Source organism: Nycticebus coucang, chromosome 12 (genome assembly GCF_027406575.1).
Source record: "Nycticebus coucang isolate mNycCou1 chromosome 12, mNycCou1.pri, whole genome shotgun sequence".
NCBI lineage: Eukaryota > Metazoa > Chordata > Mammalia > Primates > Lorisidae > Nycticebus > Nycticebus coucang.
This window is the reverse complement of record NC_069791.1, coordinates 6266049-6554406: the sequence shown is the minus strand read 5'-3', so window position 1 is coordinate 6554406 and position 288358 is coordinate 6266049. Positions and strand designations below refer to the sequence as shown.

Sequence of the window (288358 nt, the reverse complement as noted above, 5' to 3'; positions counted from 1 at the left end):
CTGCACATTCCCCGCCCCCACCTACCCACTATTCAATCAGGCCCGCATTTAAAGATGCAGGAGAAGTTGGTCACACATACATGACTCGGAAATAAATGCTAACATTTCTACACCTGTTTTTTTTAATGTGAATAATAACTTTATTTGTGATAAGCATGTATTCACTTATCTAAAATTCACAACCATCCTATGAGGTAAGTACACTTGTTGCCTCAATTTTCCAGGATATTGTTAGGAAGTGGGAAAGAAAAATGTTGAGTTAGCCACTTAGACTTGTGCACCACAGGGGCTAATAATACCATCTGTTGCAATGAGGGCTGTGAAGTCCAAACTGAATAACATATATGAAGCACATGGTATGCTGTTCAGCACGTTGTGTATAGTTAATAATGTGACTGGTGGTGATGATATGATAAGATTTTATAAGTGTGTAGTAGGGCAGTGATAGTCCAAGTTAATAGAGACAAGAGTCTAGACCTGAGACAATTTAGGACACATGGGATTTTTTGCCTTTTTTTGCCATGTCTTTGAGAAGTAAAAGTAAGAGAATTTTTTTCTAAGGAAATAGTAACAGATATTAATAAAACACTGCTGAATTCTGGAGGCAGAGAGGGATGCATATTTCATTCTTTTAGCAAACAGGCAAATCTATTGAATTAGGGTCAAACTGTCTGCACTAGGGCCTCTAGCCAAGACACGTAGAGTTCCTCATGCCTCTACAGTTGTTTGAGTAGAAGTGGTTAATGTAGAAAATGAGAAGAGCTGTTTTTTTTTATTAAATTTTAATTAAAATCATAACTGTGTATATTTATGGGGTATCATGTAATGATTTGATATACAATGTGGAACGCTTAAATCAAACTGATTAACATAACCATCACCTCACTTACTTATTTTTTGTGATAAGACATTTAAAATATACTCTTAGTTATTTTGAAATAAACCCTTACATTGTACATATTAGGAGAGATCCCACCAAATGCCCTTCCTCCTCCCACAATCGCCCTCCCCCTCCACTCCCTTCTCCCTCCTCATCCTTCCCCCTTGCTAGACTATATTTGTGTTACATTTCTACACTTTGATGCCAAAACACCACATTTTTACACTAATAATTAGTGGCAGATTGGATAAGAAAGATGTTTGCTGATTCTCAAATGACTTCCTCATGTTCTGGAAACTGATGCAAAATGTAGCCTTAGACTGAAAATATGTTCTTTGCCCTTCCTCCAGGTCCTGGCTCACTGGTAACCCCACAAGCACACTCTGTCTTCACATGGTGGACACTGAGCTCTCTTCTCCAAGTTGACTCATTTAGAACACTTTCATTTTACATCATTGCTTTATGGAAAATGTTTCCAGCATCTCAAGGACATCAAACTCCGATTTTTACTACACTGGTGCACTTGATAGAAACGTCCAATAACATACCATGATCTATGCTCTACTTGAAAGGTATTAATACCTGAATGATTTAAAAATGTCTACAGATTCTGCCCATGCCCTTGCCAAAAGCAGTAAGTCACTTCTGAATACACACAGGTCATGGAGTAGGGCTGTTCCTGCACCTCCCACCTGCCCCCCACTGGCATTCTCCATGGCTCCTGGCAGCCTGCTGCCCACATCGCTGTCCCCCTGTAAGGGTCCGCAAAGGAGCAACTGTACTTTGGATAGGAATCCCTTCTGTGTGAGAAGATATCACATCTCTCACCCTAAAGTCATGTCCCTATTTCCACTAATTATGTAGTTAGTGCTCAGAAGTGCACAGTCTTCTGACTCTGTCTGGACAGATACTCCTTAGGCACAGTTTTAATAACGATAAATGACCGATGTTCAACTTCAGCCATGTTCCTGGTGTTGGTACGTGTGAACCTTGAAAAGACACTCTCATTCTTAGCTTCTGACTCAAAACCACCGACTGATTTGACTTGTGGCTGTCATTGTTACCTGCAGCAGACTGGGCTCAGCACACTTTGGGTGACAATGACATGGCTTGACAGTTTGGGTGTGAACACCCATTATTCCAAGAGCCATGATCACCAATGCCTTTACTCAATCATTTGTCCTTAAAATAAAATCTAAGCATTTCCCAGGAACAGGTAAGAAACTTTGGATTACACCTTGTAATTAATGGATAAATATTTTCTTACTTTAATGTAATACTGTCATTTATTGTTCGAGTCAGAACTCAGATGAACAGAAAGAATGAGTAGAGGGAAAGGAATGTGCCCGTGTCAATCGAATACCCCTGAGGTCACTGACTATTTTGGCATATGTATTTCTAATTTTCATAAAAATAATTAACTTCAGAAAGTCTTTTATATAACCTTACCAAAAATTGCTGTATAAACGTAATTGCTTACTGAATTCATGATCACAGAAAGTGTAGTCTGACTTGTCAAAATTACATAGTAAAACAAGGAATAAATCCCAGACCTTCCCAGCCAGCGCTCTTTAACGTATCTCTATATTCATTACAATACATTAAGAGAAGAAATAGCTATCCTAATTAGGAAAATTTCCAGGGCCCACTTATACATGTGTACTGTGTTAGAGCATGTGTGTGTTCTGCGTGTCTTACATGTACAAGAATACGTACATTCGGGTGGCGCCTGTGGCTCAGTGAGTAGGGCGCCGGCCCCATATACCGAGGGTGGCGGGTTCAAACCCAGCCCCGGCTGAACTGCAACCAAAAAATAGCTGGGCATTGTGGCGGGTGCCTGTGGTCCCAGCTGCTCTGGAGGCTGAGGCAGGAGAATCGCAAAAGCCCAAGAGCTGGAGGTTGCTGTGAGTCCTGTGACGTCGCAGCACTCTACCAAGGGTGGTACAGTGAGACTCTGTCTCTACAAAAAAAAAAAAAAAAAAAGAATACGTACATTCTTGGTCTCTGTACTCTGAGTACAGATGAGGAAGGGAAAGAAATATGCGAATATAAGCAGGAATAAGACCCCAATTACCCTGACTGCATTTATACGCATTACATGCCTGTATCAAATTATCAGTTACTCTAAATATATGCAACTATTATGTACTCATAATAATTAAACATAATTTTTTTAAAGATACAATTCCACCCTCAAAACTTTTGTTTGCCTTAGAAGCAGTTAAATAAAGAAAATTCATGTTCACCTTTGTATAAGTGGTTTTGACTAATGTATCTTAAAGGTTGTGGTAGAGAAACTCTCATATTATGAAAAATTCCATTGTCCCCAGCGTAGCTCAGCTGTTCTCTGGCCCATCCCTAATCGCCTTCCAACTAACTAGCTCAAAGCAATTTTAAATCCCCTTTCGTCTTCTGCAATGGTCTGCCTTAACCCCTTTTCTCCTTTTTTACAAACAGATCACCTCTGCATTGATTTTATTGCGGTTAAGGTCATCAGATAAGAGTTCCTGCAGCTATCTCTTTCCCTTCCACCAAAATTACCTCTGAATTGTCACCCATGAATTTCTACAGTTTTTCTCGCCTGAGGAGACGTGTTTGCTGATCTAAACTGCATTTCCCTCCTGCACCAAACTTCCTATTTCTCAGCCCCGTGCTGGTTATTCTGCACCTTATTAACGTAGGAAGACATAACTACCCTGCTTAAATTGACGAAGACAAGCTTCCTGGTATCCCGCTCAGATCAGGATACGGAGCACGTGGGGGTCCCCAGAAGCATCCTGTGTGGCCTTCTTGGTTGCAGCCTCTCCTCACTTCCTGTCTTCATAACCACCTTGAATGTTACAGTGTCTGCTCCCTTTAGGGTCCTGCTGCCAAAACACTCATCAGTCAAGACAGGTTAATTTTGCTGTTGAAATGGAATGGTGTCATGTTTATCCTGCTGTGCTGGCTTCCATCTCCTGCTTTTAAGAGTCATGAATATTTCTGTGAGAATCTGTAGTTGATTTTCAAGGCTGTTTAGTATCTCAAAGGCTGAACATACTATAATTTATCTATTTTATAGTTATTGAACATTTGGGATGTTTGCAGTTTTGACTTATGTACTATGTGCTTTCAGGCACATGTACTGTGGACATAAGTGAGCATTTCTATCGAGTTAACACCAAGGCACAAAGCAGGCTTTGGCGTATTATGTCTGTCTTTCAGTTCAACTAGATATGGCCAATTATCTACCAAGTGATCCTAACAGTTTACATTCCTACCGGAAGTTTTGCGATTTTTGTCTTTAAAGTTGTATCGTGTGATTTTTATAATGTATTTATCTCTCCAATTACTAGTAATACTGAGCATTTTAAGACATTTTTTGAGATATTTGTCCATTTTCTATTGCTTGCCTTTTTTACTACTATGTAAGAATTTTTAATATGTTCTGAGTACGAGATTTTATTGGTTATATGTGTTGTAATATCGTTTTCCTGTTTGTGGATTGCCTTTGTTCGCATTGTAAGTGCTGTTTTGATGAACATGGTTTTCACTTTAATGCAGCCCATTTATCGGTCTTTCTATCTTGGTCTATTTTTTCTTTTGTGTCTTAAGAAATCACTTCCTATCCCTAACCTCCTAACGACTATGTAAGCAATCTATTGCAGTATATTCTGAAACTTTTATTTTGTACTATTTGCATTTAGGTCTCCTCATCTGGAATTGATGGTTGTGTGTGTGTCTTGAGATAGATAAAATTAAAATTCATTTAATTTTGTGTCTTCCTTACAGATAACTAGATTTTTGCTACATTTATTGAAAAGACCATTGCTAAATGTCAAGTGCTCGTGTTTTTCTGGCTTTGTTTCTGAGATTCTGTTCTCGTCCGCAAGTATCTTTGTCCTTTCATAGATAGGACTGTGATCTGCTTGTGATTACTGCATCTTAATAATTTTTCATGATACTTGTAGAGCAAGTCATATAATCTTGATCTTTTTTAGCATACTGTCGTGTCTATTTTTAGCTCTCCATACTTCTGCAAAAATTTAGAGTTTGCTTTTAAGTTCCTCAAAAAAATAAAGAAACTATTTGGCATTTTGATTATAATTGCCATATCTATAGATCAATTTGGAGAGAGTTGATACAATTCTAAAAGTGAATTATCCAACACATGAAGATAAAGATAGGAAGTACTTTATTACCTTATAAATTAACCCTGCACAGGACCACGCTAATCTCTGTATTGTTCCAAAACATACATGTTGAAATTGGTGAATCAGAGCTGGCAAATTAGAAGAATTTGAAGTGGTAGCTAAAATATAGCACACTTGGCTGGGCAAAGTGGCTCAGGCCTGTAATCCTAGCACTCTGGGAGGCCGAGGCAGGTGGATTGCTTGAGCTCATGAGTTCCAGATCTGCCTGAGCAAAAAGCAAGACCCTGTCTCTACTAAAAACAGAAAAACTGAGGCAAGCGGATTGCTTGAGGCCAAGTTGGAGGTTGCTGTGAGCTATGAAGCCATAGTACTCTACACAGGGTGACAGCTTGAGACTGTCTCAAAAAAAAAAGAAAGAAAGAAAAAGAAAAACAGCATACTTGAAGTAGAGTTTTTGGAGGTAATGCAGCTGTTAGTGATAATAAAGTCAGGGGTACAACCACAGGCATATGAACTAAAGGATGGTAGAAGAAATAATTATTAGAAATGAGAAGTCAGAGCAACTGGGCAAGTCCAAGATCTGGAGTCCAGGCACTAGTTTTAAGTGGTAAAATGAGGATACAAGAAGTGCCTACCAGTAAGTACCCTGTCAGGTTTAAATGACATAATCCATACCAAGCATTAAAAGCAGAGAGCGGCCCATTTCTCAGTGCTCTCTCGCCAGCCACTGCATTTTTATAGTTTTGTGAAACTCCTTTCCTGTGGTTAAGGTAGGCTGGATTCTCAAAGAGCTTCCTACGCGCATGTCTATTGCCCACTTTCAGGGCTCCTCCCTCACCTTTGCACTGGACAGCTTTTGAAGGGGGGGAGTTTACAGGAAGTGTATATTTTAAAATGTTTACGTAGACAATAAACTCAGGGACAGAACTAGATGCAGTTTCTGAAATTGTATGTAAGACAGATGTGCTTGATATGTGCGATCTACTTCAGTCAACATACACACCATTAGATCCTCAAAGTTAAATTTAAAACAATACAAAAGTACATAATGGGTCACTTCATTTTCTACATATTGCAAAATACCTCTTTAGATGTAGTTTTTAAAAATAATCATAATCTACGAAAACCAGATAGTAGTGCTGTTTATTCTTCAGGTGATTTTGTTCTCTCTAAAATACATAAAACAAAAGATAAGTATAAAACTCTTCAATGTAAAGATTCATAGTAAGTAGATGAGGAGTGGGGGAGGGGTAAAAACCTACCAACTGGGTGCAGTGCACACTGTGTGGGTGACAGGTACACCTACAGTCACAACTCACAAAACCAATGCATGTCATTCAAAACATTTGCGTGCCCTTAATGTTTTGAAATTAAAAATAAAAAACAATAAATGATGCAATTTCATTTTAGAGCAACTAAACATTCTAACCTCAGGTTGGAACAACAAATAATTTATGAAGCACCGTTCTACAAATGATGGCCAAAAAAGATGAAGATATATCCTCCTTAGAAAGAATGCATATGTAGTTTAAATTTAGGGAAGCTTCAGAAAAGAACAAAAACCCTCAGACTTATACAGAAAGATGGGAATTCAAATTGTACTGGAACAAATAATAATTTAAAACAAGACCAAATAGGCAAAGATGTGAATACATAACCATAATCTACCCAAAAGAAATACAAGGAGGACGTGAGGGGGTGGCCCCAATTTTAAATCCTTTCCACTATGCAAAGACCAATATCTTAGGGCGAAAATGTATAACTTAAATCCTCCCAGTCATTCCCAAGATCACAGGGTTAGGGTGGAATAACCACCATGCAAATTGTTAAATCAAGAACCAATTTGTGGAAATAAACGAAAATATTTTGGGATTAGATGCTCCAGGAGGATTCAGGCATGAGAAATGGGATGGTAACAATTCCGTGGCGGGCACGCTTGTTAGTCTGAGCACATTCAGACCACTGCTCCGGGAGCAAACAGCAGTCTTGGTGCAGCAGAGCCCCGGTAGGACATTTTCCTGGAATAGGAACAGAAACATCTATGAATGTCCTGCTCCCACCCACCAGTGCACTCAGGCCTCAATGCCAGCTGTGTAGTCCTCAGTCCCCTGGCAGGACGTGCTGAGCCGTATTTAAAGGTGTACTTCATTTCTTTGTTGCTTATTTCTTAGTGCTCTCAGCATCATGCCAGATCAGTCAATAGCATGAGACGGAGCCCTTGACCCTTACCTGAGTTATGCAAACTTTCTCAGTCCTTTCTGACATTGATTTTTTTATTCATTTGCTTATTCACCAAGTCCTTATTAGGAGGTGCCCAGGTGCCCTGCACAGTGTTGGTGAATGAAGTAGATGCTGTCGTGGCTTTCTAGAACTATCCGCAGCAGTTCTGGGTTCATACTTCAGTGCCTGGAGCTGTCTCCTCTCTTGTCCTCCTTAGCAGTATACCCCACAGCACTTACCGCTACCTTGAAAACAACAGATTTTCCAATAAACAAATATTAAATTAAGAAAATAATAGGCGGTTGAAAGGGCATTAAGAATTCAGAAATTAAAGTCACTGGAACAAAATTCTAAGTTACTTTCCTAGAGCTAGTGCTCACCCCTTCTTTTTTTCTTGCTTTCTTTTTTTTTTTTAATCATTCTATGAGGTTTGGAAATTGCTATGGCACCAAGACAACTTCTGAGGGGTGGTCATCTGCTCCTTATGAGGGTGCCAATGTGGCTCTGCGTTGGGGTAGCGATCCAGGTGCTGCCTCTGTACTCAGAGAGGGAAAACTCAGTGAGGTGAGCACGAGAAGGAGTTATTAATCTATTATGTAGAATCAGGACAAAATAGTTCCATTATTTATTCATTATCAATGTCTGCGTATAGAAGACGTTTGACAGTCGGAGTCCAAGTACCTATCATTTATTCTTCCAATGACCCTTAATCTGACTTGAGTTTGTTAGTCTTTTAACACTTATTGATTGCATTTTAAAACAAATTAATTTGGAGGTTAAGTTAGAAACTTTCATGAATAGAAAAAAATTGCAAGATAGCGATTTTATCTATGAAATATGTGAATTACTCTGTCTATGGATCGAGTTTATTGACATAATCTCCTAACTGCATGGTTAGACAGCCCAGTCAGGTCTTCAGACATTTTAAAAAGTGCGGTTACAACTTAAATTGCTTAATTGCTGTCCTGTGTAATTTTCTATCTGAATATATGTAAAATGAGCTTGTATCCATTTATATCCACTAAGTTATCCGCTTTTGGAAAAAAAAAATGCAGCTTGTCTTAGATTGAACCAGATGATACAATGTCCAAAGGAAAATGATGATTCTTTTTTTTTTCAAAAGAAAAGTAATAAAATCCTAAGAAAAATGTGGCCCATACCTACTGACCCGACACTGTGATTTGTGACCTATCCCTGTGTGAACATCCTACACTCTGGGTGGCTACAGGGTAAAATTAGCTCCAAAGCAGAGTCAAGTTCAGTTAAATTTGGGGGAAAAAAAAAAGAGAGCATTCTCTACAGAGTTTAAGAATGTAGGCTAGTTTGTGTACTATGGAAAAGAGGTTCAGGAAAGAGGAGGAAAAAAAGAAAGCAGAGAAATGAAACAAACAATTTGCAGTTGAGAATTTGTGGAAGATTGAGGAATAAAGCAGCTTAAATTTTTGCAGAACCAAAGGTGACGGGGGGTGGGGCACAGCAGAAGGCTTCGACACGCCAGATGGTTTAGTATAAGCCCTCTGTACATATTCTTTTAATTCATGAATAATATTTAAACTGTAAGATTAACTCAAACAATGACAGACCACGACTTTTGACCAATGGTCCAAATACACTGTAAGATGACACAAAATGCTAAGAATATTTTATTGCACATAGAAAGTTCTGCCCAAGGTATTCTATTATAGCTATCTTTTAATTATTACAATTACTAGCATTTCTACTGTTTTTACCTTGGTTTGGAGAAATAAAATTAACATTCTCTGGTGGAAAATAGCGTCTTTCTGAAAGGAACTAGGCTTGATCTTGATGGGTGGCAATTGGAAAGGAAACTTGACTAGTTGGGGAGTGTTAGTTAATTTCTTGGACCCTTACGTAAGGGTCTATGTGGTAAAAAGCTCTCTAATTTCCACAGTTACAAAGACAATACCAGATTTTTTTCTTAAAGAATAACTTTATCAGATATTCCTCGTTCACATCGTAGCAGTCACTGTGTCTACTCTTATACTTCTTCAAATTTGCTTCTTTTTCCTGTGTCCTCCTATCAAATTTTTTTTTAGTCATACTCATGGCTATTATGTATTATAGTGAATAGATGTAAAGACAAGTCATTCAAGGGAAATGATTCATGGGTGAAGACCAGAGGTAATCAGGCACCAGCTTCCGAGGGGCCTCTCTCAGTGGAGTACCCCAGGGCATGCTTAATTTTCCAGCAATAAGTTGGAAGAGCATGTAGGAATTATTGTCTAGCATGGAAGCGTCTTAGGGCCTCCAGTGCCTGGCTTATTTTGCTAGGGGTAGTGGTGGTGGCGGGGGCTGGTTCTCTGACTGCCACAAACTGAAATTCCAGACCCCAAGAAAGAAAGCACCATGTTATTTAATTATTTATTTGAGACGGAATCTCATGCTTGTCCTGGGTTGAGTGCCACAGCATCAGCCTAGCTCCCAGCAACCTCAGATTTCTGAGTCCAAGTGATCCTCCTGCCTCAGCCTTCCAAGTAGCTATATATATATATATATATACACACACACACACACACACACACACACATATATCCTCAGTGTCCAAAATAGCGTATGGACTCTGGTAGACATTCCATGAATAGTTGCTAAATGAATAAATGAGAGTTAGCAAATTGCGTCTGGGCCCAGATGTACACAATTCCAGTGCCTAAGTTCTTAATTATTGTATACATCCTTTGAGGTAGAGCCAGAAGAAGTTTTCTGAATTTCCCTATCCCAAGGGACCAAAGGTGATCAGGTAACAGTGTCTTCCCTCAGGTTCATTGCTAAACCTACGAGGGAAGGTGGATGGATCCTGGCCTGGAGCCAAAATCCCAGGTTTGACAATATAGAAATAACATCCAGTTACTGGTATCACTATTAAAGCAGACTGCAAGGCTGGAAACACAGAGGAAAAATCTGAAATGGAAAAAAAAAAAATGAATCCCTTCATTTATTTACAAACTATTTTTATTTAAACTGAAGAACAAAGAGACTTTCACTGTTACTCTAAACTTGTTGGTTTCTGTATACCATTATTACTCTTGAGATCTTCCTATTATTTAGAAATAGAGAGTGATATAAAGTTAAAATTAGTAAGGGGATTTGAGTCTCAGTATTTCCCAGCCTGATTTCTTTTAACCTAAATAATTTGCATGTACACACTCAGGGTTTTGATTCAGTAATTTTAACGCTGTTTATGAAATGATCAGGTGACAGCACCAAGTTAATAAGTAGAGACCACAGCAGTGTTACAACAACAGGGCTTCAGTGGCATCCCAAAGAAATCAAAAGCAAAGGTAATAATGTTTTGTTAGATACAAACTGTGTGGCTGTGTGTAGAGGAGTTTGTTCTATACTTTTTGTCTGAATCCAGCCCAGGTATCTGCCTGCTCATGGTTTTCTGGATGGCCTTTCCCTGCATAATTAGCTATGTTCTCCCCTGTGTAATTACAGTTATAGACCCTCTGCCCAGTGGGACTTTACAGACAAATGTGTTCAGAGCCTGATTCCACAGCAAAGAGATTCAAGAAATCATCCATATTACAGGACATGAAATCTATAATGGAGAAAAGGCATTAATAAAAGTGGAAAATGTAACTAGCATTATTTATGTGTTTCCCCCAATTTTTAGCCATTTATCCATGACAATATTCTGACAAACTTTGTCTGCATCCTCTTATAACACACACACACACACACACACACACACACGGTATGTCTAATGCTCTCTTGACAGAGCAAGCCAAAGAAAAAGTCTTCTTTGTTTCCCATCATGGTAAATGCTAATTACTGAGGACTTATTTGCAAAAAATGTAGTAAAATTATTTCTAATACTCATTATGGACATGCAAGTAGTAATAATTTTGCCCATTAAGAAGCTAAAGGGATTGCCTAGAGTCACATCATGGCATTGGGAAGCCTAGTTTATCTAACCACAAGGTGTATGATCCAACATGCATGTAGAATGCAGAGCAAACAGCTAGCGATTAGTGAAGTACCTGGTGTTTTATTTAGTAAGGTCTGCTTTTGCATCACCTGAGAATGTCTGATAATAAATGACTTTTAATGATGATGATGAACTCATGTCTATCAGGTCTGACAATTATGTTTGCAAACTTGCCACTGTGTGCTTCTACCGCAGCACTGTACAAACAACTCGGTAAGGTTTCACAACCTTGGTACATCAGGGTCTCAGCTCTGCTTTGTGTCCTGTGTGGTGGTGTCTTGCTGGGGGGTGCTCATTATTGTTGTCACATGTTTTTGTGTCAACAGAAGAATGTTGAAATTTGAATTAGAGCAACAGAAAAACATTCATAAGTTTCTTATTAAAGTTGTCAAGACTGAAATTGAAATCAAGGACATGTTAGTCCAAATTTATGGGGATAATGCCATGAAGAAAATGGCAGTGTACAAACAGATTAAACACTTTTCTGAGGGGAGGTAAAGTGTCACAGTGTCACTGATGAAGAGAGGTGTGAGTGGCCAGTAATGGGCAGAACTGATGAAAACATTGCAAAAATTGGTTGATTTGTGTGTCAGAGTCATCTGCTGACTATGAAAAGCAGAACAGGATGACCTAACATAATAGAGAAACAGGAAAACCTTACCTGAAAATCTTGTCCAGCAACTCTTGGCTCTTGCATCACGACCATGCCCCAGCTCACATGGCACTGTCTGTGAGGGAGTTTCTAGCCAGTCACTGAATTGTAACACCCTCCCTATTCACCTGATCTGGCCCCCAGTTACATTTTTCTTGAGCTGAAGATAAAGTAAATATTGAAAGGAAGACACTTTGATGATATTCAGGACATCAAGAGTAATACAACAACAGTTTTGATGGCCATTCTAGAAAGGAGTTCCAAAATTGCTTTGAATGGTGGCTAAGCTTCCCCAGGAGAGCACTTCAAAGGTGACTGTGGTGATACTCAGCACTGAGGCATGGTGTACTTTTTCTAGACGAGTTCATGAACTTAACTGTGAGACCTCATAGCATTTGGGATTTTTTTCTGAAAATGAACATCTATTCTCTTTTTATGCTCTTAAGCTATACTTTAGGATGTATCTTTCTTTAATAGTCACTTTTGGAAAGAATGAAGAAATAAAGGACTTTCTTTCAGGAAGAAGTAAAATACAACTGTACCCAAAAGTTTGAAGAAGGGAGTGTGGATTTGCCTGTTCCTACTGCAGCCAGTTCTTCTATTCCTTCAGGAAATTCAGTACTGCCCGTGAACCGGGTTTGGCACCAGGAAAGAATATGGATGGTCTAGCATAAGTCATGGCACTCAGAAACTTACTTCTTTAGCCTTATAATAGTAGCACTTCATGCTTTCAAAAAAATTCTGCTCAACTTTTAGGTAAATACCTGTTATTTTTCAAGCTATTATATCTTCATGAGTAGAATTTATGGCCTCCAGAGCCAAACAGACCCAAGATCCTATCACCTCACCGTTGCTCCTTCTTTTACAAGATCAGCTGAGAAAAAATGTTTAGCTTCCCTAGGTCTCCATAACCTCATGTATAATATGGAGATTATAAAGCTTGCCCTGTTGTGATCTTTAAGCGATATAGTATGTATAAAGAGCATCGCACATAATTGATGATATTATTATTATAATGGAAACTGCTTTAGACAAATCTGAGTTAACCTTCCTAACTTTTTTGGCAGACGACACTAAGAACAAAGTTTTGGGGTTGCTGTCCCTAAATTACAAAGTGAGTGAGGCAGAGATAGTGCCCTCAAGTCTTGATTTTGTTTATTTTTTAACTTAAATAACTTTATCGTAGGGAACAGAAACCAATGTGCATTTCTTCACATCCTGACAGCTCTGAAAGCAGCATGCTTCTTGTAATCAATGATATATGGCAGCATAATTATTAGTAAGAGAATTTTTATTCTTTGTTAGTGGAATATATAATAATGATTTTTATAGTCAGTGGCATCTTAGATTCTACTTTTCTGTTGATACGCAATATTTCCCTTATTTATGGGGTCATGTGAGTTTCTGTTCTGCGCTTACTCGCATAGAGTGTGTAATGATGAAGTTAATGTGTATCTGGGTGATCCGTCCCCCTGAGCATTTATCATTTTTATGCGTTGGAAACATGGCAAGCTTTCTCTTCTATCTACTTTGAAATATCCAATACAATGTTGCTAATTATTGTCATGCTATTCTTCTACGGGATTTATATCTTCTCTCTCACTGTATGTTTGCACCCATTAACCAACCTCTCTTCATCCCTGTCTCCTAAGCACGTACTCTTCCTGGTCTCGGGGACCTAACACTCAGCTCTCCGCCTCCATGAGAACATTTTTAGCTCCCGCATCTAAGTGAGAACGTGCCATGTTTATCTTGCTTTATTTCTCTTAACATAATGACCTCCAGTTTCATATAAGTTGCTGCAAATGACATGACTGTAGTCATTTTTATGGCCAAATAGTATTCCCTTGTGTGTGTACACCACACTTGCTTTATTCACATGCCCATTGAGGGATGCTTTGTTTGAGGCCATTTTTCGCTATTGTGAACAGGTTATGATACACACGTGCGTGCCAGTAGCCCTTTGATATCCTGATTTATTGTCCTTTGGATAGCTGCCAGAAGTGGGATTTCTGGGTTCACACGGAAGTCCTAATTTTAGGTTTTTTTGAGAAATCTTATAACATGTTTTTTTGTAGCAGCTATACTAATTTACATTGCCATCAACAGTATGTAAGAGTTCTCATTATTTTGTTTTTCGAAGAAACACCTAAAGGACATAATATAATCTTAACCAGGGTCATTTTCTGGTTTTTTTCTATCTCTCTCTCTCTGTCTGTCTGTCTCATAGCATTATTCATAAAATTGAAAGTTGTATCAGAAAATATCTAAGAAATGTGAATGCTAGACTTACTTTTAATTGACAAAGTCACATAGGACTCACAGTAAGAGAAGCATTTGGATTAGCTAAGGTGTAAAGTTGGGAACTCCCCTCCTTTTCATGGGCCTTCCAAGTCTCATATTAACAAGCACAGGCTAGGTCAAAACACTGTAACTACAGGGCTAATCACAGCCACATGTCATCACTTAAATCTTTATTCTACTTCACAGCCCAGACATAGTGGCAGCTGACGTTAAATAAAGGACATCTGGATCATTTGGAAATGTCTGAACAACCTTGATCTCTCCTGTCTCAGGGAGCTATTATCATCCTATTGTCCCTGAAGTCACAGTTTGACTCCAGGAGATGTTGGGGAGGTCATGGAGTTGGGGGACCCCTTCTTTCTGAACCCAAACGTACCGTCCTCCGACCTTGTGCTTTCATCCGTAAGAAGCAAAGACCCTGACACATCTACAAGAGGCTCTGTCCTTCAGGCACTACATTTTCTGTAGACACTTTTAAATATATATTTTACTTTTTGGATTTTCTTTTGATAATCCTGATGCCTATCTTTTTTTCTTGTAATTATTTATATCAAAGATCCAAGCCAGGCTCATTGTTCAGTGATGCGTTTTGTGACAACTTGACATAATGAAAGTGATGTTCCAAAATTCTGAATCAATATTCTGCGTCCAGACATGTCTGTTAAAGTCAGACTGATTACGGAGGCTAATTTTTAATTTAAAATGCTAATACAAATGGAAGCTGCAATGAATAATAATGTTTCCAGGTCAGAAAATTGTTTCTGGATATAATATTTCCTTCTGGTATTTATTGATTTATTATGGACAAATATCAAAATGTAACTAATACATATATTTCAGACATGTCCTGGCCTTTTAATAATCTATTCATTTTTTTAACAAATATGATATGGAGACATTAACATAAGCTGCTTTATAATGTTTATAGTTAACGGGGGAAATGAGGTTAATTTTAATACATTCTTTAGAAAGTTTGACAAAATACAGTCCAATGTTTAAAAGAAAAAAAATTGAAGACAGGAAAGTAGTTTTTAAGAAGCTTACATTATATTGAGGTGAATTATACACCATGGTTATAAAACAGAAAAATCTCATTTTCAGACCTATCCTGATTCTCATATATTAAGTGATCTGGAGTCCCACATAAAAACTGTAGGCCACCGCTCTGCAAAATGTGTTCCTCTGTTATATCTGAAAACTCTTTTTCATTACATAGTATTTGACACCAAACCATAGAACTATTTCTTAGTTCTTAGTGAACCAGTTTTGGTTCACTAACACACATAGCATAAGAAAAAGTCATGAGTGTAATCATATTATATTAAATTATAAATCAAAAGATTTTAATAATGTTTTCTCTATTGATATAACAGAACACTATAATGGAAGCAGCAGAGTGAATGGAAAAGAATCTGGACTTTAAAACTCTATTCTGCCACTAAGAATTGGGTGACTTGGGGTAAATCACCTAATTCTTCTTAATATCAGATTTCTCATCTCTAAAATTAAGAATAAATCAATAATCACTTTTAAATGTATCACACGACATGTTTTCAAGTGTCATTAAAGGGAAAGAAGACCGAGTTTCTATTTCAGGACTTGGAGGAGGCAAACTGAGAAATTCAGCAGCCACCCTTGACCTCAGCATGCAGGTCCCGTGCCCCCTCCTCTAAATGCCACCTGGCCACCCAGACAGGTCGTAGGGTCAGGCCAGCGGGGCGGGATCCTTAGCCTTACCATGTAAACTGGTTTCATTGCCACCTTTCCTGTTTTTCATTTTCCCTTTCTTATTAGTATTCATTCAAAGATTTCTTTCATGAAAGGAAGAAATGTAAAGTGGTTTATCTCTGTGATTATTATTATCCTTCATTGAAGTTTGATATTTCTGTATATTTTTCCTTTATAAAATTTCAAGTGCAAAAAACATAGGCAGAGCCATTTCCCCAATGGTGGAGTAGGGCCTCTGAAAGAACACTAGCAAAAACTGTCAAATTCAACTTCATGAGAAATCTGGAAATTAACCAAAGGATTTCCATCAGGAAGCGTTCAGTCCAGAAAATGGCTAGGTCTTCATTACAACAGTGGGCTCTGAGGGCTTCAGCCTGTCTGGTTCCTCACTCCTCTCCCCAGCTCTGTGGAAGACACGACGACCACCAACCACCTCACACCCAGAAGGTGGTTCACTGCTCAGCAGGGACTGTGGTGCGGAGGACACAGAGTGAAGTAAGAGAAGCACATGAGGACAAACGCTCACTCACCTGTGGGATCTGAGAAGGGGGCTCATGGAAGGAGAGGGAAGACGCTGGTTACCAGCAGCTGCTGAGGGTGGAGGGGCACGGGGAACGGGGAGAGGTTAGTTAATGGGTAAAAAATTACAATTAGTCAGGAACACTGTAACAAAATTACAATTAGTCAGGATTAGTGTTCTAATCCCCAAACTGCAGATGCAGAGCGAGGGGACCCCTTCTGCACTGCTGATGGGAATGCAAGTTAATATGGCCTTTTTGGAAAGAAGTTTGGAGAACACTCAAGGAACTAAAAGTTGACCTACCATTCGATCCTGCAATTCCTCTACTAGGTACATACCCAGATGATTAGAAATCATTTTACAACAGACACATTTGCACCAGAATGTTTATTGCAGCCCAAGTGATAATTGCCAAGTCATGGAAGCAGCCCAAGTGCTCATCGACCCATGAATAGATTAACAAATTGTGATATATGTACACCATGGAATACTGTGCAGCCATAAAAAAGATGGAGACTTCATATCTTTTATATTTACCTGGATGGAGCTGGAACATATTCGTATCTTGAGATACTTAGTAAAGTTCTCAAGAATGGAAGATAAAGTATCCAAGGTACTCAATACTGCTACGAAACCAATATATAATCACCTACACAGTCATACGAATGGTAAAACATAAATATAGTCCAGAAAGAAGGAGGGGAGAGGGGAGAGAGGGGAGGGGAGGGAGATGCCGGGAGGAGGGAGGGCATTTGGGGGGACCTCACATAATGTGCATGATGCAATGGTACATTTCAAAACTATTAAGAATAGAGTATAAATGCCTTACCACAACAAATAAGTAAGCATTACACCTGCGGTGCATCTTACAAGGGTATATGTGAAACTTAGTAAATGTGGAATATAAATGTCCTAACACAACAACTAAGAAAATGCCAGGAAGGCTATATTAACCAGTGTGATGAAAATGTGTCTAATGGTCTATGAAACCAGGGTATGGTGCCCCATGATCACATTAATGTACACAGCTATGATTTAATAAAAAACCAACAACAAAACAAAAAACAAAAAACAAATAAGCCAGGTGATGGCTGTGTTAATCAGCTCTATATAAGCCTTCCACACTGTTTATCAAATCAGCACATCGTACCTCTCCGTCTCTGCCCCTGTGTGTGTGTGTCTCTGAGTTTGTCTTATTAGCTGCCTCTTTCTTTGGATGACCCTGACTGGTCACAGAAGCACATCCCGGATGCTCCGGCTGCAGGGCCCGCTCGCCCTGCCTTAGGCTTCTCCTCCATCCCAGCTCGTCCTGGAAAGCCATCCCTCTGGTATGACCATGGCTCACTCTTCATTACTTGGCCCTTTGCTCACGTGTCAGCTCTTCAGACTGCATGTTTCTAACCATCTAATCAAAAATCGCAGACCCAGTCCTCCCCTACCCCAAACCTTGCTGTTCTCCCTGAGGGCTTTATGTTTCAGTGTCTATAGACTACAAGTGCGATTCTGAGTCTGGGATATGGCCTTGTGAATATTGGACAGATAGCTCCAAAGTGCCCTCCTTATTAAACTGTTTTTCCTAATTTCCCACTTGCATCAACAGTGTGTGAGAATGGCTGTTCCTTCCGTATTCGTGCCAAAATAAAGTTGAAAAGATTTTAATCTTTGACAGTCTGATGTGTTGAAAATTCAGTTTCAAGTCCAATGGTGAATGTTTAAAATTCTGTTTAAATATCTTTTTTTTAATTAAATGCTCATCTAGGCTCTTTCCCTATTTCTTATTGAAATCATAATATTTACAATCTATTGTGTGACCATAATGCCATTCATTGAAGTGTTACGTTGATACTAAAGAGTGCTGAGGATGCCTCTTGGTTCTTCCCTGGCTTGTTAACTGTCAGGCCTCCCCATACTTTGTTGCAATTCTCCTGTAGTTTTCAACACAAGGTCCACACGACCGCCTGCCCTAAATCTCGCATGCATGTAATTTGATGCCCATTCTCTGCTTTTTGCTACCACCATTAGTACTTACATTCTGAATTAAATATTTTGGTTCATCTCTAACTTGATAGATTTAATGATCACATTTTTTTTTTCTAGAAATACTGTTAAACTACGATCCTCACAATTTTACATGGCGGAGTAGTTTCTCTTTGTAAGGCAGCTAAGTACACAGTCGTGGTTTATGTATTATTTTGCTATTCTTGTTATGATGAATGCTGTTGTGGAGATGTATAAGTTGAACCTTGTCGCTGAGTTTTCTTAAATAAAATGTCTTTACTGGACTTCCAGCTCAGTGTGGATTCTTTCCAAGTCAGCCTATAATTCACTCGCATTTATATGCAATTCATTCCTCATACATTTGACTAAATGTCTATTAAGTGATTTCTTTCTTATCAGGTACTATTCCAGGTGTTCAGAATATATAGCTAGGACTACGAGTCTACCCTCATGGGAAATACAATCTGCCTATGGAGACATACAATCAACCTACAAAAGCCACAGTTTTTTCTTTGCAAACAGAGGAATCGTTGTTTGAAAGTTTTCTTTTAGGTTTACATATTTTCTCTTTTAATACATTTTGTTCTGATTCAGAAACAATGCCATGTAATTTTAGGTTTCCCTTTGAGTTCATATTCATAATTTCTTGCCAGTAATGTTTATGTCTGAGTTACATCTCTATTTTTTCCTTTTTCTTTCTTTCTTTTTTTTTTTTTTTAACTTGCTTCACAAATTTGCGTGTCATCTTTGCACAGGGGCCATGCTAATCTTCTCTGTATTGTTCCAATTTTAGTATTTGTGCGGCTGAAGTGAGCACACTCTGTTTTGTTGTTTTTTTTTCTTGATTTTTCTCAAATGTGGTCTTCATGTTCATGAATTTCTTAAGTTTTTCTTTTCATTTATAATTATAATGTGTAATTGTTTTATGTTGATTTTCTTTTTCCTGAGAGCTGCCACTTTCATTGTGATCACATCCTTCTCTAATTATGTCACTGTTTGTGTGATTCATGCATCTTTTTGAAGAGGCTGTTCAATGAGACCATGCTTTCTTCAGTTCCTTAGAGCTTTATAACCAATGTAGGGTCCAAAATTCCTGCTGCTTTGGTTGCATAATTTTTTCACCGTGTCTTTTTTCCCTTTCTTCTTTTTGTTCTTTTGTTTTTGGTATCTATAACCATCACTTCCTGACTATTCTAATTTGTTAAATGAAGAAGTTATGCCTGGTTCAAACATTTGATGAAGAAATTGTATGTTGGAGCAGCAAGGGCCAGGGTAGTGAATTTGGGTGTGCACGATCTCAGCTCAGCTCTATGATTACAGGTTATCTACACTTCCTTGTGAAATTTGCTATATCTGCTGTGTTTGAGTTATGCTGCTGCTTATCTCTTTCTGTTTGGAGATTTAAACCGTATCTCCCTACAAGTGATTTACTTAGCATACACTATTGACGATTAGGCAAATTTATTGATCACCAGGTATCTTTATTGAAAGATAATGTGCCCAATACAGCTTCTCCTTTAGTCTAATTATTCTGATACTCTGTGTGTCTAGAGGTATTCTTGTTCCCGACCACACCATAGATCTTTTTTTTTTTTTTGTAGAGACAGAGGCTCACTTTATGGCCCCTGGTAGAGTGCCGTGGCCTCACACAGCTCACAGCAACCTCCAACTCCTGGACTTCAGCAATTCTCTTGCCTCAGCCTCCCAAGTAGCTGGGACTACAGGCGCCCGCCACAACACCCAGCTATTTTGTTTTGTAGAGACAGAGTCTCACTTTATGGCCCTCGGTAGAGTGCCATGGCCTCACACAGCTCACAGCAACCTCCAACTCCTGGGCTTCAGCGATTCTCCTGCCTCAGCCTCCCGAGTAGCTGGGACTACAGGCACCCGCCACAACGCCCGGCTACATAGATCTTATTTTTTTATAAAAAGCAATTGATTAGGATTTTCTCAGCCTTTGTTATATTTTGAGACTCCTTTGAACCCTGCATTAAATCTGTAGATGTTTTGCTTACTCCTATTTTTAACCTCAAATACAAAAATGTATTTGATACATTTTTTTCACTGCTTTTTTTGGGCTAGGCTTTGAGTTTATGATACAGGGTCAGCACTGAATTGTGGTCAGCACTGAATTGTGGTCAGCACTGAATTGTGCTAAACATGGAATTTCTTTCTTGATGCTAAGTTTCTGTGAATTTAATTTCTGTTAGGGAAAAAATAAACATAGTTTCACAGAGTCCTCTTTTTCCTTTATTGAAAAATATAATATTAGTTTAAAATTCAGTTAGTACATATTTTGGTGTACTTACTTTTCAAAGATGTTCAAAAAGAAAGATTCTCCAATTTCTAGTGTGGGAGATAATATGTTTATAAATAGAAATAACAGCATTATAATTTCATATAAAATGGATTCCTTAAGAAATACAGATAAAAATACCATAATGTGAAAGAGATATTTTCTTCAGCTAAAATGATCACAGAATTTTCAGGGAGGAGAGAGCATTTGATAAGGATTTTGCAAAATGAGAAAATTTATAATATACAAAGAAGATGATTTGGGGTAACGGGATGTTGGTCCTCTTTCTGCCTTTGCACTGAGATACGGAGCATCTGAGGTGACACGTTCCATGTTTCACCCCCAAAGGCAAGTCTCAGCCGGACACAAGGCTTTCCTTCTTTCTTTGTTTCTCACTTTCTTTCTTTGTTATGCTGAAAATAACAGATGTGTTTTATGAGATAGAAATCTGATAGAAGAGAAAATGAAGCATGAATAGCAAAATGATGATGTCTGACATTTCGAGGAGTAAAATTAGCATATTTAATGATTTTTTTCTTCTTAACAAAGTTTCACTTGCAAAGAGCCCATCGAGATTCTTAGTTTGAGGTTTCTTTAATACATAACCACTTTCTTTTTGTCTTTTTGGTCTTTTCAACAATACAATTAAAAATGGATCACACAGTCTTTCTTACTACAGGAGGCAGAATAATGCCCTGTTAAAGGTGCATTAGCTCCTTTAGCCCCCTGAGCTCCTGGCATCTGTGAATACATCGCCTCACATGGCAAAAGGGACCTTGTGACACAGAGATTAGCCTGGATCATCCATGTGGAGCCGATCTCATCATGAGTCCTTGGAAGTCGAGAGGACCTTTGCCTCTTACATGAGAAGGAGATGTGAGGACTGAGATGAAAGTGTGAAAAGGATGGGCCTTCCAGCGCTGGCTTCGAAATTGGAGGAAGGGGGCCTTGAGCCAAAGAACGCAGGTAAACTGGAAAAGGCAAGGTAATGAGATGTCCCCTAAAGACAGTCCTGCTGATACCTTGATTTTCGTCAGTTAGACCAATGTGAATTATAGAATGGTAAAATAATCAACTTGTATTGTTGAAGCTACCAAACTGTGGCAATGGTATACCAGTAACAAGAAGCTAATAAACTACCTCCCTACAACCTACACATTTTCCAGACAAAGAACATAATCACAGTTATTTGATTTAGATTTCTGCTGTCCATCATCCAGATAAATATTTCTTTGAGAATGTTTCAGATGAGCAATAATATGGAGCTTTGAGGAGGAAAGCAGTGAGCTTTCCAGGATGGTTTCCTGTCTGTTTTCCACATATGAAATATTTACAAAACACCGTAGTGGGAAAATTGGCTTATTGGTGTTTGAGTTAACTTCCTTGAAACTCATTTACCATGCTACTCAGCTCATAATAAAAATATGTATGGAACTATTATTACATTAAGACAGTTCTTTAGGTGTACGCTAACAAAAATAGAAACCAGAATTTAAAAACGATATTTTTCAAAATATCTGTTAATATACTACCTGTATTCACATATATTATTTATGGAGGATGAACAAAGTGACAGATAAGCTCTAATCTCTTCCTGCTCCATTTGTTTTAACTTTCCTGCCTTCCAGATCAGAGATATACAAGTTACACAATAGCAAGATGACGATTTCCAGTTAAATATCTCCCAGAAACAAAGGGTAGCATACGAAGGTGTAAAACTATATAGAACTTCACAATCTCTAAGCACCTTGAAGATACCCCCTGACACATTGACATCAGTTCTTCTCATGCTCAGTATCTCTGAAACAGCTGAGATAAGAGACAAGCTCTATTGTTGTACCACAAGTCAATCTTCAAAATGAACAGTTATTTTTTTCAAGACATGAAAAAGGATTTTTTATTAATCAGTGAGTGTGCTTTCGGCTACAAGCAAGAGAAAACTTTAATTCAAGCTGTCTTTAAAGTGCCCACGTTTAGTACTCACTTATTCATTTGACAAACATTATTAATCGAGCGCCTACTGTGCACCAGCTACTAATCTAGGCTTTGGAGACAACAGCTGTAAACAAGGCAGTGCCTTGGCTTTACATAGATTACTTTCTAGTGAGAAGAGAGAAAACAAGTAAATAAAAAAATGAATATAATACAAGGTGTCTTCAAAAGTCACCACAGATAGGAAAGATGGGAAATTGTAGCTAAATGTATCTTTATTTACAAAATATTACAAAATTTTACCAAGAGGTGGCCAATAGGCAGAGAATATTTTGTAAAAATCTTGTAAGGACTATTTTGTAAATAAAGGTTCTCTGCCTATTGGCCACCTCTCGGTAAAATTTTGTAATGATTATTTTGCAAATAAAGGTACATTTAGCTACAATTTCCCATTTTTCCTATTTATGGTGACTTTTGGGAACACCCTGTTCTATGTTATGTAAAAGAGAGTCCATTGCAGAGCAGGTGTTCCAGAGCTGGTTAACAGAGCTGTCCACAGCGTCTTCACTTTGCAGGAGCTGCTCTGTGATCCTTGGTACTCAATATTCAGGTGCATTCAGGTGCAACACGGTGACAGAGGTTCCTCAAATCTGTTCTTGCAGAGAATGAATACAAACCATCTCTTCTTGCTGCTTCCTTTTGAGAGAAAACTTTTCTTAGATCCATACATTGACCTTTCATTACTTTTAATTTAACAAGATTTGAGTCACCTTCTGATTTTTGAACTAGTTATTGGCCATGATAATCCAGGATGGCATGTATGTTGTGAGTTAATTATAACCGCAATGTCCGCTACAGGGGCCTTACAGTGATACGTCAGTCAAGAGCAGAGTCTAAATGTAAAGTTTGTTTGTTTTTCAGCAAATGGCTTTGATCTTACATTTTCTTTATTTCAGAAGTCTCTGCAGAGGAATGAAAAGGATTCAGAGAATTTCATCACACTCCGTTTTTCATGATAGGCAAACATCAAATAGTTCTGTTTGAGAAGCTTGTTTGTGTCTCATTTTGTTATTATCTCCCTGAATACATTTTTTTCTTCTAATTCCAATTAATTTGAAAGCAATCTAGCCACACTTACTTATTTTTTTATTTTATTTTATTTTTTACAAAGGAAAAGAAATCAGTGTAGCAAAAAGATATCTGCACGGCCATGTTTATACATAATAGCCAAGAGGTGGAATCAAGCTAAGTGTCCAACAACAGATGAATGGATAAAGAAATGGTGGTACACAGACACAATGGAACTTTATACAGGCAGAAAAAAGAATGAAGTCTTGCCATTTGCAACAACATGGATGGAACTGGAGAACATTATTTTAAGTAAAACAAGCCAAGCATGGAAAGACAAATCTCACATGTTCTCAGTCATATGCAGGAGCTAAATATTAACTTTTATTTCTTAATCCATAATTCAGTTTACAGTATTTTTTATATTTGGTGCAACAGTTAAGATTTCTTTCTTTTTGCTTACAGAGATACAACTGACCAGATGTACAAAGGTACAGTACGGTAACTAAGACCTGGTGTTGTGCAAAGAAAGACCAATAGCCTAGTGGAACAAAATAGATAATCCAGAAATGGACCCTAACAAAAGATGGAGAAAAGATTATCGTTTCAATAAACGGTATCTAGCCACACTTATTTCAAGGAAAAGTCACAGATTCAACTAATTCTGTAATATATTTCGAATATTAGAACCATGTGGAAGATACATTCATAAAAGGGAAGTCGTTTAACTTCTAACATGCAGATCAAAAGTCAAGCTAATTAAATCCGGTCTGATCAGCTTGAAGTGCAGCTGTTTTATAGTTGGAATGAGTAAGTTTTCAGTATTTGTTGCTGTGTGTACATAATTTCTTTTATGTTTGTTGGAGTTTATACCAATTGAAATAGCTGAATACCTCATTTATTTTGCTTTAGTCCAGTTTTCATAAATATTAAAGCTAGTTTCTAGCAAAAATATTTATTATTAACGGTAGTGAGTATTTTTAAATGGTGTTACATCGGTCTCATCTAAGTAATGCTACGCTGCTGTTTGTTTAGGAGAAAAACAAGGCAAACGTTAGTAATATTTTTGAATACCAAACTACTTAATCCTCACTCTTTAAAAACATGCCAGTAATATTCAGCTGTCTCTGTCCTAGCATTTGTGCATCACATATAAGCCGAAATGACAAGTAATGGTGTTACTCGTCAGAAATTTTGTGTCAAGTAATCGTCTTGCAAGGCAATGCTGCTCCAACACTGAGACTGTCCTTTCCCACATTACTATTTGGAATACCTCTTTTAATAGATCCTTCGGGTATGTATGGGAAACAGTCTCATCACTTTCATACTATATCTTTAATTTTTTCCCTACAAGTGTTATTATCCAGTTTGATTGCCACATAATTAATGGAACTGGAGTCCAGTGATGTTTGGTCCTTAAAGGTAAGTAGATGAAGTCCATACTTAGCAGAGGAAAGTCTTCTCACCTTCGTAATTATTTTGAAAAGAAATGACTCATTTGAGTCTAACAATGTTGAAAGCTGTGAGGGAAAGACTCATTCCAAAATAGTCAAACCCTGGAACAGATTAAAAAAAAATCAATGCCTTAAGTAAATAATGAAACCATCTGGGATATTACTCTGTAAATCGTACGAGCGTAAGTTATGCTAATAAAGAGGATCAGATGTCGGTTTAGTATTTGAAATGAGTCTGCACTTCCCCCACTTGATGCCTGTGGACAGTCTCCCAGCCCTGCAAGAAAAGGACATAAAAGACATGAATAGTTTAGGAAAAAAGAAAGCCACAGAAAGTCAGGCCTCCCAGGACCTCTCTGACCTGTCTCCAGGCACCTTCTCCCTAACTCACCCTACCCCAGACACTGCTGCGACTTGTGAGTCAGACCAACATAGTTCCACCTCAGGGCCTTTGCACTGAAAGCCTCTTTCTCTCCAAATTTCTGCACAGCTAATGCTCTCACCTGCTTCCTAAGGGAGGTGCTGTGACCTTGAATCTACCTGCTCTTTTTGCCCTGTATTGACCATCCTACTTACAACTGTCTTGGGCTCCATCCTTAGCAACTGTGATCTGTCTTGTTTTGTGTTATATTTTTCCTTCCTCCCTCCCTCCCTCCCTCCCTCCCTCCCTCCCTCCCTCCCTTCCTTCCTTCCTCCCTCCCTCCCTCCCTCCTTCCTTCCTTCCTTCCTTCCTTCATCACTTCCCCCAAATTCCTTATTTATTACGTTTACAACCCATTGTATCTCCTCTTCACTAGAATGTTAAGGTCCACGGGGCCATGGTCTGTCCTCGCTCTACCTCAAGCATTCTAAAAAGAGTGCCCCACACATGCAGGCCTGTGTTCTAGATTGATTGACTAAATAAATATTATCTATATTTACTCCCTAGGGAGCAATCACGTCATTCTCTGACTTCCAGGGACCTTGCTTCTTGTTTTGAATTCGTCTTACTTTCTGATCTTCCAGCAATCACCTTGGAAGGGCCCATTCTTGTGTCTTAGCCCGTCAGATGTGTCTGGATTTCAGCTTAGAGTCCTCTGAAATTTTCTACCCCAACACGACTAAGCCCTAGCCCCCAGACTGACAGTGAAAGACAAGTGACATTTAAAAAGATCTTAAATTTTAAACATATATTGTCAACACATTTTAGGGTTTATTAATTATAGCCCCTGCTTTTGACAAGACTCATGTAAATTTTGACAAAAAATACCATCTTTCATCATAACGAATTTTGATGTGTTAGTAAGTTCTAATATTTACTAGGCATGCTCTTTTCCACATTTTACATATTGATTTTTGATTCTACTTTGTAATTCCAATGGAGGCATAAACTAATGTTTGTATATAATATATGGTGGCTGATTTTGCATAAAACTCAGAAGTGGATGTGTATCTGAGATTGGAATAGAATAAATCTAACATTGTCTATGGCTGTGAAATTCATAATCCTTTATCCTACAGTGAAAAATCTGTAGATAAAATTATCTATTCGGGACCATTCCCATGTGTATCCATTTAGTGAAACTTTACTTGCAAGAATCTGTAAAAATGCTAATAAACCCCATTCCTCACCAGTGTAGGCTTAGCTCTCTGTTTGTTTCCAGCTTTGAGATAACTTTGAATAGACAATATGGTGTCACCATGGGTAATGAATGATGCATGTTTGAAACAGTGACCTCAGAATAGCACATTTCTCTTAGAGGAATCAGTTTACACAACATTGCTGCTTAAATTTTATGAGCAATTATGGATCATGCCTTTCCTATATAAATGATTGAAAATCTATTTTAATTAACTTTAAATTCCATGAACGTGTGACTTTGCTAGTGTCCATGAAAAAGAATGAACTAGATATGGGATAATTTTAAGAAAACTCTGATTAAAGGGAAATACAGCAAAAATTTAGGGGAAAATGCAATTCATTTCAAAAGTTAAATGTTTGGGGGGAAAATGCGGAAAATCTTAGCAGTGTGCCTGGGGCATAGTATGACCAGCCATCCTAACAGATTCCACAAAGTAAGTAGGCGTGGAAGACACCAGATAGTCTAGTATGTTTCCAATCGGGACACACTGTTATAGCACAGATGATTAGCTATAGAGCATAATACTTTAGTTTCTACTTTTTAATTTTTTTCTTCCAGTTTTAATCTTGTAGAATTATAATTTGATGAAGCTTTCTAAGTTTTTCCTTTCCCAGAGTAAACCAGTAATCCTCAGTGACAAGGCAGCAAAGGTGGCTTAGATGTAGACATTTAAGTTTACACCCTGGATTTACTATTCTTTGCAAATAACGTCAACATCTTTGCCCAAACACAGTAACACCCCAAATCCTCTAGCTCTGAGCCCAGCTATTCCCTTTCTTTTACATGAATTTGAACAGATTATTATAAATGGGATTTATTCACAAAACCAGGCAAACTGGGATCACTAGTAATTTTCCCACAAAACTCAAAGAAATACTTACTACCCTGGGAAAACCCCACTGTGCTTCTGTAAGTTTACTTTCCCATCATTCCTGACCAAATTTAGCACAATCTTTTTTTTTATTATTATTATTATTAAATCATAGCTGTGTACATTAATGCAGTCATGGGATACAATGTACGGTTTTATATGCAATTTGAAATATTTTCATCACACTGGTTAACACAGCCTTCATGGCATTTTCTTATTGTGTTAAGACATTTATATTCTACATTTAGTAAATTTCACATGTACCCTTGTAAGATGCACCGTAGGTATGGTCCCACCAATTACCCTCCCTCCACCCATCCTTCCCCCTCTCCTCCCCTCCCTTTCCCCTTTCCCCATATTTTTGGGCTTTCATATGAAAGCTATAAATTAGTTTCATAGTAGGGCTGAGTACATTGGATACTTTTTCTTCCACTTTGAGATACTTTGCTAAGAAGAATATGTTCCAGCTCCATCCATGAAATATGAAAGAGGTAAACTCTCCATCTTTCTTTAAGGCTGCATAATATTCCATGGTGTACATATATCACAATTTGTTGATTCATTCGTGGGTTGATGGGCACTTGGGCTTCTTCCATGACTTAGCAATTATGAATTGGGCTGCAATAAACATTCTAAGGAACACTTATACACCACTGGTGGGAATGCAAACTAATATGTTCCTTTTGGAAAGATGTTTAGAGAACACTTAGAGATCTAAAAGTAGACCTGCCATTCGACCCTACAATTCCTCTACTAGGTATATATCCAGAAGACCAAAAATCCCACTTTAACAAAGATATTTGTACCAGACTGTTTATTGCAGCCCAATTCATATCTGCTAAGTCATGGTAGAAGCCCAAGGGCCCATCGACCCACGAATGGATCAACAAATTTAGTACAATCTTAACTCTTGGCTTGTCTTCTTCACTTCCACTATCCCTGCCTCCTTCAACTGATGGCCTTACCTCGTGCCTGCTGTGGAAAGGAGATGGAATTGAAGAGAAAGAGACTCACTCCACCAGCAAGTGAGCAGCTCCAGCTCGGGCTCGGGGCAAACCTCATTCCATCACACACTCGATGGGGGACCTGTACAAGCTGCTTATATTCTCTCGTGCCTCTGCATCAGGCATACTTTTTACACTAGGTCTCACTCTTTATAGCCATTTAATAAATAAGTAAATGGATAATAAATACATGTGTTCATATCTGCAAGTATATAACCTCTCTGAGTCTCTGGGTTGATGGGCACTTGGGCTGTGAGGTTGATATAAGAATTATTTTTAATCAAGTTGTTTGGTAAGCCAATAGAGTGGTATGAATTTCCCTCCAAATACTGTTTCCTGTTCACCCCATCCAAGCCAGCAGCCTGGTATCATAGAAAGAGCTCTAGAGCTTGCTATAAAAAATTTGGTTTTTCTTTTTTTTTTTTTTTTTTTGTAGAGACAGAGTCTCACTTTATGGCCCTCGGTAGAGTGCCGTGCCCTCACACAGCTCACAGCAACCTCCAACTCCTGGACTTAAGGGATTCTCTTGCCTCAGCCTCCCGAGTAGCTGGGACTACAGGTGCCCGCCACAACGCCCGGCTATTTTTTGGTTGCAGTTCAGCCGGGGCTGGGTTTGAACCCGTCACCCTCCATATATGGGGCTGGTGCCTTACTGACTGAGCCACAGGCACCGCCCAAAAATTTAGTTTTTCATTTCCTGATTTATTACCTATCAAAATATGGCCAAGTTTCTTAACCGGTTAACTCTGTTCTCATGAGATTGTGGTTAGGGTTGGATTAAGGAACATGTAGAGAGCGACCATCACATAAGCCTTCCATAACATAAGTCCCCAGTCTCTAAATACCCAAGACACCATATATGACATAATTTTCTAACATTTCCATCCAAAATCATGTTTTTCACACTTTTAAGCTGAAATGTTATTTTAGAGGGTACATAAACCTGAGAGTTGTGTCAAATTAGTATATTCCAAAGGCTTACGGAGTTCCAAGGGAGCTTAACCAAATTATAAGTTCTAGAGCCCCACTCACTGGCATCTGATTCACTAAATCTGGAGAAGGCCCAGGAATCTGTGTTGATAAAGCCCACAGATTGACTCAGATCCATTAACTTCACTCTGAAGGCCCGTGGGTTGATGTATACAAGTTTGGGTCATAGCAGTATTTTCAGCTCCAAACTCCAAAGGTTTGAGGAAGCCACAGTGACACGTGAGCCCATGTTTACTCAAATGGCATATTCATTTCCTGAAGAGTTATGGCTTTATTTATGCTGTTATGAAATTCACTCCATGTGGAATTTAGGGGACAAGAAGAGCAATTTTTTTCCCAAAAGTATTGTTCATCAGACTAGAAGTTACATTTTATTATGACTCTACATCTTACATCTGTGCATATTCTCATGTTTGGGAAGGAACTCTATCTAGCAATGAAAGTGGCATGATAGATACACACATTCTTCAGAAATAACACATTTTCTAGGAAAAATAAAGCCTTGCTAATATTCATTAGGCTGAAATGCAAGCTTGCATTTTATAAATAATACACTTTTTGAAGAACCATTACCATATCGTAGCAGACATGGGATATTACAAAAATTAGAATGAAAATAGTCAAGAGTAATATAAACAAAGAGCTTTTTGAAACTTTTCAGAAAATGTAAGAAAACCACAAACAATTCTTTATAAATCAGTGCCAAATATGCTACCTTATTTTTCTTTTAGAATGATTGATGGTAAACATTTTAAATCTCAATGGTGTCATACAGGAAAGCCATTTAGTTGTCTCTTTTTAAAACCAAAAGTGACAAACCAAATTGAACACCAAGATTCTAAGACTCTGGAGACATAAACACCGATGAGGGCTATCTGACATATCCCTCAGACGTCATAGCTTGCAACAAGCATCTCAGAAATGCTTTGGCTTTTTTATAAACATATGACTCATGTTTGCTTACTCCATAAATATTTTTTAAAATATGATTAAGATGTATAAATGTGCAATACTTACATCGTAAATATAAATTTAGTTCTTACGACATGAAAAATGAAATTTATAACATAATTTATGTTAATTAGCTTGATTATGGTGACACCACCTTGTGCACTTTGAATATATAGAATTTGGAGGTATGCTTTCCTACAAATTTGTGAAAATACTGTTTGGCATTTTGCATTTATTACTAAGATGACTCAAAGACATGTTCACTTTGGCTCTTGAAATGTCATAGTAAATACTTGGACTTGGAGAGGCTATCTTAGATTCTGGCATCGTAAAGTTGAATCTAAGGTGCATTTTCTCTTGTATAAATTAAGCAAAGTACAGATTAGAGCTGAAAAGAATCTTAGTCACTGAAGTGCCCATCCCTTCTACAACTTGAAGGTTTGTGGCAGCCCTGCATTGAGCAAATCTACAGGAACATTTTTCCAAAGCATGTGTTTTCTTTGAGTCTATTAGCCTTTTAGCAATAAAGTATTCTTTAATTAAGGTATGTACATTGTTTTCTTAAAACACAAAGCTATGTCACACTTTATGACTTGTTTATTTAGGGAATAACCAAAAACTCTGTGTGACTTACTTTATTGTGATAGTCACTTTATTGCAGTGGTCTGGAGTCAAATGTGTGATATCTCTGAGGTATTCCTGTATGTCAGGAAACAAGAAGTTGAAAGGTAAAGCAGGGCAATGATATGATATAATTTAATACGAAAAGAACCATTCAAATGGTCTGTGGAGAATAGATTGTTGGGAAGGTAAATGAATGTCAGTGAAGAAAAGGGAAAACCAACAAATAATTATTAAATTTTTACTCTTGAGGCCAAGTGTAGTGGCCTGTAATCCCAGCACTCTGGGAGGTCGAGGAGGGTGGATTGCCTGGGCTCAGGAGTTCCAGAACAGCCTGAGAAAGACCAAGACCCCATCTCTAAAAGTAGCCAGGCATTGTGGTGGGCGCCTATATTCTGAGCTGCTCAGCAGGCTGAGGCAAGAGGATTCCTTGAGCTCAAGAGTTTGAGGTTGCTGTGAGCTGTGATGCCATAGCACTCTACTGAAGATGAAAAAGTGAGACTCTGTCTCTGCTCTTCATGAATGTCATGCCTTAGGTCCATGACTTACCCGCAGAATGGACAATCAATCAGTTATTCAACACAACGATATCAAATGAAAAGGTGCCCCAAATCATCAGTCACCAAGGAAATACAAATCAAAACCACATGTGGTATCCCCTCACCATTACCAAAAGTCAAAAGATAACAAGTGAGAGAAAGGGATACTGTAGATTTTATTAAAAGAATGAAAATCGGTGCAACCGTCATGCAAAATAGTGTGAAGAGACCTCAAAAAATTAAAAATAGAACTATCATATTATTTAGTAATTAACTGTCTCAAAGAGGCGTCTCCATTCTCACATTCACTGCAGCAGGAGTCACAACGTCTGAAGTTGGAAACTGCCGCCGTGTCCGTCAGTGTAGGAAAAAGCAAAGAACACACAAGTGAGCGCTTATACTCACAATGGGATTCATGTGCTATGCAGTCTTTAAAAAGAAGAAACGTTTCAACAACATGGATGAACCTGGAAGATGTCACACTAAGTGAAATAAGTCATACAGAAAAAGACAAATACCGCATGATCTTATATGCAGAACATTAAAAAAAAGAAAAAAAAACTCATAGAAACAGAGAGAAGGATGTTTACCAGGCATCCTGAGATGGGGAAAAGGGAGACACGTTGGTCAAAGGGGACAAACTTAGACTTACAAATGAATAAGTTCTGGAGACCTAACGTACAACGCGGTGACTATGATTAATAATAATGTATTATATACTTGAAATTTGCTCAACAATAGACCTTGAATATTCTCACATCACCACAACCAACATAAGTAACTCTGTGAGATGGTGGGTATGTTAATTAGCTTGATTATGGTGACACCACCTTGTGCGCTTTGAATATATAGAATTTTTATTTGTCTATTATAATTCAGTAAAGACAAAAATGCATTTTACCAGTATTCCTTGATTCTTTTAATAAAAAAAACTTGTTTATAGAATGCTTTTTCTTATTCGTTTTGGCAGATGGTAGCTAGTTCATCATCATTAGGAGTTTATGAATTCTCACTGCATGCCTTGTTTTGCCCTGGAGTTTTACAGGGAAAAAATGTGCATTTTACATTGAATATGTTTTTAAAGTATACAATCCAAGGGTAAATTACATATTTTTTATTTCTAAGTAATGTGGACTTATAAGTTTTGAACTTTTTCTATTTGGGGAATCATTTACTTTATAAACTACTAAGGTCTTTCCTAAGGAACATAAAAGAATTTTTGAGTAAATTCCTTTTTTTTTTTTTTTATAACTGAAACTTCAAATTGCTCCCTGGAGGACTCTGAATAAGTTAGAACTTTTAGATAAGCTGTTTTCATATTTCCAATCTGAATATTTTTTTCTAAGTTAGAAAAATGTACAGATTTCACATGATCATTTTCTCCCACTTTGATCTTCACTTATTGGTACAATCATCCAGTCTCACCTAACCCCCTCCTCAGGACAAGAAAGTTATTCATGGTGTTAAGTGTAGAGGTCCTGATTCAATGTTAAAACAGAAAATATTCTGAAGGATATATGTTCTGGTTAGTTTGGGGGTTTCCACACACATTAATGTTTAAACATTTATTATGCATGTACGCATTTTTGTTATGTAGAACAGAAAAATCTACTGGCCCCTCCTATTATAAATTTAAGTTTACTCCAATGGCAAATATTGTCATCATTAAACTGTTTTCTTGTTGTTGGTTCCGCAGATTTGCAGATTTTGGCCAGGGCCGGGTTTGAACCTACCACCTCTGGCACATGGGGCCAGCGCCTTACCCCTTTGAGCCACCGGTGCCGCCCGGTTCCCCAGATTTGACATTTTATGTGCTCTAGATAACATTCAACTGTCATTGTACACATTGCACCACCCAGGGGCTGTCACAGAACCGATGGAAAATAATGTTGACCACAGAAACAGAGCTCTAAAGGGCCAGGGGTTCATGTACTTGGAGCAGCTCTGGAGCGACGATAATCTAAAATTGGTTACCTGTCACTTCTCAGGTGGGATGACTCCAAGGAATACGTCACTCAGGTTTTTCCAGATTGTCCTACAATTGCCCATAACGATAGACGAGCTTGACTCTGGTACATACGCTGACTTCCTCCCGACCACTTGCCTATTTTATCATAATGCCTACATGTCTGGATTATGACCTGGGAATAATTCAGACAGTTGGGAGCACGCTGTCATGATTTAAACCTCTAGTGCCAGTAAGTGCAGAGCAGAGCAATTCATGTAATAGTTCCTTAGATGATGACCTAAAAGAATGAATACATCCTGCCACGTTTCTCAGAATGTTTCTGACCACGTCCCATGCCAGGAGAAGAAAACTGATGGGAAAAAAAGAAAACCTCTGTATGTAAATTTTACTAAATTATAAAGGCACATGAATCTATATAACTGCAGATTTATAGGAATTACATATAGGTTGATAGATGCTTATGTTTCTTTTCATGAATTCCTGCATCAATTTATTTATTTTGGGGTTGAATACATATTTTTTATTTCTTATAAGTAATTGAACATGGCTTTTCTTAGATGACTCATACACTTTGGATCTTTTAAGAAGCTTGCTAAGCTTTCCCTCTTTCCCTTTCATGGTGCCAAATGCTATATTCTCTACCAGAACGAGAATGAGAGGAAATAAGCATAACTCTTCACAATAAATAAAATGATTCATCTTCCCCTTTCATAGTTTGATTATTGCTATCAACAAAGAAACTTACCTAAAATATCTAGAACTACTTGCTCTATAAGTAGTCATCTTATTTGATTTTGACCATAACATAGAATTTTTAAAGTTTTTCTTTGACAATATATATAAGAAATTCCATTACCTAGGAAGAAAGAAAGGGTGGGAGAGAGGGGAAGATGGAAAGGAGACCTTCTGAAGTCACTCACGTCTCTTTGATTAAAAAAAAAGACACACTCTTTCACAGAAAATTGTAATGGTAAAACTTTGCTAACATGTCTTTATCTAGCATCCACATTTTCAAAAAACACTCCCTTGTACTTTACCTTACGTGCAAGGGATTTGATAATCAGATCATTCTGTATTGCACTCCTAGGCCTCCTCTGCCACTGGCCACACTGGCATTTGATAATTGGGAATTGAGTACATATCAAATCCCTTGCACGTAAGGTAAAGTACAAGGGAGTGTTTTTTAATCAAAGAGACGTAGCTAGGGAGGAAGGTGGGTAGATTTATTTTAGAATTGAGATGATGGGTAGATAGATGATGGGCTGATAGATAACAGTAACAGGATATACGATTGGTTTGCCTTTATCACAAATGAACATTCCACTTATAGAGTGCCCTAGGTCAGAAACAGTTGATTTTCTAAGCTATGTTTTAATATTTTACACTCATATGAAAGAATTATTTCCTTCCAAAAATGTGGATTGTGTCGCTATGAACCAGGTTATCACTAACCGAAGCCATCTGACACAAACACAGAGCATAATCCAGTCTTCATAATTTAACATTAAATCCATAAACACTAGTACACATCTGTGACTGATGGTAAAATACATTAAAGCCCTTTCAATTCTTGGTAAATATCATATGTATGTAATTTAGAATGAAATAATTCCATGAGAGATTGACTTTGAGAGGTGAACAGTAAAATGCTCTTTCCCTTGAAAACAAAGCATTTACTTTTGAATTTTTAAAAGTGTTCTTTAATAATTTCTGTATATCATAGATTTAATATTTTATCGTAACTTTCTAGAGGTTTTGGTCATTTAGTTTGGTCTATTACAAATCTTATTTGAGAACATATATTAATTTGATTATTCAAAGGTTTCAATATATCATGTTTCTAAGAAGACCCACTGACCTTTGGAAAAGTTATGTCCTATTTCACCTGATCTCAGAATAACATGAAGAAAAGACAAAAAGCCTTTGTACTTTGAATCTCCCAGTGACATTTAAGACTGACATCCTGCTAGCAAAAGTAGATCTCAAAATTTATTCTAGTCCCTAAAGGATAAGCAAATCATTACTATAGGAGGATATCAGGCCGTTAAGTGCTTTAAACGTCAACAATAAAACTTTAAAATCAATGCAAACCCTGACAGGAAGCCAATATGAAAATGGGAGGACAAAAGTGATGTACTTTGAACAGGTAAGTAGCCTTACACTGTGAGTGAGCTGAACCTCAGAGATTGATTCATCAGAAAATCGAAACATCAGGATGCTGAACCAGCCCAATCTCCGTGATGACCACTGGGCAGTGGTTTCAGAACTACTCACACATCCTTCCTCGGCTCAGAAGATGAGAAGCGCAATATAACTGGCTCTGAAGAAGAGCTCCATTTCATGCGGAAACCAATAACCAGGCTCCAATTAAGAGTAACACTGATTTTTGTTCAGTGCTTTAGAGTTTACAATCTGCTTTATCAGATAACGTTCCACAGGATCTAGAAACAGGGAGAGGTGCAATTGAAAGAATATATTTATGTGCTCACTTTTGTGCTACTATTATTTCAGCAATATACTCAACAATTTATAACACAAATATTTAAACATGGCAGTTATTTGGTTCTAAACTTTACCCCTAACCAATAAACGCTGCAATTTATGAGGATGAGTTCTAATTCTTTTCAATATACTTTTGTCCATTTAATGAATTACATAAAAATAATGGAAGTACACAGCTAATACTATCTGAGCACTTATTCTGTGTATAAATGACACATGGCCTGATTTAGTCCACGACTGTTATACACATTTTACAAATGAGGAAACTGAGGCACAGATAGACAACACAGGGTGACCAAGGTTCCATAACTTGGAGATGTCAGAACATCCTGATCCCAGAAACTGCAGACTGTGTCATACATGGCACACGCACATTATGTCAACACATATGCAAGGTCATGCCCCTCTCTATAGGTGTGTGTAGAATTTGCAAATCAGGATGCTGTTGTCTCATTGATTACAGCACAAAAGCAAAGTGAGAGATAGATGGAGCCTCCAAGTAATTATCACCGTTTCCTTAGTGAACAGAACCTTTCCATGCCACGATTTATGCACAAGTGACTACTGCAAGCATCAGTGATTGAAAAACTTATCATTTGGCCTTTATTTTCTTCTTCTTTCTTAGAAGAACTTTACAAAGTGTGTCCTGCACTGAGTACACAGTACTGGACAATTCCAATGGCAGACAAGACTCTCCCTGGCGTACTCGCCTAAGTCTTTATGAAAAATAAAGGGTCTGACAAACAGGCAAATAGTGAGGGTTCCAGCTTCTGGATCTTGTCTTATTTACACGGAAAGGACTTTATTTTCAGATTATGAACCACAAAGATATTCACAAGTATCTCAATTTGAAAAAAGTGTAGACAAAAGTTTACAGCAGGATTTTTACATGGGTATCCCATTATTCATGAAAGTAAAGCCAGGCTGTGTGCCAGTTACAGCAGGAGCAAAACACCGATCTAAATAAATATTTTTAAACAATGTGGAAAAGCCTGTGCCAGGTCTACACTCTCCATTAGCAGAGAGATGGTGTGGAGGCTGCTTCTCCCATCTCCTGACAAGAAAGTCTTCACATTGGAATTTCTTTTCTTCCTTGATAATCCTCATTGGTCCTCAATGGACCTCAGCCATGGTTTCAATCATAGATAATAACCTTATTTAACACAAGTCTCTTTATAGAGTAAGACAATTTGTTGGGTAAGCACTTGCAGATTCTGGATACTCACTTAATTTGATTTATCTCTTTCTCTTCATCCCATATCCTACTAGAAAAAATCCCAGCCTCCTCTGGGAGGAGTAGCAGCAACATTGAGAAGGTGGTATTAACTATAGATTTAAAAAACCAAGAAAACAACCACCCACATACAATTAAAAAATTAATGACAAATTAGAGCCATTGATAAGAATGAGAGCATCCTTCCCTAGCACTGGGAGATGCAACTTCAGTTCCCCTCCTTCTCAATTTTTTTTTTTTTTTTTTTTTGCAGTTTTTGGCCAGGGCTGGGTTTTGAACCTGCCACCTCTGGCCTATGGGGCTGGTGCCCTACTCCTTTGAGCCACAGGCGCTGCCTCCCCCTTCTCACTTCTTTAGCAAATAAAAGTAAAAGACTAGAAGACGGAGTTATTAGTAGGAAGCAAGAAAGACTGAGACAACGCATTTTAGCAAGTGAGAACAGAATTGCTCAAAAACACCCATGTATAATTCATGTGCTTGCAAGGTGATTCATGCCAATCTGAGTCTCCAGCAGCAGTTCAGAAGGTAGCCGTTCCTGTGTGCACATGAAGGGTTGCAAATCAAAATATTGCTGTGGTCACTGTTGCTCCTGCCCTGTGAGTAACGACACATGTTGCCACCTGCACAGTTCCCACATCACGGTTCTAACTACGTGTGTAAACGGACTTCCACCTTCTGTACTTACTGTTGCTATCGTGATGCTATTGTACATCTGATAAATACTATAACCTAACATTCTCTTTAAAAAAACTTTTAGATCAATGTTTATAAAGCCAAATCCAAAGACAAAGAGTTTTTTCTCTTATCATTACGGTTGGGTTGCTAGATAAGTGTTCAAAGCTATTGGTCCAGGAGGTGGGTGTTGACAGAGGTGATAGAAATAGGTGTGTGGGATGTATAGTGAAAGTAAGGTAAAGTCACATGATTCCTTAAAGAGTCGACTGTGGCTTCAAACTGTCATCTTTGCTGTTTCTACTGATGCAAGATTTGTACTTTTCATGTCATATCTTCTAGTGGATGTGCTGTATCTTACCGTAAGCTGAAAGAGTTAAGACTCATGCTGACCAAGACACATATGATAGAGTCGGCAAATGGTCTCTACTGCTATAAGATGTTCATAGACCTGAACATAGATGTTCAGTAAATGGTCTCTACTGCTATAAGATGTTTTGTTCTCTTCGTAACAAAAGAGAGTGTGAAACAGCAGGACAACAAATTAGTTTTGCTTTCCTGTAGCCAGGCATGTGAAGTTTCTTAAAAAGCATGAATGCTGATGGTGCCGCAGGAACTGTACAGAAATGAGACTTCTAAAACAGCGCTTATAATCAGTGAGCTAGATCTTTAACTATCATCTGTTCATGCTGATATCTTCTTGGTAAGCAATTTTCTATTTTTTTTTTCCCTAAAGGAAACTGACTTTTATCCATCATTCCAGCTGTCAGAGTGCACATATTTCAATTCAGATGCGAATTGTACCAAACTCTTATAAATGTTTTCTAATCTAAATTTGACATTGTTTATTAAGAGAGAAATAGAACACCAAATACTTAGCTTTTAGTAGGGGTCATCAAGTTCACCAAGCTGTATAACAAATGCATTTAATATTTTATTGATTCGCTCCTAAATCTTACACTTTTGGTAGGATAACAACAGCCTTGCAGAAAGACATTGCTGTTTCTCAGCAGAAGGCACTAATCATTTGCAGGCACCTAAAACTATGAACATAGTGGGTATTCCTAGTCATCAAAGAAAACAGGGCTCTGTGTGACCTCCAACTAACTGCAGCACAACTGAAGAACACCCACCCCCATTTGAGGAAATGTGCTTTGTCCACTTCAAACTTAGTAGCATGACATAAATGATAAAGGGCAAAAGGAAATCTGCAAATAAATATATCCCAACAAGGATGGGATCTCTGCCCTAGCAGGAGTCCAGGTGATTCAGGGAATGAATAATTTATACTTTCTCCCTGCACGGGGTGTAAGGACTCATAACTTACTTGTCCACATTCAATTAGAACCAGTTTAAGCACCACACTCCTTCCATCCAGGGGTAATAAAAAAAGCCAGCATCAAATGCAGGGGCTGCCATCCTCCCCTTGATCATGATGCAAAGTGGACACTTGGCACCCAGAGGTCCCCAGGCAGGGACGAGTGCTCCGGTCAGCAGGCCAGCCTCCCCTGGCTCCTTGACCCTTCCTTCTGGTCTCCTCCCACCTCTCCGTGATGCTATTTGCCCTGTAGTCAAGTCTCACCTTTTCTCAGCTTGCTTCTAAGAGGTTCTGTCTTAGAAGAAATATACTTCAGAACGGAAAACCCTCTCCTTCTCTGCTTTCCCCACAGGCTGACCTCGACCCCAGCCCGGCCGCTCCTTCCTCCACACGGCTCCCTTCTGACAGTCACTTTTCTCTGGAATCTCCCTGTCCGGGAGAGCATAGGCCTGCAACAATTTGGGCTCCAACCACTATTTTTCTTACCCAGAGATATCACCAAATGATCTTTTTCTTTTCAACCGCTGACACACAGAATGTTTCCTGCCCTCACCCCCCAATTTCTTCAATAATAAATCCGTGGGAGAGCAGAGCTAACCTTGCTTCACAGGAGGGATGTGCAGACCTGAGCTCAGGGAAAGTCCTGTCTAGCTGGGAAATGAGCCCGCAGTCAAGGAAATGAGTCCTTTTCTTTCTTCCCAGGCCCCGCTCTGTCCTCAAATACTTAGACAAGGAAGGACACAGAATACTTAATAATAGATGACAGTGGTAACACAGGTAAGGGCCCCAGACTGGGTGTTTCCTGAGGTCAGCAAATTTTGTAACAATCAGGGTCCAGTATGGAGTAAAGTGAGCAACAGGGAAGTTAGGAGACAATTCTGGAGAAAAACTCAGGAGCCTCAGATGCCTCCTCTGGGATACTTGGTGTCTCTTTACAGAGTCCTGAATCCCTCTGTGAGCTGGCTGGGGTCTGTCTGAGGACAATGGCAGGTTACAAAAGAGAAAGCAGAAGCTGTCAGGCATCTTGAGGGGCAGCTTTAGAGCTGGAGCACTATCCCTTCCCCTCAATGTAATTGGCCTCCAGATTCAAGCTGTGGGAAACAGCCCTCATCAGAAGCCACTAAAAAGCCATCTTGCAAAGAACATGGGTACAGGGACCACAATAACTGGGGCTATTTTTTTCCATTTAATTCACAACAAGGAGAAACCCAAGAGCTCGGGCTTTCCTCTGTAACTGCTTCACGTCTGATTCCAGACAAACACTTAAAGGAAAGAGCCTGCAGACAGGAACTGAAAGATGTCTGTCCTCGTTAACTTACCTTTTCCCCACAAATGGATTGTTTGTAGCTCCTAGTTGAGGGACGTGATGTTAAATTGGGGGGACATCGTCATAACTGACTTTATCAGGAGATGGACAGAACAGACTCTGTGTAGCTGGAATCCTCTACCTGGAAACGCGCAGTCAGTGGAGACACTGATGATAGAATGTATGAGAATGGGTGGACCAGCGTCCAGCTGATGGGCAAGGGAGAAAACTCTGAGGAAATAGTTGGTGACCACCCACAAAGACAGGAACACTGGGCAGAATCCACGGTCCCGTCAAGGACTGGACACTTTGGGAGAATATTCTCCCTCCCAAGGTAAGCAGAAGCAAACTCTTCAGTTTGGCCTCGATCCTCAGGAAGAGGAGCAGGATGAGGGAGTGGATGTGTTGGGGTCTTTGTAGCACAGGTTCTTTACAGGCTGGGAGGGAAATTGAAGGAAGACGCCCTTCAGCGTGAGAGCAACCAGGCAGGTGCACCCACAGAGCTCGGCCTGCTGGTCACGGAGCACAGCCTGGACTCCAAGAGATGCTTCCCCAGAAGCAGACAAGACGAAGCTTTCAACATGCACAGCGTGGGGTTAGCTGGGGGAAAGCAAGCTGGAACCTGGAGAAGGGGATCTTTATCGGGTGTTGGACAGTACAGCAGCTGTGAACAGAGCTGAGAGGGGTTGCGAGGCAAGACTGATGTCCTTAGAAAAATGGAAAATCAGCGTGGAGTCAATTACTGTGGGAGAGGGTACAGATACCTACTTACTAACACTCCAGAGTAAGTTGAGAAACTTTTACATTATACATTTATTAGGGGTGTACTAGTCAGGATCACAAAATCAACCATTATTTTGGCTTAAGTAAAAGACCTATTTCGCTTTGCCCCTGTAAGTTTTTGTAGTACTTTTAAGCAGAGTAATGCTAGTCACTTATACCCCACCCAATGACTCAGTGATAAATCATCTTTGTTTTTAAGTAAATACTTCAAAACAAGAGGGAGTTTTTAGAAATGGAGAAATTTTAGCGGACTGGTTTCCATTATCCAGTCATTCTGTTATGTAAGTTGGGAAGAGATTTCTAAAGATAAATAGCTCTTATGTATAGGCTTTTAAAATTTCCAAATAGCACAATCACAGTTAAGAAATGTGTTTATCACAAGAGTGAACTTAAAAGCAAGTCTGTAAGTACCTACAATGCTACAGAAAAAATAAGGGACACGCTCCAATTGGAAGCTCCGGGATGAGTTTGTGGATCTCCCTGGAGTGACGCTGAATTGTTAAGGACAAGCCACACATTTGCAATATGTTATTTCCAAATTTTGGCTCAAATTTGAAGTAACTTTTCCTTCTTTTAAATATGTGCCAAGCCTGCAATTGCAACATCACACTCAGAAGAGTGACCTTTGCTATCATGCACTTTACTATGGACAAAGAGAAGAAAGGTGTACAGATCATCTGATGTGATGCCAGGGGAAAGTGCAAATTAAACGAAAGCATCTGAAGTTCATCTGTACTTTACGAAATGCAGTGTCCTGTTTTAAGGAAAGGCGTATACATGACCTTGAAGGGGTCCTCAAACTACGGCCCATGGGCCACATGCAGTGGTGTGATTGTATTTGTTCCCGTTTTGTTTTTTTTTACTTCAAAATAAGGTATATGTAGTGTGCATAGGAATTTGTTCATAGTTTTTTTTTTTTTGTTTGTTTTTTAACTATAGTCCTGCCCTCCAATGGTCTGAGGGACAGTGAACTGGCCCTCTGTTTAAAACGTTTGAGGACCCCTGTTTGAAATGTGGCTACTGCATCTGAGGAATGACATTTTAATTTTATTTAATTTTATTTTAAATTGCTACTTATTAGACATCTCTAGACTAAAGAAAGCTTCTATCTGTAGTGAATGCTATAATGTCATGTTGTCTTGGGATCTGTTTGAAATATAAGTTGGGCTTTCCCGTGCCAGAAGCAGGGCTCAGTCACCCCTGGAGCAGTTTCCCATTCTTCCCAACTCCTCCCCGTGGCCGATCCAGACACCTGCCTCCTACAGCTGCCTCTTGGTGGCCACTGCCCCGTGCCCAGTAGAACAGCTGGATACAACTGAATCCACTGGTCCCCCTGACCTCATACCCCACACAGATTGTGGAGTCTCTCACTGTTCTGGAACTATCTGTTTTAAATGCACCAATTGTATCCCCTTTGGGAAACATGTTTTAATATTGCCCTGGACCCAAGAAAGACACTGGCCCACGGGTCCCTTTTCTTTCTCCCTCCCTGCCAATGTTCTCTGACGTCCCAGTGTATGGCCTCCAGGCCTGCTGTATACCTTTTAGGATGTGTAAATATTTAATACTAAAAATCTCTCAAACGTTTGCATTACGGTTGTGTCATTGAAGCTGTGCCAGCCATCCAACCCCTGATGGCAAGGCTGACCCCAGGGCTCCAGCAGGTGGATGTCCTGCTTCTGCTCTGTCATCTGGCCTCTGGTGGCAGCTAGACACAGCAGTTATCAGCTAAGATGATGGAGGACCTCAGAGTTCCATTCAAAACAATATCTTAATGAAGAAAGGAAGTATGTTCTCTTTATGCAATATTTTAAGAATTGAGGGAATTTAATTAATTATTTATTTATTTGTAGAGACAGAGTCTTACTATGTCGCCCTCGGTAGAGTGCTGCGGCATCACACAGCTCACAGCAACCTCTAACTCCTGGGCTTAGGCGATTCTCTTGCCTCAGCCTCCCGAGCAGCTGGGATGACAGGCACCCATCACAATGCCCGGCTATTTTTTAATTGCAGTTTGGCCGGGACCAGTTCGAAACTGCCACCCTCGGTGTATGAGGCCGATGCCCTGCCCACTGTGGCACCCTACCCACTGAGCCACAGCTGCTGCCCGAGGGAGGAAATTTTTTTAACAAAAACCTGCAACACGATCAAAGCTTTGAAAATAAAATTAGGGGAAGAGTAGTTTAAGTCAAACACACTGGCCTTCTTTTACACACTCACGTATGTTGTAGTATACGTGCATTTTACAGGAGAACTATCGGTCTCAAAGCTGAAAGAGGATATAAAACTTCAGAAAATATGAACTATTAACACACATACTAACACAATTATGTGGTAAAGTAAATAGATTTTGTAAGCCACAACCTGGTGATCCTTGATTTGGTTTAAAACTATTACGGAAACATGGTTGTATGATTGTCTATACGTTCTCAAATTTAAAAATAGCACATCTATAACCTTGAGAAGGTCTCCTTTACGCATCACTAATATATCCAAAGGCCAAGAGGAGTTTTGACTTTAATTTAATTTTTTTTTCTTTTTTGAGACAGAGTCTCACTCTACCCAGAGTTGCCCTGGGTAGAGTGCAGTGGCGTCATAGCTCACAGCAACCTCAAACTCCTGGGCTCAAGTGAATCTCTTGTCTCAGCCTCCCGAGTAGCTGGAATTACAGGCACCTGCCACAACGCCAGACTATTTTTTAGAGATGGGGTCTTGCTTTTGCACAGGCTGGACTCGAACTCCTGAGCTCAGGGATCCACCCACCTCAGCCTCCCAGAGTGCTCAGATTACAGGCATGAGCCACTGTGCCCGGCCTTGACTTTAATTTTAAAGGACATTGATAGCCCAATTCAGGTACTAGCTCTTGATGTTTCCCTACATGCAGACATCTAGGAGGTATTTGGAAGCCGGCTTAGTCTGTTTGGACTGCTTTAACAGAATACAATTTAAAAAAACAGAAGTATAATTTGTAAGTAACAGAAATGTTGCTCACACACTTTTGGAGACTAGAAAGTTCAAGATCAAGAGACCAGAACATTTAATATCTTCTGAGGGCTCATTCCTTGCAGATGGAGCCTTCTACGTGTCCTCACGTGGCAGAGGGCACATGGCTCCCTCAAACCTGCTTTATGAGGGCACTAATTCCACTCATGAGGACCGAGCCTTGACAGCATGATCACCTCTCAAAGACCCCACCTCTCCACACCATCACTTTCAGGGTTAGTCTCCAACATATGGACCTGAGGGGCACAACATTCAGACTCAACATTCCCAGAGCTAAATGGGAAGACAAACACCCACGTGTCAAATGTTTGATGAACTCCTAGCAAACAGCATAACAATTTAGAAGGTGGTAGGCAGAGTATCTGGGAGGGTTCACAAGCGGCAACAGCAAAGACGTGGCCAAATGCTTGAAAAATAAGAAATGGGGGTGATGGAGGACATGGGTCTTTTAAAAGCTTTGAGCACACATCTACTTCTATGTGAATAAAAACGTATATCCATAATTTACCTTTTGTCTAAGCCTGAAGTGGTGGCATCCTGATTAGAATTGATAAGAATTTGTCGCTTCTCAGCCTTTTGGCTCAGATCAAGTGTAGAATTGGTAAGAATTCAATTGAGAAATATGCTGGGTTGTTACCGCCTCTTTATGTCTTTGTCCTGTTTCATGAGCACAAGCAACCAAGACCTGTGACTCTGCTGCCTCTCGGTGAGCTCTCTGTCTGACAGTCTCTGTCCCTGGAGCCGTCCCGGGTCTGAGTGTAAAAAATTTTGAACTATTCAAAATTGCCAATACTCAGTCATTGTTATTGCCTATAAAAATTGACGATTTCAAATGTTTCAACATATGGTAGCTGTAGGTGCAATTCAAAGAATCTTTATCTTTTATTTCTCTATTTCAAATTAATGTGAGGGTACAAATTTTTAGGTTATGTTGTTTTTGATTATAAGGTTCAAATTGTAGTTGAGCCCTTCACTCGGGGGTGTGTTGAACACCCTCACATTGTGCACATTAGGGGAGATCCCGCCAAATGTCCTCCCAGCTCCTGCTAATCACCCCCTCCCCCTTCCCTCTCCCGTTCTCCTCTCCCCTCTCCCTTGCCCGGCTATAATTGTATTTCTTCATTCATGTGGCCGTGTAGTTTTCTATATATAGGTTTCAAATTAGTATTGAGTACATTAGATAATTTTCTTTCCATTCTTGAGATACTTTACTAAGAAGAACATGTTTCAATTTCATGCAGATAAACATAAAAGATATAAGTCTCTGTCTTTTCTTATGGCTGAAGATGCCACAGTTTCTTAATCCATTCATGGGTTGATGGGCACTTGGGTTGTTTCTACTACTTTCGATTATGAATTGAGCTGCAATGAACATTCTGGCGCAAATGTCTTTGTGGTAAAATGATTTTTGTTATTCCGGGTAGATACCTAGTAGGAATTGTGGGATCAAATGGAAGGTCGACTTTTAGTTCTTTAAGAATTCTCCATGCTTCTTTCCATAAAGGCTGTATTTGTCTTCAATCCCATCAACAGTGTAAAAGTCTCCATCCACACCACCATCTGTGGATTTAAGCCTCTATTCTCACTGGGGTTGGGTGATATATCAGGGTGGTTTTTATTTGCATTTCTCTGATGATTAGAGACAATAACCTATTCCAAAACATAGAGAAGGAAGGAATCCTCCTCAGCATGTTCTATCAAGCAAGTATCAACCTGATTCTAAAACCAGGAAAGGACTCAACAAAAAAAGAAAACTATAGGCCAATATCATTAATGAATATTGATTCAAAAATATTCAATAAGATCTTAGCAAACAGAATACAGCAACACATCAAAAAAGTCATACATCATCATCAAGTAGGATTTATCCCAGGGATGCAAAGTTGGTTCAACACACGTAAATCTATAAATGTAATCCATCACAGAAATAAAATAAAAAACAGAGAGCATGTGATTCTCTCAATCAATGCAGAAAAGGCTTTTGACAATACCCTGCATCCACTTTTGATATGAACAGTTAAGAAAATAGACTTTGGTGGGACATTTCTTAAACTGATTGAGGCCACCTACAACGAACCCACAGCCAATATCACATTGAGCGGAGTACAATCGAAAGCATTTCCTCTCAAAACTGGAGCTAGACAAGGATGCCCACTGTCGCCACTGCTATTCAACATAGTGCTGGAAATCCTAGTCACGGGAATCAGGCAAGAGAAGGAAATCACGGGTATTCAATTGGTGTCAGAGGAGGTCAAACTCTCACTCTTCGTCGATGGCATGATCTTATACCTGGAAAACCCCACAGACTCAACTACAAAGCTCTTAGAAATGATCAAGGAATATGGCAGTGTCTCAGGATACACAATCAATACCCACAAATCAGCAGCATAGGTATAAGGCAACAACAGTGAAGGCAAGATTAAAATCAAAGACTCTATTGCTTTTACAGTAGTGCCAAAGAAGATGAAATACCTGGCCATATATCTAACAAAGGATGTGAAAGATCCCTGTGAAGTAAACTATGAAACCCTGGGGAAAAAAACAGCGGAAGATGTTCACAAATGGATGAACATATCATGCTCATGGCTGGAAAGAATAAACATCCTTAGAAGCTTTATTTTAATAATAATTATAAAAATAAAATTGATTTATAGATCATTGTTTCAAAGAGTGGTATAATGCTACAGTGTAAAAGTTTGAATATATGTGCTCCCCTCAATTTGTTTCTTAAAAGCTAATACCCAATGTGATGGTATTGAGAGATGGGGCCAGGCGCAGTGTCTCATGCCTGTAATCCCAGCACTCTGGGAGGCCAAGGCAGGTGGATTGCCTGAGCTCAGGAGTTCGAGACCAACCTGAGCAAGGGCAAGACCCTGTCTCTACTAAAAATAGACAAAACTAGCCAGGCATTAGTGGCAGGTGCCTATAGTTCCAGCTGAGGTTGCTGTGAGCTATGATGATGCCATGACACTGTAGCTTCGGCAATAGAGAGAGACTCTATCTTTAAAAAAAAAAGAAAAAAATGGGCCTTTGGGAAGTAACGAGGTCGTAAGAGCAGAAGCTTCATGAATGGGATCAGTGCCCTTATGAATCTGCCTATGTGCACTCATTGGCTCCTTCTGGGAGGGCAGGGTGAAGAGCCACTGTCCACAAGCCAGGGGCCCTCGGCAGACCCCAACCAGGCCCAAACCCTGTCTGGACTTTCCAGCTGCCACAACTATGAGAAATAAATGGCTGTTGTTTATGTGCTTCCCATATTAGGGTATAGTTGTGCCAGCCCAAACAAACTAAACAGTTCGTAGATTTATTTTCATGTATCGTAGATCATTTAAGTTGTTTCATTTTCAAATTTTTATTATTCAAATACAAAATATTCAGATAACCTCTCAGGGTCTTACCTAAGTCCTGCTTTCATTTGCTTATCCTGGTGCTTAATATCCCCTCCTTAACAGAATACAGATACCAATTGCCTGTGGCTCAGTGAGTAAGGTGCCAGCCCCATATGCCGAGGGTGGCAGGTTCAAACCCAGGCCCGGCTGAACTGTAACCAAAAAATAGCCGGGCGTTGTGATGGGCGCCTGTTAATCCCAGCTGCTTGGGAGGCTGAGGCAGGAGAATCACGGAAGCCCAAGAGCTAGAGGTTGCTGTGAGTCCTGTGTACATCATGGCACTTACTGAAGGCGGTAAGGTGAGACTCTGTCTCTACAAAAAAAAAAAAAATTTTTAAATAAAAAGAAAAAAAAGAAAATTAACCGCCTTCATGGGAGCTTCAACTTTCTTACTGGGGTGATCTACTCCTTAATGATTGATCTCTAAAGAGAGAACATAATGTGGACTGGTATCAAACATCAATACACTGATGTCATGTAATAACATAGAGAAAAACTTCTAGAATAAAAGGTAAAATTAAGAATATTTCACACATCAGTCATGAAAGAATGTCAAGGATATATGTTTAAGTTATGAAAGCAAGGTGGAGAAGAGCATATGGCTTTTACCTTTCGTCAAAGAAAGAAGGAAAAATAAAAATATCTCTGGGTGGGCGGTGCCTCTAGCTCAAGGAGTAGGGTGCCGGTCCCATATGCCGGAGGTGGAGGGTTCAAACCCAGCCCCGGCCAAAAAAAAAAAATATATATATATCTCTGGGAAACAGTAGCCGGACACACCATAAACTAATAAAAGTGATAAAAAATATGAAAGTAACAATGGAAGCAAGAATAACTGCATACTTCTTTTTTTTTTTGGCCGGGGCTGGGTTTGAACCCACCACTTCCGGCATATGGGACCGGCGCCCTACTCCTTGAGCCACAAGGCGCCGCCCATAACTGCATACTTCTATATAATGTTTTTCTTTTTAAATTATAAGAATGTTCAACTTATTCAAAAATTAAATTAACTGTTAAAAAGACAAAAATAGCTATGAATTTGCCATTTTATTGTTTGAGTACAGCTGTTACAAAGACGCATGATTTTAAACATAGCAGCAATTTAGGAAAGAAATTTACTCAAATAGGTATTTTAGTGCAGTGTTTAGTGCAGTGATTCTCAAATTTTATTGTGCACAATATCACCCTAGCACCATTCTAAAAATCTGTATCACTTAGGCCTAATTCAGATTATAAATTAGCAGGTGTAAAGTGGGGTTTGAAAATATGCATTTTCACAAGCACCCTTCATAATTTTCATGCAGATATTTATTGCCTCTGATAAAGGTGCTATTACATTCCACACTCTGAAATATAGAAAATAATTGTTTTAATGTCTGAAAACAACAATTTTAACAGAACTCACCTTCCTTTTTACAGATTTCCTATGATTTTATTGTGTTCACTAATTTAAATAATGTTTTCAAATCCCAATATTTCTTTATATTTAACATTAACAGGTAATGCAATACAATGAATCATAAGAAGAGAGGATTGAACACTGTAGGTTTACCACTTCAGTAAGAAGGAGAGGCTCTGGATTACAGGGTTCTCCAGAGCAACACAACCAATCAGGTAAAAAGGACGATTTATTATGAATTGGCCAACTTGGTTACGGAAACCCAGAAGTCTCCCAGTTGCCATCTACAAGCCAGAGAACCAGGAAGCCACTCCTGAAATACAGTCTGAGTCCTGCAGGCTGAGAAGCAGGGCAGTTTTGAGGGTAGGGAGGTCACTGCTGAGGCAGGAGAAACAGGAGCCCCTGTGTTTGAGGGTGGACATCCCAGCAAAAGGAGAGCGAAAGAGAAGGGACCCCGTTCAGACCCTCAGCAGATTAGAGGACGCCACCAACATCAGTAAGGATGGATCTGCTTTACTCAGTCTACTGATTCAAACGCTAATACTGCATATTTTCTAGAAACGCCATCACATACACACCCAGAAATAATGTTCTACCAATGAGATAACACGTAGGGAAACTCCATTGCCACTGGGGCATCCCTTAGCCCAGAGTTAACCGTCACAGGGTCCACACCAGATACAGAATACATCTCAAACTTTCTAAAGATGGAGTGGGAGATACTATTCATCTTTATACCTGCCAATATCCTCAACCTCATTTCTATTCTTATGGAAATGCTTTACTTTACAAGTTTTGTCGAGAGGCGTGAACTATCTTCTCGTACAAAAGGTGAGGACAATCACTTTTCAAACTGTCATCTGCAGCTGCCAACAAGACTTCATGTCAATCCAGGGACACAAAGATGAGAAGCTGCCTTCTGCCAGTACAGCCTCGCAGCTTCCTTCACTGGCCCTGCAGGAGACACTGTGGGCTACTCAATATCTCTTTAATATTTTCCTTTCCCTGCTTAATAAAACGCAAGTGGGTTGGTTCTGTGTCTTACCTCTAAGAACACTGACTAATGCGCGCAGGCTTAGGTTTGAAAAATCAACTGAAGTGTCACATAGGGGTAAACGAGTCTTAATAGTAGTAAGGAAAGGAAAACCGCTATGTGCAGTTGATTCCAACTTAATATAATTCAACCACACTGTGTGTTTGCCCCATATCACCTGTATATACCAGAGGACAGAGCCCAGGACAAGAAGAGGAATTGGTGCCATTAATCACACACTCTGCCTTGGTCTGTGCCACCTGCTATACAGCCTTCAGCTCCAGGCCCCACGTTTCATAGAAACTTTTATAACTTAGAATTTCCAGAGGAAACTTTACAACCATATCAGAAGAAATGTCAGAGTGATTAGATATTTGCCAGTTTAAAGACGAGATTTGATAAAGAATATATGAATACCATATGTGAATAGCCCAAAGGTTTTCTTGTGAAAAAGACATTAGAAACTTGAGCTACTACCAAAAGGCAGGATTTTCACAGGATATATACTTCAATGTGAAGGCTATTTGACAATCGATGCTCTATAAAGAAAGAAGTAATAACATTCAATAGGGGAATGATAACCTCTCATGATGTTCAAAGGACATTTCTGGAATATCAGATGGGAGATCTTTAAAAATTCGTGAATCAAAGTCTTTTTTCTTTAAATAAAAATAATGTTTTACCTGCAATTTTGTAATTCATTAGATCTAATTGAATCTAGTAAATCATTAAAATATGTAGAGTATATGAACACATAACAGGCAAGTTTCCAAAAAAAGTAAAGCAGCTTAACCTATGTAGATAGTTTATTGTGAGTTGAATTAGAAAGTGAAATAACTTCCTGAAAATATTTCAAAATAATGCACAACACGATACTTTGCTATTATGGTTGACTTAACAAGTGGATATGAGGCGTGAAGTTTATTGAAAAGTTTGAGACACATTTACCTGCAAAGTCAGAATCATTTTAATCGTCCCTAAGATTAATCGTTCAGGTCTCACAGTAAAAAGAAAAATGCTGGGATGATCTAAAATCAGTGTTAGTACATAATACATTGCTTTCTACTCAGCTTTCTTGAGAGCCTCAATGATCAAGCAAAAGAAATTTCATCCAGGTATTAAGATTTTCTACCCTCAACTTTCAGCACCAAGTCAAATTCTACCAGATAAAGCTGGATCTGGTAAAATAAGCTTGGAAATATTTCACAGTGGGGTTGGAATTTTTTAAAGAGCCGGACAATGAAACCACAGATGTGTGATTTATTGAAGATAAACGTACAGTCAGGCAACCCTTTCTTAGCTGAGCACCTTTCCCAGGTTGGCTCTGTACCCCACTTAGTGACGAGAAGGGAGAGGCAAAGAATGGGGTGAATGCGCCTTATCCCATTTATAAACCGAGAATAGGGAAAGTAAATACAACCTTATTTCCAAAGGCAGATTCAGAAGCGAATCCAATTTTATTCTCTGAATTCATACATTCTCTTGATAATCATCCAGTTCCATGATTTAGATACTGTAACTGTGGTCATGACGCCTACGAATGTCTCCTGGAGCGTCACACACTGGATTAGCCACAGACTGCTTTAGATCTTTAATGTACATCTAATACTTAACATGCCCCCAAACCCCAATTCCCAGCCCTCTTGTGCCTCTGTCCTCCAGCTGTTTCATCCCAACACAGGACATCACCACCCACTCTTTATCCGAACCTGGAAATCCACCTTGATTCTTCTCTTTGCCTAATGGCTCATATCTATTGTTAGAGTTATCCACTGTTATTAGCATGTCTACTTATAAAATACGTCACAAATCTGTTCCCTTTTCTTGTATCTGCATTACTGGTCTTACTGCAGTAGGGATCATTGTAATCATTATCCACAATAGTCCCCAGAGTGGTATAGGAAGGCAAATAAGAGCAGGGTTTATCCTAGATAGATTTCTCTACGCCTTGCTATCAGGGGTCACTATTTAACTTCTAGGCAGGCATCCCTTGGAGCATTAATCTCACTGGGTAGGACATTTAAGAAAGAGGCTCCAGATACACTGTCATAAGAAGCACATACTTTCACTCAAATTGTATATTTATTTGAATGAGGAGACAGATTTGGGTGTGATGTTGAGCAGTTCCCCACCTGCAGCCACCACTTGACAAACTTAGGGCTTCCACTGAACTTGAAATAGATGAAGTCTGGCATCCTTTTGTTTCTATGACCTACAGAAGCGGGCCCCTGATTTCCTTCCCAATGTTCCCTCAAACCACTTTCCAGTCCCCACCTGCCTTACCAGCCACATTATATACTTTGGTCACACCAGATATAGGGTTCTTTGTTTTTTTTTTAACCTTTAAGTACATTTCTGACCCACACATTTCCACAGGCTGTTCTCACTACCAGAATTACTTTTCCTGTCACTCTTAGAATAACTGTCTGCTTTGTCATTGAAGTCTACATCATATGTCACCTGTTTCTCAAGAAAAAAAATCCTCTCCTTATCTGATTTAGACTCCCTCCCCTCCCACGTCGGATGCTCACCTCCTCAATTCCTATCCTGCTGTCTTTTGCCCATTTAAAAAGTTGTTTGTGTTAACTAGTGAACTTTTACATTCTTCCTCTAAACATGAGACCCAAGGGAAGAGGATCCTACAAATCTTATTCTATACTAGACGCCCAGAATCTAGACAGCCAACAGTAGGCGTTTCACAAATATGTATAGACAGGCTCGAAAAGGTAAAGAGAGGTAAAAATACCAAAGACTGTCTAAATCAAATCCTTTAACTTTAATGAAGTCTTATTATTAATATGATGCTAATATTACTTGTTTTAAAAGAAGGGTTAACGTGTAATATTAAGTGAAAGAAACCAATTTGAAAACGCTACATACTGTCTGACCCCAAACGGTATGACATTCTGGAAGAGGTTAAACTGAGTGGGGAGTGGGGGTTGGGAGGTGGGATGAATACGTGGCCATAATGCTGGATACATGTCACTAATACCTTTGTCCAAACCCATAAAGTGTGGGACACCAAGGGACCCTGAGTGATGACGACATGTCAGTGCAGGCTGGCAACTGTGACAAGTATACCCCTCTGATGAGGCTGTTAATAATGGCAGAGCCTGTCTAGGAGAGCAGGGGGATATCAGAAATCTCTATACCTCTCTCTTATTATTAGTATTATTATTTTCTTTAGAGACAGAGTCTCACTTTGTCACCCTCAGTAGAGTGCTGTGGAGTCACAGCTCACAGCAACCTCCAACTCCTGGCCTTAGGAGATTCTCTTGCTCAGCCTCCCGAGTAGCTGGGACTACAGGCGCCCACCACAACACCCGGCTATATTTTTGTTGCAGTTTGTCCGGGACTGAGTTCGAACCCGCCACCCTGGGTGTATGGGGCCAGCGCCCTACTCACTGAGCCACAGGCGCCGCCCTCTTATTTTTCTTTGAATATAAAACTGCTCTAAAAACTTTAACTTTTTTAAAAAAGGGTATGTGTGTAGAGTAATTGTAACACTGTAGCACTGGAAACACGTTGATCTGTGTTGAAGGTGGTGTGCGACTCCTAACAGTAATTTAATTGATTATATGAGATCCTTTACCTCAACATCTTTTCAATGTATCATATGGGATAAGAGTAAACTATTTACTGTGAATGATTTCATTCAAATATTTGTAAATTGACTATTTTTTCATTGGCATTTGCTATAAATTAAGACTCCATTGTATAGTTAATCTTCTGTTAACAGTAACTTTTAGTAACTCCCAGATAAGGGTTTTGTCCTCACTGTGTCAAGAAGTTAATGACATGAAAATATTTAAATGTGACTTTTATTTTAACATATTTAATATTTTGTGAAATCAAATAAGCAGTAATTTCTCTGCACAGAAACTAAGGTAGTATGTTTCACAAATATTTTCATATTTGTTTTTTGTAGGTTAGATTTTCTCAAAAGAAGAGCAATACTATATACTACATTTTGAAAATAAATAAAATAAATATACCCATGTGATCCCCCCATGCCTGCAGTAATGCAAGGAGAAATCTTGAAAATTCCCTCAGCTCCTAGTTCCCTTTAGCAACATGTTCAATCTCTCTCCTTGTAATTACATACCCACACCAGCATCCTTCTTATTACCATTGTTGTAATCATCATGAGTCTTCAAGTGATGCTGCCAAAGGCCCAAGCTTTTAAAAAACAAGCTCCAACATATAATATAGTTGCCTACTTAACATTTTCTACTACTCCATAATCCTTCCACTTGTCACTTAGGAAATTTTTAATACTTACAGCATACCACAACCTAGTTTTAATATCTAGATTTATATTTTGTTTACATATCTATCTCCATCAGAATACAAATTCCTCAGGAACTAATCATAGACTTCGACCCTTAGAACAATGTCAACTGCAATGACTATTTATGAAATGAATATATTCTTTGCATGGCTGCTTGCTGTAGATGGATCATGCTCAAAAGCAGGAATTTTTAACTGAGGCTCCATGGGAAGAATTTATCAGTTAGTAAACTTTGCATTTAAAAGAATGTATTTAATTTATTTGTATCACCATAGATAAATTTTGTTTCAATCAATAGAAAGGTCTCAAATATTATTCTTCATCATTAATTAAAAATAAATGAAGAAAATTCATCTCAATTTTCACTAACCTCTGCATAAAGTTAGCATGGTTTTCAAGCCAATACACCAAAGTAAAATAAAAAATTTGTTTATATATGTGTGAGTTACTATAGATACACTGAAATATTTTTAATCCCACTAATACTTTGGAATATGGTTATTATTAGATCCACTGCTAGGCGAGTCTATATAAAATATGACTAGACACACACATATTAACCCATGATCATTTTAAATATTTTAGTAAATATATATTAATACAATTTTTCTTGATAATCCTATGCATTTATTTTACTCACTTAAATCCAAGAAGGAAGTTTCAAGAGATGGTAAGTGATCCGTGATAAGAAAATGTGAGGCATCTTTGTTTGAAAAGAACACAACCCACCAGTAACCTAATTTATGGTGATTATTCTATTAGATAACTAATAACTAATGAATTATACTAATTAATAACTAATTTCTGCTATGTAAGGAATTAGTGAAGATGGATTAGCTCATCAGTGGAGGACAAAACAAACAAAAACAACAGACTCTATGAGGAGAGAAAAGCCAGAAGAACAGCCAAAAAGATTTAATGCTGCTTATCAGTAATTGAACAAAGAGATAAGCATAATAGAAGAAAAGTTAAAATGGAGAATTAAAGTTAATATGTAAGAATTTATTTTATGATGGAGATGAGAAAACATCGAGTTATTTGAAAAAGGGCTCTGTGTCTTCTTAAAATTACATAATAGAAAAGAGAAGTATTGCCAAAGACAGCGATCTGCTCAGGCAGAAAGATAAACAAGATTTGAAGCATTCAAGGTGAGTACAAGCAAGAGAAATTAGGTGCCAAAACCAAGTCACGATTATGTAGGGTTTCTTAAAATAAGCCCTATTTATTCATTCGTTCATCCATCCATTCATTCATTCATTCATCCATCCATTCATTCATTCATTCAATCATTTGTTTTTTTAGAGACAGGGTCTCATTTTGTACCCAGGCTTGAGGGACACAATTTGCAGCCTTGAACTCCTGGGCTCACAGGATCCTCCTGCCTCAGCTCCCAAGAAGCTGTGACTACAGGTGGGGGCTGTTGTGCCCAACTATTTGCATTCTTTTTTTTGTTTTTTGTAGAAACAGAGTCTCACTGTACCGCCCTCGGGTAGAGTGCCTAGAGTGCCGTGGCATCACAGGCTCACCGCAACCTCCAACTCTTGGGCTTATGCGATTCTCCTGCCTCAGCCTCCTGAGCAGCTGGGACTACAGGCGCCCGCCACAACGCCCGGCTATTTTTTTGTTGTTGTTGCAGTTTGGCCGGGGCTGGGTTTGAACCCGCCACCCTCGGCATATGGGGCCAGTGCCCTACTCACTGAGCCACAGGTGCCACCCACTATTTGCATTCTTTTAGAGATGGGGTCTAGCAGCTGGTCTCAAATTCCTGGCCTCAAGTGATCTACCGACCTCAGCCTCCTGAGTCACTAGAATTACAGGTGTGAGTCACTGAGCCACTGAGTTTGAGCCCAGCTAAAACTGTTTCACAAAAACACAAAATTTTAACAAATGTTGTTTAAAAATCTTAGTTGGCTTTCTTTAGCTATTCATAAATCAGGCTGTGTTCCAGCTATAAATAGAAAAAGTTCCATTGGGCATGTAGAACAGTTGGTTTTTGTAAGATAGCTTGACCAGGAGCCAGGAAACAGAATATGCAAACAAGTAGAGGGATTAACATCAGGTTACTTCAAGTTACATTTCTTGCAGAGGGGACTGTCTTATCACAAGGACTCAGGTTGATTGGGCCTTTTCTAATTTGTTGCTGCAAACTCCTGTTTTTAGGGAAAAAAATTAGTCTATTTGTAGATCACCCTGCTTCTTCAAAGTTTCAGTTTGACTGTATCCTAGTCTATTTGTGTTGCTATAAAGGAAAACCCAAGGCTGGATAATTTATAAAGAAAATACATTTATTTGACTACAGGTCTGCAGGCTGGAAGATAGAGAATCTGGTAAAAGCCTCAGGTTGTTTCTACTCAGGGCAGAAGGCAAAGGAACAACGGTGTGCAGAGATCACAGGCAAAAAAAGAAGAGGTGGGAGAGAGGGGAGGTGACAGGCTCTTACAGCCAGCTCTCTCCCAGGAATTAACAGAGAGAGAACCTCCCATTACCAAGCCATTCATGAGTGATCCTCCTCCATGAACCAAACCCTCCCCATCAGACACCAACTGCAAACGGAGATCACATTTCAGAATAAGTTTGGAGGACTCAGACATCCACACCTCAGCCGCGCTCAGTGAAGGGACCCCATTTTGTTTGGTCTGTTGGGGCCTCAAAAGCTAAGTTTAAAACAGTGTCATTCTATAATCACAGACAACTCCAGCACCTATACATTTTATTGAAAATAAAGTTTATTGAAAAGCAAGAAATTTAAAAACAACTATAGCACATATGTTTAATATCTAGATTTAAAAATAATTACAGCACCTAGTTACAAATGTGCTGTAGTTATTTTTAAATTTCTTGCTTTTAACTTTATCATTTATATTCAAAATGTAGCTGAATTCCACTAAGCAGCTGGTATCTACCCTCCCTGTTTATCAACAGCTAGTGACGAGGCATTCTTAACTCTTTTCACCTGCACCTTTTAATACAAAGTAGGACAGAGAATGAGAAAAAGGGGGAAATATAGATTTATACACTGAGACACAGGCTATTTTCAAAAACAGTGAAAAATAGAGAAGCCATGCAAAGTTACCAAGCAAATAGATGTCAGATCGAATTCTTTACATATCATTTATTCACTCATGAGAGATGTAACTTTATATCTTGTACATAGTACTTATATTATTAGTGTGTGAGCAATGATAGAAATTGACAGCGTCCTTGCCTCCATGAAACTACCTTCCATGTAGAAGGCCAAGTCTAATGAAATCAACACATACGTTTTAATTAAATAGGATAAGCATGAAAAAGGAAAGACACTTGGTATCTTGCTTGACCAAACGATGGGTGTGCAGCTTCCAAAATTAATACTTTCTCTCCTCGCTGTTCTATGTTTCTTAGCTCCCTCCATCAAATTTCTGAAGGCAAGAAGTAGGCATGAAATGTCTATAATAACATACTCTCCCCAATGCTTGAGGACTCACATCAAACCCTCCTAAGGGTACTCTAAAAAACTTACATAATACCTGGTTGATAAGTCAGAGAGGGGAAAAGCGTCCTTTACTTTTGAGAACCTTCCTACTTACCTTTGTGATTTTCTTCCATCTGGGGCACTGTTGGGGCTACAGTCGCTGTGCTGTTTTTGCTGTTTTGCAGGTCATTTTTCATGGGTATATTCAGTCTTGTTCCAGAAGAATCCAGAGACTACTAGAAAATCCCACTGCATCCTGTTACAAAAAGAGTCCAAAGAAAAGGTTTACCAGACAGCAGAGAGAAGACACAGCACCCGCATCCAGACTGCCGAGAATGTGCCAGATGTAACGACTTGCTCAGAAAGCCGACGTCACCCCAGCGAGGAATTATTAACAGGTAGATTTTGTTTGCTTGTTCGTTTTCATGTGGATGATATTCCGGCATTGTGAGACTTTCAGGTGTATATCCTGTCAAGTGACAGACTTAGATTTGTTCTTTCAAATGGAAAGGAGGGGGATACAGAGAGAGAGAGACAGAGACAGAGATATTTTAGAAGGTTTGGGGAATAATTTAAAGGGAGTAGAAAGGGGCAACTTGGAATGAGGACAAAGTGGCTGGACACAGGAGGAGAAGATGGAATCTGGAGAGAAAATGGCAGCATGTAATGACTAGTCAGATTTGACAGAAGAAATAGGGTAATTCCAAAACAATGCCAGGTGTGGGAAACTTCAGGGTTAATTCTGTGAATCCTGAGTGTTATAAATCACAGCCGGGGTTTGTCGCACATGCGCTATAAATTTGTATGCAATTATTACACCTCTGAGTCATAGAATCTTTACTTTAAAACTTAAATTATAAAAACTCTTCTGGAATGACTTGGAGGATCTACTATAGCCACAAAAAAATACTAATCCCTCCCTCTTTTCATCTTATTAAGCAAAAGGCAATTTTTGCTCCTGTCAGTTAAAGTCAGGGAAAAAATTAACAAATAAATAGTACATAGTACAGCCAGAAGGGATTTTATTGTTTTACAAATGTTGGCTCTTTTAATTTCTACAATGACCCTATTTAATAGTGATAATAACAATCGTGATTATCCACATTTTGCAACTGAAGAAACTGAGGTCCCAAGAGAGGCCAAAGATTGTGTAGATTAATTAGCAGAAGAACACTGAACCCCCAAAGTCAGTGTTTTTAATCACTGCACTCTGCTACTTTTTTCTCCCTTGAGAGGCCAACTATGAAACCTTCAATTGTAAGAAATGACTCCATCCAGCCTGGTCTGAATCACTATACTGCTTGGGCTGGACTCTTATGCTGGCCATTTCTTTCCATTTTGAGTTATAATCAGTAATATAAATATTCTAACTAGATCATCTAGGAGTTGGTGAGTTCTCTGAGACAACTTCCTGTTTACTTCCTGTTTACTTTTGTGCCTCCCACTGAAGCAAGCACAGCCCTGGAGCATGTTTGGTAGCAGCACGCACCCTGGAATCACATGCACCTGACTACACTGAATGTTGCGGGCTTGCTGTGGACATGAGCACAGAGCTCGAAGATCTAGGTGCCTCTGTCTTCTTACCTGCACAACAGAGTAAAAATCTTTGTGTTCGTCGTGGAGTTTAAAAAAGATTATGGACATCAAAATATTAACATAGCTCCTAGTTCTTACTCATGCAAAAATATTGATTCAAATTTTGATGCATATAACAAAAAACTCTCAATACATATGTGTTAAACAATTGATTCAATTTTTGAGATTACATGCGCATCTGCCTGGTGAAAACCAATAAAGATAGCAGCAACGTCTCACGATGCGATTGCAATCAAGTGTTTCTACTTTCATGCTTATTGACGATTTAATCATCCATTTCAAGTTTTAATTAGAAAGAAACAGCTGTGAATTATTATGTTGTATTTTGTTGTGAATATACAAATAATGGGATAATCCTGAAAAAATATCAGATAGGAAAGACATAGGGGCAGCTTAATTTGAAAATTTACCCAGACTATTGCAGCATTTCTGTTTGTAAAATGCATAATAAACCAGAAACCCTGATTAAGGCCAATTATATTTGTAATTTAGGCAATTTAAATAAGAAATATTAAGAATAATCATTTTAATTAAATCAATGGAGACTGAGAACTAATGGGTTTGTGAGCTGTTTATTGCTCTAAATAGCAATATACAAAGATTTTTTTCCTAAGAAATAGGTAGCAGATACTTTCATCTAAACCTAAATTATAGATTTTATAGATTGCCCTCCTTAGATTCTCATGAGGAAATTTTAAATGAAGGATGTCATGACTAAATTAGGCAAATCGTGTTGTGTACTTGAGCTTCTCGGACTATAAGAAGATGTAAGAACATATGACGCCCTAATCTCCAAACTGCCCTCTTCAAATATAACATTTACTTTGGGCAGGATTGAAAAATGTTACATAAACTACAAAGTGTTGCTATCATGCAAAAGCAAATATTTTATGTCTCTATTTCCTTTTTTTCTATTTTTTTGTATTATTATTGCTGGGGATTCATTGAGGGTACAAAGGACCAGGTTACACAGATTGCGTTTGTTGGGTAAAGTCCGGCTTATAATTGTGTCCTGCCCCCAAAGGTGTGTCACACACCGAGATCCCACCCCCTCCCTCTATTTCCTTTTAGAAAGGGTTTCCCAGAAGAATAACCCCTGTACTGCTTTGGATGGGGACAGAAGCGTTACCTTAAATACGTCTGCATATCACCTGAAATTCCCACCAGCTTCTAAAGTGGGTTCTCTTTAGCGTTTGCTTTCCGATCCTTCACCTGCATTTGAGGAGTTTAACAGGAAGGAAGATAATACCCGGTGCCCTAAGAAGGATAAAAGGCTGAAGGTGGAATAAGCTTAGAGGAAGGGAAATTATTTACAAGAGTGTTGTCATCACCGGAGTGAAGTGTGGTGTGGACTTGGATTAGGATCAGTTTCCATTACCTAAAAACAAACATTGTTTAGTCTTCATAATATTTTAAAGTAAGTTCTAGTACTAAAGGTTTTTCTCATTAAGTGGGTTTACAATGTAATGAAGCAGTAAGCCGTTTAAATCTACCACATAGAGATAGTAAATGATAGAGTTACTGAAGTTGAGATAAATTCATTTGATTTCCTGAGTCCTGGAGCCTCTCTGTGATGACTGAGTTCAGGGAGAGAATCCTTGGGAGCCTTAAAGCAATGAACTCTGAAAAAGAAGGAGCTAGCTTGACTGATTGGAAAAGGTGGAAGGTAAAGCCCCGGAGCTGGGCAATGTGGAAACTGGATTAGCATGACCCCCAGCACCGGAATTTCCTGAGGGCTACCCTAACATCACTATGTCTGAGCGGCCTAAAATACCAGTAGTGAGTATGAAAAGCTACAACATATCAAGAGAAAGAAACAAAGTCGAGAGAAGAAAGAAAAAAGTACAAAACAAAAATCAAGACCTAAATAACTAGTTGCCAAGGGCTGGTGGTTGAATTAGTGAATTGACCACTTGTGTGTAGTGGTAATTACAGGGACGTATGTACTTGTCAAAGTTCATAAAGCTACATACCTACAAAGGATGAAGTTGCCTGGAAATAAATTAGACCCAAAAGCCTGAGCAAAGACTACTAAAAACAATCATGATTCCCTTGGAAAGGAGAGCATGCTAATAAAAGAAAACCATGTGAATGATTTAATCCATATACTCAGAATTAAGTTACTGCATGTGAGTTAAGACATGACAGGAGTCCAGAAAGAGGAAAGGGCCTGGAAATTGTGTTTTTGATTTTTTTAAACCAGTGACTTACTGATAGTGTGTGTTCTTCAGATGCAGGAATTTCACATCCTTCTGTGTCTCCCATGAGGATCTCAGAGAGATTAACCGCCTGGTTTCCATTTCTTCCCTCATTTCTAAACTAGTGTGTCAAATGTTGGTTCCTCGAGAAGCAACAATGACACTGAATTTAGTGGGCAAGATGTTTATTAGGGGAGGGAAGAAGTGAGAAAGACAGGGCAGAGGAAGCCGCCAAACTGTGCTGGAGACCCCAGGACGCCGTCCAACTCGGTGGGGCTCTGCAGGGAAGAACTCAGGCTGTCCCAATGGGCATCTGCTCAAACTGTGCTGGAGACCCCAGGATGCCTTCCAACTCGGTGGGGCTCTGCAGAGGAAGAACTCAGGCTGTCCCCATGGGCATCTGCTCAAACTGTGCTGGAGACCCCAGGACGCCATCCAGCTTGTGTGGGGCTCTGCAGAAGAAGAACTCAGGCTGTCCCCATGGGCATCTGCTCAAACTGTGCTAGAGACCCCAGGATGCCGTCCAGCTTGTGTGGGGCTCTGCGGAAGAACTCAGGCTGTCCCCATGGGCATCTGCTCAAACTGTGCTGGAGACCCCAGGACGCCGTCCAACTCAGTGGGGCTCTGCAGGGAAGAACTCAGGCTGTCCCCGTGGGCATCTGCTCAAACTGTGCTGGAGACCCCAGGATGCCGTCCAGCCTGCGTGGAGCTCTGCAGGGAAGAACTCAGGCTGTCCCCGTGGGCATCTGCTCAAACTATGCTGGAGACCCCAGGACGCTGTCCAGCCTGCGTGGGGCTCTGCAGAGGAAGAGCTCAGGCTGTCCGCATGGGCTCTGTTAATGCTCCCTTAACCAGTCCTCGCAGTGAACAGGTACGGAACGCCATCCCCAGGCTTCTGGCATGGCCAGTACTGAGCAAAACGGCCAGGCCCTCACAACCTTCCTTGCTTCGTCCCTAGGTGCAGGTGAAGCCATTCGCCGCAGCTGAAGGAGCTGCCCTCCTGCTCCCCCAGCCCCCGCCAGGGGGTGGGGAATGGCTGAGTGGCACTCCCCACAGCAGGCTGTGCTCCCAGGGGCAGGCAGGTGTTGCATCTTCACACCATCACGGTTCGTCTTTTAAGGGTATCATTGGCATCTAGTCTCCATATATGTTCAAGAAGCCAGTCCTGGTGGAGCAGGACTCTGGGGAGCAGAGTCTCAGGAGTGGAAAGTGAGGGAGACAAATGGCAGCTCCTGCCTACTGCCCTTCTGCGTGGGGCGGCGGTGGGTGCTCAGCCTGGAACTCCTGCCTCTGGCACTGCACATTCTAAGTTTCTCTCCTCAGGCAGCACCTCTCTGCCCCGGGGCTTACCTGGCAGTGTGAACCAGATGCCTAAGCCCCTCGCCACCAAGCCCTCTTATCCTGGTATTCATGAGCGTATCTGTCGTCATGACAGGGTAAGGGGGCACCAGCAGATCCCAGTGTAGACCCCCTGAGTGCCACCTTTTTCCTTCCTGCCCTCAGTGTATCACAGCAGCCTGTTTCCCCGTGATGATCAGAGTTAATTGTCCCTCCCGAGAAAGTGATTCCTTTTCTTTCCTGCTGGTAAGGTGCCCAGGCCGCAGCTGCAGCTTCCTTTAATGAAATACTTTCTGCAGCCCACAGTAAAGTGTGTCCTGTGTGGAGGCCGGGAGCTCCGACGCTGCAGAATCCTGCAACTCTGCAGAGTTGTTGCAACAGAAACGCAAAGTCTCTCAGGGGCTTCTTGGGAGGGACAGCAAGTGGGGCCACACTTCTTGCATCTGGGATTACAGAGCCACTGTTACAGCCACTGATTCAATGCAACCAATCTTACTGTAGCTGTTCCCTAAGAAGTCTATTTATTGTAAAGCTCTATCAGCCCAGAAACCTCCACATCCTTTAAGTATAAGGACCAGTAATTACATGATGGAGGGTCATGTAATTGACCATCTTCTTTTGCTGAAAAGTCCGTGCCCTCATCTGATACAGTGCTGTGTGTGGTCACGTGCTGGTGAATCACACACTTCATCTTCTTGTCTTATTGGCATAGAGACTAATGTCCTCACCCCCAAGGATTCCACACTGTGCACTTGAAGCTGTCCTGGCCTGCTCTGGTAAACACGCCTTTCTGACTTGGCAGAAGCCCTCAGAGCTACTGCTTGGTAAACTTGAGATAGTTTACTATCAGTTTTCAGAAATCACTCATTTTCCATAGGAATCCTTTCAGTGCATTAAAATAAAATATCACGGAGCTGCCACTCTTGCCTCCTTCAGGCTTTTGAGGGTGGCACTAATCTCCTTAGCTTCCCACCTTTCTTACTGTGTGATACTGATTCAGATTTACTACACTGGCTGGAGGGGCTCAGCCAATGTCACAGGCCTCCACGTGGCCTTCCTGCTGGGATATCTTTGACCCCAAAGACCAAGTGTCCAGTATGGAAGTTTCTCCAACTGTCCAATTGTTGCCAACTGTATGTTTGTGTTTTCTTAAAATTCATATGCTGAAAACCTAAATTACGATATAATGGTATTTGGAAGGAATTTATATAAAGTAAAATGCTAGTGATGTGATTAATATTTTTATACAAAACTATTCATGGGTTTCACTATTGTTCAATTTGTCTATTACAAAACAATGAGATGTTTTTATTATTTTATTACCAAAGGGCTATTTATTTCCTAAATATATATACTTTATTATAATATCTTTTTTTTTAGGGACAGAGTCTGTCTTTGTTGCCTGGTAGAGTGCTGTGGCATCACAGCTCACAGCAACCTCTGGCTCTTGGGCTTAGGTGATTCTCTTGCCTCAGCCTCCCGAGTGGCTGGGACAACAGTGCCTGCCAGAATGCCTGGCTATTTTTTTGTTGCAGTTTGGCCAGGGCTGGGTTTGAACCTGCCCACCCTCAGTATATGGGGCCGGCGCCAAACCCACTGAGCCACAGGCGCCACCCAATATATATAATATCATATTTTTTTATTACATAAACTCAGCTGATAAGGCAATAGGAGGGTTTGAGAAAACAAACTTCAATTTTGAAAGAAATTCTATTGTGAGCAAAATGTTATCAAACAAGATTGTGTGCTATAGAGAATTCTTTTTTGTAAGGAATTGTCACTGGCTGTGGTAAACTTTACTGTTGTTTTATTTTAAGAAACTGCCACAACTACTCCAACCTTCAGCAGCTACCACCCTTCAGCAGCTACTACCCTGACCAATAAGTAGTCATCAATATCAAGGTGTGACTTTCCACCAGCCAAAAGATGCTCACTAGTGATTTTTAGCAATACAGCATTTTTAATTAAGGTCTGTGCTTTGCTTTTTTATGCATCTTACTATTGCACACTTAAAAGATCACAGTATTGTATAAAGAGAACTTTTATAATGTGTGCACTGGAAAACCAAAAAATTCACGTGACTGACTTTATTGCAATATTTGCTTTATTGTGGTGGTTCAGAACTGAACTTGAGATATCTCCGACATGTGCCTGTATAGCAAAATAGCGCAGAAATTCCTGGTAGAGAGAGCTCCTAAATGGCAAAGGGAATTGGTGAGGTGGCCTTAACCTCAAGCAAAGAAGCAACATGACAGAAGCTGAAAATTCAGCTTCCCGAGAAGTATAGGTCCAGTTGAGGGCAATTTGCATCAGACTCCCTTGTGATCTGTGAGGTTATGTCAATACAAACCATGTCTAACCCTTCAAGGACATTTCAGAAACATGACAAGTAATGCAAGTATTACAAATGAACCAGGTAAATATGTGGTCACATTTTGTAAAGTATCTTGGTTAACATTACTCTCTGAAATATGAGAAGTAAATATTTACTTTTAGTTTAATACAAGTCTAGATAAATGTTGTTTTCTCATTTGTAAAGATTATGCATAAATTCTGTGGATCTTTGTACATTGAAATGTTGGCAAATGCCATAGAATTTTAGAAAGTGAAGCTAATTATTAAGGTCTCCAAGTAAAGACCTTTGATTCAGAGAGGTAAGGGGCCCATCTAAGACCCAATGTACAGGAAGAAACACTAGGGCTGGGATCCTTGGTAACTCATCCAGTTCTCATTAATTCATGCAATAAAATTAGGTAAGTATTAAATAATCATAAGCCACTATTTACAAAATCTGTAAAAACATGTAAAAACGTTACAGTCTACAATGAGAATTTTTAATCCAAGTTTCTAATCTTATACATGTTCAGAATAATCAGAATATTCCAATGAAAGTATCTATAGGGCACTCAGATAAACACTCGGAATCTTTTACATTATGCTTATGCATAATAATTGATAAAATGTAATATCAGAAAAAAACAAGCAAGCTTTTTTATGCATAATTCACTGAGAAATTTTTGGAGCCAACAAAGTCTTTTTTTTTTTCTTTTTTTAAAAAAAGATCCTTCTATGCTATTGCATAGTTATTGAATAGTTGGACATACCAGAAGGCAATGTCCAACACAATTAATTCCCCTTCCTCATACTTTGTAAAATTGGACTAGATTTTCATTTCCCCAAAATTCTATGACAGGTTTCTATAGAAGACATTTCTGAAGTAGCCAACATAGATGTACTCAGACATACATCTAGTTGCAGGGGGGAGACATCTTTCATGCTTTCCGTGTTTTATAAAGCCAGGTCACAGTAATCATGTTCACGGCTGCTCGCCAGCTACAATCTCAGTCACAGGATGTTGCCATGGGAGAGCAGGTGCATTCCGTTTTTACTCAGGTTGAGGGAAACACTGTGACATTTGGTCTTTTGACAAAAGACCAAGTTCTTGTGTGTAGTTTAAACACAGACACCACACACACACACACACCCCCCCACACCTACCTCTTTTTCTGGTCTTACAGCATCTTGCTATGAAAAGGCTGCTATATAAACTGTAGGGTCATGAGAATATATTTTCAGACTTAACATCATATTAGAGCACTTTCATAAGTTTCATATTTCACTTAGTTTTATACTATTACTACTTATAACCTTATTAATATCTTGTATTGGTCAGAATAGGCTATGTTCTTATATTAAAGACAGCCTGCAATTCAGAGGTTTAGCACATGGTTCTTGCTTACACAAAGTCCAGAGCAAGCCAAGCAGCCTTTTTTATCGTTTAGTGACTCCAGAAACATGGGCCTGTGGCAGGGACAGGGATGAAGAAGGCACACCGGGTCTTGTTCTCTTCCACATGCCACTTCCACTCATGTTCTGTTAAAGCTACATCGTTTCATGGCCCCAAGAGAAAGGCAGAAAACGTGGGTGACATGGATCATGGATGTTGTGAGCACAGGTAGCCTCTGACATACACCTGTCGCCTAAACTCACACTGTTTTCTCCTCCGTTTGACAAACGTTAATGTTTAACTTTCTACATGCAAAACATTCTGCTGTATGTTAACAATTCCAGAGATGAACAGAATGTCATTACTACCTTCAAACATCCTCACAGATCACAGAGACATATAAAACTATAATAGAGTCATACTGTGAAGCAGACAGAAAATACCCCAAACAGAGCATAAACCATGTCTTATGGGAAAGAGCACAGACGGAATTAGTCCTTCTTGATTAATAAGGAATCTGTGAAATGCCATAGAAGTGAGGGGGGGCATCTTTTCTGAGCATAAAAGAAAATAAAAGGCTCATACAAGTTTGATATGAAAAAAAGGGTAGAAAATAAGGAAAGACAGAAAGATGTGGGAAGGAATGGCATGACAGGAAGAGGAGAACAAGCTGTAATAGGAGGATGTGGGTATACAGTGCACATTTGGGTTCCATTAGTTTAAATGCTGTGTAGGTATCCAGAAAGTTCAAGTGCAAGTTAAAGTATTAAACTATTTTAAAATAGTTTTTGCAGTCTGCTTATTTTTGGAACGAGTTGCTAGAATATTAAACATTCTGTTCTGCTTTGTTCCTCCCATTACAATTTCACCTTACAAATGTAAATCAAGGCAAACATTTTCCTAGAACATTCCAAGTTCTGATCATAAAACTTAATTTTCTCCTAAATTGTATTTTCCCCTCTATTTCTGAACAAAATTAAACCGACTGGGTTTAGGGGGGATAGGATAAATCGACTGGGTTTATTCCTCCCTAATTGTCTTTTCAGATTCCTTTCTAATCCAATCAAATATTTACATGGCATGCCTAGGTATAGCAGCAAGTTAATTTAGAGATTAGTTCCCAAATACTCTGCAGTGCCCGTATGTAAACTGGATTGAGAGCTCTAATTGTTGCAAAAACTGGACTTAAAAATAAAATGTGTGAGGTTATATGATGCTTGGAGAACAGCATTTGGGTTAAATAGGTCAAGGACACTGGGCAGAGTAAAGAACAGGACAAAAAAGAAAGAAAAATCAAAGAGAAGGAAAAGGTGGGGGGGTCAAAGTTCAAGAACATATGGTCTTTCTTCTTCCTCTTTGCAAAAAAAAAAATGAAAGTGATGAATGAGCAAGAAAAATGTCAATAGTAATTGCTCAAGTTTTTTCCCCAAGTTTTTCTTTTTTGTCATTGAAACACAGTGTTCATAGTCACTCCTAGACATTAAATCATTATCAAATGCCTACTCTATGTGATACAAATGTCTGTTTATGCTTTAGCTTTAAAAACATAAAATCCTTTCCAGAATTTTCCTGCCTTGTTTTAGTTTCCAAACGAATGTTTTTTTCTATAAAATTGTCTTCCAAACATTTTTTTTTTGCTTTTTTTTTTATTAAATCATAGCTGTGTACATTAATGCGATCATGGGGCACCACACACTGGTTTTATAGACTGTTTGACACATTTTCATCACACTGGTTAACATAGCCTTCCTGGCATTTTCTTAGTTATTGTGTTAAGACATTTACATTCTACATTTACTAAGTTTCACATATACCCTTGTAAGATGCACCGCAGGTGTAATCCCACCAATCACCCTCTCTCTGCCCACCTCCCCCCTCCCTCCCCTCCCTTTCCCACTTCCCCCTATTCTTAGGTTATAACTGGGTTATAGCTTTCACGTGAAAGCCATAAATTAGTTTCATAGTAGGGCTGAGTACATTGGATACTTTTTCTTCCATTCTTGAGATACTTTACTAAGAAGAATATGTTCCAGCTCCATCCATGTAAACATGAAAGAGGTAAAGTCTCCATCTTTCTTTAAGGCTGCATAATATTCCATGGTGTATATATACCACAGTTTATTAATCCATTCGTGGATCGATGGGCACTTGGGCTTTTTCCATGACTTAGCAATTATGAATTGGGCTGCAGGGCGGTGCCTGTGGCTCAAAGAGTAGGGTGCCGGCCCCATACACCGGAGGTGGCGGGTTCAAGCCCAGCCCTGGCCAAAAACTGCAAAAAAAAAAAAAAGAGAAGAAAAAAAATGAATTGGCCTGCAATAAACATTCTGGTACAAATATCTTCATTATGATGTGATTTTTGTTCTGGGTATATGCCTAGTAGAGGAATTATCAGATTGAATGGCAGATCTATTTTTAGATCTCTACGTGTTCTCCAAACATCTTTCCAAAAGGAATGTATTAATTTGCATTCCCACCAGCAGTGTAGAAGTGTTCCCTTTTCTCCACATCCACGCCAACATCTTTGGTCTTGGGATTTTGTGATATGGGCTAATATTACTGGAGTTAGATGATATCTCAAAGTAGTTTTGATTTGCATTTCTCTAATGATTAAAGATGATGAGCATTTTTTCATATGTCTGTAGGCCGTGCACCTGTCTTCTTCAGAGAAGTTTCTCTTCAAGTCCCTTGCCCAGCCTGTGATGCGATTGTTCTTTTCTTGGACCCACACCTTTCACCATTAACTAAGATAGACTCTCACTGGATTAAAGATTTAAACTTAAGACATGAAACTATAAAAATACTAGAAAAGAGTGCAGGGAAAACCCTTGAAGAAATTGGTCTGGGTGAGTATTTTATGAGGAGGACCCCTTGGGCAATTGAAGCATCTTCAAAAATACACTACTGGGACCCGATTAAACTAAAAAGCTTCTGCACAGCCAAGAACACAGTAAGTAAAGCAAGCAAACAGCCCTCAGAATGGGAGAAGATATTTACAGGTTATGTCTCCGACAAAAGTTTAATAACCAGAATTCACAGAGAACTCAAACGTATAAGCAAGAATAGAACAAGTGATCTCTTCCAAACATTTTGATGTTACCGGTAACCACCAGTTACTTATCTCTTATTATCTGTGAGGCACATCACATTTTATCTCATTTAAATCTTACGAAAACCATAAAATGTTGATATTACTTCCAGTTTGTAGCTGCAGAAACTGAAATTCAAGTTTTGTCCATGACTGTAGACCAGCTATGGCAAAGGTAAGTAAATACATTCAATTGAATTAACCTTTCTACATCTGCTCCAAATCTGTGACGTCCCAGAAAACATCTCGTCAGATTGTGGGTAAATCAAGGGAGGAAAAGCCATTTGTTAAACTGGCAGAAAATGAGTTTACAAATACAAACCTACACTTACTCTTCTGAACAGTGTTTTTTTGGTAATAACTTAAAGATATTACAGAGACTCAATCTTTGGAGTGGCTTCTGTGTTCACTCCCAGCCCTTCTTCTTTCCAACTTCCCCAAGAAACATAATTTAGACAGGGAAGATAACAAACTGAAGGAATTACCATTGTCCCAAGTCCTACTCATGTTCAAATAAGTAAATCCTGTTTTGGAAAATTAAATAACCACCCAAGAGACTTAAGAATGAAATGAAAGGGATTATCTACAATGACTTTTTTTCCCCAGTTCTGTCCTATTTTCACTGCCTTCTCCCGCTGTTTTGTGTACCTGTCCTCCCGTGGTGTACTTTTCATTTTCCCCTCCTAGGGACTTGGCCGGTGCGCCTGACCTCCAAGGCCGCCCTGTCCCCTCCCCCGCCAAGAGGCCTCAGTTGCAAAATGGCTCAACGCTTTCCCTCCAAGCTGGCGCGGAGGATGGCCTGGTCCGCTTGCGTCTGCCAGCTCTCCCTGGCTTTTGCTCGCTTTCCTCTCCCATAGGTGGCACAACTCCCTGGGGGCCCTAACCGAGCCTCCACACCCGACTCCTGGGTTAGGCTCCAAACTCCTTCCGAAGTAAACCTGGCAGGACCGGTTGAAAGAACACATCTACCTGCCTCTTGGTTAAAACTAAATTCTGAGGTAGAGTGCCCCAGCTGTAAAGAGTGTATCTGTAGCGTTGCCAGTGGCTTGGAGCATGCTCAGTCGGTCTCCAGTCACCCTGACACCGCTGCCCCCTCCCCCGAGTCCTCCGCCGCGACCTCCCCGGCGCCCACCTCCGCCGGGCGCTGGGCCCTGGGCACCCACGAGGGCGTCCTGCAGCCGCCGCCCCGCGCGCCGCGCCTCCTCCTCCTCCGGCTGCGGCGGGCGAGGACACGTCAGGGGACATAAATAAATAAATAATTCCATTCACTCGGTGACGGCCAGACGGAGCGGCTGTCGCTCCCGAGGACCGGAGAGCTGCAGCGCCCACCCTGTGCCAGAGACCAGATAAAGTAAGTACACGCGGGAGGAAGGGAGGAGAAGCGGGAGGAGGAGGCGCCGCCGAGAGGAAGGCGAGCGCGCCGCGCAGAGCCCTTATATAGGCAAAAATATCCCGATCCGCCGCCACCCCAGGGAGCTGGCGTGGGGCGCGGCAGGTGTCCTGCCCCCGCGCCATCTCCCGGGTGCCCGCCGTCCCCGGGGTCCCCCGCGCTCCCCGGTGCGCCCCCGCCAGCATCCCGCCGCCCGGGGCCCCCTGCGGTGGCGTCGCGCGGTCGCGGCAGACAGTGGCGACTGGGTGGTGAGAGTTCCTGCAGGGAACGTCTTCTCTAGCATTTAATCCGGGCTCCGCTGGGCTTGGAGGAAGGGACAGAACACCAGGGGGGTCGTCTTCCTTCCTTTTCCGAATCCAGGAGGGTGACGCGGGTGGAGGCGGACGGAAAGGTAGACGCGGGCCCGGCCTGAGCCCGGCAGGGGGAGCGCCGGCGCGGCGGGCTGCGGCGGGGCTGGCGGGGCTGGCGGGGCTGCGCCTCCCGGGGTTGCGCCTCCCGGGGTCGCGCCGGCTTCCAGCTCTGCGCCCGCCCGCGGGGGACGCGGAGCCCGCTGCTCCGACGCGCGCGAACCGCCCTCGCCGCTCTCTCTCCTCCTGTATTTCCGCATTAAAGATCAGAGACTGCCTTGCCAACACGGCCACTTTCCTGATAGGGCTGAGGAGGGAATTCTGTGGTTCAAACTGCAGGGAAACGAACCACCTCGCTCCGACCCCCTCCCCGGGAGAGGAAAGGAGGAGCGGTTTCTCTGCAAGAGTTTCTTTGCCTCTATTTCCTGGACAGCTAAGTAGGGCTGGGCAGCGTTGAGTAAGGGCCGGCTTGCGGCTTTAGGAAAGCTAACATTTGATGTACTTCTGTCTGCTGGGGTCTAAAAGGAGACTCCCCAGAAAAAGAAGGCGGCCTACAATGAGGCGGAATGAGAGTCAGCTGTGGGCGCCAGGTGGCCTTCCCGGCACCACGTGCTTCGGGACTAAACTCAGGCAAAACTAGAACTCACAGAAACTTTTAACCGGTTGATAGCTCGAACGTGCGGGCTCATTGGAGCCACAAGTATTAAAGGTGCATTTGGGGGAGTGTGTCTGAAAAATCTGAGTAGAGTGGGGTCTGCAGAGGGCAGCTGAGGGTTGAACAGGGTGACTCACAGGGAAGCAATCTGAGCTTCACTTTCTCCCGTCTAACTGAGCACATGAGTTTAAAGCCATGTAGGTGAGCGGGCAACCCAAGGAACTTAGTGGAAAGGAAACATCATAAGCAACTCAGCGGATGGTGTAATGGCCCAAAAGTCAGTAGCTCCTTTTTGTGGATATTCACATCAGCAGTTTACAGTTACATTTTTTTCTCACCAAAGAGTGTCTTAATAATGATAAATGGTTTGAAATTTTAACACTTGTTTCTCAATGTTCAAATGAGAACATCCTTGTATAAATGCTCAAGATTATTTCTAGACATGCATTTGCTTATTTATAATATCTGGCTTATAATTTTGGACTTGAGCCTTTTTAAATGGAAAGTTGGCCAAGTGACCCAAATGAATCTTCCTGCCCAGAGTCCTGTTCCTGGATCACGGATATGATATGGAAAAGGGCATCTCCTGAATTTGCTTTTAATTCAATTTGAATCTACCAAACATACTTTAAGGCTTTCATGGGGGAAAAGAGTTAACTTTAGAATCAGTCCCACCTAGACTTCAAGTTTGGTTTGGTATGTGTATAAGGTTAGGTAATAATTTAACAATCTCTGCTTCATTTTTTTTTTATTTTCCATAAAAGGAGTTCGGTTATGTTTACTATGAAGGGCTATTGTGAAGTGGATGGAAAACAGCTAAATATAGACTATTTTTGAGTCCCTAAAATAATTCCAGATACGCTACTAGGGTTACTAAGATGAATGAAGTTGGAATTCTCTTCCCAGGAAACTCATAACCACTTATCCAGGTTAATCTTCCTCCAATCCCATTTGCTTTTCAGTCAATATCTTTCTCTTCTTAATGAAAAATCTCATATCCCAAATGGCATCTAAGAAATTTGACAGTCGTAAGAAATGTTTGTGACATCTGCTAAGAGGCAAATTTGAGAAGGGTCCCTTGCTTCAGAAACCTATAATTCAGCCTCATTTTACCTATTTCTTTATAAACAGAAAATGGAGACTTTCTCTCCTTACTATGAAGGGAGGACAGAAGAGACTGATCTGTAATTTCTTCTACACCCTGGATAGCCCAATACACTGGCTCCTAGAAGCCCGAGCGCATAGCAGCTGTGACAACTCCGCAGTGCCCCCCATGGCCCAGGCACTGTGCTACTTCTGATAGCACACAGCCACCACCGTATGAGGCATGTACTGAAGAGGAATTCAGGAGGCAGGAAGAATTACACAGCTTGCTCAGCTGCCGCGGCTAGTAAATGGCTGGCCAAGTGGGGGCATGCGTCTGGCCAGTCCTGTTGGCTTTCCCCACTCTTTGATGTAGCTTCTGCCCTGTATGAAGCTAAACAAGAGAAAAGACCTTGTCTGTTGAGTTCTCCATAACCCAGAGCGGTGCCTGGTAGAGTGTGGTAGTCCTGACGAGTCACTGTAGGAAGAAGAAAGGAAGGGGGGAAGGAGGGAGGTGGAGATCAGGGGCAGCCCAGCCTCTCCTGCCCTCAACTCTGATTCCTGCCAGAGATTTTACCATGAAGAGTGGAAGCTCTCTGAGATCGCCTTGCGTCCAGCCATCCAGTCTGTTACCTAGTCCAGGAAGCTCACCTGTGCCACTAGAAAAATATTCTCTCTTTGAATTGACCGATGAGCAAAAGGTACCTATATACTGTAAACATCAGAAAGGACTTCTACAGGGTGGACCAAAAAAAGAAGAAAGACAAGAAAAAAGGGGGGGGGGAGGGCAGGGCAGACCATCCTTCAAGGCTGTGGATTTAAGTTTAAATTTTAGCTAAGCTGCTGATTAACTTTGTCTTATGTACCTTACGTGGCTGTACTGGGCACCAAAGAAGGTAACAAATGGAAGGTGTCTTATACGATGCCTGACAAGTAGAATGACATGCAACAAATAGTAATTATAATATAGTCCTTTACTGTCCTTTGTCCCCTTCTTCACTTCAAACTATCCCAAAGAAGTCCCCTCCTGGTTCCCACATCTCACTGTAATCTTTGTGCCTCTGAGCTGCCTCATGACTTGACCTGGGCTCTGCTTAGGCCAGTTATTCTATTTCACCCTGCGCTGTGATGTTAGGATAGGCATCCTCTCTCTCGTCTTAGGCTATGTGGTCCTTGACAAGAGAAGCCTTACCTGATTCATCTGGAACGCTCTGTGGACCTGGTCCCTCGGGCAGAGCAAGGCAGAGGTGAAAATGGTCTCTCAAGTCCAGCCTCTGTCTACAGGGTTTACATCTTGGCTTTGCCACTTACCAATGAGGACAAGTTGCTAAAATTCTTTAAATCTTGGTTTCTTCATGTGTAAGCAAAGGATAATAATCAATTTTATAGTATGTTGGATGTAGAGGTTAAATAAGATACCTGTGAAATAGCACTGTGCCAAGTCAACATGTGTCGGCCCGTGTGAGGTATAAAATATCTGGCCCGTGGCTTTCGGGATGTTGGCAGGATCACTAGCTCCTCCTGAAGAGGTTTGGGAACTGTGAAATGCCAGTCTGGCCATTAGATGGCCTAACGTTGCTGAGTTGCATAACAAGCCATTAAGTGGACTTTGAGAAGTCATCCTGCCCGGTCACAGACTTTCTCAAAACTGTTTGGATCAAAGCTATTAGGAAATAGGTTGGGAAACAAGTGCATGCCAATTCTCAGTGAAATAGAACTTGTTTTTTAACTTTTAAAAAGCTTCATTTTCTTGATTGCTCCTTTCAGAGGTGAACTAAGGGGCCTACTCTTCCCTTGTAGGAGATCCAGCCATTTACAGTCATAAGCGATTAGCCTGATGTGGGCCACTGTCAGGAGGGGTAAATAACATTTACGGCACATATTTGTCAACTGGTAAGTGAGGGGTGTATGTGCCTTTATGTATCAACTATGATACCAACTATAATAATCAAGAATAAGGGAAAAATTAACCACAAGTTAAATAAATTGAACCTGACTTCCATAAAATTAGTCCAGCTCTTAATTGATACTTGGGTGCACCAGAGACATTTTCAACGTATTCTCAAATATCAGTGTTGATAACAATACAGATATTTTTGGAAATAATTTTCCTGACCTAATACCAGAACTCTTGCAAATGTTTTCATCAATATTCATTGAAATTTCAAAGGAATTCATGAAAATAGGACAGGACAATTGAGTGGCAGCTAAAAGATGCTGGCCTAAAGGTATTTTCACTCCAGGGTTTGCACATTTGGGATAGTTCCACAAAAATGTCTGTGTGGTTCATTAACAACCTCTATTGATTACAGAAATCTGTAATTAATCTTTAGTAATACTTGGCATTAAAACAACTTCCAGTTGATAATATTTAGTATGAGTAGTGAACACAAATATTTATTTATATAATAAATCCTTATTTATAAATATTTTATACAGATATTTATTTGTATAAGACATTGGCATTTTATATAAAACATTTTATCTTAAATATTAGCTATTCTCCATCTAATAACACAATGGTGTATATTATTATTGATTAGTTTTCCCAATCAGATTTTGATTAAAGATAATACATGGATAATGGTGCTTTATAAAGAGAAGCTGCCCTGCTAAATAGTGAACTTCAAGACCTACTTCTTTTAGAACTAGATTAGATATGAATAATCAATAATGGAAAAAACATGCATTTGATAAGTTTCTAAGAGATGAACCACGTTAATAATTTTTACCTTATTTTAAAACTGATTGTCAAAAATTCCAAACTCTGAAGTTTTATCAATTCTTCTCAAATATGCAGAAGATGAATTTGTGATAAGCAGTGTTAGGTGACATTGTTTCTCAGCAGGTGGGATTACTGGCATTTGGGGGTGGGACACTTCATTGTTTAGAAACACCTCTTTCACTGCAGGGCATCATTTAGGGCCTAGGTCCCACCTGTCTTGGTTAAGGCTGGCATAACAAATTATCACAGATTAGATGGTTTATGAACAACAGAAATTTATTTCTCACAGTTCTGGAGGCTAGAAATCTGTGCTCAGCGTGCTGGCATGGGTTTTGATGAGGTCCTGTTCTAGATCACAGTCTGCTGAGATTTGTAGCTGCCCCTGGGGATAGACGGCTGGGAGGGCTCTCTGGGCTCCCTTCGTAAGGGCAGTAATCAGTCTCATTTGGGAGGACCCCACCCTCATGACCGTACTTCTCAAGGCCCCATTTTTTAACATTATTACCTTTGGGGTTAGGATTTTAACATGAGTTTTGGGGGGACACATTCAGTTCATAACAATGACCTCTGTTTTCTGCGTGCCAATGGCTTTCCCTCAGTTATTATAAGAATAAAAAAATAATCCCTCTACATGGCTGGGCACGGTGGCTTACCCCTGTAATCCTAGCACTCTAGGTGCGCGAGGTGGGTAGATTGCTTGAGCTACTAAGCTTGACATCAGTCTGAGCAAGAGTGAGACCCCATCTCTAAAAATAGCCGGGTGTTGTGGCCAGTGCCTGTAGTACCAGCCGCTAGGGGAGCTGAGGCAAGAGAATCACTTGAGCCCAAGAGTTTGAGTTTGCTGTGAGGTATGACGATACAGCCCTCTACCAAGAGTGACAAAGTGAGACCTTGCCTCAAAAATAAATAAATAAATAAATAAAATCCCTCTACGTTTTAATATACCTCTAAGTGGGATAGTACTAGATAGGGCTGAAAACTATGGTCCGTGGGATCAAATTGAGAATTTTTCAGGAATCTTGACATCAGGGTATCTTCAAATAAAATAAAAATCCTTTTCTCTGTTAAAGGAGTAAAAGAATAATCTCGCGTGAAAATGTTTGATTTGAAAGTGTGAGTTCTTTGCTGGTAAGTAAGTAAGTACTAACTTCAATGACCGGCATAGCACTGACTTCCAAACCAGCGACAGCCGTGGGCCGTGCTGGGGCCCGATGCTTCCTGCTGCTCCGTGGCTTCCCCGTGCTCTTTGCTCTCTTATCTTCTGCCTCCCATTTGTACCCGTCGACCTCTCCTTTCCCCTCCCGCTCACTGAAGCACCTGTTCCTCAACTCTGTTTGGAGGTTGTCTTTTGTCTGTGTGCTGTTGACGGGCAAAGGGGTCTGCTCTTGACCTCGACCTCCATCTGAGTAGGTCTAACTCCCGCGTTATCGTCTGCAGCCCTGAGTTCCCTCCAGTTGGAGGTGTTTGCAGACATTTCCAAATATCTGTGGGGCGGCTTCTCCTCACGGTGCTGCAGACAGCTGCAGTGCTCTGGTGTCTTTTCTGAAACTTCCTTCCTTTTTGTTGCCCATTCCCCAATTTCTTTGCTGGTATCAACATTTTCTAGTCTAGACACTTTTGAAATCACCCTCTCTCTGGCCTTGCATACATCCAAAGTACTTTTTTTTTTAAAGCTGGCTCCCTCTGTTCTGATGTCACCCCAGACTCCAGGTGCTTTTGACATGCTACCTACAGTCAGGTTGGCATCTCTTGTTGAGTCTTCCCGCCTGCGCCATCTCATGCTTCCAGCTAAGTCTGTATTTACCATCACATACTGACTGTCACTGAAACACCCTCCCTGACCTACATAGAAATAATTTTTTTTTGAGACAGAGTCTCGCTATGTCACTCTCACCCTCAGTAGAGTGCTGTGACATCACAGCTCACAGCGACCTCAAACTCTTGGGCCTAAGAGATTCTCTTGCCTTAGCCTCCCGAGTAGCTGGGACTCCAGGTGCCTGCCACAACACCCGGCTGTTTTGTGTTGCAATTGTCATTATTGTTTAGCAGGCCTGGGCTAGGTTTGAACCCACCAACCCTGGAGTATGTGGCCGGCACCCTAACCAGGCACCTGCGCCTCCTACGTGGAAATATTAATAACACTTTGTCCACTGACAGTTCACTCTGTACATGACAAAATTCCAAACAGCCTTTCCAGGCTCCTCTCCCAGGTCTGCCGTACGGAAGTCAGATAGAACTCTTCCCTCTGCCTGATTCAGCCTCAGTCTACCTCGCCAATGAGGGTGAATGAGGTATATCATTGGTCATTCTGTTTTTGATTTTGGAATGCTCTAACTTCACGTGGAATGTGTTAACTTTCTGCCTTTTCACCTCATCTTGAAAGCGGAGTTTCAGCACCTCATTCACATTTTCCTCTGAAGCTTCGGGATAGCCGGTGAAAGTTTTCTGAAATGTCAGCTGTGTTGCCTTTATGATATGTCTTATTGGTCTTAAACATTTTATTAGAGTTACCTTTGCGTAAGTCCTCAGTTTCTCAATTTGCGATCCATTTCTGGAGGCCAGGAACCATCATATGTGCATATTTATGTCTTTGTTGACACTTTGGTAGATTATGGAGTCACAAGGACCTTAAAGGTCATCTGTTTCCTCTTTTACGTAATGTTTCTGTTGTTTTCAGCACCTTTAATAAACCACCCTCTAGAGTTTATTTTAAGTATATGCAAAGGGACAAGCCGTCCTTTTAAAGGCAATTCCAGTTGTGCTAAATTTCTCTTGCTTCTTCCTGGAGTCTTTATGCAGCCTCTTGGGGTCGCGTGAAGTAAGTCCCTTTCCCAGTTGAATACAAACTGTGTGTATCTGCTGGCAGCTCACGTGTCTTTAGGTTTTCTCTATCAATTTAACACGCTCCATTTTTCTATCTGTTCTTTATCTTATTTGCTTAAGCAATGTTAGGGCTACATAAGATCTTGGAGTCATTCAAGGTTAGGGAGGTCTTTAAACGTGCAGAATATTTAAGGATGACCGTGAATGTAAATATTTGAACTGTTGTTTGTGATACAACTGGTCATCCGTCTCATCTCTCCAGGTGAAGTCAGAGAGTGGGAATCCAGGTGCGCGTAAGGATCTGCCTCTGGGAGATGCTCGGTATTCTGGAGGGGCTGGACATTTTCTCTTTCTGCCTTCAGAGTAGTGTATAAGTAAATGAATAACTGCTGGAGGATAGAAAGACAGCTCATGTTAAATTTTGATTGCAATTAGAAATTAGCCATTCAGGGAAATTATTCTCTCTGTAGATTAATTCCGTAAGTGGAAAAACAAACATGTTATGTGTCCATGTGTGTTTAGCAAACGACTTTGCAACAAAGAAGAGGCTGTGAAGTGAAGTTACAGAGGTAACCTTTATGTAAAAATAGCTGTCCCTTGTTGAACACTTCTATATGCCAGGAACCAATTTTTTTTTTTTTTATTGCTGGGGATTCACTGAGGGTACAAAAAACCAGGCTACATTGATTCCAGGCACCAATTTAATACCTTACATGCTTTAACTAATTTAATCCTCAAAACCTCTGAGAAAGTGTTATTTCCTTCATATTAAAGATGAGTAGATTGAACCACAAGGAGAATGACCCTGCCCAGTGTTACATGTCTCAGCGGAGGGGTCCGGGTTTTAATCTGTTTGCACAGTTCACCCTGGCAGTATTAGCATTCTCAAATATTCAGTGCTACAGTGGATTTTATGGAAGTTCAAAACTGAGACTAGTCAAGTATAATGGATTTTGTTTTGTTAAAAAAAAAAAAAGTCAGCAGGAATGATAAGACTTTCTTGGAACAGATCTGGAAAGCTTCGAGGAAATAGTGGCAGCTAATAAACTCAGGAAGGTTGGAGAGCCGGTAAGGGCAAGTTCAGGATGACAGCTTTCGCTCATGGTGCAAGATGGTGGGGGTGGAATGGGTAGGAAGTCTCAGGACACTGAGGAAGCCGTGTACCAGTGGGGGTCTGAGCAGGGCAGCGGGTACCAGTGGGGGTCTGAGCAGAGCAGCTTTTAGGGAATGAAGCTGTGGGCAGCGGGTACCAGTGGGAGTCTGAGCAGAGTAGCATTTGGGGAGTTGTAATGGATGTGTATGTATCAGGTCTACAGTGAAGTGGGGTTTCAAGTGCAGCCTCTGACACATTTCAAGCTACAAAATGCCTTAAAGTAATTTGACAGCGGTTTACTCGCCTACTGTGTTCAAGAAACTGTTTTAGATGTAGGGGAAATGGCTGTGAATATAACATGTAAGTCCATCTTGGTCTTAAGTTAGACGAATAAGCATATTCTCAAGGTAAGCTTAGCAATTGATGTCCTTGAGCCAAGATTTTGTGAGACTGCACTGTCAGCCTCTCTCTGCTGTCCCTGTCACTCTGGAGGTCTCTTCTCTCTGCTGTCCCTGTCACTCTGGAGGTCTCTTCCTCTGCTGTCCCTGTCACTCTGCAGGTCTCTTCTCTCTGCTGTCCCTCTCACTCTGCAGGTCTCTTCTCTCTGCTGTCCCTCTCACTCTGGAGGTCTCTTCTCTCTGCTGTCCCTCTCACTGTGGAGGTCTCTTCTCTCTGCTGTCCCTGTCACTCTGGAGGTCTCTTCTCTCTGCTGTCCCTGTCACTGTGGAGGTCTCTTCTCTCTGCTGTCCCTGTCACTCTGGAGGTCTCTTCTCTCTGCTGTCCCTGTCACTCTGGAGGTCTCTTCCTCTGCTGTCCCTGTCACTCTGCAGGTCTCTTCTCTCTGCTGTCCCTCTCACTCTGCAGGTCTCTTCTCTCTGCTGTCCCTCTCACTCTGGAGGTCTCTTCTCTCTGCTGTCCCTCTCACTGTGGAGGTCTCTTCTCTCTGCTGTCCCTGTCACTCTGGAGGTCTCTTCTCTCTGCTGTCCCTCTCACTGTGGAGGTCTCTTCTCTCTGCTGTCCCTGTCACTCTGGAGGTCTCTTCTCTCTGCTGTCCCTGTCACTCTGGAGGTCTCTTCCTCTGCTGTCCCTGTCACTCTGGAGGTCTCTTCTCTCTGCTGTCCCTCTCACTCTGGAGGTCTCTTCTCTCTGCTGTCCCTCTCACTGTGGAGGTCTCTTCTCTCTGCTGTCCCTGTCACTCTGGAGGTCTCTTCCTCTGCTGTCCCTCTCACTCTGGAGGTCTCTTCTCTCTGCTGTCCCTGTCACTCTGGAGGTCTCTTCCTCTGCTGTCCCTGTCACTCTGGAGGTCTCTTCTCTCTGCTGTCCCTGTCACTCTGGAGGTCTCTTCTTCTGCTGTCCCTGTCACTCTGGAGGTCTCTTCTCTCTGCTGTCCCTCTCACTCTGGAGGTCTCTTCCTCTGCTGTCCCTGTCACTCTGGAGGTCTCTTCTCTCTGCTGTCCCTGTCACTCTGGAGGTCTCTTCTCTCTGCTGTCCCTCTCACTCTGGAGGTCTCTTCCTCTGCTGTCCCTGTCACTCTGGAGGTCTCTTCTCTCTGCTGTCCCTGTCACTCTGGAGGTCTCTTCTCTCTGCTGTCCCTGTCACTCTGGAGGTCTCTTCTCTCTGCTGTCCCTGTCACTCTGGAGGTCTCTTCCTCTGCTGTCCCTCTCACTCTGGAGGTCTCTTTTCTCTGCTGTCCCTCTCACTCTGGAGGTCTCTTCTCTCTGCTGTCCCTGTCACTCTGGAGGTCTCTTCCTCTGCTGTCCCTCTCACTCTGGAGGTCTCTTCTCTCTGCTGTCCCTGTCACTCTGGAGGTCTCTTCCTCTGCTGTCCCTGTCACTCTGGAGGTCTCTTCTCTCTGCTGTCCCTCTCACTCTGGAGGTCTCTTCTCTCTGCTGTCCCTGTCACTCTGGAGGTCTCTTCCTCTGCTGTCCCTGTCACTCTGGAGGTCTCTTCTCTCTGCTGTCCCTCTCACTCTGGAGGTCTCTTCTCTCTGCTGTCCCTCTCACTGTGGAGGTCTCTTCTCTCTGCTGTCCCTGTCACTCTGGAGGTCTCTTCCTCTGCTGTCCCTCTCACTCTGGAGGTCTCTTCTCTCTGCTGTCCCTGTCACTCTGGAGGTCTCTTCCTCTGCTGTCCCTGTCACTCTGGAGGTCTCTTCTCTCTGCTGTCCCTGTCACTCTGGAGGTCTCTTCTTCTGCTGTCCCTGTCACTCTGGAGGTCTCTTCTCTCTGCTGTCCCTCTCACTCTGGAGGTCTCTTCCTCTGCTGTCCCTGTCACTCTGGAGGTCTCTTCTCTCTGCTGTCCCTGTCAATCTGGAGGTCTCTTCTCTCTGCTGTCCCTCTCACTCTGGAGGTCTCTTCCTCTGCTGTCCCTGTCACTCTGGAGGTCTCTTCTCTCTGCTGTCCCTGTCACTCTGGAGGTCTCTTCTCTCTGCTGTCCCTGTCACTCTGGAGGTCTCTTCTCTCTGCTGTCCCTGTCACTCTGGAGGTCTCTTCCTCTGCTGTCCCTCTCACTCTGGAGGTCTCTTTTCTCTGCTGTCCCTCTCACTCTGGAGGTCTCTTCTCTCTGCTGTCCCTCTCACTCTGGAGGTCTCTTCTCTCTGCTGTCCCTCTCACTCTGGAGGTCTCTTCTCTCTGCTGTCCCTCTCACTCTGGAGGTCTCTTCCTCTGCTGTCCCTGTCACTCTGGAGGTCTCTTCTCTCTGCTGTCCCTGTCACTCTGGAGGTCTCTTCTCTCTGCTGTCCCTCTCACTGTGGAGGTCTCTTCTCTCTGCTGTCCCTGTCACTCTGGAGGTCTCTTCCTCTGCTGTCCCTGTCACTCTGGAGGTCTCTTCTCTCTGCTGTCCCTGTCACTCTGGAGGTCTCTTCTCTCTGCTGTCCCTGTCACTCTGGAGGTCTCTTCCTCTGCTGTCCCTGTCACTCTGGAGGTCTCTTCTCTCTGCTGTCCCTCTCACTCTGGAGGTCTCTTCTCTCTGCTGTCCCTCTCACTGTGGAGGTCTCTTCTCTCTGCTGTCCCTGTCACTCTGGAGGTCTCTTCCTCTGCTGTCCCTCTCACTCTGGAGGTCTCTTCTCTCTGCTGTCCCTGTCACTCTGGAGGTCTCTTCCTCTGCTGTCCCTGTCACTCTGGAGGTCTCTTCTCTCTGCTGTCCCTGTCACTCTGGAGGTCTCTTCTCTCTGCTGTCCCTCTCACTCTGGAGGTCTCTTCCTCTGCTGTCCCTGTCACTCTGGAGGTCTCTTCTCTCTGCTGTCCCTCTCACTCTGGAGGTCTCTTCTCTCTGCTGTCCCTGTCACTCTGGAGGTCTCTTCTCTCTGCTGTCCCTGTCACTCTGGAGGTCTCTTCTCTCTGCTGTCCCTGTCACTCTGGAGGTCTCTTCTCTCTGCTGTCCCTGTCACTCTGGAGGTCTCTTCTCTCTGCTGTCCCTCTCACTCTGGAGGTCTCTTCTCTCTGCTGTCCCTCTCACTCTGGAGGTCTCTTCTCTCTGCTGTCCCTCTCACTCTGGAGGTCTCTTCCTCTGCTGTCCCTCTCACTCTGGAGGTCTCTTCTCTCTGCTGTCCCTCTCACTCTGGAGGTCTCTTCCTCTGCTGTCCCTCTCACTCTGGAGGTCTCTTCTCTCTGCTGTCCCTCTCACTCTGGAGGTCTCTTCCTCTGCTGTCCCTCTCACTCTGGAGGTCTCTTCTCTCTGCTGTCCCTGTCACTCTGGAGGTCTCTTCTCTCTGCTGTCCCTGTCACTCTGGAGGTCTCTTCTCTCTGCTGTCCCTCTCACTGTGGAGGTCTCTTCTCTCTGCTGTCCCTCTCACTGTGGAGGTCTCTTCTCTCTGCTGTCCCTCTCACTCTGGAGGTCTCTTCCTCTGCTGTCCCTGTCACTCTGGAGGTCTCTTCCTCTGCTGTCCCTGTCACTCTGGAGGTCTCTTCCTCTGCTGTCCCTGTCACTCTGGAGGTCTCTTCCTCTGCTGTCCCTCTCACTGTGGAGGTCTCTTCTCTCTGCTGTCCCTCTCACTGTGGAGGTCTCTTCTCTCTGCTGTCCCTCTCACTCTGGAGGTCTCTTCCTCTGCTGTCCCTCTCACTCTGGAGGTCTCTTCCTCTGCTGTCCCTGTCACTCTGGAGGTCTCTTCTCTCTGCTGTCCCTGTCACTCTGGAGGTCTCTTCCTCTGCTGTCCCTGTCACTCTGGAGGTCTCTTCCTCTGCTGTCCCTCTCACTCTGGAGGTCTCTTCTCTCTGCTGTCCCTCTCACTCTGGAGGTCTCTTCTCTCTGCTGTCCCTCTCACTGTGGAGGTCTCTTCTCTCTGCTGTCCCTCTCACTGTGGAGGTCTCTTCTCTCTGCTGTCCCTCTCACTCTGGAGGTCTCTTCCTCTGCTGTCCCTCTCACTCTGGAGGTCTCTTCCTCTGCTGTCTCTGTCACTCTGGAGGTCTCTTCTCTCTGCTGTCCCTGTCACTCTGGAGGTCTCTTCCTCTGCTGTCCCTCTCACTCTGGAGGTCTCTTCCTCTGCTGTCCCTGTCACTCTGGAGGTCTCTTCCTCTGCTGTCCCTCTCACTCTGGAGGTCTCTTCTCTCTGCTGTCCCTCTCACTCTGGAGGTCTCTTCTCTCTGCTGTCCCTCTCACTCTGGAGGTCTCTTCCTCTGCTGTCCCTCTCACTCTGGAGGTCTCTTCTCTCTGCTGTCCCTCTCACTCTGGAGGTCTCTTCCTCTGCTGTCCCTCTCACTCTGGAGGTCTCTTCCTCTGCTCTCCCTGTCACTCTGGAGGTCTCTTCCTCTGCTGTCCCTCTCACTCTGGAGGTCTCTTCTCTCTGCTGTCCCTCTCACTCTGGAGGTCTCTTCTCTCTGCTGTCCCTGTCACTCTGCAGGTCTCTTCTCTCTGCTGTCCCTCTCACTCTGGAGGTCTCTTCTCTCTGCTGTCCCTGTCACTCTGCAGGTCTCTTCTCTCTGCTGTCCCTCTCACTCTGGAGGTCTCTTCCTCTGCTGTCCCTCTCACTCTGGAGGTCTCTTCTCTCTGCTGTCCCTCTCACTCTGGAGGTCTCTTCTCTCTGCTGTCCCTCTCACTCTGGAGGTCTCTTCTCTCTGCTGTCCCTGTCACTCTGCAGGTCTCTTCTCTCTGCTGTCCCTGTCACTCTGGAGGTCTCTTCTCTCTGCTGTCCCTGTCACTCTGGAGGTCTCTTCTCTCTGCTGTCCCTCTCACTCTGGAGGTCTCTTCTCTCTGCTGTCCCTCTCACTCTGGAGGTCTCTTCCTCTGCTGTCCCTCTCACTCTGGAGGTCTCTTCTCTCTGCTGTCCCTGTCACTCTGCAGGTCTCTTCTCTCTGCTGTCCCTGTCACTCTGCAGGTCTCTTCTCTCTGCTGTCCCTCTCACTGTGGAGGTCTCTTCTCTCTGCTGTCCCTGTCACTCTGGAGGTCTCTTCTCTCTGCTGTCCCTCTCACTGTGGAGGTCTCTTCTCTCTGCTGTCCCTCTCACTCTGGAGGTCTCTTCCTCTGCTGTCCCTCTCACTCTGGAGGTCTCTTCTCTCTGCTGTCCCTCTCACTCTGGAGGTCTCTTCCTCTGCTGTCCCTCTCACTCTGGAGGTCTCTTCCTCTGCTGTCCCTCTCACTCTGGAGGTCTCTTCTCTCTGCTGTCCCTCTCACTCTGGAGGTCTCTTCTCTCTGCTGTCCCTCTCACTGTGGAGGTCTCTTCTCTCTGCTGTCCCTGTCACTCTGGAGGTCTCTTCCTCTGCTGTCCCTGTCACTCTGGAGGTCTCTTCCTCTGCTGTCCCTCTCACTCTGCAGGTCTCTTCTCTCTGCTGTCCCTGTCACTCTGGAGGTCTCTTCTCTCTGCTGTCCCTCTCACTCTGGAGGTCTCTTCTCTCTGCTGTCCCTCTCACTGTGGAGGTCTCTTCTCTCTGCTGTCCCTCTCACTCTGGAGGTCTCTTCCTCTGCTGTCCCTCTCACTCTGGAGGTCTCTTCTCTCTGCTGTCCCTCTCACTCTGGAGGTCTCTTCCTCTGCTGTCCCTCTCACTCTGGAGGTCTCTTCTCTCTGCTGTCCCTCTCACTCTGGAGGTCTCTTCTCTCTGCTGTCCCTCTCACTGTGGAGGTCTCTTCTCTCTGCTGTCCCTGTCACTCTGGAGGTCTCTTCCTCTGCTGTCCCTCTCACTCTGGAGGTCTCTTCTCTGTGCTGTCCCTGTCACTCTGGAGGTCTCTTCCTCTGCTGTCCCTGTCACTCTGGAGGTCTCTTCTCTCTGCTGTCCCTCTCACTCTGGAGGTCTCTTCCACTGCTGTCCCTGTCACTCTGGAGGTCTCTTCTCTCTGCTGTCCCTGTCACTCTGGAGGTCTCTTCTCTCTGCTGTCCCTCTCACTCTGGAGGTCTCTTCCTCTGCTGTCCCTCTCACTCTGGAGGTCTCTTCTCTTTTCTCTCTTCCCCCTTTTTCTTCTTCCCAGTGCCACATGTTGGGTTAGAGACTTTGAAGACAGATAGACAGACATGAGTGGAATTTTTATTACTGACGTCTGAGCTATTTGAACAAAAGCAAGATCTGTCAACTTTCAGCCCCAGTTTCCTTATTTGGGAAACAGTAAAACCTGTTTAATGGGTCGTTGTTGTAGGGTAAATAAATAATGAAAATAACCTATAAGTAGTAACCATAATCATTCATTTTTACCCCTACCTACATTAGCATGTTTCGAGGCAGAACTCCTTTATTCCCTTCCTGTGCACAAGTATTTACAAGTTACCCTTTTGCTGTTCACATCTTGAACGATGTTGGAAGTTCAGAAACAAGCAAACAGCTCATTGAAATTACAGTAATGTGTATCTTTTCAATATGTACAAAATTCTAGTTTCTGGCACATGGGAAGGAAAACTCAACTACTGATATTGACGCTGCAAAAAACATTTAAGTGTTGAATGTTTCTCTTAGGTACAAAGTTAGTAATATCAATGGCGAATGTACCTTAAGGGAATTTTAAGCTAGGAATCCCTTAGTTTTCATTTAGCTATAATAGTTCACGTCAGCACATTGAAAAGCCACCACAAAGAGAAAGGCTAACCATTCTATTATCATGATGTAGAGGTGTTGGTTTATATTAAGACACAAAACATGTGCCAAATAATTATTGATGCCATTTAACTGCCTCCTAGAGTTTTCTCTTTTATTTATAGTATCTCTAATCCTCATTTCTACTGTGTAAGATAGATTGTATTCATTAAGAGACAGGAAGAATAAAGACTCATCAAAAGGAAGCTGCTTTTTAAAGTACCCCGTGAACTAATACTTTGGCAGATGTTTCCTGCAGGTACGACTCATGGCTCTAGATCTTGCTTACATTTTAAATCACTTTTAAAATCAGTAAATGATTAGGCACTGCATGCCTGGAAAAATATGTGTAAGCTGTCTTTCCTGACCCCCCACCAAGAAGACTTTCTGAGTATGTTCACTGATTAAAGGTACAGCCCAGAGTAGGATCGGCTGGGACAGAGGCTGATGAAATACAGTCTTTGGGCCAAATCTGGCCTGCTATGTTTGTAAATAAAGTTTTATTTGAATACAGCCACGCCTTTTTATTTCCCTGTGTTCTGTGGCTGCTTTGCTGCTGTGGGGCAGAGTTGAATAGCTGTGACTTAGCCTGAAAAGCCAAAAGTATTTGCTATCTGGCATTTAAGAGAAAAATATCTATTTACCTGTGCCCTAGGATTTCAAAAGGGGGAGACTTACTCTGTGATGGAGGAGTCAAAGAAGGCTTTGGATAAAAGACGCAGAATTTGTTATGGAGCTGGGAGATGGATATAATTTTTGGTTCCGTGGAGACAGGAGATAGTCATTGTGAGCACGGCAAAACTCAACACTGGAAGTATCCATGTGCAAAATACAAAAAAAGCCTGCTGAGGAATAAGGATCTTATTATTGTGTATAATTTATATAATGCTGTAGCCATTGTCTCTGAGTGTACGTTGGTAAGTGTTCATCTAGAACCCTGATTCTTAATAACACGCTGAATCAACTACGCTGGGATGCTAAAGTTTAGTCCATGTGAAAAAATTAGTGATACATGATATTTATTCACTGGATGGAACTGATTATTTTGTTGAGGGCATAGACTTTTTTCTCGTGTGTTATTCGTACTTCCATAAAGCATAGAAATGGGGGACATAACACTAATTTTTTTCCTGATCACTAGTTACAATAAAATAAATATTAGATATTGAGCATACAACTTAGTACCAGCACTGGGACAAGAGTTTTTCCTACCTGATTTCATTGAAAACTTGCTGTACCCCACTGAGGTAGATGTTATTATTCCCATTTTACAGAAGAGAACATTAGGCAACAAATGAATCAAGTAATTGGCATCAGAGGACAGAATAAGTAAGTAGACCCTCTTGGTACAACATGACCAAGAAATTGACTGTTTTAAAACACGAAACTTTTGTAGTTAAGGCATAGATAGAAAGGCACTCACAGAAACTTTACAAAATGAATATGTCAGTTTGTTTCCTCATGTGACTTAATTATTTGCTATTCAAAGCATTGCGCTGTTTTCCTTTTAAAAAGTTGAGTCAGGGTGGCGGGTTCAAACCCAGCCCCGGCCAAACTGCAACAGAAAAATAGCCGGGTGCTGTGGCGGGCACCTGTAGTCCCAGCTGCTCGGGAGGCTGAGGCAAGAGAATCGCTTAAGCCCAGGAGCTGGAGGTTGCTGTGAGCTGTGTGATGCCTTAAAGTGAGACTCTGTCTCTACAAAAAAAAAAAAAAAAGGTGAGTCAGCTTTCACTGCCAATGCTTCTGCAAACTTTTGTTAAGAACACTGATTGATGGAAGCAGAACCCTTAGGATCCCCTGTGTTCTGTCTCCGTCCCTTTCTGCCCGCAGCTGTTTTTCTCTTTACATTTGTGTGTCAATGTTCAGTTATTAGAAATTTTTTTTTTTCTCTTGTAATTTCTCTTCCTGGGACCCACATAGGCCTGTCACCTGATGCAGAGTGTCTTTGACATAGTTGTAAAGAGCTTGATGCATTTTTCTAAAGTGGCAACTGACCAGCTTCTTTATCTGAACTTAGAAAAGGGCAGACACTGCGGAACTGTTTGTCTAGCACTGATGTACACGGCAAAATAATAAGCACATAGGAAAAGAACCCTCAGGGAATCTAAGAAAACCTTTGTCTGTTGTCCCCGTGGGTCCATATTAACATCCCTGTTGAGAGTAACCTGGCCTCTTGTGCGGGGGGGAGAGGGGAGAGCATTAATAGCACAGTAATGACCTGGTACAGAAAGATTTATGGACATCAGATCTGGAGCTCAGACAAAATTATTACCTTTTTGTTATTTTCATAATTTTCTAAATAATGTATACTGCTAATTTAAGGAAAAATACTTTGATGAGGAAACTAAAATACTGTTTAATTGGTTTTTATTGCTCTGAAATCATCTCTGATAATCTCCACAGTCCCGTGATTGGTGTTGCTGTCACCGGTTTGGGAGGCTCCGGTAACCCTGTCCTGTCGCCAAAATGCACACTGTTCCCTGCGTCTTCCCAGGCAGAGTCGACTTCTCCTTCTTTGCACATATGATTTGTAGAAGTGGGAAATTATGGGGACAGTATAAGAGAAAACTTGAGCTTCTCTTTTTTTAAACTGTGCTGTTTAAAAAAAAATCATATTTTTAAAAGTCTAAATCATACCTGAATTCTCTCTTAAGAAAAAAAGGCAAAGTAAAAAAGACAAGAAACCTGTAGGTAATACTTAATTCTGCGACTCTTTCACATAATTCTTCTTTCAGACACGTTAACTGTGAACTGTATGTTGGGGCTGATGCTAGTACCAAGAAATCAAACAGACACAGATAACACTGATAAATTAGGGCAAGGTTTAAATAATTGGGGTTTGAATATTGTTTTGCTCTTTTGTGAGTGCTTGATTATATTTTATTAAACATGTACATTCTGTTCCAGTTATATCTTAGTAAGGAAGACTATCATCTCTAAAAACTTCTTAGTAGTAATTGGTTCATTACAATACCACAACTTCTTTATGATTTGAGAGTCAATGGAAAAGTCCACCTTAAACTCAAGAGACTGAGGAAGACCCTCCTTATAAGCAATTTTGCTGTTAAAATAGAAACCTTGAAGATGGTGCTATAATGATAGTCCAGCACACATGTTTAAAAATGTGTAATCATTCTAAAATACATGATTGAGATACTACTTGTTTGTAAATATGAGGGAGTGGAATTAAAACTTAAGTTTTGTCTTAGTTCAAGCTGTTATAATAAAATGCCATGGAGTAGCTTATAAACAACAGACCTTTCTCACTGTTCTGGAGGTTGGAAAGTCCATAATCAAGATGCAGGCAGACCCAGTGACTGGCCCAGTCCTGTAAATACCATAGAGTAGCTTAGAAGCAACAGACATTTCTCACTGTTCTGGAGATTGGGAAGTCCACGATCAAGATGCCGGCAGACCCAGGGACTAGCGCAGGCCTGTTTCCTGGTTCACAGATAAAGTTTTTCTGCTGTGTCCTCACATATCAGAAGTAGTGAGGGAGTTCTCTGAGGTTTCATTTACTGGAGTCTAATCCCATTCGCCCATAAAGGCTCTCCTCTTATCACCCAGTCACGACCCGAAGGCCTCACCTCCAAATGTCATTACATGGCTAATCAGGTTCCAGTATATGAATTTTGGGGGCTATGAACATTCAGTCTGCAGCAAGTGAGTGGGACTTTATAGCTGATAAGAGAATCTGATGCAATACAATTAAAATAATTTTTTTTTTTTTGACTCCAAAAAGGTATCTAATGAAGGAAGGATGGAAAAATTATCAGATGAACGATGCATACTGCCCACTGGGAATGAGTTGAGGGAAAAGAGGAAATGCTTTATTATTAACTGAATACTTCCATGGACCGGTCAAAAACAGGCCATCTAGTTTTCAAATGATCTATAATATTTAGGCTATAGTTTACCAAAGCCAAGAACCTAAGACCAGCAGTTCAAATCAGGAGACGTTATGGACATCAGGTATCCCTTTCTGCATGAGTCTTCTTGCATAAAAGTGGAATCAGAGATCCAAATTAAAAATATGCTTGGATTATGGCCAATATTGCTGCTAAGATGCTTCCCGAATTAGACAAATAGAATATTCACATAGAAGGTCCAAAGGGTGTTCACAGTCTACTGGAGTGAGAAACATTTTTATAGGGACTATTCAAAAATCATCTGTGTCATTAAATCAATAATGATTTCAGAGAAAATGGTTCAGTTGTGCTCTTTGTGTTATTAAAGACATCAGATAATTAATGTGAGCTGTGGCAATTAAATTCGTGAACTCATCCTAGAAAATGCACCCCAAACCTCATTGCCGAATACCACTACAGTCGTGTTCAGAGTACTCCCCTCGGGGAGCTGTGCACCCACGCCAGGGCCAAGTCCACCTGTCAAAGCAATTTTGGAACTCTTTCTAGATGATCATCAGAGCTGTCATCGTATAACCCTCCATGTCCCGAATGTCATCAAAATGTCTTCCTGTCGATATTTCCTTTATGCTCATGCAAATAAAAAGTCATTGAGGGACAGATCAGGTGACTGGGGAGGATTACCCAATACGATTATGTGTTTCCTGGCTAAAAACTCCGTGACAGTGCCACGTGAGCTGGACGCATTCGTGACGCAAGAGTCACACCTTTCTCACATTGAGCTCTTCCTGTTTCTCTGTGGATGTTACTTTGTCTTCTATTCTTCTTACAGTCATCTGACAATTCTGACCACGATTAAATGAATTTTTGCATTGTTTTCATCAGCTCTGTGCTGTGTGGCACGTTGGGGAACTTGACTGTCGAAACTCATAGAAGATGGCCGAAGTGCCATGATTCTTCATTTCATTATAGACTCAAAATTTGTTTTGGAAAATCATATATTCTTGAACTCTGCAGGTGCAATGGGTTGAATGTGTCTTCTTTAAAATTCATGTGTTGAAACTTAGTGGCCAATGGGCTAGTATTAGAGGGTGGGGCCTGTAACAGGTGATCAGGTCACGAGGACTCCTGCCTCTTGGATAGGCTTATGGCCCTGAGAAAAGAGGCTCCATGCAGGGTTCCAGCCTCTTGTGCCTCTGCCTTCTACTGTGTGAGGACACAGCATTTCCCTCCCTGGAGGATGTAGCAAAGCACCGTCTTGGAAGGAGAGACAGCCCCCCACAAGATGCTGGCCAGCGTGCACTTGATCTTTGACTCCCCAGTCCCCAGAATGTGGAAATAAATTTCTGTCCTTTATAAATTACCCAGTCAGCAGCATCTCTTTAACAGAAGGACACATGGCAGGATCTCAGCTAACGTGCACATTGAAAGGGTGTATAACACACCCCCTGGGTGAGGGGCTCTTTTTACAACTGGAACGTTAACCTGGAAGTGAACAATGTAATCTAAAAATTTGTACCTCATATTAATTTGAAATAAAAAGAAAAGAAGCACAAAAGAACTGTGACAATAGTCATTTCCTTTCTATGTCCCTGAAGTTTCTAGAATTCCTAGATATCTAAAAATAAAAACACACATGACCACATAATCTCCCGATTTTTAGCTAAATTTGTTTCAGATATGGCCGTGATCACCAGTAAAAAACATTCCCTTTCTTCATTCGATGTTGACTTTTACCTTTTGTTTCTTTACAATCTCTTGCAAAAGGAATTTCCTGATAGGACTAAGAAGAGAGGCGTGGAGAGGGGCGTGTGGCAGGCCTGGCACATGTTCAGACACTGAGTTTGCTATCTGAGAACCTGACACACGGTGTAGCCACACAACAGTGCCAGTAATAATATTAGCAAGGTGACCTGGCATTCTTTTCCTTGGTGACTATTCATGCTCTTGAAATATCATGGGTAGTGTTGCCCTTGCCCCAGAAATCTGTCCTTGGCCTGTTGCTGAAGATGTGTCCTAATCAGCATAAAGAGGCTTGTGAGGTGTGTCCCACAGTGTTTTCTGAACTTCATCTTACTCCCAAAGGATGTAAATTCATCTCTGAGAGCTCCAGAGTGCCAGAGAATCCAGAAGAGAGTCTGCTGGGACCTGCTTGCTGCCTCGTCTCACTCCCTGGCCTGGTTCCCACTCGGTGACTTGGCTGTCTGGGATCTTGGCATTAACACCGTCTAGGACCTGGTGACTGTTCCCTGTAATGCCCTTCAGATTCCCTGGAAGGGGAAACTACAAATAATGGTCACGGGAACCTAACAGTTCCCAGAAGCCGGGCTGACAAAAGCATAAAGGACAAACAACAGCATGAGGCCTGAAGTCACTGGGTTTTGCTTTTGCACCCTGGGCTCATAACCTTTAGGTGTCAATACCCAGAGTGGAGTTTTCATTGTGCAGTATTTTACTTGGCATATAACAGGGGAATTGAAGGCACTTATTAAAGTATTTATTGAAGGTGGGACGCACCCCCACAATACCTAAATAACATCAATTTGTGGGAGTTCTTTCTTTTGCTTCTGACCAAAGCATTTTATCATTTACTCTGAGCAAAACTAAACAAAATGAGATTAACAACAACAAAAATCATTCATTATGCAATTCAGATATTCTCATACACCATTAAAAGCACCTAAATTTGCATTTGTTCTCTTTAAGTAAATCTTACTTTTCCTGAATTTATTTTAAATTTGATAAATGTTAGATTTTTTAAATAAACAAGTGTTAGATATTTTTCACAAGTACAAAAAAGAAATATATTGAATTTATTGTTTTAGTGTTTTTCACAAGTCTTGTCATTTCAGAAGAAGTATATTTTTAAGTTAACTTATTTGCCGTTAGTTTTGCAAAAACAGGTGTATTATCTTTTTAGACTCTTTGATTTTACACCTTATTTTTTATTGTCTAGGCTCAATTGTTTGTGAGGGTAAAAACAGAGAATGTTCAATCAGATGAGGAAAGAGAGCTGGGTACACAAAAATATAATGCTCCCAATTAAAGGAATTCCAGCATTTCCAGGGTATGCACATTATCTGAGGAGAGGTAGGGTACATTTATTTATTTTCACAGCTTCCCCAAGGTTTGTTATTTGAAAGATAACTAGAACTCTTCCTACTATTGAGCTAAATAGCATCTCTTCTAGCTTCATTGCCCAGTTAAAAATCACATTCTCCTGAGAATTTACTTAAGATGAGTGGAGGTTCATAGGTTTTAATTATTATCTATTGTGGCATAAATGTATTCTGAGGGTAGGTGGCTGGCTGACTTAATTAAACACTTAATCTAGTTTATTCCAATGAATAATATTTGGAACAAAATTACTTCTATTTTCAAATATTATTGTTAAGCCCAATTTTCCACAAACTAGAGATAAAACATTTTAATATGCACATATTGTTAAGTCTTCAGTCATGTGAATAAATCACCTACATTAGTGCACATTCATAAGATTCGTAAAGGCAAAAATATTGCTTTATAGTAAATATGCACTCTTTTCATTCATCATTATTAATATACTGATAAAATGATACTTGGTCTTGGGCAAGCATTAGGCTGTAATGTACAGTCTATATTCAGACAATGCCTAAGTTCAAAGTATTAACTTACTTGATTCTGGATGTCGTTTTTGCAGAGTTACATGACATTGAAATTCTATGAAACAGTGTTAGATAAAACAGTTATTTAGACATGAGCAGGGTAGATGGCAGATGCTGTTTTGGTTTGAGTCAGGCTGTCCTAAGTTGTCATGGCAGTGGATCTGACTGAGCCCCTGCAGGGGCAGGACCATGCCGTGGGCTGCCTTGAGATAAATGCCAATCAGTGTTCCAGGGACTTTCTGACAGATGTGGTCATGCTGAATTGGGTTGTTCTGGGAACAGCCTGATCAGGACCCTAGGGAGGTGACTCCCAAGAAAGAACACACGACATGTCAAGGGGGTTCCCAAAAGATTGACCAGATGCTTGGTCTATGATAGAGTGTCTCCAGGCACTGACCAATCAGAGAGAGAGAGAGAGAAACCGCAGAGTGTGACACAGTCAAGGTCTCCATGGAGGGTCTGGGGAGCAGGTGCACCGTTAAGGGTAACAGTCCCTAAATGAACTACCCTCATGAACATAATACAAATCACACCCCTGTGCTCCACGACAGTTTACAAATACCATGGAAACCCTCAGACATTGCTTTACTGGCTGGTTGTGGTGGCTCCTGCCTGTAATCCCAGCACTCTGGGAGGCTGAGGTGGGCAGATCCCTTGAGCTTAGGAGTTCAAGACCAGCTAGAGCAAGAACAAGACCCTTTCTCTACTATAAATAGAAAAAAGTAGTGGATGTGGCAGGCACCTGTACTTGGGGGGCTGAGGCAAGAGGCTCACTTGAACCCAGGAGTTTGAGGTTGCTGTGAGCTAGACTGATATCACGGCACTCTAGCCTGGGCAACAGAGTGAGACTCTGTCTCAAAAAATAAATAAAGAGGACATTGCCTTATAGTGATAGAAAAGGGAAGGGTTCCCAATTCCAGGAATTTTCCATCTTTTTCCAAGAAAAAACAAGCACATTCCACCCTCTACTTAACATAAAATTGGGGAGTTGGCACAAAGGGGGAAATGTTGTCTTGCCTGGTGACTCCTCCACCCATAGGACGGCTGACGGGATCTTGTCACGCCCGGTGCCGGTTCCCTCCTTCTCTGGCGTCTGCTGTGCTTCAGTCTGGGCTGAACTTGGCCTCTCCTGCTTGTTCCTGCCTGTTCTGCCCGTTCATTCTGTGGACTTGGCACCAGTAACCATTCTTCAGTACTGGGAACCAAGAACCCTGGAACCTGGAGACTTTACGTTGATTCCTCACCCAAACACCACCACTTAGGAAACATGGCTTTGAGGGAAGACCTTTGTATTTACAGACAAACCAAAATCTTCAAAGTATCATCTGTAAGACCCTGCACGTGCCTACAGAGTACCTACATTTGTACTTTATTTCATAGTTCCAAAAGTGGGACATATTCTCAGGTGTTCTTCAATGCATGCTAAAAGTATCCACTATCCCTGCTTCCGTAATAAAATGACAAAAAATAAGATTAAATGGTTTATTAAAAATTTAATATTGATATAATTAATAATGATGATAGTGCAATCATAAATGGAATTATTGGGGTAGGAATTAATTGTTGTGACCTGTGGTCTGGCCAGACAGTCTCAAAATAATTTAAATCAAACTTCCTCTGTAAGAATTAAATGAGCAGTTACTCTGTGAAGTCACTCTAGATATTTTATTTATTATTTATGGACTTGCTCTGCCTTCCCAAAGTGTGGAGATTTAATTACTAGAGAGGCATTTCATTTACACATATCTTGGTTCCACTTATTTCTGTGGATTGCAACATCATATGTTGAGTTATTTTAAAATTTTGAAATCTTCCTGGTAAAAGCTTTTAATTAGTAAAATATAGATTTATGTTACTATTGCTAACTAAGTATTACCCAATTTTTGTGTGGTCCTGAAAGCTTTTGGCCACATGTAAGGCAGAGACATTTATTATACACTGCAGAAATATTTAATTTTGAAACCATTCCCTGACATACAAAACCCAAATTATTTTTTCTTTCATAGCCACAGTATTGTAACTGTAGCCAAATGGCTGCGTTGCTCAATTACCAATACCATTTATAATTTTATCTGCTATACAGCTGAGCATCCCTAAATCATTTTTCTAAAGCTGTATTACCCATGCTGTGTACTTTTACTAAGCCATGGGGCTAACATAAGTTGCTATGTTATAATAAACTTTATAGATAACTTTGTAATTTTTTGCCAAATCTATTTTCACATAATCTCATTTTATTCTTCCTAGCAGGACTGAGACCTTTGAAATGACAAATATTGTAATGGGGCAACAGAGATGAGTAAAAGTTGCCAGATTAGATTTCCTAATTTTTGACTGTTTGTCGGTCTATGGAAACAGCACACTGGAATTTTCCTTGCACAATTCCTGCACCCATCAAGGTGATGTAAGAAAAATTATGCAAAACTGATGAGTTTTAAAATGAAATGTTTCCTTCCAAGTCCGGAGTTTATGTCAGTTGGTAGTCTTAATTGTTCATGACTGCACACTTAATATCTGTGATCCTCCCTTTTCTATATATATATATGTATATGTATATTTTTTTGCAGTTGTTGGCCAGGGCTGGGATATGGGGCCAGTGCCCTACTCCTTTGAGCCACCTCTGGCACATGAGGCTGGCGCCCTACTCCTTTGAGCCATAGGTGCCGCCCTTCAATATTTTTTTTTTGTATAATAAATTACATATAGATAGTAAGATCAAGGACTTCCAAAGAGAAATGGAATCACTTGCACCATCATCTTCTTCTCCATCCCTGAAAACTTTTCTTTTCAATTTTGTGGAAATCACTTATTTTCAGTGAAATTTTGGCATAATAAATGATATTTTTATGATATAAGTGATGCTTTACTTGGAAATTGGCTAAAATTTTTATGTGAGAGTTTAATGCTGATATAATTCTGTGCTTTTTCTATTCCTGGATATTCCCATTTGTAACACCCAATTATAAGGGAAATTTCCACTAATTCCTTTTATTTCTCAACTGCTTTAATAACTCGAGGTGTTAAATGTACCCTAATGTGAGCATTTAACCATTTCCAGTGGTTTCTCTCTTTAACATGAACATTTCACCAAATATTCTTCATTCAAATGGACAGTTGTCCTTCACCTAATCTCATATACAAGACACATCCTTTTGAAATTTGTAGGAGTCAAAGGAAATATACATCCCATATTTGCATTGAAGATGATTTCCATCTAATACCATGGATTATTATCAGTCTCTCTGTTTAAATTTGAATTGTCTGATCAAAGACATTTGGAGGTTACTCAGCCCAATAATTTACCCATTGAATTAATCTACTGTATTTATAAAAAAAGATTATTGAGATGCAATGAAAATGTTTACAAGCATACAGTGGACTCTCCACCTTATAAGCAGCTCATAGGGCAAAGCTTCACTAGTTTGTTAAGTTTACTTTATTATTATTCGGAGACCAAAAATGCCCATGAATGGCATTCTTTGTGTTATTTACATTTTTATTAACCTGTGAATTAGAAACATTCATACCAGAAAGGCAGCTCTTTGACTTCCTGCTGACAGGTTTCATCCATCCAGATAACTGGGGACATCGCCATGTGTACATCAGGTGGCGTGAGCTGAGTGAATCTGGAGTAGCAGGTTCTGTTGTTACAAGATACTGTTTTAACTCAGGTTGGGGGCTATGTTGCCACATGGAAGAAGCTCCCAGGCAGGGAGAAAAATGAAGCATATGTCCCAAACAAGCAATTGTAATAATAATAATTTACGTTTATTCAATACCTAGCGTCTCAGGCACTTATCTGAAACACTTTACATATTGTTTGTTAGATGGTGTCAGCGAACACTGGATCTTGTGTGGATCTTGTCATCAGTGCTGTTCCAGACTCCTGGCCTGCTCTTCCTCAAGGTCTTTTTGCTTGGCACCTGTGTTAGCAAGCAGTGGGTTAGTTTTAAACTTTTGAGATCCAACTAGTTGTGAGCATGCTGGAAACAAAATGGCTTGCCTTTAACCAGCCTAGCATCAGAGTCGGAGTCTTCACAGCCCGTGACGGGGCGTGCTTGCAAAGAGACTTAATGTGTGGCTAATAATAGTAGAAATAGTAGAGATACTGTTTGAGGTGTAGATACTTTAACCCCAGATTCTGCAGTTTAACACTCAGACCATATTCTGAACATCGAAATCTATCAGTTCATGGCCCTGTGGTGACAGAGGGCTACCTGACAGCATGTTAGCTCTGAATTCTGTGTTGATACTGGTTTTTTCTCTCATTTTCCTTAAGCTACATTGAAGAATAAATAAACTCTGTTGATTTCTTTCAATGATAGATATCTAACTATGAAAAAAGTTGTGATTTTTCATGTTATTCTACTGTGCCAGCATAATGAGGTCTGAATGCTGTAGACTCATTGTTGAGATCTTAGGTTGACTTGGAACTGCTTCATAAAATCTTTTTCTGGGAAAAAAAGTCCATGCAATTATTGAATTTACAATGATATATATTTATTAATTCTCCTTAGAATTAATATGGGGGGGGTGGCCCTACTCAGGTGATCTCGCTTTTGTGTATAGGAAATAGTTTTGCCCCATAGTACTTGGAGGTTCTAGTGTTTATCTTGGAATAACCTTCAGCCTGAAGGTTAATGACTAAGGCCTAATTGCTTCTGCGCTTGGTTTTGTGGAAAGAATTACCCTGCGCTTTTACCCTCATAGGAGTAGGATACAGTGAGAGTTGTGTGTCTCCTTCAGAAGGAAAAAAAGTACGAAACTGGCAAAAGAAAATAGAGCCTGGTGGGGAGGGTGAGTAGGAGGTCAGCACCTGTGAGGACGAGAAATCACTTTGCAAGAACATGCTTGGAAAGTAAACCATATGGGAGTGTTAATCCAAGACTGATGAAGTTATACAGAAAAGTTCACCCCCTCCGGACTGGGAGAAATATTTGCACATTTTATTATCATCAATATTGTTTCTTTTTAAAAATTATCCTTCAGACCAATGTCTGCGCTTATGGCCTTTTGTTGTCTTTACCTATACAAAGTTGGCCCACTGATTGCATTTTTAAGCCCAAATACAATCTGGTTTGAAGCAGAATGCATAATTAAAGAGTCTCTGGGTAGGATTCTAGTAAGTGAGGAAGCTAAATGGGAGAGCTCCTTTCGTGAGTAGTAGAGGGATGAGTTTTCAGTAGTGTTTTCTAAAATCAAGTCTGATTCAAGTCTTGGTGCACCCTGGCTGACCTTGGGTCTCCACCACTGTTCTCCACTGTTTATTTATTTTTTTTTATAAGGGGAGTTAAACACCTGTATTCACGACCTTGAGTTTCCAAGCCCTATGTTCCTCTGTTATTCGGGCTATTTTATGCCTATTCCACATGCTGATCACGGATTGTCAAGTTCTCTTTCTCCTCACCTCTCTGTGAGGCCTGGGGCACCTCCAGGTTCTTTCTAGTCTTTTCCTCTGGGGAATAGAGTCTTCGCAACAGCCCAGGACCTGCAGTTCTCCCTCCCTGGACGGGGTCGTGTTTGTGGGGACTCACAGATTGGACTGCAGCCTGCCCCTCGCCACACTCTCTCCATCCACTGCACTGCACCTGGTTCATGATGTGGTTCCTTCCTAATTACTAATGGTGACTGTCCTGTGTCCTCTAATATTTAATCTGAATTGAATGTCTCTTTCTCTATTGTACCACCTAACGCTCTTCACTTTGTTCTAGAATCGCCAACCTATGACTTGTTTACTTCTCATTCGTAGATTATAAGGACCTTCAAAGGTAAATGTGTGGTTTTAGCATTGTTTTGCTTCAGATTTTAATGTTCACAGACACCCGTTTTTAACAATTCACTATTACTGAAATATTAAGTGTATATATGTATGGATATATACATTCTTTTCCTAGTATAAAACTATAAAAGAATGCCTTTCTTTTCTTACCCTATCCATGATTTTTCTTGGGGGCTGGAGGTTGGAGTAGGGTTAGGGAATGGTGGGTAATTCAATGAGGGACATTTTTCTTTGCTTTGAAGACACTGTACATTTTAGTACAGTGTTTCCTCATAGTCTTATAACTCTACTTTTTCCATCCTACTCCCCAACCACACACATCTTTGTGTTCCCTGATTCTTCGAATTGAAGTAAATATAAAATGAATGCCTTAGTCTCCACCAAATTCTGTACTCACTGAAAGGTGGCATAATCTGTTATGTGCCTCTCGAGTATTCTACTGTGAACTCAAAATAAGGTCAAGATAAATTGTGAAGTGAACTAGAAAACCACCTTTTAATGAAGGATAAGCTACCATTATAAGTTTCTATTTAATTACAAGTTCAAACATTATTATCGACCTACTTATATGTTGCTGGGCTACTGTGTAAACCACTGTATTCTTTCTTACAGGCTGAAAAAAATAGGTTGTTCCACCCTTACTTGTGATGATAGAATATAGCACTTCATCAATGTGTCAGTCCTATGGTAAAGTAGGTCAGACTGTAATTATCTGTTCTGTCATCAAGTAGAAGGAAGCACCTGGTGAACCTTCTGTCCATTTTTCTTTGTGATTGCTCATCTTGTTGTATATCCGTTCTTTATCTGTATTCTGTATTCTCTATGTACATAGAGCAAATACCTTCTCTCAGATGTAGGCTTTCTATTTCGTTTTTTATATAATAGTTCTTCAAAGATGGTTCTGATTATAATAGCGGAATTTATCAGTTATTTTCATATTTCCATTATGCATAATTTTGTTTAGTTTGTTTTTTGTTGTTTATTACATTTTTTCAAATTCCAAGGTCATAAAGTGCTATCCTAAATGTCTCTCAGCACTGCCCAATAGATTTTTCTACACTGATGGAAATATCTTGTATCTGGCGTGTTCAATACCATCACCACTAGCTACTGTGACTATTGAGCAGTGGAAATATGGATAGTGTGACTGAGTAGCTGGATGTTTTTTTGTTTTTTTTGAGACAGTGATATCTAGCTCAGTTGCCCTGCCTAGAATGCAGTGGGGTCATCATACGTCACTGCAAACTAAAACTCTTGGCTTTCAGGCAATCCTCCTGCCTAGGCTTTCAGAGTGCTGGAATTACAGGCTTGGGCCACTAGGCCCAGCTTACTGTTTGGTTTTAGTAATAATTTACATATGAGCAAAGGGCTGTTTCTTCATGGTATCTGGTTTATATTTTCTGTTTGATAATTTTGCTACCTAAGGTCTTAATGAACCTGATTCTGCTATCTGTAGTTTCTCCTGGTTCTTGCTTCATAATACCTCATAAATAAGCATTTCTTGGATATTTATCACGTGACAATTGCTTGAAGCTTGGGTTAAGCTGGATTCTTAGAGAGAGAGTTTGCATTACCCTGTGCTGGGGCCTAGGAAATCTGCCAACATCATAAACTGTAGATGTCTTGAATTACCTTGGTGCTATGAAATTGTGTTACAAAGCTAAGTGAGGAATGGCCATGGATTATTAATCCTCAGATAATATTTTGTGCTCCCCTTCACCAGCATGAAATTTAGGAGTTTCTTTGCAGTCGCCAGCTGCGTGTGATTGTGTGTGTGTATGTGAGGGAACGCGTGTGCAAGTGTGTGTGTATGTGATACTGGAGCATATTCCTGATACAATGATGATACCGTTTTATGAGGTCAGAAGGGGAGCGTATCACTCTTTGGACTGTCCGTCTCAGGCTGGCCTTAGGCTTTGTGACTTGTTGCTTGCACCTGTGGGCTGTAAATTCCCACGTCCAAGTCCTTCCAAGTTATCATATATCCCAGGAAAGAACCTGGTTGAAGTTCCCTTCTAGCCATCTGGTGTCCCCTTCCAGTTAGCTTTATTTTCTGTATATTTCTTACTTTCTTACTATCTATTTTTCTTATTTTTTTTTTTTGTGCAATTTTAGTTGCTTACACTGGAAGCATTTTTACACTACAAAGAACAGAGGCTTGCACAAATAAACTCTGTAATCTGAAATACAGGGGACTTCCTTGCAGCCTAGTGTTACGAGGCCTTGCGAGATTGGTAATGCAAGGCTGATGTTCTTCGTGGACAATTTCCTGTTTGTTGCAGGGATGGATGACCTCACACTTCTCTTGCCTAACACAATCAACCTACTCTGTCTGTCTGTGTATTACTTCAAATTATTGAGATAGAAAATAAAATTGGCTTAGCATCACTTATAGATGGTAGTAAGATACACTATTTAAGAACAATATATGGTTAGAGCTCCAAACTGTAGCCAGACTGGTTTTGAATCTCAAGCTGCAAATCTTGCTAGCTTTGTAGTTTGAGAACATTTTTTAGTACTTGTGTGACCCACTGTCTTCATCTGTAAATAGGAATGATGATAACAGTACCCTATCTTGTAGTTGTAGTGAGGAATAAATGAGTTGCTACACGTGAAAAGTTAAAAGTAAGAGTAATGGCTTGGATATAATAGTTACTCAATAAATATTGGTTACTTTCCCCTTTCACTGTTCTCTGCTGAGGCCTGGGGTTAGGGTCGTGTGGTGTCGTGGTAGGAGCATACGACCTAGGTGTGTGCCCTCAGCACCATCCAGAAGCAAATTGAAGGAAGTGGAGGCAATAGCATAATACCTAATGTGGACTGGTGAAATAAAAATAAAACTACTTGTCAGGTTGGGGAAACATGTTTATTTTGTAATGTTCTTTATGTAAAAATGTACGTAAGTGACAGAATTATTACCCAAGGAAGACATTTCCTCCCAAACTTCTATTAACTGAGTTATATTATGTGTAACTTTTCACATCTGAAATTTGTCCTGTTCCAATGTATCCTCTACTGCTAATTGATTATCTTGGAAACCCTGTATTATGAGGGCAGAGCATAATGAAGATGAAAGAGGGATGTATTGGCGGGGGCGATTAGCGGTTATGAAAGCGAAATTGTGACTATTTTATAGAAAATAATATATTTTTCTCTGCCTAAATAATTTTAAGAAAATGTTAAGCATTTTAAGGAATAATTTTTTCCTGGCCTCCTTTTAAGTGCCCGAGGTTTTATTGACCATTTTTGTTTTCGAAAGGGAAGAACGTATGATGTATAAAGGAAGGTCTGGACTCAGCTGAATTGCCCCAAAACGAGTACATCGAGCTGTGTTCTGGGTTATTTCCAAGCTCTTTGTGTCTTAAAAATGAATGAATAAAGCTGATAATGCTTTCCGTTTGCACAGTCTTTTTCAGTGAATGTGCTTTCACTGATTCATTTTATTAATTTAGGGAGGTGGACCGGTGCTGTAATTCTCTGCCCTATAGATGATTACAACTGAGGCTCAGGGACCTTCAGTGACTCACTCACATCACACGAGGAGTGCAGCGTAGAGCCAGGCGCAGACACAGGGGACCTGACTGAGCTCCAGGCTCCTCTCACTTTGACAGCCACCCCTCACGGCACAGAAACACGTACACAGCTGCGGGCATAACACAGTACACACCTGAGTCTAAGCCACAGTTTTCTACTCACTTTTCCTTTGATTGTTTTGCTGCTGGACTGTAGGGTCACAGCTGATGACAACTTGTGTGAGTTACATGAAAGGGAAGGCAGATCTGGTAAAAACAAAAGTGATAGGGATTGTGACCAGGACAGTTTTCATCTCTTTGCCACTGAGTAAAATGGATTTGAACTTTTCATCTGAATGTTTAGCGTGTGGGAGTTCAACATGTATCAACAAGAGCCTTTGTTCTTACAACATTTCTAAATATTTGTAAATGTTATTTGATGCAGTTTTTTCCCCCTACTCTCGAGAACAAGAAGAGTGGTTGTTAAAAGTACTCGACCTTTAAATGCAGAGTGTTTAAATTAATTCATGTTATTACTTTAGTTTCACAGCTGAGTTGTCTTGTAAATGAAACGTTTCCCTCATTAGAAATGAAGCCAATCTTTCAGTTCCCCGTAGGGCCGTATCGCTTGCACTGAGCTATGCTTCATACTTTGACCCAGAACCCAAGAGAATTTACTCACAATTGGTGAATTAAACCAGAAATAATTTCCTGTGGCATAATGTCACAATCTCAATGCTGAAAAAAAAAAATCCATTAATTTCTTCTGTACTTAATTAGAAAAATATAAATGAATTCAAAGCACACAAAGTTTGATAGAGCACTCTTTAGATTCCTCGTGCTGTGTGAAGTATATATCCATTTCTTACGTAAACTGGGTTATGAGGCAATGATCTACATGGATGTAAGTGTGTGTGTGTGTGTGCGTTCACCTGTCTTTTGATTTTTATCTTTTCATGTTTGATGTTTGCCATTAATTTTGCTAGAGAGAAACTTTAGCTCCGTCAGGAAAGATTTTTTACCTTTAAGTAGTGACATGTTTTTGCCTGCAAACTAAATGTGAGAACTCTGTGTAAATCTGTCACCTCTGCTCTGTTCCCTTTTATTTTTTTAATACATGTGACAATCTTCCTCTTGACCTTGGTCTCCTTCGGAGGTTCCTTCTTTTCTTTCTGTTACCTGACACTCTTTCTGAAACCTCTGCCTTTTCTTTATTTACTCACTGTTCAGGGACACGTGTCTCTTCAGTTTTAGATGATGGTTTCCAGGTCCACCACTCTTGCCCCAGCCGTCTCCCCCTGCCGTCCCGTGTGGTCCCTGCCCACACAGTGTTATCATTCAGCGTGCCAGTTTCACAAACCTGTTAATTGATAGGCACCCGGTCATCTGTGTTGGATACAGTAGGGTTGTTCTTGACATTTTTTTATCATCACATCTAAACTCTTGAGAGTCTGGATGCATCTGTGAGTCCAGTATCTTCTCCATTGTGTTGACACTGCTTTAGTTTCTGTTTTAGTTTCTTCTACCAGAACAATGCCATGTCTCTTTTCTTTTTTTAATTCTCCACGGTGCCTTCAAAGCACATTTTACTGAACAGCCAAACCTAAGCATATCCCTCTCCTGCTTCTCATCCTGCCTTGGTCCTCACTTTCTGTTGGGATCCTCACCTTCCCTTAGGGCACATTTTCAGTCTCAGTCCCTGCCCTTTCTCATCATTCATTCAATAATTCAGGGCTGTCCTAGGCTCGTCCCCATCAGGGATTATGCCTTGGAATACGCTGCTCTTTATATCTGAAATGATCTATCAAAACTTCTCCCATAACTGCTTGTCTTTCACAACAGAATTCAGTTGTCCATCCTCTGGGAAGTTGTGCCAAAGTCCCACACGAAAAATATCCATTGTTTTCATAGAACCTTAATTGACTCCTGTGTCAGCTTTTGGCAAATTTGACTATAAATGTATGCCTATGTGTCTGTCTGCCTTACTATGTGGTGAGGTAAGAACACACTTTATTCTTTTTGTATGTGTGTACTACAAGGCACCACCGAGGTCAGGGCCTGGGACATAATCTCAGTTTACCAACTAAATGAGTAAATTAATTAATTACTGCCCCCTCCAGTACCTGAATTAAATTATTCCACCCTTAGTATAGAGATAAAAATAATTTCTAAGACAACACTGGTTTCTCGAAAGATGCTTTTCTATCTTTATTCATATTCAATTTGCCTAAGTTGTGTCTCTATCTGCTATTATCTGTCTTAGCCAACTTAAGCTGCCCGACCAAAGATGACATGAACTGGGCAGCTGAACCAAGAGACTTTACAATTCTGGAGGCTGGGAAGTTCAAGCTCAAGGTGCTGGCCAATCTGGTTCCTGGTGAGGCTCTCTTTCTGGCTTGGAGACGGCTATGTTCTTGCTGTCCTCACATGATGGGGTTGAGGGAGACAGAGTAAGTTAGTAAATTCTTTGTTATCATTTTTTAACGGTGCTAATCCCATCCGAAGACCTCACCTTCACCACCGCATCTAAACCTACTCACCTCCCAAAGTTCTCACCGCCTAACACCATCCATCACACTGGGGAATTAGAGCTTCAATACACCAATTTGGAGGTGAAATAAACATTGAGACTATGACATTTTTATCTAACCCTATCTGCCTGTCTCTATTTCTGCCATATACAATGGTAGAACCTAGCAACCATTTATTGATTTCTAAAGTAATTATAATGAAATTTCCTAACCAGAAGCAGTATTTCTGATTAGTAAAATGATATCCTCTTCTCCTATTTGTTTAAAGATATTATAACCAGTATACATATTACATTATCTGCTCATAAGTAACAAAATGCAAGAAAGTGAATTCTTTATATGAGCAACTTTTAAATGGAAGCAGTTGGCCATATTTATAAGCCACTGCTTATATGGGATTTATCTTTCCAGTTTTCTTGTAATTGCCTTTCTGGGGCCAAACTTCTGAACTCTCAATTTAGTAGATATTCCTTTACAAAGTATATTTACTGACACTTCGCCTGTCCTTTAAGGGTAATTCAAACTCCATACTTTTTAATGTTGCTTATCTTGATAACTTCAGCTAAAAGAATTTATTTCCCCTTTTTACTTTTGATTGAAAAATGCTTCTGGTACTCATTATATATTATTTTGTTCTTTATGTTTTTTTATGCATTGTATGTAAACTTTTTGGAAAAAGACAGCATATTTAGATACTTTTATCCTACATGGTAGACAGTCAAGTTCCTGACACGTAGTAGGCCCAAATTAATAATTGTCAAAACAAGGAACCGAGTGTTGGAAACTGGATCGGCCTTGTGGTCGTCGTGATGCACCCAGACTCTGCCTTCTTTCTCTTTATACGCCACTGCAAATTCAGCAGAATGGTGGCACTCTGGGTTGTGGTCACTTCTCTTGGTGTGGTGCATTTTTTCTTTGGCAAGTTCATAGTCCTCTACCCTGAGCATTATTGTAGCCTACCATCAGGTTCCATGAATGGGTTCTCTTGTGCAACACTCAAAAAAGATGAACAGATTTTATGTCTTTAATAGGTTAAAATGTGATGCAAATTACTTTGCAAAAGGTGGTAGTTAGCCATGATTGGAAGATCATGCTTTAGAAGCCCTGGCTATTTACCAGTGGTGTGAAAATTGGCTAAACTTCATTGAGGCTATTTACATGGATGAAATACACATGGTTAAACTTTTTCTTTTTCCTCAGAGTTGTTACAAGTACTGAATGAAACACAGGTGGAACTTACTTGGCTCACCTAGAATCAACAGCCAGCTCCCTTCTTTCAACTAATGACTGTGGACTAAATAAGATGATTCTTACCACAGACTCAAATTGCACCGTGAGAAAACCTATCATAATAGCTTTGAGACTTCAAGTTTTGAAAATTATTATGTCAGTTGAATATATATGCATTGAATTTCCAATACAGGTTTTTTTTTTTTTTCGGAATAACTATTTCATAATGAACTTGTAAAGTTAGAATTTAAGCTTTCCAGGTGCTAGTTAAAAGGCTAAGCTAATTCCCTGATAAGATTAAATGATTAAAATCAGTGGTTTCATGCTATCTTTGGGGGAAGGACTTCAGTTTTTTTTTTTTTTTTTTTTGTCAAATCACATATTTAGAAACATAAATATATTAGCATTGTTTCAAGGACAGATAGCTGAAAAATTTGCCTGTATATCTATTATATTCTTTTCTCAGAGAAGATATTTATGAGTCCATATTAACCTTTCAGGTAGCGTTAGCTTATTTTGGGTTAAAATTCAAACTTGGAAACGTTTCAGAACTGTTTCAGGGTCAAGGTGAGGTACAGATTGATGGAAATGTGCTTTCAGGCTGCATCAGTCTGGTTTCCTGAAGAGTTTGACATATCCTGCAAGTCCACTTCTCCAATTGTTACTAGTAATTGGATTTATTTTCTTTCTGGATTTGACCTTGTGTCTCAAGCAAAGACATTAGGCCTTCCGGTGCTAGAACAGGCCTTTGGGAAGAAAATAGTTCTATTCTGTACATTTGTTCCTAGCAAAACTCAAGTCAGGTACCCACCGATGACAAGCCTCAGATATTCTGGGATATAAAACTTGAAATAGATGGAGATATCTGCTGGAAAAAGAAAATTGGTACCTGACTCCCCAAGACCTGACAATGTAACGTGCTGTTGCAGACGTAGTTGGAGAGTCAATGTAAAGAAAACCCGGCTGTGACACAGGGATCTGAAATTCGTGGGTGTGCGTTTGTGTGCCTGTTGGTCTGTATGTGTGGGGTGAGGTGGAGAGAATTAAATAAGCAAGTAACCCATTGTCATATAAGACAGACTGTAAGGACCACAAGAGAGAGAACCAAATCTGAGCACTGTTTCTCCTGAGAAAGGAGAAGTGACATTTTCACAGGAAGGTGCCACTTGGAAGGCATTTTTGCCTCTGGGTGAGTGGGATGAGAGAAGGGCTTGGTCAGGAAGGGAAGGGTTTAATTCACTTCATTGTAGACTAAGAAAATAGGAATAAAGAAGATTAAGCCTAGGTGCTAGAATTTGATACGCTTTCACTTTTAGGCACAGTTGACGAAGTGTGATTTTAAACTTGCAAGTTTAAGCGGTCGGTCGGTCGAAAGGAAAAGGAACTTGAAGTTCCCAGCCCTGCTCTTCTTTAGTTCTTTAACCCTGTGTGAGTTTCTCGCGTCAGCGGTATTGTCTTAGACTGGGTAATTCCTTCTGAGGGGAGATGTGTAGCCCCATCCCTGGCCTGTCCCCAGCGCTGGGACTAGGGTTGGGCAGGGGACACACTGGGGTCACAATATTTAGGGAAGCATCCAGTCTTAGGTGGCATAAACTTGAATCCTGCACTTGCACAACCCTGGGAATGAGGCCTCGATCCTTCGGTGCTGTGGGCACTGTCTTGCCCATGCTGGTCCTGGCACTGCCCGTATCCACCGGGAGCCAGTAGCACCTGGGGAGCTGCAGCAGCCACAGCCTCCAAACATTGCCAGATATCTGTGGGAAGGACACCACTGCCCCTTAAGAGTCACTGTGTTCAGCTGGGATAATTTAGCATGGTTGGTTTTTATTTTTTATTTTTATTTTTTGGTAAAATGCCCAGTAGCAGCCAGCAGGATGACCTTTTTGTACTCAAAGTAGCGAGTAAACACAGGTGTACCCAGGGAGGGGGGCACTGCTTGGGGAGAGAGGGGTGTGAGGAACACCGTGGGAAGGAATCTCTGGGAGTCGGGGAGCGGGTGAGGATTGCATCAGGGAGAGACCAGGTGAGGAGAGGCTCCTAAAGGTGAGGATCCATTATGCTGCTGATAACATGCGTGGCTTCTAGGCTGTGGCTGCACGGAAGAAGAAAAATTCTGATGCTCATTTTGGAACAGATATGGCAAGATTTGGAAATATATTTTCCTGGCCCTTATAGAAATGCTCAAAAAAACTGCATTAAATGGGTGCTTTATTTCCTTTTTACCTGATTAAGCAGTCTTCTTGGTTAATGCTTTATCGAGCTGCTTGTATGGGCTAATTTCAGCTCTGCCCGAGCTTACGCCCTTCTATTTTCTCGGCCTTCGAGGGAAGCATTCATGGGAACCACAGTTTGTGCAGGGGGCTTCCGAGATCACAGGTATCTCTGACAGAAATAGATGCTCATCATATCAGTTCATAGGAGATCACAGAGCCGCACATGTTCTTTGGGTCAAATGAGAGAGTTACGGTTGCGTCATGTTCTGTTCGAGAGTTTAAGCCTTAAAATCCCCGGTGTCTCACACTCATTGACGTGTCAACCAGCGTGTTGCTACATTTTTGGCCACACTTAGTACAGAAGTTGGCAAGTGGTAACAGCAACACATGAAATCGTTCCGTTTAAAATCTCACTAACTTCTGCCAGGCATTGTACTTTGTATTTTATCTCCACTTCATGCTCAGTAACCCTTCGTGGTGGTGAATAATCATCCCTATTTCACAGATATTGAAACTAAGCCAGGTTCATTAACTTGCTCACAGTCACATGGTTAGGATCACTTGATTCCAGATGTGCCAGTTCCAGAGTCCTTGTTCTTAAATCCTCCTGCAGGGCTTTCTGCGGCCGGCCTTGGATAGTGTACATGGCGGCTGTAGTTGTCAGCACCATCAACAGTGTGTTCTTCCTGAGCTCCTGAGATTATACTGATAGGTTTACGATAAGTGATAAATGAAATTCTAATGCCGTTACACATCATTTATCTTGTTAATGAAAAAGTTATTCAATATGCTTGTTAAAGCATGGTAAGGAAGACTTTATTCAGGACCATTGCCATAGATATAAGAACCATTGTAATAGGGTTTTGCAATGGGGGACGAAGGGGCTCAACTTTTAAATACAGCAGGGGCAAGTGGGACTTTATAGCCAAGGAGCAGGGTGGGGGTCAGGGGATGGAAAAGTAGAGGAGACTCCAGACGTCAGAAGTAGGGGGAATTCTTGCCAAACCAACCTAACAGGATTCTTGCTGAAGATGGGCCAGGAGATCAGACATCACCTGGGGGATGGTGCAGGAGGAAGAAACTGATCAGATTCTATCAGGGGTGTGGGGTTCTTACTAAACTGACTTAGCGGGGCTCTTTACCAAAGCTGGATTTTACAAGGAAGGGCGAAGATGGGCTTAGGAGGGTGAGCAGCCTGATTGAAGTTTGGCCAACTGGACACTTTTACAGTGAGTGATAGGGAAGTGAACAACGATTTTTCTTCTCTTCTTTCTTTTTTCTTTTTTTCCTGCAGAGACATGCCTAGATGTAAATTGTATGCAAAAAAAGGATGGAATTCAATCAAAAGGTTGTTCCTCACCTATTGTGGTTTCCATATTCTCCATATGGAATATTCTTCCATATTCTTCTAAGGCATGACCTGAACTCCATATGAGCACTACCATTTTAGAACTATTCACTCACTCAGTGTCAGTGAACACGTTCTAAGGCCACCAGAGTTCTTTTTCTGCAGCCTAGGGCTAGAATATTCACTTACCATTATTCATTATCGTCAGAGAGCCATTAGCTTTGGCCATTAGAAACTGTGCTGCACTAAAGGTGTTACAGCTGGATGTATGTGCCCCAAATTCTCATTACATGCTGCTGACCTCTTCCTATAAATCTCAGCCTGGAGTTACCAGCTTTCGACTTGTTGGCCCTAATTGGAAAGTTCTGTGCTATACCCAGGTATGAACGTACTGTCGGAGCTTGAATTTCTGCCCCTTATTAACATCGCCTTTGTGACTTATTTCTTCAATTCTCATTCCATTGGAAATCAGCGGAAACAAATTCTTCAGCTTTACCTACAATGGGAAGCCTGTGGGAGAACACATCACAAATCCTGAAACCCTGCAGCACAGTCGGGAGCACAGCCACACATCTGCCGTAAGAGGATATTAAAATGCCCTTTACTAATTAATTACTTTCACACCATTTTTTTGCACTCCATCATCTAGAAACAAATTCATCAATTTTTCAGCACTTTGAAACTTATTTCACCATTTGAAAATCACGTATCAGTTATACAATAGTAAATTTCATGAAGAGTTTGCAAGGAGTTGGGTTATAACTTCCTAAAACCTACCTGTACTTCAGAGGGTGTTATTTTTTTAGGACTCCTGTATCACCTAGAGAAGAAACAGGGAATATTTCTGACCTCATTCATCCTTTCCATCAGAAAAGCCACATTTCCCTGAGAGAATCCCTGAATGATTTTAATGGATTTCCCATAAAAATCGTATGTTCCTGCTGATGACTTTCCAGCAGTCTGGCATATCCCTCTTGAGAGGGAGGTGGACTATATCATATTGAGAACATTCAATGTTCCAGCTCTAGGTTTTTACATATATTAATAATGACATACTAGAAATCAGTCTTATTCAGAAAGATTCACCTTACGTGCATCCTTAAAAGTATTTGTGGTTTTAGTACATATTTCAATATTTAAATAATTATTTTACTGATTTCAATTAAATAGCACTTAACTTTGAAAAAACAGTGTGCAGGGGAGTCCAGCATTGTTTTCTGTGTGCTGCTCATTGAAAGAAGAGTTGTCCTGAGCCGCACTTTAAACACTGACAGTCACAAAGGCTGATGAGCCAAAATAAGGCCTAGGCATAATTTTTGCAAATCCAAAACCACAGATAAGCAAAACAGGCCTCAAATAATCCTCGTGCAACCTGCGCTCTCCTGGGAGTCTGCTGAGCGTGAGTTTTGTTCTTACATTTTTTTCCTATGAAAAACTGATTAACCAGTCTTCAAATAAATGAATAAACTTCAAAAGCATATAAAATGAAATAATCAAAACTATATAGGTTCTAATTATTAGGGATGCTGAGCATTATTTGTATGTTTATTAGCCATTCCTCTGTCTTCTTTAGAGAAGGTCCTATTCATCTCTCTTGTCCAGTGATCTAAGGGATTGTTCGCTTTTTTTCTGTTTATTAATTTGAGTTCTCTGTAGATCCTAGTTATCAAGCTTTTGTCTGAGTCAAAATATGCAAATATTCTTTCCCAATGTGTAGGTTATCTGTTTGCTTTGGTTATTATCGCCTTAGCTGTACAGAAGCTTTTCAGTTTCATTAAGTCTCATTTGTTTATTTTTGTTGATGTTGCAATTGGCACGGAAGTCTTCCTTATAAACTTCTTCCCCAGGCCGATGGCTTCCAGTGTTTTTCTCACACTTTCTTTGAGGATTTTAATTGTTTTGTGTCTTAGATTTAGGTCTTTTATGCATCTTGAATCAATTTTTGTGAGTGGAGAAAGATGCAGGTCCAGTTTCAGTCTTTTACATGTGGATATCCAGTTTTCCCAGCACCATTTATTGAATAGGGATTCTTTCCCCCAGTGTATGTTCTTATTTGGTTAATAAAAGATTAGGTGACTGTAGGATGTTTGGTTCATCTCCTGGTTTTCTACTTGGTTCCAAATGTCTATGTCTCTATTTTTGTGCCAATACCATGCTGTTTTGATCACTATGGCCTTGTTCTATAGCCGAAAGTTTGGTAGGCTGATATCCCAGGCTTTGATTTTATTGTTAAGAATTGCCTTGGCTATACGGGATTTTTTTTTTTTTTTTTTTGGTTCAATACAAAATGAAGAATTATTTTTTCCCGGTCTTGAAAGTATGATGTTGGTATTTTAATAGGGATGGCATTGAATCTGTAGATTGCTTTCGGAATTATAGCCATTTTGACAATGTTGATTCTTCCCAGCCATGAACGTGGTATGTTTTTCCAGTGTGGAGTACCCTCAAAGAACTCAAGTTAGACCTCCCATTTGATCCTGCAGTCCCATTGCTGGTCAGCTACCCAGAAGACAAAAAAAATCCTTTTATCACAAGGACACTTGTACTAGACTATTTATTGCAGCTCAATTTACAATTGCTAAAATGTAGAAACACACTAAATGCCCACCAACCTAAGAATGGATTAACAAGCTGTGGTATATGTATACCATAGGATACTACTCAGCCATTAAAAAAGACAGAGACTTCACATTCTTTGTATTAACTGGATGGATGTGGAACACATTATTCTTAGTAAAGCATCACAAGAATGGAGAAATAAGAACCCTATGTACTCAGTTCTGATATGACAATTAAGGTCCTAGTACACAGTGGGGGTTGGGGGATGGGGAGAGCTGAGAAAGGGAAGGAGGGGGGATGGGGGGTCAAGGGATGGGGTTCACCTTTTTGGGGGTGGGACACAGATATAAGAGAGTCCTTATCTAACAAAAGCAATTAATGTAACCTGCTTCTGTGCACCCTCAATGGATCCCCAACAACAGCAACAAAAAACTGTGTAGGTTCTAAATGAAAATCTGTTTAGGATTATGATATTTTTTGAGAAATAATGAGTACATTTGTTTTTCTCTGATGAACTTACTTTTCCCAGCATTAATGTCAAGAGACAAAGTAGAATTTGCATCATTGAAAGCTGAGTTCAAATTATCATCCTGTTTTTCTAATTGTATGAAACAAAAATTTTTCAGGCCTTTTCTGATTAATTTATTTTATAGAATGTTCAAACACTATACTTTTCTTAAATTTGATGGGAAAAATATGTGTGCAAAGTAAGGATTTATTACTGAATGTTGCTGCCTGCAGAGCTGCAAGGGTGGTGGCCAAAGTCAGCTGGAGAGATAATAAATAGCACTTACTTTTGGATACATAGGGTGGCCATAAAGTTCATGAGCAATTTTAAGTTGTGCACTGTTTCAGATTGCATACGAACTTTACGGACACGCTGTATATTATGAATCTGTAAATGAAGAGATTTCAGCTTTATGCCACTTCCGTGTGGTGGTTGAAATAGGTAGCGATCCGAATACTAATCCTGAAGCACTCATTGTTATAGATTATAAGAAAATAATTCCTGATTACAAATAAATGAGAAAATTTTGATTCTTTTTGCAGTTTTTGGCCCAGGCTATGTTTGAACCTGCCACCTCTGGCATATGGGGCCAGCGCCCTGTTCCTTTGAGCCACAGGTGCTGCCCTGATTTTATTTTTAATATGAGCCCTCAGAAAGGGTTACACTGTATTTACCAGCTTATTATAAAGGGTACAACTCAGGAACAGGCAAATGGAGAAGATACGTCATCAGATGTGAGGTACAGAGTGCCCCCGCCCCCTTCCAGTTCTGAGAATAGCATCAACAGTGGTGCCTGTCCCTCCACCACACCAAATGTAAATGGTTGTAAGAAGATTTGGGGATGCTTCTGGTAACACAGGAGGCATTAGACTCACACAGTTAGTAAGCAGACCTCGAGGAGCCTGTGAATTACCTTACATTTTTAACATCTGACTTGGGAGGGAAATTTTATGATTAGAATTTATATGTCCTATTTAAATTTTAGTGAATGTCCCTGATTAAAGTCCCTTGAAATCAAATCCTATGTGGCAAAATGCGGTGGTATGCCTGTCCCACCAGGTACTCTGGATGCTGAGGCGAGGCAATAAATTGCTTAGTTCAGGAGTTCAAGTCTAGTTTGGGCAGCACAACAAGAAACCGTATCTTAAAAGAAAAATTATTTTAAATTGAACTCTTTGCATCCTATGGGGGGAAAATACTTTAGAATTTTGCTTTATCAAATATTACGAATGAGTTTTTCTTTCGTTCTAAGAGATTAAATGACGGAGATTCTGAAAAAAAAAAAAAATACAGTGCCTTTGTTAAAATAATCTTAGATTCTATCTACCCAAGTAACAAAAGGATCCATGCCACTGTTGGCTATTAAAATTATTTATCATGACAAGTGTTTGCAATTCTGTAGGATTCTTTCTAATTTTTTTTTTTAATTTTCTATCATTTGGTTGACAGATATGTTGAAATTTGTTGGCAGCTACTATCAAACACAGTGCTGCCTTGTATTAACAACTGAAAATACCCACCTTTCATCTTGGCAACCTGATAAAGAGTCTGATATTCTAAATGTCTTTTCCAAGACACATGCACAAAAAGAATATTTTGGTGCTTAGCTGAAGTTCCCTTGGGGATTTTTAAACTAATGTTGTATAGCTTCTTCGAGAGAAGCTACGTGTATGAAAAATGCCTTGTGTGAGCAAGATGAGAAATCTGAAAAGGTTTATAGTCCAACAAAACATTGACAGCAACATTTGCATAAAAACCTTTTTAAAAATGTATGTTTATCTATACATGTATACAGACATGTACATATTATTTGAAACAACCTAACATAACAGTTTAAGCCTATTTTCTCTATAACTGATGTGACAGCTTTCAGGAGAGGGAGAGGTGGGATTGCAAACCAATACCACCTTTTTAGAAGGAAGTATGGAGAACCCTCAAAGAACTCAAGCTAAACCTCCCATTTGATCCTGCAATTCCACTAACTAGGAATCTACCCAGAAGAAAAGAAAATCCTTTTACCATAAGGACATTTGCACTAGACTGTTTATCGCAGCTCAACTTACAATTGCCAAAATGTGGAAACAGCCTAAATGCCCACCAACCCAGGAATAGGTTAATAAACTGTGGTATATGTATATCATGGAATACTATTCAGCCATTAAAAAAGATGGAGACTTTACATTTTTTTCTATTAACCTGGATGGAGGTGGAACACATTATTCTTAGTAAAGCATCACAAGAATGGAGAAGCAAGAATCCTATGTATTCAATTTTGATATGAAGACAGTTAATGACCCAGTACATGGTGGGGGGTGGGGGAAGGGGAGAGCAGAGAGAGGGAAGGGGGGAGGGATGGGGGGGTCATGGTGTGTGACACACCTTTTGGGGGTGGGATACAATTATGAGAGGGACTTTGCCTAACAAATGCAATCCATGTTACCTGGTTCTGTGTACCCTCAATGAATCCCAAACAATTAAAAAAAAAATAGCATACACAAAGTTATGTATCTCGGTCGATCTCTGTCCTTCACCCACGTCTTGCATCACATTGGTCTCCCAGAACACATTGGCTAAAGGAACCATTTCCACATCTCTTATACCCATGTTCCTTTTTTATTAAATTGGTACAAAGCAATCCTATTAAATTGTCTGTCTGTAGCCCCAGCCAGGGCAGAAGCGTTGCACGGCATTTGTCACCACATTTTCCTGAGTCTATTCTGATGCCAGTGGGTATTCAGTTCTTCACTCATTCAAAAGCATTTCCTGTCACCTACAGTGCTTTCCCTGGGTCTGCTGTTCTGAACAGAAAGTGAAGTTTCTGCCTTGATAGTAGATGTTGTTTTAAAGAGTGAACTCCTTTTCTGATGGGTTCAAATACGTACATACTACGCTTGGGCAGTTGTTCCGAAGGTTATTATTGTACGTGTATCAGCATGGAGATAAAACCAGTCTGTTGTGATTTTGTCAGCAAAATATCACCTTTATAACTTGGTAACTTTTCTATTGTTATATTTGAGGAATTCATTTTACCATGGCTATTTCTGATTGGGGGAGAGTCCCTTAACATTATTGGCTATTACTCTTCCTGACCTTTTTCATCTGTGAAATGAGGGATCCAGTTCCAGTGCTCTTCCACAACCTTCATGAACTATTGTTGATTGCACCATCCAATAGGTGTCAGTTTCTTTTTGTAGAGAACCTTCGTGGCCTCTCCTAGACATCAGTAATAAGGAAGCTGAGAGCTTTTGTACAGGGATGGGAATAGCCCACCGTTTTTGAATATGGAGACTCTATCCATGTTCCCGAAACCTTGAAAACCTCTAACAAAGCAGATGATCCATAATATTGCCCGAAACAGAAGGGAAAAAGTCTGCATGTGTACAGTTTTTAAGATGATAATGTTAACTCTTCTTAATTTAAACACAGTCTAAAGAGAATCCTGCTCACACAATTTTCATGCTAGAGACCATCTTTGTGAGTGGATCTGTGCATCTCACAAGAGCTTCAGAATGAATTTGCTGTCTCACACTTCACATTGAGACATGCTGTCATTTGCCTCTGTGCACCTCACTCCCTCCAGCTCGAAGGCCCTACCTCTCCTCCCTTTAGCCCTTGATTATTCCTATTCTTTAACGAGTGTCCGGAATCTGTTCCTGCTCTTCCTTCCTCCACCACAAAGTCATGCACCTGTTTATTTCACTTAGCACACTTTTCAAAACCGTTTCTAGGTTTGTATCACTTGACTGGACTGTGAACTTTTCAATACTGAGGGCCTTCTTGTGTTCATCTTTGTGACTCCAGACCCTCTCACAGTACCCGGAACATACCTGGTGCTCGGTAACTGTGCATTTGAGGAAAGGATGAATAAATGCTAAGAATTAAGATGGATCTGATTCTTCATGCAAAGGACACAGCCTCAAAGCAGGTACATTCTGGAAGGGAGAACACAATTAAGGATTAAGTGATGATGGATTTTTCACCTGTGATCGTGGTTGAAGTTATTGAATATTTGAGCAATAATGAAATGAAAGTTGAGTGAGGAAAAGCGCTCAACCTAGGCCAGATAATTGAAGGAACTGAGAATCAAGATCAGGACATGGGGATCAGTTGAGAGAGATTCATGGGGACCAGAATTATTGCGAAGAATCTGGAAATTGTGTGCAGAGTAAAGATTGCTGAAATTTAAAATAACTTTTTGAACAGGCTTATAATAATTGAGAAAATAGGCACAAAGAGTGTTGGAAAATTAATTTTAATGCTATACACTACTGATGGGTTATCCCTTCTGGCACATCCTCCAAATACATTGACATTGTCAATTTTCAAAAGCTTTGGGATAATTTAGATTTATTTCACTTAAAAGTTACATAAAATAGTAGCACATGATACTCTTACCTAATTTAGACCTGGCTCCCTGCACAGACTGTGCGGCATACTTTTATATGCGTTATCTTTCATACTTACTTCAATGTAATTATTCACATTTTACAGATGAAGAAACAGAAGGTCAGACAGTCCAATCCACTTGTCTTTGATCATGGAGCTTTTAAGTACCAGACGGTACTTAAAATGGTACTTCATTTGACTTGAAAGTCTGTGCTTGTCCTCTGACCCAAAGAGTCTCTAAAATACTTGGAAGTTTTTGCACAAGTTTAGAAGCCAGTGTGAAGATAACGTTGGTTATCTCTCACAGGGCCATCCATTCATTTGTTCATTAAGCGTTTATTGGCCTTCCGGGCACTGGGCTGGGCACGTCATATGCAATATATCCATATGTCCTCGGTGAATTTACAGTGGAAGAGACAGATACTAGAAATATAAATAACTATATAATAACAACTTTGATGAATGCTAGGGAGAAAACTGTAATGCCTTTGGTTAAGTAGATTACAGAGCAGAGTTCTCCTGCACTTAGTTCCCTATTGGCAAATGTAATGAGATTTGCAATATAGTTTGTGTCATCTAAGAAGATGTGTAAAATAAAAATTAAAAGGTGAGGGTACCACAGCAGTGGAAACCAGCTGAACCATCTGGAAATACTGTTCTCCAGCAGCCTTCTCACATCACATAGGGAATTTTGGTGAATTGGTTGGTATTTTTGAGGAAAATTGTGAGGTTACAATTAAACAGGTTTTGGAAATTTACTGAAAGTCACATCTGTATTTCAGTTTTGGGGATTGACTTTGAAAGTATCTCAATGGCCTACACAGTTCAGCAAAATAAAATAAAATAAAATAAAAGCATAATTGTTCATGGAAATGATTATTACATTGCCTTTTAAAAAGTGGTGTCTGTCCTGCTGCAGCTGTGAGCATGTGGGAGGTTTTACTGGAAGTGTTAATGCAGCATTTGATAAGTTTAAATAATTGACTTCAGATGTCGATAACTTTTGGCATAAAATCACAGCAAGTAGTTGAACAGGAGAATTTATTTCACTTAGCATTTATTAAAACTGGGTGGTCAAAACAATATAAACAAAAATCAGGAGAGAAAAATGCAAGCAAAGGGAAGTTTGCCAGGCATGAATAACAATCTAAACAAGTGTTTGTCGACTTTTTTTATCTGATGGCATTCTTAAAACTACGGTTAAACTTCCATGCACACTTAAACGATGCCAATCAAAAAAGAGCAAAAAAATGAATATACTTACCATGCTCAGAACATCTTTTGAAAGTAATTTAATTAATGATCTTTATGTGTCAGAAGTTACCTTAGACCTATAATATGGTAAATAACCGATACATACAGAATTTCTGAAAACTGAAGAAAAATCCCAGCCCAGGATCCGTTTGATTGATTTTGATTTTCTTGCCAACAAACGTGTCTTATATCTTGACTTACTTTCCTCCTTTACTTCGCAAAATCTCTTAATAGACAGATGGAAAACTGGCAATTTCCTGACGTGTGAAGATATTTTTGTAATTATCTGCAACTCTGAGAGGCGTAAGACTATTTCTTGGCTGTCAGGGAGCAGTTGAAATGCTTTTTCTGAAGTAAGCAGAAGCGCATGTGGAAGGTAGAAGTTAAGCACAAACGCAGCATCCTGATTGAAACCATTATCATCTATCAGCTCAGACACCGTGAGCCCTCGCTATGCGTGCCTCCCCTGTCCTGTTCGTACTTCTCACTATCTGCCTCTTGCCGTCTTTCTTGCGAACCGCTCTCCCAGGGAAGAAATTCTTAAGTAGGATCTTGAAGAATGCATATGAACTCTTCAAAGGAAAGATGAGGCAGAGGATTCCTAACAGACATTGACTCCTATTAAAGCAGCAAAGACCACCAGGAATGAACTGGAATGGAACGAGCTGCAAACTGAACTGAGGCCGGTGTTGTGAGCAAATGCAGGGCAAGGGGAGACGTGACCTTGGAGGAGAATCAAGAGAGAAACAGGGTCAGGCCAGATGGCTGAACCATTAAAGGTCGGGAAGAAATAATCACCATGGGCGAGGACATCGTTCCTGCCCAGGAAGGGGCTCTTTGCACTGCCGGTGCTGGAGGGAATGATGGGAAGATGGAAAGGGCCACAGAAGTGTGCACAGGCTTTGAGGACGTTGTGCCGCTCCCCCCTGAACGGATGGCCTTTGTTTTCTATGAATGAGAAGCCCAGTCAAGCACAGAAGGTGTCTGCAGAGAGTTAGGGGACTGGCAGAGATGGGAAATGTTAGAATGACACTTAATAAGAGAAAGGGAAGACCCCAGGATGTGTGAGGGAAGGCTTCTGGCATCTCTGAATGTGCAATGGTGTCCATGTGCACAGTTCATTTTATCCCCCGTCTCTATTCAATATATAATTTCAGGGTCCATTCTAAATTGGGAATTTCCAGGCTCCTTGTTAAAAGAAGACACAGATGTGTGGGACTTGAGGATGTTAGTGACTAATTGTCGGTGACATTAACATTTGCAGAGGACCCACGATATGTTAGGAATTGTCTTTAGTACGTTACACATGTTGCCATAGTTACATCTTTCTTTAAGATGAGGCATAAATATTTTCTTTTTGGAAATTGAATTATTCAGTTAAGTAATTTTGTCAGAGGATTTTATCAATAAACAGCAAAACTTAAGATTTGAATAAAGATCAGCTTTGCAGTTGAGTAGAGAAGAAACTGAAGTTAGGAAAGGGCTAATAGTTTGGGAAAAGATGTGTCAAGGAACTAGCTAATTTCAAAGTATTTCGGAGCATGGTTGATATAAATAAATTTTTTAAGGTTGACTATAAACAAGAAACTATCATTGGGAAGTAGAATATTCATGTTTAAGACTGCAGTGGTAGAGGCATTCGGAGTGGCCAGGAGGTCCAAGTTAGAAGCAGCTTCCAGAAATGACAGGAAAGAGACTGTGCAGTCTGTAGCCAGGTTATTGACGGCAGGACAGGCAGCAAAATAATACTGATTATAGATCATGCAATAATAATATTGATTTTGGTGATATTTTGGAATGAAGGGAAATCGATTTTGAAAAAAATGACTTACAAGCTGATGAGTCCAAGGATTCAAGATGATACACCTTGGTGAGGTGAAGCTAAATGAAAAAAGATTGCTTTTTCTTTTTTTTTTGTTTGAGACAGAGTCTCACTCTGTTGCCCTGGGTAGAGCGCTATAGTGTTGTCATCATAGCTCACAGCAACCTCAGACTCTCAGACTCAAGCAATCCTCTTGCTTCAGCCTCCCTAGTAGCCGGGACTATAGGTACCCACCACAACCCCAGCTATTTTTAAAGATGGGGACTCCTCTTGCTCAGGCTAGTCTTGAACTCTTGGGCTCAAGCAATTCACCTGCCTCGCCTCCCAAAGTCCTGGGATTACAGGTATGAGCCACTGCACCCGGCCTATGAAGAAAGATTTCTTTACATGAAAGTGAAAAATTAATGATACAGAAGCCACTGGTTGCAAGTGGGATGATCAGAACCTCTGTGCTGATGTGAATGTCTGAATAAGATGACGTGTGACTCAGACTGTTAAGGAGAACAAAAGTGAATTTTGTGGCCTTGTTTAACAGTATTTCACTTCAAAAATTCTAACTTTCCCTAAGTGCATATTTCATAGACACATTTTTCTATTACTTTTTCAAAGTGTCCTAATAATTTTGTTACTTAGTGTTTAGGGTTACCTGTCGTCCTCCTCTGCTAGTTAGGACAACTAACTTGCTTGATAATATTAATTTCCACTGTTATATTTTAAAAGAGCCCAGTCTTCCCTGAGCACTAGGATAAATGTAATATAGAGTAAGAAGTTTAAAATGAGGTGTTTTAGATTTACTTGTTCCATAACATGTGAAAAGGAAAGTGAATGCCTTATATCAAAAAGGAGGTATCATATTACTGGGCGAATTTTAGCATAAAATTCATCAAAGTTTAGCCCTTGAAGGGTTTTTGCGTATTATGTAACCCAGCTACCTATTTATGGCTGGGGATGCATTTGGCGTCTTTCATGAAAGGGATTTCTTCCGTTTGGTATTGTGGAACAGATGAGCAAGATCAAGGTTGGAATATTGGCCCCTGCCCTTAAAGCTGGATAACCTGAGAACGTGGCTTCTCCAAGCCTCATGTTTCCTCTTTTGTAAAATAACAGTTGGTGTTATCAAAGTGTGACCCAGAGTATTGGAGCAGCCCATTTTACCTCTGGTGATTGGGTTATATTTACATCGAACTAAAAACTTAAACTTTGGTGTAGTTATATAATCCACTTGCTATATAGTTCTGGAACTAGGTGAGGAAGTTGAAAATTAAAACAAACTTTCACATTGAGCACAATTTTTGATGTTTTGGAAGCAATTTGGTCTTTAACCTTTGAATAAAATAACTATGTTTTATTTTTCCCAAAGATATTGAATAGCTACCTAGGAAATGTCACCTGCAATTCTCCTGGCCAGAGCTGGTCACCAGAGGTGCCCGTGTGTCTCAGGAATGGGTCTGCTTAAGTGCCTGTGCTGCGTCAGGGAGCTGGGTGCTGCCTGCGGGGAGTTGGGATTCATGCAACTCCAGCAATGGATTTCAGAGCTCAGCAGCTGGGCTCTTGGTCAGTCGCATGCCCTCTAGTTGGAGGTCTTTGAGGTACATTCTTTAGGACACCACATCATATTTGTTTAACCACATGCAGAAACAATTTGTTAATAGTTGTGGTGCAGGATTTGCTTTATAGATTAAAAGATAAACATAAGATTGGCTGCTGGGAGATAATAGCTAACAGAGACTCCTACCTGTGCTGTTGTCTTAACTTACCCTCATCCAGAAGCATCTCACAGCCGCCTGCACCTCCGGTGAGAGTTAGTGGAGAATTGAACATGACGCCATTTCCACAAGACAAGCTCATTAAGCTACACCTCTGCGCTGTGTTTGCCCTTGTCTCTCTTCATGGCTAATATTCAGAACATCACTGAACAAATTACATTTGTTTTCAATACCTATTGATTTTCTTTCATCTTTCACTTCCTCAATTAGAAAAGGGGCAGGCCATTTACATCTTTATCACAAAGATGTGGAAAAGAGATTGTGCTTTCAATATTTTTGCTAAAGTTCTGAGATTAAAACTTTTTATCCTAGTGTTTTCTCACTCTGCGTTCATTCCAAGGTGTTGTAGGCCAGTTCCTTAGGTTCCTTAGATTCATGTAATTGTCTTACATTTATTTAGAGGTTTTAGTTTATACTGCTTATAAAAGAACACAGTAGATTAGTGACATACTGTAGCTGTAAATGTGGTTCTGTAGTTGTTGGTAATGTCGCTTTTTAGAATCTGACTCCTGTAACTTTCAGAGATCACCTTTGGTGGTTATGTAAACGAAAAAAAAAGGATCTGTTTTTTAATATGTTTGTTTTTTAGTATGATGTGACGTCTCATGCCTATTATTTAACAGCAAAAGGAATGTTATTCTCAGCTTTGCTGTAAGGCCCTTACATTCTTTAGCCCAGGGTTAGTCAGCCACTTATCAGCTGATGTGTTTTACAGCCTTGCCCTGGTCATTAATCGTTCATTTTAAGTTCTCCTTTGGTGGTCTTTGCCAGTTGTTTCCAAAACATGTTTTCTGGGCTTTAGGAGGCAGAGATAGAGGAGATTTTTAAAAAGATAATAGATGGCTTCTCAGTTATTTTTGCTTTATGACTAAGGTTTACTGTATTCATAAAGTTTGGAATTGTGATTGAAGTGCTGATTAGTTTTACATTCAAGGAACTTTTTCTTAAGCCTGGGTGAGAATTTACAAACATGGTCGGATGATGCTGGTAAGTTAAAGCATTTACTCCTGAGAGTAGATTAGATCTGCTGATTTTTCTGAAAATTTTCTTGGATTTACGTAATATTACATTAAATATTCCTTTTAGTTTTACTGTGGTTTTGAGAGCAGTCCCTTATTTTTGGAGGACATTTGTCTCCTTTGTCCGACATGCCAGATGACATAATTTTTCGCTTTTAATCATTCTGTAGGTAATAAAAAACCATGTGTGAACATGAAGAGTCCCCAGGACATCACGCATTCTGTAGTCCTCTAAGAACAGTTTTCAGAAATACCTTTTATTTATGTCTTGCTTAAAATTTGTTTATGAGTTAAAAGAGAAAATAAACCCTAGGTAATGTATTTTGCTTGTAACTGAAATCCTTGCCAATTAACTATGAGATACCAATCCTTGCCAATAACTATGAGATTTATATAAAGGTGGAAAAGAAAGGAAAAAAGTAATTCCTATGAGCAGGCATGGAACTCCGTGACATTACAGATTATCCTATTACAATAGCAGCGTGACATAGTTGCTGGCCCTTTCTAAAAAGTGTGGCCATTATATCACCTAAATGAAAGTCTCTGAAATTGCAGAATTAAAAAAAAAACATATTTTTTCCTAATTGATAATTAGATAAGAGATTAAGCATTAACTTAGCCTCCTAGGGGCCTGGAGATGCCTGTACCCCCCCCCCCCACACTGGTTATTTATGTTAATTTTCAGTATAATGGATCGAGCAATTTTTTAAATTTATGAACTTTTCCTTGAACTATAAAATAAAGCCTATGCTTTTGCTATGAATAGGTTTTGCGTTAAAGGAATTCTAAAACAAGTTGCTTTTTTAAATGCATAAAAACGTACCTGTGATTTGGATGTAGTTGTTTGGGAAGGTGAAATATACTAACTCTTATACAGGGTAAAAGTAACTGGGGCATCTAAAGGCCGACCCAGACAGATGATTGGTATTAGAACAGATGCTCCGATGCTGTGGAGGAAAATGGGGGACTTTCTAAACTCATGTTGTTAACATAAATTTATATTAAGGTGGAAAAGAAAGGAAAAAGTAATTCCTTATCTCCTCATTCTCAAATACGAGTTACCCTGTTTTATCTCACATGAGAATCAAAATATGAGAGATGCTGCTTTTTAGGTATGAGGCAAGGAACGTAATTCTACAGAAAAAAGTGGATTGTAGCAAATAATACCAGTATTTTCTCGTACTATAAATGGAAAAAAATTAAAAATTATATATTTGAGTGGTAGATACTTAAACAGAAAGTTAATTACGGTAAGTTATTATCTTTTAAAATGTAATCTATATAAATTTTATTTGTTGTGGTATAATAATGCCAGTGATTTTGTGAAATTTATTTTAATGTTGATTCTAAATTCTAATAAATTTGTTGCTACAAGAAGATTCTTTTCATGTAGTATTCACAAGTTTTTGTGTAATTTTTACTAAATTGAGACAATTATATGCAGTCTGCTTATTACAGTCTTGTAACTGACACAGTAAACGATTGTTAATCTAAAATTCCTTCCATTTTAGACTACAATGTCAAGGTTCTCTGGTCAACACAGGTAACGTTCCGAGTGCTGTCTGTTAATAAATGACCTCAGGTTACCTCTGTTCTCGCCTCTTTGTCCTTGCTCATGTGAAATATATTTAAATAATCATTGCACAGCTATGTGCTCCTGTAAACAGTCTGATATTGATCGTATCAGAGAGTTGATTATATTCATTTCGTAAGAAGAGAACTATCAGGATTTTATATACTTAAATCTCTTAATTTCAGCAGAGATACAAAATGTATTTATTTATTTATTTTTGAGACAGAGTCTCACTTTGTCACCCTCAGTAGATGCTATAGCATCACAGCTCACGGCAACCTCAGACTCCTGGGCTCAAATGATTCTCTTGCCTCAGCCTCCCAAGTAGCTGAGACTTACAGGCACCTGCCACAATGCCCAGCTAGAGATACAATATTTAAACAATATTCTTTTGCTACCTTAAGTAGTAACTATTAATAATTACTATTAATATTATTGTTATTTCACTGACACAGGTATTTTATAAATATTAACTGATTTAATTTAGTAGTCCTAGTTTGGGGGTAAATACTACTATTGACTTTGTTTCAGGTGAGGGAATTGGACAGAAAAGTGAAAAACTTATCTCAAGGTTCACACAGTGAAAGGACATATAAGAACTGATAGTCACATTTTAATAATTTTTATAGTATTTGTGATGTATTATTAGCCCTAGATATATTAGTGAAATGTGGCTTCAGTGTTGTAAATTAATAATCTTGTTGTTAATAGAGTTTTGATATATTTGTGTAAAATTTCAAAATTGTTGGCTCAATGCCCGTAGCTCAGTGGGCAGAGTGCTGGCCACATATACCGAGACAGACGGGTTCAAGGTTCAAACCCAGCCTGGGCCAGCTAAACAACGACAACTAAAACCAAAAATTAGCAGGGCGTTGTGGTGGGCCCCTGTAGTCCCAGCTACTTGGGAGGCTGAGGCAAGAGAATTGCTTAAGCCCAAGAGTTTTGACATTGCTGTGAGCTGTGATGCCACGGCATTCTATCGAAGGCGACATAGACTCTGTCAAAAAAACAAAAACAAAAAAAACCCTTTCAAATTAGTGCTTTATAAACCCTCCTTCTTTCTCTCACTCACACACATACACAAGTACATTATCTTACCACAAATGGAGGGAAACCTCACTCAAAATTTAAAAACAAATTATTATTAAAATGTCAGTGATACTGGACTGAAGTGAATCTCTGCGATGGAAGGAAGTCCTCTGCATCTTGAGAAATTTGACTTAAGACAGAAAATATAAAGAGGGGCACAAATGAAGGCGGGTGTCCCGCCCAGTTCAATGTGAACAGTTTAAATAAATCATCTGTTCCTATCTAGAGGGGCCTTGAAGTAAAACCTTGACGTTTGATAGAAGGCAAATGCCAACAAAGAGCTGCATGCTCAGAAGTCTTTCGACTATGGAGTTAGAGATCGTTTTCATTTTTGCACATGAGTCTTGACCTTTAGGTGGTTCCCGCGTCCTTCAGTTCTTCTGGGATCTGTCTTAGATGTGATGTTTTCCTGGGAAGCCTCAGTGGTGTCGGGATAGCTGCTCTGGGAGTTCCCCTGGTCTGGAAGGATTTTCCTTCTGTCTGGCTGCTCCCCGTCACGGTGCATAGGGAACTGGTGACTCTTAGTGTGAACAGCAATATTGGCATGACCAGTGTTCAATCCACAGACCCACAGATGTTAAGTCGGCCCTTTTAGCTTTATGTCAGTTTTGTAATTTTTTATTTCACTTAATTTTCAAAATACTTGTGTGCATTCGAAAATCTTCCCTTTTCTCTTTTTATTATCACAGTAGATTTGTAGATGAAGCAAAGTTTGCATGTTATATAATTCATGGAGTTTGCTGATCCGTCTCAGCGGTCTTACAGTGCGATCTTCAGATTCGTTTTGATTCCACTGCTTAAGCATACACATTTCCTAATAGTAGGAAAAGCATGCGGCAGGCTGGGAAAGGAGGTTCCTGCTAAAAATACTTTGAAGGTGAGGGAAGCCAAGTGAGTATTGAGTTTTCCTACATTCTGTTAGGGGAGGAGCAGCCTCTTACGTGGCCCGGTAGACACGGCTCTTTCCGTCTGTGCCACGTTCTTGGTGTCTGCGGTGGAGGTCAGTCTTTTCTTAAAGCCTGGTGGGAGAACGTGTTTAATTGGCCTTTCACACCTGCACCACAGTAGCTGTATTCCAAGGCACAACACCTGTATTAATTAATTTAACCGGCTTGTGTTACGTAATTCCTAATGCCAATAGGTGAATGATGTCTGTTCAAGATGTTCTCAGTACAGTGGGGAAGAACCAACAGTCTCTGAAATAGCACAGATTCTAGTAGCAGAGTTAGGCGAGGAGGGAAGAGCCACCTGCTCTTTATCTGCTAACTACAGAGTTAGGCGAGGAGGGAAGAGCCACCTGCTCTTTATCTGCTAACTACAGAGTTAGGCGAGGAGGGAAGAGCCACCTGCTCTTTATCTGCTAACTACAGAGTTAGGCGAGGAGGGAAGAGCCACCTGCTCTTTATCTGCTAACTACAGAGTTAGGCGAGGAGGGAAGAGCCACCTGCTCTTTATCTGCTAACTACAGAGTTAGGCGAGGAGGGAAGAGCCACCTGCTCTTTATCTGCTAACTACAGAGTTAGGCGAGGAGGGAAGAGCCACCTGCTCTTTATCTGCTAACTACAGAGTTAGGCGAGGAGGGAAGAGCCACCTGCTCTTTATCTTCTAACTACAGAGTTAGGCGAGGAGGGAAGAGCCACCTGCTCTTTATCTGCTAACTACAGAGTTAGGCAAGGAGGTCAGATCCACGGAACACAAAAGCCAGTCGCAGCATGCTGTGGTGTTTTGCACAATTTTAAAGTGTGCATTGTTCTTATGAAACAGCTTGTCTCTGCCTGTCTTCTGCCTACCTTGGTTTTCTCTGGTAGGAGGGAAAACAAAACAGTCTTTACACCTGAAATATATCTCTTTAAACGGAGTACTTAAAAACTATAATCACAGGCCTATTGGGTATGTGGATAAGAAGCAGACCCCGATACCCATAGTGTGGCTGTTAGTTAAATGAGATTTCCTTTTTTGCCCTTCACATATATCTGGTGTTCTCAGGTGGGGCTCTCAGGTCAAGTTTCTTTGGTTTCCATCTTACACCCCACCTCACTGATCGACAACGCATTTACCTGCATACAGCTAAAAATCACCCAGAGTTAGAAGGGGCTTTCCACAAGATGTGACTGTGGAAGTCAACGGCCCTTCCGGTGGCCTTTGGAGAACCGTGTAAATGTTGCACCTGAAGAGGTCAGGCGGGCTCTGTCCTGCCGCTGCTTTACTTTGAATCCAGCAGTTAACAGAAGGGGAGCAGATGACAAGAGGAACTACTGGACAAGAAAGTCACGGCAACGAGTTAGTGAAGATGTCACCTAAATTACCTGCAGGCGCCTGCCATGTCTTCTTCACCCATATAAAGAAGGCAGCCTCTCTCCCTTAGAACTGTGTGCAAACATCAGTGAGAGGGAGGCTGAACAGGCCCAACCGTACCCAGTAAACACCCCACTAACCCACTCGCCGCGTGCTCATTCCTTTCCACGGGCTGCAGAGCGTGTGAGTGGATGTCGGTGCTAATCAGCAGATAATTGCGCAGTAAAAGCCAAAGCATGTTAAAATACCTACAGTGGTGTTATTGGCTATAGCAACAGGTGGCAATGGAACGCCTGATCATATTACGTATTAAGACGTATTATAACATGTGTTGGAGGGGGTAGCTGCCGCTGGTGTGTGAAGGTTGGGGAGGGAAAGAGGGTGGAGTTGTTGATCAGTTTTGACCAGGAGCATACCATGATCTCATCTGAAGTCAGGTATAGAATTCAGGCCAAGATTTAGGGCTTTACTTGAGTAGAGCGACTGGATGATAGGATGATAATTGAGAGGCTACTAAATTTAATAATGGGACATGAGCCCCATGAGAATGAAAGAAGATAGATTTGAGTTTTCGTGCAAGTAAAATCTGTAAAGATTGACAACGTGGGCTTTATGGTAGACAAAAGGGAGTATTATTGCTAACTCTGGACTTGGAGCTGAGTCGCAGGCAGAATGTTGGTGCATGAAGTCCCTTCTTTCCTTGGCTGTGAGACCACGGGGCAGACAGTGAGTGAGAACAGGGGCTAAGTGGAATGTACGGTTCTGAGCCCGCAGGCTATTTTCGAAGCACTCTCTCTCTCTGAACCTGTTTGCCCTGATGGCTGATGATAGTACGATCTTCTATTGAGTGGATCACAGCCAAGGAGAGAAGGGTCTTAAATATACCACGTACGCATATCACCTTTCCTATAATTCTGGTCCATTAGTCAGGGAGCTACTATTGTCTGCAGGAAGGGAGGAGGCATTAGGATGGTAGAAGACTTATATATTTGGTGCTGAGAATCACCTCTCCCCATTGCATTTTCCTGTGGTGTATTGAAACATCAAAAGATTATTCTGTGAAAGCAAATGGGACTGAAGGCTATTTTCTTCTTATGGTTGGAAACATTAAAAAATATTCTTTTTACATTAAAACTAATGGTAATTAACTCAGGGAACACACTTGGGTTGCTCTCTTCCTCTGTACACTAACTTTTAGCTTTGTCATAATTCTAGAATTCATAAAATAGGCTCATGGTCAGTACTATCAATAAATGTTGAGGTTAGGGTTCTCCTTCCAGGAGAAGAATAAATGAGAAAAACAATGCATTAGAAAATGTCCATTATCTTTGTAAGATCTTTGATTTTTGTGTCTTCCAGTTATGTACCTGAGATTTCTCTTGTTTAGAATTTCTTGCACTTTATATTCAGATGAAAGATTTGGGTTTTGCACATTTGGTTTTTACTACTTAGTCACAATGTGGAAAACAACAACATCTCACGAGGGAAATGTGCAAAGGCTGCGTGAAACTTGGGAATAGTATTATAAACAACGCTATTGCCAAGAACTTATTGTCATGTTTCAAACACAGAATTAATAACTGTTCCAAGGGCACACGTGCTGTTCAGCGAGGTTTTCTCCTAAGACCATCTGCATTTCCTCTCGCCTGTCCCCACATTACTGAAGAATTTTTGGAACTAGAATTAAAGAAAAAAAAATCTTGCATGATCCTGTTTTTTGGAGTCACTCTGGAGGACCTGTCATCTTGGCAAAGGGTGGCCACCTGCAGCCCCCTCTCCCCAGGGCTCGTGGCGACAGTCTGTTCTGCATTTGGCTTTTCCTCGCTCAACGGTACATGCAGAAAACATGCTGTCTGCGTTTGTCTCACATCCCTCAAAAACTGGCTGCTCAACTTTAATAATATGGTTTCTTTGTGTTTTAACTAAGATATATTTCTTTCTAAAACAGTGAGTGAAATCGTTAAGTTTTACTGTGATTACAAAGGTGGCAGGCTATATTTTAAAGTCAGATATAATTGCCTTTTTTTTTGCACTTCAGTGAAAGCTAATACCTAATTCACAATTTGCTGCTTTAGGTACATTTAAGCTTTTTGTAGATTTGTTTAAAATGTATATTTAAGATGTTAAAATAACTTAGTGGAAGAAATACCATGCGTGCAGAAAAATAAGAGTACATTTAGAAAGAAAACATGTGATTTGTAATTTGAATTCTTTAAACTTTTCTAACATAACAAACCATAATATTTATCAGTAGATAGTATTTTTAAGGATTTTTATATTGTAATGACAGTAATCAAAATAATACAAAATAAGTACAGTTTATTAGCATATTCTGACCAATTCTCAGCCTTATAGATTTTCTCTTACGAAGTTATTTTCTTGACAAAATCCTTACATATCAATCTTAGAAATGTCTTTGTATTTCTCTACTTATTTAACTTTAGAACTTTTTATAACAATACTATTTAAAAATAATATATATGGGAGTTTTTAAAGTAGCATTGCTGTTGTAATTAATAGCATGGTTACTTAAGAAAATTAATCTCAATGTTAGATTGAGTCTTATTGCTGTGTTATCATTATATAAAAGTATTAGTAGTTGATAAGGCAAACAGATTTATTGAAATTTTATTCTTTTACCTTTTTTTAAAAAAGAAACGAATCTGAGATGTAGCCACAGAGAATAAGTGAACTTATTAAGTAATAAGTGAATATTAATATTATATCAGTAATAATACCCCAAATAAATGTGTTGAAACCTTACTGGCTAACAAGAACTTTGTTTGGGGACAAAGAGGCCTTTGCAGGGTAATTAGTAAACATTTCCTCTGCTTTTGATTTTCAGATGTGCTATATAATTGTAAAATCCATGGTACAATTTTTTTCACTATGTTAAAACTCCAATGTATATCTTATTTTACTAAAGATAAAATTTCTTTATACTTTTATTTCATTTTAGTCTTTAAACTTGTTTTTAATAAAAGAGATAGGAAATACCATGTATTTCATTTTGTAATGGCATTTATTTTATTTGGGTAAATAAATTAGATATACCTTCTAGAGGTTATTTGTGTTATTCCCTGGCTGTGGATTTATCATGCACATTTAGAAATGCAGCTGCTTAAAATCTCTGGGCAGTAAGTTCCACAACTGGCTATTGCTTTGTGCTCAGGCTAAATTACTGTATCTTTCCCGTGGGAAATCAAATGTTCCTCCCCCACTGGCCACAGAGACTCTGTCCTGCTGTTCAATGGAGGGGAGAATGGGTCTGAGCCACAGTGTCACTGACCCTGAGATATTTATCACAATCTCTACCTCATATGGTTTAGACAATGAGATAAGGATGTAAATTGTTTGGCAAAAATGCCTCCATAGAATATGCAAAACATCCAGTAAAAGTTAGCACTTCATTTTTTTCAAAGGTTATTGCTGTTTCTTCAAATGTAAAGATGGCACCACTGAGCCACCTTCCGATTCACTGACACTCCTGGTTGGAGACCCTTTGCAGAGGGCCTTACAGAATGGCTGGCTGTGTAGGGAGTGTCATGTGTGACCAGGCAGCAAAGTGAAACTAACCGGCCCTCAAGGGACTCAACACATGACCTTGGGCATTTTTCTTTTTTTTGCTCACCACTTTCGAGTTGTTGAGCCTCACCCTCTGTGACAATTCACTGACACCTTAAGACCTTAATGTATGGAGCAGAGCGTTCTGCCGTGTGTTCTGAACACGGGATTAAATCCCAGGATGGAAAATATGCTTACAGATGTGGCTACATCCACATCAGAGAAAGTTTAAATATAGCAGTTCCAGTTGCCAAACTGGGTCACCTTCTTTGACCTAGCATATAATTTGAGCCAAGCTTCTTTATACGGTGGAAAGTATGAACTAATTGTGCGTGTCAAAGCAGGTCCTTCAAGAAGAGAGATCTATCTCTCCCTCAACTGGGACAAAAGAGAGGGACGGGCAGAGCAGCGCGTCTCAGGGACACATGTGCAGCTTTGCGTCCAGCCAGGAGTTAATGATTAGGAGCCTCTGTTCCCAGTTCTGAGCCTGAGAAAAGCGGCGAACTTGAGTTCTCTCTCTACTTCAGGTAACTTTAAAATGATACAAATTGCACCCACTGTAATTGTTATCTGCACTTTAGACCATAGACATGTGATTGTTTTCCCTTTAGCATCATCTGATTCTATGTACTGAACTTATGAAGAGAACAATGAAAAACTATAAATGTTAAATCATGGAAAAAGATTTTATGTTTGATGTGTACCTTGTTAGGTTTAATGAGAGATTTCGTGCTTGTGTTTGATAGAAAAATAATTTAAATGGTTTTTATGAAACTATTGTGTTTCTTAATCTTACTGTCTGAAAGATGTATCATCACCATTACTTAAAATAACGTACATTGTGTAGTGTGCCTCATCTTGGCTATTTGCTGAATAAGGAGAAGGTGATTTTAAAATTTTTCTTATCACTGAAATTTTGAAAATAAGACTGAATCTTTTATCACTAAATGTATTTTAGTTTGATATTGTCTAACAATATCAAAGTATTGTATTTTTCTTATTCTGTATTTTTTTTATAAATATCTATGTGTATTTTGCTTAAGCAAATGGGAAAAGTTTTCATTATGGGGCTTAGGTAATTTGGTCTCAAACATTTGGGATAGCACTATGGTAAGATATGATATTGTCCAGTTACACTTTAGGAGACACTATGTGTATAATTTAGATGTAATTAAGGACACTGCTCACTAAATTTTATGGTCTTCAAAGTCAGTATCTGGAAACAGAGCATCTATTCTGTACAGTAACAGAATTGAGTTCTCAACATAAAGAGGTACGTTCTTTAAGTTGCACAAATTAGATGAATTTACATCCATAAAGTTCTGGTTCTTTTTAAAGTGTCTTGTCCTTGTTATCTTTATTCAGGAAATATCCAAGAGCAAGAAAACTTGTCCTGGTTAAGTCAGGACTTGAACATCAAACACTGAATGTTGTTATGATACTATATATGCGGTTGTTCCATTTATATAATTTTTTGAACCAAAATTGAATGTCAGGCAATGATTGACGGTTTACATTTGAAGTTGGGAATGGTAGGAACCTGGAAACACATCACATTTTATATATGAGGAACTGGGTCCAGAGAGGGAAGAAATGACAGTTACCGGGAGTGCTGAGATTAGAATCAAAGTCTCTGTTGACTTGGTGACAAACAGAGTCAGTGGGTTATTAATGAAGGTCTGTGCTTTTTCTGAAAGGGCAATCATATTTTATTCTTTAACATATCTCCATTTTGAAATATAACTAGATGTGAGCTGGTGTTAAAGGCGATCATTTAAAATGATGTGCATTATATAGTGGGCCACTCCTTGGATATATAATCCATGATATTTCCAAGATTCCCTCTTGAATCATTGCTAAATGTGTATATTCAGTTAAATTTATAGAGTCCCACCCTGTCTACGGATGGGTTTGCTTAGATAGTTAAGCTCTGTTTACAAAAGGAAATCTTCAAAATTAGAGATGAGAATTTTGCCAGTTCTCACTTTGATACTTGTTAATGCTGTGCTGACAGGCTCGTAAGTAAATGTTCAGGTGGCTGAAGTTTCACTAATTAAGGAAATTTAAGTTATGAGTCAAAACGAAAGTATGCAAATATATGAAACATCTTCATCTGAAAGTTTGATTCAATCTAAAGATAAGAAATTATTTGGGGCAAGACACAATTGTAAGAGGGACTTTGCCTAACAAATACAATCAGTGTAACCTGGTTTCTTGTACCCTCAGTGAATCCCCAACAATAAAAAGAGAGAGAGATTATTTGACATGATAAAATTAAGTTTAAGACTCTAACAACTAGGACTATGGTTTTTAAGAATAGGGTATTGTCTGAGTGTGGTGGCTCACAGCTGGAGCTGTGGTGGCACTCTGAGAGGCCGAGGTAGGACGATCACTTAAACTTAGGAGTTCAAGACCAGCTTGAGCAAGAGTGAGACTCTGTCTCTACTGAAAATAGAAAACTGAGCCAGGTATAGGGGGTGGGCGCCTATAGTCCCAGCTACTCGGGGGAGGCTGAGGCAGGAGAATAGCTTGAGCCCAGGAGTTTGAGGTTACTGTGAGCTAGGCTGATGCCATGGCATTCTAGCCTGGGCAACAGAGTGAGACTTTGTCTCCAAACATAATAATAATAATAATAATGATAATGATAGAAAAAACTTGGGTATTTATAGATTTCTTATTGTGCGTTTTTAGTAGTTTCTTCAATTCATTTTTCTTTTTCTTTTCCTTTTCTTTTTTTTTTTTTTTTTTTTGTAGAGACAGAGTCTTACTTTACGGCCCTCGGTAGAGTGCCATGACATCACATGGCTCACAGCAACCTCCAGCTCTTGGGCTTAGGTGATTCTCTTGTTTCAGCCTCCTGAGCAGCTGGGACTACAGGTGCCTGCCACAATGCCCGGCTATTTTTTTTTTTGTTGTTGTTGTTGCAGTTTGGCTGGGGCAGGGTTTGAACCCCCCACCCTCGGTATATGGGGCCAGCGCCACTGAGCCACAGGTGCCACCGTTTTTCATAATAGATATTTATATTCAAAACCAGGCTTGCAAATGTTAATAACGAGGTGCTATTTAACTCCCTGTGGCCATTGTTTACCCTCATACCTCTCAGTTTCCTGTTCAGAGTACGCAAATCAAGTCATCATCAAAAAGTCTGCCTCTGTTCCTGTTTGGCCGATTATCAACTATCCTTCAGGAATTGCTGAAAAGTTTGTTGAGGCTCTTTGGCAGTTACCGTAGATATTACTATGCAGAAGATTTGTGTAAAGAGAAACAGGGCGTCAGTGCCTACAGTGCTATAAGTGTACAGGTGCCTAAGAACGTAAGTTTGCACACCTGGGCGTGCACAGTCTTGACAAGCCGTTTCTGAGGGGTAGCGTGTTCTCGTGGCGTACCTGGGGCTTGTCTGGGAGCTGTAGAATTCCAGACTGTCATCCACGGAGTAGCTTCCGTCAGTTTGTGTTGGGAAGTTTGGCCTGTGTTCCCTTGGCTCCAGGATAAGAAAGGTTTGTCCTAGCTTTTACTTTTTCTTCTTTTTTTTTTTTTTTAATGGGGCAGAGTTTTTTTTTTTTTTTTGGTTTTTTTTTTTAGGGCAAGCATAGAACAAAGTTTATTGAGCAAGAGAAAGGTACGTTCACAGAGTAAGAGCAAAATGCAGCTTATGAGAAGATGCATTCTCCATAGACAGCAAATGGGCCTGCCAAGGCTGATGGGCAAAGAGGCCCGGGGACTTTATTAGCTTTTTTTTTTTAATTCAGATTAATATGAGGGTAAAGTTCAAGTTGTAGTTGAGCTTTCCCCCTAAGGGGTGTGCCATGTACGAGCTTTTTCTTCCTCCATCTAGGAAGGGTTGAGGGCACGGAGGGCAGGCCCAGGCCCTTCTCCTGGCCCAGCTTGCATGTGGTCTTAGCGCCCTCCAGATCCCAGAGGGCACATGGTCTCCCTGCACTGTTTCCTTCTGTTTCTTGGCAGTGCAAAGGTTCATGGCTGTTGAGATTGTCTTTATCATCACCTCTGTTATTTAATTTAGTGTTCTTCCTTCAGACTTTTTATCACCGTGTTCTTGCAGCAGGGAGGTGACATCCAAATGCAAATTTACAGAGATAGCTTTATCTCTTGGCTGCTTTTGACCACAGCTGGATAGCAAATAGTCAAGTGTGCGGTGGTTGGCAGTTCTTTGTTACCTGCAGCAGTAAGGTCAATCATCTTTGAATACTAACTGCCTGGGTTGCAAAAGTGACATGCTCATATGAAAATCTAAGAGCCTTATTTTTGTTCTTACCTAGCTGGGAGGCTGTGCTGTCTCCCTGCCAAGATGGTTCTGCACGTCTCCTCTGTGCAGTCCAGGGACTTCAACTCAACACAGTTTGGGTCTAGTCAAGTTTGTGAACCAAAGCTTCCTAGTGAAACCCTGGAATTCTGCAGTCTAAACATGGAAGACTTGACTTAAATATTTTGTAGGTAGAAGTGCACATTTCCACCACCTCAATCGTAAAATCACTTAAGACTGTTATGAAATGTAGAATTTTGAGCCGTGTAATAAGCATATCAGGATGATGTTGTTACACAGTACTGCCACATATAATGAAGCTAACCAGTTGGATACAATTTTTAGTATTGAATGTATGAAGCAGAGAACATTTGCCAGAAAAGATGGATTGGTTTTGGCATAATTAATATTGAGCTCTTCTTTCTGACAGTAATTGTCAAATAGATACGGCTTTTTCTTGAAGCTAGTTCTGAAGTATACTGGTAAGACCGTGTCATCAACGTAGACAGAATACTTACTCAAGTGGGGGTCCCAGGCTATGGAGCAAAACTAAGCTGTTGCTCAGGGAGGTAACACACTGTGCTACTTACAGACTAGACGAGCTGCCAGTACATTTGCTTTGTTTTGGTCTACTGGCAATCCCTGACCTATTTAATTTCTGTTAGCATTAAAGTATTTTTCATTAGCATTTAATTAATATACTTTATTCTCTTTAGTTTATCCAAAAATTATAGAAACAGCGAATAAGTGTCTCATAGAAGAGAGTGTTGACTAAGAAATATTCATTTCTTACCCATAGACTGAACTTACTCCTGGATGAAACAGTGTTTTCAATCCTGTGCAATGGTTCTTTCAGGCTCTTGGACTTTGCTGTGATACCCGTTGCAGCGTCTTGGTTGTCTAACTGAAGGAGGATCCATTTTACCTGTTAGTTGTCTATGACACCCGCGTCCTGCTTGCAAGGGACCACTGCACGGATTCCTTTGGATCCCCCTTCTCTTCCCTTGTCATCTTGGCTAAATCCTGCTCTCCGTTCCAGGCCCGGCCAGCGTGTTAATGGTTTCCGCAGGCTTGGCTGGTTATACTGCCTTCCACAACAGTCATTGTTATAGACCCGCTTTTCTCAAGTGGAGTTTGATGAGAAAATTATGCTTTATGACCCAAGTCGTAGGAGCTAATGTGTGTGATACCTGCGTATCGTTAGAAGAACTAAGAAAATAGTCACTCACATCATTTTCTGTCGGCAGTGGTTCAGACAACTCCATCTGAAGAAGGCTGCCATGGAGTATTATGATTTTTTTCTCCTTTTTTTGTTATTATCTCTGAAAGGATTGTATGCTTTGAAGGCACGGGCTACATATTTTTTCCTCACTGTACTCTGCTGAGCTTCTACTTAGGAGTTATTTGATAAATACTTGTTAAATGATAGAGTGGGGGATGCTTCCTCTGGAAGAATTTGGTCATAGCTGTTTAAAATGACAGGTAATCCATATCGCGATGTCCGAGGAGCATAGGTTCTATAATAACTATGTCAACATCTAAAAGGTGAGAGAACAGAAGGAATCTGTGAACCACGTTGACACTCACAGTCAGGGCGCCAGTGTTTACTGCTGATCAGACTGTAGGTTAGGGCAGAATCCTGTGCATTGTCAGCTCAGGTCAGTAAGAGGTGTTGGGTGCACAGTGCAGGGAAGAGGGGGAGGGTGACAGAAATAAAGCTGATTTATGTTCTAATTAAAAAAAAGCTGGTATTTAGCCAAGGATTCTGATCCTGTGGGAGCTGGAATAGAAAACGGCACAAAGGACAGAAATTATGCTGCAGAAATTGGACTGCCTTTAGGAAGGCTGTCATGCGAGTGACATCTGGGTATCCCAGATCACACAGACGATGGATCACATCTATACACACTAGAGGATCTGAGGCCCCTAAAATTGTTATTGTCTCAAAGAATGGTGGGAATGATCTTCAGCTCTCAGGCCACCTTACCCACAACTGAGCACATTGGAGTCAGCAACAGTGATGATAGAACAGGCCACGTGTCTTTCTTATCCAAAGGGCTAAGTTGTGTTCTTTTATGGAACAGTGATGACAAGGGTCCCAAGAGACCCTCGGGACCTGGCAAGAGAGGACAGGCTCAGAGTATCCACTACAGGTTGAAGTGTCCACTTGCTTTGTATTTGCTGTTATTCACTGGCCATAAAGTTATGGACTGAATATTTATGTCCACCCCAAACGCTTGTGTTGAAAGCCTAACACTCAAGGTGATGGCATTTGGAAGGTGATTAGGTCATGAGGCCAGGATCCTGGTCTGATGATCATTAGTGTCTTTATGAGAAGATACCCCAGAGAGCTGAATTTTTCTCAGTTTTTTCTGGGACCAAAAAAGGCCATGTGACCACCTTGCAAGGAGCTCTCACCCTCACCCACCCATGCGGCATCCCAGTCTCAGACTCACAGCCTTCTGAACTGTGAGAACATAAATTGCTCCTGTTTATGCCACTGTAGTATTTTGTTATGACAGACAGAGGGGACTAATTACACAGAAGGTGACATACCCAAGCCTCAGAGTAAATGCAAAAGGAGACTATTTAAAGAGGAACATACAGTGAGGGGAATTATTTGTGGTCTATTTTGCAATAATCTATGGCCATAATTGTGCCATTATCTTGAAAAAATATGGTGCATGATATGATAAATTTTGTGTAGGTATAATACATTAATTAACTGTGCTAATTTTGATATAAAATCATTTATAAAGCTAACTCTTTAGGGAAAAAATGATGTGAATCAGATGCTCTGATGTTGCTCAGCACTTCTGCATTCCAGGCCATGCACTTACTCACTAAAGTAAATTTCAGGACAAGTGTATGTTTTGCTATTTTTAAGGCTAGCTCATATCTTCTAGTGGATATGTACATGGAAACCAAATGACAGTGGAAGTTCATTAAATCTGCCTTCACATAATCTACCCAAACCTTAAAATATGTACCATTTCATCACCAATTGACCTTCAGGTAAATTTTCAAGAAATATCTGAGGGTATCAGCATGAATCTCTCCACCTAGGTAATCTCTTGGGTGAAATGTAACTCATGGCTTTTTTGTTCTTGAAATGATTAAGTCTCAGCCCTGAAGTTGGCCACAGAGTCACTGCATGGATGAACGTTCTCAGTCACTAACATTGGACAGAATTTGATTTAAGAACTTGTAGGTAAAAACAACTTAGTTCATTTTTAAAAACAATTTTACTATGTTCTTTCACTAATTGGATAAAATATTAAATTCCTTTTCTACTTAGGAAGTATGCATTTTGAATAATCTTTTAAATTAAACTTTTATTTCTTGAAGTATAATTTCAGTTTTTTTGTTTTTTGGTATGCTAACATGATTTCTGCTCTTTTACCATGTCAAGTAGCTCCCAATTCTTTTTAATTGCACCCAACAGTAAACTATTCCCCGTGTAAGATCTGTTTAGTAATTAGTGGATTTTTCTTACTATGTATTTCAAGAAAAGGCTATTTACTTGAAAAACAACCACGAATATTAGGCACTGTCCTCACAACTGAGCTTATAATTCCTGGACAGTAGGGAACTAAGAAATAACTTTGCTGTTATGTTTCAGGAATACTTTGAATTATTATAATGTTTTAAATTTTTTTTAAGATTTAAAGTTTGCCACATTAAAGAAGAAAACAGAAGGGAGTGAAGATAACCCATGTAATTTTTTCCTAGGGTTATTTTCATCTACTAAGTATGTAGTGGAATATTATTACTTGGGTGTTTTTTCTGTCACTTAAATATGTTTCATAAATGCAAACTATTTTAACTAATTCTCTGAAAAAGTGGCATCGGCGTTTTGATTGGAATTTCACTGAATCTGTAAATCACTTTAGCATGGATATTTTACAAATATTGGTTCTCATTCATAAGTTTGGGGTATTTATACATTTATTTGTATCATCTAAGTTTTTGTTTTTGTTTTTGTTTTTTTTTTTTGCAGTTCTTGTCGAGATCTTTTACTTCTCAATTAGGGATGTTTTATTTCAAGCTGTTTTTTTTTGTTTTTGTTTTTTTCTTTTTGGAAGCTATTGTAAATGGTATTGAGTTCTTGATTTGATTCTCAGCTTGGTTGTTATGAGCTAATAGAAATGTAATTTGTATACATTAATTTTGTAACCTGAAATTATTTACCGGTTGTAGTAATATTCTGAAGGGGTCTTAGGGTTTTCTAGACACAGGATCACATCACCAGTTAACAGGGGTCGTTCGACCTCCTTTTTCTTAACTGGATGGGCTGTACTTCTTTTTTTTTTTGCCTGATTGCTCCGGCTCGGACTGCAGTATCGCGCTAATAGAAGTGATGAATGTGGGCAATCCTGATCTTTTCCCAATTTTCGGAGGGAATCCTTTCAACTTTTCCCTGTTCATTGTGATATTGGGCATGTTATATTTGGCTTCTGCTATTTTGATGTGTGTTCCTTCTCTGTCTAGTTTTTTGATGGTTTTTATCATCATGCAGTGCTAGATTTTGTCAAATGCTTTCTCTGCATTATTGAGATCATCAGATGGGTTTTGTTTTTTGATTTGTGTATATTAGCATCCTCGCATCCCTGGGTTCAAGCCAACTGGATTATGGTGAATTATCCTTTGGTGTGGTGTTGGATTCAGTGTGTTGGCATATTGTTGAGGATTTTTGCATCTCTGTTCCTGAGGAGGCTAGATGTGGTTTTCTTTTTTGTTGTTGCATCCTCTGCTGGCTCTGGTGTCTGAGTGATATTGGATGTAAGGGATGAGTTATGGAGGGTTCCCTCCTTCTCGATGTTATGGAACAGTTTCTGTAGGACAGGTGCCAGCTCTTCTTTGTAGGTTTGCAGTATTTGGGTGTGACTCCATCTGGTCCTGGGCTGTTTTGTTCTTGTTGTTCTTGGCAGATATTTTATGGCTAAGTCAATCTCACGACACATTATTGTCTGTTCAGGGTTTCTATTTCTTCCTGATGGAGGCTTGAGAGACTGTGTGTTTCCTTAATGTTCTAGTTCAGGTGTATGGACTCGTCTGTAGTTTTCTCCGTTGTGCTTCTCTGTTTCTCTAGCATCAGACCCCAGTTCCTTCTGGCTTGTCAAGTTGCTGCTGAGGAGCAGATGGGTTTTCCTTTGTAAGTAACTTGATGCTTTAATCTCACAGCTTCGGATTTCCTCCTTCACTTCGACTTTGGCCATTCTAATGATTATGCACCTTGGCTACGTCCTATTTGGAATGACTCATCCAAGAGTTTGATGATTTTCTTGTATCCAGATGTCCAAATCTCTAACAGGCCCAGGGATGGTTTTTCTAATACTCACTTACTTAGATTTTTCATGCTTTTTGATTTTTCTTCTTTTCATTTAAGCAATGCCTATGATTCTTATGTATAGTCATGTTATATAATCTCATATTTTAACAACATACTAGACCAAGTTGAAGAACTTCAGAACTTGGAGACAGGGCTTTTGAGTTGACATAGTCAATAAAAAACCGGGGTTCTTGTTTTGAATCCCATATTTGCCATTTTAAGGATTTCCTTTTGGGTGGCGTTCCTTGCAGGGGAACTAACAATCCTTTAGGGGTTGTCAAAACAGGCTTTTGTTTTGTTTTGTTTTTCTTTTCGTATTGCCAGAGTTCATTTGCTGGTTCGTTCTCATCTGGACCCTGTTTCCCAGCTCTGTGTCTGGACTCTGTTCCGCTGGTGTGGCAAGCTTGTGGTATCTGCCTTTTGGCTAATGCAGGTAGGTCCCCACTAGGGTGCTGCTGGCAATTTAGATCAGTTGAGCCTCAGACCCCAGGGACAGTGTTTAGGTAATGGACTAGGTTAATAATAGCCCAAGTTCCTGGATGGCGTGCTAGAGTCCTGGGGGGACCAGACTGGGGCCAGGCTGGCATACTTGCCCTCAGGCCGCCCCGAGTTGAGGCACTGGCAGTGATAGTGCAGGGTGGGTTATTTTCTGGCCCAGAAGGATGCACAGGCAGGAGAAGGGCAGATACACTGTGAGCCTACGACAGCAAAGGTGGGTTCCTCTTGACAGGTTCACAGAGACAGGCAGCTGTGGGACTCACAAGCTGCTCATTCCCACCTGTCTTGGTAGTGACATTGGTCTTTGCCCTACAGAAGCACAAACATGCCCAGGTTCTTCTCCTACCCTGGCCCAGCTGTGGCAGAGATGGCAGAGACAGTCAGCCTGTTGTGTTCAGAACTGCCAGACTGGCCGTGGGTTGTGGCTGAACCCTTTGGCAGGGGAGGTTAGATGTCCTGGGGACCGGCCTCCAGGGAGGGTGAACTTTACCCAGAAGGGACAGGCAGGTGGGGAGAGGGCCACTGGCCCTGCCTTCCTTCAGCAGAGGCTGTAGATTTTATTTGGAAGCTGATAGAGGTAGCAGTGGCAGGATGAGGACACCACACAGCTAAAACACATACTCTCTGCGGCCGTAAATCACAGCACCTCTCAGAGAAGGGAAGGGATCCTGCTGTTCACCCATGAGCTCCGTGCACAGAGCCACAGTGCCAGTGAGGTCTTCGTCACCACTCTCAGCTTGTCAGGCAGCTCTCTGGCTCACCCACCCTGGCTTCCCTGATAGCAAGAGCAGCGGCAAGGACCAGGCCTCCAGGGGTGTGCAGAGGGGGAGAAAGAGCCTGTTCTCTACCCTGCGTCTGGAGCTCAGAGGCTGCTCAGCCAGTGGGAGGGAGCTTTGCTGTCTGCTGACAAGGCAGATGAGAGTCTGTGCTGCTGCTGGTAGAGCAGGGAACAGAGAGCTGTGCAGCCCAGCTGCAGCAAGAATAAATAAGCTAGAATAAATAAATGTGGCTAGCCTGTAACTGAGTGAAACCAGGTCAGACCAGGGACTCTGTGGTCTAGGTTGATGGGGCGATGTCAGCGAGTATGAGGGGTAAAGTGGGGCAAAAACTAAACTAATACAACAATTACAAGGTAGAGGAGTTAAATTAGGATCGAGGTGATGCTTGGCATCTTGCTATGTTCCCTTCTCAGTGGTCACCAAACCTAAAAGAGGGCAGCCTGCAGGTCCTCAGGGGAGAGCACAGGGAGAGGAAAGGTGGGCAAGACATGAAAAGGAGAAAACTTCCTGAGGGTTTCGTTACTTGTCATCCGGCGTGGTGCGAGTGTGCCATCAGTCTTCAGAGGGCTGTACTTGCAAACAAGTGTGTTTTGAGGGGGCTCACAATGCCAACTAGTACTGTAAAGACGGGAAGAGGGGTACGGGAGGAGGCTTCCTTCTGGTCGTCTTCCAGAAGGAAGAAGCGGGAGTGAACCACCTGATGGACCTCAGCAGCGCCTGTGGTTTTCATCTAGCTTGTATTTAACTTTGCGTCCATTTTTGCTCCAGCCAACACCAACTTTATTAACAGGATTAAACTAATCTGGTAATTTAGTAATTTCTATTCAGCAGTGACACCAAATTCTGAACAGGAGACCTTGAAATCGTGAATTCTGTGGTGCTTCAATGTGACACTTCCTGAGAGAATGTCTTCTTGGTGAATCTTGAGGGTTTCATAAAATGAGGTGAAAATGATCCCTTTCAGCTCTCCCTCCTGCTTTTAGACGGTCCTATTGATTCTTTTTAAGAAATGCTTGTTGTGAACAGTCCCTGCTGGTATCAATGTCACATATATATTTGAAAAGGGGAATATCCTTTGAAGTGTTTGTAGTCAACTCTTATGCATTATTAATAAAATATTAAGTTACTATTTAGGTGCTATTGAATATAATAATTTTACCTAGCAATATATGGATGACGTGACTCCTCCTTTGGTAGTTATGTAGTATAAATTGTGTATTTAAGAGTGTATAAATTGGGAAGATGTAGGGAATTAGATAGAACATATAGTTTGTAAATGGAAATATTGAATATACAATATGCAAGGTGGTATTTTCATTGTCTTTGAAGAAAGTATTTTCGTGTGATTTATTTGCAACATTGAGCCAAGTTGTTCTAGTATTATGGAAATATATTCTGTTAAATAGCTTGAAAATGTTGCAATATTTTAATCTTGACAAATTAAAAACTAAACACATACTAGTTTCTCTAAGGATCTCATATCATAATTTTTTTTTTTTTTTTTTTTTGAGACAGAGTCTCACTATGTCACCCTGGGCGGAGTGCTGTGACGTCACAGCTCACAGCAACCTCAAACTCTTGGACTTAAGTGATTCTCTTGCCTCGGCCTCCCGAGTAGCTGGGCCTACAGGTACCCACCATAACGCCCGGCTATTTTTTGGTGGTAGTTGTCATTGTTGTTTGGCGGGCCCGGATTGGATTCAAACTCGCCATTTCTAGTGTATGTGGCTGGTGCCCTAGCTGCTGAGCTACAGGCACAGATCCTCATATCATAATTTTTATGGACGCTAAATTGTGATTTGAGAATGCATAAAAATCTAAGAACTCCTATGGACCTAGGATGTCTTAGTTTCTTCAGGAGCCTTTAGGAGTCTCTGGTATTTAACTGTTAAGCACAGGTACTCTCCATTTATTAATGGAATTCCTTCAGATTATTCTTTCAAAAGAACTTTTGTTGTTCTGCCCATAGTTTTTAGAAGGTAGAAAAGTTGTTCAAATGCTGTGTATATAGTCATTACTTATTCTAAATGGCACGAGCACTTTCTTTTTTTTTTGCAGTTTTTGTCCAGGGATGGGTTTGAACTCACCACCTCTGGCATATGGGGCTAGCGCCCTACTCCTTTGAGCCACAGGCACTTCCCAGCACTAGCACTTCCTTAGAGCAGAGAAGAAATCTGTATTTTGCATGCTAAGAAAGTCTTCAAAGGAGGATTATTTTAGTGTCACAGAATCAAAGTAAAGGAGCCCAAAGGGGTTCACAGAGACTTAATTCAGAACTGTCTTGTTACCAATAAAGAAACTAAGATCTGGTATGATTATTACTCCTCCAAAAGATTATAACACTCCAGTGACATTTACTCTAAGTGTTTACATTTCTCACTGTGTTACCATTTCACACATCGCATAACAACAGTTACTGGATATTAAAGTCATTTTTTCCTCTGAACAATTTTTTTTATTAAATCATAACTGTGTACATTAATGCATTTATGGGTACTAGATATGGAGAAAAGGGAACACTTCTGCACTGCTGGTGGGATGCAAACTAATATGTTCCTTTTGGAAAGAAGTTTGGAGAATACTCAGGGATCTAAAAGTAGACCTGCCATTTGATCCCGCAGTTCCTCTACTAGGTATATGTACAGAAGGCCAAAAGTCTTTTTGCAACAAAGATATTTGTACCAGAATGTTTATTGCAGCCCAATTCATAATTGCTAAGTCATGGAAGAAGCCCAAGTGCCCATAGACTGATGAATGGATTAATAAACTGTAGTATATGTACACCACGGAATATTATCCAGCCTTAAACAAATGAAGTCATTTCAATCACTTGGTCATTTAACATTTCCAGAAGTCACCGTTACTTTCTATCTAGCCTAGCAGCATATTTTGTAAAATATTCCTCTTAAAAAACATTTTAATATTTATTTGGTTCTAGTTAATGCAAGTAGTCATATTATCAGTTCTTTAGGAAACACTCCACTCGATATATACTTAATTCTAGAAAATTTGCGTTTATCAGCCCCTCCATGGGACACCACGATTGATGTCTTCTCCCCACTCCACTCCCAACTGTATTGTAGTTGGATTTGGAGTGAAGGTATTTACTGGTATCAAAGTTAATCCTGTTAAGAGGCTTTAAGAAAAAGTGCTAAGCAAAATGTCAGACAGGAAGAATCAGTTCAAGAGATTTACATCATGGTGACCACAATTCACATTAATAACAAGGTATAGTACACTTGAAAATTGTTAAGAGAACAGACTTTGAGTGTTCTCACTACACAAAAGAGCATGTGAAGTGTGTGTGTTAAATATCATGATTTAGCCATTTAGGAGTCTAAACTTTTATTAAAACATCAAATTGTACACCACAAATACATACAATTTTTACACATCGAGAGATTCCACATCCTTCAACTTCAGTTTCATTGTCTACAAAATGAAGACAGTGGTTACTGGAAAGAATTATGAGAAAATTCATGTTAAAGTACAACAGGTAACAGAAACATTGCATAGAGAGGCAGCTGGAAGCCAGGGAATGTCATATATGAGTCTCTAAAGGGGGTGACAGTATTTTATTCACCCACTTCCCAGAGTTGGGCATTTAGATTGTCTTGGTTCTCCCATACTAGAAAAGAAATTACTCAAGGCAGGTAGGGTAGGGAGTCATGGAATCATCAGACGACAGCTGACAAAGTACTTGGTGACAAGGGTATATGTCATAGATGGTAAGTTTGTCCAAGATTCTAAAACGAGTGACACTTCACTGGAAGTTTCTGCCCATCAGCTGGACAGAAGAGTCAGTAGACCAGGGAAGGTCATTTTGCTGACGTGGAAGACGGTGTCCCCGAGGCTCTGGCTAAGTTGATTCACCTTGCTGAACATGCTTTTGGAATCCAGATCCCATGGTATTGTATTTTACAGAAACTTCTATAAGATTCTTAGGTATTCCTGGAGATCTTGTGATTTTTTTTTTCTTATTTAATATTTTTTAATGGGCACTTTGATAAAAAAAAAAAATAAGAAAGGCAGTCTCTGGCCATGTAACCTTCCTGAAACCATGTGGGAATCTTTCATACTTTTGTTCCTTAGTGCCAGTTAGTGACTTAATACTTTCAGATTGAGAAAAGACCCAAAATACCAGAAAATCTTGAAGACAACATACAAAATGAAGGGCCCAAAATTTGGTAAATAGATTTTTAATTCCCTAAGTTTACCAGAGAACCCCACTAAATAGGAGACGTGAAAAGCATACGAGGAGGGGCTTCCTAGATACACTCTGAGGAATTTTAAGCATTTTCAGAAACACCATGGGGACCGTTTCAGGAGTCAGGGGATGTGAACGGGGCAATTCAGGCTGTCTGTGACACCCCATTCTCATAAACTAGAAGACCTCATTTGTATTTTAGGATTCTGAGTAAGATTGTTTCTAGAAAGATTTCTGTGCTTTAAAAAGTTGTTGGGAAAACAAAAACAAAACAAAAACACATTGACTGTGGCCATTCTCTTTCACTGTATGGACATGTATACCTATCTGTCTGTCTGTCTGTCTGTCTCTGTCTATCTATATCTATCTGTCTATCTGTATCTATCTATCTATCTCCCCATCTATAGCTATATCAGTTTTTGAACTCAGGTTGTTTAAATGATCCGTGGGGATAGGCTTTATCTTGTAAAGGGGTCTGTCAGAAGTGGTTACATGCTTAGTCTTCTGTCCCACTAGGGATGATGAGGTTAGAAGTGCAATTGTTCTCCTTGGTGAGTTTGTTCCATCTTTATGTAATTCAGAGGAAAACTCTGTTCCAAAACCTGCTGTTCTCCGAGGATTCTTGGTTTCATATTCTCCTTACACCAGGGAGCCATATTTGGGGGCAAAATTCACTGAGCTCCTTCAAACACCTACTATATTCTGGCAATACAGTAAAATCAGAAATGTATCCTGCCTCATAAAGGAGAGTGAGCGAATGTGATCTGTCTGCTAGGATAAATGGGTTCACGGGGAGTTGGGACTAAGATCATGTCTGACCTTGTGGATAGGGGAGGTGACACTGACATAGAGGTCAGTTATAAGCAGGAGCTCGTCACATGGAGGAAGACCGTGGTGAAGGACCCTTCAGTTGAAGGGAATAGCAGGTAGGATGTGGAGCTCTGGAATGTGACAGTAGCTCAAGGACTGCAAATAGCTTAGTACAACTGTTCACGGGCACTTGCACCTATGTCAGAAAAAGAGCCAGACCAGCGATTTCCAAATGTCAGCACATTAGAGTCACTTGTTGGAACAGACGCTGCTGGGTCTCAGTCTCACAGTCTCTCATTCAGTAATCGGAGTGGGCCCAGAATTTGCGTTTCTAATAAGATCTCTGCCGATGCTGCTGAAGTGGGGGCCACGCTGTTCAGCACCGTTCAGGTGGGTCGTGTAAGGAGAGAAAAGGTCATTCTCTCTGTACTTTGAACTAAAGATAGATCAATATGAAAAGAACAAACAAAAGTTTCTTAAGATGAGAACCTCAAGTGGACATGGGAGTACCCAGAGAAATGGGTAAATCTGAAAGAGGTGGCTTTGAATTCAGGCTGAAATACCAATTTTCACGGATACAGAGAAAAGGGTGTGCAGAAGGCCTGTGGCAGGGAAACACCCAGGAAGAGTGTTGTCAACAAGGTCGAGGTTTGTTAGGTGGAGCGAGTCTGTGTCTTCTCCAGCGATGGGTCTGTAGTGGTGAGTTGCCCACCTGGTCTTGGTGCAAAGGGAGAGCCCTTACAGACAGACGATTCCTATAGACATAAATTGACGCCACAAAAGGGTAAGTTCAGAGCTGTTCTTACGTCTACTGCTGTTCAAAATAATCCTTATGCTGAAGACACATATTTTTAGGTAGCATTTTCTGGTCTTCTAAAACTACTAGTAAGATCCAAAAGCAGGGATTGATCTCTTTTTCCCTAAGTATGATGAAACTTCAGCTATCAAGAGAAAAGCAGATCTTTCTCCCCTCTGCTCCTTCATGAGCTGGACACACAACTCTCTTTGGAAATGCTCTAAATATTCTCTTTGTTCTTCCTAAATACAAATTTTCTTTATTACCTTGGGGGAAAAAAGAAAGAGAAAAGCATTAGAAAGATGATATGCAGTTTCTATTGATCGTGTTTCTGTGCACCCTATTTTAAGTAAGGCCCATCCGAAAACATGTGCCATCCATGTGATTGCTAAGGAACCAAACTAGCAGATACCATAGTCCAGCTTCTAGTAACTAATGCTTCTATTACAGAGGGAAATAAGCTTTATGCCCACCTGTAACTCAAGCAGAGGTACAACTTGCAACTAAATTAACATGGAAGGAAATATATCTATATTTACAAACTAAAATTTTGTCTTTTGGTATTTTAAATTTTTAATAGAAAAATAGGATATACACATACTCATTACATAATTAAACATTTTTTGTTTTTTGAGAGAGCCTCAAGTTATCATTCTGGGTAGAGTGCCACGGCATCAGATCTCACCGCAACCTCCAACTCTTGGGCTTGAGTGATCCTGTTGCCTCAGTGTTTCTATTCTTAATAAGACAGAGTCTCGTTCTTGGTCAGGCTGGTCTCAAACTCATGAGCTCAAGCAATCCACCCACCTCGGCCTCCCCAGAATACTAGGATTTCAGGCGTGAGCCACCATGTCCAGCCTATTTAAGCATTTCAAAAATACGTATATTAGACCAAGCTATTTTCTATTTTTTCCAATAGCACCTGCAATTAATAGCTTTTAATGTATTGTCCTAGTTAATTTGAATGCACATATAAATAATGTACATAATGAGTCTTTATGAATATACACTTTACAATAAAGAGTCATATTTTCCTGTTCTGTAGCTTACCTTTCCCCATTCATTGTACTTTTATCCATGTTCCATGGACAGTAGTGCACGTAGCTCTACCTCATTCTCCTGCATTTGCTTAGTATTAGCACTTTTTTATGAATGTGCAGCAACCTATTCATTTTCTAGTAACTTTCAGTTTGCCACAGTTATAAGTTTGCGTTGCATTCAGCATGCTGTGCGTGTGTCCTTGACCTGTGCAACGGCGCCTGTGAGAAAAACATCCTCCAGTCCAATTGCTGGGCCTGTGACTTTTATAGATGAGTCACCACTGGTCCTATATTAGTTTCCCAGGGCAGTGATAACAGATTACTCCAAACTTGGTGGCTTAAAATGATAGAAATTTATTCTTACATCTTATAACTGTCTATAAAGAAATTCATTCTTACACCTCTGCATGCCCATGTACAGAGCCACACCCCTTCAAAGGGGATGTAGGGGAGGCTGTTCCGCGGCTCTTCGGCTTCTGGCGGCAGTCGGCATTCCTGGGTGCCTTGGTTTGTGGTGACATCACTTCCTGCTCTGCCTCCATCACCACATCACCATCTCCCCTCTGTGTTTCTGCCTCAACTTCCTCTGCCTCTTTTGATTACGGGATACATGTGATTACATTTTGAGTCCACCTGGATAGTCCTAGATAAGATTCTCTTTTAAAATCCTTAACCTAAACCCATCTTTTGTCATGTAAGACAATATAATGGATTTGGGGGATCAAACGTGGACTGGACATAGCACCATTCAGCCTACTGCAACTGTTTTCATACATTTCTGTAAGTATAATACACATTGAGTGTCTCTTATCTAAACTTCTTGAGAGCAGAAGTGTCTTGAGACCAACTTTCAGACTTTGGAATATTTGCATAAATAATTAGATGTGGATGGGACTCAAGTCTAAACCCAGAATTTACATGTTTCATGTACACTGAATGCACATAGTCTGAAGGTAATTTTTATATGGTATATTTAATAATTTTGTGCACAAAACAAAGTTTTGCCTGTGTTTTGACCATAACCCATCACATAAGGTCAGATGTGGAATATTTAACTTGCAGCATCAAATCAGCACTCAGAAAGTCTCATATATTGGAGCATTTCTTGATTTCAGATTTTCAGGTTAGGGATATGCTCAACCTATATTAGACATAAGGGGAATTGCTTAGTATGGGAGGTCCATTTTCAATTCTTCATTGATAATCAATCACATACTGGTTAATATTATTTTCCCTAATTTTCTCATTATAAAAGCATCTTCATTTTGACCCTTATTGTCAATTGACATTATCAGAGTCATTTAACCATAGTGGTCATTTACATGTAATTTTTACATGTAAAAATAGGTGTTGTGCTATTGACATTTTGTGGGCCATGCAGTATTTATATCTTTCTTGTCTAGATGTCAAAGTAAATTGGTCAGTGGGATTTCAAAGATGCTCCTCTTTGAAGGATAAAAAAATGCCTCCCAGGATTAGATTATAATTTTAATTTAATTACATGTTAGAAAAGAAAATATTCAGTTTAGTTTAATTCCTTTTGTAAAATTGAGTGAGTCATCCTCCTAAACTTAAACACTGTACATTACTCTGGCATTGATATATCTTTTTGTATAAGAAAGAGAAAATATAGACTGAAAAGGCTGGTGGATTATTCTTTAAGAAACACTAATTCATCTAGGTGGAAACACAGGCTACTCTATAGGTGGGATGTAGAGAAAGCCTGATGTGGAAACTGTGAGGCAACCAGAGGAATTTACAGTGGAGCAGACAGTCTGCTGAGACCTATTGATTTAATTTGATACTTAAATTTGCTGAGTGCCTTATTTCTGGACCTTATTTTGAAACATAAACTTCTGGATTATGTAGGTTGTCAATAAGGGTTGATAGAATTGATGCCTGCTGGTCTAGGTTTGGGTGGTTGAAGAGAAGATTATTCATGAAGCTCATAAAGGAACTTTCTGATTTTCTTTGCAACAGAATGAAAAAGAGCTTTAAGTATAACATGAATGTGTACCCATTGACCACCACGAATAGTTTATTACTTCTTTGCTGTATGTCTTTTTCTCCAGAGATTAGTCAAACTATTTTGATTCTAGAAGACAGGGCAAAGTTCTTGGGCCTCAGTCTATTATTCCACAACATAAGTTTCTGAAAACCACTTGAAATAACCAATTGCTTTGTAGTCGTCAAATCTCTTTTAACAGTGATAGTATGTTATACTTCATATACCGAAAAACATGATGAAAAAAGATGTAAATAAGATAGAGCAATGATGAATTTCAAAGGACTCAGATAGTTGTAGTTTTTGAATGCCAAAGAAAAAGTATATGAATTCTGACGGAAAAGACACATGAGGACATAGGCAAAATTGAAGTCTAGAGATTCACTAGAATCTAGATTTTACTCCTTATAGGAGTAAAACTGAAAGGAGATCAATTGTACGCAGAGAGAGTAGCCTGCAACGTTGGTGTGTTTATCACCAATAGGAATCAGCAATAGAAGCCCTAATAAAAAGTTACTAGTTATGGTGCTATTATAATTTAATCAGCTGCCTTTCCCTGTTTGTGGCCTGGGGCTGGGGACGGCAGCTCTAAAGCATTGTATATATTTTCATGCATTTTATCGTGAGTAAAGGGCATCATAAAATGTGACATCTGTGTGTGATTGCGAAGGACCAACATTAGCAGACACCACAGTCCCAATTTCTAGCATTTATAATAATGAACACTGCTTTCGTAGGGGAGAATGACCTTTATGCCCACTTGGACTTCAGGAAGCAGGCCTCAAAATAGATGCTTTCCCAAATTAAAGGAAAGCCTTCTCATTTGCATAAGAATTATTGGCCTTCTACTGGGCTTTTAGACTGACCCACCAATTCTAAAATGCTATCTTTCATTTTTAAGACTAAAGACCCGTATATGCATTTTGTGAGTATATCCTTATAAATACGTGTATGAAATATATTATGGTAGTTTCATATACGTAGAAAAATAGATGTAAACATAGATTAATAGCCCACAAAGCAGGAGTGCTTGGAGTATTGTTGTGTTTGTTGAAAGGAATCCTGAATAGGAGGAATGGGAGATAATCTTCCCAGAAGAAAACGGGCCGGTCAGGGTAAGAAACTGTGAAATTTCGTAGAAACGTTGTCAGGAGTTGGACTTGTCAGGATCTCTTATCTTGCCCCTAGCTGGCCTGTACAAACTGGGAGTATAATTAGGCACATAGACGGGCAGGTCAGAACACAGTTTTCAGTTACACCTCGGGCTTTCTTCGGAGGCTTTCCCTAAACGCAGGACAATTCTGTTAGAGAAAAAGTATACAAAATGCATGTCCACAAAATACAAAGGTTTTCTACCTTAGGACGAGCCATTTGCTCAGGGAGGATGGAGCTGACATTCTTGATTACCCAGCTGAAACAAACCATGGAGGCTTCCAAGGCGCCTGGTGAGACCAAGCGGTGCCTGAACCTCCCTCCCCCATGCCCAGACCAGGGACCCGCTCAGAGCAGCTGCCTTCCTAGCACAAGTTAAGCCTTAATTCCATCCATACACATTTCTCGATTCTACTCCTATACTCAACCTCACTCCTCATCCCCAGGTTCTCACTGATGTGCCATTGTTTTTCTTTGTTTGTTTTATAATATCCAAATTTCTCCATTTTATTTCCATTCATGGAATTAATTCATAATGGTTCTTTGACTCATTTAAAATCAAATGACCTGCAGGTTACAAGGCTAACACATGATGTGAGGATAATCTAATACTTATAAAATTATCCTGAAGTATTTCATAAATACCAAAAAGTGTTTTTTAAATAAAAACACCTAGAAATGCATCAAACACAGTAAAACATAGCAGAAAGAGCTCCCACGGACAGGTTTAATCACTTTCTAGAACAGAACCACGAGCTTCTTTCTATACTTCAGTTTTCAAAGTTTATAAATTAAATAGTAATGTTAATCTGTGAGATTTCTCCCCTAAAAATATCCTATAATCTGTAAAGCACATAAAACCACAAACCAGATCCTAATTAGAATGAATGGCACTGAGATGTAATGGGATATTTCTGCGTGCATTTGTTTTTAATGACAAAGAATGTATTAAAATATTAACCAACTTCGATGCAAAAATACTTAATCTCACTGAACGTTTACCACTAAAATTTTAACGGTCATAGATCTTAATTATAGAAAACCATTGTGATGCAAGGTTCTGGAAATTACTCTCACCAAACCAATTCCACTCTTTCAGGAGTTGAAGCACTGAATACATGTGATGTTTACACAGCTCAAAACTTCAATAGCTGATAAATCTACATCAGGAATGAATGCTTATAATCACTGCCATGCTACTACTTAAATTTATAATCGCTGCCATGCTACTACTTAAATTACTTGAGAGTGTTAGCCAGAATTAAATACCATTGTTTAAAAATATTTAAATAAATAAGAAAGCTTTCTATAATCTCTTACACCTACTATGACTTCATCTGACATTCCTAGAGACTTTTATATTATGAGAACTTAGATCAGGGTATCAGCAATGGCAGAACAACTAAATTATCAAGCATGATTCTTTCTTCAGAAAACCATTTTAGTTCCTATCTGTGTCAGTTACAACAAGTTCAGGGTTGTCTGTTTCTACGTTGTTTTATTTTAACTTTTCCCTTTGTGGAAAGATATTACTACTTTGTCTTGGTAGGGTATTGACAAACGCAGTCATTTCACAGTTGCATGTGATGTGGGATGCAATCTTGAATGAGCAGAGAAATAAAACCACCTTCTGAAGGTGCGGATGATGCTGCAGATGCTGTCTTGCGAGGAGAGGCCCTCGGAGGTGCTGTTTGTACCTGAGCACCACTGATTTTAGTGTTACGGTGCAAAGCTGGTAATAAGAAAGGATAGTTCTGTGTGGATTCCTCAGAACACCCGTGTTTCTGGTTGCTTTGCTGCAGCTGCTGCGGGGTGAACTCTCTGAAGCTGGTGTCCTTGTCAGCCTTCTGCTCCTGGACAGAGTCTGCAGGCCATGCTACTGCCCACGGCACCATCAGCCCCCTGCCTTTGCGGCATTCTTAGATCATGAACGTGACTGCCTCTGACACACAGACTTCTATTTTATTTTCTCCCCAGAAAAGTCTGCTCCAGACCCACAAAACTACAGCCTTTATTTGCATCTTCTTCATTCCAGTTGTCCATTCCGTTGACTTTGAATTGATCTCTGTCTCAGTCGCCTTCACTATGTGACTTGGCCTGTTCACCTGTTTGGCTGTTGCTTGGAGCTGTCATGGGGTCCTCAGGTTTGCATCCAGCATTGAGGTCGAGACTTTCTGCACAGTAGACTAGCTGATGTGCAGCGGATACAGAAAGCAGGAAGGGACTCGCCCAGCTTTCACGCTTTCCACATCCATTCCCATTGAAATGCTCCCCCCCTTACTAATAATTCTTTAATTTTGGCATGAGAACGGTGTGTGGGAACAAAGTGTGTTGCTTGGATCTGGAATAACACACACAGTATCGACGTCCACACAGCATCATTAGCTCCCTCAGCTCCTCAGCAGAAGGACGTGCGCCTCCGTTAGCTTAGATGGCAGACCCACTAAAAATCGCAGATGACGTCTCGTCACTCTAAGCATCTGATTGAAGCTGTTTCTCCAGTTTCGAGACTGACTTGGCATTTAGATCTCGCTTTCTTCGTCCTCTCAGGCAAACCTCCTTCTACTGGGCGGCTGTTCAGTGCTTTGAAAAGCAGGTGGACCCAGATGTAAGACAGACAACTGGTTATTAAATGGAAAAATCGACTTTTCACAAAATAAACTCGTAAGTACTGAATTCTGTATATTGAGCACCATATTTAAGTTGAAATGAAGATATTTGATGTAGTAGAAATGTAGCTTGTTTGTCTATCACACAGATTTAAGGAAAATGTAGGAATTCTAAATCAGAATATCTCTAAAATAATTTTGTTTTTTTTTTTTTAAATGACCCAGTCTGTCTTGTTGTAAGTCTTATAAATATTGACATTATGGATAATAATCATTTTTTAAATTGTATATTTTTTCTATTGTCAATTGACATTTAATTTATTTAATTGAATTTTATAGTAAATTATTTAAATGGATATAGGGAAAGATTTTAGTAACAACTAATGAATACCAATAAATTTCCTTTCTTACATGGTAGGTATGTAATTTATTGTTTTTTTAAAAATTGTAATACCCAATTTTTCTTCATCTTATTTTTTTATATTTTTTTCTCATGCACACATTTGATCATTTGGGTTACACCATATTACTTCTAGCAATGGATTGACAAAGATACTTTCACTTTTGCTAATTATTTAAAGACAATCACAATTTATTGGGATGAGCTAAGGCTAGTGGCTCTCATGTGGCTTGTGGAATTCAATTATACAAATAGCAACTTGTTTTTCTATTTCTTCAGGTGATCTTGAGTCTGTTACCTCCTTTCTTGTGTATTTTTTTTTTTTCAAACATCAAACTGCAAAGTATAGAAACTAGATAAAGATTCTACATATCATCCAAAGACGTCTGTTCAAGTGGGCATCTGTACAGGTAAAAGCTTACTTTTAACTCATTTTCTTGGCTATGCCCACAAATAAAAGAGATGAGACACAACAGTCACATATTATAAAAATATTAAAGAATTGTGTATAGGAAAAAGAAAAAAACTGAAACTAATGCGTACATGTGGATTGGGTCTTGACTATTGATTATCTCAAGAGTTGCTAATGAGGAAGATGTGACAATCTTAAACGTGGAATTTTTGGAATTAATTGGTCTGGTTCCACTTCTAATGAATTAGTTAAAGATCATAAGATGTCAATTTATGTAAAAGAAACAAAATAGGGAGTAGCTAAGAAAATAAAGAGGCATATGAATGGTGCCTTGCAACCTGCAACCTGCAGTTATAATTAAAAGCAGGAAAATGTACTTGGAACAAAAGATCATATACTGAGATTATAAACTGATGAATTCCAAAACATATACAAAACAGAAAAAAAAATTAAGATGACGTTTTTTTGTTTAAAGGCAAGGAAACTTTTGAAAAGACCGATGTGTGTAGCATCTGAGAAAATAGCTTGACTTGTATAACAAAGCAGGGATAATTCAAATAGGTGATAAGTCAGAGTGAAAACATAGTCTAATGCAATGTACATTAGAAAATATGAGTTTAACAGGCATTAGAAACTAGAATTCCTGGATGAGATGTTCAAGGCCAGAATCTAGAGAAATGGGAAGACTGACATGCAGCTCACAAAGTCACCCAAAATTGCTTACAAAGAACTTTCATTTGATGTTTACAGAGATGACCAATACTTCCCATTTTTCAATTGCAATGTCATCTAAGGTCAACTTTTTACCAGGCACTTATACCATAGTTGCTACCAGCATTGGCCATGGAATTGTTATCTGTATTTGTTAAAATGTCTACCTCAAACAAAGTATATGGGCCTACATTTTCTATTTATTTATTTAACTTATTTCCTGACAAACCATCCAGTTATATCACATGGTTATTTTGCAGACAGAAAATTCATTATTAAAGCTGAAATTTCATAGTTTCAGAGATAAAATGATAGCAGTGAGCACAATGAATGGTGCATAAATATCCACAGCTAATTATTTATCAATTTATTGTTTTTAATAAAAATATTAAGTACCCTACTATATGCCAACAACTATCCTGAGAACTGCTGAAACAATGATTACCTTGTTATTAGATTGTGGTGAAAGACAGCTAGTGAATAATTAGAAATAGTAAAAGCAACAATATTATAAGAGTTTCTAAATATTCATTGGAAAAGTGAGGAATTTGGAGCAAAAAATATTTTTTTCCCTATGGTTTAAAATGAAATCAGAACTATATAAAGTACTTATTACAGTGGCTCATAATACTGACATACGGTAAGAATCTAAATATTCCTGGGTTTACTGAAATAATTTAGGCAATATAGGCCAGTGATATAATTGTATATTCATAAGTTTTAAAAAATGAGAAACTCAGTTATACTTATATATAGTACATTTATTTTTATTTAATTCATAACATAAATACAAACATTGAATAGATGTGTATGTGTAAATATTTACTGCATTCATTATTTCTTTTTACTTCCTTCTTCGTTAAGTCTAAGAAGCACATTATTTCTCATTTTAACATCTTTGAGATCAGGGTGGCTTCCACTGAACGGCATTTCACGACCACTGCTGACAAAGTGCAGTCAGGACAGGGTCATGGCCTCTGCCTGAGCAGACCTGGTGATGGTCTCTAATCATAGTTGGATAATTTCAATCACTTAATAATTCAGTCCACAGACCACTTGTGGACCATTAGGGGAAGGAATGTAAGCCTTGTTGACTGAATATCTTCTGCTGATATGTTGCGATAAGATCAAGAAAGTATCACTGTCAAAACTGACCCTAGAGTGGGACATAGTATCTTGGAATAAATTCCTGGAGACACTACAGACTGCTCTGTAAACTGTCAGGTCATCGACACACTTTATAGTCTAGAAGATTATATTGTGTAAGAAAACAAACCTATTGCAAACTGTAAGTTTAAAAAGTCATGCAGAAGAATCATAACCCGATTGTGAAAATATTTAGAAATACTTCAACCAGTGGATTTTTTTTCTCCTTGTTACACATTTGCATATATAATTTTGATATAACTTAAAATTGTCATTTCCAATTGGGTGAAACAAATGATATGAACATATGCACCTAATCAAAACTCTAACATGATAATATTCACCTTTGTGTTATCTGGGTTTACATATTTTTAAATTTTAGATTCTCAGTGAATGCACATATGGTTGTAAATAATAAATTGTCATTAATTTAAAATTTTAAGTAAAATTTCATTTTAAATTTCAAGATTAATTGCTAATGAGGTAGAAATATAAGAATGCAAGAACTGGTGTTCATAGAGGGCAGCTAGCAGAATGCAGGAACCCGCGTTCATAGCGGGCAGCTAGCAGAATGCAGGAACCCGCGTTCATAGAGGGCAGCTAGCAGAATGCAGGAACCCGCGTTCATAGAGGGCAGCTAGCAGAATGCAGGAACCCGCGTTCATAGCGGGCAGCTAGCAGAATGCAGGAACCCGCGTTCATAGCGGGCAGCTAGCAGAATGCAGGAACCCGCGTTCATAGCGGGCAGCTATCAGAATGCATGAACCCGCGTTCATAGAGGGCAGCTAGCAGAATGCAGGAACCCGCGTTCATAGAGGGCAGCTAGCAGAATGCAGGAACCCGCGTTCATAGCGGGCAGCTAGCAGAATAGAGGAACCCGCGTTCATAGCGGGCAGCTATCAGAATGCAGGAACCCGCGTTCATAGAGGGCAGCTAGCAGAATGCAGGAACCCGCGTTCATAGAGGGCAGCTAGCAGAATGCAGGAACCCGCGTTCATAGAGGGCAGCTAGCAGAATGCAGGAACCCGCGTTCATAGAGGGCAGCTAGCAGAATAGAGGAACCCGCGTTCATAGCGGGCAGCTAGCAGAATGCAGGAACCCGCGTTCATAGAGGGCAGCTAGCAGAATGCAGGAACCCGCGTTCATAGAGGGCAGCTAGCAGAATAGAGGAACCCGCGTTCATAGCGGGCAGCTATCAGAATGCATGAACCCGCGTTCATAGAGGGCAGCTAGCAGAATGCAGGAACCCGCGTTCATAGAGGGCAGCTAGCAGAATGCAGGAACCCGCGTTCATAGAGGGCAGCTAGCAGAAAGCAGGAACCCGCGTTCATAGAGGGCAGCTAGCAGAATGCAGGAACCCGCGTTCATAGAGGGCAGCTAGCAGAAAGCAGGAACCCGCGTTCATAGAGGGCAGCTAGCAGAAAGCAGGAACCCGCGTTCATAGAGGGCAGCTAGCAGAATGCGGGAACCCGCGTTCATAGAGGGCAGCTAGCAGAATGCGGGAACCCGCGTTCATAGAGGGCAGCTAGCAGAAAGCAGGAACCCGCGTTCATAGAGGGCAGCTAGCAGAATGCAGGAACCCGCGTTCATAGAGGGCAGCTAGCAGAAAGCAGGAACCCGCGTTCATAGAGGGCAGCTAGCAGAATGCAGGAACCCGCGTTCATAGAGGGCAGCTAGCAGAATGCAGGAACCCGCGTTCATAGAGGGCAGCTAGCAGAATGCGGGAACCCGCGTTCATAGAGGGCAGCTAGCAGAAAGCAGGAACCCGCGTTCATAGAGGGCAGCTAGCAGAATGCAGGAACCCGCGTTCATAGAGGGCAGCTAGCAGAAAGCAGGAACCCGCGTTCATAGAGGGCAGCTAGCAGAATGCAGGAACCCGCGTTCATAGAGGGCAGCTAGCAGAAAGCAGGAACCCGCGTTCATAGAGGGCAGCTAGCAGAAAGCAGGAACCCGCGTTCATAGAGGGCAGCTAGCAGAATGCAGGAACCCGCGTTCATAGAGGGCAGCTAGCAGAAAGCGGGAACCCGCGTTCATAGAGGGCAGCTAGCAGAATGCGGGAACCCGCGTTCATAGAGGGCAGCTAGCAGAATGCGGGAACCCGCGTTCATAGAGGGCAGCTAGCAGAATGCGGGAACCCGCGTTCATAGAGGGCAGCTAGCAGAATGCAGGAACCCGCGTTCATAGAGGGCAGCTAGCAGAATGCAGGAACCCGCGTTCATAGAGGGCAGCTAGCAGAATGCGGGAACCCGCGTTCATAGAGGGCAGCTAGCAGAATGCAGGAACCCGCGTTCATAGAGGGCAGCTAGCAGAATGCAGGAACCGGCGTTCATAGAGGGCAGCTAGCAGAATGCGGGAACCCGCGTTCATAGAGGGCAGCTAGCAGAATGCGGGAACCCGCGTTCATAGAGGGCAGCTAGCAGAATGCGGGAACCCGCGTTCATAGAGGGCAGCTATCAGAATGCGGGAACCCGCGTTCATAGAGGGCAGCTAGCAGAATGCAGGAACCCGCGTTCATAGAGGGCAGCTATCAGAATGCATGAACCCGCGTTCATAGAGGGCAGCTAGCAGAATGCGGGAACCCGCGTTCATAGAGGGCAGCTAGCAGAATGCGGGAACCCGCGTTCATAGAGGGCAGCTAGCAGAATGCGGGAACCCGCGTTCATAGAGGGCAGCTAGCAGAATGCGGGAACCCGCGTTCATAGAGGGCAGCTAGCAGAATGCAGGAACCCGCGTTCATAGAGGGCAGCTAGCAGAATAGAGGAACTGGCGTTCATAGAGGGCAGCTAGCAGAATAGAGGAACTGGCGTTCATTTAGGGCAGCTAGCAGAACAGAGGAACTGGCGTTCATTTAGGGCAGCTAGCAGAATAGAGGAACTGGCGTTCATAGAGGGCAGCTAGCAGAACAGAGGAACTGGCGTTCATAGAGGGCAGCTAGCAGAACAGAGGAACTAGCGTTCATAGAGGGCAGCTAGCAGAACAGAGGAACCGGCGTTCATAGAGGGCAGCTAGCAGAATGCAGGAACCGGCGTTCATAGAGGGCAGCTAGCAGAATGCAGGAACCCGCGTTCATAGCAAACATAGACTCTAAGTATATGGAAATAGATTCAAGATTGTCAGTAATCATAGAACGCAAAATAAAGCCACTAATGAATATTTTATGGCTCTACTAGGTTAGAAAAAATAGGTATAAAACCTGTGCATTGGCCAAGAAAATGTAGCAAAGAGAACTTTCATATAATGCTGATACACTTTTTAGATAAAAATTCTTCTTTGTGTCTAAAAGAAGACAGAAGTTCCTGCATTCTGCTAGACCACACCCATACGTATGGGTGTATGTGTACACAGATGCGCACAGACATGCACACAGTCAGGAATGAAATAATAACATCGAGGGGTGAGTCCACACTTCTTAATTTGCCAACTTGCAACAATTTAACGGTGACTCACAACTCTTTCGATCATTGCTGACTGGCACAGAGCGACACAAACTTGGAGTTGTGCAACTCCTGTCACTGCTGAGTCAGACAAAGCAGCGCGCTGCCTTCTGGTTTCAGTTCTCATAGGGAAAACAAGTGTCCTTTTTTGCAGTCCATTGAATGCCGTTTTTCACATTTCTGTGCTTTTTGTTGGTGATTTGGCCGTTCACGGTGGCGCCCAGGAGCAGTGGTGTCTGGTGTTCCCAGTGCAAAGCCTGCTGTGCCTTGCAGAGAAAATGCTTGGATTCGATAAGCTCCATTTAGACATGAGGTGCAGTCCTGTTCCTGCGAGGTCAATGTCAGGGACTGCACAATTTACATTAAATAAGCCATCTTTAAACAAAAACCCACATCAAACAGGTTTATATATTGATTGCTTGACAAAAATGTTGTGCTCAGAATCTCACAACAGCTTAACCCAGCATTTCTCCTATGACTGCAGAGGTAGTCACTAATTTGGTGTACAGGATAACTTCCTAGAGCACAATGCCTGTGCGTAATCAGAATCAGCTGTATTCTGCAACATCACATTAATAACTCTATAGGCATAAAGTGTAAATAAAAATTGATACAAAATTAAAAACTAAGTTTTTAGGAATGCACATTAGTGAATGACATATGAACATGAACATATGCATATAATATTACAATGAACTATAACAATATACCTTAATTTAGGGCAGCGCCTGTGGCTCAGAGGAGTAGGGCGCTGGCCTCATATGCCAGAGGTGGCGGGTTCAAACCCAGCCTCGGCCAAAAACTGGGAAAAAAAAAAAAAAAAAACTTAATTTAAACTATTAAATTTTGCCTTTTTTCTGTATACCTTTATATATTTATGTAATTGAAATTTTATATGTAATATAAAATATTTAGTTTATTAAATAGTAAGTTTACAAATGAATGCATACTTACATACACATACACAGTGGCTGTCCAGAAAGCATCCAGCCACACGGTCTTTATTTGTTATAATACATGGCTGGATAATTTCCAGATGCCTTCTCATATCATAAAAGTATAAATAAAATTAAGTAAAAGGCCATAATACAATACAGAATAGTCGTTGCCTCTTGGTAGTTGAAGAGTGATGTCGTAAGAAAAGGATGAGGAGCCTATTAGATTAAAATGCCTGCTATTTTTCGGAAGTCCTTAAAACCATTCAACACTTTCAGCAAGAGTCTGGGATTTTCACACTGAGCGTCTGTTGTGATCAGTTGAACACTTGGCCGTGTGCAGATCACTCAACTAAGTAAGCATACATTCTTTCCTTTCATCCTTAAACTACTCTTGTAAGGTAGGCACTCCAGGCAAATTTCATTTTAAGATATGGCTTTTAAGGGCGGTGCCTGCGGCTCAAGGGGTAGGGCCCCGGCCCCATATACCAGGGGTGGCGGGTTCAAGCCAGCCCTGGCCAAAACTGCAAAAAAAAAACAAACAAGATACGGCTTTTAAAAGTTCCTTTAAATGTAATGTTGAACATGGAATTTGGCAGAAATGAAGGCCACATATGTGCTTTCACCCCTAAAAAATGTGATTTTTAAATCCCCTCTTTAGTCATTTTAGTGAGATATGTTTTTATGTATTCTAAGGACTTACAGCTATGCTGTGCACATTTATTAGTCTGCCAATCCGCTCCCTCACCTTATGAAGTAAATACAGTTATTAAACTGTTTTTATAGATGACAGTGCAGACTCAGAGAGTTTTGTCACTCTACTAAATGTTACAGAGTAAGTGATAGAATCAGTCTTCTAAGCTTGTAAGCCCTTATTCTTAATCTTTATGCCTCAATATGAAGCCAGGAGGCTTAAGGGTGCAACTAGAATTTTAGAGGCTGGACACGTCCATAAATCTACTTCTTATTGTTTGTATGGGAGCAGACTAAGTGCAATGTTTTAGAAGATCTAAGATTTTAAATGATTTTGATATAAGAATGGAATGTTTCACAAGGTAGAGCACATTTACTGAGAAAATTCAGATTCATAGAATTTGTACTGGTGTTGACACCTGTGCATGTTGAGAGCCCACGGGAACCTCTGTAGGCAAAGTTTCTTTTTTTTTTTTTTATTGTTGGGGATTCATTGAGGGTACAATAAGCCAGGTTACACAGGCAAAGTTTCTTGGATATAAACAGTGGGAATAACAATGGCGTTAAGTTTCAGTATTCACACTTATAACATTATTTGACAATTTGTAAATTTGACAATTAAAATGTGGATTTGGAAATCTTATTTGTGATTTTCAGAATAACGGAAAACATGACTCATCTAGTTTTATTACTAAATGTTCGCTGTAGCAGATGTGAAAAAGCTACACGAGTTCAGGGTAAACTCATGAATTAGTAATGAAAGATGGCTTAGTTTCCGTTATACAAGCAAGAAGGCTACAGAGTAGTTTCTAAACTGTTTTCACACTCTGATTATACAAAAATAAGAAGTTTGTCACATGAATGCCTTATGCTATCAGTACGCATCTAGTGTTTTTCTAATTTTAAGAAATAAAAAAGTTGACTACTTTAAAATATAACAGTTAGTAATACATAGATTGAGATCCTTTAGATGACTTCCAGAGGTTGACTGCTATTTTTAGCTGCTTTAACCAATACTTAATAAATCTGTCTCTTCTCTTTCTTCCTTAAACATTATACAGTTTTAAAGCTACTATTTCCAGTGCTTGTGTGTTATAAACTCATCGTGAGCATTGAATGAGCACCAAGGAGAAATAAGCCTGTCAGCAAACTGAATAGATGAACAGACAGATCATTTTTGCTTCCAAAATAGCAAACATGATTATAAAAATAAACTGTAAATGTACTGAAGACATACAAATATTTTTCACAATAATTCTTGACCAGGCAGGGTATTTTGCCTTGATTTTAGCAGTTGTCGCCTTTACACAAGATTAACTTGTAGAAGTATCTTTGCCCTGATGACCCAGGTTGTGCAGGATTCACGTGATGTGCATTATTTATTTGTCATTAGAACCCTGTCCGTGACCTTTGTGCTGTGATTTTCTTGACATTTTCAGTAGGTTTCTGACCTACAGATGTATCCCTATGGGAAGAATTTTTTGAGTTACTTTCTTACTGTTTTGAAAAGCAGATGCCTTTGACTGTTTTGATCCATAAAATATTTTAAATACTCAGAGAGTATAGCATAAAAACACCTAAGAGTTTTTGCTTGTTTTTCTCCTGAATACATCACCAAATACATATTATTTTAAGAGTTAGCAGTGATGAGTGACGTCCAGTCCCTGACATTATTACCTTACTTGGGTCAGGTTTTTAAAATGTTTCTGGAATTTGTCTCATTAAAAAAAATAGAAAAAAATATATTAAAGGGCTTTTGTGGTAACTAAACTGAACAAAAAAATTTTGGAGATAATAAGCACTTACCTAGTGCAAGAACTCAATATTTATGGAGTCAGATCTTTTTATCCATTTTGTACACCTATAGATTACATTAAAGGTTAATTTGAGTATACTCTACTACATCACTAAGGAAAGAGATGGGGATTGGGACTTTTTGATCTTCCCCAGATCCACGTCCCTTGTGCTCTGTGTGTGTACGTAGTCAGGAATAACGTGCAATTTATATCATTGTAGAAAAAAATCAAAAGGATTTGATTGCTTCATACTTTTTCTTTTTTTTGAGACAAGCGTCTCACTGTCGCCCTTGATAGAGTGCTGTGGCGTCACAGCTCACAGCAACCGCAAACTCTTGGGCTTAAGCAATTCTCTTGCCTCAGGCTCCCAAGTAGGTGGAACTACCGGTGCCTGCCACAATGCCCAGCTATTTTTTTGTTGTAGTTGTTGTTGTTTAGCTGGCAGGCCGGGTTCGAACCTGCCAGCCTTGGTGTATGTGGCCAGTGCAGTAACCACTGTGCTATCGTGCCAAGCCCCTCATACCATTTTAAAATTAAAAAAAATTATTTTCAACCCAGTCTCTAATAAGATGACAATTGAATTCAGCATTTATACCTAAACTTCTTCTAAAAGAATAATTCGAAATTGCTTTAAAAAAGTAAACATATATCAAAATATCACATTATATACCATAAATTGTTAACATACATACTTCTAAAGTAAAAACACTAAAAAAGAAAATAATTGTTTTAATGTATGAATATGCAAACAAAGTAAATAGAACACATTTAAAACAAAACATGGTAAAAAAAGAGCTACTTCTCTGTAAATAATGGTGACAATTGAAGGTATTATTTGGTAATTTTTAGTTGTGATTTTCACTTTTTATATTTTTTACATTGCAAAAACTGTGTAGCCAAAAGAAAAAATTGATTACTCATAAAGATAACAAAAAAATGAAAAGCGTATCCATAATCATATATATAATTTGTAAAATTATAACATTGTTTCATTTAATTATAAATAGATGAATATAAAAATTAAGAAAAGAAAGATGCAAAATTATTAATAATGACAGAGGGTGGTGTGGTTAAATGCCATTTTTTCCCCTTCATTTTCTAATATTCTCTTATAGGGGTCCGAAACTGGCAGTCCTCTGGCTAGTTTGTAAATAAAATTTTGTTGGAATACAACCATGCTCCATTTTTAAGCAATGTCTGTGGCTATTTTTATCTTAAAACTTTGAGCAAAAGAGACCCTATAGTCATAAAGCTTAAGATATATTTATTTTCTGGTTCTTTCCAGGAAAAAGCTTTCATACTCCTGTTTTATAAAAGAACTATATCAATGCCATAAAACAAAAAGAAATAAAATGTAGTCATTCATTTAATTCAAAAGTAGAAGAATGGAGCTGCTTTTGTGACAACAGATAAGAACGTGGAGCACGTTACCCTATGTGGAATAACCCAACACGGAAGGACAAATGCTGTGTGACCTTAGGGGAGGTGGACCCCAAAGGCACATTCGCCGGAGCCGAGAACAGAACTTCACTTATGGGGCCCAGGAGGCGGGATGTGGAGGGAGAGTGGTTAAAGGGTACAACGTTTAGTTTTGTAGGGTAAACAATCTAACGATCTACTGTGCAGCTTGCTATCCGCGGTTCATGACACTATCTAGCATGCTGGAAATCTTCATAGAGCAAGTTTGAGGTGGTCTCAGCTCAAAAGAGAACAATGGGTAACTGTAACAGGAGAAGGATCGATTAGTTAGATTGACTTTAGTAATCATTTCTCCACAAATACGCATATCAAAACATCATGTTTTATACTTTAAATAAGTACAATCATCAAAAAGGGGAAATAACAGAAGGCAGTAAAAAAAGGCCAATAGATCATCTTGAAAGGAAGTGAAGCGAGTGTATGATGCCCCATGATCATATCAATGTATACAGTTATGATTTAATAATAAAAAAAAAAGAACTGTTTCTGCTGAGCATGGCGGCTCAGGCCTAGAATCCTAGCACTCTGGCCGTCTGACTCAAAAGAAAAATGAAAGAAAAAGAGTTGAAGAATTCCTCCTTCGGTTCAGCCTTGAAAAGGAAAAATCTAGAAGTATAAATATCAGTTAATGATGTCAAAACAAATGGTGATTAAAGTATTAATAGAATGTGTATGAGAACTCTCTCTGAGATGTGTCTGACTCATAAAATAAGAATTTTAACCTTCGGTCCTGTTATCTGTTAATTGTAGTTTGTACTGAATTTCTTTCATCCTTGAACTACTTAAAAATACTATCATTATGTTAAGAAGTCTTTAAGTGTATTTGCCAAAATAAACAAAATTATAGTTATAATAATGGTAGTCCAGATAATTACTTATTACATGGTGCTGCTCTCCAATCTAGTATTTATTCTATGAAACAATGGTCTACCAATGTTACAGTTTACTTTTATAATTGTTTTGACATGGGTTTCTGAAAGCAAAGGCCTTGTGTGTAACCATTGACAATTTATAAAATTTTAGGGTGGAGAATATTTTCACTCAAAATCTAAAAACATGTGGATAGAAGATCAATAAAATTATCTGAGATGACATTAAGCAAAAAGTCAACACGTATCTGTTGTCACAAATACTGGGGGGTTGTCCAAAGACATGTGGCAAAGTCAGTTAACTTGTTTCAAATTTATCTCACTTTCTAAAGAGTGGTTCTCTCGTTCCTCTTCATTTTAAATTCAAAATACCCACAAGTGGAAGGAGAGAGAGTTCTATAAGCAAGATGTTAGAAACAGTAGCAACTGAAGCTAAGAGCTCAGGGAGCATCATTAGTCTACAAAGAAACATTGATGGTGGGAGCCTAGATGTTTCATTTACTTTCAAATGTATTAAGCTATATGTGATCATTTCCTTCCACAGGAGAATGGTTGCTCTTTGTTATGAACCTAGCAGTTAAGTATTGCTAAGCATATGCAAAAGGAAAGCCCAGCCCCCCAACCCCCAAACAAACAAGCATATAATCCTTTTGATTGAGCTACTATCAGGGCTATGAAAAATACATAAAATGTTATAATTTCCAAGATGATGAGTTGCATCCGTTTTGGAAGTGCATTAAAATTAACTTAATTTCATAGAAACATACAACATCTAATACTATAGTTTAAAATATAAATAGAGGCTGAAATGCTTTTAAGTTATTCTCAATTACTCAAAGTGGCAAAATTCTAAAATTTGCCTGCCATTTAATTCTTTATAATTCATTAGCTGTACCACAGGGTCCTTTTAAACTTTGTGTAGAAAATCTTAAAAAGTAAACATTTTGCATCTGTTTTACATGCGACACTATTTCCCTTATGCTTACAAATAAGATGGAGATAGCATTTGTTTTATGATTGATACTTCAGATATAAATTTTCGCATTCATTTTGAGCAATTTGTGTTGCCATAAAAATGTTAAATGCTCTCAATTTCATCCCACAGGTGTCAGTTGTATACCTCACATCATTTTTTGGTTAATATTCTGATAATTTTCTGAGTACACACATGTGAACAAAATCTGTGAAAAATCATATTGTATTGATAGCTAGAAAATGGTTTCGTGAGTATGAAGAGTGGCAAACAAAAATGGAAATAAAATTTACTCTTGTTTCATATTTTTTATACAGATCACTTGAATTTCATTAAGACGAGCAGAAATGCCACCAAACCCAAGTACCCCACCTGTGTACCTACCTCCAGATGGAGGGTGGGGCTGGGTGGTGGTGGGAGCCGCTTTTATCTCCATTGGGTTTTCCTACGCCTTCCCCAAAGCCGTCACAGTATTCTTCAAAGAAATGCAACAGATATTCCATGCTACCCACAGTGAAATCGCGTGGATATCATCCATTATGCTGGCTGTTATGTATGCAGGAGGTAAGATTCTTGTAATAGAATTTTAGCTTAAGAAAATATCTCCCTGCCACCATATTTTATTGGTACTTAGTGTCTTGGTAAGTGAATCCCTCTGTTCATGATGTGTAGTCACTTAGAGCTAATTGAAAGTATTAATACAATTAGAACTGAATGATTTTAGTGACTCAACATCTTGAACTAGTCACTTCATTTTGATTCTTAATTGTTTGAAGAGGTTTTATTTTTTGTGAAGTTACTAAATTGTGAAATTGACAAGTGAAGAACCTTTCCATTCAGTTTGGAGTAAAGTCTACGGTGCAGTTTCGGTGTTGTTTTTTTTACAATTTTACTGAAACTCTAAGTTTAAGTAAAACTTGTAAACTTTAAGTAAAATAGTAACTAACTTTAAGTTTACCATTTTACTTAAACTGTAAGAAACTAACTTTAAGATTACTATTTTACTTAAACTCTAAGAATGAGAAGGAAACTCAAGGTGCTGACAGTTTATAAACCCAGAATGTACTTCAGCTTAAACTGCAAAAAGCGAGTGTAACTGTGTACATTGTGGCCCCACTCAGGTGTGTGTGGTTGAAAGAATTTCTTATCTCTGTAAGACTCACTGAATATGACGTGTTTTGTATGTAAGTGTTTACCTGACAACTATCTGTTACATTCTTTGTTCAAATCAGTGTGTGTCATGAGTGATAATGTATCAAAGTACCAATCACTTCTCAATGGTAAAAATTTTAGAATTATTAGGGCATTATTATGTCACCTTTTTTTTTTTTTTTTTGTAGAGACAGAGTCTCACTGTACCGCCCTCGGGTAAAGTGCTGTGGCGTCACACGGCTCACAGCAACCTCTAACTCTCGGGCTTACGCGATTCTCTTGCCTCAGCCTCCCAGGCAGCTGGGACTACAGCCGCCCGCCACAACGCCCAGCTATATGTCACCTATTTTTTAAATCAGTCTCAGTGACAGATCAGATTTTCTTGTACAGTTTTTTGAAAGTCATCACTTGAAATACATAAATTTGTGAGTTTTCATTTTTCAACTGGATATTTGACTTTTAAAAGAAGGTATAGACTCAGAAATAAGACTTTAAAGAAATCATAAAATGTATCTGTAATTTCTCATTTTATAGGTAAAGATACTATGGCCACTCATAATAGAGAAAAAGCATTAGTAATAATATCAAATATTTATTTATGTGCACTTTCAGCCGAACGCTCTTGAAGTACTTGATAGGTGAGATGTGTCGTCACCTTCTTAACAACCTTTCAAAGAAGTGTCACCTTCTTTCTCTTTCATAGGTGAGGATAGACAAATAAAATAGCTTTCCAAGTCAAACAGCTATTAATGGCAGGTAGTGGTTGAGAGGCAAGAATTTAATCCGTGTGCTCTCTGCCCTTTCTCCATCTTCCTCTTTAGATCTAGAAAGTGATGCAACCAGACCTGGCCCTGGGCCTGAACGCTGATCTTTCTATCCCAATGCAGTGACTTGTGTGCTGCGTTCACCAAGGTTATTTATTCAGTGACATGATAATTATTATTATTTTTTTTTTTTTAGAGACAGAGTCTCTCTTATTGCCCTCGGTAGAGTGCTGTGCTGTCACAACTCACAGCAACCTCCAACTCCTGGGCTTAGGTGATTCTCTTGCCTCAGCCTCCCGAGTAGCTGGGACTACAGGCGCCCGCCACCACGCCCGGCTATTTTTTTATTGTTGTTGCAGTTTGGCTGGGGCCTGGGTTTGAACCCACCACCCTCGGTATATGGGGCTGGCACCCTACCCACTGAACCCCAGGTGCCACCCACAATAATTATTCTTAAAATACTGCCCCTTTGTTGTACTACCAAGTTAAAACCTTTGACCCTGAAGTAATCCTCTATCGTGTGTGTGCTGCTGGTGGTGATAGGTGTTTTCCACTTTTTGCATATAGTGATTTTCTATTAACTCAACCTGTGTCTCCCATATCCCCTTTTCGCGAGAGTAAGCATGCATTTTCTTCCAGTATCAAAAGGTATCTTAAAAATATCACTTGAGTATGTTAAGGAAAACGTGTGCTTCCAAAACACTTTCTGAGAATCTTCTTTGGACAGTTACAAGTTGTGTTTTTTTCAAGTGGGTTCCACAGATTTTAAGCTTCTGAATCATGGACCTCTTGTTAAAAATGCAGCGTTAGGCTCTATCTCAAAGCCTGTTGGTATCAGAGGATCTGATCTTAGAGTTTAAAATTTTCCATTTTTAACAAGCATCTCTGAAGACTACTTTATGTATAGCAGAGGGATTCCCTAAGAAAATTTAAATATTTTTTAAATTGAATATTGATTTTCTTCTATCATTTAAAAAATGTCTATTCTTAAAAGCCTTTTAGGTTGATGATTATAAAATATGTTTAAAGACCATGAGGTGAAAAGGTATAGTTTACTATGAAGTATAATGAATCTTTCTCTACCAAGTAACTGAAATGTTCTGTTCAACATGATGCTAATTTTATTAGCCTAGAGAACAAGGGAGACCTGACACAGTCATTGGGTCCTAGCTCTCACCCTCTTAATCACAACGTGGGGTCACCGAGTGAGACGGAGCGTGTTCAGAGGCCTGGCCTGTGATGTCAGGGCTGGAGTCTCTTGTACTGATTAGGGTTGGCATCTGGGCCTTGGCAGGAGGGTGTTATTGTCCCCTCTGATTTCTGAATTAAAAATGAAACTAATAAAAAGGTATGCAGAAAGAATGGAAAAGAATGCGAATCATGTTTATACCTTGTTTCATCCTTAGAATAGTGGCGTTAAATTACAGCCACCCATCTGGCTGTCCATATGGTCTCCTGGAGCTCTAGCAAATTTCAGCAAATAGGTTAAGCAGCATGATCACCCCATTAATAAAGCCCTAGGCAGAAGCAGAAAACACTTTGCAATTTAAACTTTCCACATTGTTTAGATGAATATGGAGATTTATTTTGTAAACAGTGGTCACATAGGATTCTCTTTTTGTGGAATGCTTGTTTTTCTGTTGAATGAGAATGGAAGCGTGATTAGATTACAGAAGCCAGATTTTGAGCTGCCTGTCTCTCTGAGGACCTTGTGATTCTTCTGGTATCTGTTCTGACTTGGGCGAATCCAACATCCTGAAAGCAGAGTTGGTTTTGTCTCCATGGTAACTTATTCTTCTGTTTTATGTGAGCAGTGACTGCCAGTGGTGCTCAGGTAAGGGTAACAGTTTTGTGATGGGCCACTTGACACAGGGGTCCCAGCATCAGACCACCAAGGTTGTGTTATTGGAAACCAAAAAGCAAAGGTTTATCAGAGCAGGTTGGTGGCCATAATTCACATGGGTGCTTTCCTTTTATTTTCTTTTTAATTTTACAAGCTCACTATATTATTCTGCTTTGTGCCTTAAATATTTTGCAGAATGAGAGTGCCTATTAAAATAATTCACCTAGTGCTATATCTTAGCAGCAATTGAGAAAAGAAGTTCATTCCATTCCTGTGTTTAAGAGAGCTGAGATTTTCTTCTGAGCTGTGCAAGAACCAAAAAATAGCAGGTATACTTGAACATCCCTGTGCAAGCAGGCTGTGGGCTTCTTACACCTAGGCCATGTTATTTTTTTTCCCCACTTACAAGTGTAGATATTGGTAAAGTTTTCCTAGGAAGTACATATGATGAGTGTGGCAGAAACAATTATGCTCACTGTATTTCCATGCACCTCTTTATAATTCCCAGCTTCCTTCCCCTAGGCTGAGACTGGGTGACTAGTTCTGACCAGTGAACATGAGTGGAAGGACATATGTCACTATTGGACACATCCTGAACCAGGCAGCTTGAGCCTGTGCGCACCTCCCCCACCCATCTTCTTCACTTCAACAACCTTCTTTTGCAGGGAAAAGTCCTTGACCTACCTTGGGCTGAAATGTAGAAAAAAAAATGTTTATTATGCTTCTGAGAAATGTTATAGAGAAGAAACCAGACTACACTGATCATTATAAACATGAAGGTTTAGTTTGTTGTGCAGATAACGATATAAAGGCCTCAAATTATTTCACAGGGAAGAGGACAGTTTATGAGATGAGCTTAGTCAGTTGAGCTTATTAGATTGTGAGAACATTGGGTACAGCTACTGTGTCAGGTTTGTGTTAGAGAGAGGAAGCCTTCAGTATCTCAGGTAAGAAAGGAATTTTAACTGGATGTCATCATTGTCAGTTTTCATGGGAATAAAAATGAGAGGCAACATTTTGCTCAATACAGAGCAGAGCTCAGGTCAGGCCCACAGAGCTTTCCAAGATTAAATGTCTCCTTGTCCCTTTCAAGACAGGAGAGAGGCAGGGGTCAAAGACAGATGGAGAAGGTGCTTAGGGCCCTTGCAACTATTGAAGGAGGTACTTACCCTGCAGAGGGCTGATAATCTAGTGCAAATGATATCAGATTATGACAATATTATTTTCAGCAGAAATGTTAAGAAACCTTTACTGATATCTTCTTGGACTGGTATATGCAACTTGGACAATGAACCTTTCACTTACTGATTCATAGAAATAAACTATTAGTTTATAACCTAGCAAGAATAGGAATATCTTTCTTGATTCTGGGTTTAAAATTTCTCTAAAGTGTGTTATTATATCTTTATTTTATCTGCATGTCTTTTGGTTGCAAATGATAGAAACCTGTTTGAAACATCTTAAGGCCTAAAGAGAGAGTTTCCTGTATAAAACCAGAGGAGGAGAGTGGACACCAGTCAGTCCTCTGGGTCTCTGAGTATCAGGGATTCTGTTTGCCTGGCAGGTTGCACTCTCTCCTTTTTCCTCCTTGTATATTTATGCTGATGTTCTTGCCCTGGCATAAGGAAGGTGATGACCGGCATCTCAGCCTCATATTTCAGTCTGTACTTTGACAAATTCTTTTTTTTATTAAATCATGAAGAGGTAGATCATGTATACATTAATGCGTTTATGGGGTACAATGTGCTGATTTCATATACAATTTGGAATGCTTACATCGTACTGGTTAATTTATCCCTCACCTCATTTACTTAATTATTGTGTTAAGACATTTATACTCTATACTTAATAGATCCAATGTGTACCTTTGCAATATGCACAGAGGTGTGATCCCACCATTCACCCTCCCTCAATCTGACCTCCCCCCTTCCCCACCATCTCCCCCTCCTTCATCCCAGGCCATAGTTGTGATCTATTCTTCATATGAAGGTGCGATTGATTGTAAATTGGTTTCATAATAATACTGAGTACACTGGATACTTTTTCCTTCATTCTTGAGATACTCTACTACGTAGGATATGTTCCAGCTCCATCATATAAACATAAAAAAGGTAAAGTCTGCATCTTTTTTTAAGGCTGCATAATATTCCATGGTATACACATCCCACAATGTATTCCAATCATGGGTTGATGGGCACTTGGGCTTATTCCATGTGAAGACTGCTATCATGTGCCCTGCAGGCAGCAGGGCAAATGAGGGACTGCAGCTGGCAGCTGGCATGGAGTTACTTATCTGAGAAAAGGAAGGAGCAGTTCGCGATGGGAAAGGTGAAGCTGTTCCCAGAAGAAGGACGGGTTTTAAAGAGGCAAAGCAATAAACCCTCACTGTGCAATGCTTAGGAAATTGTTGCTGCTACTGCTGTTTTTGATATAGAAGGAAACTACAAATGAGGAGCAAAGATGGTAGGAAGTCAGTCTCGAACAGCCTGTGCCAGGAAGGTTTGGAAACAGCATATAAAACAAGCAATAATCAGTCCTAAAATAAACAGGATGGACCTGTTCATATTTGCTGGGTCACTCCCTCCAGGCCTCCTGCTGTTTGGATAGTGGAGTGGACATGGGTCATTATTTTGAGCCATCTCACACCTTTGGAAATCCTCCCTGTGTGTAGGGACTGCCAGACTTCATCATTCCTACTTCCCCAAGGAGAAAGCCAGACCTTTACTTTCTCTGAATCCCTGGCATTCAGAGCACAGGCCTGTGACCCGGGCCCCATTGACCCAGTGTGGCAAGACTGGTTTCGATTCAGAAGTTACTGATGGGAAGAAGCAGGTTCCTCAAGGAACACAGTCAAGTGAGGTGGTTATAGATAATCCATAATTCATGGGGAGAGAAGTAGTGTCAATATTTGAGGTCAGTGGACATGTGGTGCACATCAGTATGTGGCCATCCGTGGCTGCAGGGATCTCACTACTCAAGTAATCATCTTACAGTGCAATTGACTTGGTTTCCTGGTCTTTCCTCATAGTCTCTGACTGACGTTTATGTCTTTACAGAGTGCTTTATTCTTTAACTAATTAGGATATAAGAGAGATACGACGTGGAGTTACGCTCCTAAAAGGTTTTTGTGAGGTCTAGCAAGAAATGCTTTCCTGAACTAAGTTGATTGTTTTGAGAACTTGTAATGAAATGTTTCTTTTAAAAGAAGGGACCTTCCTACTTTTTCCCAGCAACAGCTTTTATATGAGCATTGAAGAATTTGCTATAGTTCTATTTAATTCACTATTTTAAAGAAGCTTATAAAAATAGAAATTGACTTTCATGTTTTCATGTGCCGTGGGTGACTTAAGTTTGACAGAGTGTGTCAGAAAATTCAAGGTAAATACAACATGAATACTTTTTTCTTTATTATAATAGTAGTGACTCTGGAAGAGTAATTGCATTATTTCAAAGAGAGTTTTAAATGGTTAATCTAAATGGCTGTCATCCTTGAGCAAGAATTTGCTCAGCTGGTTAGAATTATATGCTGCAGGAGTGTGGTTTATAGATTTGTCCCTGTGGTGAGGCCCTCACAATCATGGAAACTAATCTTGCACAAGTGTGGTACAGATGTATTTCTTTGTATATCAATGAGGATGTCCAGGTAATCCAGTGTCACAATTAGGGAGAAAGCCTACTACGTAGCCTTGGTGTATCAGCGTCTCAGAGCTGTGTTTGTGGAAATGTGTGGTGTTCATTATTGCTGTTGCTTGTTTGGTATGCCATCATGAGAATGTCAAAGCTTAAACTGGAGCAATAAACATGACACTTTTTGTTAAATTTGGTGAGAGTGGAAGTGAAATTGGGGGCATGTTCATCCAAGTTTATGGGGATAATGCCATCAAGAACATCAAAGTATGAAAATGGATTAAACGTTTTTTGAGGGGAGAGAAAGTGTCACTGATAAAGAGAGATCAGAACAGCCAGTCATGACCAGAACAGCCAGTCATGACTAGAACTGATGAAAACATTACAAAAATTCATTGAATTGTGGGGCAAAATCATCGGCTCACTGTGAGAAGCACAGCAAATCAAATAAACATTGATAGAGAAACAGTGAAATCCTAACTAAAAAACCTTGGCCTGAGAAAGATGTGACCTGGGCCCTGATAAAATGATGACAGAACAGTGTAACAAAAATAGTCCTGAGGAGCTCAATTAACAAAAGCAAAGGAAAGTCAAAGTTTGCCAAGTCATTTCTGAGAGGCAGGCCGATGTCTTGGGCCACCGGTGGTGAAACATGGGTGTACCAATGTGACCCTGAAACCAAGCGTCAAAGTCAACAACACAAGTCAGCCAATTCTCCATGACCAAAAAATTTCCATCAGTCCAAATCAAGCATCTGAACAATGTTGCTAACCTTTTCTTGATATCAGAGGGATTGTTTATTATGAGTTTGTACCAATTGGACAGTTAACCAAATTTACTATTTATAAGTGCTGAAAAGGCTGTGTGAAAAGTTATACAAAAATAACCTGAACTTTTCACCAACAACTCATGGCTCTTGCATTATGACAGTGCGCCAGCTCACACAGCACTGTCTGTGAGGGCTTTTTCAGTCAGTAAGCAAATAACTGTATTGAAAGACAACCCCTACTCACCTTATCCGGCCCCAAGTGACTTTTTTTTTTTTTCCCCAAAGATAAATACTGAAAGGAAGACATTTTGATGACATTCAGGACATCAAGGGTAATACAACAAATACTCCCGTAGGTTTCTCTGGACTTCTTTTGAAGCCTTTCAACATTCACCTGTCATACAGCTCTACAGCTCTGACAGACATCCCAAGAAAAAAGTTCCAAAGTTATTTAGAAGGGTGGACTAGTCACTGACGTCTGAGTCTCTCCTCCTTGTTAATCAATTTCAGGAGTAGTTTCATTATCCAGAAAGTGTAGGTAGTTGTCATTTGTGGTCTTTACACTCTACTAAGTTGCCACAAACACAGAATTAACAAATACTGAACTGCTGTATCCAGAGAAATACAGGGTTAGGGTTTACTGGAAACATGAAATTTTTACCAACCAAGCAATGAGTGAGTTTTTTTAAAAATTTTTTCTGTGTTTCTGTTTAAAGCACCTTATTAAATATATATCATTGATTCCTTAACATTGAATTTATGGCTACTGGCACTATAATTTATTTATTCCTGAATGAAACTCACCTAACACATGTAGTTTCTCCATAACACACCTTCCAGCCTTCTTGCACTTGGGAGCACCAGCCAGCTCTCCAGCACTATGACGGGGGGCTGTTTTAAACAGCAGTATTACCGGCAAAAAGCACAAAAATGCAGAAAATGTGGCATTACATAGATGAAAAAGACACTTGTTGACAGTATGAGAGTCAAAACAAGAAGGCAGATCATTGGCTTATCCAGCCTCACCTGGAAATGTATACATCTAGCGATTCAAATCCCCCCCCCCACTCTGCAGATAACTACCAATGACTGTAAAATAACTATTTATTTTGGGAGTTACAGATGTATTTCAGTGAGCAAGCAAATTTGAAATATAAAATCTGAGGACTGACCAAACCTGTGTCCTTTTTCTGATGGAATTAGTATAGTCTCTGTGCTGAGTGAACATACTTATAATTATCTCATATTTTTGTTACAAGTTTGTTTTATTTTGTGCCTGCAAAACTGCAAAGCTAATTTACATTAGCATTGATTATTACACTGGATTTGACTGAAGTTCTTCTGAAAGGAAAACACTTTCTTAAGCTATTAAAGTAATAATAATTAGAATCTTTCTAGTGCCTAGGAAAGCATTAAATGTAAAGCCTTGGGAAGCTTCTATGTGAGCTTTGAAGTAGTTTTGAAAACTGACTAACAACTGATGACCTATAACTATGAATTATTCAGATTCGAACATTTGTGACTCATATTCCGCTGGCTCGGTGGTCTGCTTTAGGCTTATCCCTCATGTAATCACAGGTTGGATCAGAGACAGCCAGTGGAAGCAACCTGTATATATTCTTGGCACCTCTCGTAATGAGTGTGCAGCCTTGGAAGGCCGAAATGAAGTACAAACAATTAGTAGGACTCTGGTCTGCTTCAGAGGCATCTCTTGTCTTTCAGATGATGAGTAAATAGCACTTATAACTATGGACAGTGAACAAAAACGAGCAAAAGGAGAAACATTTTGTGTGTGCCCGTGATTTGGAGTTTCTTTTTAGTTTTACAGTTTTCCATCAGGTAATCCAGTGTTCGTGTCACTGACTGACATTGATTTAGAAATACAAGGACGGTCTATAGACCTAAAATTAAAATTATATTTGGCCCTATTATAGAAGAGGGAAAAAAATGCATTAGTTCAAAACATTTGCAGTTTTATCTCACCTCGTATAAACCGTGGTGATGCAGGCAGCTCTTTCTCAATGTTGCAGATTGCGCCCATCCTCCACAGGGTAAACATGAATCTAGATACTGAAAAACTTTTCTAAAGCCTTTCTTTGTAATCTCAGTCCCTTGTTGTCTAGGGCAGTCCCCTCCCGCAATCAGAAATATGCGAAGAGGTTGAATTTTAATAACCTCATTTAGAGTGTCCTTGAACGCTCAGAGGTTGTCACTAACCTTCCCCATGCCTCTTGGGCATCAGGAGTATTTCATGATTAGTTGACAATATGTGTAAAATATCTATGTAGAGTTAATTTGGCACTTTCAGATAAAGAAAAACACATTTAATGAGATGATTCAGATAAAATGAACTCAAAGCCTTTCTCATGAACACTGTTCCACGTAAGAAATACTAAATACCTTTATGTTGTGGCAAAATACTACTTAGCAGTGCTCCTTAAATCAAACATGAAACATTTTAGAAGCTGGATAAAACTTTCCAAAGGCAGCATAACCTCTGCTCCTTAGAGTTGGCTCCTGTATTAGAGCAAACACAATTGAACTAGCAGCTCAAGGCACTCCGTCCCTGCTTGTGAAACTGCTTTTTTTTTTAACAAAATAGCCTGGCCTCTGTACACCATAATCATTCCAAAATATGCCCATGAGGGAAAAAGGAAAAGGTTTTTATTTTTCTTATATTTTAAGTTCATAATTGTGACTCTTTAATTTGTCTGTTTCATTGATTTTATTCTCTTAAGTTTTTTGAATGAAACAATAGTTGATATTGAACAATTATTGCATGTAGCTTTTTTCCTATTTGTGAAGAAACAAAATAGAAAATAGACATATTCCCCCCCACCCCCATATTTTCTTTAATTATTTATTCTCCCTTACAAGTTTTGGTCAGTGTTAATGGTAAGAAAAACTCATAATGGATCTGAATTTCAGTTTGGTTTCAGACAATTCCTTTTTGTTGCTTTAGCTGAGTAAAAAGTATTTATTTACTATAGAATGAATTTAATAAGACTCAGATTAAATTAGCTAAACATACAAATACGAGTTTTATTTTAAATGGTCTGTATACTATTTAAATGGTATGTGTACAATATTATGTAATACTATATATTTATAACCTTCCAAATATAGCTGTTTAATTGTTGGGGTGTTTTTCCTAAAAGATCTTCATTTTCACCCTTGCTATTTTGTTTGTTCTTTAAGACTGCTTAATCACTGGGGTGGTGCCTTTGGCTCAGTGGGTGGGGCACCGGCCCCATATATTGAGGGTGTCAGGTTCCAACCTGGGCCTGGCCAAGGCGTCATGGCAGGCACCTGTGGTCTCAGCTACTTGGGAGGCTGAGGCAAGAGAATTGCCTAAGCCCAGGAGTTGGAGGTTGCTGTGAGCTTTGATGCCATAGCACTCTACTGAGGGGGACAATGGCAATAAAGTGAGACTCTGTCTCTAAAAAAAAAAAAAAAGGAAAAGAAAAGAAAAAGAAAGAATACTTAATCACTGATTCTAAAAGAAATGTCTATGTATATTCTTCTTCTAAAATATGCCAAAACCTTTCAGAGTTGAGTACTTTACTTTTTTTTCTAAATTGCTAAACAAAACAATTTTTTCACCTTTTCTTTGAGAATCATTAACATAGCAGTCTAGTGGTTCAAAGCAGGGATTATTCAGCTTACCAGATTCCAGCACTGCCCCTTACTAGCTAATTTTGGTAAGATCCTTAACATGTTTCTACTTCAATTCCTTATACATAAATGTCCGTGTCTCATTTTTGTAATGCATATTTTTGAACTCAATTCATTTAATTTTCTATAATTAAACATGATAATAAAGAACAATGTGGCTCTTTGGCCAAAGATGTCTTACTCCTTGAGCCTGTTGATGTTAAAGGTCATGTTCTAGCATTGAGCATCTTGGAAACTAGGAAAAATAGATTAAGAACAACAAAACAATACCATATGATAATTGATAATGCTTTCTTTGCCTAGATTTCGACCTAAAGTTTTTTTTTTTTGGAGAAAAAGTCACCCTGGCAGAGTGCAGTGGCACCACCGCAGCTCACTGCAACCCTGAAGTTTTAGACTCAAGCTAATCCTCTTCCCTCAGCCTCCTGAGAGCTGGGACTACAGGCATGCACCCAGCTAGCTATCCTAGATGATATCTAAGTTTGATGTTTCAATGTGCAGTCCAGGCCTTACGTCCCCAGTTCCAGCTTTCTTTCCCCTTATTTTTTGTCTTTTTCAATGCAGTAGTCTGAGAAGAGCTATTGGATGTTGTAAAACCTGTTGGAATTATTGAGAGGTCTTTGTGCTTTACTCCCTTTTGCCGTGAATTGTGTCCACAAAGACTTTAGAACAATATGTGCGCAGAACAAGCACCGTGCTCCGTACCATGATGCAGCCGGAGACAACTCAAACCGAGAACGTCCAGCCGGCAGGGACACAGCTTTGTGAGAAGGTGCTGTTTCTGAAGGACAGACTATCTCTTGTAGAAGGACGTAAAAATCAGATTTTGTCTTTACTAATTGGTAGAAATGCCAAGTCTAAGAAGAAATATAAAAATATGCAATCCTGAAGAGTACGGATGATGTGAATAGATGTGTTAACTAAATTCTGTAATGTTGGAATTACTGCCAGAAAATATATGGACATGATATGGGAAAGAATGGCCCAAGAGAAGCCTGTAAAAGTTTGATGGTATAATATACGGGGAAAATACTCCTATAGAATTTAGGAGTAATGTAAAAAGGTAACTAAAATAAATTTTATAACAGAATAAAATAATATTTAGATAAGTTCACTAGTGAAAAATCTAGATATGAGTGGAGATCAAGGTACTTCATACAGCTTTCTTGTTGGTCTTCCCTAATAGGCCTTGTTTTATTGTGAATTTATTAACAATATACCATCCTGCTAATCTTTCAAGGAAATATTGGAAACAAGACTCATCGCTGAGTCGATCTCATTTTAAAGCTTATCCTTCTGTTCACTTTTCTGTTTTAGTAACACAAAGATTGCTCACCACTGTGCCTCTCAACTTTCCTTTCTTAATCTATCGGTTTACATGTGTAACAACCATGCATCACCTTAATTTATAGCCATGGATTAGTCACCACTGTCAAAAGAACACAGAATTGGGAGAATAAATTTTTCCCAGTTTGCAATTTTCTTTCATTGTTGTTATGTATGTATTTAAAGTTGAGTAAAATTTATTATTATGTGTTTTTCTCTTTTTCTTTCCTTTTTTTGGATACATTCATGACTTTGATCTATGCTCCCTTGAAATATATTTTCGTCTTCTCAAGGCATAATTAGTTCCTGTACTAATAGAAATATATGTCTTTCTATTACTGTAAGTACCAGACATACTAGCGTGAACTTCTTATATGACTAAAATAGAAAGCAAAGGTATGAACTTTGCAGTCAGCTAGACCTGGGAATGTCCGCCTTCCATTATTTCCTGCCGGCTAAACTTTGGTGCTTTCTCTACAATATGGGGCAAAACAAGACTCCAGCCCAGGCCCTTTGTTGTATTTGAGGAACGATAAGTCATGAAATTGTATCTGTCCACATTATCATCATCACCATCATCATCCAGGCCCCTCCACTTTTATTTTCTTGCTTCCTGGTTCTTGACAGCTTTGTCTGAATGTCAGCTGTACCGCAGGATTTCCTGGTCTTCCTAATACACAGTGATATTCTCAGGTGGGCCCTTCATACTGTCTGTGACCGGGGTCTGTGTTCTAAGCTTTAGCCTAGTGTGTGTGTGTGTGTGTGTGTGTGTGTGTGTGTCTGTCTGTCTCTCTCTCTCTAAGATGATTATTTCTCATTCAGCCCTCCTTCCTCAAATCAGCTATCATTCCTCCTTCATCCCAGAAGACAACTTCATTCCAGGAAAGATTCTGAGTTTATTCAGAACGTTGAATTCATAGGAGAACTGTCACGTGTCTCTATACCACAGACTCCCACCCGTTGATGTCCAGGCCCAGATACTTTATCTTCCCTTCTCCACTAGCAGCATCCTGACCCCCAAGGCCAAGGTCAGCTCCTGCACCTCGTCTCTTACCTCCTCACCTGTTCAGTGACATAGATATGGGTGAGATTCTTTCTTTTTTCTCCTTCACTTGCAGTCTTTCCCTTCACAACCGGACTATCCCCATAGTATAAAACCATGATATTCTGTCTTCCAACTCGAGAAAAAAAAACAAAACAAGGCAAGTGAAAACTGTTCTGTGGACTTGTGTTCTCTGTCAGCGCAGCCTATTTATATCGTTTCCTTGAAGCGGAGCTTCCTGGCCGTGCTGCCCCCTTTTCTCTTCCCATTCTCTGTGCCTTTCCTCTGCTCAGAGTTTCTCTCTTACCCCTCATCTGAAACTGCTCTTTTCGAGCTCTCTGAAGGCGTTTGTGTCACCAGTTTAGTGGCCGGTGTCACCTGTCTCCGTCCTCCCCGCACTTGCCCTTTCGGGAGTGTTGGATAGAGTCATTGATGACTCTCTCTTCCACGGAACCCTTTCTTGAGTTTTACTTGTCAAAGACCACACTTTGGCTTTTTGTTCTGACGCCATCAGATACACCTTCCCGGTAATTACCCAGGGTTCTTCCTTTATCCTTATATTCTCAATGTTGGAAAGGTTGGCTCTCGGGTGTATTTTCTGTATGCGTCTGTTTGCTTCATAGATGACCTGGTCCTTTCTTCATGACTTTAGCTCTTATTTATGGATTGATGCCTCTGGAATTTATATGCACAGTCCCAGCCTCCTCTGAACCTTTGACCTGCGTATAAAGCTTGTTTTTACCATTCCCGCTCAGATGCCCAAAAGGCACCTCTGAATGACATAGCTAAAACTGACCTCCCTAAAATTCACCTCCAAACCTATGATTAGGCCAAAAATATTAAAGCCGTGTTTGACTTCTCTCTTTTATTCCCTTCAATTCTCAGTCAGTCAATGGGTTGCTTCTACCTTCTAAGCCAGTCGTTCTCAACCTTCCTAATGCCACGACGTATTTGCATTGTTACAAAGGGGTCACGACCCACAAGTTGAGAACTGCTGTTCTAAGCAAATCCAATCTTGACCAGTTTTTTCTTCACTGCCTCTGCTGCTATTAGCTTGCCCAACACACTAATATTTGTAGGTTGGATTATTGTTGTAGCTTACAATCTGCCGTTCCTGTTTCTGAGTATAGCTGCCCATGAAACCTTGCTGTGACCCAGGTCCAGTCCTGTGTAAACCTGCCTGAGGCTGCCCAGCTCGCTCTGAACGTCCGCTCCCCCTCCCTCCTCACCTGCTCTCCTGTCCTCATCCTTGTGGTTGGTAATGACTGTGCTGTGGCTACTCGGCTTACCTGCTTTCCTTAGCACATGCCAGCCAGGCTCCAACCTCGGGGATTTGGACCTCGCTTCCCTTTACCTGGCAGGACTTGCTGTTGGATTTTTAATGCCTCTGCTTTTTTCAGATCTTCACACAGAAGTCACCTCCTCATAGAGGCCTTCTAGAGCTGCCTTCTGTAGAACTTCAGTTCCAAATGCACACAATTCTATCCCACTTCATTACCTTATTTCTCAAAAACACCCACTTATTACTATTACATGTATACTTTCTAATAGAATGATACTGCACTTTAGAACTTTGTGATGGTAGAAATGTTCTGTGCATCTGAGTGACCAGTTTAACCACCAGGCATATGTGGTTATTGAACACTTGAAATGAAGCAAGTTGGAGGAAAGAACTGAATTTTTACTATATTTCTTTTTATTAATTTAAATTTAAAAAGCCTCAGCTGGGTAACGGTTACTATATTGGACCAATGCATGTTTAGAGAGTTTACTTTCATCTCTTCACTTTGGGAGAGCCCTTTTTTTTTTTTTGCTATTTTGTTCACTGGGGTATCCCTAGCAATAGAGATTTTTTCAGGAGTCACTTATTTCCTTGGGATCCAGTTCTTACATTCATATTTTTCTTTTATTTTCATAGAAACATTTGAGCTCTTTTTTATGTGCCAATAATTATGCTAGATATCGATGTACAAAGATGAAAAAGATAGAATCCCCAAGAAGGATTTCATCCAGTTAAGAAGAAAGAAAGGAAAAAAAAATTAAAATTGTTTGTAATTTTAAAGACAGAGACAAGAACTGCTTTGGGGAGAAGAGGGAAGGAAAACGGCAGCCTTCACGGTCACAGGCCTAGCTGGGGAAGAACAGACGGAGGAGGAAATGGCCAGGCTTCCCGGAGGGTAGAGTGGATTTAAAATGTTTAGAAAGAGTAGGCATTTTAGTACAAAGGCAACAGAGAACACGTTCAAAATTAATGCCCTTCCATAAGACAAAATGTGGAAATGTGGGCTGTTTAGATTTGGTGCGCCATTATTAGGTCGCAGTATAAACACGCGGAAAGTGATTTTATGAGTTCTGAAAATCCATTAGCTACTTTCTATTGCAAAGTTCTAAAACAATCGTTACTTATTTTTAACTGTTGTTCCCCTTTTTGCATTGAATTTTTAAAGTTCCATTCCCTTTTTTCCTTCTATATAAAAAGTGTTTCTCTTCTTACTGAAGATTTTACAAATGCTCCTTTTTCGTTCCTATACGGGAATGTGGCTTACAAAAACTCAAAGTAAAAAAATGTAATTTGAAGATAAAAAATAAATATGTATACATAATGTTGACTCCATACAGATTTATACAGATTGTTTGAATATTACAGATACCTCATATGCAGTCACAGGCATTTTCTGAGAAAACTTTCGAACAGAAAAGCCCAAAGGCTGTTTACGAGCAGCTTCTGTGAGAGTCTCAGCAGAATATGGCTTTCATGTGCCTCTCTCCTCTTGAGGATTAGGTGACAGTGGGATGAAGAGCTCTGGTGATGTGATACAGTGGGGCGACTTTCCCCCTTCGTGCCAACCACTGAAGGTCTCAGGTGTCTCCCCTGAAAGCTAAGCTCATGGTCATAGGCCAGTATCAGTTGATAGGTGTATATCTATTCATATGGAAAGAAGAAAATAAATTAGTCTGAAAGAAGAAAATAAATTAGAGATATAAAAGGACTTATAGTTAAATTTGCTAATCTGATATATTCTTAAGCAAATATATATATATATATATAATTATATATATAATACTGTATATGAGAGAACCGTGAGCAGGCTGGCTGGAACCCGTCGAGTGCTTATAACAGAGATGTTCACTAAGCTCCACAACAGAATAGGGCTAAGGTTTAAGATGTAAATGTGACTCTGTGCTTAATTTTACAGAAGGTTATTAAGTAGCTAATTAGTTAATAATCTTCAGAATATTTTCATTAAAACTATATTTAAATAAGTGGCAATTTTGGATTTGAATAATTTCTTTAAAGTTCAGATGTGCGTGGAATTTCTTCATTTAAGAGTGCAACAGGATGTCCCCTCTAAATTCTTTATCTGTGAGATGAAGGTCATAATAGAAAATTTTTCGTTTGTGAAAATGCCAGTACATTAGATAAATTGCACAAAGTGGAGTATACTTTGTGCCATGTAGCAAAGTGCTAAAGAAAATGATGCTCGCTATTGGACAGTCTGGTGTCAAGGAATAATAGCATAGATTTAAAATATTATTGAATGAAATGCTTTCCCTTCAGAACACATCCATATTTTGTCACAGAGATACAGGGAGTAATTCTTTATGTACATTCATAACTAAATAGATAAAACACTGCTGATGAGTTCCTAATGTAATGGTATAGGCATCATTTATCATTAAACAGCTAGATTCTACCTCCAATGTCATATAATTTAATATTATTCAAAGGAATAGTTTCTACTTACAATAATTATGTGAATTTATAGAGCTTTACAAAGTGCGAGAAAGTTCTCTCTACTCTTTCCTTAATAGATTAAGAAAACCACAAGTTTCCCAAAGGCCACACAGAGGGTGGTGGTGGTTGGTAGGGGATGGCTCTGACTTCCGGCTTTCTGGAGGCTTTCGTCACCCTTTCAGAATTATTTTTCCTTGTCAAGTCAATATCCATTTTTCCTGTTAAAAATACTACATCACATTCTTCCAATAGAAATAATTTTCCTTACACAAATTATTTTACATTAAGGCTATATTTTATACATTTTAACTGATTTTTATACTGCTTAATTACCCTCCAGGATATGTGACGTATATTTTTAAAATTGCTTTAAAAATAAAAGCCGCATAGTGAAGTGATTATTATTATTATCCTACTTGGTGAATAATAAATATCTTTACTTTTCAACATGTTTAAGCCTTTCAAAAAATATGAAGTTATTTCGTTCCTTTTATTAATTACTTGACCAAGCTACTCATTTTATTCTCCTAATCATCCCTCATAAATCAGTCCCTTAGCCTTTTAGACATTTCTCCCAGAACTGCCTCCTACATGTTCTTATTATTGTAATTTATTTTTTGAGTGTTGACAGTTTACTTGGTTCTGTTCAAAACATAACCCCTTTCCTTCCAGAGAGGTGAATAAAATTGTAGCATTGTGTTCCCCAGGGTTTCATCAGACCACAAGATGCATGTTCATTGGACTAACCCATTCCAGTTAAGTTAGGGATCTGAAGATGGGATCAAAATTATCAGTCAGTGGTTAGAGTTCAGAAATACTTTTGCATGTCAATATTGTATCCCTTGGAATAGACATGTCTAATTTGGGTTGTGTTAGACCTACGGATCATTAGAAGGCTACTCTGAATTCCAGTGATATTTATGCCTAAAATGAAAGTGACCTGAGACCCTTAGAAGAGTGGCTTTTTTCAGTCTGTCAAAGTGTGTGTTTTTAATCAATCATCAATATTGTGAACTCTTTGAAAGAATAGAATATTTGAAGTTTTTAGTTGTAGATTGATAGAAATGACTTTTAAACGCATTTTCTAAAAATTAGGGAAAATGAAGAGGAGGGGGGAAAAGGGAGAGAAAGAATTGATCTCATGTACTATGATGGGCAGGTTAGTTTGTTTGTTTAATGCAAACTTATTGTTATTGCCCTTGGATACCGAAATATATCATCTAAAATCTCATTGACCAATTTCTGATCCACTAGATTTAAGGACTCTCTTAGTTGTGAGAAAGTTAGTAAATAATACTGACAATTAAAAGGATTCAGAGCTGAAGACCAGAAACATGACTTCTGGTCTCGGATCTACTGTCTCTGGGCTGTCCGTTTGCTGGTTTGGTACTTTAGTGTTGCCCCCACTTGACCTTCCTATCCTAAGACCTAACACTCTCCAGAATCTCACCACTCAGTAATCATGACTCACATATCTGAAAAAAGTTAGGAATTCTATGTTGGACAGTAAGATTGTTCAGGGATTTATACTTTGTAATCAATACATTAAAGATCAGACTAGAGCCAAGCAAAGTTATCTTAAAATATAAGAAAATCACCTAGATGACAATAGTAATGGCACAAAATTCATTTACTTTTCCAAAGAGGAAAGACCTTTAAAAGGAGTGGTCAGGAGGCCAAAACTCATCAGTATCTAAACCCTGTCCAATAGTGAAGAAAATTTACTCAATGGATATTAAGTATTACAATTCTGTTAGCAAACTCATTGAAAACATGAAATGGTATAAGTATTAATTGAGAAAGAATAGGAAGGCCTATGTAGGAAAGATGAGGTATTTACTCTTGAGAGGTGAGTTAGTTCTGGTTGTGATTCTCTGGCAGTGTCATATGCTGACTATGGGGAGGTGAGTAGATAGATTCTTTGAGGGTAGAGGAAAAGGCAATGAAATGTCAGAGTGGGAAAGCTAGATTATTAGAGAATTGGATAGCAGTATTGAGACATTGTGGAAATTCCATGTGAAGTTCCAGAGTGTGGAATTTAAAGGCACCAGTTAGTACAGTTTTGTCATCTCCACCAGCCAGTTGTAGATCTTCAGTATAACTGTGGGAAAAGGAACATGCTTGGTTTCACTTCTGGATTGAGTACTTACCAGAGAAACATTGCAGAGTGGGAAGCGGATGATTCCTAGATGCTTCCAAAGGAGTTGCCGTGATAATTAGCCATTTAATTTAAGCTCTAACAAGGCAGAGAAAAAGTAGGAGAGGTTGATAAAAGTGGAGGATTGGCGGGTAGTCATATGTGTAGCATCTGTGCTTTGGAAACTTCAGTGAGATTGAAAGATGTTAGTAGTGAGAGTATTTGAACAGGTGAAATGAAGCGGCCAGTGGCTCCAGGGGATGAGAGCTATTTACATGTGAATTGGGTTGGGAGGGAGGTAGCACCATCTTGATTGATGGCAAATTCCAGCATGTGACCATTCAGTCTATGACTAAGGTAGAATAGGACAAAAAAAAAAGAAAGAAAGGTGAGAGCTCGGAATAAAAAGGTCAAGAAATGTACTCTATCAATTTAAGAAAAGTCTCTTCTATACCTATTTTCTTAAGTGTTCTGATCACAAGAGGATGCTGGATGTTGTCAAAAGTTTTTTCTGCATCTATTGAAAGAATCATATGGTCTTTGTTTTTTAGTTTGTTTATGTGATGTATTATATTTATACTTTTGCATATATTTTTGCATATATTGAACCAACTTTAAGACCCTGGGATGAAACCCCATTGGTCATGGTGTATAATTTGTTTGATATGTTGCTGGATTCTGTTTGCTAGGATCTTAATGAATATTTTTGCATCTATATTAAAGATATTGGTCTATAATTTTACTTGTTGGGTCTTTTCCTGATTTGGGGATCAACATGATATTTCCTTCATAGAATGTGTTGGGAAGTATTCCTTCTTTTTTAATGTTTTGGAAAAGGTTAAGTCAAGTAGAGGAACTAGAGGTACTAGTTCCTCTTTAAAAGTTTGATAGAATTCTGATGTGAAGCCATCTGGTCCTGGACTCTTCCTTTCTGGGAGATTTCGTATAGTTGATTCTATTTCAGTACTTGATATAGGTCTATTCTTAATCTTTCTGATTAAGTCTAGGAAGTTGGCGTGCTTCCAGGTACTGGTCAATTTCTTTCAGGACCCCCGGGGCAATCGAAGCAACACCAAAAATACATTACTGGGATCTGATCAAACTAAAAAGCTTCTGCACAGCCAAGAACAAAGTAAGTAAAGCAAGCAGACAGCCCTCAGAATGGGAGAGGATATTTGCAGGTTATGCCTCTCACAAAGGTTTGATAACCAGAATCTACAGAGAACTCAAACTTATTAATAAGAAAAGAACAAGTAATCCCATTTCACTGTGGGCAAGGGACTTGAACAGAAGCTTCTCTGAAGAAGATAGGCGCATGGCCTACCGACACATGAAAAAATGCTCATCATCTTTAATCATCAGAGAAATGCAAATCAAAACCACTTTGAGATATCATCTAACTCCAGTAAGAGTGGCTCACATAACAAAATTCCAAAACTACAGTTGTTGGTGTGGATGTGGAGAAAAGGGAACACTTCTGCACTGCTGGTGGGAGTGCAAGCTAATACGTCCCTTTTGGAAAGAAGAATGGAGAATACTCAGGGATCTGAAAGTAGACCTGCCATTTGATCCTACAATTCCTCTACTAGGTGTATATCCAAAAAACCAAAAATCACTTTAAAACATAGATATTTGCACCAGATTGTTCATTGCAGCTCAATTAATAATAGCCAAGTCATGGAAGAAACCCAAGTGCTCATCGACCCATGAATGGATTAACAAATTGTAGTATATGTATACCATGGAATGTTATGCAGCCTTAAAAAAGATGGAGAATTTACCTCTTTTATGTTTACATGGATGGAGCTGGAACATATCCTACTTAGTAAAGTATCTCAAGAATGGAAGAAAAAATATCAGTACTATTATAAAACCAATTTACAATCACTCACACTTTCATAGGAAGAATAGTTCACAACCATGGCCCAGGATGAAAAAGAGAGGAGGGGGGCTGGGTGGGGAGGGGAGGTCAGATGGAGGGATGGTGAATGTTGGGATCACATCTGTGGTGCATAATGCAAGGGTACATGTCGGATCTATTAGTATAGGGTATAAATGTCTTAACACAATAAGTAAATGAGACGAGGTATATATTAACCAGTGTGATGTAAATGCTCCTAATTCTATATGAAATCAGCACATTGTACCCCATAAATGCATTAACGTATATGTGATCTATGTGTTTATGATTTAATAAAAAAAAATAAACAAAAGAACACTAAAAAAAAAAAGAAATGTCGACACCACTTGTGTATTGGAGACTTTAAAAAATGAGTGGAAATGGAGTAGGCTGACTCTGCCATGAGCCAGAAGGAATATGAGTAAGGAGAGAACCAGGCAGATGCCAATAGATACCAACGACAGGGAGCTATAATGTGATGGCGGTAACTTCAAAGAATGTTTACAAAAGGAAACGCAAAGGTGGACAGGAAGCCCAGACGTTTGCAGGGAACAAGGAGCATAGTCATGCCATGTCCTGGCCCTGGAGTACTTGCAAGGGGGGTAAGACAACTGAGAAGGCTCCAGGAGATATCATTTTATTATGAAATAGTCCTGACCCTAAAAAAAAAAGCCAAAAATGCTGAAGGCAAAACAAAATGACAACAAAAATAGCACATATTAAAAAGGGAGAATTTGGAAGGTAGAATATCAGTTGGTGTGTTTTATCAAGCAGCCTGCACGTCACACATCGCCTCTAAGATGACTGGGATGAGCAGAGGTTTGAGGCATGAGGAGAATGGACCAGAGAGCAGAGAGTGGGTTCTTGTTCGGTGCTGGTCCTGTAGCCCCAGGTGCTTCCTGAGAGGCATGGCGTGGGCACTGCGGGTCGTCCTCTGAGCTGCACACCAGGGTGTGGCCCCACTGGCTGTGAGCGGCTCTTTAGGCAACAGGTGTTATTAGTCAATAAACCACAGTGTCTTGAGCTAGGATGGCAAATGCTCAACTTGCCTTTGCCCCTGAGAGATGGATCTGCTCTCAGATTATTGACAAAAATAGTATTTGAGCTTTCAAGACTAAGAACCTACTATCAAACAATGGTTAAACAATGATGGCCATGTGGTGAGAGTTCGGGGGTGATACTGAGATGTGTCTCCCTGTGGAAGGACACATATGTCTATATGTCTCAGCACCCTTTTCTTTTGCTATTAGAGGAAAATAGGAACCTTGAAAATCTGAAGGTTTACCAACTTCTTGAACAGGGAAATATCAAACAGGTAGATGTCCTACTTAGATATTTGTCTGAGTGTGTTTTTTCAGTTTGTCTCAACTTTTATCTCACAGTTCATTTTTGTCAATAGAGAATTGTAAAATACTTTTCTTTTTTTATTATTAAATCATAGCTGTGTACAGGAACGTGACCATGGGGCACCATACACTGGTTTTATACACCCTTTGACATATTTTCGTAAAATACTTTTCTGCTTCAGATCATCTGTGGTGCCATTAAGTTGGGTGAAAGTTATGCCCCATGTATGTACTGACTGGATAGTCAACATGCTGTCATTAATTATGTTTATTTGTGTCTCAGACAGTTGAGTTTATAATTAATTTTTCCCTAGTCCTTTATTCTTAACATTGAGTTTACTGTTCAAACCTACACTATTGACACAGTTTTATAGAATCTGTACCCGTCCAGGGGTTCCATCCATATTGGAAGTCCCCACACTGATTACCAAGTTGTCCGGGTGGGTGTTACTTTTGACTTCTTACTTCGTGTAAACCTGTTGCGACATCAAGTAAAAAATGGTTTGTCTGGAAACATAGGGACCTTGCTCTGTGTCCGTCTCTATCTTTTTTGTTTCTCTCTTTTTGAAGAGACTTCTTCTCATTCCCATTTCATTGCTTGTTTGACATTTTCACTTCTCTCATTTGATTATAATTTTATGGCCTTTAATCCTTTTATTGCCCTGGTATAATCCAACTCTTTTATGAGTCAACTTTCTGTACAAGAAGCCCAACCCTTCTCTTCTCTTTGATTCTGGTATAAAGGGCTGCATAGATAGATGTTTTTCCTAATCGCATACATTCTTTTGTGGTTTTTAAAATGATTATATAACAACGGGACGGATCCTCACCTTGTAAACAGATTAGTTTCATTAATTGTAGGCCCAGAACAGGTTGTTATTTGTCACTTAAAATTGCCCTGTTAGAAGCAGGCATGTGAATGTGGAAGGATGGTTCTGGAAAACCTAACACAGCCTTAAACAGCACAGTGGGGTTTGCTGACAATCTAGTGAACTCAGATACCTGGATAGTGATATCCAGGCATCTGCTTCTGTAGAAAAGTTAAAAGTAGGTCTAGGAAGGCATTTGTTCTTTTGAATTATTAAAAATTATTGAGCATCCTCTTTTGTTGTGTCATCAGGTGACATCCACGCTTTCACTTCTGCAGAAAGATGGGGGGGTCTACACAGAGGTCGGTTATAATCAAACTGCCTGTGGGAATTGTCAGGCCCAGGGTTCATCCCGATCCTTAGTTTAGAGTCCACCAGGAATTACTGGGAGCTTCCCTTGTAGGGTGCACACCAGTCACTGCTCCCACATCCCCTCGTTCTCATCAGGGCGCTTTGGGATTCCCAATACAAAAGGAAAAGTCCTCTGAGCCTTATTTCAGCACATCTCTGTCAGCATCCTTTAGTCAAATGAGGCCAGAATTGAATTTGTTTATTTATTTATTTATTTATTTATTTATATTGTTGGGGATTCATTGAGGGTACAGGAAACCAAATTACACTGATTGCATTTGTTAGGTAAAGTCCCTCTTATACCTGTGTAGTACCCCCAAAAGGTGCGTCACACACCAAGACCCCCACCGCTCCCCCCTTTCCTCTCTCCGCTCTTCCTTCTCCCACCCCCACCCTCCTTCCCACTCTCTGCTCTTCCTTTCCCTCACTCCCCCAACTTCTACACCCATATTCATGGTAGTCTTAGGTCTGCCCCCACATTAGAAATAACCAGGCAACACAGCTCCTGAAATGATGACCAACTAGAGTCGCCCAAATTTCTCCTACGTCCTATGTTGCTAAATAAATATAAGTGTGGGATATGTGTTAGGATATAAATATCTGTTAATGTTACTGTTACGTTGTTGTAGCTGAGGACAAATCTTGGTAAAGCACAAACTGACATTATTCAGTGAACAAAAGAAGTGATCAGAGTACACGGAGACTGACTTCCCGGAGGACTAAGATAGTGCCCAGGTTACTGCAAGGGACATTTTCCCGAGTATCTTGGCAGAGTCCATCTCTTTTTCATTCTGTAGTTTATTTTGAAAGGCATTCAGATTCTGAATGATATTTGCTCACTCAGAAATTCTCTCTTGAGGTCCTTCCTTTTCCTAGTGAGGTAGGTTAGTACTATTCTCTTCCACTAAGATAGGGCTTTGTTAGTCAATTTAGGAAAGTTTCACGCTTCTTGAGAGACTCACTGTCAAGTCTCTCTACCCCCAGTCCTGTCTTTAGCAGGATAAACCTCATCCTGTATATCCCAAGACCCATTGACTGTTTTGTGCTGCCTCATTGGTTAGAAACAATGGAGGTGGAATAGATTATGCCGCCACAAGATAATTAATGATGGAAATGTAATCTAAACCACTCATGTTTGTTTATTACATTTCTGCCAGGACAAGTCCTAAATATGTTTATACCAAGCACTTTTTTCTTTTTGTGGCTTGGCCTAATTCCTTTCAGGTAATAAAGAATTATTCTTGCTGGAAATGAAATTAAGTGTAAAATATTCAAGCTCATATATGATCCTATTTTTTCTCTTTGTTCTTATGTGCATTTTAAACTTATGAATCAAACAGGAAACTACCCTTAAGTCTTTCTCAGAAAATTATAAATTAATTGACATGAATGCTAATATTTTTATTTGCATGGCATTTTAAAGTTTATAGCTTCCTTTAAAATATACTTCCTCATTTGAATTCTAAAAAATGTATGAGTTTGGGAAGGATACGATCATCATTTTCCAGATTATAGAACCGAAGTACAAATAGGTTGTGTGACTGGCGAAAGATCACAGGACGAGTCTGTAGGAAAGTGATCCTGGTGGCTCCAAGCTCACTGCTGTGAAGTGCTTCATAGTGGAATACGAGTCCCAGTAATAAGTCTCATTAATGTTTTTCTCTACTTTGCGAATCATCGGGTTCACTGGCTACGTGAGAACTTGGAAATTGGGTGGCACCTATGGCTCAATGAGAGGGCGATGGCCCTAAATACCAAGGGTGGCATGTTCAAACCTGGCCCCAGCCAAACTACAACAAAAAAATAGCCAGGTGTTGTGGCAGGTGCCTGTAGTCCCAGCTACTTAGGAGGCTGAGGCAAGAGAATCACCTAAGCCCCAGAGCTGGAGGTTGCTGTCAGCTGTGATGCCACAGCACTCTACCGAGGGCAATAAAGTAAGACTCTGTCTCTACAAAAAAAAAAAAAAAAAAGAATTTGAGAATTAAAATTAAAAGGCCACGTTCCAGTCTTTACTTCATCACTTGTCAAATATGTGACTCTTAGGTGAGTCACCTAGATGCTCAGAGGCTCCAGACCTCTTCCCCTGAAGCGTGGTTATGATGCAGCCCCTGGATCTTTGATAGGAGGGTCATGAGACGCACCCTAGACAGGGAGAGTGCTCTGAAAATATGACTGAGCACTTTTCTAAAATGTAAACAGCTCATTTTATGATGCTTTTGTGCAAAGAAAAGTGCACAGGGTTCAACTTCAGGTCCCCTGCTAGAGGCTGTGTGACTCCCGCAAGTCCTTGAAACCATGTGAGAATCCATTTTCTCACCATAAAATGAGGGTTTTTGAGTGATATTCACAGCACCAAATCACCAAATCAGGACGATGGAGGGTGTGGTGTACCAGGAGATCGCTGGGTGGCTGAGGCCTGGTTTATGATGTTTAACTGGCTATCTTCACACTTTTGCTTTTCTCAGGGAGTTTTATACCTTTTTTTTTTTTTATTTTCTATGTTACTTAGTTTTACCCACACACCCAAGATTCTTATTTTTCTCCTGCTTTCTAAAGGACTTGATAAAAGTCGAACTAACATTCCATACAGGCTCCTCCCTTCATGTAAAATTCACCACCCCATTTGTTTCATTAAACTGACTGCCTTCTTGAGCGAGGTCTAGTTGTATTTCCAGCCTCGTCAGCTATCGGCCTCCTCATCCCCTTCCTGCCAACACCAATGTTCCAAAAGAGAGGATGTTAGATGAAAGGCTTATTTCTGTAAGCATTGACATGCAAGATCACTATTAAAATGCTTTTATTCAAAGAACATGCAGTTTATTCTCACTGGTATGTTGGGGGGGGGATCCCTGAGTTACCAGCACATCCAGGAATGGCTCAGGGAGGTGAACAAGAGGGTTTGAATGGGGACTTTGCATCCCCAGGGTGAAAATGCTGTGAGTTGTCTCCATTCAAACCAGAATTTCTTGCTGTAGAGGGAATCAACAGGATAATCCAGGAGATTTAGGTTAAACCCACAAATATTTCTAAAGCTCTTTAGAGATTGTAGTTGAGTGGATTTGGCAACTTGGGTGATTTAGATCATTGTTTTCTCATTTTATTTATACAGGGTGGTTGTAAAGTTCAAGTGCAATCCACTTATTTAAATTGCACACAGCTTTATGGGCCTGTATAACTAGGTATTGTTCACATGTCATATTCAAAATAAAATTATAAAAACTAACAGATTGAGAAAATATTTTCATTAGGTTTACAGCAATTTAAAAAAAAAAAACTCACACTTTGCCATAAATTCAGACTTTCTTTTTTTTTTTTTTGAAACAATTGATCTCTCTTTATTCATCTCTCCTATAAGAGACTCCAAATCATAATACTTTTTTTGTTTTTTCCTTTTTTTTTTACTGTTGGGGATTCATTGAGGGTACCAGAAACCAAGTTACACTGATTGCATCAATACTCCCTCATTTCTTAAAATTTGGCTTGATGTTTTCTTTTCTGTGGCACCAATAGTAAAGCTCAATGAATTTCCTGTATAACTAAATCATCTTGGGAAAAAATCTTAAAACGTGATACAGAAAATGAAAGCCACATTGTTTTTTACAGTTTATGAGTATATTTTGAAGACTCCCCTTGTGCCCGGTGATTTAAGTTGCAAATAACTAAGGTATAAACAGTCGGCCACCACTAGTTCCTGAAAGCCATTTTGATTTGAGAAATTTTTAACTACTACCTCAAAGACATAGTTTTTATACTGGAAGAAAATGTTTTTTGCTCCTAGGCAACTTCAATGTCATTCTCATCACAAGCTTAACACTCTGGGTCCTTCCTGATGCTGGTGTATTTCATGGAATCAGTTGAATGTGCTCTGGGGGAAACATGGATACCAGTCTTCAGATGAAAGGTGGTTCCAGTAATGCCTGATGTCTCAACATCATTCATAATACAAATGACGGGGAGCCTGTGGCTTAATGGCCACTAATTTATTTTGAATTTATGATGCATTGCAGCCATTAGTAGTAAGCCGCTTTACACCAGGTCATGAGGAATAAGAATTCTATTTGGGATGGATTTTATTACTGAATGTCAGATGGGAAAATATGCCCATTGCAAGAGGAGAAAAAAAAAGGAAAAGTGTGTAGTAAAATGGAATTAGATCAGAAGTCTACTGATTCTGTGTAGCAGTTCCAAAAAATTATGCGTGCTACTGTGCCTTATCACAGGGTGTTTTTATTTTTTTATTTTTATGTTTTTGAGAGTAATTCACTTTGTCACCCTCTGTAGAGTGCTGTGGCATCACATCTCACAGCAACCTCAAACTCCTGGGCTCAAGCAATTCTTTTGCCTCAGCTTCCCCAGTAGCTGGGACTACAGGCACCTGCCACAACACCCAGCTATGTTTTTAGACACAAAATCTGGCTCTGGCTCAGGCTGGTCTCGAACCTGTGAGCTCAGGCAATCAACCTGCCTCAGCCTCCCAAGTGCTGGGATTACAGACGTGAGCCATCATGCCTAGCCCAAGGGGTGTTTTTAAATAAAAACCCACAGTCCTGCTGCTTTTATGTTATGTTCAAATATAAATTTAACGGGCTGAGGCAGGAGAATCGCGTAAGCCCAAGAGTGAGAGGTTGCTGCTATGAGCCGTGTGACGCCACGGCACTCTACCCGAGGGCGGTACAGTGAGACTCTGTCTCTACAAAAAAAAAAAAAAAAAAAATCAACGCAAATATAAATTTAACATGCAATTTTCACTGATTTGTGGGCTTTTAATATATATATATTTATTATGAAATGTTATGTTCAAATATAAATTTAACATGCAATTTTCACTGATTTGGGGGCTTTTAATATATATATATTTATTATGAAATTTTTCTGAGTAAAAAATTATAAATTTTATGTTATGGTTATTGCCATATATTTACATACTCACCAACATTAGAATTAAGTTAAACTCTCCAATAACCTTATCAGATATAAATAATCTTTGATGGATGTTATAGGAAAAGAAAAAGGGAAGCAGAATCAGTCACCCTCTAAGGATCAGTCACTCTCAATACTTGAGGTGACAAGATTTTAGTAGGAAAATACATTTTAGTGCCTGGTTTTAATAAGAATTCAAGGCAACCGTTGGTGAGATGCCATGATGGTGAGATTTATTTCCACATCTGGCAAGAGGTGGTGTCAGCGGTTGGAAATAAGACAGCAAAGATCCAAGAGCAGAGCCAACACGGACAGGGGGAGTCTGAGCTGGATCTTAAAGGAAGAGCAAAATAGAAGCAGAGGCGAGGTGTGTACAGAGCACAGTGGAGGTAAGAGAGTAAGGGGTGAAGTCGGATTGTTTATCTGGAAGCAGAGATTTCATAAATAGAGAATAATGTCATATGTTATAGGCTTGGGTGAAGAAATCCTTAAAATGCACAAACAAAAACCAGTTCAAAAATTATTTCCAGCCCCATACCCAAATGTCTAACTCCAGCATGCACTAAAGCAGGGGTTCTTAACCTGTGGGTCGCAACGAGCTTTTCACAGGGGTTGCCTAAGACCATCCTGCATATCAGATATTTACATTACAATTCATAACAGTAGCAAAATTACAGTTGTGAAGTAGCAATGAAAGTAATTTCATGGTTGGGGGTCACAACAACATGAGGAACTGTATTAAAGGGTCACGGCATTAGGAAGGTTGAGAACCCCTGCACTGAAGTCCATTGAAGGGTAAGTCCCTGCAGTGAACAAGTCTTCGCCCCAAGCTTCTGGGCAGGGCCACTGCATGATGAGTGTGGTCCGGGAAACTGCAGTTGGTCTCTGCCCTGTAAGCCGCAGCAGATGCTGCAGCTCCCACCACTGCAGGTCCATAATCCCTTCTAGACTGCAGGCCGTGCAGACGCCACGTTAGGACCTCACAGAGTAACTGGGCCACAGATGACCAGCCTCTTCAGACCTTGGGGCTTGGTTCTGCCTCACCTCCGACCAGCCGCTGGTACTTCCCAGAGCCGCCCCTCTGACCATCTGTCCCCTTCATTCCTTCCTCTGTGTGCTGACCAATGTCTTTGCCATGATGTCTAGCCCCACCCTGACTGGCCCCCCCAGTCCTTCCGCTAGTCCCCGGGGACCTGCTTTCACGCAGTACCTCCTGCCCTCTGTTGTGTAGCTCCTCAGCCTCCTTTACTGAGCACGTCCGCTGCGTGCCTGTCCTAGGGAAGCCCTGCGGTGTTCTGACTCCCCTTGTTCTCACGTGGAGACTGCATATCATCCCAGAGCATTTCAACAGGGAGTCACCTGCCCAGCGCTGGCCCAGCTTAAGATCCAGGGTGTGCGCTTGTGCCTGAGGTGCAATCGCAGATGGGGAAGGAGCAGTGAAGGGGAGCGAAGGACATTTCTGGTCAGCAGTAAATGGGGTGCCCAGCACTTGAAGCCCCCTCTCCCTCATGCTCTCCACGGAGCTAACGTCTTTGTTTTTGTTTGTTTTGCAGTTTCTGGCCAGGGCTGGGTTTGAACGCACCGCCTCTGGCATATGGGGCCGGCACCCTACTCCTTTGAGCCACAGGCACCTCTCAGAGCTAACTTCTTTGAAAGAGTTTTGATACACACCTAAAAGCTTAGAGAAGAATAATAAAGAGGCTGCTTGTTATCCCCGGAAGTCATTGCCAAGTTAAAATTGAAGTTTTATAGTGGATTAAAATGCCAGTGTTTTGGTTGATTGCATTGTTGAGAAAGAGGAATTTCAGACCAGTTTATTAAAGTTCTCAGAAGCGATTTTAGCTTAGTAATGGACCTTTTAAAATAATCAATGTTGTCTCTGAAACCTCTTTCCTCTTCTAACATCATAAAATCATTTTACTTTAAGCTGGGTCCTCATAGGTATTTGATGACTAACAAAGTGTTGATGCCTTGGTGGAGATGAGAAGGGGGCTGGCTTCTTGAGTCACTGGGTAAATGGATGGAACTTAGTTTAGTTTTTCTGGTGCCGTTGCTTTGATGTGAAGAGAATGGATGTTTGGGGGATGACTTGGACTCCTCCTCTTTGATAGTTCCTGCTCTGGCCTCGTCCCTGTCACAGTTCTTCCCTAGTTCAGAACCAATGTTGCTGAATCTGATAATGCAGCAGAACTGACTGATGCTTGGCTGTGATTCTGTGTCTAGCTGGCCACTCACGTGCCAGCCCAGCGGAGGGAACGGCTGCTCGGCTCTCGCATATTGTAATATCCCCATGTGTGTCCTATAAGTCACCGTTCTAGACTAGAGCGCGCCTCACACAAACTCGTGGGTTCCACAAACTGCCCATTCTTTTCCTCTGCAGTACAAGATAATGATCGCGGTTCTTATATTTCAGTTCATTATTTGTTTATGAGATTTATGCCAAATTATAACCTCACAGAGCTCTGGGCTCCGGTCCTCCTGGTGCTTTATTGGGGGGATATTATGCTTACGGCACACGTGCTCACGTCGGTCCCAGGGCAGGTGTCTGGTCTAAACTACTTGGCCTGGTACATCTACCCTATTTGATTTGAGTGGTTTTAGGTTTTGATTTAGAGAATCACTTTGGCAGTCTGTGTCACACTGTCATAAGAATGGCATATTTCTGCCAATGAATAATTTTCATGAAGTACGCAACTGTGCGGTGAGATTTCAAAGGCTGTCTCCCTTTTCCTAACAAAAACATAATTCTTCAAATCGTATATGTGAATGATTATGAAAAGCAACCATAAATCTAAACGGAGTGAGGAATTCAGGTAAATTGAAAACAGAAATTAGTGTGTTCAATACTGCAGAATCCTTCGTCTTCAGACTTCTTCATATCTGCTGAATTGGTAGGATGCAAGGACGTTTGTGAGTTTGATCACTGGAGGTTGATAGTTCTAGCCTACTGCCTTCTGTAGGCTCCAAATAAGTAATTGGGTAAAGTCAGTTGCTGAGTGACGGGGAAGCGGAGGCTTGGACATCTAAAGAGATTTAGAAAATAAATAAGTCAATAAGATAGCTGTTGCAAATAATTTAAGTGACTTGATTTAAAGAACAGGGTGGCCGAGCAGCTTGGAGATGGACTCTTCTCAGCAAGATAGGTGAAAATGAATTTCAGTCCTTTAATTATGATTTCTTACAAGACCTTAAGGGATTAAGTATTAGTATCAGATGGCTACAGCAGTTCTAATGAGTAGCTGGTGACATCGTCAGAAACATGAGCGGAGCAGCCTGCTATTGGCAAATGAACAGAGATGCGTTTGAGCCAGATCATTGTCACATGGGTAAGACAAGGCAGGTGGACAATAAGAAGACTTTTGCATTGAAAATTGTCCAATTTCATCAAATTGGGGAATTAAGTTATTGCTCACACATTATCGCCATTTTGGCTATTAGTTCTAATCATAGATACCTACCTACCTTGTTTAGCTATGCTTTTCAAAGGCACAGAAGTGGCACAGGTAATAGTGTATATCACAAAAACACAACAGCTCAAATAAATCTCTGAAAGGATTGCTCTGGGCTGAGTCCTCACTCACATTTCCCTTCTATCCTTAATTGCTGCTGTGGGGTTTTACAGGTGGAATGACCTGTGTGTTTCTCACGATGAGTCTCCTGGATTTTGTTTTTCTTTTTTCTTTTTTTTTTTTTTTTTGTAGAGACAGAGTCTCACTGTACCGCCCTCGGGTAGAGTGCCGTGGCGTCACACGGCTCACAGCAACCTCTAACTCTTGGGCTTACGCGATTCTCTTGCCTCAGCCTCCCGAGCAGCTGGGACTACAGGCGCCCGCCACAATGCCCGGCTATTTTTTTTGTTGTTGTTGCAGTTTGGCCGGGGCTGGGTTTGAACCCGCCACCCTCGGCATATGGGGCCGGCGCCCTACTCACTGAGCCACAGGCACCACCCTGGATTTTGTTTTTTCAAATCTTATTTACTAGGTCCAGATTCTGACATGGCCAACTCTCTGCCCCTGTTTCCAAAATGTAGCTGGTGTTTGGCATTCATCCTACCTTTTGCTTGACACTGGTTTTGACTCTTCATCTCGCTGAATGTCTGTAGCTGGCGGTGACACAGACCCCAGTGCAACCCTTTCTCTGATGGTGAAATGCTAATGGCTGGTCATCGGGGAAACACCAAGAGCATGGAGCTTAACCCCCTGGGAATTTCACATTTTTGTGCAAAGAATCACTTGAGGATACTGATCTTTTTTAAAAGTAGGTTTCTGGTTCCCATCCCTGGAGATTCTAATGCAGTAAATATATTCTGTGTTGTGCCTTGGAGCACCATGAGCAACCGAACCAGTGTGTTTGCAGAGGTGGCACAGGGAGAATGATCTTAGGAACTTTCACAAGCTGTGCTGATGACTGCCAGATCCTTCTCAGTTTTTACTCTTGGTTCTTCTGGTTTAGTCTAGGAATAACGGGCTTGTTAACATTTCTTGTAGATATTTATTAAAAATGGGACCAAAAAACAAATCCAGAGATAAAGTGAAAGGTTCTGTTCTTTCTTACAGAAAAAAATGAAGGACAAGTTTTCCTAGGGACAGCATGCTAATTGCAGTCACCACCTTGTCACCACTGTCCTTTTCACTCCTTCAAGAAGCAGGAAATCATCAGCTTCCACCTCAAGCAAATCTCTGGGGACCCCCGAGGCCAGTGGGTCAGTGCAGTAACTTCATGCTATTGATTAGTGGGTCTAAGCTAATTTGGGGACACTGAGGGAAGGGGTTCCTATTCAGGGCTCACTGGCTGCCTGTCAGTCCTCCACAGTGTCCCCAGATGTCAACCTAGGATGAAAGTGAGAAATTACTGTGGAAGGGAAAAATAGAGTACTCCATTGTGAAGGAGGAATTAAAGGCAAGGAAAATTATCCCCCAAAAAGTTGATGAAAATGTACGGAGAGGTTTTAGAAAATAAAGCACCTGCAGAGAATGTCATGATCTAAGAGATCAACCTGAGGGGGACAGACACCCTGATGGATGTGAACTTCTCTTGATGCCTTTAGGCCACATTCAAGTACGGAGGGGAACACCTGATACTGCTGAGCTACAGCTTCACCCACACCTTCACCAACAGATGAAAGTACAGTTTGGAGATTTTCTTATCTTCAGCATATTTTTTCCTCTTTCTACTAACTCATACATAATTTCCTTCATAATTTTCCTCTTGCAGTTTTGTTTTATCACTAGAGCTACATTTATTGGAGGTTTCAGAATGACATCGCATGCGTCTGTAAATTGTTCCAAAAGTAGCTGATTCGGTGCAGAGAAATTATTCTGACAAAGGATTCGCTCCTGCAGAGCTGAATGTGTATATGGTCGGCTGCAGGAGGAGCAATGCTTGATGTACCAGAGGCGATACATGCATAGACGCATGTCAAAATGTTAAATTCCCTGGAGGTTGAGCTTTTTGCTGCTAGTCTGAGCTCCCGCACCTATGACCAGCTAGTAGCATATTTGTCATCCGAGGAAGGGCTGTGCGGGGGTTCGGAACTGCTGCCAGCCGTCGACACTCAGTAAGATGAAGAGTCAAAACCAGTGGCACATGAAAGGGTTGGAAGGCCACAAAGGGGAGGGTGAAGGGTAGCCAGTTGGCCTATGTCAGCTACACAGGGACTCACTGTGCTGATTCACTCATATTAGCAATGCTGTGATAAAGAGAGAAATTTAGTATGCTGGGACTAAAGATCTAAAAGTTAGAATAATTCCTGAGGAATTATTATTCAGAAGGCAAACTTTGTAAATTATTTGCCTATAAACTGAAACACAGTATTTCTCCATGGATATTTTTGGACTTAGAACACGGATAAATGTTGTATTGACAAAACACGTCATATTGAAATGCATTACTATTGAAAATTCCTTCAGGTAATTTACTACCTAGAAACTAGAGAAACTTGCTAGGAGAAGAGAAGACAATATCATCATCTTGGATTTTTATCTGTTGTATAAATCTCTCAAAATTAGCCTCCGTGAAGGTAGGTGTCAGCACTGTATTGTTCAGTCTCAGCCCCGCACAGAGCTGAAAGATGTTCAGTAAATATCTGATGAGTGAAGGAACAGACTGATTTTTTTAATTTGTATCATTATAAAATTTGCCTAATTTTCCTCTATTTTTTTTCTTTTGACAGAGTCTCACTCTGTCACACTGGTAGAGTGCCCTGGCATCATCAGAGCTCACAGCAACCTCACACTCTTGGGCTCAAGTGATCCTCTTACCTCAGCCTCCTGAATAGCTGGTACTATAGGCAAGCACCAGCACACCCAGCTAGATTTTCTATTTTTAGTAAAGACAAGGTCTTACTCTTGCTTCAGCTGGTCTCAAACTCCTAAGCTCAAGCAATCCACCAGCCTCAGCCTCCCAGATGGTAGGATTACAGGTGTGAGCCACCACGCCCAGCCGATTCTTCTTCAGTAAATTAAGACTTTAAAATTTTTATTGAACATGTTTTAGAAATTACTATATCTATGTATTACATTTAAATGTGCATAGTTGATAATAGAAAATTTCCAATTATGTACCAATTTTAAAGTTTGAAAATGAGGACTTTTTATACTAGACCTAACATAATCTTAACCATATAAGATTTACAAATCAAGAAGACTTATATTAAAATCTTGACTCTATAATTTACACCATTATATGTATTTTACCTTTCCAAGCTTTAATGTATAAATCTGTAGAATATGAAAATAGCTGTCTATCTTACAGCATCTTAGTAAAAATCAAATTAAATAGTGAATGAAAGCCCCGTATAGTGCTCATAATTGAATAAGAACTCAACAAATTCATTGCTTTTAGTTTAAGCAATGAGCATATTTATTATCTTGTGTAAGAATATGAGAACATTATCTCACATGAATTGAGAGGGAGGGTAGACCCTGAGGTTAGTGGATTCGGGAGTTTGATAATGCATGTATTATCCCAAACCAGGGTACCTCTTCGTCCTCTCCATCATCAGCTTCATTCCTAGTCTGGTCCCTCTCAAGTTTATAAAATAACTTCTAGGAGCAATGAGGCAACAGGCTTGCTTTCTTGCATCTGAAGGAAAAACAGGATTTGTTGCTTTTATTTTAGGAGTGCTAAACAAGTCTTCTGTCCCATGTCACGCCTCAGATCATTTGGGTCTAACCATTCCTATACAGTACCAGCTAAAAGGATGCGATCACCGTCATTGGCTCCCAGTCTTACACTGTTCATCTTGGTTAAAAGTGGATGTGGAGAATCAATCACGGTATCCACCACAATGATGGTTATGACAGTGGGGATGATGGGTAATTGCCCTATAAATTGATGCAAAAGTAATACAATTTCAATTGTAGATTTAAGTCAACAAATAAGTGAAGAATGGCACCAAAGTAGAAGTTTTATGGATTAGTCCACAAACAATGAATGACAGAAAATAATTCACATTCCAGTGAAGGAGAGAGACGTATCAGAATCAAAGTAACACACCCCGTAATATTGAGCTGTGCCAATTATCACACATACACAAATAAAGAGGCAGCTTTTTCCCTAAAATATCAAAGTTACATTTAAGATGAATTTTGGAATTTATATAGACATTTCCTATGTCTCCAGGAAAGGCATTTCGGTCAGAAAGAATTAGAATGCAAACACCAGGCGACTACAGAATTCAGTTCTCTTTTAGTCTTTCTATATCATCAATGGCTAGAACTATATATAAAATGTAGGAGGTGCTTCATACTTATAAGAACATGAGAAATATGAACAATATATACAAAGGTAATGGATCATGAAAGAATGGAAAAGGTAAACTGGGAAATTGTAAAGTTAAAGGCAGGTAATGTGATGAATGGGCCATGTCTCATTTTTAAGTACTTTGTCTTTTTGTTTTGTATTTTTAGAGACAGGGTCTGGCTTTGTCACCTAGGCAGGAGTGCAGGCCCTCCATCACAGCTCAGTGTAACCTCAAATTCCTGGGCTTCAGCAATCCTTCTGCCTGAGCCTCCAGAGTATCTGGGCCTGAAGGTGTACACCACACCAGCACACTACACCTAGCTAATTTTTGTTTGTTTGTTTGTTTAAGAGACAGAGTCTTGCTCTGTTGCCCAAGCTGGTCCCAAACTCCCAAGGTCCTTTCAATCCCCCTCCCTCTACCCACCTCCCCCCTCCCTCCCCACGCTTTCCCCCTTCCCCCTGTTCTTAGGTTGTAGCTTGGTTATAGCTTTCATGTGAAAGTCCTAAGTTAGTTTCATAGTAGGGGTGAATACATTGGATATATTTTCTTCCATTGATGTCTTGGCAAAGTAACTAAGAAAATGCCAAGAGGGCTATGTCAACTACTAAGATGAAAATATGTCAAATATTCTATGAAACAAGTGTATGGTGCCCCATGATCATATTGATGTACACAGCTATGATTTAATAAAAAAAATAAAAAATAAAAATAAAATGAGTCTGAGAAAACAAAAAATAAATAAATAAATAAACAGTCGAAATCACCAAACTCCCAAGGTCAAGCAATCCTCCCACCTTAACCTCCCCAAGTGCTGGAATTACAGGCATGAACCACCATGCCCAGTGGTATTTAGTCTTCATTCTTAAACTGATAGTCAATTAAGGGTTTTAAGAAGGAAAATACTCTGCTTTTTATTGTGATATGCTTTTTGAAAGGATCACTCTGGCTACCTGTTTGTGCCCAGTAAACAGGGGGATGGACTTGAAGTAAGAGAATAACAAGGATGAAAATAAATGAGCGGCTTCAAAGTCTATTTTGAAAGTAGAATTGGCAGCACTTTGCAATTAATTAATTTGATGTTAAATGTAAAACACAAGAGGTCACCTGGGAGGATGTCCAGTTTCTGTCTTGATTAAATGGATAGTGACATCTGTCAACAAAGGAAAATAAGATCAGAGGCCAATTTTATTGCAGGGGCTTGAATGAAACACTTGTTTGTGACTCAGTTTATTTAAAGTTATCAGTGACGTTTGCAGTTGAAAGTGTTAAAAAGCCTTGTCTTATCCTGAGGTCAGAAGAGTTTTAGTCCTGAACTTTGAATTTGGTATCTACTTGGTTGTAAAGTTGAAAGAAAGCTTAAAGTCTGAGATGAGGAGATGGTTTCATGCTTAACACTGAGATGAACAAAATTAGACAATAAGTTAATGCCATTTTCTTGAAATGCATCCTTATGAGTACTGAAGTTTAGTTCAGGCCATACTGGCATTCATAACAGACTCTCCTCCCATATATCTGGATCTAGCAGAAAATTGTTTTATTTTTCTTTCAAAGAATATTGACAATGTGACAGAAAAATAATTAAGAATTGTATGGATGAGAATGGTTTTGCCGAATATTTTCCCCAAAGTCAGAAAGGCAATATTTAGTGTTTTAATGTTTAAAATGAATGATGGTTCACTACCAAGAACTGCACATCCACATATATGCACACATATGTGTGTCTGCACATACACAGAATGCACGGTAAAGCAAGAGAAGGCCATTGAAATTTATGTTGCTATTTAACAGAAATTAGCACCACCATTAGGATATATGACAATAAACTTATCAAGTTGCACATTTATATAAATTAAGGAATACACAACTATAAACATATAACAATGAAATTATTACTTAATGCAAGAACTCAAAATAGGTTTTATAGAAACGTGATATAGTCACAATTATGTTTCTGATTATAAAAATTATACAAGATTTATCTGATTGTTTTCTAACTCTTTTCTAATAAATGAACACTATATTGTTTCATTCTATTTCCTGACCCTGAGTACTTCTCTAGATCTTGTGATCTTAACTCCCCTTGGTTGACTAAATGTAGGGGGGAGAATGGTAAAAGAAAAGCATAAAAACAAGACACCATGAATGAGAGGGTGTAAGGAGCCTGCTTCACCATGAATGAGAGGGTGCAAGGTGCCTGCTTCACCATGAATGAGAGGGTGCAAGGTGCCTGCTTCACCATGAATGAGAGGGTGCAAGGTGCCTGCTTCACCATGAATGAGAGATGCAAGGTGCCTGCTTTGTCATGAATGAGAGGGTGCAAGGTGCCTGCTTCACCATGAATGAGAGGTGTAAGGAGCCTGCTTCACCATGAATGAGAGGTGTAAGGTGCCTGCTTCACCATGAATGAGAGGTGTAAGGAGCCTGCTTCACCATGAATGAGAGGTGTAAGGAGCCTGCTTCACCATGAATGAGAGGGCGCAAGGTGCCTGCTTCACGTCATTTAAGGCAGATAATAGTATTCAATAACATTCTCAGACTCCAGCCAATTATATGAACAATTCTGTCTGGCCTCGAGTAGGTAATGGATGGTGGAGTTGTATAATTGAAAACTGTATTTCTCTGATGATTAAAGATGATGAGCATTATTTCATATGTCTGAAGGCCGCGCGCCGGTCTTTAGAGAAGTTTCTCTTCAAGTCCCTTGCCCAGCCTGCGATGGGATCCCTTGTTCTATTCTTGCTAATGCATTTGAGTTCTCTGTGGATTCTGGTTATTAAACCTTTGTCGGAGACATAACCTGCAAATATCTTCTCCCATTCTGAGGGCTGTTTGCTTGCTTTACGTAAGTTCTTGGCTGTGCAGAAGCTTTTTAGTTTGATCAAGTCCCAGTAGTGTATTTTTGAAACTGTTTCAATTGCCCCGGGGGGTCCTCCTCATAAAATACTCGCCCAAACCAATTTCTTCAAGGGTTTTCCCTGCACTCTCCTCTAGTATCTCTATAGTTTATTGTCTTAAGTTTAAATCTTTGATCCAGTGAGAGTCTATCTTAGTTAATGGTGAAAGGTGTGGGTCCAGTTTCAGTCTTCTACAGGTTGCCAGCCAGTTCACCCAGCACCATTTGTTAAATAGGGAGTCTTTTCCCCACTGAATGTTTTTAATTGGCTTGTCAAAGATTAAATAATGGTAAGTAGCTGGATTCATCTCTTGGTTCTCTATTCTGTTCCAGACATCTACTTCTCTGGTTTTGTGCCAATACCATGCTGTTTTGATCACTGTCGATTTGTAGTATAGTCTGAGGTCTGGTAGCGTAATTCCTCCTGCTTTGTTTTTATTTCTGAGTAATGTCTTGGCTATTCGAGATTTTTTCTGATTCCATATAAAACGAAGTATTGTTTTTTCAAGATCTTTAAAGTATAACAGTGGAGCTTTAATAGGGATTGCATTGAAATTATATATTGCTTTGGGTAGTATAGACATTTTAACAATGTTGATTCTTCCCAGCCATGAGCATGGTATGTTTTTCCATTTGTTAATATTTTCAGCTATTTCTTTTCTTAGAGTTTCATAGTTCTCTTTATAGAGATCTTTCACGTCCTTTGTTAGATAAATTCCCAAATATTTCATCTTCTTTGGCACTACTGTGAATGGGATAGAGTCCTAACTGTTTTTTCAGCTTGACTATTTTTGGTACATATAAAGGCTACCAATTTATGAATGTTGATTTTGTAACCTGAGACGCTGCTGTATTCCTTGATCACTTCTAAGAGTTTTGTAGTAGAGTCCCTAGTGTTTTCCAGATATACAATCATATCATCTGCGAAGAGTGAAAGTTTGATCTCTTCTGACCCTATATGGATACCCTTGATCACCTTTTCTTCCCTAATTGCGGTGGCTAAAACTTTCATTACAATGTTAAAAAGCAATGGAGACAATGGGCAGCCTTGTCTGGTTCCTGATCTGAGTGGAAATGATTCCAATTTAACTCCATTCAATATGTTATTGGCTGTGGGTTTGCTGTAGATGGTCTCTATCAGTTTAAGAAATGTCCCTTCTATACCGATTTTCTTAAGTGTTCTGATCATGAAGGGATGTTGGATATTATCAAAAGCTTTTTCTGCATCGATTGAGAGAATCATATGGTCTTTGTTTTTCAATTTGTTTATGTGCTGGATTACATTTATAGATTTACGTATATTGAACCAGCCTTGAGACTCTGGGATAAAACTGACTTGGTCATGATGTATAATTTGTTTGATGTGTATACCCAGAAGACCAAAAATCACATCATAACAAAGACATTTGTACCAGAATGTTTATTGCAGCCCAATTCATAATTGCTAAGTCATGGAAGAAGCCCAAGTGCCCATTGATCCACGAATGGATTAATAAATTGTGGTATATGTACACCATGGAATATTATGCAGCCTTAAAGAAAGATGGAGACTTTACCTCTTTCATGTTTACACGGATGGAGCTGGAACATATTCTTCTTAGTAAAGTATCTCAAGAATGGAAGAAAAAGTATCCAATGTACTCAGCTCTACTATGAAACTAATTTATGGCTTTCACATGAAAGCTATAACCCAGTTATAACCTAAGAATAGGGGGAAGGGGGAAAGGGAGGGGAGGGAGGGGGGAGGTGGGAAGAGGGAAGGGGATTGGTGGAATTACACCAGCCGTGCATCTTACAAGGGTATATGTGAAGCTTGGTAAACGGTCTGTGAAGCTAGTAAATGATGCCCCATGAATATATCAATGTACACAGCTATGATTTAATAAAAAAAAAAATTAAAAACTGTATCTAAAACATTTTGGGGGGCATTTTAATGCCCCATACACAGAAGTATATAAAAGCACACAAAATGTTACACATTTCAACAGTTAAGTTAATCAGTTTTTGCTTGTCTCATGATAAATCTTTTTTAAAGTTTGTAATTAGGTAAAAGAGTTATTTTTTAAGATACATAAATGTCTGTAAGCTAATTAGGGTGTCTATCAAGAAGGATAATGAGACATGAGGAATTAAGATTTTGTGTGTTTTATATATTCTCATCTTCATTCAGCTTCCTACTCTAGGTTTTATACTTGAGTGTTTTTCCTGTAAACAAATGGCCTCAAAATTACCACTCTGAAATGACTGTACCTTTTGAACATACTTACAATATTCTGTACATTATGGGAAAATGTAAATTATGTAAGTTTATGCTTTGCTAACTGTAGATATATATTGCTTTGAGAGTTAAAAAAAAAAAAAGAAAACTGTAAGCAGAAGTGATATTGGAGTGGGAAGAGAAAATGGAGCTTGTTTAACAATTGCAAAACCCTTTCCTGCACATCACCTCATTGGATCCCTCAAAGATCCTTGGAGTAGTCTACAGCCCTTCAATAGTGAAGACCCTCAGTTTTAGAGGTGACGTGATGACCCTAAGTTATTAAACTACAAAGTCAATTTGAGGTTTGACTATAAAGGTTTCCATACCAGAGTGATTATGCTCTATTACAAGTAGACTTCACTTTCTGTCGCACACACATTCATCTTCTGTGTTAAATCTGTAATTTTTCATTTAAGACCTTCAGATATGCACTCTGAGCTAGGATTTTGTACAATTGCTATATAATATTTTCTTCTAATCAGTGGGAGAATTGGCAGGGGTTAAGATTAGATCACTGTCTTGTGTAATATTCTATTTGAGTTTTGTTATATTTCACAATGTAAAAATAAACATACTGCATAATTTCACCAATATGTGCAATCTGAAAAGAACTCATAGAAGTACAGAGTAGCGTGGTGGTCACCAGGGCTGGTGGGAGGCAAGGTGGGGTGCAGAGATGCTGATGGATGGATACCAAATCCCAGTTGGATAGGAGGAATAGCTTTTAGAAATCTATTGAGCTTTTAGAGATCTATTGAGTTAATAACAACATGTAATGCTCTTAGAAATTGCTAAGAGAATGGCAATTTTTGTTCTCACCACAAAAAATAATAAATGTATGAGGTAATATGTTAATTAGCTTGATTTGTGTATCCCACAGTTGACGCTTGAAGAAGATAGGCTTGAACTATAGAAGCAAATCCACTTATATGCGGATGTTTTTCAATAAATACATTGGAAATATTTTGGAGATTTACGACAATTTGAAAAAACTCCCAGATAAATTGCATAACCTAGAAATATTAGGAAAAAATAAGAAAAAGTTAGATATATCATAAATGCATGAAATATATATAGATACTAGTCTCTTTTATCATCTACTGCCATAAGATATACACAAATCTATTGTACACAGTTAAAATGTATCAAAACTTAACATATACAAGCACAGTCTGTACATGGCACCATTTGCCATTAAGTGAAATGCAAAAAAAAAAAAAAAAGTAAAGACATAGTGTTAACTCTTAATTCTATCAAATTCACTGTAGCATCTACTGTATTTTTTAATAATTTCAGTAGCGACCCCCTATTGCTGTGGTCTGAGTTCAAGTGTTGTTGGTGTCCACTCAAAATCTCAGGTGATGCTCATAATCTGCAGGTCAGCAGATCACATTCACTAAACTGTGTATCACAGCAAAAAGTGACCTCCTAGTTCTCAAATGTTTTTCATCATGTTTACAATACTGTAAGCCTTGAATAACACCATGGAAACTGTATGCTGTGCCACTAGTGGTCCTGGAAGGGCTCCCAAGAAATATAAAGTCAGGACATTACAGGAAAAAGTTGAATTGCTCGAAACATACTGAAGATGGGTATCAGCAGCTGCAATGCCCCCCCTTTCAAGATAAATAAATTCTGTGTAAGGATCATTGTAAAATAGGAAAAGGAAATTTGCAAGGCCTTTGTTGCAGCTACATCAATAGGTGTGAAAACCTAAACTTTTGCACTTGTTACAAAATATTTTTTATCTCATACTGAAAATTTGGCTTTTATGTGGATGCTGGATTGCTGTGGAAAGGCACACTTATGGACACTAATATGATTCCAAAATAAGTAAAGTCCTCATGTGATAATTTAAGCTAAGGGAATATGATGGATCTAAAGCTCGAGAATTTAATGCCTGCAAGGGATAATTTGATAATTTTAGAAAGAGATTTGGCTTTAAAAAATGTCCATATAACAGGAACCTTCTGACAACCACAAGGAAGCGATCAAGTTACTAGACACCATTAAGAAGAAAATAGTTGAGGAAAAAGTATTTCTTCATGAACAAATTTTTAAAGCAGACAGAAGGGCCCTATTCTTGGAGAAGGAAGGGTAAACATTAAAAAAAGGAAGAAGAGTAAACAGCTGGATTTAAGGAAGCAAAGAACAGGCTAACTCTACTGATGTGTGCAAATGCGGCTGGTCTTATGATCAGGACGGCCCTTATCTATAAAGCTGCCAACCCTTGAACCTCTAAGGAGAAATATAAATATTATACCAGCTGCTGGGCTTATAGTTGCACAGCAAGAAAGTCAGGACAAGGAGAAACCTTGTTCTGGATTGGTTCTATTGAAGCTTTGTCCCTGACGCCAAAAAGTACTTTGCCACTGTAGGACTTCCAATTATGGTTCCTTTGATGTTGGACAAAGCCCCTGGCCACCCAGAGCCCCATGAGTTCAATACCTAAGATATCCAGTGATCTATTTGCCTCCAAATACAGTGTCTGCAATTTAGCACCTAGATCATAGGCACATAAGGACCATCAAGCCTTTTTGCACACAATATTATATGAAAAGGGTTGTTGATCTGTGGAAGAGATAAAGAGAACATCATGAAAGTCTAGGATTGTACTGTTGAAGGTGCGTTCACTGTTACAGAAACAGCCATGAAAGCCATCAAGCCTGAAGCTATAAATTCCTGCCAAAGAAAATTGTGCCTTGGTATCACGTCTGACTTCACAGGATTGATGACAGAGACGATCAAAAACATAGTCGTGAAAGATTTCCCTGTGGAAAGGTGGACGGTAAAAGGTTTCAAAGTATGGATCTTGCAAGAATTCAAGAGCTAATAGACACTACCCCAGAGGAATTAATAGAAGATGACTTGATGGGGATGAGTGTTTCTAAACCAGCTATGGACAATGAGGAAAAAGATGTAGAAAAATCAGCACCGGACAGCTAATTGACCTTGGAGGACTCCTGTCACTCGAGACTGCTTTTGGTCTCTTTTACAAAGTGGACCTTTCTATAAGATAGCCACTAAAACTAAACAAATGGTGGAAGAAGCATTAGTACTGGATAGAAACATTTTTTTAGAGAGATGAAAAGAAAAAATGTCAGGCAAAAATGATGATGTCTTTCCATGAAGCGACTCCGAGGGTGCCAGCCTCTGCTGTCTGTCTTCTACCTCCGCCGCAGCTGAGACGGCAAGGACAGCCTCTCTTCTTCCTACTCGTCCTCATCCTTCTGATCATAAAGGACGAACACTTACGATGAAACACTTCCGCTTAATTAATAGTAAACGTGTCTTCTCTTTTTTATGAGTTTCTTAACAGCATTTTATTTTCTCTAGCTTTATTTACTCTAAGAATGCAATATAGAAGATCCAAAATACATGTTAATCTATCATTGTTGGTAAGGCTTCTGTGAAAACAACATTAATGATAGAACTATGCACCCCTCCAAACGCAGACCCATATCAAAGCCCCCACAAGCAAAACCAAAGGTTCTTACCCAACATATGCTATAAACACCCCTTACGAGTGTGTATGTGGCAGAAGCCTCATTCAAAAAAGGAAAATCCAAAACAGGAAGGAAGAGTTGCTTCCAATGGGAATCAGTACAAGAACTCTAAAAGCATGAAAAATCAGAGCAAAAGGACACCTGCCCCCAGAGGAGAACACCAGCTCTCTAGCAAGCAACTCCAACCAAAATGAAAACATTGAAATAACAGAAAAATAATTCCAGATATGGGTTGTAAGGAAACTCAAATCCAAGAGGAAATGGAAAACTAACTCAAAGAAACCAGAAGAACAATTTAAGAAATGAATTAAAAATAGGCTAAAGAGAGAAAGAAAATAAAAACCTATATCAGTCGTAGTGCCTGTGGCTCAAAGGGGTAGGGCGCCAGCCCCATATACCGGAGGTGGTGGGTTCAAACCCAGCCCCTGGCCAAAAAAACTGCAAAAAAAAAAACCAAACCTATACCAACAATAACAAATAGAATGAAAACACCCTTTAAGGATGTATACGACATAGTGGAAAGCTGTAAGAATGGACTAGAGCAAGTAGAAGAAAGAATTCCAGAGCTTGAAGACAACTCTTTTGATCTAACCCAGTCAATCAAAAGTAGAGAACCAAGAATCAAGAGGAAGCCTATGGGATTATGTAAAATAGCCAAACATAAGAATCCTGGGCATTCCACAAGTGAAGAAGAAAACACACAAGGTCCGGAAAACCTCTCTGAGGGAATAATTGAGGGAAACCTCCCTGGTCTTGCTGGAGATTTAGGCATGATTTAGATACAAGGAACTCCAGGAACGCCTTGGAGAAACGTTGTAAAGAAGGTATCACCAAGACATACAGTCGTCTGCCTGCCCGAAGTCAGCACCAGAGAGGCGAAAACACCAACTTACAAAAGAAAATGCATCGAGCTACCTGCAGACTTCTCAATGGAGACCTTACAGTCCAGGAAGGTCTAGTGCCCCATTTTCAGTCTCCTTAAGCAGATCAACTGCCAATCAGGAATTTTATCCTCTAAAATTAAGTGTCATATATGAATCAGAATAAAGCTTTTTCCAGACAAGTAAACACTGGGAGAACTTGTCGCAGCCAGACCTTCCCTGAAGGAAAGACTCAGACATGTGTTATACCTGGGTCAGCACCCCGGACACCCACCAGTAAAAAATCACCCCACAGCTAAAGCTCACAGCTCACGTAAAAAAATAGCAGAAGAGGAAAAACAAAGCAATAAGGTGCTACCCAACAGGATGAATGGAACAGCCTCCCACATGTCAGTCTTATCACTCAGTGTTATCAGTCTTACCGTCCCATTCACGAGACGTAGGCTGGCTGAAAGGCCAGCTCGACATGGTGAAAAGCAGACAACTGGAAACATCTCCTTGACAAAAGGAATATTTCCAGTCAATAAACTTCTGAATTTCTGAGAGGCTTACTGAAAATATTAAACAAAACTTACCAAATGATAAATAACCACGCTTCTCTTATCATTTAGTGGTGATTTTAATACAATATATTCATAAATGACAGAGAATTAAAACATAGGCGTACTTCATTTTACAGCACTTTGCAGATACTGCAGTTTTTACGGAGTATAACCCTGCTTTTAAAAAGTCCATCAGTTCAAGAGTTCCAAACCAATTGTCCCAATCAGCACCCATTCTCTAGTTGGAGAGTTCAAAAGGTCTCCAGCAACTAGGTAGCAGGAGTTTACCGGTAGCTCAAGGGTGGCTCAGTCTGGTGCTCCAAGTAGTACGTCTATGAAACCAACTTACATTTACTCTCACTTTCTTATGAAAGATAGAGCACAACTATAGCCCAGGATGAAGGAGAGAAATGGAGGGGAAAGGAGGGGAGTGGAGAGGTTTGATAGAGGGAGGGTAAAAGGCGGGACCAGACCTATGGAGTATTTTGCAAGGGTACAAGTCAAATCTGTTAAGTGTAGAACAAAAATGTCTTGACACAATCATCAAGTAAATGAGGTGAAAGCTACGTTGATTGGTTTGGTGTAATCATGTCAGATTGTATAAAAAAATCAACACATCGTACCCCACATATGCATAAGTGTATTCATGATATGTGTATATGACTTAATAAAAAATAAAATATACAAAATGGGAGAAATAAATAAATAAAAAGCCCATCAGTTCCATTTTTCTAACAATAGGTGCTCATTTCGTGCCTCTGTGTCTCATTTTGATGATTCTTGTAATATTTCAAACTTTTTTATTATGATTATAACTGTTAGGATGATACATGATCAGTGAGCTTTGATATTACTATTGTAATTGTTTTGAGTGAAATGAACCCTGCTCTTATAAGATAGAAAAACTTAATTGATAGTTGTGTGTTCTCACTGCTCCATAGACCCACTGTTCCCTGATGTCTCTGCTCCCAGGTCCAAAAACAGAAATATTGGAGTTCATTACCCTACAATGGCCTCTAAGTGTTTGAGTGAAAACAAGAGTCTCAATTCTCTCGCTTTAAATCAAAAGCTAGGAATAACTCAGCTTAATGAGGAAGGCATCAAATGGTGGGATATGACAAAAGCCAGGCTTCTTGGTAAAGTTAATCAAGTTGTGAATACAGAAGGAAAAATGGGCAAGTTTTAGTGATCTGGATAGAAGAACAAATCAGCAGTGAAATTCCCTGAAACCAAAGCCTCATCTAGAGCAAAGCTCTCATTCTTTTTGATCCCATGGAGGCTGAAAGAAGTGAGGAAGCTGAAGAAGAAAAGTCTGAAGCTAGTAGAGGTCAGTTCATGATGTTTAAAGAAAGAAGCCGTCTCCATGACATAAAAATCCAAGGGGGGCAGTGGCTCAACGGAGTAGGGCGCCAGCTCCATGTGCCGAAGGTGGCCAGTTCAAACCCAGCCCCGACCAAAAACTGCAAAAAAAAAAAAAAATCCAAGGGCAACCACAGGTGCTGATGGAGAAGCCGCAGAGCAAGTTATCCAGAAAATCTAGCTAAGATCATTGATGGAGGCGCTACACTAAAAATTCGCAATGTATGTAGATGGAACCACCTACTGTTGGAAGAAGATCCCGTCCAAGACTTTCAAAGTTATGGAGAAGAAATCAAGGCCTGGCGTGACAGCCTCAAAGGATGGGCTGATTCTGTTAGCGGCCAATACAGCTGGTGACTTTAAGTTGAAGCCAGTTCTCATCATTCTAAAAATGCTAGGGCCTTTAAGAATTATGCTAAATCTGCTCTATCTGTGTTCTATAAATGGAGCAACAAAGCCTGATGACAGCACGTCTCTTTATAGTGCGATTTACTGAATTTTTTAAACCCACTGTTGACACATGTTTCTCTGAAAAAGATTCATTAGAGAATATTACTGCTCATTGACCATGCACCTGGTCACCCTAAAACCCTGATGTATAAGGAGGTTAGTGTTGTTTCCATGCCTGCTAACACCACATCCTTTCTGTAACCCACAATCAAGGAGTCTGTTCGATTTTCAAGTCTTATTGTTTAAGAAACGCATTTTGTAAGTTTATAGTTGCCATAGATAGGCGTCCTCTGATGCATCTGGACTAGTAAACTGAAAACTTTCTGGAAATGATGTACCATTCTAGACAGCATTAAGAATATTTGTGATTTATGAAAGGAAGGCAAGATAATATTAACAGGAACTTGGAAGAAGTTGATTCCAACCCTTGTGGATGTCTGTGAGGGGTCCACGACATCAGTGGAGGAAGTCACTGCAGATGGTGGGAACGTGAGGAGAACTAGAATTACAAGTGGGGCCTGCAGATGTGAATGAATAACTGTGATCTCAGGACAAAACTGGAACGTATGGTGAATATATGCTTGTACAGAAGAGGAAAGAAAGTGGTTTCTTGAGTTGGGATTTACTCCTGGTGAAGATACTGTGAACATCGTTGAAATAACAATAGATTTAGAATATTATGTAAATGTAGTTGATAGAGCAGCAGCAGGGATTAAGAGAACTCCAATTTTGAAAGACATTCTGCCGTGTGTTTGCATGCTACAGAGAAATACTTTGTGAAAGGAATGGTCACTTATCAATTGATGTGGCTAATGGAATTGTCTTGTTTTAAGAAATCACCACAGCCACTCCAGTCTTCAGCATCCACTGTCCCGACCACTCAGCAACATTGAGGCCAAACCCTCCCCAGCAAAAAGAGTATGACTCATTGAGAGCTCAGATCATTGTCATCATTTTTGTCAATGAACATTGTACATTGAACACAATGTACATTGTGTTTTAGACATAATGCTATGAACACTGAATAGACTATGGTGCAGTGTAATTATAACTTTTGTATGCACTGGAAAGCCCCCAAAATGGTGGAACTTACTTTATTGCAATATTTGCTCTATTGAGGTTGTCTGGAAATGGACCCTCAATATCATCAACCATGTACATAATATGTACAATACATATTATATATATCCTCTGTAAGTATAATTTCTTCTCTTCACATGAACTTTGCCATTTTAGGGATGGAATTCTATTATTTTCATTCATCTTGCACAATTTCCTTTGATTGTACCCCAACTCTGCTGTGTAGAGTTTTTGTAATGGCTTTTCAAAAATTTTATGTTGTCAGCAACTATAAATGCAAATTTTTGTATTCTGTTTATCTCTTTTTTAAATCGTGTTATTATCAATATTCTTTCCAAAGATATTGTGAATTAATATTAAATACTATTAGGAACTGAGGTTTAATTTCAAAATTTTATTTTAAGAATAAAAATAATTTTATTTGTGTAAAATAATATTGATAAATAAATTCTGGTGTGTTTTAAATGCAATCCATGTAGAAATTCTCAAATACAGGATACAGGGAAATTTTTAAAATGACAGTATTAGCTAACAAATTATTAATTTTGTTAATAATTTTTTGCGATTGTTAAGTTGTGCGGTTATTTTATGATCTACCAAGAAGGAAGATATTACTGCCATTGAAATAGCACAGTGATTTCTTTTCTTTCTTTCTTTCTTTTTTTTTTTTTTTTTTTTTTGAAGTTTTTGGCCGGGGCTGGGTTTGAACCTGCCACCTCCGGCATATGGGGCTGGCGCTCTAGTCCTTTGAGCCACAGGCGCCACCCAGCACAGCAATTTCTTAATATTTAGTACTTTTATTTGATTATTGCTGAAAGAATTTTTGTAGAGATAAATATATATATTTTTAATTGTTATAATCACTCCTGAATATTTTATATGTACCCCCCCACAAATATATACATTGGAAAATATACATTGAATAAATTGGCATAAGGAATCCCTAAAACGTTTTCCAGTCAATAGCTGACTCTTCCAAATTACTTCTGAGTCAGAGCCCTTCAGTCACATTTCTTACATCACACTGTCCTCTTTGCTGGTGTGCAACTTATTTCTGGTCTTTCCATCTTAACTGCTGCACTTGTCTCCAAGTTTTGATACTGCTACTTTTTATAACTTACTAGAATGTGTTAACATTTTTTTTTCCACAAAAATCAGTTATTCATTCTTTTTTATTTGTTTTTGAGACAGAGTCTTACTCTGACATCCTGGTGGAGTGCTGTGGTCATCATAGCTCACAGCAACCTCATACTCTTGGGCTCAAGTGATCCTCTTGCCTCAGCCTCCCAAGTAGCAGGGACTTATAGGCACCCACCACAATGCCCAATTATTTTTTTTTTGTTTTTTTCTTTCTTTCTTTTTTTTTTTTTTTTAGTAGAGATGGGGTCACACTTTTGCTCAGGCTGGTCTCAAACTCTTTAGCTCAGGCAATCCACCTGTCTTGGCCCCCCCAGAGTGCTAGGATTACAGGTGTGAGCCAGTGTGCTTGGCCAGGATTTATTATTTTTCTTTTCAAGTGCTCCTTAAAAAGTTTGATTGAAGTCTGAAGGATTAACTGTTGTCCAGTCAAGTCACAGGAAATAATAATCATGTTCAAGCATACATATGTAGATCATAATAGCTACGTTACTACCTAAGACTGCCACTGCATGAACAGAGAGGGGAGGAAGTCAGCACTTGCAAGACGTTCTTATTGCTAACAGAATATCACATGAACCCAATGTGTGTTTTAGAATCAATGAAATATGTTATTAAAAAATTACCATTGAATATTATAAAAAACAATTTGAGCTCTAATTAATGGCATATAAAATTTTAATGGACAAGTTATTTATATAGTCCCTAGATTTTCATTGCACAATTTAACCTGCATTTAATGGGGATTTGTGCATTTTACAAAGGTACATGTTAAGTCTATTAAGTGTAGAGTATAAATGTCTTAACACAATAACTAAGAAAATGCGGTGAAGGCTGTGTTAGCCAGTTTTATGAAAGTATTTTAAATTATGTATAAAACCAGCACATTGTACCGTGCAATTGCATTAATGTACACAGCTATATTTAATAAAAAAATAAAAAATGTTTGTACTAAAAGAAAAAAGATATTTGGGGCATTTGTGCATTTTACAAAGGTACATGTTAAATTTACTAAGTTTAGAGTATAAATGTCTTAACACAATAACTAAGAAAATATGGTGAAGGCTATGTTAACCAGTTTTGTGAAAGTATTTCAAATTGTATGTAAAACCAGCATATTGTACCCCACAATTGCATTAGTATACACAGCTATGATTTAATAAAAAAAAATAAAAAATTTTTGTAATAAAGGAAAAAAAGATTTTTGGGGCATTTTATCTATGTTCTGTTGATAACCTTTCTATCAAAATTTAAATGGTTGTGGTCATAAAAAAACTATATGTTAAATACTTCTTTTTTTTTTTTTTTTTGCAGTTTTTGGCTAGGGCCGGGTTTGAACCCACCACCTCCGGCATGTGGGGCCAGCGCCCTACTCCTTTGAGCCACAGGCGCCACCCCATGTTAAATACTTCTAATTTGTTATCTCATATGGTTTCATAGAGATGGTTGAAGATAACCTGCCAAATTAATCATTTGTGAAATGCGGAAGTGTCCTCATTATATTCCATTTGAACTAGTACTTTTTCCCTAGGTCATTAAAATATGCTTTCCTAACTTTCAAAATCAACAAATACCAAAGCTAAGTAACTGACCTGGCAACTGACTGCTTCTCCATCCACCCATCCTCCTCACTCCAGGTCCCATCAGCAGTGTCTTGGTGAATAAATATGGCAGCCGGCCGGTGGTGATCATGGGGGGTCTGCTGTGCTGTGCCGGCATGATCTTGGCCTCCTTCAGCTCGAACGTCGTGGAGCTTTACCTCACCATGGGATTAATTGTGGGTAAGTCATTTTGTTTTCAGTTTATTCTTCTGAACACTTTTGATGCTTGCAAAGCTCTGTGAGTAGAATGAATAGCAGAAAATCTTGAATGTTTTATTGAGTTTACTTTTTTATAAATGATGCTATTTTAAAGAAATTTCATCAAGTGCATTGAGATATTAGTGATACAATGGCCAAATATTTGATTTTTTAGAAATTCAAAATCAATAGTTATCACACAAGTTACATAGTATCATATAAATGTTAAAAAGGAAACACTTTTAGTTTGCTTTTACTTTTTGATCTTTACTGTCCAACCAATTGAGACGGTATTGTGAACACCACAGACTTTCTGGTATAAATATCTTCATTTTTTAAGCTTATTTTTCATAAATAATTTCCATTTACAGTATTTGACTTACCACAAATAACATCTTTAAAATGGTGCCATGGAGCTATCATCTGGATGCCCTAATTTAATTTCAACTATAAAATTATTATTATTATTATTATTATTTTTTGAGACAGTCTCACTATGTTGTCCTGGGTGGAGTGCTGTGGTGTCACAGCTCACAGCAACCTCCAACTCTTGGGCTCAAGTGATTCTCCTGCCTCACCCTCCTAAGCAGCTGGGACTAAAGTTGCCCACCACAACACCTGGCTATTTTCTATTGCAGTTGTTACTGTTGGTTAGCTGGCCGGGGCGGGGCTAGAACTCACCAGCCTCGGTGCATGTGGCTGGCACCACAATCACTGTGCTATGGGCACCGAGCCTCTTTTTTTTTGAGACAGAGTCTCACTATGTTGCCCTGGGTAGAGTGCTGTGGTGTCACAGCTCACAGCAACCTCCAACTTTTGGGCTTAAGTGATTCTCTTGCCTCAGCCTCCTGAGTAGCTGGGACTACAGGCATCTACCACAGTGCCCGGCTATTTTTCTGTTGCAGTTGTCATTGTTGTCTGACTGGCCTGGGCCGGGTTTGAACCCACCAGCCTCAGTGCATGTGGCTGGCAGCGTAACCACTGTGCTACGGGTGCCACGCCAGCAACGAAATTATTGTTATCTGTGTTCTGATTAATGGTAGAGCTCATTAACCCTGTCCCTTCTTTTTCTTGTTCAAATGATCCTGTTTAAAAACTCCATGGGAAATATTTACCACTAACACGAATATTTAAAATACGATATTGTCACTTGTTTATAGTGGCTTCTCAGGAATAACACCTGTGAAACTAACTTACCTGCATATGCGCATTTGAAAAGCACACCTTCTGGGGGCAAGACATGATTGCAAGAGGGACTTTGCCTAACAAATGCAATCAGTGTAACCGGGCTTATTGTACCCTCAATGAATCCCCAACAATAAAAAAAAAAGAAAGAAAGAAAGAAAAGCACTGTTTTTAGCTGGAAATACAAATTACATTAAAAAGGCTTCATTCAAAGTTTTGGGAAAAATTAGTCTTTAATATGTAAAGAGATTGAATCTTTCCATTGTGCCCCAAAGATAAAAAGATAAAACTATTTCTCTTTTTCACAGTTGATTTTTAGATCAAGCTAACCTTATACACGTTTCATTTAATGAAAAAAAAATAGATGCATTAAAACCTACAGTAACAGTAATGCTGAAATATTCCTCTTTACAACCCACCCACTTTTGGATAAGGCAAAACACACTTTGTTGTTGTAAAGGAAAACCTTCTTTTGTCAAAGCACTTAACTTTTCTATTTTTTTCTAAGGTAGAAATACATTTAGTAGGTTAAAGAAACTAAAAGTGAGGCATGCTGATTACAAAACAAAAATAATGCAAACAGAAATACATGTAAATTCAAGGTAAAGATCCCCAGTAATTATTCTCTCCCACCCCCACAAGCTACCAGAGAGAACCCTCATTAACATCTGTACGGCCCCTTCCACACGTCTGTAACGCACGTGGATAAAACACGTGTACCTTGGAGTCACTGCGTGTGGGGCGCATGTTGTCACATAACCTGGTCCTGCTCCCGCTGCAGAAATCTGTCCTGCACCAGCAAGGGGGGTTCAACCTGCTCCCCAGGCACACAGTGAAGATTATTTCAGCCTGTTTTACTTATCTGTGGTGTCAGATATTGCTAGACTTATTCACAGACCTTTTATTTTATTTATTTTATTTATTTATTTGTTATTATTGCTCATCAGCTTTCATTAATGTTTGTGCTTATAATGGGTGGCCCAAGACAACTCTTCTTCTTCTGGTGTGTGGCAGAAAATAAAAATGAAAAAGATTGGACATCCCTGACAGCTTTCCAGGACAATACTGTCATTTTTCAATTTCTATGGAAGATTGGTTCTAGGATCCCCTGCAGATACTGAAGTTCACGAGCACTTAAGCCCCTTGTCTAAAATGGTGCAATGTGTCCGCAGCTAAGCATTTTCATAGTGGAAAGAACGCCCTTTCCTTCATATAGACGTGTTATTTCATTAGAGAGTAGAAATCGGGATGGGCTTACAAGTAGATAGAAGAGGGAAAAGATGACTTGGGGATTTCCTGTTCCACAGATATTAATACCATTATTGTCATTTTAACTTACAGTTTTATTCCTCTGAGCATTGAAGGCTTTGGTCTAGAGTCAACCTTTAGAGAGAGATTGACCTTACATCATTATCGTTCAGTGCTCTCACTTTGGTTTCTGAAAGCAGGCAGACGTAGCTTTTAAACATACTCTCTGTGTGATCGTCTACATTAGCCTCCTCATGCGTCAGTCTTGTTGACTGTGACATAGGAGAAATAATAGCACTTTTCTTAAGGAGTTGTTGAAATGCTTAATGTAAAAAATGAATAGACAGAACTTTAATAAGTACTCAGCATTTTGCTATTTATAAGCAAATATTACCAAATAATAATATTCACAGTGCCATTTATTTAATATCTCATAGTTCTGGTATTACTTGATTTAGGAAAACTCCTTTTATGTTGTTGAGGGAATTGGATTTCAGGAAGTCTAATTGTCTTGCCCAGCCCTACAACACGGGTGATGACTGGGGGCGGATTCTGATCTATTGGTTTCAAGTCTTACTTTCATTTTACTATGTTAGCATGGGAACGAGAAGGCAGCTTTTTCCTGATGAAAACGTGAATTAACATCTGAAGGCAAAAGTTACAGGTGACCGAATGGGGCAAATGACATGAGATAAAGAAACTTGAACTTGAAACACAACCCCTCGCTTTTCTTGGTCTTCTTCCACTGACAAGCTACTAAAGCATGGGCTGCTCAGTTTATTATTTATAAGCTGAATCTACTTTTTCTGCATAGCAGAGTGAGACAGCACCCCCCTATTACTCTCCAAACCATATTTTAAGGTCTTTCTTGCAAGTTCTGAGGGAGTTTCCTACTCATAAAAAAAAGTTTATGTTGAAAGGTTGGGGTAAGGATTTATACTCAGGCCTGTATGTCCCAGAAGCTGAGTACTTAACCATTTTGCAGAACTGTTTCCATTTAGGTAAATTAGTAAATACCCAAGAATTCTTACCTCTCTAGCCCCTAAAATAATACAAAATAATGCTTAGGCTAAGGGAGCAAAAGAGGTAGTTTATCTAAGTTAATTCTGTGTACTCTTTGAAGGACCTTATTCATTACTATTGATAAATAGTACATTGGTGAGCTACAGGTGAGCATTCATTTCTCCAAGGTGATACTCAGTACTGCCAGGGAGTCCCCCAGGCAGGAGCACCTTAGGCTCATATAAATAATCTGCTTTAATCAATGCATCAAAAATAGTTTTCAAACAAAAAGAATTCTTTTTTAGCTAGCATACATGTGCTTCTATATACATTGGAATGCAAAGGATGTAGAGAACATAATAGCATACATTTATCAATGTTTAATTACTTGCTTAGTATTGAAAGAAATATCTGTAGGGGGCGGCACCTGTGGCTCCGTCAGTAAGGCGCCGGCCCCATATACCGAGGGTGACGGGTTCAAACCCGGCCCCGGCCAAACTGCAACCAAAAAATAGCCGGGCGTTGTGGTGGGGGCCTGTAATCCCAGCTACTCGGGAGGCTGAGGCAGGAGAATCGCTTAATCCCAGGAGTTGGAGGTTGCTGTGAGCTGTGTGAGGCCACCGCACTCTACCAAGGGCCATAAAGTGAGACCCTGTCTCTACAAAAAAAAAAAAGAAATATCTGTAGGAGACATACGATTGTTACCGCCTTTCTCGTCTGTTTATGTTCCTTTAACCCTGAAAAGAAAATAGTCACGTTTCTAGATTGCACTCTTGCTCATAGGAAGAAATCTAGTCTATGTATGTTGTAAAAATATACGTGAAGAGGAAGAGATGAATTTATCTGTGGAATTAAATTATTTTAATTGAGAACTAATAATATTGTCCTGGTTTTAACCTACAGTTTCAACCTGTTCTACGAGTATTGATCCATCCCTAGAAGTTCTTGCTCTTGCTCGTGTGCTTTAAAACTAAAGGAATATGAAACTGTCAGGTCAATTGCCCAGTTAGGAGAACACTTTCATTTTTGTACAATTACATTTATATGGATAGTTACCAAAAATGACTACTTACTGTTGCAAAATTAGCGCAACCTTCTCCATTTGAGTGTGTGCCGAGAGAGGCGATTTCTTTCTCCAGGGGTGTGATGTGTTTTATTTTGCTTCCCTCTTTCGTCTTTCTCTTTTTAGGCTTAGGTTTGGCCTTCAACCTGCAACCAGCATTAACAATCATTGGCAAATACTTCTATTTGAAACGACCCATGGCAAATGGACTGGCCATGGCAGGAAGTCCTGTTTTCTTGAGTACCTTGGCTCCTTTCAATCAGTACCTGTTTAACACCTACGGCTGGAAGGGAAGTTTCTTGATTTTGGGAGGCCTCTTTTTGAACGCCTGTGTGGCTGGGTCCCTCATGAGACCCCTTGAACCGAAACAAACTACTTCTCAGTCTAAAAATAAGATTGGCGTCAAAGCAGATGATTCAGGTGTGAAGAAAACCCGCAAAAAGAAGTCAACATGGGAAACAGTTAATAAGTATTTAGATTTCTCCCTTTTTAAGCATAGAGGATTTCTCATATACCTGTCCGGAAACGTCATTATGTTTTTAGGGTTTTTCGCCCCCATTATATTCCTGGCTCCGTATGCTAAGGACCAGGGGGTAGATGAGTACTCTGCGGCCTTGCTGCTGTCCGTTATGGCTTTTGTGGACATGTTTGCCCGGCCTTCCGGAGGACTGATTGCCAACTCCAAGTACATCCGACCCCGAATCCAGTACTTCTTCAGTTTTGCTGTCATGTTCAACGGAGTGTGTCACCTGCTGTGCCCACTGGCTCGCACCTACTCCAGCCTGGTGGTCTATGCTGTGTTTTTTGGCCTTGGGTTTGGAAGTGTCAGCAGCGTTCTCTTTGAGACTCTCATGGACCTTGTCGGTGCGCCGAGATTTTCCAGTGCTGTGGGCCTTGTCACGGTTGTGGAGTGCGGCCCTGTTCTTCTTGGCCCGCCTATCGCTGGTAAGACTATTTTGTATTGAGGAAATTAGAAAGCATACAATTAATGTTCATGAACTGAGACCCTTTGCAGTGAATGACATGTCCTATAATAATACAAATAGCCTGAAAGATTTAATTGCACATGAGCTTTATATCCACCCTGGATATGCACATATATATATATACTCTAGAAAAAGAGAGATGCAAAGATGAATGAAAACCGATTCTTATGTTCCGTATTTGTATAAAAATTATAAAGATGGCCTTTAGATTTTAAGATCTGAACTATTTTCGAAGATGCCTGTACTGGCGTTTATATGCTGAATCACTCAGTAAGTAGACTCAGTACGTGTTTAGGGCAGCGCAGAGGAAGATTCTTAGCAATTGAGAAGCTAGTCTGATATTAAAAAGAAAAGAGGAAAGAGAGAATCAGGGATGGGCGGGGGAGGAAATAAGGAAGGAAGATAAAAAGGACAGGACAGGTGAGGCGGTGACTCAGAAGCACTAGATTAGTGTCTGGCTTCCTTACGACTGTTTGGTTTTCTTTTCGAATTACAGTTGTGAATACTTTTAGAAGTAAATTATGATATTTAGATTTAATTCTACTACCTGAACCTATGGTTTAAAGATACACGTGTGAGTTCAATTTGAAGTTAAGTTGTTAAATTGCTTTCTACCTGACATCAAGGAACCATTTTGAAAATGAGAAAATCCATGATTAATATGTAATTTTTTTTGCTTGCCCTATCTCCTGGGACAGAGTACAGTGGTGTCATTCCAGCTCACTGCAATGTCAGCCCCCTAAGCGTAAGAGATCTTCCTGCCTCAGCCTCATGAATCGCTGGGACTAAGCATGTGCCACCACACCCAGCTAATAATTTTTCTGTTTTGTAGAGACGGGGTCTCGCTCTCACTCAGGCTGGTCTTGAACTCTTGGCCTCAAGTGATCCTCCTGCCTCAGCCTCCCAGAGTGCGAGGATTGCAACCAGTCTGGCCCAGTTTGCTCATCTTAATGGCTTAATTGGCCTATTTTTCTCCCTATTATTAATGAATTGAAGTTGGTTATAAGATGTCAGTGGTGTAGTTTCTGGCGTTTTCTGCCCACCAAGGCTATCCTCTGGCATCTAGCATAGGTAGGTGTTTTAGGTGACATGTCGGCATAAATATACTATGGCACCAAAACAATTTCCAAAAGGGTAAAAACCACGACATCTTCTTATTTATAATCCAGTTAATTTTGTTATATGAGACCAGTGTAATTGGCCTAGATTTTTGTACAGAATTAGTTTGACCACATGAGTTTTAGAGCCTAGTCAGTGGCCATGAAATTCTCAGTATAAAAAGAAAGAAATGTATTTCTGTCTGTAGGATGGCATTTAAAAAAATATCAAGTCAAAAGACATGGTGGATTCTAAGTTTAAATTAAGGAATCTGATTTGGCCAAACCTCCCTAAGCTGAGAATCTACATTAATAATATTTTTAAAAACAATCTCAGTATTTTTGAGTGCCTATCGTATTAATATTACCAAATCCTGTCCCTTTGGTAGCAATGGGAGTCATTTTTGAGACTCACTGCTGAAGCTCTCAGACTGTAACCATAATGTAACTTCTTTTTCATCCTGTTTCTGCCACCTGTCCATAAATATCTTCAGACGATTGAATATTGTTGCTATTCCTTACATAGTTTGCAGTAGAGCAGTGAAAAGTCAGAAGGGCATGTTTTTATTTTTTTCAGACTCAAGTTTTACTACTGTACTTTGCTTCATAAAGAGCTGAGGCTTTCATCTGGGAAGAATATCTGCTTTCTTCATGATGCTAAACATTTCTCAAAACATTTAGAAAGTATGCTGTTGGCAGCCCAAAGTGATATTAACTCTGATGGGCGATGGAGCTGATATTTTTGTATTTAGAAGTATAACGATTATTGTACAAATAGAAATATTTGATTAAATTTTTGAAAGGAAAATTAAAATTATGTAGTTTTGTTACATATATATGCTTACTCAAATATCTATATATACATGCATATTATATATACGTGTGTGTGTGTATATATATACACCATGACATATATGTCATGCTTACTCAAATAAGCCCATTTCACTACCTACCTGCCTGATTAAATCAGACAATTTTTTAAAAATAGATAATGTTGTAAGTAGCTAAATTTAATACCAAGCCACTGGCTAGTTTCTAGTCAAAACCCTGGAGATTCTTATTAAACATGTTGGCATGAAAGAATCACTTGCAATGTGTATGATAAATAATATAGATCTGTATACACTAAATTTTTCTATCAATAATTATTAAGAATTAAATGAATTAAATGTCTCACCAGGCTCAGTGGCTCACACCTATAATCCTAGCACTCTGGGTGGCTGAGGCAGGTGGATTGCTTGAGCTCACAAGTTCAAGACCAGCCTCAGCAAGAGTGAGACCCAGTCTCTAAAAAAATAGCTGAGTGTTATGGCGGGCACGTGTAGTCCCAGCTACTTGGGAGGCTGAGGCCAGAGAATCACTTGAGCCCAGGAGTTTGAGGTTGCTCTAAGCTATGACCCCACAGCACTTTACCAAGAGTGACAAAAAATAAAATAAATAAAAACAAAAAAAGAATTAAATGTCTCATGTCAGCGAGAAGCAAAACCGTCAGATTATATGACACCAAGCTGGGTTTTCAATGGTCTCCACAATCACACTTCCTGATTAGTTTGTCCCTGATATACTAGACTGGGATAAAGTAAAACAACTGTGATTAGCTCAAACATGATATGTGGTGCTTGACCAGGAGTCGGGTAAAGGCATTTTGCGGGGTAGTTAAGAATATGAGATTCAGACAGAGCATAGTGCAGAGTGCAGATTCTGCCACTTCGCGGCTGTGTGGCCGTGGTCAGATGCCTGCACAGCACTCTTGTGAGGATACTGTGGATAAACTGCTTAGTCTAGTGCTGGGCATGGGGAAAACATGTAGTACATACCAGGCCCTGTTAGGAGCCATGTCAGAGCCCTGGGGTCTTTTCTAAAGAAAGTAATTTTTGCCGGCACGGTGGCTCACACCTGTAATCCTGGCACTGTGAGAGGCGGAGGCAGGTGGATTGTTTGAACTTAGGAGTTTCAGAACAGCCTAAGCAAGAGCAAGACCCCATTTCTACTAAAAAGAGAAAAACTAGCCGGGGATTATGTGGGTGCCGGTAGTCCCAGCTACATGGGAGGCTGAGGCAAGAGAATCACTTGAGCCCAAGACTTTGAGGTTACTGTGAGCTGTGACACCACAGCATTCTACCAAGGGGGACATAGTGAGACTCTGTCTCAAAGAAAAATAAAAAAGTAATTTTTCCCTCTTTGAATGTAGAGAGAAAAGGAGGCATGGAAAGGATGGGGCGATCTTAGTGTGTGTGCTGATATTGATAGACAAAAATCAATAGATGATTCTACCCACGTGTATATGGATCTATGTAAAAAATATACGTCGTACATATACAAGGTCTGACAATTAAGTTCATGAACTTGTCACCGTACAAGTTAGCATCACAGTATAAAAAACTCGGAAAAGTTTCATAACTTTGGCATGTCACCGTCTCCCAGTTTTGTTTGTGTGGACACGTGGTGTCCTGCTGAGTGGTGTTCATTACTGTTGTGTGATTTTGTGTGCCATCACAAGAATCCCAGAGCTTGAATTAGAGCAGTGAACAAATTTTAAAATGCTTGTTAAACTCGCAGGTGTAGAAGTGAAATCAGGGACACGTTAGTCCAAGTTTATGCCATGAAGTCATCAGGAGTGTACGAGTCAAACCCTATTCAGAGGGGAGAGAGCGTGTCCTGTATAAAGGGAGGTCAAGATGGCGAGTAACGAGCAGGACAGATGAAAACATTGCAAAAACTCACTGAAGTATGGATCAGAATCACTGGCTGAGGGTGCAGCAGACCAAGTAAACATCCATAGAGAAACAGTAAAATCTTAACTGAAAATCTTACCAGGAGAGATTGTGTGTAAAAATAATCTGGAAGGAGCTCACCGAGGAACAGAGGGAAGAGCTCCCAGGACGTGTTGGCCTCTAAACAAATGACTACTGGGGCACCCTCACTACTCACATGATCTGCCCCCCTTACATAACTTTTTTTTTTTTTTACCCAAAGATAAACAGATACATTTTGGTAACATTTAGGACATCAAGGTAAATAAGGTGACAGCCCTGATGGCCATTCCAGAAAAGAGTTCCAAGATTGCTTTGACAGGTAGATTAGGCACTGGTGTCAGCGCACAGCCTCCCGGGGGGAGCTTGAAAGGTGACGGTAGTGATGTGAGCAGGGAAGCATGAAGCCATCTTTCTAGGATGAGTTTGCAAACTTTCTTGTCAGACCAGCGTATTTATTTATGAATTCATACACAGACAATATATAACTGATTTGTCTTGGTCGTATATATTTACTGGGGGAAATAGTTTTCACTAGATCTAAGATACTGGTATTAAGGATGCTGTTAAGTTCCTGTATGTGCCTTGACCGAGCGTATCTAGAGGTCCTAATACAGGGTATTCGTTTTCTTTTGGTTAAAAGTCTCATGTGATATTCATTTAGAGGTGTACACTTTGTGGAAAAGTTGACTTGATGTTGTATCATGTTTTGACCTTTCTTATGCCACCTTACAATACGTTCTTTGTCTCTTAGGTAAATTGGTGGATGTCACTGGAGAGTTCAAATACATGTATGTGACCTGCGGGGCTATCGTGGTGGTAGCCAGTGTGTGGCTGCTCATTGGCAATGCTATAAACTATAGATTGCTTGAAAAAGAAAAGAAGAAGGAGCGGGCAAGGAAGAAGATAACCAATACGCTCGACTCCAGAGAGTCGGAGCCCTCCAGCAGATCGAAGCACGTGAAAAACGTCTCAAGAGCAGACACCATCCACTCAGAAAGAGAAACCAATATTTAACAAGAGTCACATCTCTGATTTCAGTATATATGAGTTGTCCTAAGAGTATGTTTTGCTTTTCAAAATATTGGAAAAGTTTTTAATTTCAAAAGAAAGTCACAGTGAAGGATGGAGATGAGATTTTCCTCAATGGCATATTTTTAAATTTGTTTTTTCACACCTCTTTGGGTAGTTATGTTGTGATTGTACATGAAATGAATCCACGTGGTCCGTGAATTTATTTCCATATATGACTCTGGGTCTGGTAGTTAAAATACTACTAATATTAAAGTCTTCCAGTAATTTCTAGTTCTGTGGAGCTCTGAATCCCAAATCCCCGATTTAAGTCATTAGAAGGAGGATGTCTAATTCTAAAAAGATGATCTTCTTCACATTTTATTTTTTATTTGAAGAGAATTGAGGGAAAATGAATCCTCTTCTCATACACACAAGCACACTTAATCTCACATATTTACCTCCATGTACACAGAATATCTGGAGAATAAAAAGCAAATCCAAAAAATATTATCACTGCAATTTAATTTTTTAAGTTAAAAAATTGAAAGAAAAGGAAATGTTTTAAGTCTGTATGTTGTATTACACTGTAGATTTTAAAAATAAGCACATGGGTGAAAATGAGAGTGATCTTAATTCAGAAAAGCAATTGGCTTCTAGAAAAAGCATTTGCACACATAAAATAAGTTTGGGAAACAAAAGAGAAAAAAATTCCATTCTAAGCCTTTATGTCTGAGCATGGTTAGGGTTTATTAATCCCAGCACATGGCGTCTTCTGGGGAGGCGGGTGAGAATTTCTACCTGGTGCTAGAGATAGAACCTTTAGATAATTTTCAGAATTTTTGCCTAATATTTAAATGAAATTCACGATCTGAGTGACTCCTGGCAATAAGCTATGTGCATTGATTCTAAAAGGATTCTAGTTTGAAATCAAGGGAGACTTAATTAGGGATTTCTTTCAACTGGGACTCAAATCAGATGCACTCACTTACTGAAATGCCAAAGAAGGACAAACTGGAATCCTCAGTGACAGATTTATAAATAGATTACATTCTAATTTTTCCCAACACACACTGGTGGTCAGGGGTGACTATTACCAGTAATTCATCTGAGTACAACTAGGCGTGAGAGGTGGTTTTAATGAGCTCAGCACCCTCACTCCCACAAGATGCAAAAGCAAAAACCATACTACAAACAGGCTTCAACTCGGCCCTGAAAACGCTTCCTGCTATGGACATGGCAGGACTTGAAAACTGTACCTTCTGCTGAGGAGATTTCTGCTCCCTCTGAACATAACTAAACCAGGAAACGGTTAGAAAAGGGTTCTAGAAATGGAGGCTGTGTGTGACTTGGAATCATAGGTACAGTACAGAACATGACAATAAGCAGGTTGAAACAGCCCAGGCTAATTTAGCGGTTTGTCATTTTCATAACGACGTGAAAACATCTGGGAATCTAGTTCAGTCTGGAATCCAGAGGCAAATGACAGTTCTGCTCTTCCAAGAGTCTAAGTAACATTTTGAGTGAGAAACTACTTTTAAACAAGAAATAAATTGTACGTCCTGGTTAAAATTATAAATATTTGCATGTTTAAATATGAAGTTTAAATTAACACTATGATTAGTAAAAAGCATTTAAGGCTTGATTACTGATGTGATGTCGCTTTTACAATAGCAGAGGGAATTTGTCATTCTTTTTTTGTTGCTATTATTTCCTATGAAATTTGCATCTGGATGCCATGCTTTTGTAACAGCTCACATTAAAGGTTTGAGTCATAAAATTTATGCACTGTTGAAGCACATGGCTCATAGTCAGGAAGCTATGTAAAATTCCATTTAACATACACTTTTTTGCGTATGAAAAGGTATTTTTATTTTTCAAATATTAGGTAAAACAAGATTTGCCTGTGTCACAGGTAAATAAATCAGGAAAAAATGTGGCACTGTATGGCTGTTTTTAATTTAGTTTCACCCAACTTTGATTCTTGAAATAGCGATTTTTATATTAGTGCTTTTGTATTCAACCCTGACTTGTCATAAGAAATGCAACATCATAAATTAGCTAGTGCCTCTCCAGTCATCAATTGCTAAAAACGTTTTAAGTTTTCATAAAGTATCTTGAATTGTCTGCAAGTATACATTTAAAACAATATAAATATCAGATCTCAGGGGAAATAAATAGCAAAATAATAGTAATTGAGTTTTAGGGCTGAGGCTTTTTGTCACCTGCTAGTAGAGCGTGTTGTTGGGTACATTCCAGTGGCCTTGCCCATGGAAGGAGGTTTCTTTATTACTGATGAGTTTCTTGTCAAGTCAAAACCAATTCGCATTTGCCCAGCTATTCTTTGGTTTTCTCCATTAATTCTTCATTTCTAGCACTGATTATATTAAATTGTTAGAGAGGAAAGGGACGTCCAGGTGCATATTTGAAGCACGTGATTTGTACAGTCACACCTGGCCGTTGTGCTATGCCGAGTTACAGATGCAAACACATGTTAATTCTGGCACATACATGCTGTAATTAAACCAGGACATACTTGAGACAGTGACATAAACTCATCTAGGATTCAGAATTGTTCCAGGGTGATACAAATCCTTCTACATTTCTGTGCTCCCCAACCCTTTCAATCTGTTGGAAGATTTACTGCTTTAACAATCTTTCCAAGATTGAGGAAGAGTATACCTATGGGCCTGTAACATTATTGTACGTATAATCACATAAGTGTGTGTGTGGGGGGGATACAGTTGCCCTCTGTGTCGGCAACAATCAGTACAGAGAAGAGCCCTTAGCCTGGGAAACAGGAGGTTTTAAATGTTCAAGATACCATGAAGCAATGTCAGAGTTAGCCACTAAAATCCCTGTGACACCCTGTCCCCGTATGAGGAACTCACATGGGAGGAAGGAGGCCCAAACCAAGATACCCAAATAATTCCTGCTCACTGGCTGGTTTCAATGTTTCCTCATTTGTGTTAGCTGAGCACCCCATATTTCTCACCGTTTAACCTTAAATATGCCTTTGCTGATTTGTGCTAAGCTCTCCCCACACCCTTTCCAGAATCCTTTTGCTTCCAAACAGCTCACTTTTAAAAGGGAGTGGGTCAGGTTTTAGTGTATTTCTCACTGGAACAGCTGTTTTCTCAGTATAAATTCACCTAACTCAGACCTTTCACTTCTGAAGTTCGTGCCAAACTTCAGCCACGGGAGCTCATGGGCCTGGGGACACTAGGAAATAAGAAAAAGGAGTTGTTTTTGTGTGCTTAGAGATGCACTTTACAAATCTAGGTGTTTTATCCTCCTCATTCTCGGGCTGTATAACGTGACAATCAAGAATATAGAAAAAAGACCGACATGTGTAACATAAATCTAAGTTCTTACATAGACATCAGGAATAGATGTTATCCTTGATTAGTTTCAATTTAGTTTCATCAAAAATACCTTTTTATTGTGGGAAACACTTTTAGATAGACTTTTAAGTAGGCAAAACAAAAAAATTGTGATTGTTAAGCTCAATTTAATAGGGAGAAAGGCTGCAAAGTGGGAAGGGGACTAAAATTTACATGTCATGCACTTGGCTTACACAATGCCTTTTAATATTCAAACTAAGATAGGCAGATGTTATTAGCTTGATATGATAGATGAATGAAATCCCAAAACAAAGCAGTTTAGCAGATTACCCAGAGTTAAAAGGTAGCACGTGATAGAATCAGAATTAAAACTCAAGTTTACCTAAAAGCAGAAGGACTCTCATGGTGTTTATTACCAGGCTGCATCCTGAGAGAAGCAACAAAAAGAGAGATAAACTATAATACAGGTTCAGAAAAAGTAAATCCTGGGCTCAACCGCAATGTGTTTTATGATTTATTTAGTGTTTACTAGAGAATTGCACTTGATATGACCTAAATGTATCATTTCAAATTTCCCGCTTTTCTACCTAATACAGATTATCTCAGATAATGATAATATAGAATGGCCATAACTCTTTTAATGGGAGTTGTTTTCTTGTAAAAATATTGACACATATTTTGTATTGCACAAAAGTATTGACACACTCAGGTATAACATATTTTTCCCAAGGTTGGATTTAGAAGAAAGGTGTGTTGTTTTTTTTTTTATGAATAAGCAATCCACATATTGGTCACTGCTTCTTATGACTCAGGAGTAAAATACCCTTATTATAGAACATTATAGTTAGAATTTTAGTGATTATCTCGTTTATAGGATTAGGTGAAGCTACTAGAAAAGATTATGAGATACAAATGATTTACCTCTGCATACATCTTCATTTTTCCCGCGTAATACAACCTCCGTCACTCTCACTCTGGACAGCTTGTACTGTCACCCTCTCCTCTGCCCATTCGTCCCGTAGAGAGAACAGGTGTCATTGCTTTTGTCTTGTCCAACGAGACTTTGAAGTCCTCAGAATGGAGTTCTCTTTGCCTCTGTTCAGATGGTGCCTCCAGGTGCGGTACACTCTTCATGGAGTCATCTATGCTGCCGGTGGTCTCATTTATCCGTGATTTGCAGAAACAGCCACATTCCGGAGGCCAACCGTGCACACGTGCTTTAGACCCTAACCACTCATCTTCACAAACCAGGCAACCCCTCTGACTGCAGACTTGAGGTTTCCTAGTGGAGAATGTGCGTATAATCTAGAAAAAAAAATTGTTAATATGAGTTTTCCTTATGCAAAACTAATTAATATTTTTCCTTATGCAAAACTAAACATATAATTAAATGTGATTTTAAAGAATATTGAAAAACTGATCTTCCTGTCCCTGGGACTTACTGTCCTGGATGTTTCTACTTTTCTTAAAGTGCCTGACAGCTTTCAGAAACAAACCTTAATCATCACAGCATTGCACCATTGTATTTATTATTCTGTAGCCTCCATCAAGAGAGTGGCATCACCGTTCACAAAACCAAACTGCATCAGAATTAGTGAGAATGCAGATTGAAGTTACGATTGTGACTTTACTCTCTTTTTTTGTTTAGGTTTGATTTGATCCCAGTTACAAGCTGAGAGGCCCAGTTAGCAATAATTAATTGCAATGCTTGCACAATCAAAATAATAAGTCGTCTTTGTTGACATAATTTAAAAAATGAATATTTGGCTGAGCTCAGGTCATTTTTTATACTTCTGATTTTCTCTCCTTCTCTGTCAATTGTGTGTACACTGTAGGTTTCAGCTCTTTATAAGGTCCTGGAATTGGGTTAATTTTCATTTTTTCTCCCCTCCTGCTTTTTCTTCACTTTAATTCACTTATGGGCAGATCTTGAAAGAGTTGCTAGGTACTAAGAATGGTGACATCAACCTTAAGAGAAAAATAAACATTGCAAAATGAATTTTTTGCTTTGGTGCCGCGTATGGAAATTTTTTAGAGCAAATTATTTCTCCCATCCCAATCCCCTCCTGTTTTTCCTCCTCTCTTCTTTTTCTTCCTATAATTATTTTTAAAAATTATTTTCCTTCCTTTGCTTTTTGTAATGTCTATGTAGATTTCTTTAGCTTTTTTTTTTCTTTTACTAATTGAGGACTTTTTTTAGTATGAAATTTTTGTTCCTTTGGCAGATTTAGTTTCACTTCCACTATTTGCATGATATACGTGTTTTCCAGTCTTTGCATACTTGTTCATGAGATGGGCAATATTCAGAAGTGTTTCCATAGGCAGTTGTTCAGTGATCATACATTAACATTTCAGCAAATGTTAATCTATTTTTTATTCTCTAGATGAAAGGGTATATTTTTGTTTCTTAGTAAATGTTAATGTATGTTTTTTACTCTCTAGATGAAAGACATTTTTGTTTGTTTTTAATTCACCTGTGGCAAATATGCTAGAGAAGCTTCGTAAGGAAACAAAGGCAGGGAACGTTCCACGAAGAAGCTGCTGGTGAAATGTTTTGTTTTGTTCAGGAAAGCAGAACAAGGCGATTTTTATCACACATAAATTTTAGCATAATTTTTTTTTATTGTTAAATCATAGCTGTGTACATTAGTGCAATCGCCTGTACCCATTCTAAGATGCACCATAGATGTGGCCCCACCCATTACCCTCCCTCCACCCTAACCTCCCCCCTCCCTTCCCCTTCCTTGGCCCTTTCCCCATAGTCTTGTGCTATAGTTGGGTTATAGTCTTCATGTGAAAGCTATAATTTAGCTTCATAGTAGGGCTGAGTACATTGGATACTTTTTCTTCCATTCCTGAGATACTTTGCTAAGAAGAATATGTTCCAGCTCCATCCATGTAAGCATGAAAGAGGTAAAGTCTCCATCTTTCTTTAAGGCTGCATAGTATTCCATGGTATACATGTACCACAATTTGCTAGTCCATTCGTGGGTCGATGGGCACTTGGGTCTAAAATATATTCTTTTGACTAAGTCTTCCTTTCTAATTGATTAAGTATCTGAAATAAATTTTTTTGAGTTAGACCTCCTCTATATAGCCTGTTCCATAGAGTACAGATTTCTTATATTCTGTTCAATGGAGTTTATTTTTTCTAATACTTGCTTTCCATTTGTAACATGAGTATTTCTAAATTTAGTGAAATAGGACATGTGAATTAAAATGTTTATTTTCTGAGCATTAGATGTAACTATTTTTATTTGTATTATATGTTGTGTTTGATGTATTTATGTATCAAGATATAGTTAATGAATTCATTCATCTTCTCAACCTTCTAAGTGAGTCTTGTTAGATATCCACATTTTTACAGTCAAGATAGACCAGATTAAGGTATTTGTCTAAACGTATCATAAATGCAGGGTTGGAGACAGGACTGAGTCTTGTGACTTCCAACATAACTTTTTCTCCACTTGGGCCATTATTTGTAATGGTGACCTTTGTAAGTAAATAAAATATTTTCATAGAAATACATGTACACACTACTTGATACAAATCCTTTATATATTTTGCAAAATCATGTTCGCAAGCTTAATTTGAGGAATATTTGCTGAGTGCCACGGGGAGATATTTCTGGGTAAATTTGAAATAAAGACTAGTGGGATTACTTATTTCAAACAGTATATATTGTTAGAGGAATATTAAACACTTTAAAAGATACCAACATGGTGTTAATAGAAATTGTGTGTAAATATGCCATCCATTCATTTTATGCTTATGCTGATTTTTATTTTAGAGGCACCACTCCTTTATTTGTCTTCAGTGGTGTTTTCACCTAGTTAAACAATGCTAAAATGCACAGCAGGTGTTTGACCACAGTGTCACTAGAGCTTCTTTTGTGTTACAAATATGCATATCATCTACCTTCATCCCCATCTTATCTAGATAGATATTATTTCTAGATTTTCCCCTTTTCATTCTTTTTCAGAAAACAAAAAGTCACTCCTACATTAAAAACAAAACAAAACCATCATCTGTTCTCAATATTTGGTTGCTTCGCCCATCAAGGACATTTACCCTAAAAACACATTTTAATAAATGTTAGATGAACTGGTGTGTCACAGTGAAATCTTTCATGAATAGGAGGCACCCTAAACCTATCTGTAGTGAGTGATGCTTTTTGTTCGATGCAGCCAAGCTGACACCCAGGCAGTGAGCTGTCATCATAGTTCTAACAGGTGGCAGGCCTCACAGCTGCAGAGAGTGCATCAACTAAGGCAAGCCTTCCTCTTCGTAATCCTGACAAAATCGAGATCTTGTGTTAATCAGATGTGAGTCAGACACTGTAATTCCCATCGCAGCTGAAAGGTCTTTTCAATTATTTGCTATAATTGACATTTGACTTGAAGGTTCTCATAACAAGCATTTAACCCCATCTATGTTAAAACAGTGTGTTAAGTATTTCCTAAAATGAACAATTCCCCATTTTTGAGAAACTTTTGAAATTGTTTATATTTTCTACTTGTTACAATAATGTCTTTTACTCATTCAAATGTTCAATTGGAGCAAATGTTAAAAATAAGGTTGTTGGGATAAAAGTTATACATGATAACCTGTTGCTAGGAAGATGGAAGCAAGGCATCCCTCGGTAACAGCTATACCTAACTTTTGTAAGAATTCTTTAAGGAATTGGATTTAGGCATTAATGTGTAGTGTTATTTTTAAATATACATTATAACTTAGATTCATTTTTGTAAGATTTTTAAGTGAAATAAATCAAAATGTAGTTGATTTGAATGTTCCCTAGAGATTTTAATGGCCACTGAACGAATGTGTCTCCACATGGTTTATCAACTACAGGTACTACGATGGTGAAATAAAGAAAGAGGTACTTTTGTTTGACATGTAAGATACTGTGATTGGTTGTTTGTGTGAGACCTAAATCATGGCTGCATTATTTTATTAAAAATAATAAAATGTAAAATAATTCAGTTAAATGCCTAAGTTGAAAAATATAAGATAGAGCCTTCATTTTGCCTTCTTAAAGATGAATGTACTTGAAGTGATTGTGATTTGATCTTGAAATACTTATCTATTTTTTAAATTTTTGTATATATATATATAGCAGTTCTGAACTTGGCAGATATGTAAAAAGTTAACAAAAAAATGAAAACTTGCATTTTCATATTTTGTTTTGATTAAACATATTGTAGATTTATTTAAATCAGAACATACTATTTTGTTGATTATCATTAAAGTATATTCAGTTAAATTGTTCCCACTTCATTCGTAAGTAGACATATCTGAGTTCTGAATCACTTGCCACTTGCCCTTTCTTACTCTTACTACAGTGCTATGTGGATATAACGTTTCAGAAAAATCTCGTTATAGTGGCTACGTTTCACTTCATAACAGACTTAAAACCAAATGTTGCATTCCTCTGTGGAAATACATATTTTGCCAGCAGCTTCAAATATATTTTCAAATTCATCTCTTTCTTACCAGACTGTGAGCTCCTTGTAGACAAGGGTATTATCTTAGTTATAATAACAGCTTTAATGCCCAGCGAAGTGCCAGGCATAGAATAAGTGCCTTATTGAAATGAACTGATGGATATAGATTATTAAAAAATAACAGTATTCTATGAGGCAGGCTGAATGTAAATTAGAGGAATTCTCTAATTTTAGAAGATAAAGAAAACACCTGTAGGATTTTCTTGACTTAAAATTAACATTCTGCTTTGAAGAATTCCTTTTTATTTTGTCAGCCAACCATTCTATACAAATACTGAAATAGGCAGCAGCTAAACTTTATGGTATATTTTAATTAGCTTTATTTTCTTTACAAAATTAGAAATGATATATTTAGGTGTCCCAGAGATGTTGACAGTCATTTTAATGATCAAAGGTGCTACTTATTTTCAGCATTGATCCTGATCACAAATCTCCTGTCTACTGAGCTTTATTTATTTTTTCTTTGGGGGAGGGGGGAAGGGGAAACAATAAAACTACACTATCTTTTTGTCTGAATTATGGAATTCAGCACTGTCTCTGTTCCTTTGTATTCTATTGTTACTGACTTTTAATTATTATTATTGCTGACTAATTTTTATTGCAGGTCTGTGCTATTTTTTACAAAGTACATGCATATAGATTTCTATAATATGTAAGAAAAAACTTGTATCGCTTATTAAATTAAAATTGAAATGACAAATGCTTATGTTAAATTTTTGATGTGAAAAATCTATACTGCATTTTCCTAAGGACCATTAAATGTTACTAATGAAAACATTATTTCTGACTCCCACGTTAAGGGCATTTTTCCTTTTGTCTGAATGTACGTAATTGATTAATGTCAACGGAAGTCAAACAGCCAAAAATACAACCTTTTTTTTTTGGCTGGGGCTGGGTTTGAACCCGCCACCTCCGGCATATGGGATCGGCGCCCTACCACTTGAGCCACAGGCACCTCCAGGTACAACCTATTTTTATGAGCATCAGTGACTGTCGACCGTTTGTGTTTCATGAGTGTACACTTTAATGAGTGAACACATACAGTTCAAAAAGAGAACACTGCCAGCACCACAGAAACTCCTTTCGGAAACCCCTTACCAGCTTACTCTATTTTCCTGACTTTTTGTAAAAAGAGACTTTGTTTTTTAGACCAGGTTTAGGGTTATAGCAAAATTAAGAAGAAAGAGTAGGGATTTCTCATATGTCCCTTATCCCCACATGAACACATCCTTCCCCGTTAGCAGCACCCCAAGCTGTAAATCTGTTATTATTTAATTCATGATACACCCATGTTGACACAGCATCACCGCCCAAAGTCAGTAGTTTTTTACATAAGCATCACTTTGGTGTTGTGTGGTATTCTCAGGGTCCTAAACATGCTCTGGGCTCTGCCTTTTCATCCCAGCTCCTGATTCCCTGGTAACTCCTGATCATTTTACTATCTTCATAGTTTTGATTTTTTCAGAATGGCATATAGTTAGAAGCCTGCAGCACGTAGGCCTTTTACCTTGTGTCTTCACTCAGTGATACGCCTTTAATTTCTCTCCCTATATCACGGCTTGAAAGCTCATTTCTTTTTAATGCTGAATAAATACTCCATCGTCTGGTTTTTATGTTTCTTTATTCACTCACATATAGAAGGGGTGAACACAACTTTTATGCACAACTTTTGGCAATTGTGCATAAAACTATTATAAACATGGTTGTGCAGACATAAATTCTCAGCTTCTTCAAGTAAATACCAAGGAGCACGATTAGTGAATTGCATGACCAGAATATGTTTAGTTTTGTAAGAAGGCATCAAACTGCCTTTCAAGGTGGCTGTGCTGTTATGAATTCCTGCCAGCACTGAAGGAGCGTTCCTGTTGCTCCGCATCCTTATCAACATTCGGCATTGTCGATGTTCTGGATCTTGTTCCATGCTGACATGTGTATAGTAGCTTCTTAACTGCTGTTTTAATTTGCATTTCCCTCATGACATAAGATGTGGAGCATCTTTTCGTATGCTTAGTTGATATCTGTCTATCTTCTTCAGTAATGTGTTGGTCAAGGTCTTTGGCCAGGTTTGGAATAGGGTTGTCTGTTTTCTTACTGAGTTTAAAGAGTTCTTAATATATTTTAGATACTGGTCTTTTGCAAATTTTTTTCTTCTGGTTTGTGGCTTTTCTTTTTATTCTACTGGAAGCACTTTCCGTGGGGCAGAAAAGGTTGTACTTTCGGTGTTGTATCTAAAAATCTATCACCAAACCCTAAGTCCTCCAGATTTTCTCCTTTGTTAGCTTCTAGGGGTTTTGTAGATTTTTCTTTTACATTTAAGTCTACAACCCACTTTGAGTTATTTTTTGTGAAGGATGTAAGGTTTTTGTCTAGTTCCATTTTCTTGCATATGAATGTCTAGTTGTTTCAGCACCATCTGTTAAACAGATTTATCTTTTTTCCACTGTATTTTCCTTTGTTCCCTTCTCAAAGGACAATTGACTTTATTTATGTGGGACTATTTCTGGGCTCTCTGCTCTACTTCTTGGTCCTGCTTGTCTATCCTGTTGCCGACACCAAACAATCTTCGTCACTGTAGCTTTATAGTGAGTCTGGAAGCCTGGTAATATCAGGGCTCCAACTTTGTACTTATCCTCCAATATTTTATTGGAGGGTCTTTTGCTTTTCCACATAAAATTTAGAATTATTTTGCCTGTATATACAAAATAACTGGCTGGGATTTTGATTGGGATTGAACTGAATCAATAGATCAACTTGGAAAGGATTGACGTCTTGGTAATATTGTCTTCTTACTCATGAACATGCAATAATTTTCCATTTATTTAATTCATCCTTGATTTCTTTCACCAGAGTTTTGTTGTTTTTCTCATATAGATCTTGTAGATGTCTTATTAGATTTGTAACTGAATATTTAATTTTTGAGGATGCTAATGTAACAGGTTTTGTGTTTTTATTTAAAATGTCACTTATTCTTAGGTGGTATATAAAAAACAAACGGACTTTTGTGTATTAACCTTATGTCCTGAAACCTTGGTATAATCTCTTATTAGTTCAAGCATTTTCTGTCGAATATTTCAGTTTTGCAAGTTGAGGAAGTTCTTTTCTATTGTTAGCTTATTGAGACTATTTTTTATTATTATGGATTTGTCCAATACTTTTTTCTTCATCTAGTGATATAATAATGTGATGTTTTCTCCTTTAGCCGGTTATCTTGATGGGCTACATTAATTGAGTTTCAAATATTGAACAGGCATCCAACTTGATCATAGTAGATAATTCTTTTTCTACATCATTGGATTTGATTTGCTAATGTTTTGCTTATGACTTTTACATCTATGTTCGTGAGTGATATTGGTCTGTAGTTTTCCTTTCTTGTACTGTCTTTGTGTGCATTGGGTACGGTATAAAGGTAATGCTGGAAAGAGTTAAGAAGTAGGGCAGGCCCTCTCCTTGTCTCTCTGAATGATATTATAGGGAATGGGCACAATTCCTTCCTGAAATATTCTGCAGAATTCACTAGTAAAATCATCTGAGTCTGATGTTTTCTGTTGGGATTATTAGTTACTAATGGATGCATGTTTATTCATGTGGTCTATTTCTTGTTTAAGTTTTTACAGATTATTTCATTGTAATAATTGAGGAATCGATCCAGATCCATTTCATCTAAGTTATCAAGTTTGTGAGTCTAGAGATGCTGATAGTATAATTTTATTATCCTTTTAATGTCCATGGGAGCTATAGCGCTGTCTTCTCTTTCATTTCTAATATTATTAATTTTTGTTCTCTCTCTTTTTTTCTTTGGTACCCTGGCCAGAAAGGCTTATTGATTATATTGATCATTTTCAATGAGCTAGCTTTTGGTTTCATTAATTTTCTCTGTTAATTCTGCTATCAAATTCATCGACTTCCGTGCTAATTGTGATTATTTTTTTCCTTCACTTACTCTAATTTACTGTGGTGAAAGATTAGATCATCGATTTCACATCTTTTTGTCCACTAATACGTGTGTATAAATTCAATGGTATAAACTTTTCTCTAAACACTCGTTAAGCTGCATCGCACAAATTTTGGCATGTGTCTTCATTTTTGCCTAGCTCAAAATGTTTTTATTTTTTTTTAAGATTTATTCTGTGATCTATGTTTTATTTAGAAGTATGTGATTTAATATCCAAATATTTTTTATTTTTCATCTGGCTTTCTAGTTTAATTCCAATGTGGGCATTGTATAATTTATTTTCTTTTAAATTTATTAAAGTGTTTATTAAGGGCCTAAATGTGACTTGGTAAAGGTTCCATGTGAGTTTGCAAAGAATGTACATTCTGCTGTATTGGATTAAGTGGTCTATAGATGTCAATCATATTCGTTTGATCTATAGGAATGTTGAGCACAACTGTGGCCTTCCCAGTTCTCTGCCTTCTTATCCGTCCACTTTGTACAGAAGTGTTGATGTTTCCAGCTATCATCATGAGCTTATCTATTTCTCTATGTCTTTCTGTCAGTTTTTGCCTTACATATTTTGACACCTTCTTTTGAGGTATATACATTAAGGGTTGTTAGGTCTTATTAGATCATTAAATCTTTTATTATCACATAATGTCCCTCTTTTCACGTGATGACTTTCCTTTCTGTGAACTCTGCTCTGTCCAAAATTACTATAGTTTCTTCCACTTTCTTTTGCTCAGTGCTATGGGACACTTTTCTCAATCCATTTACTTTTGATCTACATTTGTCCTTATATTTAAAGTGAGTTTCTTACACAGTTCATCTTGAGTTTTGATACAACTTAATAATCTCTGTTAATTGGTGATTTAGGTCATCAGCCTTCAATGTGTTTACTGATAACATTGAATTTATCTGCACTGTGTGTGTCACTGTTCTCTGTTTGTTATGCTTGTTCTTTGTTCTTATTTTTGTCTTCTGCTCTTTCTGCCTTTTGTCGTTTCAATTGAACATTTTATATAATTCCAATTTCTTTCCTTTCTCAGCACATTAATCATTTACTTTTTTGAGCAGTTACTCTAGAATTTGCAATGTTCATTTATAACTAATCCAAGCCCACTTTCAAAACACGCTACCACTCCATGGATAGTGAGAGTAGTTGTAATAACTAAATATCCTAAGTTTCTCACCATCCCTGGAGAAAAACTTATTTTTTACTTCCTTTGTACATAAGCATATGTTTTGTATCTGCGTATGTGTGCATGTGTGTATACACACACACGCACGCTCACATAATCAAATGCATTGTTTTATTATTTTTTATTATTTTGAACAAACTGTTACCTGTTAGGGAAATTAAGAACAAGAAATATGAAAGGTTTTATTTTACCTTCAGGTACTCTTCTTCACCTCTAGATCCAAGTTTCCAACCTCTATCATTTTACTGCACTCTAAAAAAACTTATTTTAATATTACTTACAAGGCAACAAATTATCTCAGTTTTTACTTGTCTAAGAAACTATTTCTCCTCTTTGGAAAGAAAATATCACGATGCAAAATTCTAAATTGCTGGTTTTCTTTCAGTCTCAACCTGTTAAATTTATTACACTCCCCTCTCTCCCTGCCTGTGTGGCCCCTGGGGGCAGGTTGGACGTGACTCTTGACTTTGCTCCTTGCAGGGAAGATGCTTTTACTCTCTGATTGCCTTAAGGATTTTGTTCTTTATCTTTAACATGCTGTATTTAAAAATTGCGTGTCTAGGTATAGTTTTATGTTATTTGTCCTGCTTGATGCTTTCAGAGAGTCCTCAGTCTCTGCTTTGGTGTCTGGCCTTCATTAGGGAAAATGTTCAGTGATTACAGTTCCAGATGTTGTTTCTGTTCCATTCTTCCTTCTCCCCGGATCCCCATTAAGTATATGTTATACTTTTTGTAGTTGTCCCACACTTCTCACATAATTCTGTTTTTTTTTTTTGTTATTTTGTTGTTTTCATTTTTTCTCTTTGAATTTCAGATCTTAAAGCTTCTATGGAGGTATTTCAAGCTCAGACTCCATCTTCCCCCGTGCTCAGTTCACTCGGAAGGCCTTGAAGGCTTTCTCTATTTCTGTTGCAGCATCCTTAATCCCTCGCATTTTCTTCTGCGTCGTTCTCAGAATGTCTGCCTCTCATTACGTCATTTCACATCTCTCATTATATCCATCTATTCCGGCACACTGTCTCCTTTATCCATTACAGGCTTGGCAAACTGACTGTAGTGGTTTTGAAATCCCAGCGTGACAATCCCAACACCCCTGCCCTGTCTGAATCTGGTTCTGACGTTTGCACTGTCTCTTCAAACTGAGCTGTTTGCCCTTTAGTACGTCACTTTTTCTTCCTAGCTGAACATGAGGTATTGCATAAAAGGACTTCATGTCAATGTACTGTAAGGTAATCAGGTTCAGTGCTGCGCTGGTCAGGTGCTGAGGGAGGAGAAGCTTTCTGTAGCCCCAAACTTAGTCTCGTCTTCCAGGGAGAGTGCACCTCTGGGCAGTGAACTTCACGCATGTTTCTGAATCACCTGTGTCTCTCCTCCACCTGGAATTGATATTTCCTTTCCCCAGGCCAGTGAGGCTCTGATAAAAACCAAGAAGGTTAGACTCCATTTACATAGTTTCTTTTCAAGGCAGACCTTGTTAAGCACAGAATACTCTGTTGTATTTCGAATGATTCCTTTTTCCCTCCCCTGCCTGAAGCATAAGAAGATTTTCTCCAATATTCACTGGGAAGCCCTCATAAGGATTCACAAAAGTGTAGTGACCTCTGATGTCTGGGTCCCCAGACAGTGGTTGTCGTTCAGAGCTGTCCTCATTGGCCCACCAGCCATTCGCCAATTACAGATCAAATTTCCCAGCCGGGCCGCTGGCTCCTGCAGAAGTTGCTACTCACCATCTTCTGCTCCCTTATGTTGTGATTCTCTGTATTTACCAATTGGTGTTTCCATTTAGAGGCAGTGGTTTGCTCTGTGACCTCACTTCTCTTAATAGTCTAAGAAGAGTTGCTTATTTTGTTTATTCAATTCTTTGTTCATTTTTAGGATACAGTAGGACTTCCCAAGCTTTACATATTAGGCTGGAAACTGGACTTTCTCCCCTCTTTTTAAAATTTGCCTTTAAATTGGGCTGGGTGCATTGGCTCACGCCTATAATCCTAGCACTCTGGGAGGCTGAGGCGGGTGGATTGCCTGAGATCACGGGTTCGAGACCAGCCAGAGCCAGAGTGAGACCCCGTCTCTAAAAATACACCCGGGCATTGTGGCAGGCACCTGTAGTCCCAGCTACTTGGGTGGCTGAGGCAAGAGAATGGCTTGAGCACAAGAGTTTGAGGTTGCTGTGAGCTGTGATGCCACAGCACTCTACCGAGGGCAACATAGTGTGACTCTGTGTCAAAAAAAAAATGAATAAATAAAATAAATAAATTAGATCTCAACTTCTAATCATTATTTTTTAATTCAAGGATATTATTCAATATTTTTATTTTTGTTTTTAAGTATTATCACAAAGTTTATTACAATTTAATGTTCAATACTAGATTTTTGGAATAATAAAAAAAGGAAATGCTTCTGAGAGTTATCAACCTGAAAATTATTGCTCATCATACCGGGAAGATGTATGTGCTTATATTTAAAGTGCATATTAGTAAGACATTGAAAATTAGTTTGTGTCAACCTCACCTCTTAACCAAGATATCCCGATGCTTTCCTATCTTGAGTAATACTATTTATGCAGTATTCCCTTATTAGATACGTAATTTTTTATAATGTAAAATTTAGAGAATCGCTTGTAGAAAAGTGACATATGTACAACAAAGAGTTTGAGAAAAATCAAGTACTATACATTTACACTTGATTTCAAGCCAAACTAATAGAATTGTTATGAGAATTGGATGAAAAATTAAGTGCAAAGACTTATAACTCTACCTCGCTTGTAATAAACGCTATATATTAGCTTTTAGTATCTATTATAAGATCTTCTCTTTTGAATATATTTTTACCTCATGACTCCATCAACCCACTTCAATAAATTACTTATGTGTTTCCCTAATATCACATTATTACTTTAATGTAACTCACTGCTATCAAATAACAGGTTTCACAAGGAATGTATTATTGCAAACGGGCAAGGCGTCTCTCTACATGAACACATTTGAATCACTAATTTACTACTGCAATAATTAAGAATACATTCAGAAATGTAGAAAACCCAATTGCAGTGGCTCACACAAATGGATTTTTCTCCCCAGGAAGCAAGCAATCAGAAATGGCTGCCATGAGCTGGTTTGTATACTGAATGACGCCACCCAAGACCAAGGCTCTCCTGATCAGTCTCAGCATACGGGCCTTCACTGTGCTTACCCCCTGTGACTGCTGCACCTCCACCATCCCATTCACAGTCACAGGCAGGATTGTGGGAAAAATCAAAGTATGGAGTGTCAAAGGCACAGGCCCCTGCCCATGAACTTGACCTTTTGATCGATAAAGCAGGGGCTTTCTCTGAAGCCCATTTCAAATGCTGGCAGAGGAGATTTTCGCAGCTACTTAGAAGTCCAGTGGTGATTTTTCCCCTTAGGCTTTGGTGGGGTCTCGCCTCCCTGAATCCAAGGACCTTTCATCAATTCCTAACAAGTCAGTAAAATAAGAGGTAAATATTGGGTGTCTGTCACAGTGTGGAACTTGACATAAAATGTCAGGAAAACACTATGTAATATAATTTCCATTTACACTGCCAGGAAAACAGATTCAAAAAGTATTTTTTTTTTCCTCCTTATATTTGCAGTGAGAGAGAGAGAGAGAATTTTGTAAGGAACAGGGTGTGGTGGGAGTGAAAAAGTGGCATCTGGTATCCAGAGGTTTTCTGTAGACCAATTTGTCCACAATCAGAGAGTGGTAGAATAAATGACAAATGAATAAAAATATAAAAAGTACATAAACAGCTCCATAAACTGTAAAGCATATCACCTTATTCACTTGACAAATATACTTGAGTGTTTACAGTTGTAGAGTACTGTCCTAACTGCTGATTTTGCAGCAGTAAAAAGAAATAAAAAATAAAAAAAGAGTAAAGCATTCAGACCTTGTGGAATTTACAACCTTGTAGAGAAATCAATAAACTAGCAAAACATAAATATTCTAATATATTAGTTAATGAGTGCTGAGGGAAATAACAGAACAGGCAAGAGAGAGAAGGAGATTGAAATTTTAGACAGGCTGGAAAATGTAGACCGGGTGATACTTGTGTTAAAAAGGAAAAGAAGTGAAGAAATAAGCCACGACAATTTGTTACTGGAGAAAGAAAATCTCAAGAAAAGAACACTGTAGGTACAAAAGCTCTGAGCCAGGAGCTCGTGTGCCATATTCAAGGCAGGGCTGAGACGGACAGGGTGAGGAGGAACGGTAGGCGAGGTCACAGAGGAAATCAGAATCTTACTGGGCATTTAAGGGATTTTGACTTGAGGGCAAGTAGCATTGGTTTACAATTATTTTTCATCCAGTTAGAATATAAAAGTCAGAAAAATAATGTCATGACCAAATCAACAGTGTACTCCTATCTTTATGAAAATTATCAAATTCCATCTGTGATCTCTGTTCTAAGTCACATAAATCTTCACAATCTATTTTTTATAACTAATTCTCCAGTCCTTTGTCTTCCATGACACTTTTATATGAATTCTTCACTCCATTTCCCTTCTCCCACGAAACCTTCACATTCTAGCTAGATTTTTATCAGATCAAAGCTACTCTCCCAGTCAAGGAATTCCCTGTCTTGTGAAGGATCAAAGTCTGAGCACAGTACCACATGTTAAAATTCCTCACTAGCCATCACTATTTATCTTTCCAGATTTACTTTTAATAAATACATTTATAATTTCTAAATATAAAAAGATATATACATATAATATATAAAAAGAGACCCTTGTCTCTTTATAAAAAAAGACAAGGGTCTCTTTTTATTTTCATACATTTGCCAAATGTCTTTTGCCTTATGCTATTTCATAAGCCCATGACACTTTTTGTTCCTCTTTCTGACCTGATGAATTCCTACTTTCTAAGGCCTAGTAACTGGTTTTTGGCTATTGATATTTGTGATAAGACATAACTACTAATTAGACTTAAGATGGAGGCTTGACCTGTAATTCATCTAATACATCTAATTCCACCTGTTCTAAATTCTGAATAAAATTATCAGAGCGTCAGAAAAATAATCTACCCTTGCATTAGAAATAGGAAAAAATGTATAAGCATGATTAAAGAAATTAAGTTTTCTTCCAGGTATAAAGTATAGAATTGCCATGTATAAAGTGCTGTAGGAACACTTTGCTATTAGCCACCCATCGAATGTCCACCGTCCCCAACTCTTCCTACAGAGACCTTTCTTACTCATCCATGAACACAGAAATCATTCTCAAATTTTTTTTTAAGTGTAACATAGAGAAATTTTATTTAGGAAGAACAGAGAGAAAGTTTAGAGTACTTCTAAAGAGAGTTGGAAGTGAATCCCTCTCATGGAGGAGAAAAGGTGAGATCTGTTCTCAAGCTTTTCCACCCTCTCTTAGCAAATTATCTTCTCCTAGCTAATAATCCGTCTCTATGAGGTTTTTGCCTTTTACCCAGTCAGTAAATTACTGAATTTACAACACGGCTCTCTGACCGTTTGCTACGTAAAGCCCCCTAGTGGACGAAAAATATAATTTTTTATCTGAGGGGCAGCAGGTGCATTTCCAGCGGGGCAGTGTTTTAACTGGAGCTCTTAATTATAAGGCAGAGTAATGAGACACAGAGAGGATTTCACTTACTCTTGTTTAATATGTATTTCTTTTATTCCAGAGAACACTGTAACTCCCGTAAGGCCAATCACCATGCTTTCATCCTTCCTTTGTTTTTCTCAGTGAAGTGCTGAGCGTGCACTGGGAGTTCATACTAATTTTCTCCTAGAGTTTACGAAAAGTCTCAATTTAGTTTACTCTTTGGAATACTGACAGAGAAATTGTATAGGACCATGCTTTCATTTAACTAGTAATAAGAATCTGAGAGCCATCTACAAAATGTAAGGACTCAATTCCAGGCAGTGCTTCTAAGTACACCCTCAAGTTTGTCTGCCAGAAAACCCACCCACGCCAGAGAAGTAAAAAGTTCTTCCTCCTCATACATGACCTGACCTGAAGTGAAGGTTGATTCAGGGACTCGAATTAAGTCCCTGAGTCTTTTTCCATGGCTGAGTATCGATTTCCTCTGTACTGACTAGTCATGTTCTAAGGCTTCTTGTATATATAATATCCTGAAATTCTTAGCAATTGTATTAGCCATTTCAAATGCAAGTGATTGTGAGTTAAGTCAATCCCACTTAAGCAAAAAATCATATATATATATATATATTTCATGGAATTGATGAAAGAGCAGTAGGTCTCAGGGCATGTCTGCATACTGACACGTGATACTCTAAGTTGTCACTCCTCTCCTGATTTTCTCTGTGTGCAGGTTTGTTTTGCTCATGTGATGTGTAGACTCTGGAGTTATGTCACTCAACTCTTTAACCATAGAAAAAAGAGATAAGCAGAGGTACAGAATATGTCCAACACACCAACATGCTATTTCTGGTTAAAAAGCCACAGTGACCCTAGTTGTCCTTTCCTGGATTATAATGCCCACCCCTGGACCAACCTCTTGAAGCCAGTTTATGAATTGTGAATCTCCCAGCTTGTGTCATGTGCCTTCCCTGGGGTTCAGGGACCAGGGTCTGTGACCAGAAAAGAGGAGGAAGGCTTTTGTGCAAAGACATTAGGAGCCCTAATAACCAAGGAAAAGAGAGTAACTGGAATCATGACTTTAATTCTCTATTTTTTTTTGCTTCCTTATGGGCCCAAAGCATAAAACATTACTTAATGACACACACGCTTTGGAGGTAATCGGGGCCAGGCGTGAGTGGGATGAACAGGGGGGAAGGCATACTGGAATCTTTGGAAGCCAAGTGAAGTTCAGATGTGTTTTCAAAATCCTCAGCACTTTAATGTTTATTCAAATATTTATTTTGCAATTTCAGATTACACTAAATAAGAGATTAATGTTTTTATGTTTATAAAAGTGATCATGGGTTTGTAAAGACTAGAAAATAAGCATAATAGAACTTATTTTTTTTCTGTTGACATAACCTAAACTCTGAAATTTATCCCAAAGTAATGCTTGGAAAGAAATTTGTTTGATGTCAGAAACCTTTCCACTTACATGCCACCCATATCTAGGGATTATTTGCTAAATTCATTGTCTATTTGTTAATGAACTCTAACAGAGTTACAGATAACCACTTCTGTTTCTTTCCTTTTATTCTCAGCACATCCTTACTAAGAGGGACGGAAAGCCCAACAGTAGTAGCTTGGCCTGCAGATGTGAGGCTCAGATACAGTTTTCAATAGAAGGGTATTGCTTGTCCTTCTCTGCAAAATTTCCAGTTTTATTAATTTAATTTCGTTTTTAGTTTTTGAAGACATAAACTAAGGGAAGAACTTTAATGACTCAACCCATCTCCAGAAATATTTCACAAAACGTGTGCCTGTGCTTCTGTTTGGGCATGCACATTATATGGAGAAGGGACTCAAAGCTTTTATCGGAACTTCCAATATCTATGAACTAAACAGTACTTGAGCATCAATAAAGAATGTGGGAAACAAAAATTATTTATTTGAATAGAAATATATCAGTAAAATTAACATTCTGGTCTAGCTCATTCCAAGGGGGACCAATGTACCCACTGAATACTAGTACTAAAACTATTGAAGAGATGTATGAAGTGCTCCCTGTGAGCTGGGCTCTTTTGACTACAGAGCCAAACGTAATACTTCACACCACTCTGTGACGTAGGTAAGATCATCCCACATTGTAATTAAGAACATTGCAACTCAGAAAGAAGAAATACATTCCCCATATACCTGCACAATTGATTCTGTCTTTCCATTTTCTCTTCCAATCCCTTTATTGTCTTAATCATTTATATTTTAAATTCCCTTTCTGACAAATCCATTCATTCTTTATAGGAGGAGTCTTCTTTAAAAGCTGCCCCACGGTCCTCTGGGGGAGTTGCTGTCATTTGGTTCTTCATGGTGCCTGAAGTTTTCTGTTGGTCCCTCCTCATGTGGGCTTTCTTCTTGTTCACTTCCTTGTGCTCCTTTTCACTCTCCCCCCCTTCTTTGTTTCAAGTGATCTGTCTCAGAGTTTAGGCGATGGAGAGGCCTCTTGGCATGGGGTCAGAAGGCAGAGAGGGGTTGGAGCAAATAAGGAGAAATAAGAGGAAAGAAAAAGAAAAGGGGGAGGGAAAAAAGAAGGAAAGATTAAGGGAAATGAAAAAGAAAGAAAAAGAAACAAAGGAACAGAAAAGGGGGTCAGGGGGACTGACTAAAGAAAACCAAAGAACAGGAGAGAAGGAGGATGGGAAGGATGAGAGTGAGAGAGGAAATGTTGTTGAGCCCCATGCTAAGACCACGTCTACAGCACCAGGGTTTTGAGGAGCTGGGCTGGGTGGGTTCCTCTAAGTCAGGCCCTCCTTACCAGCCTGGACACCGTCAGACTCCTCCTCTGCCCGAAATTAGGAAGAGAGGAAAAAGAGAAAACACAAAAGGCAGGCAGGGAAACTCGAGTGTGTAAACCAGCATTGAAAAGACCCCAAATCGGAATCCGTTTCTGGCTCTCAGTCCCCTCACCTTGCCAGGATTATAGTAGATACTCGATAAATACGCACGGGATTTCATTAACACTCTGGCATGAGGAATGGCTGATAACACGACAGGAGAATGAGAATAAACATATTGCAGCTCATTAAATTGTCCTTGAAGCAAATAAACCATAATATTCTTTTTACCCCATCCCATACATTTTCTTTTTCATATTTTCTTATTTTTGTAAACATGAGATCATCATTTTATTGAAGGTCCTTTCAACATTTATCTCACTTAGACAAAAAAATGTGTCCTCAGAATGAGACAGAATTCCTTAGATGTGCAGGAAGTGGTTGAGCAATCCCACCCTTTCTTCTGGGCGCTCCACTGCCCCTGATACGGCGTGAAGCCCCATTTAGTCTCCTAGGGTACCTGTCACATACCACACTTGAATCAAATTATGGAAACCTAACTCATTTTCACACAGGATTCTGTTAGGACACATCTTCTGCATCTGTACAGACGCGGTAGGCTTTGGGGTATAATCGCAGTATTTTACTATGATTTCCATGATAAATCTGAAGCAGTAGATTCGATTTATTTTAATTCTAACCTGGTAAGAACTTCAGAAGGCTGATTGCTACATCCCTGATATCAGCACTCCTTCCTTTTGTGAAATACAGTAACTGAATCCATAGATCAATCCAAATCCAGTAGAAATGCAGCTTGGAAAAGAGAGACATTATAATTATTATCTTATTCTTCATCATATTGTCTGTAATGATGAAATTAACAGGTGGTTATTTAGAGAACTTCTCATCTGTCCGCAGAAGAGAGGAAATGATTGATCTTTTCACCTAGTGAAATTACTCATCAAACATTTCTTCCTGCTGAGGCCCCAAAAAATACAAACTAAAGAGACAGAGAAAGATGAAGAAAGGGATACACTGTTGGCTGAAACCTTTATTAGTCTAAACCAGCAGGACACCTGCCCAGGGTGGATGAGGTGAGAGTGAGCGGCAGTGGATGGGGACATCGTCTGTGACTGTTCTTTTTTAATCCCTGCTGCACAGCCTGCAGCAACACAGACATCTGGGAGTGATTAGACTTTGCCACATTTTAAACCTGTGTGAGGAATTAATTAAACTGTAGAGTCGTTGCTGGAAAGCAACTGAAACAACATAGGAGATTATCTTCTGTATGTTCTGAGAAATAAATAAAGTCACGTCACTTAGAAATCTACAGGAGGTTTTCTGAAATTCAACTTGTGCCTTGCAATAATATAATTGGGCATCGCAGCATATTTTATAAAATTCATCACTCTGGCTTGTCGTAAGTGAAAATGCATAATTTTGACGGGAAATATCCTATCCCAACTCGAATTGCCAAATTTTCTGCAGGCCATGATAAGAATGGAGATAAGATCTGATTGCATCCCAGACCCAGCGGCTGTCCTAGTTCAAGACACAAGAAACACAAGTGGAAAAGTCCACGGGATTAGTTAGATAATTATATTTTTATCTGATAAATAGGTGACTGTTATGAAGGGCAAGAATCCAGAAATAAATAATGTAGGATTGAGGAGAGTTGCTGTATCAATTTTTTTGGTGCCTGCTTTTGAGGTTGGCAAGGGGCAATTGTTACAAATCTTTGAAATGCACCTAGTAAAGATAAAATAGGACATTGGAAAGACAAAGCCTTGGGCCATAGATGTGAGTTTTTAAAATGACAGATAAAAATCCAGAAAGTTAAGGATAGGTTTTATTGAACATCTCTTTAATTTTCTTAAAATCCTACCTTGTAGTTCTTATCTTAAGAACTGTATTGTGGAACTGGTAAATGAATAAGCAGACGTTGGGGCTTATTTCCACTTGAAAAAAGAGGATAGCACTCCCAATTAAAAATAAAATGGAGAGGGCGGTGCCTGTGGCTCAAGGGAGTGGGGTGCCAGCCCCATGTGCCGCAGGTGGCGGGTTCGAACCCAGCCCCAGCCAAAAACTGCAAAAAAAAAAAAAGAAAAAAAAAGAAAATGGAGAAAACACTAACCATAGCAGTCACCCTCTCATATGATGTTTCTATTTAAAACTAATAGTTTATGTTTCATTAAAAATGGATTTGGGAGGGGAAGATTCAATACCTAATGGAATTGCTCATGTACAAACTACGTTGCATGTTGACAACAGTGAACTGCTGTGATCAGTTAGAAAAGGTCAACAGGTATTTAATAGAATCACGGATTTCACTCTGTCCTCGATGTTCAAAAGATATAATTTGAACGCCTTATTTTAGATGAGTTAAATCAAAGTGTTGTGCTGTTCGTGAAGTAAATCAAACAAGGAAAGTTACATAGCATAGCCAAATCTGCAAATCATGGAAGGGAGATTGTTTAAATATTCAATTTTCTTTACCCCAAATTGCCTCAATTCCTCTATTTGTTTGCATATTAGAAAAGAATAACAAATAGTATCATAGCCTAATTAATAACCCACAGTTTATAGAAGTACAGCATTTGCTTTGCTGCCTAAAGGAAAACATTTATGTTCTTTAGTAATAAAAGAGAATAGTAGAACGTAAAATGATCAAGAAGAGAAAATGAAAATGTTGGGAAACCACAGAAATGCATAAAAGGAAAATTTCCATTTCTTTTTTTTTTGTGTGTGTGTGGTTTTTGGCCAGGGCTGGGTTTGAACCCAACACCTCCTGCATATGGGGCCAGCGCCCTACTCCTTTGAGTCATAGGCACCACCCAGGAAAACTTCCATTTCAATTAACGAGTTAGCTCTAAGAAGAGCCAACCAGAAGAAACTTGTCTATACATTTTAGCTTTAAACATCTTACTAAGAAGCCAACCATGAATGAGTTAACACTAAATATTAATTTCTTGTGATATTCTCTAGCTCATCATTTTAGAATAATTATCTATTTCTGTAAATAGTAAAATATCATTAAAATGATTTTCTCTTTCAACTTTTAGAGCTTCCTTTTGCAGTGTAAAATTGGTGATTATAAATTTGTTTTATTCTTTAAATTTTTCTGTATATAGTATAAATCAGATATAAGTGAAAAGTTCAGAGATAAACTTAGTTTCACAAAAAAGACACATCTCTATCTGTTGAGTACATAAAATATGTGTCTGATATAAGACATAAGCCATTAATAATGTTCTATTATTGAATCTGTGTGAGAAGAAAAAAGAAAAACTTTTTTCATCTCTATTATGTTCTGTAACTGTGCCTGCCAGTTAACCAATGAAAGATGATTAGTAGAAGGAACAGAGCTGACATATGCATGCAACATGCGTAAATGTGGGAGAACTCAAGAACCAGTAAATCACAGAGGAGTTAGAATTTGGAGCTTAGATACCATCTTAGCAAAGAGTGATAAATTTGTGGAGAAGTGACAAGACAAAGGCAAAGGAGTTTGTGGTTCTAGGAACAGTAAATATTGTGGAAGAGTAAATATATGGAAGACATTAGCAGAATATGTTACAGTTTGAATGTTTGTATCCCCAAAATTTACATATCGAAATACTAGACCCCAGACAATGGTATCAGGAAGTGGGACTTTGGGGCAGGTGATTAGGTTAAAGGGGCAGAGCCTCCATGACTGGGCTCAGTGACCCAAAAAGGCTCAAGGGAGTTCATTAGCCTCTTCTACTGTTGGAAAAATGGGGAAAAAAGATGCCTTTTATGATCCAGAAAATGGCCCTCAACAGACACAAAATCTACTACAACTGGATCTTGGACTTCCCAGCCTCCAGAAATCAAAGAAATAAAATTCTGGTCCTCAAAAGACAACGCCGTATATGGCATTTCATCATAATTTATGGCATTTCATCATAAAGGAACTAAGACAGAATGTGAGGGTTATTTATTGGCAATCTTAGAGCCAAATTTCTATCTCCAGAGATGATGGTTATTTTCTTCTTCCTTGAACAGGAGAAACATTTTCACAAATGGAAATTTATGTCCCACTTTTAGGCAGATGTGAGAAGGACCAAGAGCTCTTTTTATATTTGCTGCTTCTGAATTTCTTTCAGGTCAAACTAATGCTTATACCAAAGTAGCATATTTGGGGGTGGCATGTTCTGATCTCATTCAAATCCAAATCCCCTTTCCTTGCATTTAGGATAGAGTAAATGTGGAGAACTAATGAACGTGTTAGTTAAATTATATAACTTGAAAGTAATATGTCATCAGTGACTTCTCCTAAGTGGCTTACATTTCCATAGAATTTAATTTATTCTTATGATTTTCTAAATCAGATAAACTCTAACTGTTCCTTCTTCCGTGCCATATCACCACGTAAAGAAACACCCACAGGAATTGTAATGAGTTAGATATCCATATAAATGGAAAATAAAAATCTCATGATCACCCTCTCGACTCTTATGGAAAAGACAAGGTGGAGACCTCAGGTGCCTGAGAAGAACTGGCTCCCCAGATTATCCAGTAAGGCCATTTCTCACTGTCCTACGAGCGAGGTAATGCAAAATTTAGCTTTGGGCATGCAGGCTACGTCTAGTTCCTAAAACCAAAGTCTGTTCTGATCTCACACTAATAATGAAGTGTGAGCTCACCTGTACAGGTGCAGAACAGAGGCAAGACAGATTCAGACGTCCTTCCATGTACCAGAAACATACGTAATTGATGCTTCCTCCCGTCCCTTTCCTTTCCTCTAACACTTGCTTTAGTTTATCTAAAAATCTGTTTAGATTTTCCTTGGTCTCGCAAGAATGTAACTATTTTGTCTCAATATCCCCCTCTGATTTTTTTTCTTTCTGTATGCCTTTGCAGGCTATAACTTCCAAATTTCCCTGCAGAGTAACAGTCATGTGTTTGCTTGTGGTTCCCGTTTTTCCCAAGTGTGTTCTCAACTTTGGTTTAATAAACCTCCATTAATTTATATGTTTGCCTCTGTGACTTATTTGGGGTCAATATCCAGATGCTGATAAATCGTATACTGAAAAAAATTGGAAAAAGATAGATTTATTAGTCTTTCAAACTTTTCTTGGAGCCATGCAGCAACTAACAGAAACAGAAAAACATTAAGCAATTGATTTAATTAAAAGGGCCATACATAAAACGTGAGTTCTGAGTACATCAGTTCAGTTGCTAATCGTGCTGCTGCAGCAAACAAGCCTGAGTCTTGATGGCTCATTCCCCACTCACATGACATACTGATTTGGGTCAACTGTAGTTCTGCTCCACGAGGCTTAATTTCAGGATCCAGAAAAGGGAAAAGCCTCTTTTGGGGACTCACTGTTCCTCTAGTGCAGGGAAAGAGCGACAGGGGAGCCCCAACATGGCTCTTCAGGTTTCTGCTAAGATGCAGCGTCTACTGATACCATTTCCTTTTACCTTCCAATGCTCACGGCAAGTGACATGATCAATACAGACATTAATGGAGTTGGCAAATGAAATCCTCTTAAAGACAACATTTTGAACAATAGTACGATCTGTCACATAAACACAAAATCATTCCCTATAAGTCAAAATTCATTTCCTTGTCATTTCTACACAATCGAACTTTTCATTTCTCCCCAAAACGGGTTCTAGAACCCTACTACTTTTGACAACTTTTGCTGGCACTGCAACCATATTTGTCCAGGACTTCCCGCCCCCCCCACCCGCCGTTTTCTCCAGCCATGGTCACAGCTTCCCAGCTGATTTCTTCTCTTCCTCCCTCCACCTCCAATGTACTCTATACCACAAAGGTTACCTTCTTTAGATATGAATAGAATCATCACGGTGTGTAAAACTGTAATCATTTTTTTCTCACTCAAAACTAAAACTCTTCCAGGTAATGGGTAAGGCCTTAGGATGCATTTTCCTGTTTCCTCCCTCACACGACCCTGTGCTCTCTCCCTTCCAGGCACCCCACAAAAACCAAACTCTTTTAACTCTTTAACTGCCTTACTCCCTTCCTATCTTTTGGTCTCAGCTTAAACCTCACTTTATCAGGTAATTTTTGCTCAATTACCCTATCTAAAGCAGAGCTGACCCCCAATGCTACATCTTTCCTGTCATTTTCTATTTTGGCCAGTTATTTATTTGTTTTATAGCATTAATTACAGTTTGTAATTATTTCATGTATTTTTCTTCTTCTTTCGTTCTCTCCCCGATGTAAGTTTCCAATTGAAAAAGACCGTATTTACCTTATTTATCATTCCACTTAAGTCCTGGGAAGTGTGTCTTAAATACGTCCTTTTAGTTATTATAAAACTATGTAATAATTTAATTAATAATTATACATAATAAAATATTGCTCTGATGTCTTTTTGTACTGAATATGGAATTTACTGGAGAGATGAACTTTTTCACCTGGAAATTATCAGTGTCACGGGGAATTTGAAATAGATACACCATTTGAGCTCACTGCACTATCACCGGGGGTACCTTTGAAATTGTAGCAGTAGCACAGTATGTACTGTGGTTAATTTTATGCACTATGATTTACTACTGCATCTTTTTCATCTTTTTTTGCATGGGATTTTTTTAAATTTCAGTTTAGCATGAGGGTACAATTGGGTTACAACGTTTGCATTTGTTAGGTAGGGTCACTTTTATACTTGTGTCCCACATCCAAGAGGTGTGTCATAGACCTTTACATTATGCCCATTAAGTTGGAGTACACCCATCCCCCATCTGTGACCTTCCCCCTTTCCACTCCTCCATCCCCTCAACTTGAATTGATTTGAGTTTTTCTCTTATGTAGGTGTAAGTTTCTCTACTGGCTTCATATTAGTATTGAGTACATAGGATAATTGCTTCTATATTATTGTGATGCATTTCAACTCCATCCAGGTTAATACAAAAGATGTAAAATCTCCACCTTTTTATGGCTGTATAGTATTCCATGATATACATACACCACATTTATTGCAGCTCAATTTACAATTGCCAAGATGTGGAAACAACCTAAATGCCCATCAATCCAGAAGTGGATTGATGTATAAAGAAAATTATACTGTCTCTGAATAGCATGAGATACAACAATGGATTGATAAATGAAATTGAACACCAAATCTAGGATGTTGTCTAGCTGAAGCCAGGCTTCCACAATTCCTCCTGGAGAGAAGCTCTGTTAGTGCTCTCACAGGCCACCTAGATGCCTCTAGCAGCGGTTCTCAACCTGTGGGTCACGACCCACAGGAACTGTATTAAAGGGCTATGGCATTGGGAACGTTGAGAACCACTGGTCTAGAATGACTCCAATTACAAGGAAGAAGCAGATGGTTACCAGAATTATATTCTACCCCATTGCATGTAATCTAACAACTCTGAAAACGTGTAGTCCTGAATCGCAATGCTAAGGGTAAGCAGATAATGAATAAATCTTGCAGCTCCATTATTCCATTCTGGGATAAATGCAGAAGGCTCTGGCTATTCAGCAAATATCTGAATGATTTAATTGCTCAGAATATCTGAAAGTCAGTTTACGTGGGTCTCTTGCAATTTGAAGATAGCTTATTCAGACTCCAGCTATTTGCCTTTAACATTGGACGATAAAAGCAAGTGAATAGAACAAAAAGTACAGAAAAAGTAAAAGAGATGAATATGTATCTCTATATTTACATACATCTATGTGAGAAAGAGAGCCATCTAGGCAGGAGCTTGCGTCATTTGTATATCCACTGCCTCCTTCCCCCGTGGTGTGGCATTGACATCTTCTTATCCTCACCCCCAATAGCCACTGACAGCTTTAATTTTAAGAAACAAATTGAGAGGACAGTATACAGAAAGGGGAAATGCTATTTCTGACTTCAATTCTCAGCAATTCTGCTCACACTGTCCACTCCACATAACCCTTCCTCTTTACTAAAACAAGCCATTAGTTATGTAAAGAACAATTAGCAATAATGATACTTTGTAACATATTTTTTAAAGTTATTTATTATCTCCTTTTTTTTTCTTTTTTAATTGATGCAGAGTCTTACTCTGTTGCCCCAGGCTAGAATGCCACAGCATCACAGCCCACAGGAACCACAAACTCTTGGCCTCAAATGATCCTTTTGCCTCAGCCTCCTAAGTAGCTGGGACAACAGGTGCCCACCAGAACACCCAGCTAATTGTTCTATCTTTAGTAGAGATGGGGTCTCATTCTTGCTCAGGTTGGTCTCGAACTCGTGAGCTCATTGGTCCACCCACCTCGGCCTCCCAGAGTGCTGAGATTACAGGCATGAGCCACCGCAACCGGCCTATGTCCTTTATTCTTTTATTTTCCCAATATTGCCGTAAGATAAATATCACATGCACGCTTTAGTCCCTCCATTGTTTACTGAGGCCCTAATATGTGTCAGCTGCTGTTCTGAGGGTAATAGTGTCATCAATCAGACTTGGTTCCTGACCCTGAGGAGTTAATCTCCTATTAGAGAAGATACGAACAGGACATTATGATGGGACACCACGGAAGCCGTCAGCTTTTGTCCCTCCTCAACTACATTCCCCTGATGGGACCTCAGAAACTCACCTTTCCTTGGCTTTTCCTGCTGTCTGCCACATTTCCTCTATCCCTTCACTTCAGCTTTATGGAATGAGCTCCCAAATAAAATATCTGAACCTAAATTCGTATTACAGATTCTGTTTATGGGAAATCTCAGACTAGAACAATTACGATGCAACTTTGGAAAACAAGGGGGATTACTGTAAATAGGGGGATTTTATATAACAGCAAGATCAGGTGTTCAGAAAACCAAATAGGACAAAGAATAGCTAAATAAGTTATTCTACAGCAATAAAAAGAGCTCTTTATTATATAAGTTGGGCAGCCAGGAGACTGTCGGTGTTGGGGAAGAGCCCATCTGTCGTCTGTGTTAAGAGGCGCATTATTGGACGTCCCACTTTGCTGTGCTTCGCATTCCAGATTAAAATGAATTGAGCAAAACAGCGATAAGAATTGCTTATCTCCTCAGTGTTTTTAAAAATATAGTACTTATGGCTGCTTTTCTGCTTATAAAGCTAAAATTCATAATAGAACATTTAGATATTACAAAAGTATACAAACATGTTGCCTGTAAGCCTACAATCCAGGAGATTCCACTAGGGAGTGTGATATGTTTAAAGTTATAGACTATATAAATATATATATATACACACATACACACACGGATATATCCTACAGGTGCTATATGTATATATACACACATATATATCAATTGTATTAAGATAACTCTGACAATATTTATGCTATATTAATATAAAAAGAAAAGATTCTTTGCGACTGCGAAGCTCAAATGCACTGGCCCCTTCCTCTTTACTAATTGTCCAGTGACTCCCCCAAAACCCCCACTGTCGTATAAGTATGGTCATATTTCAGCCTACAAACATACTGTAGTTTATTGACCTGCTCTTAAGCAATGGCTTTTTTATTTTAGTTTTGTTAATTAATCTTTACTGCATGGGCAAATCTGTGATGAGACTACCAGGTGGAAAGTGAGGAACACTTTTTGTTGGTGTTAGACTATTCCCAAATTGCTTTTCCAAAAGGCAACACTAATTATCCTTCTATCTGCTTGCAGTGAATGAATGGACCCTCCTATCTTACCTCCTACTAGGCTTTGTTTTTATTTTGTTTTGTTTTTCTTAAACAACAATAGGCCTAGATCAGCTGTGGAATGATACCAAGAGGTTTCTGCAAACCAATGATTTCGATAGTGTAGGAGGAGGCTGGGCACTAGGCTCACAGGACAGTCGCAGGCCTAGCAGGCGGGCCCCACTTCTGTAGTTTCAGGCTTCAACAAAAGGCCAAGAGAGAGGTTTCTCGGGCTCTCGGAGGATAGACGGGAAGCCCACCTGTACCTTCAATCCGTGTCCTGGCTGGTTTTATTCACGCGGTGACAGGGTGCCACAGCGGGCGCCGACACAGTAGTGCACTGCTGGCCTTAACGGTCATCTCCTGGCAGAGAATGGGTAGGAACCACTGCTGAGATTCATTGCTGTCTAGAACTGAACTGAGTCAACATCTAATTCACAATGGCTTTCCTGTTTTTGCATGCATATTTTTGGTTTTACAACACAGAGATTTATCTATAACAGTGACCCTCAGAGGCATGATATTTTAATAAGAACTGAAACTTTTAACTTAAAAAAAGCATATAACCAGATCACTCTCAGTGTGTAGCCCTCTGGGTCAGACCCACGCCTCCCTCGTGAGTAATGCTGCCCTCATTACTATCTTGCTGCCAGACGGCTCGCTAATTCAAAATCCCTGGCGAGATAGGTGTTTTATTATAGACAACCCGCTTGGCTGGGAAAAGAGAGACTGCAGCCTTTCACACCTTCACCGATGAAGTTAATGAGTTCACATCAACTTTGTGAAACTCATTTCATTTATTCAGATTTGCAGAAATGGGTTAGGAAGGGCAACTACAGATTTCAAGTTCCAGGAATGTTTTGACAAAATTCATCTAGAAAAAGTTATGGAAATAAGAGAAGACATAATGTCCTTTTCCATGAATTCTACCAATACCTATAATCAAGGGTATCGTGAATACCCAACCAGGCCATTGCAGAGATCCTGAGTTTCTGCTGTTCATCTACCATTCCTTCAAATGCAGTTCATATTGTCATCAGAATAAAACCGCCCCCGGATGCCTGAGATCATCCAGATGCTGATGGTTTGAGGTCTAACTTCCTCGACCCGTCATTCAAGTTTATTTAAGACGTCCATCCCTTAACTTACCTAGTCTGTATTCTCCTGCACCAGACTTGCACTCCTGCCAAGAGGACTCCACTCATGGTCCACCACGTCTATTTTATTACTTAAAACTACAAAAGTCCACCTATCGTAGGAAGGCTCCCTGAACTCCTTTTCCCAGAGCTGTCTATGCCTCATCTGAATTCTCACAGACCTTGCCTTCTGTACCATTCATGGGGACAACTTACAGACTTGTGTCTTTATTACAGTTAAATTTACACAAGAAACACACTTACACATTGTTTACGTTCCTTTACTGCACTTAGCAAAAATCTTTGCTACAAGTAGGAGACAAATGAATATTTATTAATTACTAGACTGAATATATTTTCTAGCTGGTTCTAAGGAATGTTATATGACAGTGCTGGCTAAGAAATACTCCAATAACAGTGACAAGTAATGTACTTATTTGTTGGCACCGCTAAGGCATAAACCGGAGTTTTTCATACAGACCTAGCTCAGAAACATGGATCATTTTTAAAGAAAGTTCGAAATATATACTTAGAAAGCCTGATAACAAGATATGACACCAAAATGAATAAAATACTATGAAATTAAATTGTCATATGTGATGGTGTAACTCAGCAGTTACAGGTAGAAAAGGTCATGCTTTAAAAAAATGATATAATTTTATTCTAACGAAATAGATGATTGGAGAGGTTAAGAGCATCTATATCTCTTTGAATACACTTTTAATATAAATTATAGCTTCGTTTAAATACTCATAAGTTTAAGTACAAAAAGTTCTGCCTCTGTCAGAGATGTCCAAACTTCTGGCTTCTCTGCACCACATTGGAAGAAGTGTTGTGTACAGCCATGCATTAAATACAAACGCTAACGAAAGCTAAAGAGCAAAAAAGGAAGAGGTCTGTTCTGGATTTTCATGATATTCACCGCCACAGATAAGCAAAAAAGTCTTGACATAGTCTGCATGCGGCCTGCAGCTGATCTAACTCTGTGACCTCAGGTCTCACTATTTCCCCCTCCACTCGGTGGGAGGAGCCCTCCTGACCACCTGATATTAAATGACCATACAACTATTCTCTCTCTTATAAACATAATAAAATATTTTACGACATAATTTGATTATTCCTATAACTCTTATTCATTTATTTACATTTTAAAATTTAAATTTATTTAAGCATTATGAAAGATGTAAACTGCGCATTCTTGCTGAAGTATTAGGGGGAAAAACAGGAACGGCACACTTCTCACAAGCTTAGAAATATACTTTATGTTTGTCAAGAACATAGAAAATTATTATAAAATGCTAAAATATTCATTTATCAACAAATATTGATTGGGCGACCACTCTGAACCAGGCACTGTTTCAAGTGGCGTGGTATTTCAGATGTAAACAGCATTTCTGAACATATGGAGTATATATTCTGATTGGTAAGACCAACCAAACAAACAAACGAAAACATAACAAAGAAGCAGACCACATTCATGTTAGTATATAATGAGTATTATGGGTAAAAGAAATAGAAATAAGTCAAATAGCAGTTCTGGGATGGTACAGCTTATGCAATTTCTAATTTTAAGTCTTATTTCATTGACATCATGAATTGACCCAAAACAAAATAAAAAATAGTATAATTATGCTATGATATATTACACAGTTCTAGGAACAATAACGTATAGCAAAGTAAAACAAATTACTAGGATGTTTCTATTCATTGATACATTATTCATGAAATATTCACTGAGACCTGCTCTGTACTTGGCACTGTTTTAAAGTAATGGTAAGGACAAACTGCCTGCTCTCATTGATCTGATGAGCAGGAGAAAGAAACAAATATGTGAATAAATAAATAAGAGTCATAAAGATAATGATATTATGCCATAAACACATTATTATGTTTACAAGATACAGAATTGCACGGTTCCTTAATACCAGGCAGTCAGAGAGGGCTCCTCCCACCAAGCCCAAGGGGAAATAGGGGGCCGTCCAGTCTGATGCTAGAATTTGGCAAGGAGGGACAGGCTCTATTCACGTTTTTAAAAATACCACTTTGCAAAGCAAAGAATAGATTGTTCTGAATATAGAACATTGTTACAATGATGGGGCAAGACGTGAGGATGGCTTGGAGCAGGCAGAAGCTGAAGGGATAGAGAGGAGGCTTCAAATTAGTAATGGGTTTTGGGCACAAAACCCACAGGATTTGCTGATGTAAAAAAAAAAAAAACAGCAAAGAATAAAAAAAATCGATTAAGATCCCTTGAGGACTGACTTGAACAAAAGAATGATGCCTTTTATTGCCCAGTGGGAAGGCAGCACAGAGAGAGGACGGGACTGGACAAGGCTGATACAGAGACTAGTATCTCTGTTCTGTATGAACGAAGTTTATTAGGCTGGCAGACGGCCACAGCAACAGGATTAGTGAGTTACTCATGAACCTGGGGTTGGGAAAGAGTCAGAGCCAGAACTCAATACCAAAGCCAGTTTTCTAAATTAAATAAATAAATTGACTTCAAATATCAGTTAGAAACTTCTTTTTGGAATTATACATGTATCACTCTGATTACAACTCCCAGAACGGCACAATTGGTAGAAAAAATTGGGGCAAGAGGCATTTCTTAGGAAATGATAATGAAAAGCCACCTTTTAAATTGAAACCACCTGGTGGAACTGAAGAAAGAGGCTTTACAATATGCAATTACCCTTACTGCACACCTTGTTTCAGAACATAAATAGGCTGTTTGTTTACATATCTCAAACATATTTTCATAGGATCTTTAACAATTAGATGATTCTTACTTTTTTTTTTGCAAGAATAAATACGATCTTAACTGAGGAAATATAATCAGCATTATCAGGCCCAACCTGATAATCAATATTATCAAGAAAAATTGAAATACATTGCGTAATTAAACCATCCTTGACCCCATCCTTCAAGTGTTAAATCCACTTCCCTTTCTTTTGTGTGTGTGTGTTGTTTTTTCTTTCCTTTGAAGCCATGTATTAAATTCTAAGCTCATCTAGGGAAAACTGTGCTCATGGTGTGTTTTCATTATTCAATACAAAAATTACTAATACAGCTAGAGTTATTTTTTCTAATTAATTGCATCAAGTAATCATATTCTTTATTTCTCTCTTTTACTTTATTTTATTTATTTATTTATTTACTGGGGGGGGGGGAGACAGAATCTCACCATGTTTTCCAGGGTAGAGTGACGTGGTGTCACAACTCACAGCAACCTCAAACACCTGAGCTCAAGTCAGTCTCTTGCCTCAGCCTCCCAAGCAGCTGGGACCACAGGCAATTCTTTCGTTTTATTTTTAAAGACATTCTCTAGACACAGATCAAACTAGTTTTGAAATATGTCCTCATTATACTATTTCTTTCGTTTCACTTTTGATTCACTCTACACAAAGATCTAATTGCTGATAATTTTCAAAAAATTAACTGCTCTATACTTTACCAATGCCTTAATCAACCATGACCAGTGGTGTAGATATAGAATTATAATCACACTAATTTTGCTAAGTGGTATTGCTAGCTTAAAAAATTGAAAAGTCCATATTTCACATGTGTTAAAATTTACAAAATATTTTCTAAGGTTCAAATATTCTACAAACTGTAAAATTCAGAGGACAAAAAGATACAAAATAGATTAAGAAGAAATAGTGTATTTATTATATTTAAGTTATTACTATCACCAAAGGTGCACTTACATTCATTAACTAATGGCTAAGAAAAAGAAAATATGATGGTGAGATGTAAATACAGCAGCACTCACCTCATCTTGGGTTCTTTTTAAGTCCTACAATAAATATTCACTTCAGCTTTATCTACTGATATGTAGCTGTACCCTTCACTTCCATATTTTTGTATTCAGTTCTTTGACTTTTATGCAAGTGACCGTAAAGTTCATGTGCAGCTTAAAATAGTTTACTCTAACTTTACATATAACGCTTGTATTTTGTAACATTATGTATTATATATTCTACTACCATAAACCTATTGTGATGGTGTTTGAAGAATTAGAACCAACCAAGTTTTAATATGTGGATTCCTATCTCTTATCATTCACAAAAATCAATTCAAGATGAATAAAAGAACTTAGTGCAAGGTATGAATGAAATCATAAGAATTCTAGAAGAAAATGTTTGAAAAACTCTAAATAACAGGCCTAGGCAAAGGATTTGTGAAGAAGACCATAATGTCAATAACAGCAGCAACAAAAATAAATAAATGGGACATGATTAAAGTAAAAAGCTTCTGCACAACTAAGGAAAAATAATCAACAGAGCCAGTGGACCGCCTTCAGGTTGGGGGAAAGCTACATGTCACAAGCTAGGTAGGTGATTGAGAGCCGAAGATAAGAATCTGCAAAGAACTCCAGTAAGTCAGCCAGTGAAAAAGAAACAGCCCTACCAAAAAGTAGCAAAAGACACGAGCAGAAGCTTTTCAAAAGAAGATAGACTAATGGCCAATAAACACATGAACAATTTCTCAATGTCACTAATTATGAGAAAAATGCAAATTAAAACCACAATGAGATATCACCTTACCCCAGTAATAATAGATTTTATTTAAAAGGTCAAAAATAATAGATGTAAATAACTAAGAAAATGTCAGGAAGGCTATGTTAACCAGTATGATGAAAATATGTCAAATGGTCTATAAAACCAGCGTATGGTGCCCCATGATTGCATTGATGTACACAGCGATGATTTAATAATAATTTAAAAACCCCACAAAAAACAGTAGATGTGAAGAGAAAAGAAGACTTGTATACTGTTGGTAGGACTATGAATTAGTATAACCTCTATGAACATAGAGTCGACATTCCTCAAAGAACTGAAGGTAGACTCACCGCCTGGTCCAGCAATCCCACTACCCAAAGAAAAGAAGCCATTTTATCAAAATGCACCTGCACAGGAATGTTTATCGTGGCACAGTTCACAACTGCAAAGATGTGGAATCAACTCACGTGCTCATGAGTGGATTGAAATGTGGTGTTTGTGTACTGTGGAGAACTACTCAGCCATGAAGAAGGGGGAATAAAGGCCTTGGCAACAATTTGGATGGAACTAGAGACCATTATCCTAAGTGAAGTATCTGAAGGGTGGAAAAATAAACACCATGCATAAAACATCAGTGTGCAACTGGATTAAACATTTTACTGAGGGGAGAGAAATTATCACTGATGACGAGAAATCAGGGAGCCTGTAGTGTGCAGAACTGAAGAAAACACTGCAAAAAGTTGTTGATTTGTGCATCAGAATCATCAGTTGACCTTCTGACGCACAGGAGACCAGGTACACACCGACAGAGAATCAGGAAAATCTTAACTGAAAATACTGGCCAACAACGCATGGCTCTCGTGTGGTGACCACGTACCAGCTCCCACGGCACGGTCTGTGAGGGAGTTTTTAGCCAGCAAACTAACAACTATATCGGAACCTTCCCCATACGCACCTGATCCAGCCCCCAGTGACTTTCTTCTTTACATAAAGCTAAAGGAAATTCTGAAAGGAAGACATTTTTGTGACATTCAGGACATGAAGCATACTACAATGACCCCTCTGATGGCCATTCTGATGACCCCTCTTATGGCCATGGTCTTTGAAGGATCAGGCACTGGTGTCAGTGCAGAGCTTCCCGAGGGGAGGACTTTGAAGGTGACCGGAGTGATATTCAGCAATGTGGCAGGTAGCACTTTTTTCTGGGATGAATTTGCAAACAGTTGTCGGATCTTCATAGTTTAGGGGAGACTACATAAGAACTGGAGGAAAACCTGTCTATATGCTGGCAAATATTTCTCTGTTTCCACTATTTTCAATGAGATGAAATTGGAATGTACAAACAGCCCTTTTGGAACTATTCAGCAAAGCTATGCTGGAAGACAGTGAGAGTGGAGTTTACCATCGGCTATTCCACCATCTCTGTGTCAGTTTTCCCACTCATAAATTCAGTAGATGTAATCAGAAGGAACATCAAGTTCTAGGATTTCATAACTGTCATTCTTTGTCCCCAGACCATATGTAAGTGTATTAAAGGGAGAAAATTTCCCTTTTATCATAAATGCAGGCTTTGGAAAACATCCCACCGATTGCTACTTTGGAAAATTTCACTTCACCTGTTTTGCTCCTTGTGAAGGAGGAGGTGTGTCTTCCCAAACTATGGAATGAGACCAGAAGAAAGCAATGCTTCGGAGTTGCAGAGAGGGAAAGTGGCGTAGGAAAAGCGTCATGGAAAATTTGGAATAGCGATGGCGATAAAATACTTGATAGTACTTCCTTCCACTAGTGTTCTGTCTTAGTTTCAAGATTCGCACATCCTGGAAAAGATGTGAGAAAATATTATTTGAAATATGCCTTGCACATGGCACTTGGTGTGTTTATCTGGGACAGCAAGTCACAGCTCAGTCCTGCTGCAACACCTCCAACTGCACAACTAAACAGTCAACATCTGTCACAGTCCCACTCACTTTATTGCTGATTTGAAGCCAGAAAATGCTGTGCTTTCTTCTCTTCACACCACAGAAGTAAACTATTGGCACTCAGATGATAAATAATAACATTGTGAAGAATGTTATATATGAAAGATTGTTTAAAATAAACTCATATACCGCTTGAAGAGGGTTTGTTATTTGGTTTTGGTTTGGTTTGGTTTTGCCTATGCTATGGTAAAAGCAACTGAATACTGATTACTTTCAGTGCTCTTCTGGGTCTATTAGGCAAAAAAGATGGAGTTTCACAATTAAACTTCATGCTATCACATGAACACACATTTGGAGCATCAATTTGCTCAGATTTTCCCTTTAAAAACACTGGATTATTTATATTCATTGATGCAAATTTAAAGTTTGAATGTCACCTCATATATTTCTCTAGTTCTCAAGTTGTATCTAACTTTTAAAATTAAGACATTGCAGTAGTCAAACTTGGATGATAGTCTGGCAAGTTCATTAATGGGATATATGTGTACAGAGGTCAAGCCATAAACCTTGTAACTTACATGCTTTTATATTAATTTGCTTAACTTTTAGGTGGAAACTCCATTCAAAGCTATAGTATTATAATAAAATTAGCATTGATAATAGTCATAATATAGGCCCAAGTATAAGAAGGTTGATAAAAGGGTGAGGTTCAACTTTATGGGTGAGCAGTAAAGAAAAATACTCCATTGTCAGTTACACTGGATTTGAATCTCAACTCCATTTCTTGTGTGCTAGACAAGTAATACAGCTGTCACCCCAAATTTCTTCCTTGTAGAAGAAATAATTAAATACCTCTCTCCTTGGGTCATTTGTGGGGTAAGCCCCATATATGTTTAAAGCAGTTAGCACGAAGAAGAATGTACAATCTATAAAAGCTATCCTCCTCTAGAGCACAGGTCCCTGAGCTCTGCAGAGCAGGGTACTCTGTGGAGCAGCCCGTTGATATTAAGTGTTGTTTACACAACGTCATGAATGGCCAATGGTGGGTTTTCTTCTAACTTGTTCAACTCACTCTTCCTTTTCTGTCCTTCTGGTCCCAAAGACATATTACTCACTAAATACGAAATCCAAGGCAGCTTCTGTGTCTTTTTTATTTCTTTCCTTAAATTGAGATTAGTTCCTGTTTTTAAGGATACAGAGGAGTACAGTAACATACGTTTAGAAAGAGACTAATATGTATAAAAGACATTCTAGAGAGAATAGCCCAGCAATTTGGTCTCTAGCAACTCCTGGGGCCTCTCTCTTGGAATATTAAATGCAAGCACTAATATTTTGCTAAACCTGTGCTGAGCACGAGTGAGAGAGACATATTCCTACCTATGCAGTTTCTGTACGTCCTTTGTATGTCTTTTTGATTATGAACCATTTATATCAAATATAACACTTGGTTACAACCTACGAGGTATATACTAAGAGTCGGTACCACACCTGCCACCTGGGAGCTGGGTGTCCGTAAAAATGGCGTCTAACTACAAAAGTTAATTGGCAGCCAGAATGCCCTCGCTTTTCCTTCCGTTCCCTTCCCTTCCCTTTCCTTTCCATGTTTTTTAGTTATCTTACACGATATATGGAAAGGACCTTTTTTTTTCTATTTTGTTCTCAGTTCCTGGAAAGTCATTTTTTAGCTTTGATGGCCAGTGCTCAGGTGTGATGGTAGTTCTTAGGACTTTCGCCTAATTACTACTGTTAGGAAAGCTGGAGGAACATTCTTTCCCCACCCTCTACTTGGTCCTATAATGTTCAGGTCCTCTATTCAGAGGTGCTCAGCCTAGAGAACGTGAACCCTGAAATCTGCCCTGCATCCCACTAAGCCAGGCATGTCCCCTGCTCAAGGCTGCACCTGCCCAGAGGGAACACCTTGTCAAGTTCCACAAAGGATCCTCCCAGGTTAGGGGTGGATCTGGGGCCTGGTTTCCGCCTCCGTGACCCAAGAATTGGAGTTAGGGCAACTTTCAACTTCATTTTAATGGATTACTTTTTAAACAACCACAAATAACTCTTTTTGTCTAGTGTTTCATTGTTAATAATAATAAAAGCTTTTTCTCTTCTCATGCCCTAAACATTTATAGAAGTTCCCACTTAGGGAGGTGGACTCTTTCTAATTTAGGGGAAGGTATCTGATTACATACTTCTTACGAAAATTCCCCATGCAAACCTGCTTCAAAGATACACAATCTCACAATATTTGTTGGTATTTACATCAAAGATTTATATTTAAAAAACAAATTCCTTCCAAGTCTGCTGCCTTCTCTTCTCCCTGGTAAATTACATACAAAAATTGAGAAAGAAAAGATTTTGACATAAACCTTCAGCCAATCAGAATTCTTAAATTTCCTATTTTAATACTTTTTCTTAATTCCAAAAATGATCAAGAGGTAAGATACATCTCTATATAGCTATAATCTATCTTCCTTCCTTCCTTCCTTTTTTCCTTTCTTTCTTCCCGTCTATTCATCTATATATTCTCCTTGGCTCTCCCCAGTCTGGTTCTTTAACCACTATAATTTTGGGCTACCTGTGTAAAGTCTTCTTATAAACAAATTGTACAGAGGGAACTATGGTGCCTACCAAGAATTCTCCTGCAGATTCTTCACTGAAACTCGATGTGATAGAAAGTTTGAATTGGGAACCCTTCATTGTATTTGCCAATTTTTCCCGTTCTTTAAGCCTTACCCTCCAACAGGGATTATAAGAGCATTTTTGAAAATGGTAAAACCATATATGCCTAGGAAGGTTACAATAGAAAAGCTAAGAACCAGAGCTGGACTCACAGAATGAGCATTCCTTTTCTCAAAATAACTGAAAGAACCTTAAAGGCATCTTCATTCCGTGAGTCCAATTCTTGTCCTTAGCCTTGATTTATCAAAACAGCTACTGAAGGCTGGGTGCAGTGGGAGACTCTGCAGTTGCTACACAGGAGGTTGGTATCAACCTCCCAGATTTCTGCAGAGACCCCTCAGCTCCTCATTGGCTGGAAGGTACTGCTGCCATGAATAAGGTGAAAGTTATAGCCTCCCTCCCCTCCGAAGCCTGATGACTAACACTGGTTACTTAAATTTAATTGATTTTATGTGATTAAGATCCCAGTGTCGTAGCTTGTCAGAGACATTCTCAATATGAACACAGTCTCTCTCTCTCTGTCACACATACACACACACACACACACACACACGCATTTATAAAATAAAATAAGCCAAATCACATCATTTCTATGCTTAAACACTACAGGAGCTCCTATTTCTTTCAGAGTAAAAATCAAAAAGCTTACAAGATCTGCCCATTCTCAATCACACACTTTCAGACCCGCGACCCAAGTCCTGCTGCCCTAGTCCCTCCACGGCCAGCACAAAGGCCTTCTCACTCTTTTGTGAGGAGAGAGGCTCCCCCGCGTCTGGGCGTTCCTACCCACTCCTCTCTCTCCTGCAAACAGGCTTCCGTAGATAATCCAACACGGCTCCTTCCTTCACTTCTTTTAAGGCTTTATGTAACTGTCAGCTGTTCAGTTAGGCCTGCTGAGATTCCCCATTTAGATACGTCTCCCAGCCCCCACTTGGAGTCTCTTTTCTCTTGCTTATTTTTTATTTATGTACATCATTTAATTCCATAATCAGTTTTATATGTCCCTATACAAATAAGATTTCACAATATGTTTTTAAACATTTTAGTAAATTTTACTCTTTAAAGTCATTTTGTGTTTACAGAAAAGGAGAGAAGACAGTCCAGAGAGTTCACATGCACCCTGCACTGAGTTTCCCTTGCTAACACCTTCCGTTAGGGGGCTGTAGTTGTTACAATGAACAGGGTAGCATTTGGGTTTCCTTAGTTTTTACCTGCTGTCCTTTTTCTTAACCAGTATCCCATATATCTTGTATAATTACTGCCCTAGTCATAGGATCAGCTGTTCCTTCGACAAGCCTTGGCTCCCCTTTGGTGGAGAATGGACTTAGAAACCATGATGTTACTATATGCTCCTCGGTCCTCTCAGCTAGGAAAGCAACGAAATACGTTTATGTGTACTGTGTTAGTCAGAGTTCTTCAGAGAAGCAGAGTCAACAAGATTCACACATGCACAGCGAGAGAGAGAGATGTAGGTATAGAAATTGGTTCACATAGTTATAAGGCCAAGAAGTCCTACAATGTGTTGTCTGCAAGCTGACGAACGGGAAAAGGGTGGCATGATTCTGTACACAGGACTGAGACATAGGGGCCAAAGGTGTAAGACCTATTCTGAATCCCAAAGCCTGCAAACCCAGGAGCCGATGGCAAGGGCAGGAGGAGACAGATTTCTAGGCTCAGAGAATCCACTCTCTGCCTTTTGTTCTACACAGGCCCTCTAGGAACTTACCCGACTGGATGATGCCCACCTGCACTGGTGAAGGTGAGCTTTACTCAGTGTCTAAAATGCTGTCTGGTAATGCATTCTGGTTCAAACGCTCATCTCTTCCAGAAACACCCTCTCAGACACTCCCAGAAACAATGTTCTACATGCAACCACTTGCCTCTATATACGTGTAAACTTTTACTAAAAATGAGCTGGCAGTGATGTCTTCAGCTTTAATACCTTACGACATGAATCATACTAGTATCCTTCCCTTACACACCTGAACACTCCCACTCCAACAGTGAGAACCTGGCTTTAACCATCTGTTATCTTTTTGTTTACTTTCCAGTATATACGTATAATGGTTTCAATATTATTCATCTGACCCTTATGGGTACAAAAACCTATTCAACTCAAGTACAGTGGTTATGTACTTGGTCTTTCGTCTTCATTTCCAAGTTTACACAGACCAATATCTTTCCCCTCTTCAATTAAGCTGCTTGATGTCTTTGTGACACCCTTAGATTGTTTCGTCTCATTCTTCATTCCATCTTGAGATCCCTTTACTGGATAAATGATCTTAACATTTTCATATCTTGGGCTTCATTGTTTATTCTGTAAACCTCTACGAGTTTCAACAGATGCATACTTATATGTCCATAATCACAATATTATGCAAAATATTTTCACCACTATACAAAACTACCTGCACTTCATCTCTGTAGTTTGACCCTTCTCACCCACATCCCATAATTGCTGATATTTTCACTGTCTCTGCAGTTTTGCCTTTACCAGAATGTCATATCAGTGGACTCATGCAGGATGCAGCCTTTTTTAAGTGGACTTTATTTACGTAGAAACATACACTTAAGGTTTATTCATGCCTTTTGTGGCTTGATAGCTAATTCATTTTTATTGTTCAATAATATTCCAATATGTGTCTGTATGAAAGTTGACTTATCCATTCATCTACTGAAAGACATTTTGGGTGTTCATAGAGTCTCATGATTGTGAGAGAAGCTAGTATAATTATTCTCATTCATGTTTTTATATGGACTTAAGTTTTCAGTTGGGTAAGTGTCTAGGAACACAATTGCAGGATCATATGGTAAAGTTTATTTAGTTTTATAAGAAATGGTCAAAATGCCTTCCAAAGTAGCAGTGTCATTTCTTTCCTACCAGCAATGAATGAGAATTTCTATGACTTGATGTCCTTGCTAGTAGGGATTAGGCATAGGTCCATGTCTGTACTTTTGTGCCACTACCATGCTGCTTTGGTTACTTGCACTATGGTTTGAAGGCTGGTGAATTACAGTTATAGACTTGTGGATGTTGAACCATCCTTGCATCTCTGGGATGAAGTTCACTCAGTCAATGTCATTTTTTATGTGCTGCTGAATTTAGTTTGCTAACAATTTATTGAGAAATCTTGTATCTATTTTCATAGGGGATATTGATCTGTGGTTTTCCTTTTCAATTATGTCCTTTCCTAGCTTGGGTATCAAGGTGATATTGGCTTCATGGAATGATTTGGGAGGATTCCTTTCTTTTCAATGTTATGGAATAATTCCTGCAGTGTAAGTACAAGTTCTTCTTTGATTCATTGTAAATTTGGGGTGTAAAGCCATCTGGTCTGTGATTTTTTTTTTTTAAGTTAGAAGATTGTTTTATTGCTACTTCAATTTTGGTGCTTCATAACGGTCTGTTCAGGAGTTCTATTTCTTCCTGATTGAGCCAAGGGAGGTTGTGTGTTTTCCAAAAATTTGTGTATTTTCTCCACATTTTCAAATTTATGAGTATAGAGATTTTTATAGTATTCTGAAGTGCTATCAGTTGTGACATCTCTCTTTTCATGTTTCACTGAGGTTATTTGAGAGCTCTTCTTTTATGTTTCTAGTTAATCTTGCAAGAGGCTTGCCTATTTTATCTTTTCAAAGAACTAACTTTTTGCTTCATTAATCTTCTGGATAGTTGTTTTGAATTTCACTTAGTTCTGTTCTGATATTGTTATTTCTTTTCTTCTGCTTGGTTTGGGGTTGGTTTGCTCTTCCTTTTTCAGTTCTTTCAGATAATTCATTATCTCATTGATTTTATGATCTTTCTGTCTTTTAAGTGTGGATATTTAAGGCTATGACTTTTCCTCTCAGGACAGCTTTTGTTGTATCCCACAGACTTGGTAACCTGTGTCCTCACTGTCATTTTGTTCAAAGACTCTTTTGATTTCCACCTTTACCTTCTCATTGACACAACTATCATTTGGCGTCAATGAGAAGGTAAAGGTTTATTTGGTTTATTTGGTTTATTTTCCATGGCTGTGTGTAGGGAGGTTTCTATTGGAATTTATTTCTTATTTTATTCCACTGTTGTTTAAGAAAATATATGGTTTAATTTCTGTTTTTTTTTTTTTAATTTGTTGAGACATGTTTTATGACCTACGATATAATCAATCTTAGACAATGTTCTATGAGCTGATGAGAAGAATATGTATTCTATGTAATTTTTTGTTTGTTTATTTGGGATTCATTGACAGTACAAAGAATTAGGCATCTATGTCTTCTTTGATACCCTAAAGTACTTTTCCACTAGCTCACTCTGTACTGAAAATGATTAATACTACATACCAGGTACTGTGCTTTGGTAAGCATTATTTTTGCTGAATGAATGAACGCTTTGTGTGCTTGCCTTAGTAGTTTTTGTTGCATCCTGCTGTGGGGGGAAGCTCTCTTCTGGCCCTCATTAATGATGGTGTTTAGCTGCATCTTTAAACCCTCTGTATCACCTCCTGTTCTGGGAGAGCACAGAACTCGGGGGTCTGTCTACAAAGAAGGGACATCAGAACCACATCTACAATGGACTCTCTGAGCCTCTCCTTTCAAACATATATGCGTTGCTCACTTTTTCTGACGTTTCTCCATCTTGCGACTTTCCACTTTTGGCCAATATGCCTTATTTCTGGAATTTGCCTTTGTGTGTAGTAAAGTTTCATATCCATCCTCTTTTCAATATCTGCACTTGAAATCCTTTCCAAATCCATGAATATCTCTCTAGATGGGATGTGTTGGTGTTACAAGTTGTTTCTCTCATACTAGCCATAACATCCAACAAAGCTTACTCCCCTTTTTGGTTCCTGTTGCTAAGCCCACAGAGAAATGCAGATTTCTCCAGCTTGTCAAATGCCATTCCTCACACAACATACTAAAATCAGAAAAGGCACTTTTCATTTGTCTCTAAAAACACCTTACAAAACAGACTGTAGTACTGGATTATCTCTCTAATGGGAATTGCTTGAGCTTGTTTTATGATTAACGACTTTTGAAGTTTTGCTCTCTTTTTCCTCTAACATTCTAGAATCCTGTTCCCATTTCCAACTTCCCAGTTCACAATTTCTTAGTCAGGGGAGCATCTGGAAATGTAAACACTGTTTGTTTTATGTCACTCTTGGGCTTTCACATGATAGTAAAGCATTTCAAATTTCATATTTAAATGCATGCATTGTCTTGGCATGATCTTTTTGGATAAAAACAGAATATTGATATTCTTTAAATTTAAACTTATTCTCACAGACTATTTATCGCTCAGGTATCCTTAGTTGAGAGTTGTGGAGCCTTCATTCTGTCTCATAACTGTCTTCTGTATTTTCCCTAGTTTGAAAAAATAGGGAAAATTTCTTCACTATGTTGAACTGGACTGCCTTCTATAACAAATTGCTCACTAGCTCAGTCCGTTTTTTCATTACACATTTCCCACTAAGCTCTAGATTTTTATATTAAATCTCCTAATTTGGTTTTCCAGTTCACTGTCTTACTGACTAAATATATTTATGCAGCCAGATGCTTTTAACACAGCCTTTTGCTCAAATCTAAAGCATTCTTCCTCCTTTCACAGAGGCCTAATTTGCTGACTTCCCTCCCCATGATTTGTTTTCATAAGCAGCCTACCAGGTAAAGGTCAACAGGGAACTTCTTACATCCCCAAACTGAGTGAATATTATTTAATGTATCTTTTTTTGCATGATGCAGGGCTGAAGTAAACCCAGCTTAGCCAGTGCAAAGAACCTGAAGAAGGAATGAATTTGGCTTTTTTGAAAATCTGAGCAAAAATGAGTGAATAGCAAACTTCCGTGAGAAGTACAATTGCATGAAATAATATCTCATGAGTAAGTTAGGGCCACATCATATAAGTCTCTCAGTGGAGGCCAGGATAGAGAATTTGAATTTCCCCCCTTTTTTCACAATAATAGCTTTATTGAAATAAAATTCATATACCCTAAACTTTACCCTTTTAAAGTGTACACATCAGTGGTTGTTTTAGTATATTCACAGCATTTTACAGCAATCACCACCATCAAATTTCAGAACAAATCCATCATCTCAAGTGGTGCCTGTGCCCCCAGTAATCAGTACAGTTATCCCTTATTCCCACCTGCTGGAAACCTCCTGTCAACTTTCTGCCTCTAGGGTCTTGGATGTTCTGGCCACTTAATACACATGGAATCAGACGTCACAGGGTCTTCTGGACCTGATTGCCTTCCTGCTTCAAGTTTTCAAAGTATGCCCATGTTGCATCATCTATCAATATTTCATTCTGTTTTATTGCTAAAAATAAGAATATGAATTTTAAATAGTTCTTCATGAAAAGTAACCATGAGGTTTGAGCCTGGTGATGACATGGTCTATTCATGTTGTTTAAAGAGTAAGTGAGGGTGGCCGTTTAGCTCGGTTGGTTAGAGCGTGGTGCTGATAAAGAGTAAGTTAGATGAGTGCTGTGTACAGGAAGGGTCTGGGCAGGCGACGGGGAGAAGAAAATTAGGAGGAACAAATGAGAACACAAATGCGTTAGTTTAGGGGACACACAGACACCTGGTTTAGGGTAGTAGCAAAATATATGGGAAAAATAAGGGCAGATCAAGGACTACTTTGAAGTAAAACTTGTAGAGATTTCTGAGGGATTGGATAGAGATGGTGCCGAGGAAAAGGGAAGAATCAGGTAAAACTCTGCCTGTGAACATGATGAGTAGTTGTGTCATTAACTGCAAAGAGAAATCAGGAAAGGAATAGCTTTATAGTGTTGCAGCTTGACCTTGATAACTTTGAGATTTCTATTAAACTTAACAATGGAGTTCTTAATGGGTGCTGAGATACTGGGCTTTGAAAGCCTGGGACTTAGGGGAGAGGCCACAGCTTAAGAGACAAATTCAGAATTCATCAGAAAGGAAAGAGTAGATAAGAAGACCTAGAAAGAGAGCATAAGAATAAAATAACAACCAGCAGGTTCTCAACCCTGGGCCCCTCTGACTTCAGAAGTTAGTCGGGAGCAGCAGCAGCAGAGGAGTCGAGAGGAGCTGCTGGTGCAGGAGAAAATTAGGAAGCTGTGTACGCGGAACGCCGAGAGAGGAAGCTGAGCGCTGAGCGAGATGAAAGCCCAGGAGGTGGATTTTGGCTCTGGCAACGTGAAGGTCATCTGTGACTCTGACAAGGGACATTTCATTGACAAAAGGCACATTAATAAAAACGACTTGTTCTAAAATGAGTCATAAAGTATGCTGAAAGAAAAAAAATCTCTTTGAGTAATGGAAGTAAATGTTACAGCAAGAACAGAAAAGAAGAGCCTGTTAAAGTCCTCGAGGATGAGAGATAATAGGATGTGGAGGCCAAGGCTTGGGTCCAAAGTAGGTGATACTTTTTCTATTGTTAAAAAAGAAAAGACAGAAAACGTAGAGGACAGTAGGGTTGGAGAGGTATACTGTTTGACTTATCCTACTTAATTATAAGTCAAGAACTTCCACTTAACATGAAGATCCAGAAAGAAAGTGAGAAGTGTGAAGAACGCAGGCATCTAATTGCCGTATTAGAAATGGGGACTTCTCTGGGATGGGGATGAAACTTCAAGTTAATTTCGGTTCCCATTAGAGAGATATAACTTGGAATTCAGGGAGGTAACTGGACGTAACGAGAAAGGGGTTAGTCAGGCAATTATTTGGAAGAAGAAAAAGGACTGATGGTATTGAGGGCATTTGCAAAGGAATGATTATGATGGTAGTAGGGGAGTGATAAACAATGGAAAAACTTACATGACAAGTGAATGGAAGGCCTCAGAGAGGACAAGAAATTTTGGAGTGATGCTTAGTGTACGTGAGATGGGTGATTAGAATGTACACTTGAAAGTGAACATTTAAGAGAAAAAGCAGAGGATACAGAATTTGAACATCAGAGACCCCAGACATTACAAAGATGTATGGGAGTCCTTTTTATAAAATACAAAATAAAGATACATGGTAATGTAAAGTAAGTGGAATGGAGTTAACAAAATTATTATTTTTATGATGATTATTTAAATACTCCTTATGTGAAAATGTTATCAAATGCTTCTTAAAATAATCTTTTTGCCATGTTTTTGGCTACATGTTACAAGTGCCCTAAGCAAGGATTCAGCCTGCCTTTGAAGTATTTGAGCCCTGGGCTGTACTTCCCTGGATGATCAGGTTAAATGGCACATGTGTGGAAAACCATAGAATAACTGATTGCTGTCTTCATTTTTTCGTGTTCTCATCTACAAAGTGGGGGTGATGCTACTCACTGGATGGGTTGTTTGACAATCCAAGGGAAGAGTGTCTGTGTGTGTGTGTGTGTGTGTGTGTGCGTGCACCTGTGCGTGTAGACTGGGTGGTTGCACACAAAATATTCAGCAACTTTTACTTCTGTGTATGCTCTAAGACTGTTTTCAGAAAAACTATATCAATGTTTGCTTAAATAAATTTAGGAAAATCTCAGCTTCATCAGCCCTAAAATATATTGTTTTGATTTTAAGATATTCTCATGCATGGTGGGAGAAATGGGGAGATAGTAGTCGAAGGATACAAACGGTCATTTATAAGAGAAATACGTTTTGTAGATCTAATATACAGCGTGATGACTATAGCAAATAATATATTACATACTTGAAATCCGCTAAAAGAATAGATCTCACACGTTTAACCACATACATGAACAAGGCAACTATGTGAGGAAAGGGATCCTTTAACTAGCTTGATTGAAGTAATCACTCCAAAATGAATACTCCTATCAATTGTCACCTTATACACTTTACATGTGTACAGGTTTCATTTTGTGTCAGTAAAACTGGAAAGATGTAATACATTTTTTTCCCTCTGGAACCTTTATTTTTCTTATGTGTATTATGACTCGTACGTGAAGAGAGTTTGATTTTATTTCTTCTGGCTTTTCATCACAAGTTCCTTTACGATGAAAACTATTTCTAAGACACTGAATTCCTAAGGATCACACTTTGGGAAATGCTGAGCTGCCTTACCTCTCAGGGCTTCTTTCCTCGAGGTTATGTTTATGTTTAATATGTGGGTTAAGTGTGAGTATTGAAGGAAAAAGTCATCAAGATTTATTGATATGATAATTAAGAAAAAAGAAGGCTATAGGTCTTGGCTTCAAAGGAGTAAAACCTAACTACTTTTGCTAACTCAAAGTTTCCCTCCAAATATCTTTTGTCTATCTTTGTGGGTGGATCTGTCAGAGGTTTTTCTGTCCTTGTATCCCAGAAGTAGCACTGTCTAAATAACATGTAACAAGTAATGAATTATTTCAATAAAAGGACAGGGACTTACAATGTGAGTTTAAACTGTTACATATTATCATTCTAGACAGATCACATCTGCTGCATACTTCCTCATCAACATCTTCCCAGCAAAGAAAGGGAACTTCATTAGACCTTTTTGAAACTAGACAGGGATACAAAAAATAATCAATAAATCATATTTACGGAATGGCCTCCAGGCAGACAGCAGAGGCTTCAAGCTCCAAGCCAAGTTTAAAACCGGAATCTCTGATGCCACCTGAACTTCTCAACGAGCAGAACTGAGAAAATAGACAGTCCCTCATTTACACAAACACTTTGATTAGTCCCTGCCTTTGGGCCCAAGTGAGAATTCCAAAGAGAGAGAAAGAGCCACTAACACATCCCTATGGCCTCGTCCATCTTCAAAGGACATAACTGTTTCCCTTTGAGAGAAAAGTCACACCTACCACACTACCTGGAGAAAACAAATCACTATGAAACACCCCAGAAATGTCAGGGAGGGGGAGGAAAGACTGTGAACTTATACAAACAGCCTGAAGCGTGTCCTCTGGTTATAAAATGATGCTCAGAAAGGCCGATGAGTAATGGTGAGATCTTGGGTGTTAATGATCAGACAGACAGCAGCCCACGTCAGGAGGTGCACCTGTGGGTGGAGGCATCTGTGAGGTAATTCATTTGTCCTTTCCAGGCATTTTCAGAATGTTGTCCTGGACCAGCTTCATCAGAACCACCTGGGAATCTGTCAGAAAGGGAAACTCCTGGGTGCCATCTGCACAGCAACTGACTCAGAAACTCAGTGGGTAGAACTCAGGCATTTGTATTTTAGCAAGCCGTCCACGCAATTCGCATGCACACTTGAATGTGAGAATTATTGATCTATCTAAGGCATTCCAAAAATTTGCATAGTAATAAAGTCTCTTCACAGAAAATCCTCCTGTAAACAATTCTATACTTTTAAAATTGCTCTCCCTGCATATGGCAATAGCCTGATCTTAGGGGGAAATGAGAGAACATTAATAAAAGGCAGCCAGAAAAGAGGGCCTGGCCTCTGTTTTCAAGTTAAGTTATACAAGAACAGTGAAGTGACAAGCAAGGGTCAGCAATTAGCAGATTCGGCCGTAACCGCACACAGATGCAGGGTCAGCAGCATCGTCTTTGCTGGACAAGAGCCACAGAACTAATTCCTTAATTATAATGCCTGTTGCTGGGTCAGCGCCCGTAGCACAGTGGTTATGGAGCCAGCCACATACACTGAGGCTGGCAGGTTTGAACCCGGCCCGGGCCTGCTAAAAAATAATGACAACTGCAAAAAAAAAAAAAAAAAAAATAGCCAGGCATTGTGGGGGGTGCCTGTAGTCCCAGCTACTGGGAGGCTGAGGCAAGAGAATCACCTAAGCCCAAGAGTTTGAGGATGCTGTGAGCTGCAATGCCACTCTTCAGATACTACTAAGAGCGACATAGTGAGACTCTGTCTCAAAACAAAACAAACAAATATAATGTCCATTGCATACCTAAACAAAATGAACCATAAGTATTTAACTTACCATTTTGAAAAGCCACATCGATTATAAAACGTTGACAATAAATCAAGTTCTGGGCCATTTTTCAGGAAAGAACAGTAATAAGGCACCATGGGATGCCTGCTGCTAATAGACGGTATTTCATGAGGAGCTAGAGAGGAAGATTTATGTTTGTAAAATTCAAGTTCAAAGACAGGACTTGTTCAGATGCCGTTTTAAATCCATTAGAAACCCACGGAGTGGCAGCCAGAGAGAGACCTGAGACAAAATGACTAGCTCCAGGGAAGAGTATTGAGGTTTAGGATCTCTGAAATGTTTATCCCCTTCCCCCAATGCCCCCCCACTGTAAGCTCTGGTCCTGGCTCCTGCTCCACCATGAGGTGGCTCCGTTCCTGCCGCTCACTTTCATCCAGGAGGGACGCAGCCAAGCTTGTCCTGTCCAATCGTCAGGCGGCTGCTTATCCAACCAGAACAGCTCCACGGGGCAAAGTTCCTCTCCCAGAGATAAGCAGTCCCTTCCATCCTGGGAAACAAATTGGCTCTGGAAAAGTAGTGTGTGCAGAGTGAGATTAGAAGGAAAACAGGAGGAGAAGCCCGAGTGGGACAGAGCGGAGAGCAAGGGGGAAAGATGGAAGGAGAAAGTGGGAAGATGAGGAAAAGGCAGGGAAGACACAGCGGGGGGCAGAGGGACCAGAAGCTCCTATCACTGAAACGCGCAGAGATGGTACGGTCCTCAGAGCACGTGTGCAAACCATCAGTCGCTCCTGCAAACCAACAAGAAGGGCAAAATAAAGCAGCAATTCTGTCAGTATCATTGCTCACATGCATGCAGAAACAGAGTTCCCATATCCAAATCAATACGAATTATCTCTTTGTATTGGTTTCTATCGGTCTTTTATTATTTCTTCTAATAAGTGTAAAAATATCAGGCCTCTGGTTAAGGATATTTTAGCTGTATTGCCCAATTTTGGTGATCAGTTTTTAAGCCATGTTTCACAGGTGAACCAAACCTACAATTAAGACCTGATATTATTCTCTAAAGTAGCTAGAGTTGAAAGAGTTTATTTTTCAATATCCATGTCTTTTTTAAGTGAAGGATAGGGTGACCAGCACAGCTGATTCTGAGTTACAGCTCAAGGGGACATTTTTAACACTCAATTGTGACCCATTCAATGGACCCATCACTTTGTTTGACTGCAGATAAAACGTTGCACTCAGGTGAATTTATCAGGATTGAATTGGAAGAAAAAAACTCACATTTCTGCTCAAAGGATGATTTTGAAATTTTTACTTATTTAAAGAGTCACAAAACATACATGTAGATGATTTAAAAGAGTACAGTTAATGCAACTATTTTAAATCCAATCAGTATTAATCGTGGTAGTTTTATTCTACTATAAATACGAAGATTTGACAGGTATCTTATCACAGCCTTATTTTGTATCATAAATATTTAAATTTTATGGGGCCAGAATTCATAATTGTGATTAATTCTAATTAAGGTAAAGGATTTGAAAAATTCTACTTAATTAATCTATATTAATTGCATTATCTTTGCCATTCACAATTATTCTCTAAATCAAAATATAGTGTTCTTATACTATGCTAATAGTAACAATACAAAAAAAAAAAGAAAAAGAAAAGCTAAGCCATTCTAAATAAAAATAAGTCAATAACATTACTGAGGATAATATTAAATCAGAATCACAAGACATGGAGAGAAATATGCAAACAGTAACTCTTTTACCTTACACATTTGAACATGCAACGTACACACTGTTCAACTGTCTGAATGGTTATGCCATATAAGTAATCATTGTAATCCACAAAAGTCAAAACAATTATTAACTTTTTTTCCTATTGCAATTTATATTTCAAATATCCTGGACTAAAAAATATAATAATAATTTGTCATATTTGAAAGACTCTCCAGAAAAATAAGTTCATTAGGATCTCTTGACTTGAAATTGAACAAGTGACTACCCAATTGTTGGTTAGTGAATTTTCAATATTACTATCTACAAAAACAAATGAACAAGCAAACATACACTTGCCAACTTACTTATCCCTCAACATGACTCTGAGCATGGATGTTGACAGGTGAATCAACTTTTTCTTTGTTGACTCAAGTCTATGCAGAACACTGCCTCTCAAAAGGTCACTTTAAGGATCACTTAGGTGCTAATAAGAGATATTTCATTCCTCTGAGATGGTCCTGATAGTTTCCAACTTCCTCAATCTCCTTCCAGCCATCTGCTCCCCTGACCCACCCAGCCACTTCCTCCTCCACCCTCCCGACTCACCCAGCCCCTTCCTCCTCCACCCGCCGACCCCCCAACCCCTTCGGTTTGTGCTGGGTCTTTCACGCTTGCTCATGGGGATAAATCAATCAGTTTCTTCACAGAGAATGAGCGTGGCCAGCACGTTTTGTGC

General features: G+C 39.5%; 1 protein-coding gene and 1 non-coding gene across 8 annotated transcripts; one reads left to right on the top strand and one right to left on the bottom strand.

Annotated features, from left to right (window-relative positions):
- Positions 1-19094: 19094 nt before the first annotated feature.
- On the bottom strand, positions 19095-19203 carry LOC128562901 (U6 spliceosomal RNA). The gene has a single exon (XR_008373599.1). It is a non-coding gene; the product is annotated as a U6 spliceosomal RNA (small nuclear RNA).
- Positions 19204-71253: 52050 nt separating this feature from the next.
- SLC16A7 (solute carrier family 16 member 7) lies at positions 71254-233173 on the top strand. Of its 7 annotated transcripts, XM_053555467.1 has the most exons (8): positions 71276-71377; positions 133434-133616; positions 156520-156633; positions 157258-157388; positions 169744-169990; positions 222373-222516; positions 227159-227977; positions 232623-233173. In XM_053555467.1, exons 5-8 carry the CDS (start codon positions 169774-169776, stop codon positions 232883-232885), a joined length of 1443 nt encoding a protein of 480 aa, XP_053411442.1. In that variant the 5' UTR covers positions 71276-71377; positions 133434-133616; positions 156520-156633; positions 157258-157388; positions 169744-169773; the 3' UTR covers positions 232886-233173. The 7 variants fall into 7 exon arrangements, with proteins under 7 accessions (XP_053411444.1, XP_053411448.1, XP_053411442.1 ...); XM_053555469.1 differs by lacking the exon at positions 133434-133616 and having other exon boundaries at positions 71254-71377; XM_053555472.1 differs by lacking the exon at positions 157258-157388.
- Positions 233174-288358: the final 55185 nt, after the last annotated feature.

Bases quoted from the DNA above. Each gene is read 5' to 3' on its own strand.
- SLC16A7 (XM_053555473.1), top strand. From the start codon at position 169,774: ATGCCACCAAACCCAAGTACCCCACCTGTGTACCTACCTCCAGATGGA. The intron at 169,991-222,372 runs GTAAGATTCTTG...TCCTCACTCCAG, and splicing joins GGCTGTTATGTATGCAGGAG to GTCCCATCAGCAGTGTCTTG. The intron at 222,517-227,158 runs GTAAGTCATTTT...TTCTCTTTTTAG, and splicing joins CACCATGGGATTAATTGTGG to GCTTAGGTTTGGCCTTCAAC.